This window comes from Leuresthes tenuis, unplaced genomic scaffold (assembly GCF_036924035.1).
Source record: "Leuresthes tenuis unplaced genomic scaffold, fLeuTen1.0.hap1 SCAF_5, whole genome shotgun sequence".
NCBI lineage: Eukaryota > Metazoa > Chordata > Actinopteri > Atheriniformes > Atherinopsidae > Leuresthes > Leuresthes tenuis.
The window spans coordinates 16,365,045-16,653,402 of record NW_027325359.1 but is presented as its reverse complement, the minus strand read 5'-3'; the positions used below and the strand labels follow the sequence as shown (position 1 = coordinate 16,653,402).

Below are 288,358 nucleotides of genomic sequence, written 5' to 3'. Positions count from 1 at the left end.
AAAACTCACAAACCAACCCTAACTCTTACCCTACCCAAAGTAAAGTGGGCAAAACCCTTAATGCAGCTTTACATAAGATGTAGAAGGGTGACCCATTTCACATTACATCCTATAAAAATATCTAAACATCATTTGACAGTTTTTTAAGACAAATATATGCCTATAGTAAATGACACCCCAGTAAATGTTAACAGTTACTTTACGGTGCAATACAGATGTGCTTTAATGGTTGTGGAATGGTTACTTTCAAATCTGGGAATTCTAGGGGTTGGTTGGATTTGGACATGGATGATGAATATTTTCATATTTTTCATTAAAACTGTTCGACTGCTAATAAGATATTTTTTTAGAGAAAAAAAATACAGCTCTTTTGATACTATTGAATCAAGATATAAAGACTTTGTTTTAAAGAATATTAACTTTTACAGTGAGGATAGCAAGTTTTTTTCTTTGGCTGACTTGGTATGAGAAAAATCCATTTTTACTGGTCATAGCAGAAAAAAAATCTAAGTGTCCTTTTTAACCTGGTCAATCTTGTGAAAGCTATAATTCTGTATTGATTTCACCTCTTAAAACCAGCTCACCCACAAACAGATGATACATACGATGCACGTTAAAAGATTTATAAAACAGATGATTTCGCCATAGACGGCGAGATTGATTCTTGTTTCTTTTTTTTGTGTGTGTGTGTTACAGGGCTGTCTCCCAACAAACCAATAGATTTCAGAGAAAATATAATTGACAAAGTGTCTGTCTGAGTTTCAGAAGAAATAAGCATTAACAATTTATCAGTAAATAACGTAAGATCTTATTTATTCATTGATTTTTATCTTCAGTGGATTTGAAATCTTAAATATGATAAAATGTGGCACTTTTACAAATTTTTACTAACATTTAATATTATGTCATTATGTTTGTTCTCCATTTTATATAATCAGCTTTAATCATACAATTATACACTCTTATGCTTACATTAGCTTATTAAAGGGTTCCCCAAGTTGAAATATTTTTATAATAAGGAAATGTTTCTGTGTTTTCTGAGCTTGTTGTGGAACTAGCTTAGACATTCATAATTATTCTCCTCTGCCCTAATATATGCAGAATCCGAATCACGGTTAAGTTTAGATATTATCGAATACAAAATCTCCATTTACTTTTAACAGGATATTACAAGCAATTCCAGTGTAGGTAAAATGTGATCAACTGTCTTTATAATGTACAACAGTACTCGTCCAGTTCATTTGCCATGAAGGTATGTTGTGATTATTATTATTTTTTTTAATCTTTTTGGAGATCAAAATCATATATTGTGTTGATTCCCTAGCAAAAGGAACTCTGTGTGTCTGATACCATGTGGCCATTTAGGTGGTGAATTTAGCACCGAACCAAGTCCTATTGCAACTAGATATGTTATTTCCAAGTGGTTTTGGTTTGGATATATAAACACAGTAAAAAAGAACACCTGTGACAAGATTTACCAGAGTGGACAGAATATAAGGTTTCCAGAGTTTGAATGTGCTGGAGCCATCTGCCACCATACTCTCCCACTAGTGGTTGATAAAGCTGACAGTTGTGGGAGAATAAAACGTTGGTTATGCCCGTGTCCACGAAGAAAATAAAAAAGTAATATAAAAGATGTGCACATGGATTGTTGAGATTGCAAGTAATTGTAGTTTCTTAAAATCTAAACTGAAAACACAACTGAAAACTGGGTAATCAGGTGTCTTAATCTCATGAGGCAACTAAAGATAAATGCATTGTTAAGATCTGTGGAATTTTGTACTTTGGTTTTTCAGATTTTGGTATTTCTGTGTTTTGTTTCCAATTTATTTGGGCGTTTGTGTTTCCTTTTGTTGTTTGTTTTCCACTAATCTAGATTAGTCTTTTTGTTTGAAGTTCCTCCTTGGTTACTCTCTGTTCTTGAATGATTGGTTTTGTTTTTTTTTTCTATTTGTAATAATCTAGTCTTTAGTTGTCTGTTGTAGTTACAGTCATGTTTGTCTTTGTCATTCACTTGGGTCAGTAGTTTGTTCTTGTTTCAGGTTTTGGTTTCATCTTGTCAACCATAGTTTTCCTCAGTCCCCTCCTGTTCTGGTCATTGGCTGCACTGCCACCTGTGTTCAATCTTCTCAGCTGTAACTATTTTCTGATCAGTGATTTCTCACAATCATTGTCATATCCTCGTCATTTCTATTCCCATGGTTTACTCTGGTTTTCAAGCTCAGCTGCGTTTTGTGTTTATAAATTTTCCCTTCAACCTCTCGATGGCATCAGTGTCTGCATTTGTGTCCTTCTCCTCTCTACACCACCCACCCTGACATCCATAGCATTTGAATTAAAGATGAATAGATGGTAATGGCTACTACCAAGCCTACAAGGTTCTGTACTGTACCTGATTTCAGCATGTTAGAAGAAGGTACACATTAATGTAACATTGAATTGAAGATGGCACCCTGGAGTTTAGGGAGAATGTGTATTTGCACGAAGATACACAGCCCAATGACCTCACTTTTATCATGAGCGGAGTGGTTTACGGATTTTACGGGCTTTTGCTCACATTTCTGCCCAGACTCATCCAGACAGAAAACTGCAGAGCTTTAAAGCCCCAATTCACATGTCTACATGTCTGCTGCAGTGCATACTGACAGAACCCTGCCAGTATCATAAATCAACAATTTCCATTGAGAGGGAGGGAAGGGGTTCTGTTCACAGTTCAAATGCCTCTAAAAACCTCTTCTTTGTCCTTTGCTTTAATTTATCCTGTGAAAGTGGGCAGCACACCTATGAGTACAGTTACAATTTATGGAACTGTCATTTATCTACTCATATTAACAGAAGAACTTTAAAATTAATTCCAATTGAGAACAGACAAACATTATTAGACTGATTAGTGAGGCTTGTGTGACTTTGTGTTTAATCTGTATATAAAGTGGGAAACATCCAGTCACAATTGGTCACTACAGACCAGGTGCATTGTAGTACCAGGTGTAAACTGGTGCACTTCCGCCATGCCTGATTTCCACACATTTGGTCTCTTTTATAATTCTGAGTGTGGACTATGCCCTTAGTGTTCAACATGGGAAATGTTTTTTTCTTTTTTCTTTTTCTGTTCAGATCAAAAAAACTTTATCAATAGGAGAGGCAAAACTATTTCAGCTTACATGAGGCCAGTTCCAGAAGGCGCTAAAAAATAAAAATAAAATCAAAAGGCTGGGTTTGTACAGCTGTTAGATATTGTGGGGATTCCCATCAAAATGAATGGAATTCTATTTGATTCACATGAAGCTGTTAAGAACAATTACAGCAGCTATAACACATCTCAACACCGACAGTAAAGTGATTTTAGTTTCAAATCACTCCAATGTCTGATTGTGCCTCAATTTTACGGTTTCAACTCTTTCTTGATGACATACTATCAAAGTTGAGCTAAGATTAACCAAAAATTATGTGAAGCCTTGGGATGTTAGGGATGCCTGCTGTTGTGGGGATGGTGACATGAAAAATAAGAACAATCCCTTGGGTCTACAGTTCCTCAGATATCAGTGGGGTTTAAAATGTTCTGTATTTGCCAACAAGGGATTTGCTTGTGCTTTGCTTGTAGCTGAGTCATTATGGAGTCAGTAGAAACAGCTGCTCTTTCTCCCCAATCTATTTGTTAGCTAAGGGCTACTGAGTGTGATCTCATGAGGTCCTATGGGAGAGCAAACTTAAATGGCACACTTAATTTTGCTTGATGAAAATAAGGAAAAGAAACAATTCCATTTTCTCACCATTAATTGATGTTGAGACAAACCAAAAACATAATTATATTTGAAAATATTGAGCATTTTATGTTAATATTAGTAATATATACTAAGATTGTAAAGAAAAGAAACTGCATGTTGGGGAACTGGTATTGCTTGATCTGTGCATTATATACTTTAATAGGTAAGCATTCTAGTAGTTTCTCCCAGCTGTACATCTGTCATAGAACTTGAGCGAAACATGGATCAGATTCATGTAAGACAGAGGAACAGACAGTTCTACTGCAGTCTTTGTCTGAATTATTTTTACCTGCACAACTCCATGAATAACACAGAGAAAAATCCAACGTATAGTGAGTGAAATAGGAAATCAAGCAATACATTAATTTCCTTTTCTTTATTTTGCTTTTTTTATAACAGAATTTAAAATGTAAATCTTCAAAGCAGCCTTAGGACATGAGACTGTCTAAAGAAGATTACAGGTGGTAAATTAGCCAAAAGATAAATGACTTCATCTCCATACATTTGCTTTATCAGTATGTTTTGTTGTTACCACTCACAGAGAGGGGAATTGCTTATGAAAATAGTCCAACTTGTGCTGATTAATTGCTGCTCCTATCACAGCATGGTAAGTCTCCATAGGTTTCAGTTTGCTGCCGGTACGGACATACAGAGATGCAAACATTGAACAAACATGACTGGTTGGGGCTTCTGGCATCTGAAGCCCGTCTGTTGATTGCATGTCTGTGTGCTGAGATTCATTAACTGGTTTGGAAAAAGAAAGACAGAGAGCTCTGATTAAACTCACTTCACCTCTCTTATGTTTCACCCTCACTCTCTCCACTTCCGTCGCTGAACTTTCCTCAAGAAAATTAAGTCAGGCACCACTTAATTGGATTGTTTCTCACTGCATTTCTAATATGTGACTAATTAGAGGCAGACAAAAAGAAGAGGATATTGCCTAGCATTGCACCACGGGTGCAACTGAAGCTTTATCAGAGACAGTCCAGCGGTCAGTCAGCACATACCGAAATAGGAAATGAGCTGAAGAGGGCTGTTTACCAGACTCAACTCATCTGCACTGACGTATTTCAGATAGCAATATATGCAGGAAAAGAAGACGAATCTTTGTACACAAGGCTACTTTGCACCAGCTCTCAGCTGAATCTCGTTGTTTCTTTTCTAGGCTGACTACTAAGCCAAATGTTTGGACAGGCTATGATTAAAAAACTACAAGAATCCGCTCAGCAGAGTCTGTGTGAGGTTTATTGCATAAATATAGCATTTAACTACTTAAGCATAGCCCAATAGATAGCTACAAATAAACTAACATATTTCCCAAACAACAGAAAACAAAAAAATCCTTTCAAACAGGAAAAGAAGCACAATGACAACAAACTGAGCTGTCTTATGAATAAAGTGTTTGAAAAGAGACATTATGTCCTTTTTTTAATAAGTTGACACAATTTCCTGAGATCTAAGTGAAATGCCTGTGACATGCTTAGGTTAAATACTAGAGAGATATAGTACAACACTACCCATTACAACTATGAATTTACAGCTCTTTTTTATTGCAACTATTTAAAAGGTCTGAGTGAGCAACTTGTCTCCACTCCTAACCTCTCTTCCACTTGATATATCTTAGTATAAATCACTCACCTTCATAATAGATAATACTTAACAGGCAGTCTTAATCTCAAATACTTACATTTCCCCTGTCTACAGTTCAACTGTGGACAGCTAGTACCAAAAACCCAAGTTGTGTTGAACTGTCACAGACCGTAAAAACCGCACAGCAGACAGGACGATGAAGTCATGTAGCAGACAGCAAGCAGGCTACATATTTCTAGTATGAGCTGGCAGTGTGACTTCAGCCTACCAGGTGACACATTTTCAAACATGGGCAGCCTAAACAAAGGGCCAGGTTTGTGTTGAATTGGTCCATACTTTGGACACCCAAAAAATACCAAATAAATGCTTCCAAGCAATGAAAAATAAACATTTTTTGAAAAGACACCGCTAGCCTTCTATTACCCACATTTTAAGTCGAAAACATTTAGTCATGGAATGAAGAGCATATAACATGTTTGTAAGGAATTTGTGCAAGACATTGAAATATCCATCATACTGAAAGTTCTATGAAATTGAATCCAAATATCAATAACTTGTTGAGTAAACTATTGTGAAATGTTATTGCATACTGAGTAATTCTAAAGCTAGATTTTCCTCTTCTTATTGTGTATTCATATATAGCAATCTAATAGTTGTGAAAATCATTAGCATATGTCATCTTCGCTGCTCCTGCTAATTTATTCTTCTGATTCACTTGGGGGGGTTGGGGGTCTCTGAATCAGCAGGATGTCGTTCCATCTAAAACCTCGAGCTTAACAAGCTCTCACCTTGACTAACTTCGCTTTACCCCCATCACTGCTAGCTTTCATCGGAGCATCAGGGCTGCATTTCACATTACTCTAGCTGGCCCACTGTGTATTGTTGTTTTTGTTCCAGCCCTCACAATTAATTGGCCTTGATGAGTATAGCGATGGTTACTAATTGGTCGGTTAGGGATATCTTTCACTTCAGTTTTAAACATGGGGATGACACACAACATTTTAAATGATTCAGGCTAAATAGTGTGAGTGTAGTTCCTCTGTGGTAATGATATGTCCTTGGTAATGCTAAATATTTATTAGTCCTGAAATGTTTAATTCATTGTAGGTTGAAATGTTTTGAGTATTTTAGCTTGGAAAATGGAGTCTGAGTTACTCCAATCTGGTCTTGAATGCCTTACAGCCGTTCCAATGACTAATGAATAGAAAGCACAAAAAAATAAGTGGAAAAACTCAACAGATGGAGATATGTCCACATACATGTGCTAATCATGTTTCCAGTCCAGTCTCTTCTGTGCATTGCATGAATATAAATGGTGAGCAGGAGTTAGTTCTGATTTGGGGAGTTCCCCCTGGATATTTTTACTTCTGAGATACACTTTAAACTAAAACACTTTTGTCATTTCCTGGTTATGATTAGACAACAGTTACAATTAGGGATGATTAAGAATGGTGTGGTTAAGGTTGGAGAACGATCATGGTTAGAGGTAAATATCTTTACAACAGGTGTCAGCTTCAGGGATACCCCTTTCGCAGATTGCCTTGATTACTTGTAAACAGATAACATCCTGATTAAATTTTGTCACTCTCTGTTTGGCTTTAGGCCATAACATCAATTGGTTCAGGTTATGAATCAAACTATTTGGATAATGATAGAAAATAATCATGGTTAGTGCAATGGTACAGAATGCGCTTTAATATTCATGTAATTGATACTTATTTTATTTTTTCCAACACAGCAAGCTCATTCTTGAGGTACTGATGGCAGAAGCTTCAGTTACAAAAGTTAAGCAAGTTAATATTTCAATAAGAACATTGACTGAAATTATATTTACATTTCATAGTATGGGAGACACATAAAATTGTAATCAAAGATACACATGAAATTAGTCCATCAGTTATGAAATATATTGAATCTGAAGTAGCTGGATGAGGCATTTGACCACAAGATATTAATAGATTTTTTAACTTTCAGTTTCGATGGCTGTTTAATGTTTAATTGCTCAAGTTGTTTTCTGTATCTTAGAAAGGCTTAGTAGTAAGAGTTAGGAAGAGCAATTTTACCTAGTTTTATGTTGATATAGACAATTTTACACAGTCAATTCTTTGCATTTGCCAAAGAGACCAGAGTGGTTTCTTTAAAAGATAGCCGACATCTATAGGGCACAAGGGGATTGAATGGTTTTGAAAGACTGAGGATGAAAACGAAGTGAATCCAAACCAGTCTCACTTCAAAACTTGTAAAAGTTGACAGCTAAAACGTGTTAGCTTCATAACAAAGGCTAAAAAACTTCAAATTGTCTACAATTTCAAGGTGTGAAAATCATTACAGACCTACTTTTGTAGGTCCTATCCTAGCACTTACCTTGTACTTACCTACCCCCTCTATCTCTGCACTTTATCTTTCTGCACTTCTTTCTATGCCTGCCCCCTATCTCCACTCTGTCACCTCTGACATAGTCAGACTAGTGAGTTCCTTCTATGTAGTTTATTGTTAGCTTTTTGTATAGCTTGTTATATCTTCATTTGTAAGTCGCTTTGGATAAAAGCGTCTGCTAAATACATAAACATAAACATACTTTTGTCTTTACAACAGTGAAATGCCTACATTTCGCATTACATGAAATTGCAGGAAAAGATATTTTTGCAACTTTTATTACCCACCAAGCACCAATGTGGGTAATAGTGGCATTAATTTGCCAACTGGCATGCAATGCAGAAGTCCAAGTCTCATCTGACCCAACTTTTTCTGAAGTTCTTTCATTATTTCCACTTTGCCATCACTTGAGATCCTTTAGGATTAGATAAGGAAAATACAAACACTTGTAAAATTAACCTTTGAACTGTAATTCATTTTGAAATAAAAAAATACATGGTTGATGGTTTAAATGAATCCTATCATGTTGGTATTGTTTGATACGCAACAAAAAAATATCTTGTGGTTTTGCAACTTTGTGAGCTGTGGACACACGTAGCCGGCATACATTCTAGACAGACTGGGCTGGTGAATCTCATGCTATGGCCATTTCAGCCATCAGATCTTGTTTGAGCACTTTTTAGAATATATGGTCTGACACATTAGGCAGCACTTTCCACCACCATCAAAGCACTAATTGAGGGAACATCCAAGGTGTACCGATGCTATACTGGGCTACAAATGGCATTGTATTGCTCAACAGCTGTTGCTGGCAGATCACAGTAACTCACTAATTAACCTAACATGAATGTTTTTGGACCCACGCATGCACCATAAAGGCCATGCTGTGGTATTCATTTTCAACTTTGATGTGTAAGACATGTTTCTGTTAATTACATTATTATGTTATGCCTTGAAATGGTGGTTTCTAACAAAAACTTCACAACCCAAATGTTTAAAGGCCTTTTTCTTAAATATTCTTTTGCAAATATTCTGAGTCCAAAATCTCCGCTCCAGTTATAGACACTAAACTTTCCAGTTTTCTACATACTAAAGATTTGTTTTACTGGTTGATGATATTTTACAGGCTCGTTTATAGCACTTTACAGCACAAATATACAGATTGTAGATGTTTTTCTGAATGTTGATAATGTTTTCTCATTTATCAGAGACATGCAAAATCTTTTCTGGAAAAAAAAAAAAGTCTTCTTTAACGTGTTAACAGAATACAATTAGATTTTTAAAAATGCTTTGTCCATTGTTTAGATTTTACTCCTTGAAATGTATGCAAATAAAGCACCTTTTTGGATATATAATACATCATTGGCATACAGAAAAAACAATTGTCTGAATGTTAGAACATAAACTGTGACAGAGAAAACCTAAACTGTGACAGAACCTTGACCAATTTATTACTGTCACAGTTTATGTTGGGTTCTCATGTTTTCAGGTTATGTTCTGGTCATGTTTTTCCCCTGCCACCTAGTTTCACTCACGTCACCTGCTTCATTGTTCACAGCTGCACGTCATTCACTAATCACTCCCTCCACAGCATTTAGTCTCCTGGTTTCCTTTCACCCATTGCAGAATCCTCACCAACCCTTCATGCTACAGAGTTAAGTCTGGTTTCCTGCCTCAAAGTCACAGTATTTATTCATGGTCATAGTCTTGTTTCTTTTTGTTCATAGTTATTCATAGTCTTGTCTTGTTTTTTCATAGTCTTGCTTTGTTTGTTCATCATTTAAATATTTTTGAATCCGGCTCTGCGGCACCCTCTCTTTTGCCTTGCTCTCTTTTTTTGAAGTTAAAGAACTGCATCTGGGTCCTACCTCGCCACCGTTCACCACAGTTTCATGGTGATAGTGATATTTTTTTATCCAAATCATGTGTTGTGCCCCCTTCACTGAGTCCATCAATTGTTGTCACATGGTTTAAGCCCCACTGACATATCGCTTTAAGAGACTAGCAGCAGGTCCTCAGTATAATTTCCTAATGTGGGAAGTGAACATGAAACACAAATTATGACTGATTTCTTTGCCCAACAGACTCCAAAGGAAAACCTTTCCTATGGGCCCTCCAGCTTTGAAATCTTCTGGAATTTTTAAAATAATAAAATCAGGAGAAAGTTAACTTGGTTTATGACCTGTCTGTGTCTCAGCTGTACTTTCTTGTTCGATTTTGTTAGATTAGGTAGATAGAACACACATTTCTTAACAAAGTAAGATCAGCGCAATCAAATCGACAAACATTTTATATCATGATAAAAATAATTTTGAAATGTGCTCATAAGCGTACTTACTTACAGAAAATAATACTGCACACATGAAAATATACTTTTACCTACCAATACACTGTTAATGATGGACAATGCACCGTACCATCTTTGGTGATTGGAAATCCTATTGATTTCACATGATTACTGCAGCTTGAAAAACAGTATTTTGTTAGTGCAGATAATCTTTTCTTGTCAGACTCAACCTTGTTTTTTTTTTTTTTTAAATCCTTCATTTTGCCCATACCAGCTAACACTATCCCAAGCGCTGATTGCTTCTGATAAAGCACTAAAGTTCTCTTCACTTGTCATGGCTTAGATTGCTGGGGATAATTAAAATACCCTAAAAACTTGTACTCACGCATGTGTACGTATTATATTTGGGGAATCTCAAAGCACTGTTAGCATACTTTAGCCACCAGCTTGATGATGTGACATTTTCACTCACTTGTTTTACCTCATCAGTCTATTCGTCTTTAATCTATCCTTCACATTGCTGCGTTATTAGATAAACTGTGAGGGGAAGGCATTTTGTGTGGCGGCAGAGGACAGATGTTGCCCAGTGTGAAACTGACAGTTTGCAGCATCCAGAGGCAACATAATTTAGTAAGTGCTGAGTCAGATGGCAAAGAGCTGTGAATTTCATCAGGGTTAGAGGCTTATTCAAGATGCCAGGACATCCTTTTGTTGTCTGAGCTATGGGAATATTGAACATGCTGTCGGCATAAAAAATGTATACCTTCATCTTTTTGCGAAAGAAAAACAAAGTTATTTTTTTCTGATATAGAGATCTTTCCAATTCCAAACCATTCCACCGTTGACAGAAAAATAAGTAACTATAGCCCCCCCCAGTATGTCTGCCAAATGATTAAGCCATAATTAACCCCTCCTTTGTAAACGCAGTGCAAACGCAGAATATGAATTATTGATGGAAATAAATGTAATCAAACCCATTTTGGATAACCAGAATATTTTAAAAAGTTGTAAGTATTCAAAGTTACTGAACAACAATAACAAAAAAGACTGTTCTCATGACCAGCAGAAGTAATTTTTCTCTAAAAGAAATCTAATTTTCTCTAATATTTGACTGCAGAACTTCTAGAAACAACAGCCTCTTGATACTTTTTTTTGTATCATAAGAACTCACAGCAACATCTTTTCCTTGTAAGCTTTATTGCCTCAACTATGAAGAAACTCATGCACTACATTCCAAAAGAGGCCCTACTTTGGTTTCCTCTCTTCACTGAACATTATCCCAGTAAGACTCTGTGAAAGACTGGCTTACCTTCAAATGAATGGTGTATATCCATAATCGTTATTAGTCACCCTTCTGGATCTTCTATCCTAAGTTATGCAGACTATTCAAGTTAGGATATTCAAACTTTCATAATTATTTTGAACCACAATTGTACAAATCCAAAGAAATTAGATAAATCCTATCAATTCTCTCTTTGGACAGCTCTGGCGTCAATTAGTAAGATAGCATGGGAGACAAGTCAGACTATAACAGTAATCACTGGAGGGGTATCTCTGTAATTACTGGTCTGACATTGATGTAATAAATATATATCACCAACCAAATGTACAATTATCCACTCAGCAAAAGATACAACCCATTCTCTGCTGTACAATCTGAACATGAAGGGCTTTTTCTGCACAGTCGAAGACATCACTAAACCAGTAATTAATGTGTTTCTGAATTGGCAGGTGAAAACAAAAAAAAACAAAAGACATTAGATTGACAAAAGAAAAGGAAACATAAACATTTTGGTTGAACATTAGGGTAGGGTAAGGATTAGAGTACTGATCAGAATTGTAATTTTTTTTAAATGATTAAAGTCGCTGCCACTTGAGATGAGTTTTATTCGTTGAAATCTGCACATAGGGCTTTAAAAACACCTCAATGTCAAAATTAGAATGATTAAACGGTGACATATGCTATGCAAAATGTGAATTTACAATCCAGATTCAGTTGCAGGAGAATATTTCTGATAATGTGCAGTTGAAAGTAATGTCCCCCACTACCCACTGCAGTGCCACAACTGATCCTTTTATAAAGGATTAACCACCCATACTTACCGTATACACTGTACATCTCTGTTCATACATACTCTCTTTTGAAAATGTGCACCACCTCCGCTGTGAGTGGATGTTTGTGAATTCCATCAAATAACTACAGCTGCAGCACAGGGTTTACAATACAGAGAAACCTTGATAATCTCATACTTTATGCACTGACAGACTTGAGCTTTGTACTCTTTTTTTTTTTCTTCTTTCTTTTTCCTCTCAAAAACCGGGGGAGTCCCTGTGGATACCATCTTCCAACAGAAGATGGTTTTAAAGAACTCATTAAAGGGACTTTTTGATAATTCATTGAATGTTCTCACAATATAACAGGAAAAATGTCAATTACTTTTGATATGATTTAAGTCCACTGACAACCACATCAATAATTCTCAAATTTCCTGCTAGACCATGACTGACTTTTTCTAAAAAAAATCTTAAGAATGAAATATATATCGGTTAGGAGTTTGAATAAGTTCAATTACATATCCAGTTGTAACAATAATCAGGGTAAGTTAAAAAAAAAGTTAATATTCTGAGGTTTTCAGCAATTTCAGTTGCTCTAATAAGTTCCTCAAATATTTTCATTTACATTTTTATTATCTGGTACCTCTAGCGATATCATAAAAATAATAAATGTGATATTTCACTGTAAACAGCTTAGTCAATTTCAGGGTCTTAGTAGCAGCAGGGAGAGAGAGATGCCTGGGCCTCCATGTCTCCAGTCACCTCCTCCACCTCCGCTCGGGGTTCATCAGCTGCTCTCAGGCCAACTGGGAGATATAATCCCTCCAGCGAGTTATAGATCGACCTCGCAACCTCCCCCTTGAATTGAGAGCTTTGCCTTACGGCTAAGCTCCCTGCTCACATCTGGGGTATGGTCGAGCATTTTTTTATTTTTTATTTTTTTGTCTATTTGACCCACCAGTAGACACAGAAACAATAACAACCAATAACAAACAATGTTACTCTAACCACCAAGCTATTTGTTAAAGATACCTAAAACTATTGCTGTAGTTTAGTTATATACAGTATAGTTTGATACATTTTAGGAGGTATTTTTTTTGTCATACACACAAGTGCAGATTAATTTCTTATTTTGACATTATTATACTAGCCTACTACTGATTTAATTGACCTAAACCTTATAAAGAATGACAGCTATTTATTTTAAATGATTTAAATGAAAGGTCTTTTTACCTTTTAGTCTAAGCTTTTAATCTAAACTTCTATTTGTGACCCGTGGGGGCAGTAATGCACATTTTCTACGTCTAGCCTGCCATAATTGGGTTCTAATTCTGATTAGAATTAGAAGGAAAAGAAGAAGAGAAGGAGGGGAGGCAGCGAGCTGCCAGAATGACGTCGGAAAATACAGTTGAAGATGCCCCCGCTACTTTCGAGTCGTTTGTGTGGCAGCATTTTGGGTACCCGGTGGAAATGATAAATGGCACAAGAGTGACTGATAAGTTGTCAGTTGTAACATCCTTGGTCAGGCTCTGTTTGCACTATTTACACTCTGTATTGACAGAGTAGAACTTTGATTTGGTTTTGCACATGATATTGTTTGCACTTGAAGAAAATAAATATTTTATTTTATTTTTAGCTTTTATAAATTTTAGTTTCAATTTGTGGAAGAAGTTTATTAAAAGCTCATGCTTACATCACGCATGTAAAGGTTTATAATAAAACATTTAAAAATGCATGTGAAACTCGGTTAAATAAAGGTCTGTTGGTCCAGTCATATATTTTGTCATGGTAGTTTTCTTAAAGTCTTAGTCTCGTGAACCCAATATGGTGTCTCGTCTCATCCCTACTGCACAATTAGCAGTCAGGATCACAATCTTTAATAAAAGCAATTAGACAATTGTTTGATTGATGATAGTATTGTTTTCCTGTGTGCTCAGTTCCCTGCCTGCTGTTTGCTGCTCTGAAGATCATCTTGTTCTGATTAATGGTATTCGGACACACATGCCTTAAAGCACAACACAGAGCACTTGGAGACACTCTTTCATCAAATCAGACTCAGAAATATTGTTTGGGATTTTTGTGGCCTACGGTGACAGATTCTCAGGTAATCATGCGTGATTCATTGCCAACAGTTGTTTAATATATTGTTGCTCACAGGGATCCTGTACAAGGGCGATTAACTTAGATGTGGAACATACAGTATGTATTAACGTGACAGCCTGTGCAGCCCAGTGAAACAGGACTGGATATCTGTAGCAATAAAATCCCCACAGAGCGCCTCAGCTGCTCTGCAGATACTGTATAGTCTAATGGGCCATGGTTAAAATTCTGGGTCACTTCTCTGCCAAGGTGGACGCGAAACGATGATCACCAGAGGCATAAGTTACAGGAACACCAACAAGGGCTAAATAATAAACACTAATAAATCTCAGATGGTCTGTCCTGATTTGGAATGCATTTTTTGGTATATATATATTTTTTTTCTTCTATGCACATGGAAATTTGAAGCACCTTCAAACGGATCACATTTTACCGGCATATTTTAGATACTTAGCCACCCAGGTATATTATGACCCATTTTAACAATGGCAGAGGGACGGACATTTAGACAGTCTGACCTGACTTACTTTTCAATGAATTCTAAGACCCACTCCAGATGAGAATTCATGATATACGAAATGATGAAGGCACAGGAGAATACAATGTTTCCAGGGAAAACATTTCGGTTTTATTGAGGTCTATATTCTTCGGTATTCAGAGTAACATTCCATAATTCTTAAGCCTTTAAATCCCATTACTGTATGTTTCTTCCTTTGTGATGTTATCTGTCCTTTTAGTTTGGGAGGCCACCTTTTAACGAGTGATACCAATGCTCTACGGGGAGGCTTGGAGCCGAGGTTTTTAATCCAAAGCAAACCAGTGGAAAAACCCTTCCAAACAGTGTTCTTAGGTTAATTAAGAAATTACACAAACAAGAAAACAAGAGTAAATCAGAAAGGCATGGACGACGGTTAACACAGAGTTAAATCAGCCCGAAAGCAATCAGACCTAATTCCAATTGTAGTTAAGAGAGAGTAAAGACAGAGAATGCAACACGGATGAACCATCAATTATAAAGTAACTTAAAAAAGGTCAGCAACGTGGCATTGCCCTCTGAACCTCAGTTTGCAGTCAAGGGCAGTGAGATGATTGACTTGAACCTTACAATGTAGTTTACTGGTATTCTATACTGCCTGGCCAAAAAAGACAAAGAAAGAAAGAAAATTGTTTGGATTAGCTGATGCAATGTCTGTCCAGAGTTCTGTCAATTTTTCATTAACATCTTGTTCTGATGATGGTAAAGTTGAATATTTGTTAAGTCTTCTACAGCACATCCCAAACATTCTCACTGGACTTCCTTATATGCGTGTGAAAATTATTTCTTACACTCCCTGAACCACTGTGTGGAAAATTTGAGCCCGATTAATCCCGCCATTGTCATCTTGGAATACGCCTGTGCCCTGAGGGAAGAAAACAATCTATTAGTGGAAAAACTTGGTCATTCAGTGTATTTGGGTCAGCTGACCTAATTCTTGGGAACATAATGATAATGCTGCTGAACCTAAACCCGACCTCTTCTTGTTTGTTGTTCTTTTCCAGGCCTTGTACAACAGAATTGAGTACACTTGCAATATCACTTAATTGGCCAGTGAAAAAAAATAAAATGACTTAGTAGCTGAAGTTGAACAGAAAGTCATTTTCTCTGAGTAGAAATACTTTAATAAAAATATACGCTGCACATGGAAACTTAATGCATCAAAACTTATAGTTGTTATTACTGAGATTGAAATGTATGTCATAGTCAATTTTCTTACATACAAGAAAATGTGTCAATGTTAAATGTTTTTATATATTCATATGTGTGTGTGTGTGTGTGTGTGTGTGTGTGTATCTTTTAAGACAACAGACAACTTTGAAACTGCTTTAGTCTTTGAATCTTGTTAAAAACGCCCTCAAGCTTTTCAATTGGATTCAAGTAAGGCTTTGCAAAGTAGTGGCTTTCACTTTTTTTTTCGTGTTTTGGAAACTTTCGTATGTGGGCATACAGGTCATTTGCTTGTACTTTTAAATTTGACCCATAACGGCATCCTGTAAAGCAATGCCCATGCAAGAAGAAGGATGGAAGTGCAACTCAAATCAGTGTTTCTGCATTAGGGCAGATGTCAATCTCAAGTCTTTCATTTAAGAATCCACAAACTCCTCAAAGGAGGAAGGGAGGTGGGGGGGGTTAAAGATCAAAACTGCTTGGGCGGGGCTAGAAAACTATCATGGTAAGGACTCAAATACATGGAGGCTGTTTTTTATCCTCCACGTGAGTTGCTCTCATGACCACCAGAGGTAACATATCCTCAAACGTGACTACAGGCCTTATATGAAGACATCTCCATGGGCACATTTTGGGGAGTGGGGCAGTCTTGAAAATGACCAAGAAAGCTGTGAATTAAAAACCAGAATGCTTAACAATGTTTCAAGTCACTTGGTCTGAATAGTTGAAGTCAGTGGTCAGCTGATCTTTTATGCAGGGTTTTGAATGAATGTTTTTGAGTACGTCTTTGTGTGTCCTTTGTCAGGGACTGGTGGTGAGGTAGGACCCAGATGCAGCTCTCTTGATTCAAAAAAGGTTTATTCCAAACAAAAACAGGGAGCACAGCAGGAACAAAAGGCGCGGCAGAGCCGGATTCACATTCACTGATTTCTTCTGTGTAATTCCTGCTTCACTTGTTCTAGAAAAACATTGTGACAGAGTCTCAAACAATCGATCAATTTTAGGGAGCTGTTTCTAATTCTTTGACTCTTACCAGTGATATTGTAGTTGCACTGTTTCCTCGTGGTTCGTAAATATTATAAGACTCTCTTGAAATTTCCAAGAGAGAGAACTCAATGTTACAAACTTGATTTGGCAGCAGGGCAGAAGAAATTCAAATTAAGTTTTTGCCACAGTAAAAAGAAATGTCACGCTGTCCAACATGTCTTTTGTGTTATGTATATTCATTGAATCTTACAAAAATGATTGTGATTTCCAAGAAATCTGAGAAGCTAAATTGGTCTGCGATGTGTAACAAATGTATCTTAAGTGTGAATTCTCCACTTGGACAGCCTGTCCGGATATTTTTAGCTGTGAGCTAAGGGAGGTGTGCTTGTGTGTCTCGAACCAAGGACCTTTCAGTCCATGACATGTTGACAGCGTGTTGGGCATGGCTTATGACTGTGGCTGCAGAATATCCAGCGACCCCAAGTGCTCCTCTGCTGTCAGGTTTGGAGTTCTGCCTCCAGGCTGTCTGGAAGTCCGGAGTCTTAATGTCCTCACAAAGCTCTGTTTCTCACCAGCTCCAAGGAAGAAGTGCAGCCCACTGATTCATATTATTTGCCATTTTATTTCACTCACCGGTCTCATTCATCCAAGGCAGAATGTGCTTTACTTGTCTTTCAATAGTCATTTACACTCAGGTTTTTTTTTTTTAGATATCTGCAGTGTTTTTATGGATGAAAGAGATTGGAAGTCTTCAAAAGAAGCTTAAAGTAATTGGCGACTTCCATCAGCAAGAGGCCTCCACATGTAAGGTAAATCCGCATTCTCTATTAGTTTTCGAACAAGTGAAATTAATACAAGATGTCAAGTGAGTTTTTCATATCGTACACACCCACAGGCTACTTAATTAGACTAGTAGCTCATCGGAACTCCAAAGAGGTAATACGATACATGGTAATGAAAAACACTACACATTCTGGCTTGAGAGCAAGACTTCACAGCTCTTACAATTGAAATTTCCTGTGAAGGTATTAACTGGGTCACTGTGATGTCTTCCATCACCCAGCAGAGGAAGATATACCTTGACAGACATCATCAAAAAGATTTTAGGCTTTACTACCAAATCAGGAAAAATCTCAAAAGAAGAAATAAGCCCCAGTAATAAAAGAGGAAAATTACATGTCGGCATAAGAAATCCTACAAAGTGACATTATGTTGATCATCAACTCCCTGAAAGAAGACATTGCATCTGGAATTCTGATTTAATCTATTGACAATGCAGAATGTGTAAGACGACACAAAGAAAGAAAAAAGAGGCTCCAAATGTTGACTTCTTTTATTTTTTATTGCCATCAAAGCAACGCCAAGTAAAGGGGAGACTATTTTGAATGCTCTCTGGCACCAGTATACATCCACAAGTCTCCCACTAAGTGTGAATGTCCGCAGGCAATCTCTCCATCTGGCAGTACTCTCCACACCAGACTGTCCCAGCCACTGCCCGTCTCTCTACGTTACAACCCAAAGACATGCAGAGGGCAACAACTTCCCTCTTATCCAGCACCACCCACTCCAGTCCCTGCACCATCCTCTGTCCTCTGGGTCCTCGGGCTCTTTGATAGCCTTGCAGGTGACATATGGGAGTCTGATTAGCATATGGCTGTGGGTTACTGCATTCCAGAGCCCACAGCGGGACATGGTAAGGAAGGCTGCGGGGAGGGATGTAATTGATTCAGAGCACTTTCTCCCTAAAGCAAGGCAGATGACAAAAGGGAGCCTGAAAGAGTTAGGATATCTTTAAGGTATCTGAAATGGACTTTGTGATGCTTGTAGTGTCATAGCAGGAATAAGATTTAGATTCAAATGTTCATACATACTGTGTTTTATACATGTATTTATTTTCATATTATATGACCTCATTTATTTGGCCCCGACAGGTTTGATCATGCATTCTCGTCAGAGACTGTAGATTTTTTTTTTTCTGCGAATTCATTTCCAGAGAAAAGAGGACAATGCACCGTGAGCAGGCCTCACAGAGGTAGAAAAAATTAAATTAACATTATATCCTAAAGGACCTCTCAAAAGGCCACTCAAGAAGCAGGGTAATAAACCTGTTTTTAAATCTTCTATGCTGATAAAAAGAAAAGGAAAAAAAAAACAGTGATGGCAATCAAATCTAATACTTAACTTCAAAAGGCAACAGATTGCATCTCGAGATAGGTTGTGCAAGCACTTATCTTTGTCAAATGCCACCTTATAACAGCCGTCTCTCTTGTGGTCTTAAATCCTTTATCTTGGCAGAAGAAAACTCCAAATCACTTTGTTAGATGATGTCCCAGTACTAAGAGTGGGTAAAAGGCCACAACAAATGCAGCAGGGCTTTTTTTATTTTTTTTAAACCAGAGTTTCTCACAAGCTCCTCCACACTCGCCGGAGGCTTACATTAACTTTTAAAAGAAATTCAAAGTATAAATCGAGACTGCGTTACACATTAATATGTAAATTTGTTCAAATATAAGGATTAAAAAAAAAAACACAGAATCACATTCATCCTATGAAAAACTTCTTTGTGTAGATGTGTGTAAAAGTAGCAACCATCAGTCTTTTTTTTGTCAGAGCTTGCTTTCAGGTGCGACCGTGAGTGTTGGGCACAGTGCTGTCTCAGTCCTTTTTAGATTCATCAATAGATACCTCACATGAAATGTAGTTTGTGGGGTGATTGTGTGGATCATAAAAATAGGCTCATTGTCAGGCAGAACGGCAGTAAAGCGTCGCTCCTCTCAGAATATGTTGTGTAAGATCTTTTATTGCTAAGCTGACATTGTCAAAGCAACGCACCTTCATCTCCTGGGAAACTCACAGGGCCAGGACACGACTGTCTCTATGAATTAATGGCCCTCTGTTTGAGTGAAAACTACAACAGCAGCATAATTAAAATCCACTTTATAATCTACAACGGGTCCCTTGTGTTACCAGGTGAGCGGCGACTTGATGCTCGCTGCCCTGAGGTGAGTGCTTTCGTACAATTCAAATGGAATCCAACTGTATGTATGAAACAGAGTAACTTAGTGAGATGTAATAACAGCCTTTACCGTGATACTCTGTATTTGTCCCGTTCCTGTAGCTCATGCGTAGTATGCCGGTTAAATCATTCATCACAAATCCAGTCAGTCATTCAAGGTTGTTGTTAGACATGTCATGAAAGGCCGAAAAATTGACATTTTTCAGAGCTCAGGAGACACAGAAATCAATCTCCTGATATTATTAGAGGACAAAGCAGCAATTATTTTCTCCTAACATGGCTGCAATGAAGATATTTTGTTTTTTACCTTCTGTTATATTCAGCACATGTTTAGCCTTCAGATATGCATCAACATCATCCAGATTTGACTTCATTCTTACATTAAATATTCTCACTTCATTAAATAAACCCTTCACTTGTTAATGCAGCTGTAAAATGGTTTTGTTTAAACGCACCAAAGAAGATTGATTTAAAGAGCGTTCCTCAACTCCAAACACCAGCGAGGGCTTTTGTGGAAAAGGGTTGAACAGGTAATGCCTGTACTCGCACTTCAAACCCCCTCGAGTCTCAAATGCCAGTTCATGGAGTAGGTAAAAGCTGTTAATTACCTGAGAATAGTGATAGGCTGCCCTCTGCCTTTCCTCTGAACTGCTGACACAGTGTGCAAGAAGCCCCAGCACGGCTTGTTAGTAAAGACATCCGGAGCCCCGGTTCATTATTGTGGTACATGTTCTTTTCTATTCTTCCCCCAATTGTCAGTCTATATGGCCCACACTAAGAGGCATTAGTAAAGACATATTTGCTGGTGTTTCCAGGTCATTCACTGTTACAACATCAAAAACGAAGGAGGTCTTAAAGATAATCTACTGTGCAAGTTAAATACGACCTTGTTGGTTGGTGCCAATCACAGGGATTTCTTCCTGTGTGCACCAGTGAATTCCAACAAATTAGGTTAGGAAGCTGTTCCTACAATATAGGGTCGGCACAGAATCATGAGGAGTTTTCATCCTCAATGGGCTGTATGCATAAACCAGTGGTGATGTACTTCCTTAAATAGTTAGCCAGGTGGGTCACGTCCTCTCTCTGGTTGTTGTGCCTGGTTTGTCAAGTTTGTGAGCGTACACATCCAGCCAATGACGAGCAAGAGCTGAACATCACTGTATGCGTTCCATAGCTCATTTTTGGGCACAAAAGTATTTAGTATCATGTCATCAAATATTTACAGAAGCTTTTAGCTGTTCATGACCCAACGTATTAGTGTCATTAACAGAAACTTGAATTGATAAAACTAAAACTTACCTGTAACATTCAGTATAGCCATCTTCTCTATCTAATGTCTAATTTCAGGACAGCTGTGACAGATGAGGCATAGATATCTTTGTACTTGTACCAGCTAACTTGCTAACAACTAACATTATACAGAAAGTTACTTTCGTAATGGTGAATGAAGTTTAGAGTCTAAAGCCTTTCTCCTTTTTGAACGGTAACAGTTGAAATGTTTCTTGAATCATGCGCCTTACTTTGTAACTTCAGAGACTTATCAGCACTCACAGTTACCATAGAAATGTGTCTATAGATATAGCCCTCAAGGCGATTGAGCTGGCTGATCCAGGATGTGAAAAATAGGCTACATAAACAGTCTCTGTAAACTACAGCATTTAACTTAGCTTTTTGTCGATATAACTTTTCACATAGCTGTATTTAGCCTTCTCAGAGTTTCAATTCAGTTTTATTTATGTAGCACCAAATTACAACAAATGTCATCTCAAGGCACTTAAATAATATAGTCCAATTCAAGCCAATTGGAGTTCAGTTCATTGTAATCATAATCCAATGAAATCCAATTAATTAATTTCAAAATAGTCCAATTCATTCATATAGAGCCAATTCAAAAACAATATCCTAGCTAAGGAAACCAAAAGATTGCACTGAAACTTGTCTTCAGTCCAATCTCCCATCCTGAGCATGCCTGAGGCGACCGTGGAAAGGAACGACTCCCTTTTAACAGGAAGAAACCTCTGGCAGAACCAGACTCAAGAAGGGTGGCTATCCACCTCGACCAACTGGGGTTTGAGAAGACAGAAAAGAGGGCGAAAAAAAACACCATAACACCATTCAAAGGATATCTGTTGGAACAGGGAAACACAAGTTAATAACCCCAATAATGTCACATGTACATAATATCATTTGAGACATTAAACGGGGGGAAAAAGAGAGCAAAGTGAAGAAAGGTGTGACAGATGAGGTCCCCCAGCAGTCCAAGCCTATAGCAGCTTAACTATGGGATGTTTCAGGATCACCTGAGCCATCCCTAACTATAAGCTTTATCAAAAAGGAAAGTTTTAAGCCTAATCTTAAAAGTGGAAAGGCTGTCTGCTTCCTGGACATTTACTGGCAGCTTATTCCACAAGAGAGGGGCCTGATAACTGAAGGCTCTGCCTCCCATTCTACATCTACATTCCCATTCTTGTTGTGTGATGTATTTTTAACGTGATGGCAACCCTATGCCTCTTGTTTGATAGACTGGCAACAGCAAAAGAAAAGCTTGCATTTGCAATGCTGAGATGGATGTTATGATTTTCTGGATGTCAGGTGTTGAAAAATGGTAGTTAATGGTAAATGTCAGGGCCTTGTCAGACAGTGTTGCATCTGGTCAGAGAAATCATTTTCAGCTCATATTATTAATTCTGAACAGAATGCCTATTGAAAATGTACAACCATGGCATTCGTAGATTTATTACTTGCCCTTGTGTCACATATCACAATATCCTGATGTAATTTAATTACATAATTTAGCATAATTCCAAGTCGATACTGTTTTGTTCAAATTAAAACTCACATTGACATGACAGCTGAAATAACTAAAGTTATATTCCTTTTCTTTCTGTCTTTCAATTCTTTTTATTTTCCACCAAAGTATCAATCAGTGTGACTGGCTGTGGTCACCCTTATCTGTTTTCTTCTTGTCAGTAAATCTCTTTGTGTCTTTACCCTCATGGCTTTTGCACACCTTCCGCCCCCTCTGGCAGAGCATGGGGTCATTAGACCTTGATGGCTGTGTTGCAGAAAAGACAGGCCCCAGACTGCTACTCTCCCTGAATGACTGACCTTCTTTGCTTCCCTGACTCTTGTTGTTTCTGTCTCTATCACTCTCCCTTAGACATTCCATCCCCTGCACCTGTATCCTGTCCACCTCCTGTACGCTTCATCTCCTCCACCCACCCTCTGTCTCTGAATCTATTTGTGACTTTCGATCTCTTAAACTTCCTTTCTCACTCTCACACTCATCACCTGTATGTTTCATTGATGGACCATGTTCGGTAGCAACAAACATCCCTGTGGACCAAAGTCTGTTACCCTGCCTCCTAATGATCTTGTTTAGTGGGGAGAGTCAGTTACATTTTGTAGTACTGCTGGTACCAACAACTATCCCCAGCAGTGTGTAAGTAAAATATGATTAAATTAATTATTCTTATGTTGTGTGAATAGACAATGTCTCCTTGGATAACCAGATATAACCATGGATAATCACTGACAAAGAGTAGTTAAGTTGAAGCAAAGATTAAAACTGTTAATGCAGTTTTAAACACTGAATTACCACGTGTGTTTGCAAGGCACAAGTTTACAGATAATTGCAAAGTTAATCTGTTTTTGTTTACAAAAAAAAAGATGAATTCAGTTGTGACTGAACACGAAGAACCACTCTATTGATTTCCCATTTTGTAAGGATATAAACATGCTCATGTCAAAGGCACCCAGCCATATATCGATTTGCTAAACCACTTTTTGTGTTGAGGACCACTCGGGGCTCCCTGTACACGAGTGAGAGGCATACCCTGGATACCGGGGTCACGATTACGAACTAGTATAGAGATATGTACATATTGACAACCAAGTTCACACACACAATTGCAGCATTTAAGTTTCCAAGCCACATAGTTCTGTACTCAGCTCGACATATTCTACATTCATTATTTTTTGATTGCATGGTTAAAATGATCATTGGCATCCCTTCTCTTTTCACTTTGGATCTTTACAAAACTTTTAACTTCAAGCCCAATCGTATCTCTTCAATATCTAAGAGAAGAAAAAAAAAAAGAGGAAAATGTTTCCTTGCAATTTTTCATTTAATTTCCATTTGTGTGGTGAAAATAAAAATAAAATGTTTTCTTTTCAGTTTAAGATATCACTCAATAGTAAAAGATGAAAAGGAAATTGAAAAAAGTAACGGCATAACATGTTCTCACTTTAAGCACTTCCTACAATACAGTGAGTTTACAGAAATTACAAGTTTTATTCTGCAGAGTAAAAGGGTGTCAAAGCCTTTTGTGAAATAGTCACATATTGACTATTGTATCTCCCACGTCATAGGCCCTAATAATGTATCATATCAGAATGTGCTGTACTCATGTACTAATAAGTTTTGGTACCACTACATTTTAAAAATCATGCTGGATGCCACTAAGAAAAAATATTTAAAAATGTTCTTCATCAGCAAGTATACAGAGCTTTCTGGAATGTGACTATTTCATATTTTTCTGTGAGAATGGGCTGAATTATCAGCTCATCACTTCCTGCTACCTCTCTTAGTTGGTTTGTCTATATAAGTCAAGAATCATATCATAAAAATAAATGATGTACATTAAAAATAGAACATACAATAAAAAGGATTCCTTTTCATTTTGGTCACTAATTTCTCCTGGATATGACTATGAAGATCTGATATAACAACCAACACGTGCACAGTCATAACACTGAATCTGTACATTGGTCAGGAAGCAATATGTCTATTCTTCCATCAGATCTAAATCATTTAAAGCTAAACCACATTAACCTGCAGAAGGAGGAAATGATTATTTCGGTACCAAGATTAATTTTAGCTATTTCCTTCATGCATCACAAACGACAAGCCGCTGATAGGTTACCTGTGCATTACAGCTGTGTGAAATGTGTCCTTACTGTTAGCCACTGATGAGTCATTGTTCCTTAACTAAACAGGTTCTGTGTGGCTGAATGCACATCTCATTGTTGCTAATCCCTGCTGTGAAGGAGAGCAGAAAACTGGCATGATGGTTACGCTCTTAAATTTACTGTGCTGGAGGAGTTATTGTCTGTAAGAAGCCACAGCAAGGTCAAGTGCTGTCAAAACATTATGTTAGGCAGCAATACTGCATATCTAGAGGAAGATCTCGTATATCAGTATCAAAGGTCTTTTACATGATGCCTGTGCCACTGCTGAATCATCGCTATAATACTTAGCAGGCTTGTCTCCACGGTAAGAGGCAACGCAGAGCTTGAAAGCCTCATTTGTGCCAGCAAGCCACTTACACTCGATGCCCCATGAATTATGGCTCAGCAAAAGCGGTCATCAGTTTTCTGTCCTTTAGATAATTCAGAAATTTGTGAGGAATGTAATACAGTCACATCCATGCTACAACATACTTTTGTCTAGTTTAAACATTCTGACCAGAATCTAAAAGTGTGACATTACTAGAAAACACTACTTAGGAGACCAATGTAGCACACAAACCATTTATATTTCATACAAAGTAATTTATAATACTGGTGATGACTGGCAGAAAAAATACCCCACATTTCCCTCCATCTGTCTCTCTTCGCCTTGTGATATTCCACGCTTGAATCGCTTCATTTGAGGTTCTCTGGCACCAGCATCCAGTGAGTAACCCTATAGGCAGACAGAGCACTTGACTTCTCATCACGCTCATCTGCAGATTTGTGTCACTGGAATAGAATCAGCCAGATTTTCACTCAGCCAAGATGATTCTCAGCTCATTCTTTGCAACCAAGGCCGACATTGGTAAACATCCTGCAAACTACAGAGTAATTAGTTGAAAAATCAAATTAGCAATTTTTTTTCGTCAAAATCCTTCAAAGCTACAAGATCTGCTTGTGTGGATTGTTGTAAGGGTGTATGACATTCATTGTTTGTAGGAATGTCATACACTCATAGAATGTATGACATTCAGATAATAGAATGTATTAGAGAATGTATACACTCATAGAATGTTTGTCATACAAACATTCTGAGTGTACACATTCTCTAAGTATGAATCTTGAAAAGATTCAATGAAAGATCTGAAATTTGAGCGCTTTTGAAGAGACATGCTCGAAACACGTGATTTGGAGGTGTTGAGAGGTTATGATTCTATAAGGATGAGAACCGCTGCTAAAAACTGCCATCGTGAAAACATATCATGAAACGTATGGAATTGATGGGGAATTGTGCACGTCCATCCATCCTGGACTCTTTCTTCATCCTCCAAATTATGTGTCAATCAAAACGTAGCCCAAATCGACATTACAGAGTAGCATAGTCAAAGTTCCAACCTAATTTCCAAAGTTAAATTTAAAGGTTGTTTAAGCATTTTTAAGGTACATTGTCAAGCTTTTCCAGTACCTTGGTTGCCTTCACCCTTAAACAGGCTGGACTGAAAAATTTGTTGTAAAAATAGTTAAAAATAAAAATTTATTACACCTGCAAAATTTCACACCAACCAAATCATGTCATCATGATACTTAAACCAGACAAAACTTTTGATCAACAATAACCTGATTGGACAAAAACCTTTCACCGTACCCCCTACAGAAGGTTAAAGAATGTATATTTCTTGATGCACATTACCTGTTTAATGGTTAATTGCATATTCATACACGTATGTATATGCTTAAATCATGATTTCCTTTCTCATCATAATCAATCAGATGTCATTGTGCAATTACAGCTAAGATTTATATCTTGATAGTATTCAGCAACAGCTTCCCTGCATTAGTGGCTACTATAACTATACTAGTTTTAGTATAGTATAGTGCTGTTGTCCATATGAGCATTTGGTTCCTCCATCCAACACCCCACAGTTAGATTAACAGACAGTTTACCACTGAAGGATCTTAGCAAAAAAAATCAGTTTTAGTTATTTGGGTAAACTGGCCCTTTAAATTGCAGGAGGAAAGGTGTCACTGTGAATTTTAGTGGAAAAGATTCACTTCAGTGAAGCCTGAAGTCCCACAACACAACAATGCTGCTCAAGAATTAATTTCCAATCATCAGCACAAATCTGTCTGTGTTGTTCACAAAAGGATTTTATCATCTTTATTTATGATTTACGAAGGTTTAAAATCTCCTTCCGTGTGTAATTATTTACCTAACAGCACCGTACATTCTGCACGGCAGAAGGTAGGATAAATCCTGTTTATTTAGTCACTGTTACCAGGTACATGGCTATCATGTCCAGTATGCTGGTTTAATAATTTGAAGTTATGTCCTAAAGATTCTGTCCTCTTCATATAAAACTGACCAAACAGAAAAAAAGAAAACCAAAGCAAAAAAAAAAAGTGTTTTGTAAGGGGTCAGATTTGAACTAAAGACTAAAAATGTCCCCACAGCCGTGACTGCCACTGTCCTTAGTTTGAGTCCTGAGCTCTGAGTAGCAAATGATTTAACAGTAAACTGTCACTCTGTGTGACAGCTCACCTGTTTGATGAGCACAGAAGTACAAATTGAGATTTAAAGCTTGGTCCTGAGCACTTCTGTCTGCGTGTCAAATCAAGTTTTGTTCTATAAAGCTAATAGATTAGATTACCATGTTGTGCCATCAGCATAAATGCACACAACTCTCTTGCTTTGGGGACACTCATATGGATCATGCTGTTGCAACTCTGCAGGTTGCAGCAGGAGAACAGCTGGAAGCTATAAACATAACATTATCATTATGTTAATGTTTTGGCAATAGCGGATCTTTGTTGGCAAGTGTTTGTCACACGGTAGAATTTTTTTTTTGACCTAGATGACTGACGGTTAAACTAACTAGTCCAAAAGCAGGACCAATCCGTAGCTTGAAAGATTCAAGGAGGAAGTGCACTCCACCCGTTTACCTGGGATCAACTTCTGCTCCTGACTGCCTGTATACTGGTGGAGGAGCAGTTAGGCTCACATAGACACAACAGGTTCTACTTTTCGAAGATGTGGTCAAGTGCCAAGGGTTCCGGGGTAACTGTAAAACGATTAGTATCTGCCATATCGTCTCTGCACCAGCGTCAGTTGAGACTGGGTTCTGGGTGAAGTGCCAATGTCTCTCCTATGGGGCTGACAGGGAAAGCACGGGATGCTTCTGTAACCTGCACTGGACTGTTTTTAAGCTTTTAGTTCTATTCCTTTTTAAAGTGGCTGAAATTTCTCAAAAAACTAGCATAATGATAAAAAAAAGATATTACTTTAACGTTACCATTTAGCTCCAGGCTCTGTCATTGCATTCTTCTTCATGCGTCCCCTCGTTTTAAACTAAAGCTAAAAATCGTAGTTGAGTTGCTGGGCTTCAACGAAGTTAGGCTACATTGTTATAATATCGACACACTAGGGCTACAGGTGAAAGACCAACAGCCCCCCCTTTGTCTGCAGTGGAGGAATTCAAAGTCAGTACAGTATGCGACCCTATGTGGGGATGCTCTGAGAAGTGAGCTGTGTAAGAAAATGCAAATACATGCTTTTTTGTTTGTACATATAATTCATACATCTGTCCTCTGGGTCAAGTTAAAAATTTACATGTAACATAAAAACACTTGTTTCAAATCTTTTACAAAATTCCCCATTGTCCCAGAGTGAAAAGCTGTCACTCACTTGTGACTTTACAGAGGGCTGCTCAAGGATTTGGTCCTTCTTTCAATAATGATGTATACTTGAAATATTGGCCACTGCTCATTAAAAAGCTAACTCCCAGTATTTCCCAAGTATAAAAGAAAAAGCTGACAGATCACACTTTTAACAACATGTGCTCAGGGTGTCAAGCAAGGCTCGAGCAGCTCTATGTTCATTTTATGTGAAAGGCACAAGAAAATGGGCTCTCTGACATTCGGTCTGGAAGTGATTTGTTATGAAAGTGAGGCATTGCCGGTTTCAAGCCCTTTAACGAGAGTCCAGAAAACCATAAACACTTATTTGAAACCTTTGCAATAGGTCAGCAATAGCAATGTAAATCTTTGTGTGTATATATCTATATAGATATATATCTATATAGATATAAAGATGAAATACCCCTTTAATTAATAAGCCATCAATTGTTTTCAGTTTTCCATATCTCTGCATAGGATGTTGAGCCAAAACAACTGTATATTAAAACAAACAAATTAAACAACAACAAATTGGAAATCCTCAAATTGCCGGACAGTAACGGCAGAGTATTAATCCAGAGCGTTGGACATGTCTGATGGAGATCCGCCTTTCAGTAGAGCTTTGAGCTTTCAATGGGCTTTGGCTGTGTAGGAGAATAACTCGCCCAGTTGTCGGAGAGACTAAGTGCTACGGCAACACTGTTGGTCATCGATTGCAAGCAATAGGGTGGGTTGGGGTGATGGGATCGACACATGGCATTTCCTGCTGGGGATTGTGCATTCACTTGGTGTTTGGCTGTATGTGTGTGTGTTTGTGAGAGCAAATGGAAATATGTTTGAAGCTCTCACAAGACATGAGGAGTAAAATCATCCTTGCTTGTGTAGAACATTGTTGCAGCTGAAGGGCTGCACTGATGCTTGATTTTAACATGCGTTTTCTTCTTGGCTTGTTGTCCATCTTGATTTTGTTGCTGTGGTTGACTCCTGTAGTGACCAATCAGCCACATAATGTACTAACTCCTAGGCAGTCTGAGGTGTCTGGATGAATTGGATATTTAGTCCTCATGCCGACCCCTGCAATTTAGAATATCAAACATGTGCAGCTTTGTAAGTCAGTCAGCAAATGGAGAAAAAAGATGGTAAAATTACAATTTCTCAAACTAGTGCCAACAAACTTTAAAGCTCAAAGTTTAACAAAAGGATTCTCTGCTATCTTCACCAAACCCACCTCCAAAAACTAGAAGGAAAAAAAAAATGGTTTTACTTCTTCGTCTCATAGTCTTTGAGGAAAAGACGAAAACATTAGAGCCCACTGAGAAGAATGTAATTTTAACTATCAGAGTAAGTATCTTGCTCATAACAGTCCTAAACTGCACGCATACACAGCAAAGTGCAACATACCCACACTTGGACAGGGCTTCACCTCCTATTGGGGTTAACAGGGAAACAAGAACACAAATATACAACAGGTATCTTTGTTCATCTTGATGTCAGAGCTGCCTGCAAACGTGACAGTCGCGCCTCTTACCTTTCAAATCAAGCTCCACAGTTAAACTGATGGGCAGGAAGTGACTCAGCATGTAGCACCAGGGAGTGAGGAGCCAAAGAGGAGCCACGGAAACCTCACTTTTACATATGGGCCATACTGTGTAGATTAAATGACTTCTTACCACATCTTTCTCAGAACCAGTTAAATAACAGCATTGTAATTTATTAAAAGTCATGCAGTGAGATCTAAAACCCACATTGTGTAATTTAAATGTGGTATGTGGAGCTTTACACATATTTCTCCTTTTGTAAATATCTGTATTTAAGCGTAATTAGTGGGAAGTGTAAGTACTGGGTTACTCTCTGAAGCTGCAGCTCCGAGCTTTTCTTGAATTCCCAGCGTTAATGTCCATCCCTTAATTGACTTTCTTTTAAGTAATGTGCACACGGTTGGACTCCCAAGGGCAAACAACCCTGTAGTTAAACCTGAATCACTATCTCTGCATTATTTCAGCACAGTCTGTAAAGGAAATCCCACTCCTGAACACTGCACAGTAAATGTATATTTATGGGCTCAAGCGATAGGCGTTCTTCACATTCAGTGTTTTGGTAACCATGGCAACAATACTTTTGCTGCTTGCTTATACAAAATGGTGACCGAGGCTTAGTTAATAGCATTGGATCTTCTAGATGGTTCCAACATCACTTCAAAGCTCGCTTCCTTCACACTGATCAGTTTAAGGGCTCTGATGGACTGCTGTCACAGCCTCAGTCTTTACTTTCCCTCTGGATATTGAGCTCATCCTATACTGTAAAATGCATACAATGGGGCCTCTACAGATAAATTCCTGTTCAATTTGTCAAAATCTATGAAGCATTTAAGGTGCACTCTTATGGCAATTCAGCCTCAGCTAAAAGTAGAGTCACTGTACACCCCTTAGGGAAGCACTGTGATCGGCTGGCTGACGAAGGAGAAACTCTCCTTGCCAGCATAGCTTCTGGCTTTAACCCAATATGTGCAACTGACAGTGGGTGTGTATGGGTGGGATGTCAGTAAGGGACAACTCTTTTTTGTTGTCTAGATTATGCTGCTTCCATCTATTGTGTCATCAGGCCAACACAAGCCAGGTCTTGAATTCCAATCCATGTCTGGTTTTATGCATTTACACTCTTAAAGCACCAAAAACCGCAGAAGAAGCAGCTGGAAAGACATAACAAGGCTGCAGGTCCAGATGGCGTTAGCTCCAGAATCCTGAAGGCCTCTGCGGAGCAGCTATTTGGGACTGTACGGCGCCTCTTCAACTTTACCTTTCAATTCCCATGCATTTGCCTAAAGTGACCTTGAGAGACCTTTAAAGACAGCAGCACATTGAGGATCATGTTCTTTGATTTCTCCAGTGCTTTTAATACAATTAAGAATCTGCCGACTAGAAATACAACACAAAGGCTGTCTTCAAGAAAGAACAGAACAGACTGTACTTCTTAATTTAGCTTAAGTTCTTAAATGTCTGCACCAAGAGGTTGGATAATCAGCAAACTTCCTTAATATGTGATTTCAAAACATAGCCAGTGTTATTAACTCTTTATTTACTATTAACTTGAGCCTATGGAAGCTTCTTCCATGTTGTGTCTTCAAGCCAAGAGACACGCCTTTAGTATAACTTCAGCTACATAAAACAGTCATTATTTGTTATCAAACTTGGGCTAGTACAAGGTAACACAAGTGGTAATGTTTTTTTTTTTTGCATGTGCTAATAAGTCACAGTCATCTGTTTACATAGTAATTAAGATGTAACTTTTTTTTGTTTGTTTTAATCTGTTAGACTCAAAGTTACACAGATGTGTTTTTTCAGATTTGACTAGATCTGACAGCCAAATACATGTTTTTAAGATCATGCATTACCACTTTTATCAACAATTGTTATTCTGAATATGAAACACTGCAGACTCACTCGAAAGAAAGCTTGAGAACGTAAGTGTTTTTTTTAAAAAAAAAGTTTACATGTAAAAGCTAACTTTGGCCATAGATGGTAGGGACAAAAATATCAAAGCAAATCTAACAGTTATTCACTCAGCTATTGCTATCTTATGTTACATGTGTATTCATATAGCTTTTGACTGAAACCAGGAGAATATTAAAGGAAAACAGCAGCTTTGATAAACACGTATAGTCATGGTGTGATGTAGAGTGATTGCCAGTCGCCACATACAGTGCATCTCAGGGGTTGTGGGAAAATGCAGAGGAGCGCTTCATTAAATACAGACTCATCTGTCATAGGTGACAATACAAGCTGGCTCTCTTCTGTAGATCTTACAAATCGTACAGAATTTATTCAGTGTGAGGGTTATATACGTCCTAAAACAACAGTGCTGCTGATTTAAATTTCTGAATGAAAAACACATCTCCATTTATGCTTCTTTTAAATGGGGGACAGCTGCTAACAATTCTGGTCAATTTTACAGGCTTAAAGAAGAGCAAGAGCTTCCTTCCTTACTACATATTAAAATTAAATTTGTCCTCCAGGAATGCACCAAAGGTGATAATAACTTCTGATTGTGTGATTTTAGTTACAGGGTGACTAAGTGCCAATAAGGTTGGTATTGTACTCTGCTGAACTGAAGTGTCATGGGGTTATTGTGCAAAGGGTAAATGTAATTATTCCTCTCCTTGTTCGCACTGCCACAGTCTCCCAGTAATTTTCACAAACAGAAAACAAATGATAATCAGAGAAAATAAACAGGAATGTTTGGTTGTATAAGCTCCCAGAAGTGGTAACGGCTCTTGTTTTCTACATATCATGTATTATTTCATTTGGATAAACATCAACATTTCTGAAATTAGTTCACCATTATCCAGATGACAAGATGCAATAGATCTTAAGGAGGTTAATCAAGTATGAAAGATGTTCCTGGACTGTTGAGACAAACAGTGGGCTATGCTAGAGATCTTATCATATAATTGAGGTGGTATTAAATATCAGCATGCAAGGTTTACCTTATCATCCATAATAAAGTTAGACAAAATGCCAGGACTTTGACTCCCAACAGTGCCAGGATCAGCCAATTCTTACAGCAGCCGGAAACGATGACGAGACAAAAATGTAAGTGAACAATCTGTTCCTCCGGCTGATTAAGAAGCTGCCTACTGTGAAAAGCCAGGTGTTTTTGTGTCCCTAAAATATGCTTGCTATAATCCCCACAGCATTCACTCTCTATATTGTTAAATATGTAATGATAGTCTAAAGATAATGCTCATTTTTCCATTTTACACAAATTATATCAAACATGTCCACCATAAGTGCAACTTATCCTTTCAGTCGTGAGTTTTAATATGAAGAAATGACACAGTCGGACAAAAAGTACAAAACAATAAACAACGGCAGTGATAGCTGGATTGCATATTGAAAGCTAGTATTAAAAATGCAAAGTCAGATTGTTGACATTTCTTTCTGTGAGCCTGAATACAAGACAATACATGTTGTTCTCAGGGCCTAACTTAATAAGGCTTCATATTGCTGAGAAGAACAAGGACTCCTCACTGGCTGAAAGGCATCGGTTTGGTTCCCTCCAGAGCCAACCTGCAGAAAATATAAACATTGAGTCAGTGATATGCATACAAGTTCTTATTTCTCTGGATGGATATGCTCAACAGCTCCCTCCTTCTATGGTTTGCAGCACCATTAATGAAAAAGGCCATTTCTCAAAGGTCTCAACTCAGCCAATGGGCAACTGACACCTCGCAATTTGGGTGATCACATTTGACTGTGTGCATTTTACTAAAATAAGATGATGTAATTATTATGATTTACAGCTATGAAATCTGGCCAAAAAAACTAAAAAGTAAAAGCACACTACACATTCTGAAGAGCAATGTCAAACACAATCAGCTGAGCCTGATTCCATTTATAATGAAATCGTCCTACAAATGCAATACTAACCTTTATGCTGATACAATCTATTAAGTAAAGGTAAATATATAATATACATATATATATAATATTTTCTTTCATGAATAGCCTGCATGAAGACTACTTGCAAAAACAGTACAGTGTATGTTATGCCTATCAAGGTCATTACACATACTGCACAGTGAATAAAAAAAATAAATAAAAAAACTCAGCAGCATCAAGCAACTTTTTTGCTAAGAAACAATAGTAAATAGGCCTTACCTTAGCGGGGTGTCTACTTTCTTGACTTTACGCATGCAAAGGCAGTGATTAAATCTGAAAAGCCCATTCTAAGCAAGGCACACAGCAACCTGGCTTCAATCTTCACTCTTTTAAGTTTAGAGCAGAATCTGTCACCACCAGTGCTACACGGAACACGAGTGCAACGAACACGCTTTGAAATGCACTGCAGTCTGTAGCTCGGTTTCTGTGAAGATTTGCAGCGTCTCCTCTGGTAAAAGGTTTGGCTCTACTTGCACAAAATTCCTGAACTGAAGAAGTTAATCTCCAAAGACTTTGTCCATGTCACCTGAATATGTGGAGCAGAGAGCAGCAGCGCATTTACACACACCTTCAAAGTCCGTGTCGGAATTGATCAGCGCGCCTGCTGTGTGTCAGAGTGACAGAGCCTGCTTTTCACATCCTAGAATGCCTTTTCAAACTGAGAAATTGATCTTAAAGTGGTGCCACAAGCAAACGCAAAGATTCTAACAGTTTAAGTTTGTCACACTAACTATGATTCTTCTGAACTTAAGGTAGTTTCATTCTGCCCAGTGGGTTTATCCTCAAAGTAAAACATGTGGCAAAGGACCTGTGTCATGCCAGTCATAATATAAAAAGAGGTAATTGTTGCTAACAGAATATAACAAAATACCAAAATTACATCTTACACATTTTCATGAAAAAAATAAGTAAAACTAAACACTCAAGGTCTTTCCAATAGCTCTGCTTTAGTTGGTTTTTAATTAAATCCTTTTTTAATGTGGAACCAGCTGAGATGTTTGATGCTGCAGCAAAAGCACAAGCAGAAAATATGAGTTATACCTACAAGGTTACAGTAGGTTTTTCAATGTTGACAGCATGGTTTTACAGGAATTGATTGGAGTTTGAATTGAAGTAAAAGATACAAGTTTAACAGACTGTTTAAATGATTATCACATTTTTTTTTTAATTGGGGTTGTGTGAGTATAAGTATAAGAGGCTGAATAACCAGGATAATAAATCAAAAATCCATCCAAATTACATAGTGGTTTGAGCTCATGACAAATCATAGATACAGTAATTCCACATATCAACTGTAATGCTGTGGTATTTTGCATGAGTCCTTACAGCCAAATCAATTCATGATGTTTTTGTCTTAATTGGAACAACTACTGAATGTTGTGGGGCAATGAATGGTTTCTTGCTCTAGACATACATTTTTTCAACCAAACACGGTCGGTATTCACAAAGTTCCCCAATATAAAAATTATAAAAAGAGTAGTTTCTTTGTTCAAACCCTTACGAAATGGTTGAAGCCGAGTTTGATGTGCCAAGTTGTTTCCCCTGTTGTCATCTTAGATCCATTTGGAACACTCCAAACTCATCTCTGAGCGCATTGACTGGTCTCTACTGTGGGTAAACCCCTAACTGCACATAAGTGCTTTCTTTTTGGGGAAATATCAGTTGATTTAGTTATTATTTCCTCAGATTTTATAACAAAGAAACTGTTTTACATGTCATAACTGACATGAATTAAGAAAATACTGGGAATGGCTAAAAATAGTTTCCCATGTGTTGGAAAGTCATGACAAAAAATGTCTCCACTCCACCTTATTTAATACGATATAATTTTTTACTTCTGTGTAAAAAATGTGACTCTTTCTACAAATAGAAAAAAAAGTCTCAAATACTTAAACATCTAATGAAGACTGAGATTGTGGGAGTAGCAGGAGCAGATGGTGTTTTTGTGTTTGTATGGTTAATGGTTCACACTTATATGGTGCTTTTTTTTACTCAAGTCAAGCCACAGCAGTGAACATATCATTAATGCTGGGTATGCTGTTCATAAAGAAGTTGGGAGGTAATTTCTGAGTTTGAAAAGATGTTATCTCACCAGCTAAAAATTCCACCAAATTTTGTCATTCTGACCCCTGTGTCGTCATTTCTTCACCATTACATAAGTATTGTGTGCAAGGGGTTGAACTGCAATTGAATTTTACTTTGCATGATTGTGAGGCTTCTGTGTACTTGTACAGGGTTACTGATCAAACTTAACTTGGGGCAACTGACAATAATGCCTATAAAATGATGGAGAGGCTCATTTAAATTGACGATCACAATACAAATCAGAAGAAACATAAATCCACACACACACCAGTAACAATGCCTATAATGGGGGGAACAAAGTCAAAGTGTTCTGTTCAACTTTTTCCACATTAATTTTTTTTTCGTTCATATAATGTTCACTTGTTCCCCCCCCCCCCATTCTTATTACCCTTGTGTCCAGTGGACCCAAACGCTGTTTGTAGCTTAAATGTGCTGTGGGATGCAAAGGAAACACTCATTCAAAATGTGGTTGTCATTCACAGAAAAAGAGCCAAGGCCAGCAAACCTCAGGTTGAAAAACTAATTAAATCAATCTTTTTTCCTTTTTTTCTCTGTAGAAAAACACTGAAAACAGGTCAGCCAGACCCTAGTACCATAGAAGAATTAAATGAAATACAAGAAAGACATTAGTCAGCAAATTATGGACTGTACCTTTAAGATACAATTTGTCTTTCAGGATGGAGCAGTTCTATTCAGATGCCTTGTCTCCCTCAGCAGGAAACATAAAACACAGTTATCAGGAAGGGGCTTTGCAATTCATTTGAGGCAAACCTTTTAGTGACACACTTGGTATTTCTCATCTCATTATTAGGGCTGATTATAATTCATAGGCTATATTAAATGTCATAGAAAGGCCAGGGATTGTTATGCAAATGTTAAACATAAGTGTGTTCTTTCATTCAGATTTTTTTTTTTTTCCCCAGTCTCTTTTGCTGGCTGAAATAAATGAAATACAAATAACAATTGTGTAGTTTGGTTAAAATGTGAAGACTTTCCTTATACACTATTATCCTTTTAAATGCTCGGCTGTAAGAATGGAATATAGGTGGTGCTCAGTACAGTGTGGTCAGCCTCCCACTGTCGATAATGAATGCAAACATCAAATTGTGCAATCCGAAATTCGGCTCAATGCATCTCACATTAAAAAAAAAAAATGCAATTGAAAAACGAGGAAGCAGCTACTACAGGAGGCGTAGCTTAACAGTTACACGATGTGTAAAGTGGAGGGTCTGGGTGCATGTGGGGAAACTGAGTGACCGCTGCTCAGACCAGTCTGGACAGCCACATAGATCTGTCATCAAAGTTAACCAGCCATGAGAAGATTCTGTCAGACTCTACTCCAACGCAAGACAGGGAGTCTAGATTAGCTTTGACAGTCACTTCCTTTTTCCTCTTCTTTCATCTCTATTTCTCAATTTATTTTCAGCCCAGTCTCACCAGAAAACGTGTAGTACATGTTTGTCCACTCGGTCAAACCGCTTTAGTGTCACTATCCATGGTTGTAAATTCTAAGATGGTAACGTATCCCGTATAGCTGTTCTTTTCTTTTAGGCAGGGTTCACGGGACATCTCAGGAATCATGACGTACGAGTGAAAATTTGTGGAAGCAGTAATCCGTTGTAATCTCTGAATTTTGCAACATCTACGCCGAACCACGCATATAAGTTCTTTCTCTTACTATGTACTTTTAAAACATAAACCTAACCATTTATGAGAAGGCAGTGACTGTTGAAAACATTGTGCAGAACCAGTCTTGAGCAGGTAATGTCTTACATTTGTTACAAACATCCATAAAATGTTTTGCTTTGTTGAAATCATCCTTTTTAACCAGTTCTTTCCTTGTTCAGTGTCGAGTGTGAAAACCTACATAATGAACATTCAAACTCTCAAGGTAGTTACATACCGCTGGAGGTAAATGGAAAAATGATCATTGTACATGGAATAATTGATGATGAAATGTTCTCTCTTCTCACCAGACACTGCATAAGAGGTTTCTTTATATGATCAAAAAGCAGCTGTGCCACAGTTCACGGTTTGAAATTGTAAGATGGCGGCGTATTCCCAGCATGTTGTTTTGTGGATGTGACATGACTGAACCTAAAACCAAGCAGTGAAATGTGCAAACAATGAACCATGTGTATATTTCTGACATTATGATGTATTTTACAGCGTTTACCCTTAACTTTGTGTGGCGCGTGTACAGCTACCACGCAAGGTGGCTTAAAATGAAAACCAACAACGCCACCCTGGGAATATCCCTCAATTAAAAGGTGATTAGAAACTAGTACAATTACCACCTCTAGATTTAAAAAGGCACTTAGGTTCATTTAACTTAGAACAGGAGACGTGTTCCATCCAAAATTAAATTTTATTTCCCAGATACCCCTAAAAACAAGTTAAAAGTGAGGAATCAAAACTGCTAAAAACATATCCTTACCAGTGGGAAGGCATGGTAAGGGAAAGAAGGCATCTCAAAGTACCCCACAGCACATGTGCATCACACCCACAAGCACACAGCTGCGCAACCCGAAATCCAAAGGTGCAAAACACACATCACACGGGAAGGAGATGTCGCCACCAGCAAAGCCCCGACCACCACCACTGGGAGTTCAGTCTCTGAAAAAAGAAAACCCCTTGTAAGAGAATGAGGATAACAGGGAGCCCTTCACGCTACTGATCAACACTAAACACTGTGGTGATCAACAGCTAAGGAAAGGCCTCCCGCTAGCCGTGAAACAAACAAATTAAAAGAAATGTAGACAAAATAATATGTCAATTACTTTAAGAGAAATCACATAAAACACCAGATAATCAGTTAAACAGACAACTCAGTGCCGGGGTAGATCACATTTCTCTTTCTAAAGGTTTAAAATCTAATCATTCTCCACCCTCACACAGACCCAGGATCAAGATCAGGCAGTGACTGATCTGATGGTAATTAAATGCTCACAATAAGCCAATATTACAGAGTGAGTAAATTAACAAAGCATCACGGACACTCATACCTGCAAGAGGAGCGGAAGTCAGATAACAGGGCGAGCACTCATCACCGGAGGAGCACTCAAAGCACGACAGCTACGTAAACTGCCATCTAGCGTTTATATACTGCCAGCAGAGATCTGATTGGTCTGTAATTGTAGCAATCAGGAAACTCAATAAATTTCCTGCCACATTTGTATCCAAATTTATCCTAATCCTTTATTAGAGAACAAAGAGAAAAGTGAGAAATTGTGAATGAAAGTAATAAAGAAAATCCACAGGACTGTGGAAATGTTTGTGAGGAGCAGGTCTCAAAATTATGTTTCATTTGTACAGCAACTGCATGTGACTTATCTGAAGACTGGGTAGTTTTCAGTTTTCCAGTCATTTCAATTATGTAATACACGAAGCCCAGAGTATTTATGGCCGTTACCAGAAGCATTAAACCATTGTGCAGGGTGTAGCTGCGCTGTTGAACCGCCACAGTAAACAGGTTGGTGGTGTTAATTCTCACACACAACCGCAACTCAGCAGTAGAGCAAAGCACATGACACACACATGCCACGTTCCCGCTGTGAAGCTGTCGTATTGAGGAGAAAACAGAAAACTTGGACATCATTAGCAAGACACTTAGACATCAAGTTCTCCTGAAATGCAGTATTGTTGAGTGTCCCTTTTAAAATGTTTTATTCCGGTGAGACACTTCCCAGCATTGAAACAAACAACTGAATCAGTGCTGATAAATTGTGAGCTTCCTACAAAGCTGCGTACTAATATGAGCACTTACCGCACACCCATTATGTGTGGGGTAAAACTATCTGGAAATGTAAATGGAGGAAAGGCATCTGGGTCATATATACACATGCCTTTTTCAGGACTTCCTGAGCATCAATGCTTTCCGCTGTGCTTTTTTTTCTTTTCTTTTTTTTCCAAACTTATTTAGACCACAGTGAGATGGCAGATACACTTTACAGAAGCATATCTGTAAGAAAATTCTGTGCTTTTTTTGTGTTCTAGGCTTAACACTGCGATGTCGCTCTGTGACGTGATATTGTCTGCTTTTGTTAGCTTGAATATTTGGTAAAATTCTAGTCACTTTTTCGCAACTTGATTTTTTGATAAAAATCAAACTTTTAGCTCCTTCCAGTATCAAACAGGAAGCAGGTGGCAAGTCCAGATGATAGTAAACATGAAGCAGACTCTGGGGAGGCACAAGAGCGTTAAGCCTTCGTTGGCTTTTACCTCGGGGAGGCAAGAGACCCATGCTCCTTACCACGGTCATGTCCGTATTTTCTTAACAACCCCACACATAGCTTTGGACAAAGTCTCCATCTTTTTCCATTCTGTCATGACATGTGGCGTGGAGGTGAAGAGAGAGGACCCGGATGCAGATTATAAACTAAAAAAACTGGATTTATTCCAAACAAAAAGCGCAGCTGAGCCGGAATACCAAAAAAACTGACATGAAAACAACTACTTGACTTAAACATGAATGACGGTGAGGATCTGACAATGAACATGAACCAACTGGGAGACTAAATACTATGGAGGGTGATTAGTGAGTGAGTGCAGCTGATGACAATGAACACAGGTGAAGGGAGTGGAACTGCTGACCGGATCAGAGAGAGACTGAGGATAGTGAAGACATGGCAAAACTATAGACTAGACAGAAACATCAAACGTGACAATAAAAGCAAAACTTAACAGAGACATAACACATTCAGTTTTAGTTTAGTGAATAGCAACCCTGCAAGATCTTCATACAACAGTCTTTTTAAGTTAAGACTCTCAAAACTGAGATTTTCTTTCAAAGTTTCAAAGTTCAAAGTCTTTTAGAGTGTGGGAGGCTTAAAATGTTGTGGCTTAATAGTTGCAGCTTATTCATGATTCTTAAACACGCTTAAAGTGTGTACATATTTGGTATTGCATATATACAGTTTTCAGTTCAACCATCTGATAAATCTGATAGTGTTATCTAAGGCATTTTTTAATATCTGTTTTTAACTTGATATGATCCACTATTTTCCTTTAGTGAAGGGGGAAAAAAGTCAAACAAAATATGTCTTCACTCTTACATAACAAGGATGCCTATTGAAGCCGATATTACATAATTCTTTCACTATTGTGTTCTACTTGTAATTTTGGCATTTGAGGCAGTGCCAAGTTCACTGGATGAATAAAGTTCTTGATAATTAAGCCTGTGGAAACTGAAGAGGCAGGGATGAGCAATCTGCTCCTGATCTGATACTTGATTAAAAGCAAGGCGGGGGGCTAATTCAGTGGCCTTTAATTCCAGTGGCAGGCTCATTACCCTTAAAGGGGGAGCCAGAAGTCACAAAGGTTTACAGGCATTGTTTGTCTTCCCAGGGGTGGTGGCAAAGAATGATAATGTTCCCATGGTATGTTTTTTTTCTTCTTAGCATTATTATGATAGCTTAATGGTGCATTGTTGAACCATGAAAGCTTTGGTGGATTTCCATTCAGTGCAAGGTATTGTACAGGTCTTAGTTTTGCTTTTAACAACCAGCTGCCTCTTAATGTCTAAGGTGGGGATGAACAGCAAAATAAAACTCTTGGAAAAATGGTACGATAATCATCAAAGAGTGATTTAGCTGTGATCATGGCTGTAAAAGTACAATAAGATAGATACAAACAGGGAGCTTGAAAGTAGCATCTGGTGCATTAATACTGACCACCACACAAGTCTTCTCGACAGAAGTGCAGTAACAGGCATCAACAAATTCCGTAAGCCGATTCAAACTGTGTGCTGTTTTTGGGTGATGACGGGGTGTTAAATCACCATATACTTAGTATACTTTAAGCTTTATCTCTGTGCTTGATGAAATAAATACACCATCCTATGTGAGATCATTCAGCTAACAAAATGCTAAACATTAGCTCCTTGTCATTTTTGTCCTCATGACTGTGATGCTGCATTAAAGCCATTGTACAGCTGTCTCAGCTTTAAATTACCATCGGATTTGTGATGACGGCAGTAATTAGCAAACCGCACAGATGCCAAAACGTGTATACAATGCGTACATTGAAAACCATCATGAAAATTATTCTCAGCCAGATGTTAGCGTCTCCTAAATTGGCTGATATGCTCATGTATCCCCATGAGGAGTGACATTGTTGATAACCCAGCAGATGAGTGTGAAGAATAACTTGTAAGTAGAGGAATCTGACACCAGGTCCATCAAAATGACCTTCTTTCAAACAAGAGCCCGCAGAAAGATACTTGTAATACGCTTACTGTATTCCTAACTATCAGACAACATCTTTTCATGGAGTAAGTTTCTGTTATAGCTGTTGAGAAAATGTCCCATACATACAAGCCAGCAAAGCTTTCAATTTGTCCACACACGAGCATTAATTAGTTGACTAGTTTTTTCTTTTCTCCTGGGCAAGCTATTCTTTCACCAGGAAGCTGATTTGGATCATCAACTCATTGATTATTTTTCATTCCAAACTTCTCTGAACTCAGAATCACGGTTCCACCAATGATTAAGTTTAGCTGTGATACACCATTGCAAGAAGTTCTTAGTACCTAAAATGTTAGAAACCGATGAAAGCAGGGTTGTCTTATGGTATGTGGCACCAAAGAGTTGAAAGTGGACTGAGGGCCTCGGGTGACAGGGTATGGATTGAGCTTGTTCCGATATAACCTGTGAATGCTGGATCACATTTGGACCTGGAATTTTAGAGGCCAACACTTTGTTCTGTTCTTTGACACATTCCCAGTTTGTTTTTGTAGCATGGCAGGTACATCATCCTGCTTGAACTATGCTGTGTGAGCGATAGTTATGTTAAAGTCCACATTAACATTTTCCAGCCGAACATTACATTGTAACGTGATTATCGATGTTGAAAGAATGGAGGAGAACAGAAATAAGTATTTTTGTGCACTAAAAGATGACATCTAGAAGACTCAATGTCATTCAGAATTCAAGAAACACATTTCACAGTTTTTATTGTAACTACTGAAGAATAAATTGACATTGTTTGTGCTGTTGTCAGTTATGTCAGCCATCACCTCACTGAATAAAGGCTCCACCTCCATACAAATCACAATTTATCTGCTGGATACGTCTCGCTTGAACTTTCGTCTTTCACTCATTTCATCTGTACACAGAGTCGCTTTGGGTCACAGGTAATGAGTCTGAATTACGATTTACTGTGGATCCGCAGTACCTGATGCCATATATTTGAATGAAACAAAAGCAAGCATGAGTCATATTTTTGTCCACATATGTACTGTATATCCCAAAGGACATTTTTGTTTTTCTTTGTAGTAGTAATAAAGAATTTAAAAAAGGTCTGACACAAAACAAACAGCAAAACCCACGTTTCATTTTCGATTTCTTGGAACACATGAATCTATCAATCATCCATCAAAATCTAAATAAGTACAAGGTACACTATATGCTGGCCTAGATTGGGAACAGTTATGTATCTGATTGTCATCATAACCTTCTTTGTGCAGTTGAGGTAAGCACTTGCTTCATTTGGAGGAGACATGCTCTGCTGTTTACAGATAACTCTTGGAAGAGACACACCGTCTTATTCCAGAACAACACTGTGATAGCTATGTTGGTCTTCGATACCTAAAATACGTGGTTAGGGTTAGATATTGACAATAACAATTGTTAGGGTAAGGTATTAAAAACTAAAATATATATTTTGTACTTAGATAATATTAGATAATAGGCAATATGAATTAGGCAACACCTAACAATTTCATAGCCTATACAGTTTTGTAGGACCGCCATAGCACCACAGTAGTTACAGATTCTGGAGTGAAACTGAGTACCTATTGGTCAAGTAAGGTTTTTCTTTCATCTGTTCCTCACCAGGTCTTGGAATTACATAAATATGACATATCACACTGTCATTATGTTTTTATCAACGACAACTAAGCCTAAATGCAGAAGCAGTTTATGAAAAGCATTGAAGTCCACCTACCGCTTCCATAAAAACGAAGTGAGTAAGAAGAAGAGAGGTGCTGCTACTCAAAAGTGTCAGCATCTCTATAGAAGCAACTGGTCTGAGTCATTCAGGTGTGTTAACATCTCAGTCAGAAAAGACATCAGCAATAACCTTAGAGATGCTGCACATCTTGTAAGGGTTATCAAGCTATTTCCAAACTATTTGCGCTCCAGTATTCTCCAATGCAAAAGAGAAGTGGAAAACATTCAAGACAGTTAATCAGTCCAGGCAGTTAATCTGCTCAGGAAGGGATAATAGGCTAAAAAAAATAAAAATAAATAAAACACAGCACATCAGCACATCAGCACAAACTGTCGAGCGCAGTGGTGGAGGGCCGATGAGTTTGGCTTGTTGTGCAGCCACAGGCCCAGCCAGCCTGCTGTCATTGAGTTGACCGTGAACTCCTCTGTACACCAAAGTATTCTAGGACATAAAGGTGGTCCTATAAGCTACTGAATCATCAGCTTAGGTTTTTTTTTTTTTTTTACACACTGCTTCTGCATTTTGGCGTCTGTCCGATCATTACGGCACCCAGTACAAACTCTTTAGTGGGAAAGTCTTCAATTTTGGTGTGGTAGAGATAACAATTTAATACTGTATTTGTGTTCCATTTTTAAATTGCAGCAGACTGCTACGACTATTAGTGCTGCTGCTTTCAAAATGTTTTGTCATTTACTTTTACAGACATGTAACCTTACCATCTTTCACTCATGCTTGGTACAGAATACATTCACAAAGCCATTGGACGTGAGAGATTCGACTCCATTATGTTTTATAATGAGGGCTCTGCTACCACGGACATGGACCGACTGCAGTCTCTTTACATCTATTCCAGTGACCTTATTCCCTGTTTACCAGTGACCCATGTCAGCCTGACATGAAAAAGCAATTTGATGGTTGTTAAAAAACCAAGCAGTCAAAAGACAGTTGAAGATTGAATCCAACGATTGCTTGAACATGGCCATATCTCCCAGCTCTCCATAAAATCTTTGATGTCTTAGCCCCTTTTTGGGCACAAAGAGGAATTCCGAACAGTCTCAGACCTCTGCTGTTCACTTCAATATGTTGATAGGGAGAGGGACTAAATTATTTTAGGGGAAAAAAGTATGTAAGCAACACTTTTTTGGAATTGGAATTCAATTGGAACTAAAAGAAAAAGTCTGATCAAACAGAGAATAAAGGTTGTGGTGCAAGACATTGAAAAAGATAGTCCTAAATTAAACCTAATTGACTACTGCTTTTCTTCTCGCTAACAATTTTTGCCTTCACAGTCTGACCTATCAGAGCGCTCATTTTGCAGGAGGTATACCTTCACTCCTGCATGCCGGAACTGCTTTAACTAAAACTCTGTTGGTCCTGCACTTAAACTTGTTAATATTTGTACAAGGTTCCAGAAACATTGCCTCATCATTGTATTCAGAAATGCCAAAAAATGATGCCAATTAAGAACCTTGTGTACAAAGCACAATGCAACCCCTGAACATTTAAGGAATGTTTTACTTCTGCATTACCTTTTCTAAACATTAGTTTCTGGTTCTTGTTAATTCAATGCACAGACTAAGTTCTGCTCTTATTAGGTTAAAGCCGTTCCAAACAGAACATCTTTCTTAGGATTGCTCTAATGTTTAATATTGTTTGCAGCGTTTCTGTTGTGAGGCTAAAGAGAAACCAATCTTTGGCATGGTGAACTCAGCTTCAAACTCCCTCTGAGAGACCAAGGTAAGGAGGCAGTTACTGCTTGCCTTCAGTGTCTTTGTCAGCATAATGAGTTCTGACATTCAACTCTACTCCTACAACTGACATGATAGCTGTGTCACTGTAATTAGCTTTGACCTTCTGTGGTTCAGACCCCTTGTAACAACTGGTTATGAGTACAAGAATCTCAACGGTTACAGCCAGCTGTAAGTGGCAGGTTACAAACAAATCCAACTGACAGTCTTAGCAGCTCAGGATAAATGAGCTACCGATAAGTCTCCATTTGAATTAATTCGTGAGCAAATTTTCAGTTAGCCACCTGGGTCAAAATACTTGGTGATAATTCAGAACTGATTTTGTAGTTTTTACAAATGTTTTAATAGATGATAATTCTGTTACTCCCCCCCGGGCACACAATTTCAAATGGATATGTCTTTTTTCAGGCTATATTAGTATTTACTTTGCTGAACAAGTTGTGAGTCTGCACTTTGCTTTTCCATCTTATTAAACTATCTTTTTTTCTTTGGCCCCACACCAGGAACTGCTGCTAGATTTTCCTTGGCACAATTTGCAAACTAGTTTACAGCATGTCAAAGTGCATCACAAAATCATTAATCTAATCTTGTGAACAGATGCTTAGCATACGGTACTGTGAAAAAGTCTTAAACCACTCCTCATTTCTTTGTGTTTTGCTTCCATGGAGCTGGATTTTCTTGAAATCTTATAAAGTGTTGTCTCTTCAGACGTTTTGCTGCTAGACACATCATTCTTTGCCATTTCTTTTGTTGCATCTGGGAAAAAATCAAAGATAACAGTTTGACAGGCATGAAATAATGTTTTTTGTACAAAAAAGGTGGTTTCTAAAGAGCTATTCCCTGGAATCCTGCCAAGCCTAGGCATAGTGTGCTGTGTGTCCTTAACCATGTTAGGAAACTGAATGACCAGTCTGGACCATACCAGTCTGTATGTGGTCAGGTACAGCATATGACATGGAGTCACTTATTTATTTCATGGCATTACCCAACAAACTTGATACCTGCCAAGGGTGCTAAACAAATCTGTCTTCCATATAAGTTTGACATTATTCATAGATTTTCCTGCTGAACCTGTTGCCTCTCCGACTTGACCTCGGATAAGGGAAAGACAATGGATGGATGGATTATTCATGGCTTTCCATCTTTACTTATAAATCAAAACCAAATGTTTTTCATACAAACCCGCTTGACTATTTTATATAGTGAAGAGTTAATTATTCCGCCGGATTTCACCATGTGTTTGGTATAGCCTTAGCTAACTGACATTGAAAGCACTATTCTACACTACAACAGAAATTATTTTGTTGTAAGCTTACAACAGCACAGATATTGTGTATTTGACTGCCGAGGCACTAAGCCAGGATGACTGCAGCAAAACCCTATATCAATAGATCACTGTGTTTTACAAATTAATAACTGGAAACCTGGTTATTCTGACCAAAAACTACTTTTCCACACACATTGTTAATAAGTGCTGAGCACCAAACTGACTAGTGTCGTTGTAACAGTCACAGAATTATGGCATATGGACAGGGCTGTTACTGGCCCAGTTGTGTGATAGCAAGTTGCAACACCTGAGAGCAGAAAGTAGGAAGCAAAAAAGGCTGCACATAGTAGAGGCAAAGCCACACACAAACTGAGAGAATACCTAAAAATGATGGAATTTGAAAATGTCAACATTTGATTGTTGAAGCTTTAAGAACACTCAGCAGTTTTGGGGAAAAAGAGGTAACGTCTACGATGTCCCTCCTGAGAGTGTGTTCTAAAGCTGGTGCTGCCACTGACTAGCCATTAGCGCTTGGCAGCCTTGCCTTCAACATTTCAATGTAAAACTGACATTTAGAAGAGAGCAGATGACGCTATTGACACTTGGATAGGCAGTAATTAGTTCCCCTTTTAGCATTCATTGTGTGGGGCGTTTCATCACTAAATGTCAATTATCATGGCAGCTCTATTCAGAAAGTAACCTTCAGTTATCACTGTAAGCATTAAAGGGAAGGGTGCCTTTAAGATTAAGCTGACTTTATCCCCATGCTGACAGGTCTCTTTGACTGCACTTAGTGATATGGAATATTGTAACATTCAGATGTCAGTGGGGATTCACCTGCAGCAGGTGTTAACTGTGAAATAGCGTATTCATGCTTTTAAAAGAAATGTAAAGAAAAAGATGCAAATTTAATAGTTAGCCAGTAGAGCTAAAGGACAAAAAAGGGTTTCTGCCCTATGTGAAAGGTAGGGACAAGTGTGTGCGTCTCCTTCTTTAAACACTTCCACATGGTTTTTCAAAGTGGTTGATTGGAAATTTGAACTGGCCAGTTCTTCCATAGATTCGTGCTTTCTCTGTTGCCTCGGTCTCTTTGTGTAATTCAGACTGAACAGTGTTAAGATAATGGATTTTTTTTGGGCCATGCCATTACATGGGTATGTCAATTGTTATGGTATTGTATGAAATTGTACCACAGAATCTGTCTTTAAAGTAATCAAACAACAGCTGTGAGCTTTAACGGCTCTTTTGAATACCAAATCTGAGTCATCATGCAGCAGTCAACACTAATGATCCACAGCAATTTTCCTCTCTGTCAGTACACAGAAAAACATCTTCATTAACACCTGGGATAATCAGATATTTTAGTTTGCACAGAAAATTCAACCTAATATATCCCATCTGAATCATTTGGTTGATTGGGATTTTGAAACATCCATCCATCCATTTTCTATATCCGCGTAATCCAATTTAAGGTCGTGGGGGAGCTGGAGCCTATCTCTGCTGTCATTGGGCCAGAGGCAGGGTACACCCCGGATAAGTCGCCAGTCCATGGCAGGGCCACATAGACACAAACGAGACAAACGACCATGCAGGCTCATGTTCACTCCTAGGGTCAATTTAGAATAGCAGATTAAACAAAGATGCATGTTTTTAGACAGTGGAAGAAAGCCAGAGAAACCACCCACGCACGCAATTGGAGAACATGGAAACTCCACACAGGAAGGCCCTGGCCAACCAGTAACCCAGCCCATATTAACTGTTTGTTTATCAAAAGACAAATTTACAGTTTTGATTGAGCAGACGCAAAAATGCCCATTTTGTATGTCAAGCTTTTCAATCCCTACAGTAGTGTGAATAAGACATTAAATCATGGTAAAGTGGCGGCAGCTGCAAACACTGCCCTTTTCGCACAGTGGTTGTGCCACAGAGCTACAGACACAGCTTGACTTGGCCATTTAAGTTTACCACCGTTCTTGTCCAAGTATACTTGTACACGTGATTCAAATGGCTGAAATGTAGAATCCAAAATCCTTCATGACTCATAGCTGCTAACAGAGGAATGTTAGGCGAACGTTAGGACGTCTAGACATCGACATGGCAACGTTCGGACCGTTTGCAGAAGGTTGCACTACAACCTTGTAGCAACTTTTAAGGAACGTTTGCGGAACGTTCTCTGAACTTCCCCAAAGGTTATATAACCTATTGAAACCTTTAGGGGACGTTTGGGTAACATTCACGAAACGTTGCCTGAAGGTTACTGTTTGTTGGGAGGGCTGCAGTTTTCCCGATGAAAATAGGATATTAGTTAGGATATTAAAAAAGCACCAATGTAACAGTATAACGTTTATCAACTCATTTCAACATAGAAGATTGGTTTTGTTCTTTGTAAAACTTTTGGCGGCAACACTGAAGTAACGTTAAGTTACTGAATCAACATTGCATTTAGAATGGGTGGGGCTGATGAACGTCTGTTGTTTCATTTAGCGAGACAAAACAAAATGTTCATTTACATTTGTTCATGTTGCAGTTTATTTCTTATTAAGTCTTATTAAAATGTTTCTATTTATCAACATGAACATTATGCAGGCAAGTTTAAAATATTGTATGCATGATATGATATTGTTTAGTTATTTTTCCTTATGTTTTCATCACAGCGTAATGTTAAAATTTTGGCGGAATATTTTACACCACTGTTTTAATACCACAAATTGTGTCTCTTTATTTTCAGGGTGCCCTTTGGATGAGCCAGTGGACAGTTGTGGTTGAAGTCTAGGGAGAGGAGGTCAAGAAAAATTCATCAGGGAGAAAGAGTAGGCCTCTTGTGATATGAGATGGTTGTGCAAAAGATGCAATTTTAGGTCATTAAAACGTTTAGGTTAAACATTATAGGTTGAGGCATCCACACACTGGCCAAGGCCGGTCACTACCCTGTTCCTCAAACACCTTCCAACAACTGAGGAAGGTGTTTGGATGAACACCGAAACGTCTTGTGTTTTTTAAGTTTATTTTTAAAGTCCAGTGTTTTTAAATCATTTTTTTTCAAAGCCTGTCATAAATGTTTTTCATTTTTTGTCAGCTAAGGTATCTGTTAATTACAGTGTCCACAGTAAAGATTGTATTCTTTATCATGGAATGGTTAGACATCTTAAACTGTTTTGTAGTAATTTGTAATTCATTCTGTGGATTTTATCCCATTTAATGTTTTAATTGCATTCTTAAGAGTGCACTAGTCTAAGGACTCATTTAAATGTTTTTTAACGTCAGAAGGGTGATAATTATGTCTGACAGTTAAACTTTAAAATGAAAAATAAACAGTTTAATTGCTTTGTAATTTAGTTGTGTGATATGTGATGACGAGCGTATATTAAATTCAGAGTATTGGTTCAATTTATTTGGTAACATTTATCAAAAGAAAACTGGTAATGATTACCTAATTTTAGGCAGTAGTGTAATGTAATGCAACCAAGTAAATTAAAATGTCAAGCGCAAAAAAATAATTAATAGCTACTTAATTATTTCATAACGGCAAATACTACAGATATGTAAAATTTACTTAAAATTTTAAATAAAATGATGTCCCTGCCTATGAAAAGCAAGTAGACTTTACTTCATTTGTTTAAATAAATATACCTTAAAATTTAAATGTTACTTAATATCTTCACAACTGTAATGTTTTATGGAAAGTAACACTTACTTGATAGGTGAGTGTTACTTAATATTGCAGGATTAAATTTTACTTAAATCAGTTATTTCTTTCAGTATATTAGTGTTCTTTTCTTATCAAATAGTTAATCTTTTTCCCTCCCTTTCTTGATCTGTTTCTGGCAAAGTAAAACATGCTTCAATAACCTTGTGTGACATAGCCATGACAGAAGCTGATCTTTACGGTCCGATTTTGGTCCTTTTTCATAAACCAACCACCTCTAGCTTTGTTGTACTCTGATATGTGAGGGCAGACACTGCAGCATTATGGCAAAAAATTAGTAATTATTAACTAGTGTTGCTATCTCACCTACACATCTACTAGTTCTCCTTAAACCACAAATATTTCTCCTAAACCTTGTCCCTTCCTGGTCTTTTTGATGCCCATAAGGCTCATGATCTAATTTTAAGACTATGGTCTATCATGGGCTTGGCCATGTACAATTTGGAATTCTTCAGTATCAAAAGCCAGTGTGGCTCTATGTTTTCTTTTGTTGTTAAACAGTTAACAAACTGTTAAACTTTGTCTCATCTTGGCTGCTCTACTTCTCGCTGTAAATATCCAAATTATGTCACAGAATATGTGCCAGATGTCAAATCCCCAAATAGATTTGGCATTTATAAGTTAAAGTAATCTATAAAGCATACGATAAGTGATGGAGCTTAATCTAGTTTTACAACCTAATTTCAATTTACTTCAATACTTTGTCTATGCGTGATGCTAAAACAGCAATAACGATCCGAGTGCTTTGTAAAGTCATTCTATTTTAAGCAGTTTTTGATGAATAATCAGGCTGCTTAGATTTAAGTGGAGACCCTGCTAAAAAGCAGAGGTGAGCTAATCTTTCAAAGCCTACACACTCATTTACAATCACAAACCAATCAGGTCTAAAATTGGAACACAAGCGAAGCTTCATTCCATCCATCTAACAATAGACCACAGGGAATCTTATGAACCTGGAAAGGAATTAGTCAAAATCAATTATCCAGTCATCTGGATCCATTAATACATTTTTCATTGAGTTGTATTTGTGCTTTGTTCATATTTGTGCCACACAAACCGGTACTGAAGCTCAGAAAGAGATAAATTGAAATGGCTCCAAGTTTGCAGCTCAGTGCATCCCTGCTGAAACACAGTGGAATCCCAGAGGTTGATGTGGCTGTGGCGCAGTAGCATGAACACTGGTGTCACTTTGACCAGCCCTTGTGGCGAAGCCCTCTGCACGACCTTCTTACATCAGAAAAAAATTTCTAATGCAGCTCCCTCAGACTTTGTGCTCTACTCAGTCGGATGTTTCTGCTTTGGAAAAGCTGAACTCAACACTTTGAATGTAAACACAACTGGACAACTGAAATCAAACTGTTGCTTCACACGAGTAGCTTCTTATGCTCAAACCTAAGCTGTATTTGATACAATAAAAAATAATGCATTAATATCTTATTGAATGGATCATTTTAGGGTCCTCATGTCATTAAAAAGAGCCTTTAAAAGATCAACTTCAAGTCTCATAGTTATTAAAGGTAAACAAAATGTTGCTGTTGTTTTCCTGCACAAAATATATCGAAGGAATATATTTGTATGGGTTTTCCAACATGGAACTGGCAAAGAATTCTGCTGGGAATTGATGCGAATGTTCAGAATAAGAATATCTTAACAGAGAAACTCACTTTTGCTGGAGTATGAATACGTGTGATTAGTGAAACAATTTTACAGCAGCTAAATAAGGCAATAGCCTCGAGGTAAAATGAAGTAGTGAGGCTAATAAATGAGGAGCACTTCAAGAAGAAAGTTGACAAATAACATCTAATAACCGTGCAATACACACGTCGATGCGTTGACATGTCCCAGAAACATCTCATCACATCATATTAACTGTGGATATAAATGTGGGGAGCTATCCTGTCTCAAATGAGGTAATATCACGCAGAGTTGTATGAGAGACCTCATTACTATGATATTGCTAGTTCCTGGTAGCAAACTGATAACACAAAGTAGAAAATAAGGATAGTGGTGTTGCCATCATGCCTATAATGATGTCTCATTCATACAGAAATACCACTGTTATCTCTTCTATGAAAAACTAACAGCACATATAACTGAAAATAAGAGAGATCCGTGTGTTGAGACATATTTAGAAAGAGGGAACAGAATACACAATGTATCAGAATACTTGAGTCACAAATGCAGTATGTACAATATTGAGCAAAGGCCTTGAGTCATTACCCATTCTTTAACTTTATTTTAGATAGATATTTGAATTTATAAGTGGAAATACAGTAACCAAGGACAGCTAGTAAAATTCTAATGTGCTTTAAAGTCAATATTTGGTCTGAGCACCTTTATTCTTCAACACAGCCTGAAACCTCTTAGACAAGCTTTCTAAATACTCTTCAGGAATAGTTCTCCAGGCTTCTTGAAGGACATTCCAAAGCTTTTCTTTGAATATTGGCTGCCTTTTGTTCTGTTCTCTGTCGTGACGTTCCCACACTGCTTCAATAACGTTTAAGTATGGGCTCTGGGGAGGATTCATCACTTCATAGGACCTGTTGCCTCTGATTTTCCGTCAAGTTTTTCAGCCTTTTCTCCCCGTTTCCCCATCCTTAAGAATAGCTTATTGACAGCCACCCTTTGATGGAGGCCATTCGTGATGAGGCTGCAGTGAACAGTAGATAGATTAACTCATGGTCCAGATGCAGCTCTCAGGTCCTGTGTCAGGACTTTGCTGGATTTGTTTCTCATTTCTTAAGAACACTTTCGATCACTTTCAGATACTGTTCATCTGCAGTATCATGTTGTTGTATTTTTAGGCCTGTCACTTCTTCTTTTGTCCTCCACTTGTCCAGTTTCCTAAAAGTTTGTAAGGACAGACTGCACAGCATGCTGAGATATACCAAGTTTTCAGCTAATAACTTATTGACTGCCTGGGTCATCTTTTACACGGATGCAACTAAATGGGCTAAGTGGGAATGAATAATGTATCTTTGTGATAGGCTCCTAGTAACAAAGTGCCAAAAGATATAATCTAAAATTGGTTCTTTACTAAGTTGTCATCCCTGGTTTATCCCATGACTTAGGGGCCTTTTTTGTGCTTAACTGATTCATAATTCAGTGGTACGTGACTCACAAAAAACCGCACAAATTCCTCTGAAAAGGGTCAGGTAAAAGGACTGGACTGAAAATGAGTTAAAAAGCAACAATTGCCTGAAGAACAATTGCTCAAGAACCCCTTAACTGCAAAATATAAAGAAAAGAGGGGTGACTTTTGCACAGTTCTGTACATCCAACAAAAACTGTTAAAGTAAATGATAATTTTTTTAATCTCAAAAGTTAATTTTGTGATTACCCAGCTAAGAAACAATAAAATTGTCTGATTTCCAGTTCAAACCTCACTTTGTTGCTGTTGCTCCTGTCCGTCAACCATTGCTCTCCACTGAGTTAACATTGGAATGTAACTGAATGCATGCACTCATAAACTGCATCAAGTTTACATGTATTTATGTATGGATTTAGTTTTTCATCACACATGATAGAAATAAGCATTAAGATCACTGAGCATATGGCAGTATATGATTAAATTTTCATAACATAACACGATTACACTACAATGATAAAGCCTCTACAAACCATCTTAAAACATGCACAAGCTGTTTTCAATGAAGACGCAGTTAAACTATTGAAGCACTAACAGTAGGATGGGGTCTTAAGTTTTTCATGATCACTTCAACATTTATGCCTTTTCATCTACAATATTCATGGGGGGGACATATGAGGTCACACAATTCAAAGTCCACAGAAAAACAGAACAGATGGAGGAAAGTTTTTCTGCAGGTAGCTCCATCTTATGAACTTGACACCAAAAACAGACTGGTGGACAATGATAGCTGTCTGACAGGGTGAAAATGGCTTTTTCTAGTAATATGACATCTTGACATTTTCTGTCAAGAGATCGTAAGAGATTGAAATGACTTCCTTTTTGTCTGTTTGGTACAGAGGTGCTATTCAAGATGATTTAATACCATAAAAAGAGCTGCAGTAAAGAGTGTTATTAAGTAGATAAATTGAAGATTTATCTACGCCATGTACATATTAAGGAATATGCATACATTTTCAAACCACCCAAAAGTAATCCTAAACAAAGCCACAGCTCATTTTATTCAACCTAAATTTCTTTTTGGAACACAACTCATGAGGGAATGGTTTGATATTTCAGTACATGCAGCCAAAAATCTGGCACATCTAATAGTCTGTTGTCTTGCTAGATAATGAGCCCAAGAATAAACGTGAAACAAAACACCATAAACATGAAAACGTTGCTGATTTTTTTTTATTTATTCATTTTTTTTTAACACATGATTCATCTGAGGGAATTGAAATTCAACCACTGGCCAAGCCTAGACTCCTTCCACTCCTCTTTTCATTGTTCGTGCTGAAGAGTACTTCTTTGGTTTTTCAATGAAGGCTATATCTCTAAAACAGCCTTAATACCACTATTGTGTCACTGAATGCACCTTTATATGTGACACTGCCACTTTTCATTTAATCAGTTTTTGTATTGTAAAGCCAGAATTACCCTCGAGAGCTTTCCCAACAAAACCTTCATATTTCTGAGCAAATTAATCGAAGACTCAATCCTTACTCTGAAAGTACTTGTTTTTGGATAGAAACAATAACTGGAGAGCATTTCCACACACAACTGTAAGGCAATTCTTTTTCTTTATTCCAATGTACATGTTTCCTATGTAAGCACAGTGCAAAAATGTTGGAGGCCCTGTATAAAATGTCCGTTACTGTTCATATAACAAGGAAACAGCAATCTGATTTCCAAATGGTGTAAGGTCAAAGTTGACCCATGTCTTTAATATTTTTGGCATTTTTACATTTTTATTTCCATCTTTTACAGTTTTGAAACAATTAAGAAGCACAAGGGCCAGCTACACTGTGAGGGATTTCCTTGTAAAATACCAGCCTCTCTGGTTTTATATTAAGGCACATTCATTTTAATTCATCACGTAATTATTCCTGTGCATTATGGATCACCATATCGAAGATTTGATGTAATTTTACAACAATTTTCTTACAACGAAATCAGTGTCTTTCATGATTTTATTTCTTCCTCTTCTTTATTCACTCTTATAAATTGCCATCGTGAAGTGAAATTGGTAGGTATGTTTGTCAGAAAATATGGTTTATGCAGAAAAATTAGTTATCTATTTTCATTTGGTATCTGTTCATTCGCATTTCAATGAAGCATCAGCAAAAGTCAGCTCAAGTCTTTAAGGAGAAGATTACAAAGTTCAGTACACGTCCATTTTTTTACAGTCCAATGCAATCCCAATTATGTTTATATTAGTGTATATAGTTCAGTCCAATTTATTGTAATCCAATTCAACTCATGCAAGGGATGGAAACTGAACTTTTTGTTGATTGTGACATAAAGAAAGGTGTCGTAAACCCACTGCAAACTAACAGCAGCTCATCACAAAGTCCTTATCATCTTTGGGAGATTTTTAGACTTTCCTGCAAAAAGCTTAGAATTTAGCAAAATTCTTGTACTGTCCAACTCCAATGACTTTTCAACAAAATTCTATCCATAAATCTTCAAAGATGTTGAGGGCAGGATTTTGATGGCCATGGCAGAGCCTACTGAAGTACTGAATTGTGCCTTTTAAGGTGTGTGAAGAAGGTCAAAGTCGAACTTTACTGTCAAGCAGACCATACAACAAGCAGTGCACAGCTGAGTGATTTTTATGTTGCACATGTTACATGAAGGTAGACAACCTTCTAAACAAACTAGACAACAACAAGTAGACACAGTAGGTCGGATATTTCTATAGAAACCTGTAGTAGGCCGAGACTAACGGGAAAAGATATTGCAAATTTTGCATTAGATAGAATATTGCAATAGAATATTGTCACAGATGTTAACATCATACTAGGGATGAAGATAAAATGCAAGTGGTGACATTAATTAGCAGCATATCAACAGTTCCTGTGTTGTTAAAGGGGTCAATAGTTCACTCATTCTATGTGTGTACGTACATGTGTGTGTGTGGTACACTGTGGGCCTCTCTGAGCCCCTTTACCCTAAATTTTCAGTGTGCGTCCATAACTGATGCCTTGGCCACACTGACAGTAAATGCTGGCAGGAGACTCTGAAAATGTCATCATACACTACATGTTTATTAACAGGTGCTCATTTGGAGGTTGGACGGAGGCACGGCAAAGCCAGGGATGTTACAATGTAACATTTTCTTGCCAGAAAAGTTTGCCGATATTCCCATGGCATTTCCTTCCTTCAAATATTCATTTGAACTTGTTTCTTTAGAGTCTACTAAATCTTAGGGGCACTTGGCTTTCTCTAAACCCTGTGACTTGGCTCAGGAGGTTTTCTTGCCCTTACATAACTCGATTTGTCCTCTTCTATTCCCCGTAAACTGGCATTTCTGAGTAACATTAGACACGGAAATGCCTACCTGAAAACACTCTGCTATCTTCTTACAACCTTCCCTCTGCTCTGTGGGGTGCTAAGGAAGCTGCTTAGAGGAGCCCAAGGCTGCTGATTATCTGGACAGGGTTTAAGTGGCGAGATTATTCATAAAGCTTTGAAAATTGCTCCTGGCCCATTTTAACTATCATCCTGAACAAGACATAACACTAACAACATAATTAAAGGGAGAGAACCTGGTAAAAGCTATAATCTCTAGGAAAGTCCAGACTTGTATTTGGTGCTTAATTTCCTTCTTTCACTCTTATATTGAGCAAAACAAAAATAACCCAAACATTGTAATCAAATATTGAAAAATTATTTTTTCATCTTTAATCCTGCTGCTTTCAGATATCAGATAATCGGCTTAACTAGTTGCAACAACATAAAGTTTTACAAGGATGCCAAGACCGTGTGTCAAATGGCTTTTGGTTGGATTTTCTAATAAAACTCAACCTCACTCAGTGTTTCAATTCAAATCGCCTTTTGGTCAAGTTTTTCATTCTTAATATTTTTGACTGGACTGAGCAAAGTCACTTGTTGAACTAAGTGACTCACCATACTGAGCAAATAAGCACATTTAGAAGAAGCACACATTTACACACACACATATGCACACACTCTGCAAGCCACCATGCAAGGCATTGGCTCACCCATTAGAAGCAATTTGAACCACTTAGACATGTGTAATTGCCCCCTGTCTCACAAGAAGACGTGTAATAGGTATGTTTGTCCAAAATATAGAAGTGTCTAAATAAAGGCTCAGAAACTGTGAGATCCTGTTTTTCATTTCCTGCTGTTTTGCATAAGAGAGCGTTTAGGCAATCACATGTAAGTATGCATCTTTTATGCCGAGCCCAACTAACTGTGACTTAGAATAAAGCAGAACAGTGAAAAGTTGTTAGACGATGTGTATCGGGTCGGATGGTACTCAAACTCGGTCATCTGTGGAGTCACGCCACCACTCACCCCATCTTACCTCCACAAAGCCTTCTGGAACATCTGGTACAGCGTCACACGTTGCGAAACGTATGTCTGTTGCAATTTGCAAAAGAAATTGAAAGAAGGTTGTGGTTGTAGATGGTGGGAGATTTTGGAAGGCTCTGAAATTGAGCAATTAGACTGTTTTTGAGTGAGCTTTGAAGGACAGAAAAACAGAGGCTGAAATACCTCAAAGGATCTGAAATTGTACAGTATGTGGACATCTCTTCTTAAGATAGTCAGAAATCTTGCAGAAATGGGCAGGATCTGGATTCGGCAGGGGCTGAACAGTGGACACTGACAGGTTAGTGAATGTCGGTAAGAGAATAGAAAATTTATGTCAAGCAATGAGTGCGTGCCAAAGTAAAAGATACAATCACACTCAACTTTAAAAGGCAGAGCACAGTAACAAACTCTTTCCGCTCCTTACAGCTGGCCAACAGCAGCACAGCTGCAGGAAGCACAGAAAAATAGACTCAAATGAGGGACTGATACAAATACAAACAGTATGAACACCAGGATACAACTGTAGAACAACAATAGACTGCTTTACAAACCGTGGTTGGAAGAGGAGCAATCAATACACAGCCTGAAGCAAATAGAACAAACAGAAAAGCTGCAGTGGCGGATCTGAGAAACGAACAAGCATATGAAATGCTATCTTGGACAGAGAGAAAAAAAAAAAATGTATTCTGTAGCCAAAACCTCTTTTTGTGGTCGAATTCATCACAGCAAAGTCGATGATTTTAACCTCTGTGCTCCTTAGCCTGGATAGTTTAAGCTGTCCCTTGTTTTTGAGGACCAGTATGTGCAAGGTTTGTCCTCTGTCACTCTTGAATGCCACCTGTGGTCTCTGTGATCCCCAAAGGTCTGACATGTCTGCCACGCACACTTGTATGGGCTGTGTCTACTGGAAAACAGTCCTGCGGTGAATTGTGCCAAAAAAAACGGCTCTAATGGGCCCCAGGATAATGATTACTTTGAGTGATGGCATAATGAGGGCTTTATAAATATGCATGGGTCACAAGGGGTTGTAATATTGTGGATTATTAAAACTGTAGGGTAAGAGGTCAGGCTAATGAGAGGGAGCTGAGGGGGGATGTACACCCACTGACACCGGAATTAGGCAGGCCAGATGTCAGAAGTGTTGGCTGTTTTCACACTGTGGAGAAGCAAAGGTGTGCATGCCGAAGTCACCTGGGCTGTCCAAAATAAATCTGCTGTTTTTGTTATTTTTTGAATAATTTTGAAAAGAAAAATCGCCTCAGAGGATTCCAGAAGGTTGTGGTTTATAGGGATTCAGTTAAATACACTTGCGAGCTGTCCGCATATACATACATAGCTACAAGAGATGAAGAGATCATGAAATATAGATAAGGTAAATAGTTGGCAGCGATTTGCATTTTTAAACAGACTGCATGTACAATATAAGATGCCCGGAAATGCTTGTCACCTCTGTGTTTACCGTTTCAGTGAGCTTTTCAAGGAGCTGCTAAAAAACTTAAAATGCATTTTGACGTTTAAAAAGCGGCAACGCAGAACAGTTGATTTTCATAGCTGATACATAAGACTCGGCCATGAAACTGTACAATAGTGTATTCTGCACCCTGTGTGATGCGGTTTAAAAGAGCAAGATGTGGCTTCAGAAAAATGAGCAGTATCACGACCAGTATTTCTACTTTAACTATGAATGACAAACACTATTCGTTTCCATGGCCCTCTGAGACATGGCAGTTCATTTTTTTTTACCACTTTAGGAGATATTAGCCTGAGATCTCTTAGTCAAGCACCATTTATGCAATCACTTTAAGTCCAGTTATACATAGAGAAGGACATCCAGAGTCTGCTGGTGTCACAGTTGTGGTCTAACAGAGCACTTTGACTTTCTTTTCCAAAATGGCAGGCATTGTATTTTCCACAATTCATGGCAACAAAAGAGCTTTATGATCCATTTTGATTTCTCACTGATATTATGTTTAATTTGATATGAATCAATTTCCTAAATTTAGTAAGATTTCGGCAATTTCTTCTCCTTTCAAAACACGTTCTGATTTCAGAGTCGTTTTGTACTTCAAAGTTATCTTTGACCAGGATCCCTCCTTTAACTCGCATGTAAAACAGCTTCCTCGACCATCTTCATTTGCTTGTGTAATCTTGCTAAATGTAGGAACATGAATAAATAACTAACCCAAATCAGAGGCAGAGATCATATTTCTCTAATTTTGTCTTCTCTTCATTGGCCCCTTGTATAATCTAGGATTTAATTTAAAATAAATTCCTTAATGACCAAGCTTTATTAAACTGTGAAGACCTAACAGATCCATATTTTCCCAACAGAGCATTTTTTGCTTTTAGCCCTCGTGGTTCCTAGAGATTCTAAAAGGCGAATGGAGGCAGAGTCTTCAGTTATCAGGCCTTTCTCATGCGGAACCAGCTCTTAGTTTGGGCTCAGAAGTCAAGGCACCCCACCTTTAAGATTAGGCTTAGATCTTTCCTTTATGATAACGCTTTCTGTGAGACTGACTCACATGACACCGAACCATCCTTTTAGTTCTGCTGCTACGGGCCTAGACTCCTGTGTCCTCTCATGATGAACTTTTTTTTAACTTTTTGCTCTCTAGACGTGTAGTTTTGGTGTCATTATTATGTTTTTCTTGACTTCCCCATGACAGGTATTGCAGGCCTAAACCTTTTGTGTTTGTTTGTGTCTCGGTCCTTTCTTGTCAGCCCCCAGCCGGTCAGGCAGAGAACCATCTTTCCTGAGCCTGAACCAGTTGGAGGTCTCTTCCTGTTAAATTAGACTTTTCATCCCTGCTGTCACCCTCCAGCCCATGCATGCTCAGGATGGGGGATTTGAATCTTTCTAAAGATTTCCTGCATTTGTTAGTTTCCTTTTTTAGGCAATTTTTTACCATGAATTGACATTTGATGAAAACCATCTATATTAAACCCGGATGACTGAATTTGATTATAATGAACTGGATTGAATTGGAATTTAATGAGATCAAAATTAATTGGATTCTGTTTGGATTTAATTGGCCTTGTTTGCTCTCTGTTCAGAGTGACTTTAGAGTGTTTAAAGTGGTGCTATATCTTGAATGTGTAATGGACAGCAGTATTTGCTGCTTCTGGCTTTCAGGCCATTTCCGTGCTTCAGGAAGCACAGAGATGAATGAAGTGGAAAGGATTTTTACGCCGAATTGATGCAGGGGAATCAGACATGAGGCTGCCAGGGGATGAAGTGGAAGAGGGCCAGACAGTCGAACCGAAAGGTGAAAGTTCAGTGTCAAGATATATCATCTTTTGAGGAACCTGAGCAAGAAAAAGGTGATGGCAGCCAACGTCCACTTTTTTGCAATCTATTTACCTTGCTAACTCGAGTAAATGAATATGTATTTGCATTGAAATAGACTTCTCTCTCTTTTTTTTCTAAATCAATCTAATTTCAGCCTCGTTGTTGACTGGAATGCTTTAACAGGACAATTCTGGTTACAATTACTCTCATTTTCTATTTGATTTTATCTTCACTGATTACTTTAACCATGACCAAAACAAACTAATAAAAAAAAGAAAGTCAGAGTTAAAAAAAAATCAGAAGATGTCACTCATCTTTACATACACATTGAAAACAACAGAAATTCACAAATAAATGTATATTAGAACATGTTTCTTACAATCAAATTACTTCAGTTATAAAAATAAAAAAAAGGAATACTTGTGTCTGAGGTCAAGTTTTTCTTAAGAGTTCTCTGTCAGACATCGAGCAACAGCATGCTGATAAAGTTATTCCATCATCAAGCCTCAGCCTGCTGTGGGTGTCTTCACTTTTGGAACAATGCGTGCAGCAGTTATTCACTGCCTTTAATCAAAGAGTCATTGATTAGCGTCAGCTCACGAGGGGAACGAAGGAAACAAACGGCAGCAAACTGGGAGTTAAAAACATCACAAAACTACAAAATAGTCTACAAGTCTAACTTTTGAGTATGTTAACCGTTTTTCGGGTGATTTGTCTTTTCCTCTCTGACTCAGAAAACTGCTGCTCTGTTCACATTCAGTGTTCAAGTTCACTAACTTCGGCTTTTATTCTCTCATTCTCTTCTTTAGCCTTCACATGGGTACATGCCGACTCAGCGTTTGGATCAGTAATAGTACTTGCAAAATGATTCTATCACTAACATACCTATTTTTGTTTCACTCTCCAAAAGAGTGCCAAACACAAGGTTTCAGTTGTTGCTGACTCACAATCCAAAGAGTGGACACACATGAAGTGTACGACCACCTTTCAGTGGTCATACAAAATCAAAGCAACATTTCCTCACATTGACTCGGGCTTGAATTTAAGACATTTTGCTTGCTGGCTCGTTTGACTGAGTATCAAACTGCACCAACTGCTAACTTGGGCGTGTAATTTGCTGCTCTACTGCTTGATGGGATTTGAGTAATTTGCTGGATTAGACACAACATTCCCATTGTCAGTGAGACTCATGCTGATTATAGCATTGGAACTGTCGTGCTGCCTCGCCCTCAGTTCAATCCCTATTTTTTCCACAAATATGGAAATGATAAAGCTACCAAAAGTAGAAGAAAGATAGCTTTTAAAGGTAAGACAGCTAAAAGTGTGACTGGTTATATGCTGACTAGTTATATTTCCTGAGGAAACTGCTGAGTAAGCACTGATAAGTGGGACAAATTTAAGTGCATTCGGCAATATTTAAATGGGGTGCTTTTATTGTTGTGAAGGCATAGTCACCCAATATGTATTGTAACTTTAAAGGCGACATACTGCATTAACTTTATTATAGACAGTATATCGGGAGCTATTTAGATAACTCCCGATAGGCGTATATCCAAATAACGGAGTGAACAGGGCAGGGACGATGCAGCCTCTAAATAAGGCATTATCTGTCTTTATTTCACTAATACTTTAAGACGAATGAATGAACAAATGCGTACTATTGCTCTGTTAGCACATAGCTACTGTTATGTGGCTACTTGCAGCTATAGGAGAACTAACGGAGGGAATTATATACACACCTCTACTGGGACGACTTCATCGACACGCATGTCTGCAGCACAACTCATTCACTCCGGTAAGAACGTCCATCTTACTCAATGTCATCGTTAACATTGTCAAAATTTGATAAATATCCTGCCATGTTGCCCAAAACTAGCAAGAGCAAAATCTGTGTGAAGTTAGAAGTTAGAGAGTACATAAACTGTGCTCCAGGGGGGCGTGTGGATGAAGTGGTCCCAGTAGAGTACCTGTGTAGAAATCCCTCCATTAGCTGTCCTATAGCTGCAAGTAGCCACATAACAGCACCTATGAGCTAACAGAGCTTTAGTACACATTTGTTCATTCATTCTTTTTAAAGTATAGGTGACATAAAGACATGTAAAGCCTTATTTAGAGGCTGCATCGTCCCTGCCCTTTTAACTCCATTATATGGATATATGCCGATCGCGAGTTATATAAATAGCTTCTGATGGACGCCAACTTTCGCCAAACTGTTCTCGGTGAGTAGATACACGTATTTCATGCCAGAAATAAGGTCTCGGTTTAAAAAAACGGAGTACCCCTTTAAGTGAACTGTACAACTGCAGATGTTTGCTGTGGATAACAAATCCAAAAATAAAGCTTTGACCTCGCACATAAGAGGTAGAAGCGAATGCAGTGTGATTTGGAGTTGATAATGGGGGGAGTTAAGGATTTGGAAGTTAGGCAACTGTGATCCGAGATGCAATTCTGAGTATCTTACTGAATGACATATCATGCAGACCCCAAACAAAGTTCAAGAGCTTTGAGTTGTGCAGGAGTTTTTTCGTAGTCACTTTAGACATTCAAAAAATGCTCTCAAGCACAGAGAAAGTGATCCTGTTCTCATTTTGTACCAGCTTTAAAGAACACATTTCATGGTTTCTTGGTTTGATGAAATAAACTCAAAGCAAGTATTTTTTTAAAAATCCATATTTCATGTGCCGATGCCCAACATATCTTAAGGCTCATAATGATTCCTTCTTTAAATGTGCAGACTTTTTGACTCCCACTTTCGGGTTCACATTCTAGCAACGTTGCAGAGAATATACAGTTTATTGAGCACAAGCTTTTTGTAATGCAGTTGAAGCAATTTGCGTGCTTACATACACACATTAGTACCACAGTTCCCATGTAAGCTTGCGGATCTATTGGGAAATTTGGGGTCTGAACACTTCTGGTGGGTCAGAAAGGAGTTGAGAAGGAAGAAATGCTGTCATGCATGGAACTACAATTTTGTGCCTGCAGCACCCTGGGGACCACACTACAAATGCTAAACAAGGACAGGAGCAAATGCCTGGATGGCAGTAAAAGCTGGGACTGTCTCATATGTGGATGGAGGGAAAAGTCCAGGTTTCGCTGGAGGTACCATTTAATAATTCATGACTGCATATGATTGGCTGCAAGCAGCCACCCTTTTCCATAAGCCAGCAGAAGAGTCTGTTTACTTCCCAGAGAGAAAGTGCAGGTGCAACTTTTCTTTGCAGTTGATTTTCATTTCTCTCAAACTTCAAGGACGGTAAAGAAAGTACTGTGCGTAGGTCTTTCTGTGGCAGTGTGTATGCGGATATCCTCCTGAAGTCAAACCAAACCACCAACTCCATGTCAAAGTTTAGCACAGTTCCGACGTAAGACACATATAAGGTAGATATGGTTCCCACATTATACTGACTTCCCCTGAAATGAAGTTTACCAAGACAGTGTACAATCTCTCATTGTTTTAGATTATTTTAAAAGAAGATTTTTTTCTTCGGTAGAGTGAAGTATGTAACTGCTGACCATGGGCAAAAGTTTCATTTCAGCGTTGGAGGGGAAAAACACACAGAAAAAGAAAGTCTCAAGAGCATTTGGTGGCAGAAAGGTTAACTTCATTCAATGTTCCCCGGTCCCTTGTGCAGTCTTTTGAAGAGCCAGGTTTTCTCCCTGACAGATCCACCCATCTCCCCCTGACTAAATATAAATGGTGACTCTTTGAACAGAATTATGATACTTTCCAAACTGAGAACTACAGGACACATTAGTAAGCAAAGCAGCAAGTTGACGGTCTTTACACTTTTAAATCTGAAAGGACTTCATATTTATGACTTGATAATAAATCAAAAAGCTACATATATATATTTGTTTTTAATCTGACAAAAATAGTCATTAGTCCCAAGTAAGTAATAAACAGACAGTACCTACATTTCAACAGACCATATTATATTATGTGGTAAAAATTGATCCCAATTATTTTTTCCAGTGTTTATAACAGAACACAAGAACAAAACAAAGAGAATAAGCAAAGGTTATTTTCAAAAAGCTGAATATTTTGGGTAAGTCATTCTAAAGATGAACTTATACTGGACAAAGATAATTGTCTTTCCATGGGGTCTCATGGGGTCTGATTTCCACCAATAATTATTTGCATAAAAGGAATAACTCGTTTTAAAGTTACAACTAAAAGAGAGTAGTTACTGTTTAGTGCTGCTTTAGTGTTACTTGTCCCCCCCCCCGCCATAATGGCTCACATCTCCGTACAGATTCTTCAGGATCATTCAGTCCTTTCCTCTGAACTTTAGGGAAGTACAAAGTATCATCTGTGAGGTCACACCTGATTTGTTTCTCACGTCTTCTTTAGTAATGATGCATTTTCCTTTGTGCATAGTGCTGTAAATGGTTTAAATGAAATCTGCTTACTTTAAGATGTCCTGCAGAAATACATGTTACTGTTTGTAAAGACACACTTGGCCATTTATGACCATTTCAATGAGTGGTGGAGTGACACAGAGTGCAGCGACCAGCCATGGTCGTCAAGTGACCTTGTGAGTGAATGAGCAAAGAGAACGGTGACTGTGAGAACGAAGCAGTGACTAAGGCTTCAGGGCTCTTATACACCAAACTTAAGAGCCAACGGCAATGAGTGGTCCCCTGTTCAGTGTCTGAACAAATAAAACAGCACAATGTCTGATAACTCTCTTGAGTTCTGATGATCAGTTTGGCATTAGTTTCTTCTCTCCATGTGGACATGCAAGTGACAAATGAACATAGATTATGCGTGGTTTGTTCAATTTGGCCGTTTGCTCTCAGTCGTTGCAGCCGCATCCCTTCTCGCTTACCCCAAAACAGCAATTCCACAAGTTTGAGCGACTAAAAAATAAAAAGAATGGTCCAAAATTGGCGATGAGGTGCATGGATACAAAATAAAAGAGAGACAGGCATACACAGGTGGTCCAGATGTGTCCATCCATTTTCTATACTCACTTAACCCAGTTCAGGGTCACAGGGTTGGGGTCAGAGCCTATCCCAGCTGCCACTGGGTTAGAGGGGGGAGCTGCACCCTGGACAAGTCATCCAGATGTGTCCCATGGCCAATTACCAGCCTCTTTTGAAGTTGACCCAAACAAAAGGTATTGTTGATGACTGCACAGCTGTTGATCTGTGAGACCCTAGAAGAGTTCTCAGGTTTGTCTCGGCCCATCTTTAATCAACTTTGGCCCAGAGAATGTGGCATCATTTCGGAATCATTTGATCATAGAGATGTGTTATTGTCTCTTTTTCTGGGTAAACTTTTAACTTGCATTTTTAGATGCAGCAACAAACAGTGTTCACTGACAAAAGTTCCTGAAGACGTGTTCCTGGACCCATGCACTCATTTCCATAACTCAAGTTTTTAATGCAGTGCCGCATGAAGGACTAGACACCACTGACATTCAGATTTAGTTTTTCAGTGTTGCATTTCTCTGGATTCTGGGAATGTTTCAATTATATTATATGTTATGTATATTATGTACCACAGAAGATGAAATCTGAAGAAAATTCTTAATTGCCTAACAATTTACCTTCATAGTCTTATTATATAAATCTTTATATATACGTGTGTTAAATAACTGTCATTGTTTTTGCTGATCTTTTTTAAATGTTTTTTCAGAAAGAGATAAACACATGGATGAATAAAAGCAAGAATTTATTTGTTTAAACATGTTATTTTATTGTTTTACTATTTACATCTGAATGTTTTGAAATATTTATATATATTTATATCTTTTAACGACACAGCATCACTTACTCAAAAATGGTGTTGTATAACACAACGTCACAAAGCTGTCGGTGGTTTTCTTTTGGCTATGGAAATTTTAAGCATTTTTGATGATGCAACGGTGACAGTAACTTCAATGGGATCACACCGTTTCAAAGTGTTATGTCTCATCCTAAAAGGAAAAACCAGAACATCAAACTAGTGGGGCACTCAAAAAACCTCTTCCTCAAGGGGAATACCATGTCTGCAGTTTTACAGACATCTACCCTGACCCAATCCTCAATTAAATAGCTTCCACCTCAGCTGTGCTTCAAGGAGTTTCTTGAAATTTGTCTCCGTATTTGAATAATCTTGCTGACAAGCAAGCATACAAACAAATGGCGATGATCACTTCCCTCCACCTCAGCTCTTGCCTTGGTGAAGGAATAAATCTTGTCATGCTGTATTAATCAGTTTCTGTTAGGTTTGTGTATAAAAGACAGTCGTGTTCATCCTGTTAGGCCGACCAAGAGCTTCAACCACTGAAGGGCTCCAACTGACATGCATGGCTTTACTGAGGAATGAGATATCCTCAGAGCTCTACCCACCAGCCTCCCATCCATACACCACTGATTCTTAATCCTGTCTGTAAGCTGTTCACAGTGGGGTGTCCTGACCGCTTATGCCACCCATACTCTTAACCCCTGCCTCGAAGGGTACGCTGATTTAGAGAATGAATCATCAGCGTAGGATTATAGGGAGTGAGTCATACCAGCCAAGGGATGCCCGCTGCACTTTTCAAAAGAGTGTGTTGGCGGGAATATTCTGCAATATAAGAGGTGGTTTGGACACAACTGTAGGAAGTGTTAATGTTTGGACAAGGAGCTAAGGATAAATTCAACACGATCATCTTTGCAGACTTGGAAAAAGTACAAACCTTCCAGAGAAGTAGAAACCTTTTTAAAAGTACAATTCAAATTTTACTCTGCAGTCTTATTTAACAGTCTAAGTACATTATTTGCAGTATCTTAACTAACCTTACTCATTGTATTTAGGAAAAAATGTATACATTTGAAAGTTAATGTCAGCAACACACTCAACATAAATTGGAGTAGAGGCATGTTTACCATTGTATTGCCACACCCTTCCTTTAGATGAATCCTTTTTTTAATTTATTTGTTGGACATTTTCAGTGGAAGACCTCCCAGGAAAATAAGTCACCTTGACGGTAGCATATTACGTCACTTCAAAATTCCAATGTAAGCTTTTTCATCAATGATGCCGTGGACTCTGATGTACTGCCATTCCATCACAGATGCTGGCTTTTTTAATCTTTCACTGATAACAGCCTGGATCAGCGTACTCATCTGTTGCATGCAGAACCAGTTCAAATTTCTTCTCCCAATAAACAGCTAAAAGATGACGGAACATCTTCTTTCTGTTCATCAAAGATGAGCTTGTACCGAAATAGCAAGACAGCGTTTTATGGCCATAGTTGTCATATGGTTTCCTCTTTGACGCTACATCCAGAAATGTAATCTAAACCTGTATTACACAGACTGTTCTGACTGAAAATGGTTATCAAAGATAATGCCAAGCCCATGTGGCTTTATTAATCACAGTAGAATGTCTGTCTCTCAAGCAGTACTGCCAGTTACCTTTCTTGGTCATTATTTACTGTTAATTTGCAAGATTCCCTGAATCTCTTCGCCACATTATGCTCTGTTGGCTTTAGCTTGTAAAGACTATGTCAGGCCAGGACTTGAGACAGCACTCAGAAGCAGAGATAGGTTAGTGGCAGATGCCGGCTTTAATGAGATCTCCAACTCAAAATCACTTCAAAAGGGAGGAAAACAAAAACTCCCGATGAATAAAACAAGGTTCTAAGCCAAAAACACAAAATCAAAATCTCTCCTGAAGGAGGTAAACAAAAGGTCACTCACAAGGAGGCAAAAGACAAACGATGCAATAAGAACTATAGCTTTGGACAAGGTCTTGGAATAAGGCTGGGAGGTGATCAATAGAACGAAACACTCAAAGGGAGACGCAGACTGTTTAAACACATAGGGGTAATGGGGAACAGGTGGAAACAATCAGGAATCAGGGGAAGATAAGCAGACCGGTGATACATGAGGAAAGGGCAAGTGAGTTACTTTTCAAAATAAAACAGGAAGTCACGAGTCAAAAAAATGGGAACAGACAAAAACTTCACAGTGGTGTGACAGACCAAGCCTTTGGTGGAAGCTTCTCTTATACTCAATCCTTCCACCCTCACCTGTTTTAAGTTAGTCTGCTATTATTTAAATCTTCCAGAGCTTTGTTATTTGTATATTTCATAAGATTTCCCGAGGGTGTTGATGGCAGCAGATTTCAAATATGTTAATATTTTCTAAATACAATTAAGTTAATAAGTAAATACACTGAAAAACATTTTTTTACTACTTGTGTCTATTAAATAAAGTTTTTAATTAAATTGTACCAAAACACATAGTTTTTATGGCATTTTATAACATTTTGAAACTTCTCTGGTAATGATGTATGCACAAAGTTGCAGATCACGAACGTACATCAAAGGCTGTCTCGATTTTCGGTTACTGTCAAAGATTTTACGCCATATCCACAGTATATGTCCACAGACCAAATATCAGACTGTGGGCATGTGTTGCAAGCAAGTTTAGGTCCAATGCGACCCCAATGAAGAGGACTCATTGTAGCCAGTAGATCCAACATTGATACGAGCTGTTGTGATAACAACACAGTCGGCTGATCTTTTATTGTCATATTCACTGTCCCACTCAGGGTGTGTTAAGATACTGGCAAACTCATTGTTTGAAGCCCCCCCCCCCCCCCTTTTTTTTTTTGCTTATCCTCTCAGCTTGTTTATCTGTTTGACTTTGTGAACAAGGAAGTGACATTACTCATCGTTCAGACACACAAACTGATCTGATTGTAACAGCCTCTGTGGTTTCCCGTTTCATCCCCATAATTGGCTGTGTAACATGACCCACAGTCAGTTCACATGGAGATATAGGGAAATAATTTAATCAGCTCCCGCTGTTAGGTATGTGCATCCTACACTGCAATTCAGATTGAGGGACAAGTAAGGAGGAATGGAGAGACTCTCTCCTCCCCTCCCCTCTCCTCTCCCAGTCCCTCATCACATACTGCAGCTCCTCCCTCCACCTTGCTCTTCTCCAGATCCCCTGCCTTCCTTGATGTGCCTCTTTCTCTCCATCTGCATCCCTCCTTCCTTCTCCCTTCAATCCTTCCTAGCTCAGACTAAGAGCGGATGCACCCTCCCCATGTGTGTGGTTTTCTGTGTGAACCGCGTGTACCAGTGCGTGTACCAGTGCGTGTACCAGTGCATGTACACGTGTGGTTTCGCAGCTGACGGGAAGGACTCATGAGGTGCCCTGGACTTGAATGACAGATCTATCTCCTATTGCATATTTACCAATTTTTTTTAACATCATTCGATATTCCTCCTATTAGAGAATCTCATTTTTCTCCTCTTGGGGCAGCATCTCAATGGAATCTTCAGTCCTTTCCCCAGTATTTTGGATTTAATAAGCAGCCACTGTGAATGGAAGCAGGCAGTTTCTGGATTTCCTTTAGTACAGCTCTGGTAAGGTATCTTCCCTTCTCTCTTTCCCCCTTTTCACTCTCTTTCTGTATATCTGTCTGCCTTCTTGCACTTACCACCTGATTCACTTTTCAAAACAATTTGACAGGGAAATGCAGCCTTAGAGCAGTCAAACGAAGAGAAATGGGCTATTTAAAGTAGGACATGAACTTGGACATGTTAGATAGAGCAGGGAAAAGGCAGTGAATAAAACCGTGTGCCAGCACCGGCTGTGTTGGTCATGCTGTCAGAGCCTGAGAGGAGGGGGGGGAGTTGGACTATTGATCTGCTGTTATTTTCAGCTCTCATCCTTTACAGACAACTTTGCGTGCTCTACGAGTGATTGTGTTAGTGTTGGCTGTTTGAATGCTGACAGGAAGCTCCTTTGTCATGACAAGGACGTACATTCAGATAGGTGTGTGTCCCAAACATACCAAGGTGTGTGTCTGCTGTGTTCACAGCAGTGGAGAAAAACAAAAGTGTGAATTTGTGTTTGAACACTGTATGTGTGCGCACAGTGTGCTTATGTAGGTGTGATGCAACAAAGTGATATGATTCCTTCTTTGGACGCTTGCCTCCTGTACCTACACGTTTTCTCATGGGGGCATTCTTGGCGTGACTTGGGATGCCGAATTGCAGCATCTCTCTGAGCTGATTTGATCGATTTCTCGATATGGTCTTCTGACAACAGCTCTTCCTTGCAAAGAGATCATCAAGGACTGATTTTTGAGATGGCTGATATGATATTATTTTAGATTTTTTATTTAGGAAATTAATAATTCTGTTCATTGTGAATGCATAATGTTACCCACAAATGCATAAAGATGCCATTTTTATTTGAAATTTGCCAGTTGGGTGCATTGGTGGTTTGGTCTCCTCCACATTCCGGACTACTCCTTTCTTTTTATCTTTTCTGCCGTCTTGTTAGCGTGTCATTTTTAAAAGAAAATTATTTTACTCTGGTCTTTATGAGCTCTACAGGGAAATGGGGGATTTTTAGAGGGTATGGGTAAAAGATTTGGCATCTAAGAGAAAACCAGAGTGGAGTGAGTTGAAACTGGTCATGGAAAGTAGAGAAAAAATGATTGAAAATATAGCAATGAAAGGAAACCGGAGACAGAGGAGATTGAGAAGGAAAGGGTGTGATCTAATACACCTCAGAAAGAGCTTTTAGACGGCCAAACCTCTTCCGAGGCCCTGGCTTTTGGCAGAGGGTCAGTTTACACATGCATCCAGGCTCTCTGAGGGAAAACATACGATAGATACTGTAGGCCAGGAGCTGCATCTAGCACCAGCATGGCTGCATTTCCTGTAAGGGACATCAATATTTATCTAATTTCCCCTTTCAGAGAAGAAACCGCGATAACACCAAGAGATGGGAAAATAATAAAAGATAAATCAAATTACGCACCTTGGGTAGACCTTCATCTTCTGTTTCATTCATAATTCCTTCCCAAACCTAAGCCAAAGTGAGCTGATACTGCTGCATATCAAAATACAGGTGAAGCACAGAGACTCATGTTTTCACTGGGTTAAATGAAGAGCCAGAGTTTTATTCATTGTGGTAATAACAAGCAACTGTAAGACGAACAGCCTCACAGCCCCCCTTTAAGTCTTGTAATCCTTTAAAATTGTCTTGAGAAATAGTTCTCCAAGATTTCTGGAGTTTATTTATTGTTTACATTGACTGCTTTTTTACTCATTTTCATAAATCATTCAATGATTAAAAAGAAAGCACATAACTCGACTTAAAATAACCATATTTAAATTGTACCTTTAGGCACTTTGTTACCAGCAGCCAATTAAAAAAAAAAACCCAGTCTGTTCCCATTTCCTTTGTTGGATGTATAAAAAAGCCAAACACAGTTTGACAGACCAACAAGATGATTCACAAAGAGCTGTTAGCTGAAAACTCACTCAAACGCAAATCTCAGCATGGTGTGCTGTCTTTTAAACGTAGCGGGTCTAAAAAACTGTCTACAACATAGTTTTTTCAACATCCTTGAAAAAACATCCAACAAAGAGCTGATACAGAACCTGAGAGATACACCTAAACCTTCAGTTGATCCATCGACTGTTCACTGAAGCCTCATCAGGAATACTCTCCATTCCTGGGTGGCTGTCAAGAAGCCATTCTTAAGGAAGGGAAACAGGGAGAAAAGGCTGAGCTATGCCAAATGACACCAGAAATGGACTGAAAATCAGTGGCAACAGGTCTTATGGAGGGATGAATCCTCCCCAGAGCACAGACCTCAACATTATTGAAGCAGTGTGGGATCATCTTGACAGAGAACAGAACAAAAGACAGCCAACATCCAAAGAAAAGCTTTGGAATGTCCTTCAAGAAGCCTGGAGAGCTATTCCTGAAGACTGCTTAAAGAAAGGGGGTTTAGGCTGTGTTGAAGAATAAAGATGCTCATACCAAATACTGACTTTCAAACTTGCTATAATTGCACAAGCTCTCTTTTTGCCTTACATTCCCTGTGTTCCTGGTGGTATATAAAGAAAGGAGGGGTGGCTGAAGACTTTTGCATCGTACTGTTAATGCAGCTAGATTGCCTCGAATGCCAACTGTTACATTGCTGTGTCTAGTCAGCATGTTTCATATAGTCATCGTTTTAATTGTTTGTTAGCTTAAGGTAAGGATGATAAAATATGCTGATAAAGGCTCAAAGGTCTAAAAAAAACCCAAAGTGGGTCTGATTTTGCTTTCTGAGGGTTTCATTGTAAGCGAAAGACTATCTTGGAGAAATCTGACTTCAAACTCATCACAATCTGAATCAGTAGTATTCTGCTAATTTATTGGTTTAACTGGTGATCCTTAAGCGGCATCTTCCACTTTCCGAAACACACATAACCATGTGGCTGGCCAGTCATTTTTTGCCCTACTGGGCTGCAGTAAAAGCTTGTCATGCAGAAGTTGACTTGTAATCACGAGTGACTCACACTGCCCATGAGACGCCTCTCCTCTGACAGCAAAGAAACACTGATACCACCCATCACCGAATAAGAAATGAACAACCAATTTCTCCTCATCTTCTAAAGCAGCTACTCTCGAGGCCATTATAGCGAATAATGGTTATTACCGATGTGATGTCATGATTTACCACGATGCATGAAATGAAGTTGGTAAATTAGTTCCAGTATTTCATAGCTAATGGTGTACATGGTGTTGGGCTTGCATTATAAAGTTCTGCCGATTGAAGCTTCTCATCCCAGCGTTATCACAGGAGAAATTGTAAGAAAGAAAAACAAATAGCTCGTTTTGTAGAGCTCTAATGTACTGGTCATCTTTCATTTAGTAATTCCAAATCAGAACAACGGCGGTTTTAATCTGTAAATGTAAAACTCTCTATATGAAGACTAAAAGTAAATTTAATTAAACAAGCTTTAACACACTTGACAGGGGCGGAAAGGGAATAGAAATGCTGCAGGGTAGTTTGGTAAAGGTACACTAATTGCTTCTAATATCTAAAATTGTACATAACTCACAGCCAAGATGTTAGTGAACAGAGTAAAATATATGTAACTGTACTGAGGCATCATCACTTCTCAAATTACATCTCTTGATTGCAAAGGCCTGCCAGACAGTGTGAGAATCTGGTTTATGTTCAATTAAGCTTTAAAACATTATACTGTAATTATTGTGCGAAAATATTTGTCATCCACTCATTCCCTACACTGCCACAACAATAATTTAAAGGTATGTTTTTCAATAAGTGTACGAACATTTCATTCAATCTCGAAACTGTACTTAATTCTTAATTCTGTACTTCATGATTACCATCTGTAACATTCATGGACACCTCCGTCAATCCAAAAATGGATAATTCCATACTTTTATTGTAAATTCTCTGTTACATTCAGAAACATTTGCAGATTGTAGATATTAGACAGACAATATCACATAGGACCAGGATGCTGTTTGAAACTTGATCAGTTTAAACAGTGAACATGTTCTTGCTTCAATCGATTTGAGTTATTTTAGATGGCATATTCACTCTCCCTTGGCCCCCTTTTGAGTAGCTTTTAACTTTGCACCCTCCGTTGAATTCCATCCCGATTCTCCAGACTTAGAGCTATTTAAACAGTGTCCCCTGCAGGTAAGACAGTAGCAGCTGATAAATACCTCACAAAACCCTGCTTAAAATACATTGAAACATCCCCTCAGTTCATCTGCACATAAGGACACATTTGGTGAAACGTTTAGAGATATGAAAATTACATTCTGTTATGTTTCCATTTGGCATTGTTGTAAACAGAATTGATAATTTTGGTTCTTCCTCAGTTAAATAAGTAATATTCAATCAAATTAGATTTGAAAGATTGCTAACATTAATAACTTGTTTTTGCCCTTCTTGAAACAATCCTAAATGCACATGGTATTACATTTGGGATTAGTCAAACATAACTGTGGTCTCCTGCAGTTGGGAGAAAGGACATTACTCATCACTTGTTTGTGAAGGACAAGAAAGCAATATTTGTTCACTTCGCCCTTCTGGGTGAGCAGATCTAAATGCTAGAAATTGGAGGTTTTTATGAATAATTCAGGATCTGCTTTTATCTCGTGAATTTGGATGCATTACTAGGCCAACACAGTGGTGATTCTTGTGTGCTCCAAACTCAGGAAAGGATTCACCCCTCCCTGACCCTTTGTTGTTTGACAAAATCATATCAATATGCCTCCTCACTTGGCCTAGTTTTCATTTGAGTTGCACTGGCTCTTTGCAGACTTTGTTCAAAGAGCAAATCAAATGTCACAGTGGCATTTTTTGTTGCACCTTAAGATGAAATCAACAAAGGTCCGTGAGTCTGCATTAATAACTTCTTCATTTGAACCACTTGAAAAAACGAAAAGGAATGGTTGGACCCCGTTCAGCATCTCTGATGCCACAGTATAGATTAAAGGGATCTTTGGGCTATGCACTGCAGCAGTTTTTAGAATGACAATGAGTGGCTTGTACTGTAGAACACATGCTTGGATGAGTATGTTAATGACATGTTCCTCTTAGCTTTAGATGTTATATTTCTTTCTTTTAAGTTATATCACAGAATACATGTCTAATATATAGATCTGAATCAGACAGAAGATGCAGTCTGGTGCTCCAGTCACATGTCTTAAATTTGGATGAAAGACTTTTACCCATGTATGAACATCTGTCAACTGTTGTCACATGACTTCTCTACATTCTAAATTATAAGGAACAGCAATTACAATATACAGGACTAGTTTGTAGTTAGATCAGTGTTTTTCAGCCAGTGGATTTCAGTAGGATCATGATTAAATACTGAACAACCACTGAACAACAAGTATTTGCATTTTTGGCAATGATTAGTGTGGAGAGACAAAGTAAGCTACAGCACCTAGGCACACATGGCGAAAAAAAAATCTGAGAGGCAACAAAGAAAAGCTTCTTGTGGTCCAGAGGATAAAAAACAAGTCGCATTCAGAGAAGGGATTACATTTTTTAAAGGAAAGTAATTAACAACAAGGACAAACATAACGCACCGATGGAGTGGCCATGGGCGGTTGGTTATGTATTTTTTAAAAAGGAGAAGCAAACCTGGAGAGTTACACATTTAGCAAAGGGACTACAGCTTGTCTTTGAGAAAAAAAAAACAACACACACACACACACACACACACACATACATATATATATATATATAATCAATATCCTGTATTTATATAATGGACTACCATCTGTTTTTTTCTAAACAATAAAAACAAATGCAGAATGTTAATGGATAAGAACATAAATTAGAAGAATGCCTTATTTACTAATAAATCTGATTAGTGACACCAATTTTCCATTAGTTTGCTATAATTGTACATCATACAGGATTGAAGAAATCTAACCTAAATCAGGTTATTACCTACATTATCTTCAGACATGAACCTTTTCATGGCAAAAATATTGTCTTATTTGACAAGCTACCACAATTTCTTGAGGTCCTAATGAGGTGTCACTGACATGCTTAGGGTCCAAGCAAGGAAGTGTTCCCTATTTGTCCAAATTTAACCACTGTTTGTCTTAGGAAGGTCTGCTATCACCCTTGTACTGATGGTGCTTTAGTCAACAAAGGGGAAATTGAAATTTGTCATTTTCAGCTGGTATGAAATCAAAGAATGCAAATTAGAGGTCTGACTTCCTTGTTGGGACATGAAACATTCAACAAAGTATCTGTAACACATAAATTTCTAAAGTGAACTATAAAACAAAGGATGATTATTTAAAAACAAGAGCAGAAACTCCCCACTTCTGGGATGCTAAAGAGAAGGATAACTTTTGCATATCTGAATGGCTCCATGAATGACTGTTTTTCAGATGTAAGGTACTCAAAACGAAATGAGTTACAATTGTCTTCAGACGACCTAATATATACTTTATATACTATATATACAAATATATACTTACAAAAAAAAAGTAACTTTTTCATTCATATGTTCCCCGTCAATTCACACCCCTGAAGGTGACTTTCCAGAGCTGCAGAATGCGAGTTGTAATTTGTAAATGGAGGAAAGGCGCTGCTGTCAGTGCTGTATAGTGCACTGTCTGCTTCCTCCTGTCACTCTACAGCATTATCAATCATCAGTTTGTTTTTCGCTGGCCACGGCAGCATATAACCACGACCAGCCGGCTAATGTTGGGTGACTGTACAGAGGACGTTCGGAACCATTAGCAAATTGGACCGTAAAGTCAGAATTTTAGCTAACTTCAAGCTTGGCTGCAATAAGTGTACCAGTGAACTCAACCTTTTTATTTTCTTCTTCTTTTTGAAATCTATTTTTAGCAGGTAAACTTTCAGCGTAGACCGTGAGAGACGGCCAAAGCATGCTGCTGGGGTTTGACTGAACCGCCTCAAAAGATGGTCCAAAGACATGAGATTCTCTTTCCTTCTTATGTTTAAATTTTCTTTATTTGCTGAAAAACAAACAAACAAAAAAATGCTTTACACAATGTGATTAAAAAAAATATACAACACCCCCAAAGAACACATGGTGCTAACAAAACCAAAATGTACTATCACTTTATGTTCAGATATGTAATAATTGCACAATTCATGTCCATCGACATGATTCTGATGTTTTTTGCTTTGTGGTTGTTTCACACTGTTCAATGACACTATGTTGGAGAAGCCACTGTGTTTTACAAATGATCCACATGTCCTGCAAAGGAATTTCCCACTGGAATGAGTTATTTGATGATTTTTAATCACTTTAGGTGGATAATTCAACACGGAAAAGCAAATTCTGTTGCTAAGCTATCAGGATATTTTTAAACCAAACACTGCACGCGGTTCCATTCAGAGTTACAGCTCACACTATCACAATTTAGAATCATCTATGGCATGACTGAAAAACAAACACATGACCCGATAATCACATCAAATGTTATAAGCAATCTAATCCCTTCTCCTTAACAAAGCCTGGGCACCGTTTTAAGAAATATGCCCTATGCTCAGTAATTACTCTGGCACAACACCTAGTTCCTTTTGTCGATCATAACGTGGAGACTGGTTCTTGAAATCACCCTGAATGGCATTTGTTTATGCTTCATGTGGTCGATATGCACCTTGAAAATGGAGTCACATAAGCCAGCACTGCTTGTGTTCATTAGAGTCACACTGGGAGAAGGAAGCTCAGATTTCTTCCTTTTAATGTTGCACAGTTTTGGTACTAAACCACAGCCCATGAGGCTGCCTCCCACAGAGATTGTCACCAGTGCATGCATATCCTCTCAGTAACATACACCTGAAAAAAAGCTTCTTAGTTTCTGCATTGCCTCTGAGATCGTCCCTGTTTGTGTTGAATAGCTGTCAGTCAGTTTTGCAAAATCACTGACATTTTGTCTGACCCACTATTTTGTGTGTCTGCTAACAACAAACATTTTAGGGGGGTTAAAATCTGTGTAGATTCTCAGTCATTCAGGTCAGAGTAATCATAAGAGTTTTAGTAACTGGACTTTTTTCTTTTTTAGTTGCCATTTAAGGCACAATTTCCGTCAATTTAATACCAGTTCCTCTGAGTATGAGTGAATGGGAGATTTCCATTGCTGATGAGAGACATAGATCAAATATTAGTATATGGCTTAGAATATTTTTTTCAGTCTCCACACATTATATTGGAGACATTTTCTGGTCTTAATGTGTGAGACCATCTGTATGCAATATCTTGATATTTGCACACATCCTGTGGAAATCATAAATGTCAGTCAGTCAGCATGTTGATCACTTACAAATACAGGCTTCTAGGCTGACTTTTTGGTGTTGAAATTGGCCTTACTTCATCCACACACGCACACTCACAGTTGGAGGTAAATTTAAAAAATGATAATATCTGTGGCTGAGACCTCTCCCTCAACCCCCTCCTCGTGTGTTTTACTCTGATGCCCTGGAAACACACTTCTTAGAAATTTGTCTCCATGACTAATATCCCAAAAGCAGTGGCACTCACTGCTTGCTTGGGAACATGCTAAAAAGATATAATTAAACGATGAAAACGGTATTTATTTGTTTTAGATTCATTTCAGGCTTAAAAGAGCTAGTCTGTTACATAAGCACAGCTGGCTGAGAGGTGCCTATTTCACGAGCTTCATTTCTGGATCATTTCCCAGCCCTGACTGTACTGAAGTCTACACTATGATGAGTGTCAGAAGAGAGTGAAAACACAGGGTAAAGCAAGCTGCCAATATCTCTAATTATCATGGAGGATGCACCCAGAGGTCTATTTTTGGATCACAGTGTCAGGAGAAAGATACGTGTGAAAGTACTTGAGGTAGATGCGTAAAAACCAATATGGAACAGGTTTTACCTGAGCTCTTAGCTGATCACAAAACATACAAGGCCTAGCACTGTGGGCATGACATTAGATGTGTAAGAACCAGCATCATGTCAAGGCCATTGGCAGTACAACAATGGTTCATCAGAGTAGCACAAAAACGTTTGTTTTGCAGCTTTATTTCTGCATAAATACAGCTTATATTATGATTAGATTTTTTTAACAGAAGTACAACAAGATGATAACAGATTTGGATAAATGAGAAAAATAATGAACTTCATTGTTAAAATATCCAGCATTGTAAGTATGTGAACCTCTAAAGATAGCATGAGGCGCCACGTTTTCAAATGTGGTTAGCATGTTAGAAAATAATTGCTTAGGTCAGAAATCCTGATTCAGTGACAGAATGACATATCTAACTATCTTAAAATAATCCTGTCTCTAATATAATAATGTTATGAATGGGCCTATCACGGTGCATCATCCTTGAACTGAGCTTAAGTATCATCTTTGTTTTTTAAATCGTACTTGGATAACATTTTGAAGAACAACTTAAGCTCCTTGTTTGATGATCAATAACGGCAAGAATTTTCTGATTCATTTTGTAAGAATTTAAGTTGAAACGCAGCACTGAGGACTATGTCCCAGCAGAATATCAAAGAAATGCTTATTGGCTTGAAGGTCCAAGTTAAACACTTTGTACTGCTGTTGTAAGGAGTGTGTATGTGCACATACGTACTAGAACTACACACCGTGGACTGAATTTGTGAAAAGCCAAGTTGAAGAGCTGCATCGTCGAGGTATATGGGCTCCACACCTACTCAGAGAACTCTATTACTCCTGTAATAACTCTAGTTTCTCTCAATTGAACGCTTGGTTGGTAGCCAATCAGTGGATTGATTTTGTGCTGCACAATGTAGACAATGGGCATCTGAGGATCACCACCAACACCTGCCTCTGCTTGCTTAACCTGGTATTTTCACAAACTTTCACAGGCAAAAGTGGGGATCAGCTGTGAACTGCTGGCACTCATAGCAACATTTACAATCTCCCCCTCCAACCAAAAGCATATGAAATAATTGGATGCTGAAGCGCATGTTTGTGATTTCACATCAACGCTGTTTTGCGTACTTAAAATTCGTATTTCTTCCTCATGAGGTCTTAACTAATCATTAATATTTTTGTCAGAGCTGCACACTCATCGTACTTAGCCATATGTCAAACGTTATATTTTCTTTTTGTGTACCCGCATCTTTCAGTCAACACTGCTCAGTTTAGTAAATCAAGGATAATTAGATTTGTAAGGTTTTCTTTAGTTTAGAGCAAGTTTTTACGAACAGCTGACGCGTCTTCCTCTATCATACCGTGTCTACCACACATACTATGTTTCTATGATAGTGGCTGTTTGCGGTATTTTTATGGTCATTGTGTTTTTGCTTTACTATACCTTTAGAAGGTCCAGTTACATTTAATCTGTAACTTCACCTATTGACATGACTTCATCCTACGCTATGGACCTTAAAGTGTCAAGCCAGAAAGCATTGGCTTCATAAATGCATATTATCATTACTGCTATTCTTTTGAATCATGACCTTTCTTTCTGTTTATAATGATATTCCGGAGCAGCGGTTAAATAAATCATACAGAGCTAAGATTAAGAATTTACTGTACATTGTGAACTTTGCATTTTTAGTGTATCTGGGATTGCCTCTTATCTTTCAGTGCTGAATGTAGGGACCCATGTGGAGCCTGCTCAGTAAGAGTCTGTGAATATAATGGCTTTGTGTAATGCTCCTTAGGATTTCTCCTGTGCTGCTGAACATGCAAGAATATGCCACGCTTACAGAGATGTGATGGCATGAAAGCCATCCAGTTGCTGAGGTCTGAAAAATATGTTTTTCTCCATATTAGAGCACTGGCCACTTATTGAGTTTAACATTTACAGTATATATCTATCAGTAATGTGCTGTTATGGAATTTTAATATATCTTATTTTGCATACATACAAATTCATATTTAGGGTGTTCTTTTTCAAACAAGAACCGAGCTCTGAATGGTTTTTGAAAAGTGTTCTCTCTCATCAAGGTCTCTGGACATCAATTAAATATCCACGCAGTTGGTTTTACTCAACGTGTGTGATTGGGTCTCTATTTTTGGATCGTGTTATTGCTCAAAAGCATCTTGATTTAGCATCTTCACTCTTGTCACAGTTTTTGGTTAATCTTTCAAGGGCACCTAGCAGGTGGTGTACACCTTTATTTATATTATTTGTACATGGACTTAGTTAGTCATTGCACCTGTGTCCAACATGAGAGTAGATGAATTTTCAGCTTCATAGCTCTGTTTCTTTCTCTTGTATTATACATTCAACTCAGTGGTGTTTTTAGCAGTATGTGAAATATTTTATCTACTAATAATTTGCCAAACCAGAAATTCTAAAGCAGACTACAAAAGACATGACTAGTCTGTCATATCCACTTTCACAACAGACTTTCTTTCCTTTGGAAGAGGCTCTTGAGTGATTGTCTTGATATGCAGTCTGTGCTCGGTAGTCAGTGGCTAACTTATAACGACTGAAAGAGGGCTATTTCATCAACAGTTTGTACCACAGACACTTAACACTCATGTTTGTCTGTGATTTTGTATTTTTCTAGCACAGCCAGTTCTGAAAACACGTGTGGTTGTGCATCACGGCACATGTCGCTAGAATGTGTTTGTAAATGAGTGTCATCACCACCTGGGACAAGTGATGTACACAGCATGGTGTTAACGCTGCATCCTTACTCCTCACCTGCTTCAACAGGGAGCAAAGGCTGTCAGGAGGTGCAGAAAGAAGATTTAAATAGAGTAGGTTAAGGAAACGGAAGGCTTCCTGCATGTGCAGTGTTCAGCTTTAATGACCATAATTGGGCCAGACTCAGGTGAGCTTTCCACACTTATGCCAAATTGGAAAAAGACTCTCAGAGCAGCAATCCAAGTGGCACTGGTGAACTGGCAGTGATCGGTCTGTGAAGGGGTTTGGGAAAGTATTATAACAGACTGAGCTTCTTGGGGTTCAGAAAAGTATTATACTACACATCAAGCTTAAAAAGGAATGACTTACAACTACATTATCATTGTGTATCTGCTCAGATTCATCATAAAAGCAGGCAAATCAGCAGTAATGGATCCTTACTGATACAATTTCCTGATGTCTTAACAAAATATGTAATGAAATGTAATTAATTTATAGTATATATGTTTTTCTAGTCTAGCTGATCACTCAAACTGCAACCCACATTCACCCAGTCACATACTCAAGGACTCCTCGTCCATACAACATTGGCTATGCAGTACTTTTTTTTTTGTCACACACATTCATGCACCGATGGACACATCAGAGGCAACACAGGGTTCAGTGTCATGGCCAAGGACACTTCAACATGGGGTCCAGGGAATTCCAGGATCAAACCACTGACCTTCAGATAAGCCAACAGCCGCTCTCCATCCTGAACAACAGCCTCCCCTATGACATGCTTTGGTCTAAATAACACATAGAGACACTTACTACTACTATTCTAATCCATTCATTTCCATTTCTGATATATTAGTGGCTCTAGTTGCCCTAATATAAAGGCAAAGAGACAGAAAGTGGGCAAAGAAAGTGGGAAGACGTGCAGTGAAGGGCCAACAACTTGGAACTCAAACCTGCGGGGTTGAAAACTTTTAGCCTCCATAAATGGGGCACCCGCTCAACCAACTGTGCACTCCAGAAATGCTCTATAATGAAGTGTACCACACATTAGGGTACCTAAAAAAGAAAAACATAAAAGAAAAGCAAAACCTCAGTTGAACTGATTTCATTCAGCAGTCCTTTAGGGTTACAAAGTTGATGTTGAAGAAGGCCACAGCATATTGGTATTCTGCAAGGTTACCTGTTCAGCTCTCAAAACCGAAGCCGACATTTAATTTGCAACCAAAATGAGGTGAACTTTGTGTGGAGCAGGTCATTTTACTGCTGTAATCGAAGTGCCCTCTCTTTGCTCTGAATCTGACTTGCACTTTATGAGAGGACACAGCCATGTATTGGTGTCTGTGTGTGTATGGGAAAGAGTGTGTGTAGTACAACCCTTTCTAATTTGGACACTGTCATAAAATATGCATACAATTTCCACTTTTTGGTCACTTTTATCCAAAGTGTCTGGCAGTAATGTAAGCGAAGACTTCAAATGAGGAATCAATGGGAATCCAAGTCTTTAAAGACAACTTGAAGCCACATTCAGATGGTGTCTTGGCTCAGCGATTTGAACCGTATCCTCAGTTCAAACAGAATGATGCTGGGACATAAGTGCAAAGAAATTGTCACGGTGGGAGAAGAGAGTGGATGAAACCCAATAAGTGTAAAAAGAGAAGAAGGAGGAGAGAACGAAATAACGCTGTCGTTTTATGTAGCAGCTTTCAAAGTGGAGAAGCTGCAGTGTTTCTGCAGCAGAGACCGTGAGAGTTCCTTTCAGTGACTGATATGAGAAATACTGAAAAAAGCTTCCATTTGGATTATGGACCCTTATTCCCCATACAATTCCAGATAGGAAAAATGTCAGCCCAGTCTCAGCAGAAAACATGTACATGTTCAAAACATAGTAGTTTGACGGTCCAGGGTTAGAAAATCTTATATTACTGTGTTTAGGTAGATGGCTGTTTTGTGTAGGGCAACGTGGAGTTAAGTGCGGGAAGCCGCAGCATATGGGAATTAAACTGTGCAGTCTGTGGCAATGTATGATTTTCTAACTCTATCTGTGTAGTTTGTAAGGTGTAACCCTTAAAGTTCCCTTCTAACTTCAAATGCCAACCATTTGAGGGTGGGAGCAAAGCAAAGACAGGATTTGAGCTTACAATTTCTCACTTGTAATACAACATGACGATGTAACTAAATCGAATCAATGTTTGCTCTGAAAACTCATTCTTGGAAAAATAACACACAGTTTTACAAATTGAGTTTTAGATGGACTGCATATTATGATTTGTCCAAAAGAATCACCTTTATTTGGCAAGTAAAACCCAGTGTTGCTGTTCTGGAATCTGTGTTATTCTATCTCTGCTCTATTTGTTTCTAGAGATCATTGATAATGACATGTTCCTCTGACGCAGAGTTCCTTGAGGACATTTTGGATCCGACCCAGCTGATGGTGTTTGTCCTCTCATGGCCTTTTCATCAGATTGGACAAGTATTCCTCCAGACAGTTATGTTATGTTAAAGCAGAGGTGTGTTCATTAAAAAAAAAAGATGAAGATGAAAAGAAAAAAATAGATTATAATATAATCTATATAATTGTAGTGAAATAGATCATTTTGAAGTGTATATCAAACTGATGTACACCGTTGAAACCTTTGATATGTATGTACAGTAACAATTTCCGTCGATAACCAGGGTCTGATTCTCACAGCAGTGTGGAGGAAACACGATAACACGCAGCAATGCTGTACATACAGTCATGTTTCTGCACATGTTCTCCCTTCTGGGGGTTTCTGATAAGATGGAGAGCTAGCAAAATACACACACACGCACACAAGAACACACACACACGTGCAATTAGCCTATCTGTATCACAATTCAATCTGAAATGTGCAACGATACATTTTGTGTGAAGTCTATAGGTGCAATTCACATGTCATTTTTCACATTGCTCTCTCTGTATCCAATATTGTTTTCTTATTATTTCAGTTGATTGTGAGCCACACCGCAATTTTGTCTCTGACACAAGTCAGGAGAGTGTTAGGCGTTGATTTACTGGCTTAAACATCAGTTACACTCAGAGGTGCACAGATCAAATTTCTCATTCCTGATGCGGCCAATGCTATTCATCATATCTGCATTAGCATCATTGATATAAGGCATAAGATCCACCTCATGATATTTAGACCAAAAAAAAGACTTGTGTTTGCACAGTTTTAACATTAGTTTTTTCAAAGAATTTCCATCATAATCATCATTATACTGTGTAAATCAAAAACAGCCATTGATAGATACATTCAACTTATAAATCACTCTCCCCTCACATCATATCGATATTATATGATGTAATATTATTCTGGTGATGCCGGTGCTGGCATTGGTGTCAGATTGGATTCAAATATACTGAAAATTGATGTTTTTAAGGATAAAGACGTTGAAAGCAATAAACTTACATAGCCTAGGTCCAGTTTGATATGATACCAGCTTTCCACTGAGCCAGTATGGCACTCTGCATTTTTGTTTACACTAAATTAGCTATTCTTTCGACTTTTTGCAGCTGCAGTGGCCCAATTTCCTGGTAAAAATCATCAAAGTTTCATCTCATCTCAGTGGTGCTGCAAACAGATGGACCGTCTTCCACCATGGGGAGCCAGTTTAGCACACCACCAGTGATTTCCCATCTCTGTGTTGATTTTGTTTCTGAAGAGGATGCGCTTTTAGCTGCCTGTCTCTGCTAATACCATACATCAGGTGCTTTTTGTCGTTCTCAGTTGCTTCAGTGAAATTGCAGCTGCTTGATGTGTACATTTTGACAACGCAGACAAAACTGCTGAGGGTTTTTTTGTAAATCCAATGTTCTTCCTGTTGCTATTTTCCATTGCTCTCACCAGTCAGTATGGTTATATGCAGGTACTCTTCAAGACTGCATTTTCACGAGCCTTATTTAGCTCCGACTTTAGACTGAGGTTCTCATCGCAATATATTTTCACGACTTAGTTGCTGTGACCCAAGCCATTCACCGCTAGAAAACATACGGGGAAATGCAATGAGTCAAATTCAAGTGTGTGTTCAGGGTGTTTAGTCTCTTTTTATTAGCAAACTGATTACAGTGCAAATAAGAAAAATCATTAATATTTTGTAAACTGAGATCGAATCTTGACGGTATCATGTGTATATTATCAACACAATACTGATGTGATGCCTTATTTTTTATTGCTTTACCCACACGTGGAAAGACAACTGTAGTGAGATCTCTTGTCGGTGCTGAAAGAAAAGGTGCTGCGTACAGAAGTATTTAGCTGGTGAGGAGAAGTCTCGTGTGACAGCTAGCGCTTTTTGGATTGTCAAGACGAGTGATTTGGGCAGTGATAATGGTACCACAGGGTGCACTTGTACACTGTCTACACGTTCCGCTGTCTCTGTTGAGCCGGTTGTGTTTCTCCGTGGCCAAAGATTTTTTTGGTAAATTGTGCTGTGTGGATCTGATTTTCTTTTTCTTTTTGGCAAACAGGCTGGAAAAACTGTGAAAAATATCGGGTCGGTGTTTACTTTGCGTGTTGACATCTGATGCGAAAGGATTTATGACACCACTGAGTCCTGATAAAACGGCTGCGTGTTATTTCTCAAAAGACAGTCTGGACTCATTCCATCATGTTTATTTAAAAAGTTAAAGAAAAAAAAAAGACTTACACCAACTTATTTGTGGGATTACTTGAAAGTCCTTGCAAAGATGTTTCACTTCTGAGTTTGGACTTTCTTCATTGCACGAACACACTGAGGTTTTTTTCTCCAACGGTCATGTAATGTCACGAAGCCTGAGTTCTTACAAGGTTTTACAAGGTGGTTAAAAAAACATCTGACCTTTTCATTCTCCATGTAATTTCAGATATGTGACAACTTACTGTATTTGAGTTTCATCTGTGTCCCTGGCTGTTGCATTTTGAAATACCTTACATAAACTAAGTTATTACCACAGTGTATGAGATGTTAGATCATTAACAGAAGTTTGCTTATGTGTCCTCAGATGTTTGTCCTCAGGGTTTGTGTCATCCTGCACACAATTTGACATAAAAGTCACCTCCACGCTGAAAGTTTCAAAGCCAACAAGGCGTGAAAAGGCTGTAAAAGTATCTCTGTGTCTTTCCAGTAGAATAAGTACATTTAGTTTGATGGAACATTAGTTTCAAACAGGGTTGTTACTTAGTCTTAACTCGCTCACTGAAACAGTGTGTGCCATCTTATATAATGCAGTAACAGTAGATCTTTGTCAGTTACATTTGCAGTACAAGACAGCAGTGAAATCCTCCACTGCTGAGTAGTTAATAGTGTTTAGTAGGAAGACCAAATTTGGGCAGTGACTTCTCACCAAACAGGAGCATTTTGGTTTTATCGACATGTTTACTGTAAATCAAAAAAAAAACAAAAAACTTGAATCCTCATTTTAAACTTCAGGAGCACAGCATGTTGGAGTCTGCCCCCCTCTGGGATTTTTGGCCTGGTTCCTTCTGATATGCCTCCCTGGCTCTTGTACTGAATGCTTGTGTACCACAGGGAGTTAAATCTCTCATTGTAGCTAAAGGTACTGACACAAGCAGCTCACTAAATATATATATATATTGTTTGAAGGGATTAATCATAGTGTCCCCAATGTATTTGACATCAAAATTTTTATTTTCCTCATTTTTCTGTTTAAAAAAAATGCAACTTTGCATCTAAAATACTGACCCTTAAAGTTACAACACTCTGTACCTGTCCACTTATTACAAATATTACAGCTTCTTTCCAGTGAAAATGTTTAGCTCAACACAGTCTCAGATAGATAGATAGTTGGATGGATGGATGGAACAGTCCGGTATATTTGCATACAATGAAATACAACAGAATAAAATAACAAGGTAGAAAAAAATTGAATAAAAACACAGAATGGGACAAATAAATTTAAATTTATTTAAAAGTTTAAATTAGCACATATCATATATGACATGAAGTAAGAGTTCACATTTAGCTTTTCTTCCCCTGTCTTGATAAAACACTTCTGCCTGAATTACTCACAGCTTGAAGTGGCTCTGAGCAATCTGTTAGCTGGAATACATGATGAGACGAAAATAACTTTGAGCACATACGAAACTTGTGAGCGGAGGTCTGGAGGACAAATTCGGATTTGAGGTGAGTTGTTTGCAGCTGCATCTCACAGTATGATCGTGAATGACTGTACTTTCAGCACAAGAAAATCTGCTCGTCCGTTCAATGTATCTAACTTTGGAAAACCACAACAAGAAGAAAAAATATATAAACGTCTTCACAGCACGTTAAAAGTAGAAATCCTGTCCAATCTAAGCCCACAAAGCAAAGACAGCATGAACTCATCCATGAATTTACTTTGCTTCTTCTGTGTCTGTTTGTAACTGTTTCTGTTGCATCCCTTAATGTGTTCCCAGCATCTCCTTGCAACCACCCTTGTCTATGATCTAGAAATGGTTTATGATATCAATTTACCTGCTGTCCTAGTTTTTCAGTAGCTGTTAACGGCTGTTTAAAACCCTCACCAAGACAGTTTCTCTGTATGTGGCACAGGTGTGTGCCAGTCATTGTGTGGAACTGGGTTGTACGGGCAATAAAAATGTTGGAAGAATGTGGAAAAACAGCTGCAGCCTTGTTGAATAGATGTGTTAATGGTACAACGGAGGTAAATATGTGATTTAAACTCTTAATTTCAAACATTCCAAATAGCTCAGCAAAGTTTAAAATAATCGATCATGAAACCAGTGTAGAAGTGTCCTAAATGCATTACCACTGATGGCTCCGACTTCTCTCATAAACACCAAGTCACTGAACTGATCTCACAAGTCATCATTATGTTTTTAGCTTGTTTCTTTCTCCCAGATTAACATGCTGATAGTCATTTTTACATTAATTCCATAGTTAAATAGATAGAAGGCCTCAAAATACACTTTCCAGCTGTACACTTTAGGCAAATAAGGTGCTTCAAGACCAGATCTCTTCTTACATTAAATTAAATATACTGGTTCTTCATTAAAACAGCACTATATTGTTATTATTATAGTTTAGGAGCACATATCTAGAGAAGGACACCTCCCCCTGCCAAAGGCTTTACATTATATTCAATGCTGATTAGTAAATTGAACTTTGCAAATAGGCTAATTTCAGATGTGAAACTTTAAACACTATACCTTTAAATAAAGCACACAATTTTAATAAGCATGTTGCTTTGCTGGGATTGTGGTTTAGTTTCAAGCATAGCTGTGCCTCAGTGCAACCTGTAGGAGCGACTAACCTTTCTGCAGGCTGCTTTTCTTTAGACTTAATTAATTTCTCCATGTTTGAGTATTGTACAGTAGAAGTACCCACCTGACAGTGTAGAGATTAGAATGTTTTGACCATGAGGTATGAATGCAAAAATGTGCATGTCTGATGAATACTTATGAAGGACAAGTTGAGGAATCTTTTAAATTACCAAGAAAAAAAAAAACCCTTCTACATTGGTTTGAGCGGGCCTCAATATTTCTATTCACAATTTGTTAAACATGAATGTTTTGTCAGTGTCTCTTCTCGTGATTATTAATTCAGTAGGTGATAAGGGAGAAGGAAGGAATGATGGACTCATGGTGATGCAGACTTTATTGACTTGAGGACACCATCACTTATCGCTGCTGCTGTACTCTATGGTGTTTGTGATGAGTGATGCCGCTTTTTCGCCACCACTATGACCAACAGTCAGCTTCTTCTGCCTTGGTCTCACTCTCCCTATACTTGTGGTTGGTTTCATAGTGCTCGGTCCTTATTTATTTATGTATTTCTACTATGCTCACCTCTCACAGCACAGGCAGCTATTCAAGAGGAGAACCACCACCATCAAGGCTAAATTGATTACTTTTTTTATCCAGTTAATGCTTATCAGTGACCCCTATCTGACTTATTGATTCATGGCCATGTGACCACCACCTCCCAGTATTTCCCCTTGATATGCTAAGAGCTGAGGGTTATTTGGTGCATGATAAGAATTCTTACTACTAAAGGTGTTTGAAAGCATATATCGTCAAAGAGATCTAATTGGAATTCATGGCCGTTCAGTTGGTTTGTTTGTAGTGAAGTCCATCCCTCAGGTCGTGGCTTCTCTGCAGACTGCAAACCAGGGGATTTTAAAAAGTGCAGATATCACAAACTTTTAGGCAGATGAGCTAACTTGACCTCAAACAATATGCTGAATGGATGGTTATTAATTTATCACAGCCCATAGATTATTAAATCTCTCTTGTTTTTTGTTCTTTTTTTAAATACTGTTTGGACTATAATATTCTCCAGCCCCCCGTGACCTGACCGACGGATTAAGACGGTATAGAAAATGGATGGATGGATGTTTGCTCTATATGTAGGAGTTTATTCTCCCTAATCTGTTCACTTGAGACCAAAGAAAAAGTAATAAATTACCTGCATACCTTACAGGAAGTCTTAATTATGGTAAACTTATGGCAGAATGGTAGAATTTTGGTAGACGCTGGTGTATTGCCAGTCTTGAGACACCAACCATTTCATAGGCATAGTGGGAGAAAGAACTGGTTCTCATTTGAGGATTAGTACTTTGGTTGGAGTGACACACACAGGCCTGGCTGTACTGAGATTGTAATCGGTCCTGCTGGATGTGGAGCCAGGGTGGTCTCTCCCAAGTCCTGCCGCTTGGTTTCCTGGACAGCCTTTGGGTTCATCTGTCAGACAGCTATCTGTGGGCCTTTCTCTCATGGTGTCGAGTAGGCCGTTTGTCTTTTCTCTCTCCTCCGTCGCACTTAAATGACAGAGATTCAGCACTGATGTCAACAAGACTACGCCTCAAAAACAGACTGAAAAGCATTCACAGGAGTAATTTAGAAAACTTTTTTTTTTGTTTGTTTTTCAATCATAAATATAAGTGACTCCTATGAGATGGTCTGATTTGAGCTGCAAAAGTATTTGGCAAATATTGATAAAAAAAAAAAAAATCCTACTGATTGCTTATGGGAGTCAGCTCTGCTGTGTGGAGCACAGCACCACAAACACTTCAGTTAATTTAGCAATATGAGGGAGGCTGGGTAGCTCAACCAGTTAAGTGGGCACCCCATGTACAGAGGTCAAAATTCATCGCCCCAGTTATGGCCTAGGGTCCCTTTGCTGCATGCCCTCTGCCTACTCTCCTGTCAATAAAAGCCACTACTGCCAACAAAACCTTTAAAAAAGTGTCTTAACCTTCAGGCAACAGAAGTGGTTGAATTTTCATTGCTTTGTCTCGGAGATCAGATACAGTGTTTTGGCTTCAGGTTTAATTTTAGTATTTGGCTAAAAACAGAACACATCTATTTTCCACATTCTTTTATCAGAAAGCATATTTCGATTTACACGTGTGTAATACAATTGTAAGATAAAAAAAAATAGTATTGACAGCAATTTGATGACACAAACTACGATGGCATGGATTTTTAAAAACGCATATATGAAATGGTACAGGAAATGAAAAGCTGTTGAAATGCAAATTTCAGATGAGAGCAGAGAATGATTACTTGTGAGAGTGTTTATTGTTCCCTAATTGAGAGCGAAGGACCAGGTTTCAGCAGGAGGTTGATTTGTTGGTATCTGTTTTAGGCAGGAATGCATTCTCAGTCAACCCCCCAACCCAAACCCTTGATCCAGGTTTGGTATGTGGTTGTCTCCAAAGACAGATTTGATGATGGGGGCTGTGGTTCGGCGTCAGTGACTCCAAATTGAACCCATCTTTTCTTTGCTCCAAGGATATTTTACCAGCAGTTGTGTATTCTTTTCTGGGCCATCTAAAACTCTGTCCATGTTGGACTTCCATCTGTTAAATCGGTTGATCAATAAACTCCATCAAATGTCCTGCAATGTGTCTCATTCTGCTGGCCCAGTTTGTGCCAACCGCTTCACCACATAAGTATGTACTCTGACAGCTGGCGTCTCAAAAGTAAGACTCTGACAGCCCATAAGTAGTCCACAAAAGCCCCTTATGAAAATATCCCTTCATTGTTCAAGTCAGAAGTCAAATTTTCTGTCAATTCGGCTGCATGTACTGTTAGTATTGACAACCAAAGGCATAAGCAAGGTTCAAACATACAGAACTCTGAAGTAATTGTTAGCTAGATAACAATGTATCTGTTGTCATCTCTACCACATAAAAGGAAGAAAGTGCTTATGAATTAGAATGATTTTTCAAATGTACTCATTAGAATATCTAAATTTTTTATCCATTACTAAAATACTGTCCTAACAGTTAACAACCATAGGTAACTGTACACAAATACCTTCAGGACCTACACACACCTGCTAATAAGTTATCACGTTATTGGTCATTGTTATAAATGCTGGGTGTATTGTTTTTTGTTTTTTTTTGGCAACACAATTTGGTGATCAGATTTTGGCCAGTTCCTGTTAATAGGTTTTCTTTCCTCTGCATTAAAATGGCATTTCCATTTATGCTAACTTAGAGTTTCGCTTTAAAGATACTCAATATTTGTCATATTTGGTTTCTCATATTCGACCATGTGATCTTTCTTACAGCTGCTTTCAAAACACAGTATGTTGTCCTGCTGCTTTCGGTGTATTAACCATATATTCACAGCAGGCTACCATTAGAGATAGAGAAATTGAGGCTCCGGTCAAATCACACAACATAATTGTCAAGCTTTCCGCAACCTTATTCGATAAAGTGTTCTATCAAGCTAGAGTGTGAAATTTTGATGCTATTTGTCCAGCAGCATATGTCATTTTCACAGAAAGGTTCCCCGTTTTGTAGTCACTTTCAATATGGGCTTAATATTGATTGGTACCCTTGACTAAACAACCAGTCTAACCCCTTCAATCAGCTAGACATCCAGTAATTGCTTTGTCATTTCTCTCCGGAATGTTTACACTCAGCAGGTTTCCTTCATTTTAGTCAGGGCACAATAAATTAACAAATCAGAAGCCACCATTTTGATTGCTTCCCTCATAATAATATCTGCCTCAAAAAAACTTTTGGAGAGCAACAAGACAGTCATTATTCACAATGTGGCATATATTATTTGTGAGCAATAGCTCACTGTTTCATGAAGTCCAAATATTAGTTTTCTTTTCTACGAATACAGGGTATTTTAACTAGAATTTACTGTTTTTTGGAGGGTTTTCACCCTCTTATTTAAAATCTGCTTTTTTAGGGGGCGTCACATATGCGTGAAATGTGGGACAATTTAGCACATGTGAAGTACATTTAGAGGCATTGTTGCATTCAAAATAAAAGGAGATAGATGGCAGTGATGAAGGAGGTCATTGATTTTTTTTTCATCGTTTAATTACATCTGCCTAAATGAGGATGCTATGGTCACCACATGCTGTCATTTGGAAGTCTCATCAAAACATCAAGTTGAAGTGACTGCTTTAAGAGCCCGGTGAGGGGTCTCAGATTAAAAATCTGGACATGTGTTTCTTTGTCCTTAGCATTTCTCCGGCTCAGTTGACGGGTCTTAGCACAAAAGGCAGATAATTAGTCGCACCTCATTCAACCGCCTGACTCAAGGTTATTTGACTAATTGTGTGCAGGTAGGCATACTTATGCAAATATTACCATGTGAATCGTGGCCCTCTTAGAGCGGCAGAAAGGTCAGTGTTTGTCATCGCTGCCTAACAATGGTCCCAGGCAAAGGTGGTTGAATGATGTTCCGCAAGAGAGAACAAAGTCACATACTGGACGGATCCCTTGCCGTGATTCAAATACAGAGGTCACGGTCAGTTTATGTAGGAAGATGAGAGCTGATGGGCAATTACGGTGCAGATTTATGAGTGTTGTCTTCCAATGAGACTCCATTTATCAATTTAACATGTCTGTTTCTCTTCATTTACTTTGTCTGATAGATGTAAAAAGCTAGCTTGTTATTTTCACCAGCAGTTAAGACTGAAATTAACCGATTAGACCAATACATGCAATCTGTCGATTACCTGAGCGTGCCAGCTCTTTACGATTCGAATTGTATAAATACAGTAACAGTGGAGTTGGAGTAAATTGGATTGTAATAAAATTCATTAAACTGGGTCAAATATAATTCAATAGAATCAAACATAATTTAATTTGATTAAATAGAATTTAACTTAATTGGACTAAATTAAAATTTGATTTACATTGAACTTCGTCGTGATTTGAAGCTCATAAAGAAACTAAAATGAACTTTGATTAATCCCGACATTTGGATTCACGCGAATCTTAGCGTGCCGAGTGATACTCTCAAATAATGATAATTAAGTCGAAAGAATTAAATAAGTAAAGGTGAATAACATCTGTGAATCAGTTTTTTTTGTGTGGAGTAATTTGATTCCAATTATTCAGACCTTAGCACCCATCCCTTTAATGTCTGCACTGAGAAAGAACAACAAAGGGAAAATGTTTCTTTGGGGTAGTGATCATCAGAATCAATGTTTATCCTTCACAATTGCTCATGATGACACATTATAGTAAAAATATCAATTTTAAAAAGCGAAGGCGTGATATTTAGATAGCTTTACCATCACTCAAAGTACTCCATCACCTAAACCATAGTTTAGGTTGGTGTACTTCCTTTTGATAAAATACAGGTTAGTCAGTGAAACATATCCTCTGTCAAATGGTAGAGCAGGACACTAAAGGGTTATTCAAACTTTTACATGATATACACATCGACATACCTTAGCTGCACTATTACTCACCATCAAGATTTTTGCAGCCTTTTGCAACACACAAACATCAAAATGACCAACCACTGTCTGATGCATGTCTTATGACCAATTAGTGCAAAGCAGGGAGATGTTTTTTTATTTAAAAAATATAGCCTTTATTATATGGATATAATGGTTGGATTTATAACGAAATTCTTAATAACATATTTATAGTATTAATGGATGATAATATATATATATATACATATACATATGCTTACAACTCATTTAACATTTAATCTTAGTTAAAGATTAGTACCCACTAAGATAAAGAATAGCTTCTGTGACAAAATCTGCACAACTAGGAAGCAGAAAATTGTATGTAAAACTATTCCCCACAAATACAAAAAATTTTGAGCATTCTCTTCCTTTCATCAGTATCTATATATGTATCTTCACATAAGCACTTTTTTCACTGCACCTAACAGAATTCACACAGCCTCACTTTAAAAACTTTCCAACACAAGCATATATATATATTTCTTTAGAAGCCTTCCATTAATATTTCTAAATGCAAAATATTGACATCTCATGCTAATTCATTTTACAAGTTTGATTTACAGCTACAAACTTTAGTTTAGAAATGAGAGTTATTTTCTAAGCTCAAAATTGTACTGATCCTATACAGCGCACACAGTATTTCTTGCTGACAAATGGTTACTTCTCAGTGGAATCATTTTTCAGAAGGATATATCTTTCAAAATGCATATGAAGCAAAGGTAAGCATCTTCCGTAATATTAGACTTTAATTAATGTCCCGCTTGTGCAGTCAATTTGTAGCAACAATGAGGTGGTATTCTTCCTCTATGAATAATGAGGCAATGCATAACTAATGTGTAAGAGTCTCATAGTGTTTACTTTTATGCTGTAACTTGCAGCCTGAAATTGTGGTCAAAGAAGGGACATATGTTTGCTCAGCCCTAAAAAAAACGCAACAGGTATCAATGGGAGTTCCAATTTACTGCTAAGTTTGATACTCAGACAATGTTAGAATTACTGGGCATAAAGTATTCTCAAAATACAAAACTAATCATTATGACATGAGTTCAACTTATAGCCAAGCTGATCATTTTTTATCCATGTTTCTTTATAAGGTCACATATTATGAGAGCATATATTATGGTGGTGGTGTGGTGGTTGACGCTGTCGCCTCACGGCACGTTGGTTCCTGGTTCGAATCGCGGCTGTGGCCTTTCTGTGGGGAGTTTGTATGTTTTCTCCAGGTACTCCATCTTCCTCCCACCACCCAAAAATACATACATCTTTGGTTAATTTGCAATTCTGAATTGGCCCCAGGAATGAATGTGAATGGTTGTTTGTCTCGTTTGTTTCTATGTGGCCCTGTGATGGAATGGCAACCCCTCCAGGGTGTACCCTGCCTCTCGCTCAGTGACAGCTGCGATAGACTTCAGCTCCCCCCTACATGGGATTAAGCAGGTATAGAAAATGGATGGATTGTACAGCTAAAACCCTTGATGCTATCTTAAGGCCCAGAGGACCAGATGTAAGTAGGACAATAAGATGCCACAAATCAATCAGGGTGGAAAGGGATTTATATTATGCACCATATTAGAACTGTGCTCCTTCCTTGCAGTTTCGCTCTTTTAATCCAGCCAGTCCTTGCTACTGCGCTCTTTCATTGGTAGTTTGATTACACCTGAAAACACTGTGTTAATTTAGTCACAGACACAGCATTTTAGGATAAGCAGGTTCATAGCTTATATACAGCAGCATATAGCTGGAAACTGTGGAAAAACATCCGTTTTTTTATGCACCCTTGACTCACAATGTCTGCATCCCCCTCATCATATTTGGCTTGTAAATATTCCTACTCCTCCTAGGCTTCTACCAACTGCTGTCTTTGACAAAAACAAGCGGTGCAATGGCACCGTGCTCAGTCTTCCAATAATTTGGACTATCTCTTCCTTTGTAGAACTGGTTTTACTGTTCAACCAGTGCTTCGAATAGTAGCACATCGGTCTCTTATAAAGCAGCTACACATGGCCCTACGAACCAGTACTAGGTTTCAAAAGATTCTGCCAGTTAAACATGACCATTTTATTCTTCAAAATGCTTCCTCATCCTCTTGGTTTTTGAGAAACACTGTTGTTAAAGTTTGAACATCGTGACCTCTGTGAAAACATTGAAAATAAAGTATTACTATTTGTAAGAACATGTATTAGGTAAATAGCTCATGGGATAACGCTATTATTAATGTGCTATAAAGAACTGTACTATTATCACCAAAAATTTATTAGATTTTTTTGAATACTGCTAAAATGTTATCCTTTATTTTGAGGTATTGTTTGTATTGTTTATCCTTTTAAGCCAAATTTATTTATAAGGTTTGCTTACTTATGTAAATACTTTCACATGTATGTAAATCTGTTTTTTTTTTTCACAATAGCCTTGTGTGAGTAGGAAGTGTTTGTATGAGTGGTTTTATTTTCTTGATTAATTCCATTACTTTTGTGTCCCTTTTTTTTCCTTCATCTTTGAAATTACTGCACTTCACCTGAAAACTTGAGCTGTGTGAAAATATAAATCTATTTCCTTTGTTCTTCTCTTGTTTCCATGGCAACATGATAAGGAACGAAGGACAGGTTGCTGGCTCTCATGAAAAACACCCAAGGAAGTACCCGACCCTTTCGTTATACACTACATGTATACTTACAGTAAATTTTGAAGATGATGTCTACAATGTCAGATCATAAATAAGCAAACAAACAAAAAAGATTACAGGTTACAGAGTGCATTCTCTGTGCAACAAAGGTGAACTAGACAATAATTGCTGCATGAAAAACCTACAAAAATCTTTTTTTCAAACTAAGAGTAATTCCATGAAAGATTGAAAAAGGTTTTAAAACAGTGCCTGCATGGTTCTCTTAGATTTCAAAGAAATTAAGAGTTGAATAAGGTGAGAGCAGGTACAAATACAGCCACCTCGGATGGCCGGCTGCTTTATGCATGGGACATTGCCTCCCGGGTCGACTCTGCAATGTCTAAGACTGAGATTTGCATAAAACCGCCTGGCGTTTGACTGGAAAAGCATCAGCTACTGAACATATGCTGCTGCAGCTGTGGTACAAAGCTATCGAAAAAGGCTTTACCTCCTGTAACAAAAAACCCTGACATTACCTGCGTGGGATAAATTAGAGCAAATTCTGAGGGTTCTGTTGTGGAAGGCAGAGCAAAACAATCCCTCCAGCACAGGAGCAGAAAAGAATCATCTGTGGAGAAGAGTGATAGGCACATTAAATTAGTTGTTTCACTTCCTCTTTGCACATATATTAGGCTGGTGCAGCAATGATTACAGGACCCCTGCAGTAAACTGACTACTAACAAAGTTTTTTTTTTTCTTATTGACACCTCTCCAGCTTTTGAATTAAAGCACCTATTTAATTAAAAACTCTCCTCCGTAACTTTTGCACTCTGAAGGAAAACGGCAAAGGAAATCATCTCAGTAGTTTTATAACTGAAAAAGCAGGTTTGCATCAGCAGCAACCCCTCCTGTCGTTCAATAAATTGCTAAAGGAAGCCGACAAGACGACTCAGACACAAATGCAGGTATGTGTGTAGTTAATGCTGCTTTCTTCAATGTGTTTTAGAGTAGCATCTTGGCAGAGCTTTGCCCTTGTTCCAGGTTAAAGACCAGTAAAGGCAACTCAAATCAATAAAGTGCATGTAAATAATACCCATCGGGTTGTGATATGTCTTCCATACGTCTCTAATTGACAATCTCTGCCATCAATCTGTGATAACGACAGCTGTAAACTTCAGTTAATGTTACAAATCTGACCCAAGGACACCATCAAGTCCTATTGGGTCAGGGAGGAGTGAAAATGTTGATACAGCACTTGCAGCTCCCATGAATCACGGTCGCATGCTGACATGCCGCGAAATCAATATGAAGTCAAATATTAAGAGCCAGCAATCAGCAGCCTCGTGAAGAGCAGGTTGGGCACCATCCTTTTACATAATTCTGTTGACACACAGCGGCACCCATAGCTAAAAGGGATTGTTAGATTTAGTGTAGCAATTTTATGCTGTGAGGAAAGACAGTTTGGCTCACGAGACGGTTACAGCTCAATGTAAAGTTTTTCAGAGAGAAAGCAGCAGTGTGGCGCAACACATCTGCTCTCATAACTTTGTACACAAGAATCTGCTGAAAAACATAAATATATACAATTTCACACAAGCAGGAGACTATGTGTTCAGATGTAAGACTACAAACATTGTGGAGTTATGTCATATCATCATTCACTAATGTGCTTTGTCATTAAGAAAGGGAACACCAAGCTGATGTATGGATTTAATCTAAAAAGCCAATCCAGATGTTGATGACAGCAACAGGGTTCAGCGATGGCTGAGAGGTCAGCTGGTTGCACCAGTCACACAATGCAGAGTGTTTAGTCTGGGGAAAAAGGGTCAAGTCAGTTGGTGGAATTTTTCACACTAACATCTTCATGGACATATCACCACCTTCACTTCCAGCCATCTCTCTGTTTCATGGGCTTAAACACGTTTTTAAATTTCTTTTCCACCTTCAGTGAACAAAAGGGTGAGATTTCAAGCAGATTTTAATCATTTCTTCCATATTCTTCACTATTAGCCTCCATGAAAATCTATATTTAGAGAGACAAAGGTTACTTGAAAAAAGATCTGTTCAAAGATTTTCATTGGGAGAAATGTGTAATTATCAGTGAATTTACTATCCTTTCAAAGGAAGTGCAGCATGCGTAAAATAGCCCTATGTGGCTAAGTATTTTCCAGGCTTCCACTCACCTCACAATTAAACGACAAAGTAGATTATTTCTAGACTGATAAAATGTAACCAGTTGTTAAGCTGAAAGCAGGGACTGTGCCCTCTTCAAAAATATGAACTATTTGTTAAGGTATTATGAGTTAAATAAGAGTTGGGTTGGGTTTCAAAACAAGCAGATTTTCATTAAAGCTAACCTTATCAATGACTTCAATGCCAGGCTGGGATTTGCAAGTTATTTAACCAAGGCTAAAGCAGCTTTATTAGACTTTTTTTCACTGATTATGATGTTGTGAAAGACGCTGAAAACACATCATTTTGGAATTGAAAACCAATAATGGCTAATGCTAGCAAATATTTGCCTGTTTACATAAAAAAAAAACAGGGAGCAGAGAAGAACTCTTTATGAATTGTGTTTGGCTATGTTAAAATGAAGTTAAAGAGAACTTTAACTTTAACCGCAATGATCAACTTTTCTCACAAAGAAGAAGGTAGCTTTTTCTACTCAGACGGCACATTATTATCAGGTCTTTTTGAAGGAAGTAACCGCTCACTGTGGCAGGAGGCTATGCAAAAATCAGCTGGCTGACTGGAAAAATTATTAACTTTTTAAATGATCAACCTCTTTGAAAATTCACATCAATAATCAGACTGTGTATGTGGTAGCGGTAACGATTGTGGCAACAGAAACTGTCCATAAACTAACACTAATGTTGTGCCTCAAGTACCACTTCCAATCATATCTCAAAAAAAAAAAAGAAAAAAAAATCACTTTACAAAACCTTTAGATCCATAAGTTGGTGAGTTTGACAGCAGTAATGAGAGGGGCTAACACAAGAAAGAAAGAAAGAAAGAAAGAAAGACATTTTTTGCCAATCTTAATGAAGGTGGCAGCAGCGAACAGCTTCTTGTTGAAATCTCAAAACCAATTTCCTATGTAGCTTCCTGCTACGAAACACGGCATGGTGTTTCTCAAATATGTTCTCAAAAGGCACAAAGACAAAATTGGCTCCGTACCAGCAATTATACCGGCACCATCCTGATGGGGGGAAAAAAAGATGTCCTCCAGGGCAATTTCCAGTTGTCTGGAGTGTAACTAAGCGGTGATAATCAGAGAATCGACTGAATCGCCTTATTAATAGTGATATTGAGTTTCTTTCATCCTTGTCTCACAGAAATAGTGAAATGAACAAAACCTGACACTGTCTTATATTGTGGAGACACAAGATGGTATTTGAATAACACTCTACTGACTGTGTGTTAAGGGGGCATATTCATTTCATGCGTATCGGACCACCCTGTTTGGTTACAAGGTTCATTCATTATAATACATCACCCCAAGTGGGAGTCTGGACTCAGAAGAACAAATAAAACTTGGAACTGGCAGCACTTCAGTTTGAAATAACAAACTAGATAGCTTTATTGCAGGAAATTCAAAATGTCCATGTGTGAACCCAGGGAGAAACACAACAAGCTGGGCAAATGGCCTGGAGAAACAGAGCTGGAACACACAGGAAGGGAAGACAAGGACCAGGCAAATAATAAAGAAAATAAAGCTGTTTGTGAACAGAGAGAGGCAACTGACTGATAGAACACAGGACAGGGGCAGTCACCTAACAAGAAAGATACACAAACGAATCAAACGGGAATGAGCATAGAAATACACAGAAATGCAAAAGGATGGAACATTTCAAAATATTTAAAATCAAGACACTCCATCATCTGAGTGAGGGAACAGTTCATCCACTCTCCCTCAATGGTGCCCGCATATCATTTCAAAGCATTAAATCTTACTGCTAATGTAATGCACTGTTTAAAACCACACAGATCAACAGATACGAACTAGATATTCACTGTGGGCTTTGTGCTGATTTCTATTGAGACAGTTGTGTTTATATCTTTAACACACATATGTCAATCAGAGTGACTGACATATGTGTGTCTTGTGCCTGCATTTGACAGTGGTGAAGATACCCACATTTGCTTCAGTGTGCCTTACTTGAAAAAAATGATTTTGACAACAGCCACATCCCGTCTGCAGCTTGAGAGAATCTGCGAGAACACAGTGATAATGAGAGGGACTGGTAGGGAAGGAGGGACAGTGAGAATTACGTCTCGTCTCAGATGTTGTGCCATCTCTTTATCATCCCGCCATTTATTTTCCTCCTTTCCCCCCTCCTCCTGTCTCCCTCCCTTCTCTCCTCTCTGACTTACATTTTCTTCTCTCTCAAAATGTCTTTCATCCTGTTCCAACTTGCATCTACTCACTGTGGCTGAGTCTCTGTCTGTCCTTTTCCACCACTTCCTTCCTTGCCTCAGCTCAGATAATCGATAATTTAGCTTTTTAGAATATGTTCAGATGGAGGCATTTTAAGAGTGTGTCATTTTGTTTGAAAAATTCCGCCGACTTCTCTGTTTATCAAAACTTGGAAAGACTTTATGTGAAAACTGCAAATCTATTGTTTCGAGCTTAGGGGTTTGAGAATCTTACTCGCTGTGGCTTTTTAAAGGTTTCAGTAATAACTCAGGAGCTGATGAATGGTGTAAAAAAAAAGAAACATAACATAAAAAGTACACTCTCATAAAGCTTGACAGGTGGCACCAAAACGTTTGCAGTCCCTCCTTCAGAGACGATCCGCTATTGATACGCAGCTGGGTGCTGACAGGCAAATGTAACACAGGCTTGTAAATTTTTTCCCGTTGAAGATGTTAATGCTCATGTTGATGTCAGTATCACAATCTATTTTTAGGCTTTCAAGATATGCTTGATTGCACTGGTGGTTAAGCTACTCTCAGAGTTTATGGTTTTCATGTGACATGCTACTCCTGAGATGGAATCTTCGTATTCATTCACACTCATATCAGAGTACCCGCAGAATTGATTATATATATATTGAACATTAGTGTCTCATTTGATGTACAGTAATATAAAACATTCTACATTCATTGAAACACTGCCTGTGATGGCACATTTTAAAGTCCCACTTCAGCGTGCTTTATCCACCACAGACTCATAAGTTTTTACATTGGAAATTTTTTTAAATTTAATATGACTACGTTTTTCTCATATTCAGTGAATGGGGATTCTGTGAATATGCTAATCTGGTCCACCAGATGATACTGCCCTGCCTTCTTCTCTGGTTCTGACAGTTCTTATATCAAGGTAATTCAGCCCTACGTGTTTCAACAAATAACCAATTATACAGAAGGGAAAGAGGGAGCTAAATTAAAAAAGGTTGGATGGATTAATTTTCTAACCCTTTCAACGATATCTGAAATCTAACATTAAAAGATAATTTTAGCCTTGGTTTGACAAAGTTATCAGCTGTTAGTTAACTTTAGCTAATGTTAGTTAACCTTAGTAACACTAACATTGCATTACCTTCTGGAAAGATCAGTGCAGCACATTCAAAATTAATCTTACCAGTTGATGAACATTCTTACTTAGTTTAGCGGTAAGACCTAACTATTTTAGGGTTGAATTTTCAAAGCAGCTATTGAAAAGATGAAGACCTAGACTCAAGTTCTCTGGTAATTTTGGAAATGGGACATTGTGATGTCACTAAAGTAAACAGAATCCACTTCTGTTGTATCTTAACATCTTTGGTAAAACAAAATCTATGATTTCATGTTATTACGGTCATAAACAGACTATGTCAGGTCAGCCAGCTGGGCTACAAGACTAAGACATACATCTGTCCTCTCCACCTAGCTTGTGCTAACTCTGCGCACCTTGTGCCAGCATCCCATTTCAGAGTTTCCTTACCGTGCATGGAAATAATTTGTAAAGCACCACCCAGAAAGTAGTCCGATTTTCTTTATGGAACACAGAGGTTGTCTAACCTTTTCTTTCTAAGATTTCAAATTGCACAACCAGCAGCACAAAAACAAGTCTTCTAGATGTCTGCTAAAAGTACCCCCGGAAGTTAGCCATATGTTGATGTATCGGGTTCCCTTTGCGGGAGTTTCTAAATCAGAAAAGTACAAGGGTAACCTGGGTGAGTGCTTTTATGGGTTTACATGTAAAAACACCCATAAATGCATATGTCCAAAGAAACCCAGAAAAGTCCCGATACACTTGTTAAAGAGGATGATATTAGCAGGACCAAAAGAGGATGTTCCCTTAAAGTCCAATTAACGCCTCATTCCTAGAGACCAAAGACCAAACAACAACTTGTTTTTTAAGTCAATAACATGCTGCTAACGTCCTGATCAGAATGCTGTTGTGGGAACTGATAGTGGCTGTCGTGGACATCGTAAATATCATACAGACATTGTGGGGACGTGCTTTTTGTTGGGGTTTCAAATGAGAAATCCCCAGTTATTGAAGGCGGTTAGTTAAAACCTTTATTTTAAGTCTGTATGTTTAAATACAGATGCGAACAAAGTTAGCATTGCTTTTTCATTTCATGAACCTTGATAGTGATCACTTATTACAATTTCCAACGGTTTCCACATGGTAGCTTAGGCTAAACTGGTAAGCATATAAAGCCACCCTTAAGACATCTTAGTAAATTGAATTATGGTCACTGGAAAACAAGCTTACACACACAGCTCTAACATGTTATTGCCTTATGGTGGATGTTTTCAAGGCTATTGTGTGGGCATGTTACCCCCCGCAGTCATGGAGACACATTATCCTCCCACTGGAACTACCTGGTAAATCCAATTTTCACACTTTTTTTTTTTCTTTTTGTTTATTCTGTTTTGGTCTTTACAAATTCCTGCACAAACACCTGGATCTTACCCAAAATGTTTGAAAATCTTCGGCAGAACACTTCATTTCTTAGTCATCTTGTGCTGATCTATACGGTAACTGCAATAGCAATGCATTTTAGTTCATATAGAGAACCTGAGATTCAATGTGCTTTCAATCAAGACACAAACGATAGAAAACAAAGGTAAATTCATGACAAATAAAAGCAACACAGGCATAGATAGAGCATTGGTGAAATTTCAGTCAATAAAGCATGCACCCAAAGGTTTATCAAGCACACAACACAACATTATGAGCCCCAAATATTAACAGAATCAAATAGCAACACACGGCAAAATATTCAAAATTGTTCATTACCATCACATACACAAAACACACAAATGAGTGATAGTGGAAAGTTTGAAAGTTCCTAACAGCCTGCTGCTCGGAGCTGACTGAGCAGTGAGACTGAACCATGGATTTAAACACTGTAAAATCAAAACAATACAGTAAAAGAAGCCAAAACACTTAACGTGCTCTGTGGGCATTACTACAAGCAGCCAGATATCTAAATCCTTTAATGAGAAACTCAGTGGTAAACATTTGCCAATAATGTCAATTAAAACAACTAACTGAAATCCAAGACTAACACTAGTATTTACAACAGAGTGTATGAAGTATAGCAAATTCACATACATTATTAATATAATTATAGTTTATTTTGAGATTAATAATGTGCTGCTTGTTTGGAAGTGAAATAAACTTTGATTGTAAGTTCCTGAGGCAGATTAGCGTACCATACACCTCGGCATTTCCAGCCGGAGACATCAATAGCTCAACGCAGTCATTGAGTTAGAGCATTGTAATCACAATATAATGAACACTCTGTCAGCATTTGAACTAAAGTGTGTCTGGAGCTAATTAAAGTTTAATCAACAAAGGTGAACATATTGGTGAGTATCAAAGTGCCTGAGCGTTCTGGCAATTTAAGACTCTCTGTGGTACACAGAGCAGTAGATGAGTAGTTACAGTTGTTTAAACTCTGCATTAGAACAGGAGAGGACATATGCACAGGAGGTTAATATGCACACCAGTTCTTTTAGGGAAGTTAAAAACACACCAAAAAAACATCTCTCACTCCAAAGGTGTGACAACTGTTTACTTCCCGATGCTCTCATATCCATGTGACAATGGAAATATTTAAACACGGATTAATACTCAAAAAGGCCATCCATCCATCCATCCATTTTCTATACCCGCTTAATCCGTTGGTCAGGTCACGGGGGGGCTGGAGCCCATCCCAGCAGTCACCAGGCGAGAGGCGGGGTACTCCCTGGACAAGTCGCCAGTCCATCACAGGGCCACAGAGAGACAAATGAGATACGTTCGCGCCTAAGGACAATTTTAGAGACACCAATTAACCTAACATGCATGCTTTTGGACGGTGGGAGGAAGCCGGAGTACCCGGAGACAATCTACGCATACGCGGGGGGAACATGCACAGAAAGGCCCCAGCCAGGAGTTGAACCTGGAACCCCCTCGCTGTGAGGCAATGGTGCGAACCACCACACCACTGTGCAGCCCCACTACTCAAAAAGGCACTGAATAAAAAAATAAAAATAAAAATTTAACAAAATAAGTTTGGATCACAGTCTGCATACTCTTTTCACTCTGAGCATTCGAAAGCATGTCGGGGCAGCCAATCAGAACTGTATGATAACTTCTCTTAGAGCGATATAACCTTTTTAATGAGAATTGTGCTCATGTGAACATCACTTAGTTTTGACAACACAGTTTTAAATATGGAGAGACTATTGCAAAAGATCAAAGCTCCTGGCATTTCCATCACAAATTTATGCAAAAACTAACATGGACATATGCCTGCTTTAAAGTAGGCACACTTATTGCTTTGATGGCTGTGAGCAATCCTTATGCTAATTTATAATTAAGATGAACCTTTGCTTGAAAATGATACTACATCCCTGGGGTTCTCAGAGTGAAATACTGTAAAATATAAGAAATATTTGAATTTGTATATTTTGTCATCATAGCCCTATGATTTCAAGCTAAATGTGTACAGAGGTATGTTTGTAATTTGATGCTTAAAATGATTTTGTTTTGCTGCAACAAAATAGTGCAACACGAAACCCACAGGCTCACTTTTGCATCGTATGAAATGTTCTTCAAATCGTAACGGATGCAGGTAGTATCGACACCTTTTCTCAGGAGAGACTATTATGGCTGCAATTGCAGACATATTTAAAAAATGTCACTTTTCGAGGCAGCTGGTTTGTACCATGATGCATAACCAGCTTTTCAATCTATTTGTGGACTTACATTGTTCAATGGCTTCACATTCCAATGTCCAGATGTGAGGGAAAAGTAAACAAAGCTGTCCAACAGAAGCAGGTCTAGTGAAAATTAACCATCTGTTTATCCTTCATCACCAACATTCTTTTCCCATTTGTTCTGTTTGCTTCAATGTTCTGATATAAAACAAAAGGGACTGCAGTCTATATGTGATTTTAAAAAAAATCATAAATGTGTTGCATATCTAGTCACTGTACTTCATCTTGACTGATCTTGACAAGAAATGTCTGTGATGTAACTCTTTAAACAAGTTTTCCTTGGTTTGATCACTGCATTCAGTTTGATTTAGACTTAATTCTTACATGTAAAGACTTCAAACTCAGTAAACTTTCACTTATTCAACAGTAGCTCAGCTGAAGATGTAACTCAGGCTGCAACTGATGATTAATTAGTTTTCATGTCATTCATAATTTAGATGCTTTGAAAACAGAGCATCAAGCCATGTGGTGCAGTGATCGAAACACAACCAGTTCTGCCGTAACAGTTCATTATGATAAATTCAACAGAAAAATTCTTAGTGCCTCACATCACAGTCTGTCATGATCTGTGGGTTTTTGTGTTTTGGATTTTCCTATGTTCTTGCTTTCCTTGTTGGGCTTCCTGTTTTATTTTGAAGAGTTGCCACCGTGTGGATTCTGTTATATATACTCCTGGTTTTCAGTTGTCTTTGTCAGATCCTGTCATGCTGTTTCTTTTCACGGCCTTTAGTTAGTGACCCCATTGAGGCTCAGTTCGTTTCCTTGCTTTTTCAGTTCTCAATTAACAGGTCTGCAAAGATCATCTGAAGGCTACGTCTCGCTCTTCTCCATCCTGCGTTTGGGTCAGCTTAATCCACTGACCCTCACACAGTATATATTGTTTCAGATTTCTATGACTGACATCTGTTAGGTTAAATGAAGGAATCACACATGCCGCAAATACATGTTACTTTCCTCCATTTTGGGAACCCAGAAACGTGAACAGTGGAGAGAAGGCGAAGAAGGTGTCACAACTCATAAAAGCTCATATGTGCTTGCACAGATTCAAAAGACTCCTCCAGTCAGACTCCTCTAGTCAATCCATATTGTGTGGAAAGCTGTGCCCTTAACAAATGATGTGCAATAATCACCTTTCCGTAAATAATGGCATGTCACTGCGATAAGCTATTACCATATTGACTAAGTTGGGTTTAGTGAAAGTCACTCTGACTGTATGCAAACTAGGACAACCTAACCATCACATGTCATTGTACACTGCAAAATATTAAGGATTTAAAAATTTTTTTAAAAGCACATTTCTTAATGTATGTGGATTTTTAGAACTTACACTTGTATGTGCATCTTCTGTTGCCAATACTTAAAGTTGCAAACAGTACGATTCAGTCTGCCTTAAATAGGTAGTGCAGAATATAACAGTGTTAGATAGACAACCCATGCATATGAGAGTCAACAGACAAATGCTTCAGAAGTAACTGTTCAATTTGATTCCAGGTGTGGCGATGCTATTATGTTGTGCTTTTTCAGTCACATTAGTAATGTGTGACCTCTCTTTGATTAGATTTATGTGGACAAGCAAGACAAACAAAGACATTTCCCATTTAGTTTAAGATCAGTATGTGCGTACATAAATCTTAAGAGGCAACCACTTGTTTCATGTTTTCTGTCAAATACAGCAGCATCAGAAGTAATCTTAATAGTGGCCGTGTCCAATCAAAAATAAATTACATTGAGTAATCTGTTTCATTGTCTTTTTAATCAGGCAAACCTTGCACGATTACACAGTACAGATGTCTCGTGTTAACCTAATTGGTCTAGGTTTTATGATGTGATAAATAACTTGCTAAATAAAGGTGGAACAAACTCAAAACAAATGGAATGGGCTGCAGTACCTCTAAGAAACGGATACAACAATAATATTACCCTTGTGTGGCAAAGATTCATTGTGCCACAGCTTAGGGAGGAGGGCTTTGATTTGGCAGGGCTTAGACAGACAGCTGAGGAAATCCACTTGCACAAGCTGGTATTGAAAGTCAATGACTGATGTTACATGTTTCATAATTGATCAGATCTAGCAGGTTCATGGTTGGTACAAGTCTCTGGAGAATTTGACATTGTATGGCCAAATGAGATTTCTTTTACACAGGCCCAGAGGATATGTAAAAAAGTGCACATTGCCTAACACACAAAGAAATAAAGGGAAGGGAATGAAGCATCCATCCAGCTGTAACTGGTAAGGCAGTGAAGCAGCTGAAAAAAGATGAAAGCAAGATAGTTACAGCAGGGGGAGAATTGCGTCAGTATCTTCAAACAGTCCTAATAAAATACCAAAGGAGGGCTGGCTGCCTATTCTTGTGATAATTGAGTGGGCCTCTGAGAATCCGTTGACAGAGAGCTTGTAATCACAGCTGTCCATAGTTTTGGCCCACAAAGCAATTCAATTCAAGCCTGCAGCTTATCAGACAGATAAAATTGCTTCATAAATTAACAGTTTTTTTTTGTTTGTTTGGGTTTTTTTTTCACAAAAGCACTATTCAGAATCAGAAACTTTATTTCTTTCTGAGTAAGACCGAAGCATCACCGAACAATTATCCCAAATGAATAAGATAATATCCGAAAAGTCAACTAAACAAAACATTCCACTAACAATGACAAACCCAGTGTCACAGTAAAGTCATTAAGATTTAATCTGTTGATTTGCGTCCACATCACCATCATTTTATCTTTTTTTTTTGCTTTTTTTATGCTACCAACACAAATGTAACTCCATAGAGGAACACAGAGCCACAGGATTTCATGAAATATCCTAAAAATAAATTATCTAAAGTGACAATCGGAACGATTTGACGCCTCTAAAAGGTGGACTGCACATTTGGTGGCAGAAAAGGTTGGAGCTGAACACTCCTGTTCCAAACACCGATGTTTTAGGGTAACTTCATCTTGACACGTCATTTTAGGATTCAGTTGTTGTTTCTCAGTGCTTTCAGTCACTGATTTGTTTCTGTTTTTACACATTACAAGCTACTTGGTTAAGTCTCATGATGATAAAACGGATGAACATTAGGCGTTTAAAAACTACATGATTTTGGGTTTAGAAAACAATGTGACTTGGGTTAAATCAACATCGTTTTACTGGATTACTGATTGCTGGGTAATGCTCTCGTAAAGCCAGGCTGCAATTTTGCTGAAAAATATGAAAATACAAATCATTGTACATGATATCAAAAAGTCTGAGTCTTTCCATAGTAACCAAATTTTATCTTTAAATGAATATATTGCACAATGGTGTATGTATGTGGAGGTTTTGTTGCTTGTCAATCATAATGATCTTATTACTGAGCAGCTAACATTACATAAATGCTTATTTGACCATAAAATCTCTTTATCTCGCAACCTAATAATAGGGAAGTCAAATGTTTGGTTTAAATCCTCTGCAATGACGCATTTACAACTTTAAGAATATGTGAATCATTAAATATCGCTGTGTGAGTTTAAACTTCACCATGTGGTTCTCTAACCTAATACAGACATGTTAGATGGCAGCATTCAAGGGCTTCCGTCCATGAACAGCACAGGGTTACCATGGCTGTTAACCTTTCAAACTCCAAGTTTATTGCAAACATACCAAAGTATGTAATACAGCAATACAAAGTAGTATCTGTATTCAGTAAGAGCCATAAGTTATATCAGAAACACTAATGACAAAAACTAGGGATGTGAATGAACGGCATGCTGTATTTCCAGCTGGCAACTATTAATATCTGCAGTCTTCCAGTTATTGACGATGATTAACAAAAAGATTCTTGATATTTAGCCAGCCAAGATTTATTTTGCATTCAAAATGATTTTGTTACACTACACAAAGAAGGCATAAATGATCGCTTTGTCAGAAAGCTTCTTCAAAGTGTTAGCTTTTTAGCATTACTTGAATGAGCTTCATGCTAACAGGCGTAGCTTCACAGCTACAATGTGGCGGACTTGGATAAAAGTGGGGCTTGTCTTCCATCTACATGTGATGTTACAATATGGTCGATTGAATATGATGCAGGTAAAGTTAGATGGTTGTCCAACTGCAGGTCACAGCCTAAGTGGTATGTCCAGTTTTCCCCACTGTGGAACAATATCTGCTTATGTTACCCTGATGTTGGCTGAGTTTGAAATGGTTCTTTAATTACCAAAGACCACAAAGTTATACAACAAACATTTGAAATTGAATCGTGATTTGCTGGCTCGAGAGGAATTGGATAGCTCTTACTGTCTTAGCTTAGCACAAACACTGCAAGGAAGTATTAGTTGGCCAAGCTGTGATTATAAGTGAATAGACACATAGCTTATCTAGAAATATATTGTTTTGATTAGCTATATAAATTGGTTAACCTACATGTCCTACTGTTCTGTAACGCAACAGAGTCTAACAAGCCATTCCAACAGGCTAAAGTATTTATACCCTTCCTGACAGTAAATATAAATGTATTCCCAAGGTTGCACTTCAGTATTCCCTCAGGAAGAGCTTGTGTGGTTGCAATAGAACTAAGCTTCAAGGTTAAAACCAAAGGTTCTGAACTGACCCTGCAAACATCGTGATTAAGATGCAATTTCTAAAAATGTGTTTCAGTACACAAAGCAACAACAGAGATGTTTTGTCTTTAATCCTTCTTTAACAGGCAACTTGGCTAAGAGCATATTCTTGTTTACAGCAATGGCCCAAGGGAGCTGTTGCAAGTACACAAAGCCCTACACACATAAGCACTCTTTTCTAAGAACTGACCAGTACAGTTACAGTTCGCTGCCAGCTACTAAGCCATTTCATCACTGGTGGGCGCTGAAATGTTCATTAATACAAGTAGTTGTATTATCCTTTAAGTTAACTTTTACTTATTTACTTCTAGTCAACACCTTCCAAGCAAACTGGCGCAAAAGCCAGTCTTTCCTTTCACAAAAACATATCACTGATGTTATTCTTACCAAGAGTGGGAAAATATGTCTTGTGGGGGAGCAGGGGTATCCTATCCTGCTTAGATATCAACTTACCATACCTGTCAGCTTTACTTTGATGAATTATGCTTCACATCATTCAGTCTGGTTGAATAGAAATGGGGTGGTAACAAAGGTAAATAAAAATTAGAGGGATTGTGGTACCTGGTATAACATTCATTGTCTCTTCCGACAACTCTGTGAGCTTTGAAAAAGGACATGATGTAATAGTAGGAAAATAAGGATGTGAAGAGTTTATCTTCTGTTCTTTAAAAGCCCATTTCACTCCTTTTAATGTTCAGATTGAACAAAGAATAAATGACAAGTAACAGCCTTAAAACGTCCGTGTCTCACTCTAAAACGAGATGATTATCAACCTGAGTTCTTGAATCACAGTTAAGCTACATTATACTTTGTTCACTGCAGATAAGCTTTGCTTTTGCTTGCTCTCTCTACCAAGAAGGTCGAAGTATCAAGTCAGCTATGTAACACAAGGCATGATAGGGGTTTGATGTTTTGTTAAAGGACACTTGAGCTTATATGAGGGTACGCATATGCGTTTATACAGTTTTTTTTGTTTTTTTTTTATCATGGAACACCGGTCATCTTTTCACAAAGCCACTAAGATGCCGAATGTTGTACTAAGTTATTAGGAGAATGCCCATCTTATTTCTCTGTGACTATAGTTCACTGACAGTTGGAGAAATTCCTGTTGGGACGAATAAAAACTTGTGATCTATGAGTGATTCATAAACACAAAATGTGAAGACAATGTGATTGGAAAATCTTTGGTTTGCTGCCCGTTAATGGATTTGTTGGGCTGTGCTTTGGCATAACAGTGCTGTTTTATGAACAAAACAGTGATATATGCTAGGTGAATGCCTATACTAAAAGTCATGGAAGCGTTTTAAAAAGATGAGATATTCAATTCTGAACCATAGAGCAAACTGTGATTGTCAAAATTTGAAAGTACATGTCTGTAGTCTTGAAGGTCCCTTTTGGTATTGTACACATAAACATATTAGAGGCTGAGAACCTGTGTGCTACTTTTTCTTTGCTACAGAATGGTTATTTGTATGCGATTGCATATTTTAAATCAGCTGCATTATTTGAGTGAGATATTGATCAGTTGCTCTGGGTCAGTTGTTCAGTGGTGGCCGTCTGTTTTTGATTAAGAAGAAAAGCCTTTTGTAAAACCTGTCCTAAGGCGTATACTTTTTTAAGTTCTGCTATTGTGTTTATGCCATAACAGATGTTCCAGTGCAGCTGGGGTCTGCCGTTTGTTCTTTGATCAATCACAATTTGCAAATGGTCACAACAACCTTTTACCTTTGGTAATAATCACTTTGCTTGTGAATTATCACAGTGCAAAAAGGTTGCTGAACTCTTGTATCCATGATAAGGAGTACGTTGCTCTGTTTTGCTGTCTCCTTAATACTAGACACAGGAGCAGACAACAGTTCAGGACAAAGAGAAGACAGCTGATCTGTAGCTGAACCGTACGTGAACTTCAGTTTGGTCAATAAATCTGAATATTTATATGTAAAGTTCTGTTTTGATTCAGACATGTTGTTTTCACTTGCAACATGATGAGATATGCATGTAACCACAGTTGCTGTCATATCCCTTTCTCACTTTCATAATAATACCATTTAAACAATAGCAGCTGGGTATAATAGAGAAAGTGTGCAATGTATACCACTTGTAAAAGTGAAATAATAAAATAGTTAAAGTGTAAAATGACACTAGAAAGAGCTGCAAAAATCTATTTAATTTACTGTATGGCTGTGATGCAATTAGTGTGATTGACATTCAGACTTTAATTAAGTGACCGTTTTTTTTTTAGGGCGTGATCACACATCCTGAACTCAATCTCATGGGTTTATTTCAAGGAGCTCAACTTCTTCAATTAAAATTCAGTATCATCTTGACTGAAGACCTTGGGGTAAAAGAAGAAAAACAAAGACTTTTTCTTATTAGATTTTCTGCAAAAGCAGAATTTAACTCGTTTGCCTGTATGATTTCCTCATAAAGAGAAACCAAAGAGAAGCATTCTTTTTCACTGCTGTCTTGGATTAAAACATTGTTTTGTGCACTTAAACAATTAAAAAGTGACTTGAAAATATCACAGAATTAAAAAAAAAATATGTGAGTTAGTTTTTTTTTTTTGTTCTTGGGTGAACTGATCTTTTTTCGTTATCAAAATACTTTTTCAATTTTATTTTTATAAAATGTTTCAAATGTATGTAGATTTTTATTTGGAGTTCAATCCCAAAGTATACATAACACAATTTTTACTTTTTATAAAGATAATTCACATCTTGTTTATCATATCTGTTTATCAGGAAATATCCTCTACTGAAGTTTCAAGCATTATAAAAGATATCACAGGTAAAAGTTAAGACTCCTCTTCTCCAAAATGTGTCCATGGGTCATTTATTCATGCAGGCAGATAGGACCTAAAATTAAAGTTGTAAAATATATGTAGTGGGCATAAGAACAACTGCAAGGGAGGGAAGGGTAACAATGGCATCCATGAGCGTGACGGGTGCATTGTAATAAGAATATATTTTAGCCCCCTTTTTTTTTTGTAACCCTAACCAATTACTGTTATTGTGTAAACCCATATAGGAAGTGATAAAGTTGTATCATAGTGTTATAAACTCGGATAATATATATAAAAAAAAAACTTTCATAAGTTGGTCTTGATATCGCGTCACTTGAAGGTCTTTGGTTCAAAGCATTTTTGGAACAAATTTACATTCTTTTTTTTTTTTTTTTTTTTTTTCAAAATAAAAGAAATTTCATCTTCACTCAGACTGTTTTAGTCCCCGGTTGTCTACTCAGCAGCATGTTCTTGGATGCTATTGAATGTGGGTTTAATCAAACAAATTTTCAACACCTTTGTGGTCACCCTGAAGCCTGTCTCGATGGTTCAAGCCTGTCTCGATGGTTAAAGTGGTTTCCCCTTTTCTCTCTATATCCTCTACCTTCCTTTCTGTCATCTTTGTTATGTTTTCAGGTTTTGGTCATGTTTTTCCCCCTGTCACTTAGTTTCACTCTCGTCACCTGTTTTCTGTTCCACAGCTCCATCTCATCAGCAATCACCTCCCCACAGTATTTAGTTTCTAGGTTCAGTCACAGTCTTTGCAAGATCCTCAACTTACCTTCCATGTTTCATGCCACGGTTTGCCAGGTCAGGTTCTGCCTCTCGTTTGTCAAATTCATAGTCTTGTTATTTATTCACAGTTTTGTTTTGCTACCTCTTAGTATTTTTGATATGTTTTTTTTGCCTTGTTCCTCTTTTTGTTAATAAATCTCGTTATTTTGGAAAGTCTGCATCTGGGTCTTCCCTCCTCGCACCACAGTCTTGACATTTTCCGGGGTGATTGGAGTATTTTTGGCTTTAATGATATTGGCTCCCAGATGGAATATGCTTTATCAGTGAACGGGAAATTAGTTTTGACTATACACAGGAAGTAAGAGAGAAAATTTAGGTCATCACTTCTTGCTGGTAAACAAACCAGAAAAATAGATAAACCGCAACACCGTCACTCTTTCACTTCTCATGAAGGAAATGTCTGTGAACAGGTTTTAGGCAGTGAGCTGAAAGTACTGCTTTTTCATTTTTGAGAGCTGTGCATTTACTGGGTTCCACAGGCTGCTTTACAGTTGATCACAGCTTGAGGGAGTTTAAAAAAAAAAAGAAAAAAAAGATAATTTTGAAGCCATTAAGGATGGCCATTAGGCAACCCTTGAAGGATGATAGTGTCATAATTTAGAGCAACAGGGTGACTCGTAATTTACCAAGCAATAATTGCTCTGCAGATAATATCTAATTCTATGTTTAAGTTTTGCTTCATTTTTATACATTGCGGACAAAATTGTAGTAAAACATGTCATGGGATGTTTAGAATGCATCATCTTCTCATGAGTTTTTAATCTATTTTAAAATACAAAGTTAGCCAAATATAATTTGTTTTACTATATAAATGAATAATATCAATGATATCAACAGAACCTCTGTAACATCTGGGTTAATTACAAGAAAATGGTTAACAAATATGGAAATGTATAAAGTAGTAAATATGGACGACTTGTATTTTTATACATTACATATTTTCTTAATGAATTATGTCTTTGATTTGGGTTAAGACTTTGCTGTCGAAGTGAAGAAAATCTTATTTTAATTGTCAGGACCACCACTGATGTGGGACAGGAAAGAAAACGGGAAGAAATCCATAGCAGACTGCCATAATCCATGAAGACGACCCCCTCGCATTCTTAAATTAAAGGCAAATTTTATGCTTCAGACCATGCTTCTTTTTCTTTTTTTACATTTTTGAAAGATTTAGTTAAAACACACAAACAAAAACAATAACACTAGCTGAAGGAGAGCAATGACTGACTAAATATGAAGCACTTTGCTTGCCCAGCAGCAACATAAGACTCATCGTTAACAAACCACAATCCTCTCAGTGCAAAAGTTGCTAGTAAAAATGCCAACGTCTGATAAATGATGGCTCCTTGCATTGGGCTGAATTTCCAATTACTTCTCTGTGGCTTCTTTACTGGGACTTGTACCCATACAACTTTTAAAGGACAGAGAGGTGAATACAAAACAGCCTCTGGGATTCTCATCCGGCTTTTGATCTCTGAAACCTTGCGTGAATACCCAGCTGTTACAGGTATGGGCTGTTTGTGCAGGTTGTGCAGTTATGTATTGTAAAATAGGATCAGACTAGGGAGCCTTACTGTCAACTTCTGATAGGCAAACCTCTATGGCAGTGGTGTGATGTGAATGTGTTCAATGCACTCCCGTGACAGCACATAGAACATTTTTAGATCACCAGCAAGTGTTTAGGAGTCTGTAGAAATCTCAGAAAAGTGACGTACATAGCCCATTTATCTTCTCATGTTTCCTTACTGGTCTCTGGCTAAAGACTCTTTTGAGCAGTGGTGAAATAATGACAAGGGTGTTTTGGAAAAGTGCCTGCTGCAACAATAATGTGGAGATCTGCGCTTTGTCCTTGGCTGTGACACTCTTTACTCCCCAAGTTTACAGGCTCATATATTATAGGCCTTATAATGTTACAATGTGATGTCTTGAAGTCAACGAGCCTCGTTAAATGAAAGTTTAGATGGGTTAATATTTCAAAAATAAGTTTTTGGCTTCAACCTATGTTTTCAATTGGACAAGGATTATTGATGGCAACTGTATTTGTTTTCTTTTTTTACGGCTAATAAGCTAACTGTTTTTTTTTTTTTTTTGCATTACAACCATGTTGCTTGGATCCTAGGTGCTCTCTCCTTCTATTGCTTGAGTCTGCCTTTTATTTCTCCAGTCTTATTGTGCTAAGAATCCAGCAGCACTATAATACCATTTTATGGCGGCATTGACAGCCATGTCTGTCTGTGTGGCTTGTTTACATTAGAAATCAGTCTGGTAAATGACTGAGAAAGCCTATCAAGTCCTTCCACAATGGCAGAGGCTGCCCTTCTTTGATATGTCAATCAAGCTGACAGACAGTGCTTATCTCCCAGTGAGAGAAATGGACCGAGCCCTGTGTCCCTCTGTCACTTCACCCACGCAGGAAAAGCTCACAGTCTTCCAGGAGTTCATCAGTTTCATATTACAGATAAGGCTGTTGAGGTGGAGGGAGAGAAATCCGAGTGGGGTGGTCTCCTTTGCAACCCACAGTGCTTTGAACTGAAGACCTCTGTGGACACCCCATCTGAGATGTGATCAAATTTGTTTAATTCATTTCAGCACAATTTTTCATGTTCAATGATTTGGAAAAAAGTCAGCAAACATTCCCAGACTAAGAAGCCTTTAACAGCAAAGCACAGTACTTTGTGATATAAAAATATCTTGAAATTCCCCAACGGGCGAAAAATAAAGTATTTTCTATTCTATGTAAAGGCTCATAAACTTTTCCAGAAGTTCTCACGCTACTAGGATAAGTGATACCACAAGGATTTAAACACAAATGAGTATAACTGTACAATTAGCCTGACTGTTGTGGCCTTGTGGCTGCTTGGGGAAAAAGATGCATTATTACATGGAAAAATACGTAGGAGTTTTATAATGAAGGTTAAAAAAATGTGTGAGAGTTAGATTTTCCTGTTGCAATGTAACAATGATGACATTTGCAGCACTGTCATATCGACAACAGTCCCAGATATTCAAGCGTGACATCTCTGGTTCAAATTCTGTCCATCTCTGCAAAATCTTTTGCTAAATCCACAGTACTTTATCTTTTCTGTTTCTATGCCTACTAAAAAGTTGTCATCTCGCTGTACACGTGGACAAATGCTCCCATTTCACAATTTCTGGTAAGATGGGGCTGCAGTTGCAATGGTACATGGCACATTGGTTCAAGTATTGAACATGAGGAGAGATCTGAGGTACTTGCTTTTATTTACTGTACTTGACAGTAAATATTTATTGCCCTTTCCACTCCTCTAGTTACGTTATTGTTAGATATTTGAAATTTTCTAATTTTTTTGTATTATGACCATCCTTTTAATTTCCTAAAACAGATAAACATTACTTTCTTTCTGACCATTTTTGGCCAAAATCTCCTTTCAAATGTATAAAGTTGTTCTCTAACTCCACCTTCCTGACATGCTGCTTCTGCAGTGACGTATCGGAAGCAATGCAGCAAGGTCATAATCTACTGTTAATCATGTGTGTGGATATATGTGACCTAACAATTGCACAGTTTGACACACACACATTGATGCCTAAGAGTAAGAAAGTTCCCAGCTCAAATCTCAGCTAAGGGCTTTTCTGTGTGGAGTTCACATGTTCTTCCCATTCGTGCGTGGGTTCTCTTAAGATACTTCTTCCTCCAACAGGTGATTCCTTGAGCGTGAGCATGCATGACTTTTTTGTCTGAATGTTGGCCCTGCAATGGACCGGCGACCTGTCCAGGGTGTACCTTGCTTCTCGCTAAATGGCAGCTGATAGGCTTCAGTCCCTCTCCAACCCTGATGAGGATGAAGCAGGTGTGATGTGGAAAATGCGTGAATGAATGATCTGTACTTTCACATAAGCAGACTATGCACAACTGTTTGGTACCAGATAAAATGCATATCTCTGGTCTAACATTACCTGAGAAGCTACATTGGTTGAAAAACAATAACCTGTGCTTCAGCGACTGGTTCTTTACCATCACAAGTACATTTGTCATAACTCTAGGCTAAGAAAGATAGGAATTTTGAGATACGCAATGGGAACTGCACACTCATAATTCAATGTGACATTATTTTGGCCAAAGATAAGGCCTTCCTTAGTTATATCGAAAAAAAGCTTTTGAGAGAAACTGTATGGAAGTGTGTCAGCATCATATTTTAATTTCCAAATTATTTTAATTGTACTTCTGATCCCAAGCCAGTCAGAAGTTGGACGCCTTACAGAAGTTTGTAATAGTCACTTATCTCAAGATGCCTAAAATGCCACTCAGTTTCACTTTGTCCCATTTTTGCTCTTGAAATAAGTTCAAATGGTTTTGGCAGCATTTTTCTTTTTACTGTTAGTCATGCACGAAATCTCGGGTTGTTTCACACCAAAATTTCAAGTCACTTCACACCATCTGCTGTTCGTTACTCTGTCTCCTTATTTGTTTTCTTGTCCTTGAGCCATTCTTATATCTATTTATCAATTACATTCTCCGCCCAGACATTTAACTTTACTTTTATTTATCTATTTTTGCCTCAGGTGCAAGATAGGAGCCATAATAAATAATCTACTGAGCATTGGTGGGACTATGCTGAGAGAAAATGTGCCATGAGATGTAGTTCACCATAAAATCACAATTGAAGGGCGTGGGAAGGTTTGTCATTGCATTATTTGTTTGCTCACCTAGAAGAGATTTAATTTTTTTTAAATTCTTTAAATAATGGACCCGATCAGGTCAGAAATGGCTTTAGGGATGGAGTGGTGGCACTTGTGACGCTGACTCGGCGTAAATCTCTGTATAGTTGCTGACCTTTTATGATGAGGATGGTTCAAGGTTAGGCCTTCTGTGGAACATCACAGCAACATCTGGCCACCGGATAAAACACAACATCCTTCATAGTGATATTTTTCAGCAGCAGTAAGAACATGTCATTTTTACAGCTGCAGCTGCTAAGATGCTGGAGAAGAATCATGAGACCGTTTCATAAACACGTGCCAAGACACAAGCTGAAAGTGAGATACATTTGGTGCTAGTATTTGCTGAATAACAACTGTTTATACCTTTACATGTTCTCTGGTCCTATGCAAAATAATGTGGGAAACTGAATTGAATCTAATCGGTTTTCTGAGTGTTTGATTTGCCAGAATATGAAGCAATAATTTTATGATGTATGTTTTGTGTTATTATGAGACTTAAACCTTAAAATCTTATTAACTGACAATTCTTCAAAGATCATTGGTTGTTGTTAGTTGCCTTTCTGACTTATAACAGGATGATCATTTGGATAGTTTTCTAGTTTAAGAGCACAGGTGATTACAGCATTGAAACTACTCGAAGTCTGAAATAATGGCCTGGTGTTAAAATAAGTCTCCTTGCTCTACTAGTGTCATTATTAATATTCATGACTTGGCTTCAGGCCCGTGGGTCAACATGAACAGTGCACAGTTCAGCTGTCAAGTCATCCATCAGAGCAAAACATTTTGAGCACACGCTTTAATGAATTATGCACCTTAATGGAGCAATCAGGTTCTCCCAAGACACATATTTTCCCAAAGCTGCATTCCCCACTTTTGATCCCTTTTAATTTATCTAATTTGCTGCAGTCAAAGTCAGTTATGGAAACTATAACCAACTGTATGTTAAGTGTCCATCTTCTATGTTGTTGATTTGCTTTTAAGGAGCCCATGCTGTTTTACTGAAAACAATTAGTTTCATATACTGAACACTGGATTTGACCCATCACCTGACCTTGAATTCTGTAAGAAACAGCCACCCCCGTGACCTTAAATTGGATTAAGCAGGTATACAAAATGGATGGGTGAAAGCCTTCATAATGACAAGTGAAAACTTAAACCATGGACTATTTTGTGGAACAACTCTGCAGGTAAAGTTTCAGAGCAACAGAAAAGAGTGCTGTACCCTTGGAAAAAGAGAGGCACCCAGGGGCCATCCTTATCAGGAGCCTGAACCATCTCAACTGGATGTTGTTCACTAGTGACAGTCAAGAGGGAGCTTGAGATTGGACCAGAATTAGAATCATTAGATTTTTGTTTCTCATTCACATTGCTGTGAAAGGTGACGCTGACCCTGTCAACACTTCTAAAACAAATATCAAAACGACATTTTGCCCTGCACTGTCATTTAGTTGTTGATGTGACCTGTGAGAGGTTGTTGTGTCTGAGGCTGTCATAATAGGACTGAGATTCCATTCCCTCCTGTAGTAAAATGACCTGAAAGATTAGAAAGAAAGTTTATTTTCAGGTTACTGAAAGAACAACAAAATCCGTTCTGTAAAGATCTTAAAATAATTATTGTCTATCTACAGAAATGGACAAGCAAAATCGGCCATTGTAAGTGATAATATTTATCAATTCTGGGACATGACAAACACCCATGAGAGAAAAAAAAAAGTAGCAAAACTGAGATTGTCTAATAGTCTAATTGTCTTGATAAAGCACTACCATTGTAATACTCCCAAACACAGTCACAGGACATGCAATGTAAATCTATAAATGTAACTGTTTTACAAATGAGACATGTTGTATTTGCAAATTTTCTGTAGTGACTAACTTACTGTTCCGGGAAATATTTTGAAAGCAGATATCTAGTATACAAGGTGTTAATTGGCAATTAGCCTTGAAAATCTGAGCAATTTATCAAAAAAAAAAAAAGAAGAAGTGTGGCTGTGAAATTGAGAGACGTTTGATTTACTAATTATATTACTGAATATACACAAATCATGCACATGAATTATACAGTGTGTCTTTGGATTTAAGGGTGATCGCTGTGCATTTTAACTCATTATGTAGTAATTGATTTAGTTAATTCAAGATGTCCAGTATCATTGTAATTCTTTTTCTGTTTAACCATATGGAAAACAATTTCTTGAGCCAATTAAGTAAACAGTCCACAACCCGATGAAGCTTTGTGCTAACGTATTATGTGACAAACTTCAAAAGGCTGTGGACTCTTTTATGGCTGTGGACTAATTTTATCCCAGACAGAATGATTCATGGAATCATTTTTGTATTATTGTCTGGGTTACATTGCTTCTTAATTATATTATCATTATGCACTGAAGATTAATTTGGTTGTGAGCAGCAAATTATGTGTTGTATTATCTATGAATTGGCACAGAGTGGTGGAAAAGTGGCGACAGGATAGAGCAAGTCAAATGCTGATGGCCCTTTAACACTGAAAACACGGGCAGACATAATGCAAATTCAAATCAACGAAAAGATTAACTCTGCAATTACGAGTATATGAAGAAAACTTTTTATTTTTTTTAACTGTCCCCCTTAATGAATAATTGATTAATTGTTTACCCATTCATCAAAGTGAACCTGCCATGCGCCTCTTATTGGCCCCAGTTAAAGTGCTTCCTCTCAATTAGAAAATGGCATAAACATGGCTGCGAGCATTTTTAGCATCTTTTTTCCCCAATGACTTTAAAGCCTGACAGCCACCCAAACTATGGTCAGTTCCCCAAATCACCTTGATTGTGTTGTGCTTTTTAAATTAAGTCAGAGTTCTTTTTTAGGCTAGTAGAGGGCAGGTGTTGTGAACCATGAAAACAAGGACTCAGGGAGAATATAATTACTTTTGCAGGTCAAAAGGTTTTTATATCCTCACGGGAGGTTTGGTTATCTGGACTGTGTTTTTGCACTGAGTTGGTGTGTTGCATAAAGCAGCCAAAGTAGTTGTGAAGGAGTAAGTACATGGAGCTGATGAGGATTAGAAAGTTTTAATGATTCTCGAGCAAATGGACCAAACTCTGGGTGTTTGGTTGATTTGTGAGCGAGCTGCAAGCATGTCGCCAAATGGACAGATGAGTTATTAATTCACTGATCATTTTTGGTGACTGGTAATTCATCTTATGTACAACATGAACCCTGGAATGGAAGTAATTCACAGCACTATTACAGAGACAAGATTGTAACTGGATGTTTTGATTAATGACAGGTAACCCAGTTGTGTTCTGCACAAGTAGGACACAAGTACAACACACCTAATCATTTTCTGACTGTAGGACGAAAACGTGGTGACACACATACAATACTTGTAACCATGGTTACGAGACATTATTAATGATGTTTGGGTTGATATGTTGTGCTTTTATCTTGATCTACCTCATGCAGCATGTAATAGCTCCTGGACCAGGTGTCTTCATACGTCAGGCGGCATTTTTTTCATGCATTGAAAGAGGTCTCTGTGGGGACACCGAGTTATAAAGGCCTGGTAATTCAACCATTTTGGAGCCTTGTTTTTTATTTTTCAAAACTGAAGTTTTGTGCAGTGAACGACTGTTACTACTACACACAGTCATGAAATCAGGTTAGTGGGTGGGTACTTTTCTGAGTTTAGAAAAGTATGAGTCTTACTCCGATGCTAATGCCAAAGTGCAATTCCAAAGGAATAGAGCCAAGTTTAGGGTGAGATATTTTGTGACAGGGTGGTCACAGAAGGTTTCACCTTAAAAAATTCAAATTACAGTAATTTGGCATTGTTTGGGGGCTGCACGGTGGTGTGGTGGTTTGCACCGTTGCCTCACAGCAAGAGGTTCGATCCCCGTCTGGGGCCTTTCTGTGTGGAGTTTGCATGTTCTCCCTGTGTATGCGTGGGTTCTCTCCGGGTGGCTTCCTCCCACTGTCCAAAAACATGCATGTTAGGTTAATTAGTGACTCTAAATTGTCCTTAGGTGTGAGTGTGCATGGTTGTTTGTCTCGTTTGTCTCTGTGTGGCCCTGTGATGAACTGGCGACTTGTCCAGGGTGTACCAAGCCTTTAGCCCGATGACTGCTGGGATAGGCTCCAGCCCACCCGCTACCTGATTAACGGATTGACGGTATAGAAAATGGATGGAATTGTTTGGGATGTTGGTTGTGCACATCGTATAATGCAATTAATGCAATGCACACACTAGTTAAAATGGAAGGGCAGTGTAGGGGAAAATATAATCTCCAATGTCCAATTTAGGGTACTTAAATACCATCTATATTTCCACAACTTTCACAAACCTTCTACGTTCTTAACATCAACCAGCTATTAGCCTCCTTTAATATCTGTGTTTATTAATAGCATCCAGGAAATTTGGAAGTTGTGATGGTTTGAGCTAGCTGGTGTGCCCTCTTTTAGTAACAGGAGTGGAACACCAGGAAGTATGTGGGGAAAGATTAGAATGACTGGCGCTCGTTGCCCTCATGTGTGCAAGGTTAAAAGTATATTCGCTACTGTCACATATGGTGAGGTTGGGTGCGTGGAGAAGTTGGACCCGGGTGCAGATATATTAAAAGTAAAAAAAACTTGATTTATTTAGACAACACAAAAGGCGCGGGCTGAGCTGGAATACACAGAAACCTAAACTGTGAAATAAACACTTTAGAAAAACAAAACCCGGCGATGACTTTGAACAACAAACATGACATGGGAACAAACTTGACATGACAAACCTGACACACATGAAAGACAATGAGGATCTGGCAGAGTGCATGGGGGAACCTGGAAACTAAATACTGACGGTGATTAGTGATGGAGTGCAGCTGAGAACAAAACACAGGTGACGTGGATGAACTTAATGACATGGCAAGGGTTGACAAAACTAAAGATTTAAACCAGGAACTAAACATATAACAAAACCAACAGACGTGACAGCAACCTAAATTGGCAGAGATTCAAAGCCAAAATGGCAGAACTTGCCATTCCAGACACCAACACTGTTGTCTCTTTTCTGATTCTGTTGTGCTGCGATGCAATTGAATAACATGCAGAGACATACTGAGGCAACATAATGATGGAGTATTTTTTTTTTTAGGCATCATGGTGGAATCACTGTGTGAAAATGTTTTTTATTTGTTCAGGTATAACACAGGCAGATTACAATACTTTAGCATAGGTTTGTTTGAATACCTCAGGAGCTAGCCAAAACACAAGTTTGTTACTGTTAGCAAACTAATGTTGCTATGATGTGATGGTTACAGTATCCTCATTCCTTTTCTTAATTAATTCCAGTAATGTTACACCTACATTTAGCTTTCATCATGTAATTAATGTGAATAATGCAAGCTAAAATTAGGCTAATTCCAATTTATGCTACGGTACTTAACCTTTGTCCAGCAAGATATTGTGTCAATAGCTTCAGTGTTGTCAGTGCTGTTTAAAATGTTACAAGAGTGCTATACATGCTTGCATGTTCTTGGAAATCAGTGGATAAAGGATAACACATAAGACTTCCTGTCTAGGCTATACATGATGACTATATTGTGTTTACAAATGTTGACAAATTAGTGGAAAAAAATGTAGGCCTATAGGTAAGCAGGAAAAAGGTTGAAACTGCAGCTATTATCAGCATACTCACTTTGCAGTGAAGTCTGGAGAGAGTTATCTGCTTTATTCACACATGGATGCGTTTCTTATGGAACTGACAAGGAAGGATCCCTAAAACGTCTGGTAAATTTGACTTGGACATTTGCACCTTCACATGCAGCTCCTCCAGACAATGTATAGACAATTTCAGTACTGCTGCGCACGTGTGAGAATGACAGTTTCCCTGCAATTTTCAGTTAACTGCAGCAGTCTCGAAATTTCCACTTCAATGTGACAACCCCAAACACAGAATGTCAAGGCTGATGGTACTCTAACAACCTGAGCTGCTGGACCTGTGACAGTTGTCTCACAGGACTCCATAGCTTTCAGCTTACTTTTATACTTATTTGAAAAAGGAAAAAATCTGAGAAGTGACAGGAAAATTGGCAAACTCTGGGACTGAAATGTTTTAAAACATGGTCCTATTCACTTTGATGTAATAGATTGGATAAAAAATAATTCAAACAAACAAGAGCACAGAATCCACAGCTATTTACCGTTTCTTATTCCAGGATACAATGGCTATATGGATTTCATCTTTTTTTTTCTTTAAATAGTCAAAATAATGGTCATGCTTTCACAGACAAATTTTCTCTCATAAGTAAATGAAAGAAAAAGTTTAGGTTCCACTTCAGGGTTGCAGAGGGGGCCTGGAGCCTATCCCAGCTGTCATTGGGCGAGAGGCAGGGTACACGGGTCGCCAGTCCATCACAGGACCACACAGAGACAAACGAGACACACAACCATGCACGCTCACACGCAATTAACCTGACATGCATGTTTTTGCCGGTGGGAGAAAGTTGGAGTACCTGGCGAGAACCCACACCTACACATAAATACAAACTCTACATCAGTCAAATGACTATGAATCTATACAACCTAGAAAAAATCTTTATAGAAGTGCTACTGGTAGCTTTGCTCTGTCAGCTGCATTATGTCCTATCAAACTTTTGTAGTATGCAAACAAAATGTAGCTTTTAATTAGTTAGTTTTGGAGGTGCAGGTAAACCTTTTTTCTTTTTTTTTAAACCAAGGATGGAAATACTATCAACTGAAACGCTAAGCACACCATCAAGTTCAAACATTTTACATATAAGACAGCTAGAAGAAATATGTGTAACAAGCTTAGAGGAACAAAAACGGCTACAATTGGTAGTGAACATTGTACAGAAAGTGACTTCAAGTGTCTTAAAGAGTAAACTTGGCTCAAAATATATATTAAAATCAAGTGACATTTGTGATGGATAGCTAAATTACCTTTGTAATCCTGATTCCCAAGTTCACAAGTCTGTTTTGCGAATGTTATGACTAGAGGGAGTAATAAGTGAAGGCTGATTGGAGACGAGTATAAAGTAAATAAAAAAAAAGACATTTTTAACTATCTTCTATCTGTGATCACATACAGTATATCATGAGCTACACAGTGGAATCTATCATTTCATTTGTGCTTGCAGTTCGCGTTACAAAACTCAGAATGAAATAAAAGATGTTTGTATGAACCTGTCCATTTCTAGCCAGAATGTCGATTGGGGTCCCTCTTTGAAGTTGGAGTAGACATCCAGACTTTTATATGCATTCAGCCTTCGCTCTGTGAAGTTTCCTGGAGTAGAAGAAAGGTATATATGACCATTAGGGAACCCAATATCTGTCATCCAGAGATTTGTTGATGGTTCATAAAGATTCCAGTCAAGACCAACGGCCTTTAATCTAAGATGATATTCATTTGTTATACTCCCAGTGCCATAAGCCATGTTGAATCATTTAAAGCGCTTTAGATATAACAGTAGCGTACGTGCGTACTCTACTAACTACTGGTGGGCTTTCGCTGGGAAGATGGACAACAATCGCAGCTTCTACTAACTGATTCAGTTTGTGGCAATAGACCAATGCTTTATCCAATCAATTTTTTTTTCATTTCTTTTCTGAACTAAACTTTCCTCAAAGCATAGCCAAGACAGTTCCTTGCAAACCATCTGATAATAAAAGAAATACACTTTATCTGAAATAAATATCGTATTACTTTAAAAGTGAGGCAGGCAGAAAATAGGAATGAAAAATATCCATCCATCCATCTTCTAAATTCATACCAAGTGTAGACAATTACATGTGTGCCCTATAAATGGCTGTGCCAAGTAAGGTGTAACTGCACAATACAGCTTTGGCATTCAAACATTAATGTAAATGTTTGGAGGGAGCGTGTCTTCAGAAACCATGCTGACCTGCTGGCCAAACACTGAAATGCAATTTACAGCAAAGAGCCAATTTCCTGATGTAATCGAGGCAATTGACTGCACTCTCATTGCTAAAATGGTAGCATCAAAAAATAAATCTGCGTCTGTAAATCTGAAGCATTTTCATTCTACCAATGTGCAAGTTGTCTGTGATGCACAAATTTGTCTCACAAATTTGGGGTTAGCATCATGATCCGTGGATCTTCTCCTACGGCTGCAACGCTCCCCGACGAGCAGCAACCTTTATTTATACACTGACTTTGGTGAGACCATTGTTTTTCTTTATTTCGGCTGCGATGTTCCAAACCTGCTGCGTTTACAGCCTTAGTCACACACTCCCACTCAATGTATATTTTTTTTAATACTGACACCCAGAGGAAAGACCACCTAATAAAATATTTTGTCTTTTGTTAACTCCAATACAAGAACATAAATTTCCCATTCTGTGAAATTCTTTTTTTGACGTTTCTGGTGTGTTTACCATTGTTATTTGGAGAAATGTTGGAAAGCATACCAATGTTTATATTCATTTGCATAGTCAATAATGGGAGGTAACAAGGTGGTCCAAGTGGCAAGTGCAGCTGTGCTCAATTTCAAGTCAAATGAGATGTATCAAGGAAAGGTGCACCGGAACAAGCACATGCACAGATACATACATCTTAAAAATGGCCATGTTTTTATGCTCCTTTAAGATAAGTATACCATTTTACTACCTAGAATATCAAACCACTCCATTAAGTTAGTTCTGTGTTAACTCCAGCAAATAAATGAATTAGCAGCTTGAGAAAAATTAGTCAAAAGTCTTTGGTGGAAAATTATTTAGACGGGGAAGTCTGAAGGATCACCACTGGGGTTGGAACTGTGTTCCCCACAGTGAAAGCCACTGTAAGGTACCCTCTCAGGGATCCCTGTTAGTTACTAAGGCCACGATATGTTCTACTAGGTGCCTCGGGGGGGACGTGTACCAGGCGGGTGACGCTTCCGCCTGTCAGATGGCTTGTGGTGAGAGCTAATCCTGTTGAAAATAGAAATGTTTTCTGCCTTGAGATGGAGGGAGGGGGTGGAAGAGGGATGCACCGGCTCCAAGGAGTCAGTCATCCATGTGCACAAGAAGAGATAGCCTAATCTTGTCACAGACACGGAGGGGGGAATGAAAGTCCCAACATATCAGTTGCAAATACTTCTGCTTACGGATATGATTTTTTTAAAATATGCTCGTACACGACAGAAATTTTACTTTTTTTTTTTTTTTTACTTTGCTCACAGTTTTTCTGCTGTTGATCCATGATTCACTTATGCATATGTTTACAGGACTGTATGTTATTTATGATATAATACCCGAACTCTTGAAATCACTTTTTTGTCACGCTTACTGGAAGGAGCTTTACGTAAGTGCCCCATCATCTATCATATGCTAGTTTTTCATTTCTTTTGGTGCCTGATTCTCCATTATAAATGTTTAAATGTTAAATGCTGTGCAGATGGTGTTTATCAGTGACTCATCTTCTATCCCCACCATAGCCTGTATTCTTTATGGGGTTCACTCACTTGTAAAGCTAAATGAGAAGTGCTTTCTCTTCAAGCTGTGATTATCTCAAGGTTGTGGCAGGAGAAGGTGCTGATTCGCAGTTACATCTCACAGACGTCATGTGGTAGCTCCTGTTGAATGCATGGGTGGCAGTAGTGGTGGTAACAGTGATATTCTGAGCAATCCAGTAAAGTGTGGCAGGAATACCTTTTCGAAGCCGGGGATAAACTCTTTTAAAGTGGGGGAAACAAAGGGCCTAAAACCTTGATCAGGCACTGCATCACTTTTAAAATACCCAGCAGCCAGCTAACACAGATCAATGGTTATCATCCAAGACAACCAGGCATATTAGAGGTATCCTGCAAATAAGTTTGTCAAGATTTACAAGATGTAAGAATATTATAACTGATTATTTGTCTTCATGGTATAGGAGTTAATCTTCATTGTCTTTTCTCATGAACTGTCGATTGCTGATTCAGCCCTTCTCTGCACAAATCTTAATGAGAGGTTATTAACAACACAAACTTATCTTTTATGTATTGATATAGAGATTATGTATTAAACCTTCCCAGTATTCCTACATTCCGGCCAAAGGGTGTTATGTGCTGCTGGAACACATGTAATTATTTGTAAAGAATAGTATTTTTCTGATAGTGGTGAGAGCAACTGCATGTGAATAGTAAAAATTGTGTTTTTGAATGTGATGGACGCCTTGTAAAAACAATGTTTTTCAGTCCAAGGAATGATAGTTTTCCAACTCTAACCAAGTAGTTTTGATTTCTAACCTCGTTATTAACTGAATCCAACTAAGAAGTGCAAAAAAGAGTATCATATGATGGTCTTGGACATGCAAACATGCTCAGATTTGGCAACTTCTGCCGGAATTAGTCAGAATGACACATATTCGTGTTGTTATCTTGTTTTTTTTTTTTCCAAAGTTGTTTTTGTGTCATTTTAGTGACTAATGCTTAGTAATTGATAGGCTAGATAACCCTATACAATTTGCAAGTAGCAGCTCTGAGAGTCAAAGAAAGACTAGAATCAATTGCACAAGGTTATATTAGAAAATGTCTTCCTCTGGTGATTTGTAAATCGTTTGGGTCATTCAGTACTGTTTAAATGGAGCTGTATTTCTATTCTAACCAACGGTGGTAACTCTTGCTTTTCCTATCCTTTTTTTTGTGCTTTAAATTTGTTTTTCTATATCTATGACAACTTTGTATCAAGTAAACAATCTGAAACCAGATTGAATGAATTTAAACTAATTGCTTTGCCAGTAAAGAGGCAGATGAAGAACAAGATGTCTCTGTTATTGGCAACAATTCTGCAGACAAATTGCACCAGCACAGATGTTCCAAAACTTTGCACTGGATCCGAGGTCTTTTTTTTTTTTTTTTTCCCCAGCCAGAAAAAAAATCAAAGGGAAGCTACCTCCGTTCTGATTTAAATGCATCAGCCAGTTCTATATGTGTGTGTCAGAGAGAGGAAGATCAAATGTTTGCCAAGTCATTTGGCCGTGCTTGCTGATGAAGCGTTCGCAAAGGTTTTAGACTGACTTTATGCAATAGATTCTAAATTTTTGATGTAATGTATTCACGTCCATGGACCAAATGTGTCATGAGGCGATCCTACTGGTATCTAATCAAAAATGTTATTGGGAGCGGGAATATTAATAATATCACCAGCAGCTCTTTCTTTATTTATGTCATGTAATGAAGGAACAAATTAACTTCAGCATCCGCAACCCCCAAAATTTCCAAAGTCTGATTATCTCTCATTCGCAGAGGAAATGGAGCATGTGGTTGTAACTGGCAGCAAGTTGAGCTTTGACATCCAACAGACAGTCTGGGAAACTGTTGTACTATTCTGACAGGAGCTTCTTTATTAGGACAATGTCTAAATTATAAGCCAACTCTGCATTTAGATCACTTTAGCTTTTTCACTGTTGTTGTTTTTTTATGGCCCAGAACTCATGGCTCTCAGCATCTACCAGCTGCTGCTTTCAATGAATAGCTCTTAACTAAGCATAAAACATCTTCCAGCATCCACAACATGTACAATCAAAGAAATAAATGTGATAATAACAGAAAATATTTAAAAATCTAGTCAAATTTTGTTTTGGTGCCTTTTGATAATTAATGCAGAAATAACCAGATCCAATATTTAAATCAAATCATCAATACACCATTGTAAGCTGCTCTGTTACAAGTGAAAGTCCTCCATTAACAACAATATGATCAGTATTTTGAACGGTATATTGTTGTGTGACGTCAGTATGATGTCTCAGTTGTCTCAGAGCTATGTTGAATCATTAATGGGGTGATAAATAAGAGTAATAAGGAAAAAAATCAACATTCTGATACTCTAGCCTGTTGTCAGTATTAATTCTCAAACGTTTTTTTCTTTTTTTGTGAGCTGTCATTTCATTTGTAAATTTGCAGAATAGAAACTATACAGGGTGGGTGGAGGCCGAGGGGAATATCACAAACTGGCGGAGCTGTCAACAGCTCATGCACATCTGAAATGTAACCCTGACTACACAATGTTTTTTGTGAGACCAAAAAGATTTGGAATCCACTGATATAATCTTTAAGTGTTTGTTTTTTTCTATCCAATGTAAAATAAAAAAGTTGTTCGAGTCGTAGATTGAGTGGAAGAAAGGGAATTGAATTTCCCTTTAAAGTATTTTAGTTGGAAAAAAAATCAAATACTCAAGTGAAAGACGAGTACCTCTAAATGGTACAGTCCAGTTGAGTAAACACACTTATTTCTTGTCTGAGGCGGATGGGATGTGGGGTGAGGAGTTTTGTTTAGCAGTGTACCTGCATGGGAGAAAAACTGTTCATCTTTGTGGCAGTCCAGGGTTGAATGTACCTTTATCTTCTTCCTGAGTGCAGGGGGTCAAACAAGTGATGGGTTGGATGTGACTGGTACCTGATGATGCTGTGAGATTGGTGCAGGCAGCAGGATGTGCCGGTTGTGGTGATGTGTTGCAGCTGGGTCCCTGTGATCCTCTCAGCATTCCTTATTACACTGTGTGGTGTTTGCCTTTGTGCAACCGGTGAATCATACTGACGTGGTCTTTCTGCACACTTTGGATGGCACACTGATGGAAGTTCATCAGAAGTTTCTTTGCTATGTTGGGTTTCTGCAATTTCCTAAGGGAAAATAGGTGGTGTTGAGCTTTTCAAATCACTGGGGGCAGATTTGCAGCTCCAGGACTTCAGTCTAAAGAACATAGAACAGGGGCAACTTTCTCCACTGCCTTGCCATTTATAAAAACAGTGGTTAAGCTGTCCCCATTTGCCACTGTAGAAATCTTTTGAGACTGTCCTTAAAAAGAACCCCAGGGGCTGGTTGCTAATGTGGGAAATAATGACCCATGAATATGTTCAAATACTGTGCAACCTCAGGCGGTTGTGTGAGAAACAGAATCTGATTTGTGAAAATGGTAAGAAAGGTTCAAGTTTATCCTCCATTGAATGAAGATATAGTGTTAAAAAGAGTTAAAAAGAAAAAAAAAAGGCACAATCTGAGTCTTTCATGGAGTTCAACTTTTGCTTTTGGCTCAGTTTTGTTTTGCAGTCAGTTATGTTTCTCCAGTGCAACACCCCATGTTTTTTTTAAAGGTCCCGCATTACATCTTTAAACTACTGTAAAACAAACTTTCAGTTACACAGTAACAGATTTCTAGGCTTTCGTTCTCAAGTAGGAACTTCACACATGTGAAACTTGATAATATCCATTTAATCTATGATATTGTTTTCTCTTTTTTCTGTTTTCAAACACACTGCTTGCAATTTTAACATGGCGGTTTCCATTAAGATTTCTCCTGTTGTTTGGTCCTTGCAGGAGGCCGATCAACTGAAGAGGGAATGCTGCAAGGCTATGTGGATTAGGTGGAGACAGTACCCAGCTCACACCTTCAGCCTCTCACCTTCTGCACAGTAAGCAGATCCAGCAGCTCTTTGGAACCAGCAGGCCAGCAATTACTGCCTGTGAGTAATATTCAGGTGAATTATGAGACATTCCTGCTGATCAGCACACAGTACACTGAATGTAGACTTCAGTGGTAAAATCGTCTCTGCGTTCCTATCACTAAAGTGCTCTGGATTTGTAGACTTTATTATAAAACCAGCCAAAAATGAGCTTAGAAAAGAGCATTATGGGAAAAAAAAGCATTACATTTTTATATGCAGTGATGTGTGGATGCAGTATAGAGACAAAAGAAAGCTATCATAGTGCTGCATTCAGAATTTATTTTCAATTCATTCAAATATTTTTTTTCTGCTGGAACTTTTGAATATAGATATGTAAATAGTATCTGCTGATAGTTCTAAATCCTGATGAATTCTGCCATCATATTCTATAACTGGCTGTCAGAGTAGAATGTGTGCCGTGGCAATGCCCCTTCATTTATGATTCACCTTTCATTTGACTGAGAATGTGAAGCTAAATTGTGTGCTGAACATAGCATAAATTACCTTCATTTTCTCTGGGATTTGTGTACTGCCACCATTCTTCATTTGTGCGCCTGCCTTCCTCAATCAACATGAGAAAAGGTTATTTGTTGCTGCTCAGACATAAAATCCTTTTGATCAACACTTTTTCCGAAGAATTTTCTTCTTTATTTTGTTTTCATTATCATTCATTCCAACCGATTTTCCCCCGTCAGAGGCCACATATTTGCTTGCTGAAGTATGTCTTGATAATGAATGAAACATTGGATTTGTGAAATCCCTCAAACCAACCACAGCTATCCATAACGACCTTGTTTTAGGATCGGGGAAACACCGTGGATTTACAGTAAGAAACATAAACACGTTATGTCACATACAAAATGGAAATGGTTGTTACGCTAAACAATCGTTGTGGCAGAAAGAATGCTCACGATTTTTGCTGTTGCGTTCACTATCAAATTCCTCCCATTTGTTAAAATCCATCACTACTAGAAACTTGTTTATCAAGTCTTCTTTTACGAGCAAAATCGTCATCAAAGCTGTGGCTGAGGATCTGCTTCAAATCTGCAGAGCACCACCTTCAGCCTCAGAAAGGCCGGTTTAAAATGCAGCATACACCGTGTTATAAATGAAACACTGGAAGACATATCTTAACTACTGGGGGGTGGACTGCTAATTTGCATGACTGATGAAATGAAAAGCTAGTCTGCCATGACAAGAAGTTCACACAAGCAAGTGGGAAAGCTACATGGAGTATTATCTCTTTGAATTCCTGCACTCACACCATCGGGGTGTTACCTTCCATTGGCTCATTGCTCAAGAGGACCGTGCAGACGTGTCGACTCCCCACCTCTTTGTCTCGGTCAGTGAGATTTGGGCAGCCGGTGCTGCCTTACTCAAGCAAATGAGTCTTGCACTCAGCAGCCCCGAATTATTTTATTGCCATTTGGTCCAGAGAGTATAAGCATAGCAGAGCTAGTTTTTGCCGATGGCAAATGCACATCAGGTTTCAGAAGAGACTGCAGAACTGGTGGGTGGAGATTTGGGCAGGGACACATTTTCATATTCACTGAATAAACAATCTCAATGGTTCCTGAAGACACAGGTTATACACCCCGTGCCACATTAATTGAATGTTTTTTTTCAATCTAATTTTTTTCCATGGCAGATTCTTCCAATTGTGCAAATTCAGAAACAAAGATTAATTGTTCTAGGGATTTATAACTTGAATGAAAATTTAATGAACAATGTTTCTGAATTGCTGGTCAGTTTTTTTCCATCTCTGTGTATTTGCTATTATCATGTAGTTGTTTAGAATCGTAACTACTAGAGGAGTGCATTGGCCTGGAAATACAGTTGCTTTTTAATGCGCATTAGACATATAGCACTTTCTGAAGACAGTTTAATTCTGATTAATAATTAATTTTTTTGTTTTTTTAAACCAACTGGTATACAAGCTGTCTGTGTTGACTTAAACTATTGCAGATATATATATATATATATATGCAAAATCTGCCTAAGGTTTAATGCAGTAACAGATAGCCGTCGTGAGAACCATTAAATCATGTTGGTGAAATGAATGAGTGCATTTGGTCAGATTATTACTCATGTCTGATTATGTGAAGATGCTATATGTTGATCACAATTCACATGACTGGCTAAACTGCTTACCTCTACAAATTGATTATAACCCTTGCAAAGAAACTGTAACACTATCATATAATCATACTTACATCTGCATATAAGCATGCAAATTCTGGGGTCAAGGAACTAGACTTTGGTACCAGAAGCTCAATTATTTCCATTTTGTGGTAGTGACCATTCATTTCACTGAGCTTTGGTTGAATTTATGCAGTTATTTTGGCCAAAAAATAAAAAAATCTTGAAACCATCACCTGATAACCATGTTTTTAAAAAAACAAACAAACAAAGAAAAACCCCACTAATCATCCTAACATCTGGTGGCGAACCTGGATTGCCTGAAACATTGGCTGTCGTCCTGAAAGGCAAAGTCGATAAGAGATAGTCGATGGATTTCCAGATGGTCATCAATCTCAAATTATTAAGGAAAACAAGATAATAGATTAGATGGAAAAGAGATTCAACTCGCTGTGAAATGCAGGCAAGTCACCTTGTGATTCTGTACACATGTCTGTCTCTTTTAATATCACACTCACCATTAATCTCACTTTTCATCATTACCCTACTTTCACCAGGTTTATCACAGCTCATGCTGATGAGTTTACTGCATATCAGGTCTGCTTTGACATACTTCTTTCATTTGATTCTTTTTTGCTGTAGATTGAAAGGATATTTACTGAAATATTTTTTTTCTCCAATAGGCTTATTCCATCTTAGGTCTGACCCTGTCACATCAAGTGGAAGTAAGGACTAAGGAGAAAAATATATTAGATCTATTGGCTTCGTGTACCTCAGTCATATGTCCAGTGGACTGTAACTATCTCCCTGCAGACAACCAGATATCTCAAGCTTTAAGGGAGGAGCACTGAAGGAAGTACAATCGCTTCAGCTCCTCTGTGCCAATTTCTCCAAAATGGCCAATTTCCTGTCTAGGGTGTGTGTTTTCACATTTTTATCATCCCCCTGCCGTAGTTATCTAGTTGCACTTAGGGCCATCAGTCATTGACGCTGCATTTAGAGGAAGCCAGTGCGCAGTAAAACTGACGGACGGCCTTCCGCATGACTGAAGATGTATGAGGCGTGCAGGCAAGCTAGTGAGGCTTGTTTTTTTTCTTATTGTATTTTCAGCATTGCCATAAAGTGACAACAGGGAAAATGGTGTTGCTTACCATGCCCAAGACTGAATTAAGTAGTATTGATGCAGTGACTCAAGCTTTGAGTTGACTTCCTTATGTTTTTCCCTGGTCTTTTGTGAGGTACAGTTTTAGTTTGCAGACACTTTGAAAAATACAGTTTAAAATGGATGTATTGCCAATATTTGAAGCGCAGTACAGACATTTTAAGTAGAAAGTCATGTGCATATGATGAACAGGTATCATCACATGTTCAATTTTGATAATCTACTTTCGATGAGTATGCCAGTCATGATGAGGAAAATAAGACACCAAATGAAGCGGTTAATTTGTTAATCTCTAATAAAATGTGCCCAGTCTGGTCTGTACTTATGCCAAATACACTTTCCAACACAGCTTACATTTAGATTAAGCCTTTGCACAAAGGGATAGCATACTGCCATCTTTTCCTTCATGGCATGTTCATCTCTGTGTGTCTGCCTTTTAAGGCAGTATTGATAAATGGAATTGTTGCCAGACAACACCACCCTGGGAATTTATTTTTAAGTAGACTAACCCAACTGGAGGAAGGCACTGAGGTCCATTATGCAAGTAGGCAGAGACGGTCGTTTGATTATAACAAATACTTTATTTATACAAGTTCCCAGTTTAAAAATAACTAATGTTAAAAATATTACTCACAAAGGGGGGAAATAAAGGGGACCAAGCAGTGCTGAGACCTACTGTGAAAGACTGTATTCAAAGGGTCAGGGGAATCCCAGAGACACCACAGGTGATGGAAAATAAAGAGAAATTTATCAAATCAAGTGCAAACACGAAACAAAAAGGGGATACCGTGACAGCACCTGAATGGGGGAGACCTGAGAGCAACCAGTTAGGAACAGTAATAATAATAATAACTAATCACAAGAGAATTAACACAAAAGGGACAAAATCAAATGGGTGGTCCACTCTAGCATGCACACAGATGTGGCTGCATAAATTAAAAGAGGGACAGTGTTGCCGAGCCACCGCTTCGCCCAACAGGGAAGAGCAGGAATAATCGGGTGAGGCGATCAAAGGCCGAGGTTAGGCAGAGAGTGCCCGGCACAAGCCAGACTATTCCCACAAACGTGGTTCCAGACAAAACTCACTTTCAGTGAGGCACAGCGCTTAGTCCAAATGTTTTTAAATAGGACGAAGACGACCAGACACAGAGGCAAAGCAGCAGATTAGCCGACGCTGCACTGCTGCAGTCAGTCACCCTACAAAAAAAACAAAAAAAAAAAACAAAAAAACAAAAACAAAACACAAATGACTGGAGGAGGAAGCTAAACCCACACGGCGTGGAGGGGAGGTACCGAAGCTATCGACGCCGGCAGCCTACATGCCACCGCATACGGAAGCGGACATGGAGGACACACAGGTGTGACACAAGAGGCCGACAGGTGCTTTACACCCGCATTTATGTGGCAGTTTCCCACCATGATTGGTTGAGGCAGCAGCACAGCTGACCGTCACCGTGACAACTGCATACATGTTGCCACATCTGCAATGATGACACCCAACAAAAACATATGGATTCACTACTCTTGCACTGATATGGAACTTTTTTTAATTTTATATATAAATTTTTTAAATCTTACCTAAAACCAGTTTTGCAAACGATGGCCTCTTTTCCAGTAAAAAAAACAAAAAAAACCTGCACAAGCCCAAATAAGCAGATGAGTCAGCAGTTAAAACAGAGTGCTTGCTGACCATAACATGCCGTTGTGTCGGCTGATTGACAGGAAACTTGGCCTCAAGAGAGCGGTCACTAGAAACGATTAATGTTAAAAATTCCATCACAAAGCTAGTTAAACACTGTGTTTAACTAGCTTGAATGTGAAGAAATGTTGGTTTGTCCCAGTCAGCTGTATCTTTAATCTGGAGAATGTACAAACTAAACGGGAAGGTTGTAAAAGGGAAACGAGCATGGAAAAATGTCAGTTTCAGGACAGAAAAGTTCAAGCAATTTGCTTTGCTTCTTTTTATTTAACAAAATAAATTAAAAGAAAGTGTAACGGGTGTGTGAGAACCCAATTGCAGTAACTCAAACCACAGGATTGTCTAGTAAAGAGTCTTTAATCTCTTCTTGAACAGCAAACAATCAATATGTATGCAGTCCAAAAACAGGCTTAATCACAGAGTCGCTTAAGATGTCAAACCTCTTGTACAAGTCCAGGAAGTTGATGCAATCCAGCAGAGTAGCAGCAGAACACCACATCAGCAGGCAAACACCAGTAAGGGAAAAGACTGAAATCATGGTCAGAGACAGAAGGCAGAATAGTTTACCGGGAGAACGAGGGGGCAGGTTAGTCAAAGGGGGGCAGGGTCGGCAGCGGGAGATCAGTCCAAAGGAAAATGCTGGAGAGTCATGCATGGAGGCTAAGAACAATCTGGTAGTGAGTTTGTAAACCTTAAGGTTTACAGGCTTGATTACCGATGAGTGGCCAGCAGGGAAAGTGGAGCAGAGGCTGGGAGAGTGGGGGGGGGGGACTACTGGCAGAGCAGCAGAGGAATGGATTGTGACAACGAGTGCATGTTTGTGACCACACTGTAATAAAAACCAGAGGGGGGGAAAAATAATTCACAAACAGGCCAAACATAAACCATCATGAACACCCTAATCGAAGACAACAAGGTTACAGTGGAATAAAGAGAAGAAGTCCTGGACCGTGGACTTGTTTGGGGCATGTCCTCTGAAACATATTTAAGACAACAGGGAAGATGAAGAAGAAAACAAGCAAATCATTGATGTTTAATGTCAGGCCGAGACCAGGGGAGATAGCAGTCATTGCCTTTATAGTAAATGTAAAGGTGGATGTTTACGTTTTGGACACTTTTCTCATTTCATCAATCAAAAGGGGGTTTGGTGACGCTGAGGTCATTTTTAGGATGATAATGCATCTTTCCAATATGCGAAGAGTGTTCAGACTTTTCTTCCAGAAAGACATAACAACTGAATGACATGCCCAGTAAAGGGCCTTGATCTCCATCCAAATGAAACTTACGGCAGGAAAAACAAAAGAAAAAGGTCCGTGACATTCTTCATCCTGCTCACCGATCTGTCAACTGCTATACATAGCTGAAACCTGACTGATAAAGAATGTTGTTTTTCATTAGGATAAACTATATATATGCTATTTATGTAACTACAAACACCTTAGAAGCTAATAAAATCACACAGCTCAAATTCTTCTCAACACTTGATTTTAAATCACGGCAAACATGTACGTAAAAGCAGACACAATGTTAATTACCTTTGATATAATATCAGAGGAGTAAGGTCAACAACTCTCAGTATCAGTCTTATCTGCCATGTCAAAAGTTGCTTGGATTTTGTATTCCGCTGCAAAGGATAACAATGTACAGCATCAGAAATGGATTCATCATTTGCATGAAAACAATGAAGGGACACCTCTCAGCGAGCTTTAATAAGAAATGTTCCTGTTCAATCTTGCACTCCACCATGCATACAAAGCCCCCACGACTTGACCTTTGAATTATGAATATTCTTCACTGCATATTAAAAACCGCATCCATGTCTACAAGGCGGAGGAAGACTGTAAAGTAAAACATCCTGAGATGCACTGAAATGCCATTTAAATTGATGTCTGCGAGTCGCTGTCCATCAGTTTTTATGTTTATGACTGAAAATTGTCCTTGACTCGCTCTACATGATAAAACCTGTGACGAGATCGTTGCTGGGCCGCTCACGGGAAGACGTCCACAATCGTGCTCTCGACAGTATGTTGGCAAAATTCAGCCATGTGTTGTTTTTCATCGCAGTGATTGCATTTCAAACATCTCGCCCTGTCAAATTCCAAATGCAAGATTTATCTGTACACTCATTAGACACTGTGGCTCTCACTGTTTTTAAATTCATGATTTTTTTCCCTCTCAAAGAACAGTTGCATGAAGCAGTTGGTTTATATCAGCTCTGTAATTTCTTTGTCATGCCTTTGAGCAGGGTGTAATTATTATTTTTTTGTCTAATTAGAGACTATATCGTATCATTCTGATTACACCAAAAGACACATGTTTGTGCCAAATGTTTAAAATCAAATAAAGAGGAATTTCTGCTTGTATGAAGAATCCAAACTCTATTTAAGCTGTCAGAACAACACACATTACAAAAGATACCAGTTTTTCTAACAAACACCACTTTTGAGAGCAGTTTCTTTTTGAGGAATAGAAAAAAGAAACAGAGACAGAAGAACTCTGCTCGCATTTATTGTAGTAATCTAAACTGAAGTGTACTTTGGCTGATAGTAAAGATTAAAGCTGTTTCTGTCTGAGGGATTAACATGTGGAATTAATTAACTGCACAACACAAACTGAACCCTCGCTGGGATCCTTTTAGATTGAAACTGACAATCCACAAATGAGCTGCCACCACTCCTTTTATGTTTTTACTGTTTTGTAGTTTATTTAGCAGTTGTGGTCCTGATTATACCTGTATATATTTGTTTCTCTGTGTTCTTGGGCTGCCCCACAACTAAACGTTTCTTGTTCAACTGGCAGTCGCAGCATCCGGCAAAAAGTCATCAATTTGTTGCATTTTCATAATAGACTATTAAGGATTCCCCACACAATGTTAGCTGCGTGCAACATTTCCATTCTGTCCCAAATGTATTATGATTTCATTGTGTGTTTGAGCTTGTATTTCAAATTGACCTTTAAGTATTTCCTGCTGAGTTTTATGTAATGGAAAGGGACTGGCAGTGTATTTTAGCTCTGGCTGAAAATGCTATACTGTGAGACACTTGACACTTTTCCCTATACAAAAGAAAAAACATGAAAAAGGAATACAAATTTCATGTCCCTACATGGAAAATTGAAGTAACACTTTTGAACAGCTTCATTCGCTCAATCAAAATAAGAATAAGCCATTTTCTTTTCTTCATTGTATCATCAGATAAAAAAATAAATACTCTAATTTGAGAATTGCTAATCTGGCCCACAGTATGTAGGAGCTAAAACCTTATAAATAAGCTCTGAATTTTAAGGTTTCTTCATCATGTTGATGAATCCAACCATCCATCCATTTTCTATACCTGCTTAATCCAATTCAGGGTCATATGGGGGCTGCAGCCTATCCGTCATTGGGCGAGAGGCAGGGTACACCCTGGACAAGTCACCAGTCCATCGTAGATGATTCATCTTAAATTTCAAATGAATAAATAATTCAATAAATAAACAACACGTCTGACCTTCCAATTTTAAATGAGCCATTTTTTATTTACATTTACAGTGTTTCTAAATATTTGAACCTTTTTGTCCAGCTGACACTGGTGACAACAGTAGCCATTCAAACTTAGAATCCTGCTGGTTTTTCCATGCCGAAGGACTGAAACCTGCACTGAAATGCACTGAAACCTGATGTGCAGTCGCCATCATGTGCTTTCGCCATCATCAATGAGGGATTTCATGACCCAGTATTTATCTTGTTAAACAGCTCCCCATAATGGAAATAATTACATGTTTTTATCAATTCTGAGACGATAATAATAGAGCCCAAAGCAGCAGTTTACTAGGTTTTCGTGATGGAATATCAACTGTTGATATAACCTGAGTGTTATAGTGTTGCCACAGAAAATTATTGTTTTGTCTTTACATTCATTCCAAAGTAATCTGCTATATCTACTGCTGTATTGAGCTGACTTGATAGATGAGGGAGGCATGGCTGTTTGTCAGAAGTACAGTTCTCCTTTTGTCTGGGTTACAACAAATGTAAACACAAGATAATGTAAGCATGTAACCAAAGGCAATGTGTATCTCGCCTTGAACAGACCCAGAAAAATATAAAAAATGTTACCCCTGTAAAAAAAAAAAAAGAAAGAAAAATCTTTTCATTCATGACTTCGCCTCAGGCATTGCATATGCCAGGGTCACCATTTTTCATTCCTGTCCCAGTCCTCCAGCAGCTAAACTTCAGCATCATGTACTCTTTCAGAGAATGCATACTACCTGCTACCAGGGGTTTCCACTATCCTAATCTTTAAAAGCAGCAGCAAGAGACAACATGTTGGAAAGCAGTATTGGTCTTAAAATTCAGATGCAGCATGTACTGTTAAAAAGCCAGAGGTTCACAGTTTTTATGTAATTCGACATATTTAACTGTAGCATAAACAGCTGGCTATGAGGGGACGTGGGATTTTTTAAAAATGTCATCTTGAAATAGCATCAGTGAAATTCAGCAAAGTCGTTAAACCAACTCGAAGAACATGCCACATATTTAACAAGTATGATTTTACTTAACTTAATAGTGCAAATAGGAACTTTCTTGCCTTTTCACACACTTCTAAGACATATGTTAGAGCTCTGCTCAAAGACACTTGCTAGACTGTATCTCATCAACAAATGTGTGACAAAAAAAGACTGTAGTAGGCAGAAGGCTCGATCCTCTCAGTGCTGTGGTGGAGCAACGGATGAGTAGGAATTATGTTCTGTTCTGGAGAACAATAAACATCCTCTCCACAGCAGGACAGAGGAGCAGCTGCAGTGAGAGGCTCATCTCACTGCACTGCAGGACTGAGAGGTTCAGGAGGTCCTCTGTCCCCACAGCCATAAGGCTTTTTAACAGTGACTGCTGACTTTGATGTAGCTAATTGACTAATTTTGGATGAATTAAGTATTTTTGTACTCTACCCTTATGTTGCACATTCCATATTGAATCGTCTAATAAGGGAGTGATAAACACTCCAAAGATTTTTTATTTATTCCAACCCAAATGTCACCCAGCTATTCAGAGCTCATCTTAAATTCAGAGGTTCTTGGTTCAAATACCTTTGGTAGCGAAAGAGAAGAAAGGGGAGTAAATTTAGGGAGAGGTCACTTTGTCTAAGGTTTAAGCTTTTGGTGAGTCTTTTGTTCTCACAGAACTGAATTTCAGTAAGTTTATTCGCCTTTCAGCTCGGCCTACTTTTGACAAAGAAGAAAAAATTATTTAAAGCCGCAGATTGAAGTTCAAAAGGGGCCTTGTTTTGCTTCCCCCCCCCCCCCCCCCCCCCCTTCTTTAAATCAGGCAAACTAGATCTCTTTCAGCAAAATGTGTTTGTGGAAGATTTCCCTTAATCCTTTCTGCTAAGTGCAAAACAGGAATCCAAGGTCAGCTTTCTAAAGGATACAGGAGCTATGCATCTGTCAAGTCAGGGATGTAGCTTTGCGGTAGGTAAGTTTACTGCGACTAATATACCTCACAGAGACCACATATGACTACATATTTAAGACCCACAAAATGAAAATATGCTCCAAGGCACCACCCATGCACTGATTTAAAATGTGTGTTTTGCTATGCATGCACAGTGGTTTCAAAAGTGAGTTACATTTTTCCAGTGAAACTGTCATTGTGTGTTAAAGACATGTAAGAATTCTGTCAGTGTATCCTGCTGAATTCTTCCAAGTCTGAAATATAGCACAGAGGAATATTCAGCCAAGCAGGCTTCGATGCTGTTAAAAAGGAATGCTGACTAAGATTTCTGCATTGCACAGGTGCCTTTAATACTGAAGCCTGCCTGTAATGTGCTTGTAGGAAAATATTTATTTACTGTAGCTTTTGCCATAGGCTGTTGCCATGGAAACAAGTGGAGTAATAATTCAAACAGGAATGTTTGCATTTCGACTTTGAAGACACAAAGCAGCTCATCTGTAATAAAAGCATAGATGGAATCTGAGGTATCATCTGACGGAAAGTCGGCACGCTCATTGACACTGAGCTGGAAAACATGTTTAGATATATACTTTCCAACACTTTGAATTATTTGTGTATTTGTTACATATGCCTCATTATTTGGAGTGATGTCCCAAGGAATTCATCTCTACTGTATATTATTTAGGCTTTCATGGTCTCCTAAACAGAAATTCCGAGATCATTTATCTTGAATATAAAATGGCTTTTGTAATTATTTCCGCATGGACCTCATTCAGAAGAACCGACAACAGGACGCAAATGTGTTTTCTTAAATTAATAAACTCCCACGGTGTGGATTAGGATGCCAGTTTTTCCTTTACTTATTTTTTTTTTCTTGTTACATCACAAGTTCAGAGTTTAAGGAGAGCAAAGTTGCTGCTGGGCTAAACAGAGTACAGCTATCAAATATTTTAAGTTCTGGCAGTTTGTTGGATTAAAGTTTTAGAGTTCCTAAACAGATTTTGAGCTCAAGGGAAAGCAGCAGCCTCCTGCTGTAAAGGTTTAGTCTTATCTCCTGTATGCTGTTGTGGTGATACTCTGCTTTTAAAGTGATTGCAAAGGATCAGTGCATGAAGGTCATCACCCCTCATACTAAAGGGGGAACTCACTATCAAAGATTATACTAAGAGTACCCAAGTTTGGCTGTAATGGTTTTGAGCTGATTCTACATCAAACATTGAGGTGATTGATGTACAAGGGATAGCTGGGTGGAGTGCAATAGACAGAGTGCTTGTACTTTACCATGCAAAAGGAATATGAAAGGTAACTGGAACAAATTATGAATTAAAGTTACAATGAATAGATTTGAAGAGCAAATTAACAAATAAGTAGAAGAGTAAACTTCAGAAGTCTTCTGTATGGAGAGATCTTCCATGGCTTTATGTCTAAATTAGATTGAGTACTTCATGGTTCTGTTCAGTAATTCTGATAAGAGTCCTTGTTCAGTAATTCTGATAAGAGTCCTTTCTATTGCGTGTTGTTTACAAGCCCTTCTTGACACATGGTTTACATGACGGTCATTTTGTCTTTGACATTGGGCTGATGTGTTTATCGAGCTAGATTTACTGTAATTGAGTGTGGTGGATTTTTACTACCTCCTCCCTACAAGGTCTGTGACACTTGTGCTGGGTGTAGCAGGCGAAGGACACATGGATGTTGTAAGTTTGATCTGGCTCATTAACCTTTAGCTATGGGTGAGTATTCCTGATTTTATAGGTCACATGCTGTTCATGAATGGGAAGTGAGTTATCATCTTGATTGCAGCCTGTGATGAGATCATTTAAACGTTTCCGTAGGCCTCTCGCATCCAAATACTGAGCTTGCAAGCTTGGGATACAAGACTGTCCAGTTTTTTGTTCATGCAGGCTCATAATTATATTTAAAGAATATGAGACCTCATGTAATTGTGAGAGCAATGACATTTAGTCCTCAGCACGACTGTTGTCTAACCCTACCTAAGTAGCTTTGATTTTTAATACTAAGTGATGTTTTTTCCTAAAACAAACCAGAAATTGACATAGATTTTGCCATACAGTGTGATGTTTTCATGTTTCATTATGACTAACATAATGTCATAATGAACAAGTTCTTTAAAATTGTAAAAAGAATGTGAGTTAGCCCTCGCAATGATAATTTTTTTACCCTAAACGACTGTCAGAAGCGTTTTGGAAGTGTTGTAGTGTTACTGACTAAACACACGTTGGTCTCAGTTTCACATCGCACAAAAGCCCATGAGCCCAAAAAAAGCCCAGCTCTTACCTGCTCCAACCTCACCTTCCTACATCCTTATAAGGACTTTGTGGCTTGTTAAAAAAGAGAGAGATGACAGATGACGGGAGTTGTATTTCTTTCTAGCAGCTTGTTGCGTAGAACTTTACAAAAACACCATTATAAGTCTGATTTAAGGGTATGAACAAACAACCTGTATAATTGATGCAGTTAGAGATCTGCAGTTAGACCATCTTTCAAGGGTAAGCTACTGCAAGAAAAATAAATGCTCGTCTTCGGTGTTAGCATTTTTTCATATTTTGTTGGCTTCATTTAATGGTGCATGATGGAACTTCAGCAATCTGTGCAGGATATAGGTCCATTGACAAAGGGAGCAGTGATCCTCGGAAAAAAGAGGAAGAGCAAGGACGAGATCATAAAAACTTATTTCCTCCACTATACAATCTACATTCACTATATACCTTTTTATTACTCAGGAGAAAACTTTAAATGTTCTTGTACAGACATATCCTGTACACAAACATAACCTCACTAAAAAGAAAGTGTACCTTTGTCTCTTCAGTCAGTTCAAAGACATCAAAAGAATATAAAAGTAGCCTCTGTATTTACTTTTTTTCCCCTTGTTAACTGATTTGCACTATGATTATATGCATTCTTTTTCTAATATATAGTACATTCTTTCTATTCTATATGGACAAAAAGCATTTTGTCTCACATATTCATGTTTTATTTTAGCCTTCCCCTACGTTACATTTAGAAAATTCAACAAAATCACATTTTTATTGACCATAGAGAAAATATGCTTTTATAGCATAAATACATTGAGTTTAGTTTTTTTTTCATGATTTTTCTTTTTTTGGATCTACACAAATGAAGTACCTACAATAAGAACTTATTGAATGAGCATAAAAAAAACACAGGAGAAATTTTCAAATACATTGGTTTCTTTCAAACATTTGGAAATTTTGTTTTATCATATTAGTATGCGTTGCTTGCGTTAACATAATCTACAGTAGTTAATTAAAATCACGTACTTGGGCTGGGTTTCAATTAAAATGGATGAATATTGAGTGTGGCAGCAATAACCTTTGGCAGAAAAGACTTCCCTGTCTATGGATTATCTTGTATTGAATAAATCTGCCAGGAATTTATTGCTGAAAATAGACACAAAATAAATACTATAAAATCCTACATACTGTGTCTCATCTTACAGACTAAAATCCCAGGCTCATTTGAGTTATATATAATTCACAGACAGAAAGCATAGGTGGCCATAGGTGAGGGTTGGAACAAAGATGGACCAGTAATTTGAAAGCTTCAACTTTGGGCTCAGCTCCCTCTTTATCAAAACAGACCAAAGCAGCGCTCTCATTGTTGCTTATAAAGCCCCAATCCGTCTGTCCATCTCTCATTCCAACCTGCCACAACTCGTGAATAAGATACCCAGATACTTAAACTCCTCCACCTGAGGCAAGGACTCATCCCCAACTCGGCGAGAACGTTCCACCTTTTTTCAATTGAGAAATATGGCCTTGGATTTGGAAGAGCTGACTTTCATCCTGGCCGCTTCACACTCAGCAGCAAACTGCTCCAGTGCATGCTGAAGGTCTTGGCTTCTTCAAGCCAACAGAACCACATAATCTACAAAATACTGAGATGCAACCCTGAGGTCCTCAAACCAGATGCCTAATCTCTTCACGTCTACACCGTGAGATCCTGTCCATGAAAATCACAAACAGAATCGGTGACAAGAAGCAGCCCTGGTGGAGTCCAACATGCACTGTAAACGAGTTCGCCAAAAATGGGCTCAAAAATGGGCTCAAAAATGGGCTTATACGTAAAAGCTCGTAAAAGTGGCTGCGGTACCCCATACTGCCTCAACGCCATCCACAGAATCCCTCTGGGAACACAGTCATAACCCTTTTCTTTTCTTTGAGCTTTTCTATGCGGAGTTCAAATGTTCTCCCTGTGTATGAGTTCTCTCCAGTTACTCCGACTTCCTCCCACCACCCAAGAAACGTGCCTGTCAGGTTAACTGGTTTCTCTAAATTGACCCTAGGATTGTCTGTGAGGGTGGATGTTTGTTTGTCTCTGTGGCCCTGTGATGGACTGGTGACATGTCCAGGGTGTAGCTTGCCTCTGGCCCAATGGTAGCTGGGATAGGCTCCAGCTCCCCCGCGACTCTGAATTGGATTAAGCAGGTATAGAAAATGGATGAATGCTGTGGTTATCTCCAGGTACTCTGGCTTTCTCCCACGGCCCAAAAACATGCATGGTAAGTTATTCAGGGATTCTAAAATTTACCATGGGAGTAAGTGTGAGAATATATGATTGTCTGTCTCATTTGTATCTGTGCTGACCCTCGATAGAAAGGCAACCTGTACAGGTTATACCCTGCGTCTCACCCAATGGCAGCTGGGATATGCTCCAGTCCCCCTCTGAATAGGATAAAGTAGGTATGGAAAAGTGATGGATGATAAACACTAGGCTTGACCTAAGGTACTTGACCCCATATTTGTTATCCATGTTTTTTATTTATTTTTCTTATTTTTTTATTGAACGGTTATGAGAGAAAAGGAGCATCAGGTTAATTGACATTTGTGTTATTGTGCTCCTAAATGCTCTTTGTATTACTGCTCTATTTTTGTCAACTGTATTTCTATGTTTCTCTTGCATTATTTGTGAGGCACGATCTACTGCATCCATGGTATAAATTATGCCGTTTGAAGAGATTCACCACACAGGCTTTCCTTTGAACATCATACTTACTGCTCCTGTGTCTTAGCCCTATGCATACTGTTTCCTACCTTTCCATATGTATTGCATAAACATCAGCTGTACCATTAACATCTTATAGAGAAGAAAGTGACAGAAAAACAGTCTCTATTAGATCCTAATAGTCTATCTAAATGTTGACTTTCCTAGATTCATAAAGGTATTGTTTTCTAGCCAAAATTGAAAAGTGGAATGAACTGAGGAGCTCTCAAGTTTGAGTCCATATGGTGCATGATTGTAAGTCAATTTATCACATGCTGTATATGCAGTTTGTTTGTTACACCATGCGAGTCTCAATGTAATTGAGGGGGTGGGTTATCTGTGTGTGGGTGAGCATGACAAGGTTTGACTGCAGTATGTGCAGAATGTTTCAGCCAGAAATAGAATGTCATCGTCAGTACCTGATTACATTAAGTCAACAACAGTTTGCTCTTTTAGATGCAGTTTGGTTGTAATAATGCTTCATGCGACACTTTATTTCTTATCAAAAATATGTTGCTGTAGAAAATAGCTTTATCTGGCTCATGATTTCTGTTATGGCTACTACTGGGGTGAAATACAATGGTAATTAACGGTAATGCACATTTTCTCCCAAAGTAGTTTCTCCAACAAATCTTTGTTTATCATAAAGGCATAAAAATATCTAATTTGAGGTGATGATGGAATCTGAGATGCCCAGGTTTGCTACATTAACCTAACCATGTGAAAAATGCACATAATATATGATGTTTCTGAAGTGAGTAAACAATGCAGAAAATGCTGTCAGCTGTATTCAATCTGGTTTTCTATTACTTTGTCATTTTCTCCAGGTGAATAATCCATTTAACTTTACATAAAATGTGCGCAACATCCATTTGGCATTTTCTCAAAATGTCATGTTCATTTTTTTATTATTTTTTTTCTTTAAATCAGACTTACTCAAACTGATATGTTTCAAAGGAGAATAATATATATTCATAATTTTATTCTCATTGGGCTTGAAGTCTTTTTCTGGCAAGAAAGGGTTGTTCACAAGAAACACACTGAGCCAAAACTTTGCTCTTATTCAAGTCTAGAATAATTAAAGATATTAAACCTAAAGAAAGTTCCAAACTCTGATATTTGTCATGGAAAAGTCACAAAAGCTGTTTTTGTGTATTCTTTTTTGTATATATATCATTTTGATTAATCGAATTCTTCACAATTTGCAATCTGTTCAAATTTGATCAGAATTCCCTTTTAAGAGCAAAAAATCAATTTTAAGTGCACCTATATGAAGAAGAGTGGATGTAATTTGTACAGTACTATTACCAGTCTTCTAGGCAACCTGTATGGTTTGTGGGAGCAGCTTCTTTCCTTCTTTCTGGAGTGTGTTAATGTTCATAAGTGAAGTGTATGCCGACAAAGGTGATTCAGTTACTCATAATCAGCCACAAAGTGTCTAGACAGGCCCGAGTTCCAGTGTAACAGTTATTAGAAAGTTGTGTGGCATCTTCATACCCTCAGAAATGGAAATAGAGGTCCACTTGATGCAAAGTTATGACAGTGTCAGCAACACACCAGGCTAGAGTGAAAACATTTTTCCTAAGGGCCCCAGATAAGCTGACAATTGCCTGTCACGAATGTCTGGAGTATCCATGAACATCTTTCTCTTGTACTTTATTCTGTTGCTGAATGTTCAATAGTTCAGTGTTAGAGCTCACTCTGATTGGCTGTCTAGAATATAGAATAAGAGAAGGGGGTGGTTGTCATGAGAGAGAAAGCAAACGGCTAACTTAACATGTCACTAATAAGCAACACATTTCACAACAACATTTCCATGTGCAGTGAATAAAGTGAAAAACAGATTATCATGATTCAAAAGAGACCAACTCTGTGTGATATCACCAATGCAGACACTGCTTTGTCTTTTGTATAAGTGTACTTACTGGGCGGCAGTTGGAAGTCGCTTTTGAGGTTTGTTCAAGTGCTATTTTGTTCACCCAGATGCTCAATGTGAGGAGATGCAACAGGGGGCCTCACCTATCTCCCTTTTAGACTTAAAAGCCAATGAGCTGAAAAGAGAAAGGCACTGGTAAGGTCTAATGTTTTCCACTGAGCAAAAAGAAACATGAGCCGTCTCAATACCAGGGCTGGCTTGTGTGCGAGATATTGTTTCCTGAATGTACTCTGATGATAACTAAATACAATGATTCAATGACTAAAAATGGACTTATTTGTTATATTTATGAGATGTTGCAAAGTTGGATCAAATTTAAATTAATTTGTGTTAAAGGCACTAATTGTAACCGCATCAAAGTGAGACATCATTCACTGTTTCTGACAGTCCTAAAACAGAAACCAAGATGTTTTTCTTTGCTCTTATTGGAACTGGCATATATTTGACTGAAATATAATACATCCGACTTAAATATAATTACTGATACAACAACTGAGTTTCTCCGGAACTGATTCTTCCCATTTACTATAAATTTGGGGAAATTCCATCCCATGTTTCAGTTCAAAAGTATGTATATGGTGACAGCTGGTGACAGAAAAAAAAGTCAAATGTGATACATTGAGTGAAATATAAACCATTTCTCTGTGTGTGTCTCGCTCACTTACAAACGCAGAGAGAGGCAAACAAATAACAGACAATATTCACCCCAGCAAGCAATGCTTATTGCCTCTTTGAGTAGCAGCCCATTTTGTAGACGGGTGGAAATAAAAGAGACAATGATCACAGCGGTGTTCCCCCTCAAGGTCAAGAGTAGAAGTTTAAGAGAAACAGAGAAGTTGAACATTTGCTTTTTCATCCCTGATGGCAAATGTAAATCTTTGGGAAGAAACTGTTTTGATTCCTCATATATTTCTTTACTGGCAGGTTTTACTTTCTGTATGAATAGGATTGGCAGTTGCTTCACAAATACTCAGCTTCAAATATAAGTTCCTAGCAATGGCATTGCTACAGTGAAGGAAATGCACCATAGATGAAATGGAAAACCTCAAGCTTGTCTTTATTCAATTTAAAGAATATTAACAAAGTAAATATTTTGGCAAAAACAAAGCAGCTGATGGTTAACAAGCTGTGTGTATCTGAATGAAGAGCATAATTTGTTCTAAAATTACTGGTTAGACTTCTACTTAAACTAAAGCTGTCACGGTTTTATGTTTTAACTCTCTTGTTTTCGGGTTCTTTGGTATGTTTCAGGTTCCATGTTTTCTTGCCATGTTTTTTTTCCCCTGTCACTTAGTTCACTCAAGTCACCTGTTTCTGTTCACAGCTGCATGTCATCACCAATCACCTCCCCACAGTACTTAGTTTCCAGGTTCAGTCTCACTCATTGCAAAATCCGCACTTTACCTTCCACGCTAAGTCTGGGTTTGCCTCATAGTCTTGATAATTCATATCCACAGTTAAATTACTGTCTTGTTATTCATAGTCTTTTGTTATTCATTCCATAGCCTTGTTTTGCTATAGTCTTGTTTGTCCATAGTTAAGCATGTTTGATATCCGGCCCTGCCGCGCCCTTTGTTCTTGCCTGACTTTTGTTTTTGGAATAAACCTTTTTGATTCTGAAGTACTGCATCTGGATCCTCCCTTCCTGCACCATCGTTCTTGACAAAAGCCAGGCATCCTTTGTTTTTCAAGGGTCAGGTGTGACGGAAAGACATTAAGTAGGGCCATTGCTGATTGGTTTCATGAGAATGGGTGTCTTGGCACTGTAGATTCAGAAAGTCTGAGGAAAATGCTGCAGTTGCTTGTGACGATACAAGATGCAGATGAAAGTGATAACAATCGCACAAACAAACATGTGCCTGATTGATCTCAAATATCGTGTCAAAATATATACGCATTACTGAAGCTATTTTCCCAGCTGCTGTAGATTTGTTATATTCATATGATAAGTTTGCTGTTTATAGAGAACATTATCTTGACAACATTTAAGAAATATCATATTTTCCTCGCATGATTAAAAACTAAATCAATGGGGGCCCTTAGCTTCCTTCTGCACAATTAGATGGTCTTATCATATGTATAATGGGCCTGTAGCATACAGTAGCACCTGATATATTGTAACTGAGTGCCTAGTATTCTAGATTTTGGTAATTTACAACATGTGTACATCCACGGGTTGCGGATGTGAAATTAAGGAGTGGTACAACCATTCACATAACATATTGACAAAAAGCTACCTGTTGATGGTACTGCTGAATGACTTTGGCTCATACCATGAATCTGTTTGCCATAGCATATTGGCACCTGACACATTTCCTTTCTGTAGTGCATGGAGGTGTAACCGCTGATACCCTTGTATCTGTCTATTACCAGCTAATTCAGCTAGCTGGAATGCAGCTATGTCTTTGTGTGGTTTCTCCCTCTTAACGGACCCAACGTTTGGCACAATCTCATTAAAGTACTAATATTGCCACACTGTGCTCGTGTGCCAAAGGGGACATAATTTCATCATTACTTTAACCTATTCTGTGTCACGTTTTCTGTTTTGATTCATGTGTTGTCTCATCATTTCCTGTTTTATTTTGAAATACTAACTGTCCCTCTCATTTCAGGTATCTTGCCCTACCTCTCGTGTCAAGTGTCTGATTGTCTTCCCTGATTCCAAAGTGTTTCCACCTATTCCCCATGGCTCCTCATGTGTTCAAAAGTCTGCGTCTCCCTTGTTTTGTGCCAGTTTGTTGTAACGTGTCACGTTCCTTACTCTAGCGTCTTGTACCACAGAAATCCATAGTCCTGAATCCTTGAGCCTGTAGTTGAGCGATCCTCCTACAGAGCTATCTTTGATTGTAATTTATTCCTTAGTCATAGTTTAACCACGGTAAGTTCATAGCCTGTTTTGTTCCTCTGTTTAGGGGAGATTTTTGGTTTATGTCAATGTTTCATAGAACCTCCCTTCGTGGAGCGATTAATGTTTTCTGTAAAGTTTCATAGTGCCTCCGTTTTCGAGAGAGCGTCATTTGTTCTTTCCATCTCTTTAGTAGAGTGCGTAGAGTTTATTTATAATCTTTCATAGTTTTTTGTTTTCCTTTTTGAGTGGAGAGAGTTTTTGTTTTGATCATTTTCATAGCTGCACCCTTCTCAAACATAGTTATTGAGGAGAGTGCTTTAGGATTTTCCCAGTCCCTTTTCCTCTGTTTTGGAGATCCTTGACTTTGTTTATTGCAAGTCTTGCTTTGAAAAGACCCTGCACCTGTGTCTTCACGGTCCGTGACATTCTGAAGTACAATGACACTAGTTAATTTACACAAAGCATATTGTAGACATTGTAGGTCTATGCAATAATGCTGGTGTGCTTTGACTTTAACCTTTAAATGCCACGTTTATTTTCAAAAGTGTCCCAAAATTCCTTGTCAAGCAAATATTGCAGTGTGTCCTGCTCCGTTGACTGGTGGTACCGCAAACAAGCTTGAATGCTTAAAGGGCCATGACAGTGACACATAAAGAGAATGCACTTTGACTGAGAAAAGTATATTCTTTTATAGAATAAACAAACATAATTGAATTAAATTATAATTTATTTGTCATCAAACAGGACTCCTTTTCTTTTTTCCTCTGAAATGTCAGACAGGGCATAGCCCTCCTTGTCTCATCTGAGGAGCCACCGCTGGAGACATGTTCTAGTGAAAGAAACACTTAACACTATTCCAGACAAGGATGGTCTAGTGCTGGTCTCACCCAACATCCGAGCTAATGTTTGGAACATGCCCCTATTCATTTACCTTCTCCATAGTCTGGTTTGCCTGCCTGTATGTGCAGTGGGTGTGACGATGCTGTTTTTAATATTATTAAAGCATAAATTAGCATTTATTATCATATCTTTATTTGAAGTTATTTCATTGCATCTATTTTTTGCCCAGACAACTCATGTTCTGGTAACAAATGCCTCATGGCCTTGTGTTGGTCTGTGGTCTGGTGATTTAGGACCTGAGATTTAGTGCACCTGCATGCAGAAGATTTATACATACGGTCTCTATGAGTGCTTGATAGCACATGGGGTGTCAGAGTCTTCATCATGCCTACTCTAATGTTTAAATGAGTCTTTAATGTCTTATTCTTTCTTACTCAGGAAAACCAGTCTAGAAATTCAGCTTCATTGACTGTTTGACAAATAACCTTCTGTGGCAGCAAGTGGCAGTAACTAATGTGTGGCATGTGAGAAAAACAGCATTGATTGTGAAAGAGTCATTTGCTCCCCATTGAGAAGCAGTTGTTTGGTGTTGTTTTTTGCACAACCTGGAGAATAGTTACTCGATACTGGAGATGCAGGTCACTGCGGGTGAAGGTGCAGTAGATGACGTGCGCCACACCAAAGTTTGAGCCAAAGGTGTCAGCATGATCTGGAGGAGGGAATCTTTGAAAAGAAAAAAAAAAAAACAAAAGGCAATGAATCATTTGTAAAAAAGCATGTATCAAGGGGATCACAGACCAAACCCTCTAAGCATGGCTCATAATCTCCCTTTCTACCCGCGATTACTTACAGCTCTGAGCATATAACAGTAGGAAGGTGAAAGCAATGTTAGATAATGGCACTCTCAGGGGAATTAGATTGGAACCCTCAAGACTTCAAAAAGGTTTCGTTACAAAGCCAATTATGCAGTCTGTTTGTCCCAAAGCTCTTTCACACCACAACATTATGTCAATAACCTTAAAAGGGAAGTACTAAGTAGGACTCAAGGGGCTGTGCAAACTGTCATTGCAAGGTCACATTTAGACCTTCCTGTAATCCAAAAGCTCGTTTACAAAGGTGGCAGCGGTGCTGAATGTGTCCTGCTTTATGTGGAGAGTGGAGATTAATTACAGGGTCAAAGTCGAGATTGGCACAGGCTTTAAAAGCTTAAGTAGGTGAACAGTGCACAGTCACGGACCTCTGGAGTAAACATCTGCACTGCACAATGGGCGAGCATCAGGATAAATCACATGCTCAGTCTCTCAAATGCATCTGGTTTCAACTTGAGTTTCACTAGCTCAAGTTTCACAGCAGATGGTTTGTTCCAATCAGCTCAACAACTGTTGGTGTCTGCCGATCAAGATCACAGTTACAAGAGTTATTATGAATAATTCCACCCACCTATTCTTTTTATAAGCATGCTTTGTTTCATCCTGCTGCGTGCAATGTGTGTATTGTACAAACAAACTACTTCAAAATGAAAAGTTCACTCGCGTTCACTCACACCCACTGATTCAACGCCATGTAGTCACAGTCCTTGAAGCCACTTGGTGATGATTAGCAATTAATACAGTTCAAATTCATAGCACACGGTCTTCTTTTGGTTGTGGTGCAACAGTCCTTTCAAACAAATTCACACGAATATGATCCCAATAATTTCATAATTTGATTAAAAATAAAAGAGAAGTGTCCGAGCTTGTGATTTCTGAACAACAAAGAATGGCTGCAAACAAGGTTACCGTAACAAGGTATTTCTATCCAGAATTAAAAACCTAACTGTAGGATTTGACCAAGTGGAGAAGAGACAGAGATGTTTATCTGATGCTTGATCATCATTTCATTTGCCAGTAAAGTACCCCTGCAGTAGGGCAAAGGTGCATTGTAGAAGGAAAAAATATGACAAAAACTAGAAAAAGTAAAACTGTGACATTTTCTAATCTATCTTTAACTTATAACAATGAGTGTACAGCCAACATGCCTATGGAGTATATGCTTTCTTTCTAGTTCCAAGCTGAAAACTCCACAGTCAAAACTAGCTGACCTTTAATTCACCAACACGTGCCATGTTAATTTATTTTCTTTTGTGAAAAAAGATACGACTGTGATTCCAGAAGAAAAAGGACCATCTACCAATCAGAAGATTGGTGGTTCAATAACTGGCTTCCCCAGACCACATGTTGAAGTGTCCTTGGGCAACAATGTGAACCCCATGTTGTCTCCAATGCGTTCATCATTGGGTGATTGTGTGTGACAGAGAAAAAGCAATACTGTAATTAATACTGTAAAGACTGAAAAGTGCCGTGCAAGTGTGTGGGAATAGTTGAACGTGGCTTGTGGTGTAACAGCATTACTGATCAAATAGACTAAAAAAGGGCTATATAAACAGTCAATTTACAGTGCATGTGTATTTGAAATATATACATATATTATACATATTTGTATATGTGTAACAGTCTTCTAAAAGAGCAATCCTGCCGTACCAATTGAAACTCCATGTCAGCCCAGTCGCATCAGAAATAGGAAGATAAACCCACACGCTCAATGTGTTGTAGTTTCACAACCCAAGCTTAAAACTCTAACTCTAAGCTCTAATGTAAGTAACTGAGGAAGTCTAGTGGAAGTAGAAGAGTGAAGGGATGGTAGAAAACATTGTGCAGGGCAGGATTTGAACCAGCAGTCATTAGAAGGTTGCAGTTCCAGTGCCAACCACGAACTTGGTTCACCTAATACAGGAACTTTCAAAACATTATTTCACGGCCGTCAATATCTTCACTCCAGGAATGGAGTGGAAACATCATTGGTAATGAGACAGCTGTATCCCAATAGAAAACTGAGAGAGAAAATGGTAAATGTAGTATTATGAAGTATTAGTAATAGTATTAATTTAGTATATATCTGTGGGCCAGCATATGTATTCTATGACCTGTCATCAGATGCTGTTCCCCATGCAGTGCATTAAGTATGCTAAATATGTTTCGTTGTGGTGGTGAAACAATTAATGATTTATGTGTTAGCTAAATCTAGCTTCCAATGCTAATTCTAACAATGATAGCTAAGGTAGTGCAACAATGCTATGAGCACAGCACAATAGAAGCTATATAAATGTATAAGCTAGACAGATGGAAAAATATAGAACTGCAAATTCTTTTTACTGTGTACCACATACTTATCAGAAGTCAAAGCATGACAATAAACTGATTCTCCGATATTAAACAAAGTCTAATGGCAAACTCAGTGTAGTCCTCCAAACTGCAGAGAGCAAACCATTTGTCACTGGAAAGAGAAGGAGCAGATGAGCAGGGGAAAAGAAAAAAATAAAATGTAGAGGGTGGGAAAAAAAATGTACATTTCTGAGCTTTTACGAGGGAGTCCTTTTTAAGCATATAATTTCTCCTTGTTGGGCGTACTATGATGATCATATCTTTACAGATAATCAAGATACATTCTTTGATTTCTTTTTGATGATTTTTTTTACTACTGGCAACCACGTTTAGGTTCTCTTGGGAGCTGTGACATTAGTAGATTTATCCTGATGTCAAGTTGGACAAGAGTTTGATCCAGATTCCTTTCCTTAAAAGTGAAAGATAGGTCTTTGGCCTTGACCGCAGATTGCACTGTCAGAGTGCCCTTCAGTTTATCTCTTAATTTTGAAGATTTCATAGATTCACAGGTCAATGACAAAAGTGATTTCAGCCAAAAAACATTTCACACCTCTGCTAATGTAGGGGGACACAGCATGTATCACTGCACATGCTATGCTGCTCCCACCTTGCCCTATCAATCGTTCAGGAGACCTTTTAATCCTGATACTTCCCTGTGGCACTGGCTTGTCTCCAGCTGGGAGCAGCAAGTGTTTATTGGCTTTGGTATCAGTAGGATACTTGTGGTGGCCTGCCTTACCTTTAATACTGGGATTCTTGGCAATATCGTGAGAAGTGCCTCTTAACTTTAGCTGTCAGCAAGACAATTGGTTTTAGTGCGAGGCTCCAAAAAAGTGTGAATCAAAACACTGTCCCAGATGGCTAAAAATGTTGTTCCCAATGAAACAGAAATGAAGACTCTTGATCAACCTGTGAGGTTAAGTTTTAGAGTATTAGTGTTATATTGTGTAGATGATTTTTATTGGTAATTTCTTCCGACCAGTGTAGGAGAGCAGTAGAATCCCCTGCCAGTGACTTAAAGGGCCTTTGCAAATGTCTAAAGCAAAAGGATTCAGTTGGAAACCCATGGCAAAGCGATGATAATGACATGCTGTTTCATGGAAAACCTGACCTTAGTACACAGCAAGCAAAGCAAGATATGAAAAGTTTGAATAAAAATTACATCTTGGCATATTTTTCTGCCTGTGGACTGATATTACAAGATTGACTGTAAGTGGGTCAGCTTAAGGGTGGGTTTTTTTTCTTGGCTTCTTCTTTTAACTGAAACATGCTTTTTTTTGCCTAACAAAGTCATGCAGCTTTCCTTTGTAACCATATGTAAGATGAATTAAAGAGTAACATTTTTTACTCAAAATAGTAAAGATATCAAACATTGAAAATGATGCATGAAAAACAGTAGCTCATCTTTAATTTAATGGCAGCGAGACTTCTCAGAAAAGGGAATGCAGCAACAAAAGACCAGAAAGAAGGTGGTAACGAAAATAAGCAACTGGAGGAACATGTTGCTGATAATTATATTAATTGGCAACCGGTCAAAACATGATTGAATCTTTCAGAAGTACAGTTGGGCAGAGGTTCAGATATCTGAAGAAAAATGCTCCTACAAATTATGGAACAATGTTCCTCAAAATACAATTGCAAAGACTTTGAATATTCACTCAGAGTATGTAAAGTATTAGATGCCTTTGGCTATTAGGCCCTTAGGCAGCCATAGATTAAAGACAGGCAGATTTCTGAGATGAAAATGACTGCATGGGCGCAAGAATACTTCCAGAAACCATTGTCCATCAACACAATTTGCCCATACCATCGGCAAATGCCAGAATATCAGTATCCAGTCAAGTGAAATCCAAAATTCTATAAATATTTAATACTAATGTAACTCTCTGTACTGAAAAAGACACCTGCTTATTTTAATAATACCTCTTCTGAGGCTAGAAACAGTTGATATGCACAATGTCCACCTACAATGAAAAGCTCTAATATTTAACAGCATGTACTCCTGAACTGATACTTCAAGAATACACATATCAGTCATAACGTTAGAACCTCTGACAGGTGTGTTGAAAGCAGTGGGAAACTTTGAGTCCAGCCATGCATTACATGTACCACCCACCTAAAGATTGCTGCTGCCAGTGGTTTTAATTCTGCTGCTGCTTGGTGTATGTACTCACAAGTATATCATGCACTTGTGTCATACATTAGTCAAAAAGCTATGCATCAACAGTCAAGATAAAGAAAGGTTTGATCACCAGGACTGCAAAAGTCGAGTCTAACGGGAAAATGTAAGGCAAAATGTTTCTCATTCTCTAAATCATGTATCAAATGCATTTTGCTGCAAGGAAAAGAGAAATGTATTGCCTGATATTGTCCCCTATCTTAATTCAGCAATATATAGTCTGTTATTATAGATACAATAAAGTAATAATATGTATTTAAGTTCAAGAAGAACAAGCTAAAAATGGCATAAATATGCAATGTATGAAAACCAAATCCGCAGTATATCTGACATGTATTCACCTCACTTCTCATCAGGTGCATGCTCACAAACTTTTACTATTATGTTCATTTGCTACTTTATATATTGATTTTTTCATTAATTTGTTTATTCAACAAATGCTTTGACCTCAGAATACCAGAATACAGAGAAATGGAGGCCAGTGCTCAGTTGGAGTTTCTCTTAATGTATCTATCAGGTCTGTCCGTCTGTTTCTCTGCTGCATCAAATTAACTTGTCTTTGCTCTGCAATTGTGTCTGTACTTGATCTCTTACAGTATCCTAAATGTTACTTTGTGACAAACAACACAAGCTGACAGCTAAATGACACAAGAGAAAAGAAATTGATGAAAGCACATGCCATTTACATTCCCACCGGAAGACAAATTTGTGAGCAAAAGCATCAATCACTCAGTTCATATGCATTGCTTATAAGGACAGCTGATACCCCAGCATGTGGATTAGCAACCCAGTCTCATTGCAAAATTAAAATGGAAATATAAGTTGAATCTCATTATTTGTGTCCATACACATGGTTTTTGCTGTTTCTTCATGCTAAAGCACACAAAAACAAATCCCTATAGTAATACAGTGTCACAGCATTTCAGCAAATAAACATGTATTGACTGTATCACAGTTGAAAGACAAAAATGCATTTAGAGATCAGATAGATTAGAGGATGTCACTTGTCCCTCCATTGACAAGTGGGAGCCAAGACTGAACCCCTTCCTGACCAATACTACCATTCAGGAACGTTCATTTTAAACGTTATTTATTGCATTCAGTTGGGGCTTCCTTGTGCTTCATTGCTTTAATTTGTTTAGTCATTGATTTATTCATTAAAAACTACTTGGGTAAAGTGTGTATTAAAATTAGATGGTCAAGGTTATGAAAAGTAATTGGTTGACGTTAAGCATTTAATACAAGGTGGTTAAGGTTAGGAAAACATTATGGCTTGCAATAAAACTTTCCCTTGAACAACATATTGCAACAAAATATAATTTTTCTAGATTAGTGGCTTCCCAATCCCACCCCTTAGCTAAACACACAAAACAAGCTGTAATGAGATGTCCTATTGAAATACATTACTCTGATGCCTTGATGAAAATAAATAAATAAATAGACAATAGCCTATTGTATGCTTTTCCTTGATACTTGGCTGAGCAGGAACAGGCAAATGGACAACCACATAAACAGTTGTCTTTATTCTTTTTTTCTTTTCGTAGCTACATTCCACTTTTTACTTTACAGTATATAAATTTTAAATTTCACAAGATGAGTTATTTTCTCTGTTTAATCATGGCCCACAATTCAAAGCAATTAAAGACATAAAACATGTCTGGGAAGGTGAATAAACCCAGTAGAGAGTGCTCTTATTTCTGTTAATGATGGTGCACTTAATCACCAGATACTCTAATAAGTAACTTTAGGTGGGGTCCCCTTACCAGAAATTGCTTTCTACAACATATAATTAAGTAGTTAGTGATACTCCCATCCGCAACAGTGAGCACCACCAGGTATAGTTGTCCTTCCCTCTGACATTGGGGGCTGGGTGTCATCATGAGCTTCTTTCATGAGTTAATCTTTTGACCATTCGACCTTTTGACAATTCCTGTTCTTAAAATCTCAGCAGCTAGTTCAGCATTTTCTATTTTTTTTCTCACAAAAATGCTAATAATTAATTCAGTAAGTTCCCTAACCCCTATTCAGTTGGACAAACAAACACTGTCAACAAAGAACAAACACCACAAGGGAACTGACATGTTGCTGAGAGCTACACACCGAGAAATGGCCAAAACCCTGGAACAAATAATGGCACCCGGTGGAGGGCAAGCATTTCCCCACCTAATAATTACCCCAGAAATGGAATGGAAATAATAAGATTCTGCAAGCACAATGCAGTGGCCTGTCTGAATGCAATACATGTTGTATCCAACCTCTCTACAGTATGCTTGTCTTGCTGTCTATACCCCAACATTTATGTATTTGGCACTTGCCTCTCCAGGAAAGGCAGGTTGCAGAGGTTAAATGGTTTTATTTGCTATTGCCTGTTTGGTCTGCTGATCTCCATGCTCCTGTGAAATTGCTGTTGTATTATAGCTGTATCTATCCACTGAAAGAAAGCTAGAATGAAGGACAACAGCTGTGAAAACAGATTTTACCCATGTGCTTTTCACTTTTGAACATTATTGCACATGCACGGCAATACAATAAAGAATGGCTCATGGTGAGGACTTAGCAAAATTCACCCAACAGTTCACCAACAGTTATTAAACTTCTCTGTTCACATCAGCTACCTCCAGCCTTTATCCATTCATTCAAAGTCTTCTCCTATTCCGAAAGCCTAAAGTTGAGAAAGCATTGAAACTTGTGTCAAATGCTGAGTAAATTTATGTTCTCTTAGACCCTCACCTCTGACTTGTGTAAAGGCACATATGTTTAAGAAGATGATTGTTCTGTGGAGATCAATTCTATTACATTGAATTGGGCTGAATGGAATGGCTGAATGAGAGTATAACTGGGTTGAAATCGATTGAATTTGGTTATATATGGATTGAACTGGATCGTATTTAAATATATTAGAATGAATTGTACTGAATTAGATTATATCTGGATTGAATTGGACTATATTTAAGGTGGAAACAATGAAGCTCCAAATCCTGTCTAACCACAGATTCAGGAGGGGCAGTGTGGTTTTCATTCACTTTACGGAAAAGTTTACCAGATCGTTTCCCTTGAGGAGTTTGATCATCCAGTGCACGTGTGTTTTGTGGAATTTGAGAATGCTTATGACTGTCTCCCTTGGGGAATGCTGGATGTAGAGGAAATATGCGATGATGGGCTCACTGTTGCGGGCTATTAGGCTGTATAACCAAAGCAAGTGCTGTGTCCTCATCCTTGGCACAAATTCAAGCTTGTTTATGATTAGTTTTGGACTTTGCCAGGGCTGGCCCTCATCACTAATGTCTGTGGTGTTCATGGACAGAATGTCAAGGCATAGTTGGGGAGAGTAGGGGATATGGCTTGGCTAACTTAGGGCAATATTTCTACTATTTGGGGATGATGTTCGTCTGTTAGTGCTTTTTCAAGCCATGACTTCCAATACATCATGCAGCAGTTTGCAGCCGGAATGAGAGTCATCCCCTCCAAATCTGAGGCCATGGATCTCAACAGGAAAAACGTGGAGTTCTCCCGATTGGTAGGGTGTGGATCTTTGTCTTAAGAAGTTTTAGTATCTTGGGATCTTGTTCATGAGTGATGGTAGGATGGAGCAACAGATGGACAGACAGATCGGGGCTTTGTTAGCAGTAATGAGAACATTGCTCCAGGCTGTTGTGGTTAAAAAGGGAGCTGAGTCAAAGGGCGAGGCTTTCTGTTCACTGGTTCATCTATGTTTCAATCGCCACCTGTGGTCATACTATTTGGATAGGAACTAAAAGAATGAGATTGCAGACACAAGAAATGCAAAAGTAGTTTCCTTCTCAGTATGATAGGGCAGAAGTTTGATGCTGCTCCTCCACATCAAGATAAATTGCATCAACTGAAGTGTTTCGGGCATCAGATTGAGATTAAATATCCCTTATGGCTTGGAAATACCTTGGAACTCCCGTGCTGGGGAGACAGAGGCCTGGGTTTTCTTCCTGGACCTGTTGAATCCACCAACAGACATTATATTAGTGGAATTAAATAGATTCATGGACTGCATTTGTTTTAATTGAAATTAATTGATTGTAATTTCATTGAATTAGTGTATTCAGTTTGATACAATTAGAATTAAATAGGTTTGATGCAATTCTATTAAAACTGAATTGGACTGTTTATTATTGAACTTTAATTTAACTTGTTTACTTTAACTGTGAAGTGCCCTGAGATTGCTTTTGTTTTTAACTGGCATTATATAAATGGACTGAGTTTAATCTGATTTAACTGGAGTGAAACGGAATCAAAAACAACAATAAAACAACATATGTTTGGCAATAATGTAGTTCAACACTACAGCCAACATAGTATTTTTAAATGCACTGGTGTCACCTTTAGAGATCTCAAATTATTTAGTATGAGAATAAGTTTAAGAATAAATAAACCCCTCGTGGTTATAAAAGGAAAACTCTTGCGCTCAGTTGTAAAATTACAACTGGTTTGCATTTGAAACACATCCAGCTAATTTTGACAGATGCAGCTCCGTTTGAGTGCATTTCTGACAGACTTTGGATCACAGTGGGTTGTCCATGCTGGAACGAGTTTGTTGTAAATCAAACAAGAAAGAACTGTGGATTTATTTTTTTTATTTGATTCATTGTGGTTAATAAGCCATACACCATGTGGTGCAGTGCTGAACTCTGATAGCAGTTGGCACACTTTTAGCAAGGTCAGACAAATACACTGAAGGAATTCAAATTACTTTCCTGAATAATAATGAAGCTCAGATGAGTAAACTCCAATTTAATGAAAGAATTTTAAGTGTTGTATTTTCATCATTATTAATTAAAAACTGGCTAAACCCCTATAGCGGCACCCTAGGGAATTATGTTTATTCCAAATAATGTCTCATTTTATCATCTGTGTTCAACTGATTGTGATGCTCACACCAGTGTTTGCAGTAAACTCTAAAAATGAATTTAAGTCCAATCAAATAGAAGTATTTTGTATTTTGGGGGCTAACGCTGCTAGCTTTCAGAATAGAAATGATGAAAAAGGAGCATTCTTGGCCCACCTTTTTCAAATGAGGCATCAAAGGCAAACCATTAGCTTCGTGCAAAGTCAGGCATTTTTGCTTCGAAGTGTGTTGAGAGGTTAGAAAAATAAGCTGTCTGTCATTTAGCTTCAAGTGGAAATGTTCTGCAAAGAGAGGAGATGATGTTTAAAAGGTAATGGATTTTTTATGCCTTTGTGGAGTTCTAATGTACAACAGATGATAAACAATTTTAGCGTGTTGAATACAGTTTGTCAAGTGGGAAATATGAATTTGGTATGATGCCAGTGTGACGGGACTTTCAATTCCAGTTCTATAATAATGTTGATAAAACGATGACATATATACATCAGTACATCCAGAATGTCTTTGGAGCATACCTGATAGTGAGATAACATGCCTAACTGATAAATACTGGATGAGTGGGTTTGGTAAATGTGAGGAACACACAGCAGAAAATAACACTGATGGAGTCTCATAGGGATAGTTATAAAATGTGGCTGAATAAGGAGTTATTTTTGCAGTTACAGAGGGATTTCAGCTGTATTCTGCAATTAATCAAAAGGAATACTCAACAGATTTGTTGCTGAATGCCTCCCATTTTTTTTTTTTGAAAGTGCTGTTGTTGCTCTGATATAGTTCAAATGACATATTATGCAGGGGATGTTTGAAGGAGATGTCATCATGGTAAGCAATATCGTATCATGTTTATTTAAAGATGGCTCTTACCAGCTTGGTTTTTCCATGAAGTAGCCCTTTTTATTTCTGTTATTTAAGCTATGTTATACGTATAAATTCAGCTAATATATTTTTCCATGACTCATGTATTTTGGTGACACCATTAAATGCATGAATACCATTAACTGGAAAATAAGCCAGAGGCATTGGGCTTCCATAAGCATTTTCATTTATATGACATCAGCAAATATAAAACATGGGGGGATTTTATCATACCATGTTCATACTGTAAAACCTTGCAGAAACCTTTAGAATTTTCTGTATCTTATGAATATCACTCATATGTTCTGAAAGCAGTTAAAGATAATCCATTCCAACAAATGAGAGTAAACCATTACACTTGGTCATTTATTCATTGGCATTTGTAGATACATGATAAAGTCTCCTCAAAGTATCTGGTGTGTCCTCAATATGCAGTAATAACATGAACAAAATTTTCTTAATTGATCATCTGTCCTGCACAGTAGTATAGAGGAATTTCAGTCCATTCTTCTCTACAGAAAAGCTATCTTTCCTGGATGATGGGGAGGTGTCAACACACTAACTGCTTCCTTCAGATCCTTCCGCATACTTTCCATTGGGTTTGTGTGACGACTTTTTCTTACCATCCATAAACATTAACTTTAGCAGTTCTTTGGTAAAGCAGCTTCTGTGCTTACGGTCACTGTATGACCCACTTTTTCTTGAGATTTAGTCCTGAAATTTTCCCTCTAAAAGACTGGCATTATTCAAATTTCACTCTTTTTTTAATTGATGACAATCTATCCTGGTCCAGATGCAGTAAGCATCTGACTAAGTCTTTTCTCAATTTTGTATGGTTACATCTAGCTACAAAACTGCCTTTTGATTTATTTCAGGTGATCCTTACAGAGAAATTGCTTTTTCCTTGCATCCCTGCCATGTACACCATCGTTGTTCATTGTACGCCTCATGGTGCATTTATTAACATAAGCATTTTCTAGTTTGAGAGAGAACTTTAGTTGCTTAGATGTTAGATCCTAGGTTCTTTTGTAACACAAGCTATTACCCGCTTTTCTTTATTTCTGCTTGTTGACCACTTCAAGGGAGGATAATAGGGGTCTTTACATAATACATGATAGTACATAATCTCTCTGACAGAGCATTGGTGGAGTACAAAATCTTTACAGATGGTTTTGTAACCTTTTCTAATCCGATCTACATCTACTCTTTTTCTGAAATCCGAAAGAAATCTTTTAAACTCTAATTTTACCTCCAAAGGATTGGATTAAGTGGGTACAGAAAATGGATGGATGGATTAACTGCTATTCTTTTTTTTAATTATTGATGACAATGGCAATCTATTTATATAGGGTCGATCTCTTTTTTCTTTTTAACTTTTAGATCTGTCAGTTTGAACTTCTGATGACGTCTTTGATCTTATCTATGAACAGAAACGGGAACATCTGTAAGGTTTACACATTTCAAGGCACCATTATATGCCATGTGACTCAGTTCAAAGATGTAAAAAAGGAAAAATGCTTGTCTCATTAAACAGTTTTTAAGACTGGACGCTAAATTTAATTGTATCTCATAAAATGTCTTTTCTACAAGATGGATGGTTGTATGATATACACAGAAGTACAGTGAAGACCTAAACTTAATATCTGTTCATTTACAGGCAGTCAGGAGCTGAAGAGAAAATGAGATTAGGCCTTCTGCAGCGTGCAATCACTCAAAGGATCGACATGGATTGGGCTGTCAACAATTTGCTAAAGCCATGGTGGCAACTATAAAGTGATTGAAATCTCTCTTCGCTTTGAATAGTGTGGTACTAGGGAAGGATGGGGAGGGGGGGTGATGTGATGACCCCAAAATCGCTTGAAAAAGTGATTACTTTACCGGTGTACACTACTCCCAATAGCATACCCCACCCTCCTTTGCTGTCTGGAAAAACAAAGGGATGGGATTTGGTTCAGGTTCAGATTGGATTTGTGTGCGTGTGTATTTGTGTGTTCATGTGTCCACACATTTGTTGGGACTTTCATGTGCATTTCTATGTTGCACAAAGTCCGAGGGGTGGCGAAATCTTTTACAAGGGGCTCTCATGTCAGGAAGCCATTGTCTGTGCGCCAAGATGACAGGCGAGAAGCCCTGGCAATGGATGGTGCCCTGGAGTTGAAAAAAATAAATAAAAATGGAGCCATTGTTTCAGAGGCCATGAGCAGAATATCTGCTGGAGTCTGAGGCCAAAGCGCAGCTCGTAATAACCTGTCTATAGGGAAACACATTTGTCACATTTGTCTCGTTGGCGAAATGAAAACCCAAATGGCTCTTTCTGCAGGATAAAAAAGCATCTACTGTAGTTGTCCACTAAATATATCTATATATTACAAAGCCAACACTATGCTGAAACCTCTACTTTGTATGGTATATGCTCACACATTGAAATAACTTCCATAAAATTTTGAGTTTTAAGAGTACCAATTAGACTGGGGCATCAGTTATACCAGCCATGAATACTGGACTGCATTTAAAGTCTGAGTACAGCAGAAATAAATCTACGTTCTGAGTTTGTCGCATCATAGACAAACATGTTATTAGCCATCCAGTTGAACATGAATCAAGTAAATAAAACTGAGGGTAGGAGTTAATATAACCGAAGGAAGCTACTTGCAGATTAAGAGATTCCACATTTCCCCTTCCAGCGCAGCTTATTTACACTCTCGTGGCAGTTATGTCCAAGCTTCCGAAGACCTTAAGACTTGAATGAAATCAGAATAACGTGAGCAGGCCAGCGGGGATGTGAGAGGTTAAGTCGAGCAACTACATCATTGTATTGGTGTTTCTGTTAATTCCAGCTGACTTATGTAAAAAGTTTGGTCGAGTACCAGACAAATCAGATCTGTGCCAGCTCTAAGCTCTCTATCGTTGCAGCTCTGCCCAAAATCAATCCCCTGGACATCCATCTGTGTAGAATGTTTCAGGGAATAGAACCCCAAGTGTGTTCCACTTTATAATCACATGGTATTAGAGACAGAGGTGACAGTCGTTAAAAGAAAGTTTTCATAGATTCACAGTTGTAGAGAGGTGAATTTGCTGAGTCACCTAGTGAACTGTCACCAATGTCAGGTTTGATCTACTTTTTCAATAAAATAGGAAACCCAGAACATTTATTTCTGACCTCTAGTAGCTCAAAGTTTTTCAAATAAGCTTCAGGTACTTCTTTACACTTATTACCCTCTTAAGAATGTTCTATACATTACAATTATATAATGAAGGTGATCACAGGATGAAGTGTGTAGAAAATGTTTATACCATCCCATAAGCACAGTTCTGCTTACTTGTGAAGCTGAAGGACAGCATCATTGTCCTCAAAAAAGAAAAACAAATCATTAGAATTGCGCTGAATATCAGGGATAATGTAGAATACAAGAAGGCAAATTGTGAAGGATTATTTGGTCTCATTTGGGCCTCGGTGATAGATTAACCCCCAGCACTGAAAGACATTGCGTTTTGTTCTAGGGTGGAAGTGACTTTGCCAAGACATTGTGAGATAAGAAGCTAACTGTTATTAGTTTAATGGGAACGATAGTCAGCCCAGAGCAGTGTGTGCAAGTGGCATGGGAGCATCATTTTTCTTTGCAGTCTTCCTCACACAGCACTGGGGCTGAGAAAAAGAGAGCGCAACAGACCAGTGTTTTGTGAAAAATCTGAACTACTGAAGACAAAGCATTGTTTTTATGACCCCTGGCCAGGCAGGTCTAAGTCTAATTTGTTGTGTTTGGTGTATATAAGCCCTTTCTTATCACTTTGAAACTGGGGTTAGATTTTTATTAATGTTACTTGGGTCGCAAAGTGTAGTATTTATTCTTCATTACAAAGGCTACAGGCTACACAATACAACTGTTATTAGTTTGGGGTCATAATGATAGCACAGAAATACTTTGTTCAATTAGCAACAAATAACCTACTATAGCTATCAGTCTTTTTTTATTTATGTATTTAATTTTTGTGTCCTTTTTCCAAAAGCACACAAGTATTGAAACTATTGTGAAAAATATACCTAAAAATATAATCGAGGTGCAGTGGCCTGGAAAAGTCACTCCTGGTTCAAATTTCCATAAATAAATGAGTGAAGGCTGAACTTTTTTCCATAAGATATAAAGTTAAAGATGGAACATTCTTTTGAGTACTGAATTGATATTCATGTGATATTTTCTGTTAGCATGAAGCTACCATTTAAAAAAAAGAGTGATTTGAAAGAAGTGATTGCAGAGGTGGTAAACTGTTCCACTGTACAACAACAAGATGTGTCTTTAAAAGTCCAGATCATGTATGGACCCATCAGTTTGGATTTGTGTTGCAGCCAGTGGTATGAGCAACATATAATTGTTAAAGGTAAATATGAATTTAATCAAATACCAGCTAATTCTTGAAAACAGCCCATCATCTTTGAAATGTGCTGAAGATTAGAACAGGTTTTTTTTTCATACATGTATAGGACAATGGTACTTTACGAAGCTCGAAATGCATATAGGACTACTTCTCAAAATTTTACAATCAACCTCACAGCCTTCCACCCCAAACATCACCAAATGCATTTGGATAGATCTCCAAAGAGAAGGGACATAACTGCAAGCAGTTCATACAGAACTAAAGGCCTTTTATAGGAAGAGTGGACAAAAATCCTACAAACAGGATTTGAAAGACTTTTAATTGGCTGTGGGATACATGCCCAATGGGGAATTTGCCGAGTATACAAACGTTTTGCTTTAGGACCCTTTTCGAAATCAGGTAAGATCATCAACTTGAAAAATTTCTATCAGGTTGCCCAATCTTTTGTTGCCTTTTTATGAGGTATAATAATACTTGCACGTGTAACAGCTCATTGCAGCTCATTGCGCATATTTCTTTGTATTTTTAACCGCTCTGAAGATTGTTTCCCAGTGTTCTGTCACTGTCTGAAACAGAGTTCCATTATCTCGATGTCTTCATCATCTTAAGTTTTATGCTTGTCACTAAAACAGCTCCCATATCTAAAGACGTCACAATACAAAACCAAAAACGGCCAAACTCTGTGTGCTGTCTCTGAACAATAGCCTTTTACATTATGAAAGGATATCATCACCATACATGTCTGCTGAATTCTGAGCCTCTTATCAGTGTTGGTGATGCATGGGTAAGGGTAAACACATTTGTCAGTTATGACAAATCCAATTCCTTGCACATTTGATTGCAGTCTGCTAGGCCGTATTACAATGCTCATTTAGGACCATGGCAATTCAAAACCTATTGAGTGTACTTTCCACCCTCCGACCCCGCAAAAACCTCTGCTTTCCATTTTCACTGCACCAGTCATTTCACTTAGAGGTACAATAATACAAGTCAGGGCAAATGAGTGAGGGTGAGAGTGAGTGACAATGAGTTAGTCCATGTATGTGTGTGAGAGCTAGAGTGGGGCTATTTGTGAAGAACTGGGTGAAATCTCTTCACTGCAGCTTGTAGGTATTTATATAATAAATGTATAAGTGCTACAAATAGCCAAAAATATATTTTTATTATACCGTATGCTTGGTCTATAAAAGTTGTCTGCCTTTTTTATTTTCATTCATCATTATACATACTAGAAAAGTGTACTGTGTGTCTTTTTCCACACACAACTAAAATGATAATTTTCATTTTGACAGAGATGAGGATGATGATGCATCATATAGTGAAATGTTTATACATATGTGTTCTTGGATTCATTCAGATGAAGAGAAAGAACAAGACAGTCAAATAAAACTCAACTAGCAAGTTCAAGAGTTCAGATATGAAATAAGCCCCTGCGCCACTGAAGAATATCCAGTTTAAAGGCATGTTGTAGGACTGTGGTTAAAAAGGATAGAAGCCTTTCAGAAGCCAGTGTTTAGAAGACCTCTAAAAGCAGATGGTTTTTACTTTCTGTGGCAGTGCTGAGGATGTTTTTACAAACTGTGCTAATATAACTAACAAATAAATGAAAAGCAGACTTTATTCTTATTTTGCTACATCTTTCAGGGAGCTCATACCATGGCCCAACATGCGGAAGAAATATTTATTGCCATGTGACATTAGCACACTGCCCAGTGTGCTAATGCCCAAGCAAATGTTTAATAATGTTTGTATATTTGTCGAAAACATTTGAGGTTCTAACATTTTTTGTTGCTTGTTGGATTGTACAGTGCAGATGGTGTGATAGCTACTTGTAACTTTGCATTTACTTAATCTTTTTTATGTGAAAACCTCACCAACCACAACTGACGGCAGGGTAGAAAAGTCCTTGGACAGTGTTGCCTTGAATGGGGCTCAAACTCAGTTCTGACACATGACAGTCGATATGGTATCCCAACCCTCCGCTTCCTGCTACCCCAATATGCATATTTTTTAAAATCACTTTTATAGTTTTATGGAATCCAAAACATGATCATGTTACAGTTTACATTAGGCAGACGTAACGTTTTAGGACCCTACAAAATTAATGCATGTAGTACAAAACATGGAGAATGTTTGAATTAAGAAAGTGTCTGTCAGCAAAAGTGTATCGATTAGACGGTTACTGAACCTTTATTGTTAAAGCCGTGATCCGTGGAACAATGCAGCTATCACACATTCTGTGTTGAAACTGTGTCAGAGCAAGTCAAAGGGCAGTGATACACATCTGCAAGCACAGCATTAATATTTTGGGCCAGTTTCCTGAGTGTCTTTGAGACTCACTCACCAGGCATGGATATGTTTAACCCTGTAGACCTTGAAAGTTATCATTTTATTGGGAGAGATCTTGCAACTATGAGAAGAAATGTTTACCTTTTGCCAGAGCTGCTTCTGCCAGTTGACCACTTGCTTTTGCTCTTTACAGAAATGACAAAAGAATTGGGAAATTATTATCTGAAACATTTTTGTTTTGGGGTTTTTACTTTTTTGCAATGATAAGAGAACACAATGTTGCCATGGATGTACTGACTGGAAGACATCAGACAGCCATGAAAGTAGCTCTCGCAGCATATATGCCAAAAAATATTGATTGCCCATTGCGCTCTAGCCACCTTGTATGCACATAAGTTTCGACAGCCTTAAATATAAAACATTTATAGAGCAAAAGTTCACAATACAAAAAAAAAGGGTAATAACTTGGGTATTTTTTTGGATAATGTGGTCTTTGAGGAAAAATGATATCCACTACGGTGGATTTCTACATTCTAATACCTCAATTGGCCACATGGTCAATTTAGCAGCAAGTCTGGATCCAGTTTCTTTCTATGTCCTTCACTCTTTCCAAAATCATACACTCACTCACTCACTAATCCACACTAACTACAGGGAGAGGACTATATAGCAGACTTATTTTCATAATGAACGGATGCTTCTGGTAACTGCTTTGCTGATTTTTAATGGATGACGTCACTGCTATAGCACTGTTTAAAACACTGGTCAAATACCAGTATGCATTCTTTGATGTAATCAGTATGTTTGAATTTTCATTTTTATATGCAGATTAAAAAATGAATAAGAAATGCCTTTTTATGTTGGAAAATTCAGCTATTTTCTGCAACCATAACTCTGCTGTTCTATACTTCTTACCACATTAATATACCATGCCAATGTTTACCTTCATTAGATATTGCTAAGAGACTGGTAAACATAATTTGAATATCTAAAAAAGGAAACAAGAAATTACTTCCATTTTTATGACCATTTTTATGTTTTTGCAGCTGCTACACATCTGTTTTTTTTTCCCCTTTGAACTTTGGCAAAATGCATTATTAGATTTGCTGGGTCAGAGACCATCAGTTCACACTTATCATTCAGTTTGCATAGCTGTATACTTTAAATACTCCATATACATAGAATCTCACTTTTGGACAGTCCTTCAAAATGGCAACCTTACTATGTTGCTCACTATGCAGTGACTAGTGAGTGATTTCAGAGATTATGTTGTGCACCCATCTGCCTCATTCTGTAGCTGTCCATGGTGCTGAACCAAAAAAAGAAAGTTGGTCTACCACTGTTTCTCTGCCTTGAATTAATGTTTGACACAATAGCTTTTAATCTCTACTTTCTTATATTAAGGGTGAGAACTTTGTTTAAGAAAATGAATGCTATAGAACAAAAAGTGTGTTCTGTGTTCACAATAATTATGTCACTGTCAATAAAAATACATGAATGTGACTGTATACACGTATATAGCTGCCACTTGTGACTCATTCATACAATGAAAGAAACAATTACAACTTTACTCTTTAGATTTAATTTGCTTATATTTGTCCATACAGTTGAACTACACTCATGGCAGCTGTGCACATGAACAATGCTGCTGAAGAGCAGGGAGCGTGATTCAATCATAACAAGCTTTTATTTCATTGTCTAATCATAGACATATTTATCTCTCAGAGTCATGAGTGTCCATGTGAGAGAAACCCCTAATGCCTAACATAACAATAGACTGAGGACAAGCATTGGTGCTGCTGTTGAAAAAAACAACAAAACAAATTCATTATTAATGCAATGCTCTCAAAGCCCATGGCGTCATAGGTATCCATTGTTACTTCTGATTCTGCTTGCAGCTCTTAGTGGGGCAGAGAGCATGGAGACGTGGCAGGCAGGGATGAGGACCAAAAACTTAGTCTCTCTTTTACTTCCTATGAAGCAAATCCTGCCAAAGCTAACTTCCTCTGTTTTTGGTCATATTCTCTAAGGGTTTGTTCATCTAGCAACACTACAAGCAAATCTGTTCAGCACTGCAAACATTTAGACGATGGGTGATATATTTATTTTACTCATAAAGGATCACAGAGCAGCTGGAGGGGAGACATACAGACTCAGCTGGAACATGTTGTCAAATGTCATAAATCCAAACTTTTATCAAGCATTTATTCTTTAATGTCGTTTTCATAGGGGAGCATAATGTCAGCTGTCTTAAAGCCTAAAGAAGCTGTCGAGGTACTTTTGCAGCAGAGTTTAGATCCGGTCAGTTCTAGTGTGCTGATCTGGAAAGAAAAAGCCTCCCTCCTTCCCTCCCTCAAGGAATGGTTTCACAGCCAGGGGTGCAAGGTGCGAGGGTGCCTTGGCCATGCGTGAACTGATGCTGATGACATTCACATGTACCTGTGATGCCTGAATGGCTTAAGCTGCCCTAGGGGTCTGAACAGAAAGGTTTGAGGAAGCAAGAAGGATATAAACACATTTTAAGAATGCTGAACAAATATTTTAGTAGCATTTTCTGTGTTTTTGGGCTATGACAGAGGCTATGAGTGATAACAGTGTTAGACAATGTGGACAATGGTAGAGCCACGAAATTTGGATTTTAACTTGATGATTGTCTTTTTAACCAGCCATGCAAACTGAAGTCCATTCCAGGTGTGTGCAGTGACAAACATACCATTGTCTGCTCAATGAAAGCTTTGCATCTTAAAACACATTAAACATTTTTGCTCCTTGGGATTAGTTTCCTGCACACCATCTTTAATAAACTAAAATGGCATAAACACTTTAGATTTCGATTCGTATTAAGTGCTGTATCTATAAGTATCTATAAACCCAGATTAGGGCTGTCATGATATCAGATTTTCACTACATGATTTTTGAAAAAATATTTTACATCCTTTTATTTGAATTGCGCTCAAAATAAGTTGGGGAATCATGAAAGTTTCACAAAAACCCAGCTTTATCAGCTGAGATAAAATGACAGTTATGTCATAAATGACTATCATCTGTGCAATATCAACACATTATCAATATTTCATACTCTTAATATCACGATTATCAATACCAGTATATTGCTACAGTCCAAATGATCATATCACTCGTGGAATGGAATCTCTATTGCCTTTCAAATATTAAACAGACAAATTATTTTTAGTACTAAACTCTTTTGCTGTAGTTACAATTTCAGTAGATTTTCTGCTCTCTCTGCAGCAGTATATATCTGTGATTCAGAACTGAGACCTCCACCACTCTTAAGCTGAGGCTTGAGAGCAGATACCCTCAAGGAAGCCACTGACTGTGTTTTCTCCCACTGTCTTGAACCCTTTAATGACACTTTGAAAAACAATAATGTGATTTTTTTTTTCTCATTTTGGCAGCACATTAAAACTGGTAAATTAGAGGAGTGGGATGAATAATGGGATGGTGCATAGGACCCCCTTTAGAAAACACAGGGGATAGATAAAGAATCAGATATGTGTTCGACAACATTCTACAGGGCCCGCCTTATAGACAAGGCTGTCTGTTGTGAATGCCTGGGTGTGTGTTTGTCCGCTGTTATCTGAGGCCCACAGTGCCATCAGGCCCTCAAAAGAGGAACTGCTACTTTCTCACCGCACACCCCGCGCCCCTCCACCCTCCCTCCAATTCAGCCTCAGAGACTTCAGAATCAGATTCTACTCTTTTATTTAAACCTGTTTTTCAGCATCTCGTCTGTGATACACTGGCACGTTGCAAAAGTAACGCGAGCTTTTGGAAAGCGTGCCGTGCGTCTTGCGCAATTTCACGCGGATAAAGACAGGTTAACAAATAAATAAATCAATCAGCGGTCTGAATAAATAAACCAGCAAATGGACGGGCTGCTTGGTTGTTAAACACACTGGCAAACACAGCACAAGGACCCACACGAGCCAGCAGTTTCTCCCCCTCCACACACATACACACGCACACACATGTACACACACTTCAGTAGGACATCGGGAAGAGTGCGTTCCGCTGATCATCTCCGTCCCTCCTTCCAGCAAGCGGATTGCTTCTGCCTCTGACGACAGCCAGTCACACAGCGCTGCTGAAAGTGTGAGGCTGAGGAGAGACTGCATCGAGGAGCTGCGCGCAGGCACCGGGAGCCGTGCGTGGGAGTTGTTCACCGTCTCTACCTGCCATCTGCATTCCCTCTTTATTCTCAGCCCTCATCGGACGGGTTCGGGCGCACTGGGAGTCCCATAGCCGAGGGAGTTAGATTTTGTGAGTGTGGGTTGGCTGTTGTCTCAGAACCGCGGTGCCGTCGCTGTGAAGAAATTCGCTGGAAATCAGCAATAAACTGGCTGACTGGCGCCTGCCCACCCTCCCCGACTTCGTTTTTTTCTTTAATGAAAGCTGTCTTTCAAGGCGATGGACTTGAGATAGTGCGTCTCAATTTGAGTGTTGCTGGCTGGGAGTTGCCGTCGCGGAGAAATGCGAAAGTATGCTTGGAAGCAGTGAACGCTACAGCAGGTGAGTAGATAAAGATGGACATTTTTATTGTTTTAAGGTGCTCCTTTTCACGTAAGTGTTTGTGCTTATGTCAGTGCGCTTTCCTGTGGCAAGGAGCCAATATTATAGAGCGGTACATTTCCATAATGCAGCCAGTCCTTGTGTTCAATGTCCGGGCTACTTTGAAGAAAACATCCCTATGTGGATTCTACTGTGGCTATGTTAAAACTCATCAGAACTCACCGCAATGTCAAATCAGAGAAAAAAAAAAGGCTGCAAGCCTCTGATGGTCAACGCAGAAAAGAAGAAACGCAAACGAGGACTTGAGTGTGGTTAGGCATCCTCTGCAGGTACAAACACATCAAATCCAAGCGGCTTGAAATTGATTTATAGATTGATTATCACTTCGCATTTTGCCAGTGTCATCTTTTTTTTTTTCCCTGACCATTTCTTTCTTTCTGTGCGATCGAAAGCTTAAAGCTTTAGTCAAATTTAATTGTCCCGCGAATGTGTGTGCGTATGTGTGCGGGGAGTGAAAATGTTATCTTAATCCAGCCTTTATATATCCCGATATAGGATGACATTTCTCACTCGTGTCCGAGTGCGAGGCGGTCGTGATCCTCTCCCGCATGCCATTTTATTCATCTGCAAAAAAGATGGCTATCTGTTAAATGGACAGCGAAGAAAAAAAGAAGCGGGATTCTGCAGCAATGTTGCCAGGCATTTTAGAAAAAAAAAATCCTCAAAATCGACTTGGGACTCTTTGTTTTCAACAAGACGACAGTTAGGCTCTATATATAGCATCAGCTGCGACAATATGGGACACAGGATGAAACTTGTGCGTTTATGGTGCCACTCTCCCTCTGCTGTTTGCTATTCGAAACAAGCAGTATTGGTAGGGAATATATAATATAACATAACTTTGGCTCAGAATTTGTCCTTCCTAACTGTGAGGCACTGCCTCTTACAACGTGTTTAATATTGTACATATTGCACAGAAAAACGAGTGCAGCTGAGTATTAGTGTGTGTGAGGCTGTGCTTGCAGACATTCATAAAGTGCTGGCTCTATTGGTTATAAATAACTGGAGGGAGAGGACAGGCAGATAGAGCAGCAGCATCTTCCTGTCACTTTGAGCAGCAGCAGCACAACAGCCTCTCTGGCTTTATCTGGATCCAGTTTGATAGATAGAGGATACACTTAGAGATTTCACGCACAGGCAAGGGCAAGGGTGTGGCACAGTGGGCCTCACTGTTGCCTGTCATGGGTTCATTGTTTTTCCCACGTGCTCCATCAATTATAAATAAATTATTTTGCTCTTCTTTCTCGGAGTGTCGAACTCTAGTGACTTTCAAGTGACCCTATCAAACTGAGAGCTCTCTTTAATCCGCTGCTGTTGCTGGCCACTTCAGCCTGTAAATCCTGTTTTCAGGTTTTCCTGTCGATTTCTGCAGTGATTGGGACTCAGCCGACTCAATCTTGGCTGCTTTGCAACAGCTGAGAGACCGCCCAAGTGTGTGATCCGCTTTGTCCGCGCGCCCCTGCCTACCTTCATTAAATAAATGTGTTGCAGCTGACCTTGGCTACCTACAGTCATCAGTAGGATTCACCTTTTCGCCCCGCAGTAAGCTACGGCATATTGCAAATGCCCCTCCTATTCCTCAGCATTATGCTGCTCTTGACATGCTATATTAAATTACAGTTCCTTGATCAATGTTTGCAATAACCTAAACCTCTACATAGTGGCCAATTTAATGCAGAGCATCAGATATCACAGGAAAACCGTGCTCCTTATGACAGCATTATATTTCAGGGAGGTATGCTTACTATCTTAGTGTGTTTGTAATCGAATCATATGTGGACAGAATGGAGGAGGAAAACAATAAGATTCGCCTTAGAGTGTGTGCTGCATTAATGATTCATGGAAGAAATCAGCTTCACCGTGGATCTGACAGCAGTCGAGACAGAGTGGGTGGCGATGATGTGGACCACGATGCTCGAGCATGGTGACTGATCACAGACTTGCCTTCTCACAGTGCTCTAAATGACCAGCAGTGGTATTAGAGAGTGGGCTAATACTGGCTTATGACGTGTTCTCATGTCTCCTAGAGACACTCATCCTGGGTATAAAGCTGACACCTACTGCATCGACAAGGTGTTTATTAGCTCCCAGTTGTGAGGCCACAATGCCTACATAATGTTAGTATGACACAACGCTGTGAGTTTTCACACGGGACAGCAATTATGTTGTTTTTACCAGACCCGGGCGCCATTCTACTTGATGCCACTGTCTTGATTCGGCTCTGGCTGGGTGGCATGTGCATGAAAGGTATGTGGTGGGATCATAGTGGCTGTTTGATGGGAGGCAGAGGGAAGATCTTGTTTGCAGTTGTCCTCGGTGGGTGTCATTTAAAACAGATGATGAAGAAGGACAGTTACATGTGTTGCCAAAACTTACCTGCATGCCTGGCATGACAGCAGTGCAAAGGTGGGAGAGACTCACAAAGTAATGGAAATTCATGAAATGGCAAAATGCTGTGTATTTCTTCTGTTTTTACTAATTTATGAAACAGCCAGTGTCAGACGTGGAGTTTAAAAGAGGACTCATATGCAGAGGGATGACCGTTCAGGCTTTATTTTATTATCTCCAGCACTGAGCGATAAAATAACAAGCTATGAAATGATTCTATGAAGTCTATAAAACTTAATAGAGAGAAATAATCAGGGAGAAATAATCGAATAAACAAAAACCTCTCAGAATAAAGGAGGGAATAACCATAAAAAAGCAGAAAAACAACAGAAGTTCACTTTGCTAAGATGAGGACAAATAACTTAGAACTATGAACTCAAAATCCCTCCCTGACTCCCTATACAAAATATAATGCTCTCCTGAAAATTGGAGGCTCAACAAACTCTATGAAATGTATCTATAACAAAATAAATAGATAAATCACTCCAAAAGGAGGCTATCAAATTGGTTATGAAACTTTGACACTAAACTATGAAAGTTACACACACTTGCAATCACTTGCAAGGAGGCAAACAGATTCAGGCTTGTGTAACTTGGAAAAGCAAGGTGGTGACAACTTTGGCTGTGGTGGCCTGCTTGGATGAACGACAGAACTAAACACTCAGGCACAAGACAAAGGGGAGACGCAGACTATAAGACAATAGAGGGGCAATAGGAAACAGGTGGACACAATCAGGAATCAGGGAAGACAATCCGCTGGTGACACATGAGGAAGAGCAAGTGATCTGAAACGAGAGGAGAGTTAATCTTTCAAAATAAAACAGGAAGTGACAAGACAAAACATGGAGACAGGACAAAACCCCAACTTGACCTCACAGCCAGCTATTGTTTCTTAGAATGTAACAGCTGGTTGTCTTGCACTGTATCTCCACAGATGTACAATATAGTACTGTGCAGTCTGGAGCCACCCATTAATTCTCAATATGTTGCCAGAAAAAGAGCAATGTGTGCAGCAATTTATCAAAACAAGTGCAAACATAAATGCAAATACATCATATAAGTAAAAAACAGAATTTGTACAATTCTAATGAGGTTGAAAGTCAATATTTGGTATGACCACCTTTATTCTTCAGCACAATCTGAACCCTTAAAGACAAGATATTTTAAAATGTCTTTGTAGTCTTCAGGAATAGTTCTCCAAGCTTCTTGAAGGACATCCCAAAGCTCTTCTTTGAATGTTGGCTGTTCCCGGCCAAGATGATCCCACACTGTTTCAATAATGTTGTCCGGCCTCTGGGGAGGATTCATCACTCCGTAGGACCTGTTGGCACTGATGTTTGAGTTTTTCATCTTTTTCTCCCCGTTTCCCTTCTGTAAGAATGACCTCTTGACAGTCACCCTGGAGACCATTCCTGAATAGGATTATGTGAACAGTCGATGGATCAAATGATGGGCGAGATGTATCTCTCTGGTTCTGTGTTGTATCTCTGCTGATTTATTTTTTATTTTTTTCTATTTCTGTGGGACATCACTTTAAGTTACTGTTCATCTGCTGTAGATAGTTTTTTAGTCCTCAACTTGTTCAGTTTTTTCAAAACTTTTAAAGAAATAGCACACCATGCTCAGATATGCCAAGTTGTCAGCTAATAGCTCTTTTGGAATCACCTTGTTGCTGCAGAAATACTCTAATGTCCGTCAAACTGTTATCTTGTCATTTTTTCATTTGTGCAACTGGAGAAATGATATTTAATAACATGTCTTTGTGACAGGCTGCTACACAGTAACAGTGCCTGGTTTGGATTTAAAAATGGTTCTTTGGAAAGTCATCTGTTATCTGTAAACAGAACAAGGGTTCATGCCTAAGGTGACTTTCTTATGCTTTCATTATTCATAGATCAGTGTTAAATAGTTATAAATTTAACGCTGATCTAGACTAAATAATAATAACGATTTTTAAAAAAGCAACATCTAAAGAATAACTTTTAAAGACCTTCCGAAAGAGAACTATTGCTTAAAATCACTTCAAAATTATTGCAAGAAAGTCTGGCTGCTTCAGAGCAAAATGTCAGGAAATTATCGGCAGCACAGAACTGTACTCGTACTATATGCATTGCTCATCAAAATTTGCTTTAGTTTAACTGCACTGGTGCATATGTTAGACATTTTACTCAGTTGCAGTTCTTGCAAAGGTGAGACTAAATTAGTTGTTGGTTTCTGGGTGGCCAAGAATCAAAAAGCTCACGTTTTAGGCTTAAAACACATGTGCTGCTCGAACAAAGCTCTTTAGGTTGCTTGTTCATGTTGACATATCCCTCAGTATGTGTGCAGCATATCTTTAGTGTGATGGTATGCAAGCCATGCACTGTCCTTCACTCGGCCTTTGTTATTGTGATTGCTGCTGTCAAAAAAAAGAACGAAAATCTAATTTGTAATTATAATTTCATTGCCCTTAATCCTATAATGTTGGACGCATCAACATAATTATTGTGTACACTAATCCAGACTGCAGCTGCAACATTTATGCTAAACAGTAAAATAGTGCTCTCCATGGTTAAGCCTTGTGATATAATAAAGAGCTACAGAAAATATCCCTATTCTTCTGTGCACAGTTTTTTTTTTTAGTCTATGTGACTGCATGACACTTCCTCCAAGGCTCATCCTAATTAAAAGCAGCAATGCATAGAGAAAACATTTGAAATAAAAAGAAAACACCAGCAGTTGATTATTACAACTGTATGAGCATCTCAGATGCCTGCTTTAACTGAAATGGCGTCAAAGTGTTGAGCCTTGTCAGAAGCAGATCAGAACATGCCTACATGCATTCAGATTAGCCTGTCGGGTCAAGCGCGAAACTCACTCAAACAAGTGTAGCTTACGCCGAAGTTTCTTTAGTTCTGCATCAACACGTGTGAAAAATCAACATGTCCACCGGGAACGCAACAGCATGTGTACTTGTCCTGAAACAGCTATTATCCACCTGCTCATGTGTGACTTCCACCTGCAATATTTTAGCTGTGCCAATGAGTCAGCATGTGTCCTTTTAGAATTAACGATATTAGCTAACTTCATAAAGCTGTTTTTTTCTTTAATGACAAACCTAAGTAAGAGACCAGAGCTAGAGGATCTACCACTAATATTGAGAGCCATTGCACGGGAACACTGTGGTTTTACTTGTTGGCTGCAGCAGAAAATGGATAAAGAGAAGTAAATCAGGCAAAACCAGTATGTGGAAACGCTCAGAACATGCTGCATCACCAGAATGACTTGAAACAGAAACAGACTAGAAAATCAGCTCTCGTCCTTGCATCATTGCTGCAGCTTCTCTCCTGCACATAAGCACAAAAGCAATAACTAATGCTACTTTAAAGACATTTTTATCGCTGCAGTTATCCAACCATCCTTCAATAACATACTTAATCCACAAAGACCTGAGGCACCCACTAACCACGTGGACTGATATTTCGATATGTTGCCTTACTGTCATCTTTTTTTATACAATCAAACTGATACATGCCTGCTGCAGTTTTGTCCCTGCCTTGTACAAAGTGGTTCTTGTTTGGGCATTCTCAACTACTCAGAACCGGCAAATTAACTTCCATCTTACGCTACTGCATCACTGACATTTTGTAGTACCTTTCATTTTCTAATTAATAACAGGTCAGAGTTTGAGTACCTTAACTGTGACAGGGGGGGGGAATTATGCTATATTAGTATAGGCGTCAACTGACTGACAATCTGTTAAAAATGCCCAACTTCAACTTTTAACAAAATTTAGAGTATTCATGAAATGGATACAAAGTTGCTAGTCTTGAAGGAGTATTAAGTCCTGTACCATTCTGCAGCCTTTAGAGGTTGCGTCATTAATAAAGGCACCAATGATGGACGAGGTGATAGGTCAGGGGGTTGGCAAAATGTTATTGTGCTCACAGAGGCTCCTCACTCAGCCTCTGGAGAGAACATTTGTATTCACTGCACAGGAACTAATGAGTGTCTATGCTGGCACTTCTGTTGCCAGGAAGATTTACTCATTCATGTTTTAGATGACTGCGTTAATGACACTCTGCTAAGCTGCTAGTGGGCTGTAAATCATATCGACCGAGGCAGTTGATGGCCTCTGACTGACAGCTTTGAATGGGAGGCTGTAGCCAAGGCACTTCAGTGGAAGTCACTCAAGTTAGGTTCATCGGGCCAAAACACAATCTGTAATTTCTATCCTTTACAGCTTGTAGCAATATGTTGTACATATGGTTGAGTGTTTATGTGTTTATATTTCATATTGTACAAACTTTAAGGTCACAGACTGCAGTTGTTCCGTTTTATTAATGTATGGTGGATAACCTAAATCACCAAATGCAATGTTTTTTTGAGGTTGTCCATTTCATCTGCATTGTAACGCAGTGCAATAGTCCTGAGCCACTCCTCTGCTCTTTCTTTCTCTTTTGCTTCCAAGCAGCCAGGCATTTTTGTAATCTTTAGAACTGATGTTTAACAACAGTTCATCAGGCTTTCTGAAAGTCTTTCAAAGTTTTTTGTGGGGCATATGGAAACTCTTTCACTCATTTCATGTTGTTCTACTCGTCCGTTTTGTGAAAATTGTTTTTTTTTTCACTCAAGCATGAAAAGGGCACCTTAGGAACGAATCAGTGTCGTTCCTACTTATAACTGATTACTTTGTACACGACCAACTTTTTACTTGCAGTCTGTCGCAAAGACACACAATTTGTTCCCATTAGTGTAGTTACATCAACTAAAAATATCAAAGATAACAGTTTCACAGACATGAAACTACATTTTTTACAGCACCAAGGTGATTCCCAAAGAACCATTCATCAAAAACTTGGCACCTCTCTGCATGGCGTGCAGTGTGTCCTCAAAAGAATTTAGGAAACGTTTTTACAATTTATGCACATATATAAATCATTTCCTCCACAAATTTAATGGCAGTATTTGAAGAAGTTAGGGTTGGCTTACGACTTTTGAACAGTGCTGCGTAACTAAAGGCTAAATAAATCATTTGACAGTGGGGAAAAATGACAATATGCCGCATCTTTTTGGCTGAAAGCATCTATTCAAACAGTACCATTCAGTTGCAACTGTTGTGGGGCAACAGCAGCTCCTCTTACACAGCCATGCTTATATGGAGCATATGATATTTTCCATAAGTGGGAACAAGATTTGTGTTTGTTTGCCACCTCCCTGGCATAATGGGTGTTAAAATACCCCATTGAGATTCAGAGTTCACACGGTTCAGCGTTTGGGTGCTGCACGAGTGCTCTCAACTCTCTTGCCTCCGTCTAGTGGGCTGAGTGAGGATCTACGTACAAGTGGCGTATGGGGTTAAACTAAGCAACATACAAGCACTCATTCAAACTGTGCCAATCAGTTTGACCGACGTCCAAACTTGTTGTTGCTGTTGTTAATTCACCGCACTTTAAAAGTTCCATTAAAAGCCACTAATCCCATTAGAATTTATTGAGAACATGGACACCCCTGTTCAAATGCTGCAGTATAGTAGAAGTATAGAATGACTGTCCACTATGATACTGGGATTAGAGTGTTCTCAGATAATTCACATATTCTAATGTGCTTCAAGCCCATTATCCCTTCCTTTGGTTAGATCAGAGCAGTCGCTTTTCATCCACTGACAGTCACTTCCCATTCATCATGTAATTCTAGACAACACGGGCCTTGCTTTGACGTATAACGGAGCAAAGGCTTTTAGTTCCCTAAAAGCTCTCTTTCCCCATCTCTTTGGCGCTCTCCTTCCATGTCTCTCTTTCTTGGTTTAACTTCCCTAAAAGCTCTCACTGTCTGTGTTCTCTGGCTCCCTTCCTCCCGCCCTCACTCTGGCTTTCTTTCCTTCACCCACTCGCTGTCAACGCAGAGTGAGCTAGAGAGGGAAAGGAATGACAGAACGCTGCAACAAAGAACTGCTAATACTGTTGATGGAGGAGAGCGAAAGTGCTGGGAGGAAACGGGAGGTCGGATTTCAGGTTATTGACCGAACTGGGTGGCATGTAGAGATGTTAGTTTGCTCGACATGAAGAAGCAGCAATTATCCCTGCAAAAGTTAGACATGAAGTAGAGCTGTCTCGCCATTTGTAGAGCTGTCTTGTGTCTGAATGTGTTTACATCCATGCCGGGGACCATTTTGTAATCAGAATAATTGACACATGGGAGGAAGTACAGGGAAGTACAGTTTTCTTTTCACATGAGGTGGATGAGACACCACAGAGGAAACTATTGTTTTGTTTTTTTTTAAATGTTGAGATTTTGCTACCATAACATGTCAGAGTCCTGCAAAGAAAATGTATTCAGTGAATTAATTCTTTATGTGCATTTCTAAACATGTGGGGGGGGGGGGGGGGGGGGGGGGTATATTACTCATATCTTGATTTATACAAGGTTTTTTTTTTTTTTTTTTTTGCTGTTGACTTTATTTTCTGATTTATGGAGTGATCGGAGAGCCAAAGAGATCCAAATCTCTACTGTGAAAACCTTTGACTCTTGTTATGTTAACAAGATAAAACAAGATGTCTGGACCTTACATTTTTAAACACAGAGATGGAAATCAGCGTATATTAATTAGATAATGCCCTGTTTGCATACTCTAACACAGAATCTTAAAGAACGTGTCACACCAAAGATAATTGTCCAGTTGTTGGGAATCATCTGGGAAATGTCATTGTAATATCTCTGTTCACCTGTAGTATCTTGTGAAAAGGACACATTTGATTAAACGCCCTGGCATATATCTTTTGTCATATATGTTCTGATATTTTAACACAAGTTTTAATCATGAGCAACAATGCAGGATCTGCTGCCACATACTTTCCTGTTGTGTCAAAGTATTTCAGTGACAACATTAACATTTCTTGTACATTTTGCAACCATTGAGAAATCCAGATGGAATTTGAGTGGAATTGTGATTTCAAATATGTGTTTAGTTTCTATAATAGCATATGTCAGAGCCTCTTTGCTGAGCTGAGTGGGTTACAGGGACAGGCGTGACCCAGAGTTTGACAAGTTGAAGCTGATTTTTATCAATTACCTCTGGACAGAGATATTTTAACTTCAGTGACTCCCAGTCACATATTAGGGAGGTGGGGGTGGGGGGTTGGTGGGGTGTTGAGGCTGCCATCAAAGATGAGGAAATTAAATGGCATTTGACCTTGTAGGATGTTGGCGTGTGACGTGCTGCCACGGCAGTGCAAAGTAGTTTGCGAACCGATGGGAATTGGGATGGGAGAGAGATCAGGTCTGATGGGGTGAGAGGAAGGTCCACACAGTTTAACCCCTCATAACTAATTTAGCAGGGGATTGAAAGGTGTAGAGATGGGCAAAGTTATTATGAGGATGAAACGAGTCTGTGCCAGACAGAAAAGAAAAAAAGCTACTCTTTGCAATGACAACTCTGGCTATACAGTCCTTTTTGCTTATGACATTAAGAAATGAGCTCTGCAAATTGTTGAAGCTGGTTTTATGGCCTAAAAAGAAACCCATGGGGTAATCTCCTTCCATAACACAATCCCTCATCACCCTGGTCCTGAACCTGCGGTAGATATGCAAATGTAAAATAAATAATTCAGCTCCTTTGCATTTGCCTGTGCTTACTTCTGCCATGCTGGCAATAATGAGCAGAACAGAGACAAGAAAAGTATGCAGTGTTTCCTCCATTTGCTACATAGAGCTGGTCCGTCAGCCTCAGACCAGGCTTACAGGGCGGATGATGGGCCTAGCGTTTTTATTCCAGGTGTTTGAGCATCACTGTCCCTGCTGTTATGCAATGAGACGTATTTCTGATAAATAAAACTGATAACAATTGCAACAAGATCCGCACATTGTTTGAGATGTTGTCCAATTGCAACATGAAATTGTTGATTTATTTGCAATGCAAATTTTGTTTCATAGCTTACAGGTAGGAGACAGCTCGTTTGTTAATACACTTTTTCTGTTGCCTTGTCTTTAGGTCAGTTCTATGAATAAGAGTGTGCTAAATAATCCAGACTGAGGAAAAAAAAAACTTTTTTCAGCACCATCATTTGCATGTGTACCACTGTTGTACACCTCGCCTGTAAATAAGGACGAAAAAACCCATCAAGACAACAAGCGCATCGTCTGTCTATCTGTCTGGCTGCTTCAATATAGAAAATACTCTTTGCAGGGAGACTAAAAGAAAGACAGACACGGTCTTTAATTAAGGCACTGGTGGCGAGGTGGACTTCTGAGCTCTGTAGATTGAGATTGGATTGGCTTTGATATGAGCTGCACTCGTAACCTAATGAGTTTTATTTTTTTAGCATTGAGACATTAATCCACACTCGGGCTCGGTATTATACCAACTTTTTATTTAAAACTGTCGTTTTTTTTCGACAAGATTCTAAAATGTTTTAGTAAAGTCATACCAGTCTCCACACTCTTCACCAGTCACCTCCCCTTTCCTTCTGTTTGTCAGCAGCAAGGTGAGCTGCATACTTTCTTACGTCTCTTCATTGTTGCCAACTTAGTTACTTTGTCTGCCTTTTTTTTCTTCTTCTTTAAAAAGTAGCAAACATTTTGAATATGGCATCATGTTGGACAAACATTGACTAAATCCCGATGAAAAGTGTCACTGCAAGCACTCACTTTTCCTCCTCTACTGCTCTCTGTCCTACAGAGGAGATGCAGCCTGGCTGGGAGCTGTGCGTGTGAAATTCCGTTCTGAGGTATCTAAATGCAGACGTTGTCAAAGGCGATATTATAAGACGTTGCATCTGTGTTAGCATTTAGTCCTTTCTGAGTATTAAAAATACAGTATATGAGAGCACAGATAAAAGGAGAGAAACAAACAGATTTTAACTGCTGACTGGTTGATAGTAAGAATCCAAATTATTAGCATTGTAAGATACTTTAATCATTATTATATTCATAAGTTTTCATGAAAAATGCTCACATGTACCATGAATCTCCATTCTGTCGGAGGTATAGTTAATTGGTGATGTTGCTCAGCCTTAATCCACACTTTATATTTCAGCTTGTAGCATTTAAGTCTGTTTTATCATTTTATTTTTTGGCTGCAAAACTATAATGTATACATTTCAAATGAATTGTTCCGCTACCTTTTTCTTATGGGTGCATGAGTGTTGACAAGGGATTTGTGGCACCTTTTCCAACGCTAAACCCATCTGGCATCCCTGCTCAGGGTCACCTTGTCATTGATCTATGTGTATCATATGTAATACCTAGATTGTCTTTCTACAAAGAAGATGCTACTCTTCTTTAGCGCTACTCGGATTATCAGAGTGGTGGTTCTCTTGTTTTCACCATCTTCGTGACCTCCTCTGTTTCTACGGAGAGCCACATATAGGGAATGGGAAGATGCAAGAACAGCTTAGAAAAGTAATTTTGCCTTTAATTGCTTGAATCTCCCATGAGTGCTGTAGCTTAAGTACTCCAAAACTGTTGTTGTTTTCCTGCACATAATCTTTGATTATATGAAGGTCAGCATTTTTCTCTAAGCTTCTTATGAGAGAATTTGGAGCAGGTGGATTGCTCAGATAGATGAGACTGTGCCCCCCGTGCTGGAGTTTCGAGTGAGAGTGAAGTGCCCGCTTCCTCCATCCACTTTGCTTGCTTCACTTCACCTTAACTGACTTCAACCATCTTGCTTATCTTATACATGATTGTCTTTTTTCCTCCTCTCTTTTGTTTCTGCTTAGACCTCATTTCCCAGTCTATATCAATACCGTCATTATGTGGGGTTTTATCTGGCTAATTAAGGCTTCATCTTTCTGGGCGATCTCTCAGAGGACATGGATTAAGCTCCCCTTTCTCCATGCTGGAGCCACAGTGGGGTCAGCCGGGCCTGATTGACTCCCAGTGGATTGTGAAGGAGGAAAAAAAGAAAGAGACATGTTATGGTTTTTTTTTTTCTGGTGGAGAGAAAAGAAACTTAGATGGTGGATGCTGAAATCAAAGAATTAATTGATGAACAGTGGTGCAGGTTTTTTGGGAAGAAAATAAAGAATTCTCAGTCAAACATATCAGCGCTGCATCATCAGAGTGCCCTGCTTTGCTTTTGTTTTGACTGACTTGTACCCTTCTCTGCACCTTCGGCAAAAGCATACAAACTTGCTACTGCATGTAACAAATCCCACTATCACCTGGAAAAGGTCAACTATTTTCACTGCTGCGTTTCGAGCCTATTTTATCAGGCACGAGCCATTTTAATCGATGGTCGGACAATCCATTTACAGTTTGTCTGTGCAAACCAAATGATGCCTGTTGCCTCATGCGAACAATCAGCTGATTAGTTCTGGTTGGAGCAGGAATCTAGAGTCTGATTGCTAGTGCAGCTCCTTATGAATTTCAAATGCATTGCTGTTCTGGGTCTAGCTCTAAAAAAACAGCAGATGGAAGTCTGGTTCAACTCTTATTATTAGATATAGATGGTGAGCGGGAAAGATTAGTAACACATCGTACACAGGGTACTGTTTTGGACTTTTTTTTCACGCTGTTACAATGATTGAACATTTTTGTTTTGTTATGGTCTATAAAGGCCGTCTACTCTAAAGCTTTAGCTAAATGATGCACCTTTTTTTTCTTTTAGGTGGAGATGAATCCTAAATGAGTGCATGTGGTACATAAGCGTTGTCTATGTGTTTGACAACAATAAATAGAAAACTGTGTGGGAGGAATTTAATGTAAGAAATGTAATGTATTGTTTCAAGATGCCATCTTTTTTTTCTTGGATCCTGCAGTTTGTCATCTTGCTGAAGTTGCGGTTACTCTGTGCCTTGATGAAATATCGTCCTGTCTGTCCTCAAGGTTCAGCTTTACGGGTGTTCTACAAAAACAAGCATTTGAAAGATGTAGGCGATTTAAAGAAACAAGAAAAATGTTAAGGCTATGCCAAGGTTGCTCTAGGAAGTTGTTCTATTACTTATTTTCTTTTATTTGAGTCATGTTTACACAGAATAGCAAGATGTGCATGTAGAGGTGGGAGGAAAGCCTTGGGAGACTGGTGCCGTGACTGCTGGTTTCAACTGTTCAATGCTAAATTCTTGCTTAAGCAGGAATGACTGTTGCAGTCCCAGTTTCAGTGTGAAACACATTTGCATTAGGCGTTTAGGCTACTAAACTAAATTAAATTGATAGCAAAACTCCATCTTCAGCTGGATATAGGGTAAATAGATAGAGTTATGTGGATTCTTTAAATGTTTTTCAAAGAAAACTGTAAAGCAAAGCAGTACAGGATCATGAGTATGATAACAATAGTGATACACTGATGAGGATGAATATTATCATCAGCCTAATACTGTGTTGGTTCCCTTTAGTGCATCCAAACTAGCTATAACTGGCCTCATTCCTCCGGGGATGTCCTGTGGCTTCAGCAGGACATTGGCAGTGGACAATTCTGTGGATAGAGGGCTGGTGTTTCCGTTGATGTGTGGGGATGTTTGAGGCCATGTGAAAACAGTGGGCTCTCTGTTGTGGTCCTTGAGCCTTTCCTGGACTTGATGGAGCAGCTGCTATCAGGGAGTGCCGTTGCCATGGAGTTGTTGTTTTTGAATCTGACTTGTCAGTGGTTCTGATGTTGCGGTTGATCATTGTATTTTAAAGGGAAAGAGAATGATGATGACATTTTTTTAGATGTCTTTACTCAAATTTTGTTGCATTGTTTCATATATTTTTGAGCGAGAAATGCACAGGATTCACTTCTCATTTTTTAGTGCATAAAACAGGATACTAAATGAAAATATCCAACTGATGAGGACTGTGTTTTTAGCCACAACCAAGAGTGCAAACACAAGTAAGGGTACTTATCTAGAGGTCACTATCCTCCAAATGATATTGTAGTTAAAAAAAAAAAAAGGTGGAAGTGGATCAAAACCTGACTGAAACTTTAAAATCGAACGACTCTGTATGCTTTTATGTACACACAAAAACATTATTAATAGTAATTGTTAGATGTGTATGAAACTGCTTATCCCGTAGTTAGAAAAAAAATACCCATATCTGCGCTATCTGGTAGACAAACTTTGTCCTTGTAGAACCACCTTTAGCAGCAATAACTTGAAATAATTATAAAACTCCTCTAGAAAGCATTGATTTACAGATAAGTTCATGGTCGACCAGCAAACTGACAAAACATCTGCTTTTATAGAGCTTGTCACGCTTGCTGATGATCAGTTAATGAGGTATGTTTGATTCGCTGCACCTGGCTGTTACTTACCATCTTAATTCTTCTGGAAGCATCAAGAATGTACTTATATGACATTGACAGTGTAAAGTCAAGTGGAAACTGTACTGTACTTCACATGGAAACATCTTTACTATTTGTCTTTACAGTGCAAACTCCATTTCACCCTGACAAGTGTTTCTTGGTAATTATTGTCAGGAAATACATCCTGACTTGCAGGAATGAATGTTACAAACAACCAAAGCATTGCTGGAGCTGCCTTTGCCAGTGTTTTGTCTCTAATCCATTTTTCACTATAGCATGCAACAGCAGTATCATCCAGTGTCTGATCCCAGTGCACTGGTGTGGCATTTTCTGCATCAGGGTTGACTCTTTATCAACTAATTACAGCTCATTTCGCTCTAAAAAGGCCTCAGTGTGAGCTGCAGTCCCAGCTAAGCAAAGGGGACATTTTCTTCGCCACACTGGGAGGAAAGCCTTTAGATGCCAGTCACAATTAAAGTCAATATGGCTCGGAGCCTCTCCACACTGTGCCCATCACACGTCCAAGCAGCAGATAAGATCAAGTCTTAATTATTCAGTATGAAATTAAGACATGTTTCCTTGTTAACTCCTTTAATTAGGGGCTACTTCAGCTCACTGTGGAGGTGCTGCTATTACACCTGTATCCTATACATATATGTGGAGGTGTTATTATAGTGGTTATTCCATACGACATCTTTTGGCACTGTCAAATTCACTCTTAATCAAAGGGAAAATGTATCTTGTGGAGGTGAAGTGAAGGTTCTTATGTTGAATTTTATGATTTAGATGTCGTCACCTTTTAAATACGGACCCTCTCTCCCTATTCGCACGCACATAGCATTACATAACGACTTTATTCATTTGGACTAGTACTGTCATTCATATATTAAATCTGACACTGTGTCTTGGGGGATATCTTGTGCAAGTGAAAAGGTAAGGGCTCGATTTAGCAGCATAATGTTAATTCGTTGTTCATGAATGAATAATTCCTTGTAACACTGTGCATTATTCAAATCGATTTGGATAATCTAAAAGGATGTGTGATATAGTGGAATGTATTTTCATCTGTTTCAAATTCTATGTGTCCTCCACAGTTCATCCTTGAGGTCAACTGAGTTGGGTTGTTTGAGGTACATAAAGTAGTCTGCAAATAAACGTTATGCACTACCTATGTTTTCATTTCTTGTGCAATGTTAATAAGGAAACATGCAATCCATTTCAAATTGACTGATCTAAATTAGGGTTTATTCCAGTTTCCTGCATTTCTCAAAAGTAAGAGAAGCCGTTCATTAATCAGAAAGTAGGTGGTTCAATCCCATTCATCCATCCATCCATCCATTTTCTATAGCAGCTTAATCCGTTGGTCGGGTCGCGGGTGGTTCAATCCCATTTTCACCAATTTTATTGGGTTTTTATGTGTGTGTGTTTGTGTATGACAGACAAATGTTCTCTATGTATAGAGTAAGAGGCCTTGTGTTATTGGATGATTGTGCACAGCAGTGTTTTGAGTTTTTAGCCTGTAATGAAACGAACTTGGAGTGGTCAGCAAAGGTCTGGGGTCAATGCAATCCAGTAGCATTATTCTTGGACAGCGCCGTATTTTCACATTGATATTTGAGTATAAAAGAATAAGATCGTGCTCTAAATACCACTTACACCACCATTGCCTTTACTTTCCACATCATTTGACCTTGGTCTTACAGCCCTTAGTGTTTTCAAAGGTTCTTGTGTTCCCTCTTTTTGTTGTTGCTCGCGGTTTGAATTGCTGCATCTATCACTACTGCCTAGTTCTGTTGATTGTCAGTGAACACAAATTCAATTGGTTAACCATCACTAATCCTAGTCCTACAGGATCTTAGCTCTGTCATTCTCATCCTAATTTAGAGGCATCTACTACTTTTATTTGGGACTTCAGATCCCCATCAGTACAGCTGTTCCTGTACATTATTCCAGCTATGTCATTGTGGTGTTCCGTGTGTTCGAGGCATCTTCCACAGCTGCATCTGGGGTCCTGTCCGGTGTGGTAGACCTCAGCTTAATTTTAGGTCCATGATTGCTTTCTTTCAGACTAGCCTTTTCTAACCACTGATTGGACTTCTGACATATCACTGAGATATCAGCCACTTCTTCAGTCTGTCAATGGTATATGCCGTACAGGGGCTCATCCTTCCATGATGGTTCCTCCTCTTCCTCATTGGGCTGAAGCAGTGATGAGTCAAATTTTCAGGTGAAAATTTGACCCAGAATTGTAGAATTTAGGCTGCATCATGAAGATGAAGAAAAAATAGATGACTACAGAGAAAAAAAAAGAAAATTTTGTCAAGGCTGCTTCTGAGAGGAGTGATGGGAGAACCTGTTTATTTGCCTGCGCTCCTTTGCTTTTTGCGCAGTAATCTAGAATCATTACATTGATAATGATAAGATGTCATTGTTTCCTCTTAACTGCCAGAGAAAGAAATTATTTCTGAATGAATGAATGGAAACCGACTCACTGACAGTGTTAATAGTAATAGTAAGGGTAAACAACCATGCACATTGCACATAATGTATTGTTGTTAAATGTGCAGCAAAATATGTGTAAGTTAATGATATTTTGTGACGTCATCAAGAGCTCCTTTTGACTAAGAGCTTTGAGGGTCTTTTGAAGGAAGTTAAGTGTTTGCTCAGGATCTATTTTTTCATTTGGAGGTTGTATAGCAGCGCTTGGCTGACGAAATTAATTTGAAATAATCTTTAGCAAGCTCAAGTTTCTTGCAGTCGATTTTAGTTTTGGAAGTGAACTTTGTTTGCAACTAATTTATTTTGTCTATGTGGCCACGCACTGTTACCCCAATACATACTGCAAAAGTTCTACAACAGTGATGATGATTGATATTGTCGCTTTGTTAGTCTCATGATGTAATGACTCTCAGGATCATTTCGTCACACTGCATCATATCCTCTGTATTTACTGTAACAAACTTGGTCTCTGTCATGTGAAACTGAATTAATCATTTACGAATTGAAAATTGGCGGTGTGCTGTAGCAGCTGATGTGTGTTAAGACCTTGTTTCCCTTTATTGCCATTTTCTTTCAATGAAACAAAGGTTCCCTGAGCTTTTTTTTTTCCTTTCACCACTGCGACAAGAGAAGCTGACTGAAAAGAAAAATCATTCCTGCCCATTGCTTAAAGCAGACTTTCCAATAGCCCCTCCTGGGGTCTTATTAGTGCTGGTGTGTCAGTCTTACGAACTCAACCAAGCCCACACTCGGAAACACTCATCCAACATCAGTATACAATATGAAATCTAAAGCCCTGTGACCTTCAGTGGTTATTGTTTCTCCTACTTTTATTGCCATGGCTGTCTTGCTGTGTTTTTTTTTTTCAGTTTTGCCTCTGGAACTCTGAAGGTTGGCACCTCCTGCAGTGCTGGGAGGACAATTCACGTATAACCTCCTCGACATAACTGCCTCAAACCTCAGAGGCTCTGTCAGCAAGTTGTCCCTAACCCTGAAGATCAGGTCTCATAGTGGGGGTTCGCAGCATTAGAGGACAAAACAATATACAGACGAGCAGAAATTTCACTTTTTTCTGTGCGTTTGTGTGTGTTTATGTGTATGAGTGAGGGACCAATGAAGCATTTTCTCTCTGTGTTTGTGAAAGAAAAGAGCATCTCTCTGCAGGGGAGCTCAGTGTCTCACCACCTAACTGCTACGCATACATTATTACTTTCTGCTGCTGCTGAATCTTCCAAATGTGTCGCAGCTGTTAAAATAAATACATCTCATGTTTACTAAGTCAGTAGCTGCAAGATGACAGTATTTTCCTCTATTCTTTTGTCTACTGGGCTCATTCCGGTTTACATTATAAGCGAAGTTGAAGTTCCCATTTCTTGTTTGTTTTCAGAATTTGCTCCAGTCACATTGCCCATAAGTGAATTGTTACAACGATGATCTAAAATTTCATCCTGTGCTTTTATCAGGTCATTGCTGTGATTTAAAGCTGCTGAGGGCATATTAGCATGCTGATGTTGTTAAACTTAAAACAAGGACGCGCCAAAGTAGGCTCTCGCAGAGCTACTGCTGTCGTCTCGCTGCCTTAAATCAATTTAACTATCAAGAGAAACACAAATGGACGAAAAAATGCAAACGTCTGTGGGGTTGTTGTACAGTCTGTAATTTCATTTTAGTAATTCATTTCCATGCGTCATATTTTATAGTTGCACTAGTAGTTAAATCATTTCTAGCTTGATTGACACGCTTCACAAAAATAAAATGTGTTAGCCTTCACATAAAAGACACTTCAGAACAACTTTGTATCATATTGTTACACCTAACTATTATCTCTAATCAAAGGAAAATGCATTAGTTTGTTTTTAGAGCTAGAGATGAATATGTGTTACAACTGTATGTGGTTTTATTAAACTGAATGCTTTTCGGTCATCCAAGCTACATTGCATTTATGAAATGTTTTACAAGCTGAATGATCATGGAGGAAGAGTAACAGTGATTGTATGAACATGAATAGCATTTGTATCCAAGCTAGAGACCTTACCGCCCACACTTAGTTTGAGTGAACTATTAGAGTGAGTTTAAAAGCAAGATAACCATGGGACATTTACTGAGTAACAAATACAAACCATAATTCTGTGCAGCATTGTGCAGCTTTCTTTTACGTGGGTAATAAAACAAATGGTGAAAAACTCATGACCAAAATATTTTTCAAACAGAGAATTTAAATGAATCCGAATTTCAGTGTATTTCTCACCAGTCCTTGGTCAGAATTTTTTCTTGTTAACATAACTATCGACACCTTTTTTTTTTCTTATCCCGGATCTACTTCACAAGAGTCCAGCATTCTACTGAGTTCTTTCAAAGCATCTTTCCTTAAGAGAAATAGAATAATTGTGGTTCTATGTACGTTGTTGATTGAGATAAGGCTTTTTGGCTCAATAATGATGCAAGAACCCATAGCGCACAGACTTCCATACATAACAATCAAACATAAAAGCACCAAATTAGGAGCCCGCTTGAATTTAATTGATTTGAATGTAATGAAATGCTCATTTCACAACCACAGTCATTACGATACTGTTCTACACACACTATTACCCACTTGAAAATGATGGAGCTTTAATATTATTAGCTGTTTGCTCTATTTAAGAAACCTATACATGTTCTTGAATGCATCTAATCTTATTTTAAGATTGAGATTTTTAATCCTGAAGCAAGGAAGAAAAAACAGACAAGATTTAACTACCTTTGAATAAGGTTTGGACAACGATCTACACAGATTGAAGATGGTCTCTGTCTCAAATTGAACTTTTCATGACAAATAATCATTTAGCACAAACTGATTACTGACCAGAGCTTTTTTTTTTTTTAAAGGATCTCAGGGTCATATACAGTTATAATTAGGTACACCTCTGTTTGTGAAGGTTAAAATATTTAGCTTCTTCAAATACTTTTATGGACTTCTTTAGGTCTGCCACAAACTTCCTTACCAGTATCAGATATTATTTTGAGCCCTACACCATTTCCATATCCATTCAGTCATTTAGCAGACATTTTGATCCAAAGATGTACAAGTGAGGAAAAACAGTCGAGCTCGAGTGTAATAAGAAACCTTGAGCAGAAAGAGCTGGCTTTTTAAAGAACAGAGACAAGCTGAGGAAGTGAGTGCAAGTTAGGGGTGTTATTGTTTGAGAGGTGTTACAAGAGGAGGTGTTATGAGAAGAGAAGAGACTGTAGGAAGTAAAGATGGATATATCCACTCTGATATTGGCAGCTCATTCCACTATCATGGAACCACAAATTAGAACAGTCTGGACTTGGACTGCCTTGTGCCAAGGAATGAAAGCAGCAGACGTCATTTTGAGAGGAACGCTATGTTCTGGAGGGAGCATAAGTCTGTATGTGAGATAGCTGGTTACAGAGCCTGAAGTTACTCTGTGGGCAAACCAAACTGCAGAAACTGGATGCAAACCTTAGTCTCTCAAGTGAAAGCTTTGTTTGCCCACCATCTACCTTAGCCACCCTCTACTACTCTGATGATGGTCTTATCAAGAGAAGAAAAGTAAATGTTACAAATCTGATCATTCTAATTTTACTTTAACTTTTATTCAAAGCTTTTTGCTCTAGTTTTACTCAAACTAAATATCTGTTCTCACTTACTAATGTATCTCTTTGTGGTTAAAAAAGACATCAGTGGCCAGAGCACCTCAGCTGAAACACAACAAAAAAAATGACACCTTTGGGAGGTGAAGTTCAGGAGGGACATGTAGACAGGTTTCCCAGCACAGTTTAGACAGCATAGCAGCTGGTCACTGTTATGATTCTGCACCTTGTTGCACCAACCAGCTTCTTCACGTGGATTAGGGCTACGCTGTCCATCTGTTGGCCATCGGCTTACATCTAAGCCCTGCCATTTCACAGGCCCACATTCAGCCAGCAATCCCTGCAGGCAGCTTAGCTTCTCAATGACAGAAGGGTATTCTTTCTTTTGAAACTCAGCTTGGCAACACTACAGCAGTGCGAAAGTGATCTTACTTAGGGAGCTAAAGGTGGTTAAGATGGATTTAGCCAAAGTATGGTTGTCAATATAAATCTTATGTGTTACAACAGGAAGCTGCTACTCAGTGTAGAGAATTGAACCAATGAGCATCTTGATGAGCAGATAAAATGATTTCATGATTTCAGTAGCTGGGTCTAGCTTTTTCTTCTTTTAACATATAGACATTATTTTAATGAAAAATAGTCACTGGAAGCGGCTTTCATTTGATACAAAGAAATTGCATAATGCCCCCTTAAAGAAAAGATTGAGGACGAAGGTGCACATTCATAGCAAATTTCCCTCGAAAAGACCATCAAAGCCTTGTACATAGCCGATCAAATAGAAGTCCACTGCTAGGTTAGACCATTAAGGATGAGCCTGGCAGCTGACTAAGCAGTTTGCCAAGGAATGGGAATTAAAGGCTTTTAACACTTTGTGCTGCAGATAACGTCAGCATCATCTCATGGATTTTCCTAGAAGCTTACAGGTATTTAACAATGGTATTTTACAAGGCTCAGGGCTGATGTCTTGTGACAGGTAAACTGAAGCTTTGTGCAGCAGATGTTTCTTCTCCCTGCTTACATTTGCTTGTGCTCACTGTGATGAATTTAATAGTGACAGACAGCTGAAAACAACTAATCAACAACATGCATCAAGTAGACATATAACCTGTTAAAATTTAACTAAATTGGTTAAGAAAAGTGGATAAACAGGCTGATTTATAAATAATTTTTTTTTATGATGTTGTAATGTTGCACTGCGTGAAATCAGCAGAACTGCTGTGATTCCTTCTTTGTTGGTGTCTTTTTTATGCTCTCATATTTTGGCAAAGAAGTGCTCATTTTTTTTCACCCCAATACCAGTTTAAAAAAAAAATAAAATAAAACTTCTTAATGTTGTTCTTTAACGATTTTTGTTGTTTTGTGTTCAAGATGTTAGAAATGTTACAATTTGTTTTTCCTTTTTCTCTATTCACACACACTGATGAGGCCGTTCTGCTTTAAAATAATGTTAACGGCAGATTCCAATAGGCAACAAAGTCCCACTCATACATCCCTCTTCTTTAAAACTGAGGGACAATGAGGGTGAATTCACAGTTTACAATTCAGCAATAAAGGGTAAAGAAATGGCCTTTTTTTGCCACAAGTTGGAAACTAACTTCAGCATCGTCCTTTGACAGAGCCATAACTTAGTAGTCCATTTGTTAATTGTTGGGGCTACTCCTTTGTTGCTCCAGTGTAATAGGAGCATGACGCACCATCTTCTGTCAAAATGGAGCAATGTCTTCAATATCCCAGTGGATTCTGGCATAAAAGTGTTAATCTTACCATTCACTGATAGTTTTTATTGGTCTTGGACCAATGGGTCCTCATTTATTGAGCAGCGTTGTCTTATTTCTCCAACATATTCATTCTTTTGAGAACCAAACCCCCTCCTGCTTCACCTCAATTAATATAATTCTCTGGGAGCTCAATGGAGTGCTGATTGGAATGAAGAACTGCATTCAGATTGCATGCCTGTGAGGTAATGATAACAGCAGATCATTAACAAAACAGTGGCGCTAATGTCTACCCGTGGATGCCATTCTTCGTCTTAATGTGTCCATGTCTGTCCACGTTTCCCAGCACATTTGCTGCTTCGGCCGTGTGCCACACATTTGCAAGCTTGTCTGTCGTAAAAAACAGAAAAGAAAAATCAAGAAAATAAAACCAGGACACATATTTTTAACTAATGATTGTAAAACCTTTCATAAATAATGAAGTGCATTATGAATGAGCAATTGAGTAGTGTTACTTCAAGATTTTTAAAAGGGTGCAAGGACTCGTTCAGATGCCATCTGCAGTTCATAACCTGCTGAAGCTGCATTCATGGATCTTTACCAGCAAGGGATTATGACTGGATCATTTTTCTGATTGCATTTTAGTGTCAGTGGTAATTGAGTTGGACATAAGAGCATCTCATTGACTCGTATCCACTATATAATAGCCACATGATGGAGTTCTACAGATTGAGCTGAGTCCATAATAAGGCCAATTCTTCTTTGTAGGTGTCTTCACATGCCATACTGCACTCACACATACAGCACTCTATCTCCCTACTCTCAACACTGACTCGATCAATGGAGTTAAGGAATAAGAATGATCACATATGGCTGAGGGCAGAATGAAGCACACCAGGCTCTGCTAGGTCTCTGATCTCAGACAAACCCTCTCCGCCTATTTTGACATCACTTGATTACAGATGGTATCATCAAATCCCCAATCTGAACTTTGACCTCTAATAGAACAGAATGAAATTGAACAAAGTAAATCTAACCCATAAACCCTCTCACCATGTCTATGTCCAGTTGACTATTGGTTCTCTGAGTTGTTTGCAATGGTCATTATGGCAGTAGCATGTCACCATGTAATTAACTGTCAACCATGATAACAGATCTCTTTTCTCTATACTCTCAAGCCGTTATATGTAATATGGTCCACTAATTCTGCAGAAGCATAAAAAATATGGACCATCCTTCTGTGAATCAGGAAGAAACACATCATAACCACTTAGAATTTGACTTGAAGCCAAAAATTCAAATAACAGGTGACACTTCATACCACAGTGACCACAGCCATCACACATTGACGGGAGTCTCCTACAGACATGTCTTTATAAGTACAATAAGATAAGTACAAATTAGATGTAAAGGTTTTTTTATTAATTTTCTTTCCCCGGAACATTTCACCTTGTTACTCAAGCACAGGCTTTTCAGTTGTGCTTGAACACAGGGAATAAGTCTTTTAAGTAATTAGTAAATGTTTAATTAAGACTTGGGTATTGCCACACCGCTTATATAAGTAATATTTCACCCACTTTACACAACTGTGTACCTTCTTTGATTATGTTTGTCTTCTGTTTTATTATTTATGTTTTTACATAAAAAAAAAGAGAATTCTGCTATAATTAAATTAATCAAGCTAATTAATAGCGTAGCTAGTTAATTGCATTTCTGGGCGTTGAAATTAGGTATTGCTTGTTGTTTTGCGCTTTAACCTTATATTCATCTCTATGAATCCAATTCCCTGTTGCCGTGTGGTCTATATTTTATCCTAAAAGATTGCGTGAGTTGTGTGTCAATCACAGCACATACATCACATTGCCACCATCCATCTTTGATCCCGTTTTCTTGCTACTGCTGTGCCACCTCCTACTGTTAACTGGTGCAGCAACTTCAGAAAAGAATCTTGAGTGAAAAAAGACTTCATGGTACGACAACAAATCACAGATGTGCTCAGCATATTTGTCTGGCACAGCATGACGTGGATTATCGAAAAATGGCTTTAATTCTACTTGAAGTTGTGCCTCGTCAGTTCATATCATAAGAATAGCATTGACTTTGAGTTTCTGCACGATGAACTATGGAAGTGATGTTCAGGATTCCACCGTGGACTCAGTGGGAGTGTAGAGCAAGATGTATGTAGATTACCAGAATAATATAGCTTTTGAATTTGTAGCTAAGAAAGGTTCTGTATCACAATAGGCCTTGTGCATTTAACAGCAGCTGCTTACATTTTACGTACCCTTGAAGCTCTTGCAGACAAATGAATGATACAGAATTCAAAACTGTCAGCACTCTCAATTATGCAAGCACACACCTATTCCTCGTAACCTCTGTTCATCTTACGTCTGCTCATGAATATTACAGCAGGTGTCATACTACCTGCCATGTTTTCTGCATTGGTGTCACTTGAGAATGGCATTCGTTTAGCACTTATGATCATTGGGCAAACCAGCTGCCTGAACATAAATACAAGAGACAAAGCGACATGTTTAACGTGCAAGTTCAAATCATATAAAACACATTTATTGTTTTTCAGCTTAAACAGTCAGCACTGAGTTTGCTAAAAGCGAAAAAAAAGCAAAAGGCAGTCTTACAAAGTGCTGTTAAGTTTAAATCATCATTGTTCAACTATCTAACAAAACATTTGTCATGTCTCTGCTTCTCTTCAGGTAACCGATAAGATGGCAGCCAGGGAAGCGACTGGGCACAGCTACCTGGTGGCTTGCTGGCAGCCCATTCTGATCCTGATGTTGGGCACCGTGCTGTCTGGTTCCACCACAGGCTGTCCCTCCCGCTGCGAGTGCAATGTTCAAGAGCGCTCTGTGATGTGCCACCGCAAGAAGCTCATGACAGTTCCTGAGGGCATTCCTGCAGATACAAGACTGCTGGACCTTGGCAAGAACCGTATCAGAACCATTAACCCAGATGAGTTTGCTAACTTTCCTAATCTCGAACACCTAGACTTGAGTGAAAACACGATCTCCACGATTGAACCTGGAGCATTCAACAGCCTTTATGGCTTGCGGACACTGGGATTGCGAAGCAACAAGCTTAAGCTTATCCAACTGGGTGTTTTCACAGGCCTGAGCAATCTCACAGAGCTGGACATAAGTGAGAACAAGATTGTCATCCTGTTGGACTACATGTTTCAGGATTTGTACAACCTTCGGTCTTTAGAGGTGGGTGATAATGACCTGGTTTTCATCTCCCACAGGGCTTTTCATGGCCTTAGTAGTCTTGAGCACCTGAGTCTGGAGAAGTGCAACTTGTCCTCTGTGCCCACCGAGGCTTTTACCCACCTCCACAGTTTGATCACTCTCAGGCTTCGCCACCTGAATATCAATGTGATACGGGATTACTCTTTTAAACGGCTCTATCGGCTCAAAGTGCTGGAAATAGCCAATTGGCCATACTTGGATACGATGACCCCAAATTGTTTGTATGGATTAAATCTCACCTCTTTGACCATTGCCAATGCCAACCTGACCACAATTCCTTATGTAGCCCTGCGGCACTTGGTTTATTTGCGCTTTCTTAATCTTTCTTACAACCCTATTCATACCATTGAGGGGAATAAGCTCCATGATCTTTTGCGTCTGCAGGAATTTCACCTGGTTGGGGGCAGGCTGGCAATGATTGAGCCCTACTCTTTCCGCGGTCTAAACTACCTGAAAATTTTAAATGTGTCCGGGAACACTCTGAGCACTTTAGAGGAGTCAGCTTTCCATTCAGTTGGCAACCTAGAAACCCTTGCATTGTACGATAATCCCCTGGCCTGCGACTGCCGACTCTTATGGGTTTTCCGACGGCGCTGGAGGCTGAACTTCAACAAGCAGCAGCCTACCTGCACCTCACCTGAATTTGTCCAAGGCAAAGAGTTCAAAGACTTCCCTGATGTTCTGCAGCCAAACTACTTCACGTGTCGCAAGTCCAGGATAAAGGATCGCAAACCCCAGCAAAAATTTGTTGATGAGGGAGCCATTGTTCATTTCGCTTGCCAAGCAGATGGAGATCCTGCTCCAGTAATAATGTGGCTTTCTCCACAGAAAAAGTTTATTACGACCAAGACGATTGGAAGGATCTCTGTGTTGTCAGATGGTACCCTTGAGGTGCGTTATGCCCAGATTCAAGATAATGGTACTTACGTGTGTATAGCTAGCAATGCAGGCGGAAATGACACCTCTCTCGCTCATCTGCACATTCATAGCTACTCGCCTGACTGGCCACACCAACCCAACAAGACTTTTGCCTTCATATCCAACCAGCCCACAGAGACTGGTGTTAACGGTACAAGGGCCAATGTCCCTTTCCCGTTTGATATAAAGACATTGATTATTGCGACCACAATGGGCTTCATTTCATTTCTTGGTGTCGTCCTGTTTTGCCTGGTGCTGCTGTTCCTTTGGAGCAGAGGTAAAGGCAACACTAAGCACAACATTGAGATTGAGTATGTGCCACGGAAATCGGATGCTGGCATGAGCAGCAGCACAGTGGATGCTCCTCGCAAGTTTAACATGAAAATGATTTAATGAAGCTGTGGTGTAACTAAAAAATAACATAAGCAGGAAATGAAGACATTTTCTTTCCTCTCTTGCAAACCTGTGGATCATGGTCTGTTAACATAGAGTAATGTTTTTCTTTCCTGACTGATGGACTTGACAGGAGGTTGACTTTTTAAAGTGGGAGGGATTGTAACCAGACCCAGTGTTTACAGGGCATCAGTGGTTTCTACAAGGCCTGAGGGGGCATTGGAAGTCAGATTTGTCATGAGAAATTCATATTCTTTTGGATATTTAGTGTGAAAAATATATCAGAAAAAAAAAAACACTTCAAACAGGCAGAATACAAGGGGCAGATCATATTTGGATCATTGATGTTTTTACTGTGTATTTTTTTAATTTTCTTTTTTCTTTGTTTTGTTTTTTTAAGGTTAGATGTCCTGTTATGAATGTGATTAGTATGAGTTGATGAGCACATTTATAAAAGCTGATGCATTTCAAATACGTCTCCATTACAGTCTTTTTTTCAAAACTTTCTTACAATCACAAATGTTCTGTTGTTCTGTGTATTTGTGTTACGACACCTAAACATACTTTGTTTCAAGGCTACTTCACACAAATGAAGATAAATAAAAAAAAAACAGATTCCATGCTGCAATAGGAAATTTTAGGAAATTCAAAAGCACATGTAAAACATCATTTGAATGTGATGGCAGATGTAACCGAAAAAGTCCAATGCTGTAAAACGGATAACATTGTTAAATACCGAAATGATGACGACAAAAAGATTTGCTTTGAAAATTCATTAAATGGGTGACATCAGTGCATCTTGTATTACCAACCCCAAGTCTTAGTGCTACACTGTACAAAACAGCCTAAAAGTGTGTTAGAATAATTGCATTTTAGAAGACAATGTTTAGATATGAAAAGTAGCATTACATCATGTTGTTAAATGTTTCCCTTAACATAGGAGTTCAGCCTCAGAGGAGCACTCTGACTTCCTTTAACAATCCTTTGAGCCCAGTATTTTAGGACCCTGTCATTGCACACACACAAATTGAGGGCATATCACTGAAATAAAGGTGACATGTTGTTGATTTGATGCTTTGTACTAACAGTAGCTACAACAGATACAATAGATACAACAACCAGACTACAGTAATAAAAACGAGTTAAAAGAAACAGTTAGGTATTCACACCTTGTGATAATGTGCTGGTTGACCTGTAAACTCCAGGTCAAATGTTTGGCTGTTGGGTCGGGCTGTGTCAGGTTTTGCTAAATTAAAAATAGTGTCGGTTTGGAGAAGGCCGGTTAAAAATGAAAAGCAGCATTATGGTTAAGTAATTCATAACTGATAGAAAGAGCATGTTCAATGTCGTCATTACAAGTCAGGTGGGTGCAGATTTTAGTAAATACTCACCCTAGAATAATTTGTACCTTGATATTATAAGCACTTATTCCCGACCTTTTAAATTACATTCCAACTACGATTATGTAATAGCATTTCGTTGGCTCAACACAAGTGCGAGGAATTAAAAGTTGCGGTGCTCACATTTTTGGACACAATGTGCTCTTCAAGCTGATGAATATTTCTGTCATTATTGGTTCCTTTTCTTATGATCTATTTTGTTTGTTTTTGTTACTGAATTAATGCTTTCTTCATGACAGTGCCCCCCTCTCCCATTAAAGCCATGGAAGTGTTACCTTTCTGGATCATTTACAGGTTTGCTTCTCCCCAGAAATGTGCATTGTTTGTCAGGTGGGAGGAAAGAACTGCTGCATATTACGCTCCCAGTCGGTTCTGCATATAAAATCTGAGGTCACAGCCTTAACTTTTCAAGTACACACTGTGGACAGCTGGGCTTGGCAAAAAGTGTGTGAGGATAAAGTTATTTATGATGGATGACATTACGGATAACACAGGGAAGTATGGACAGAATATGCAGATGGTTGGAGTGACACAGATGGTTTCACCCATGGAGCAATCTAAAGCAGCGTTGGTGTAATCCGTTTTGCATAAAGGACAAAAAGAAAAAAAAACAAAGAAAAGAAAAAGAAAAAAAAAACACTGGATATGGCTCACGGTTCTCCCTCTTGCTGATTATGAATGCTCTTTGTTCAAAGTGTGGCTACTGTATCTAGCCTTTTTTTGGTCCCGAGTGATCCAGGAATTCTGTTTTCCGATTTCCGTTATTCATTCTTTTTCATTTTGACCCTGGACTATATTTGCTCATGTATAGTCCAAGACAACTTTTTACAAAAAAAAAGATACTAAAAAAAATAAATCTATGGAAAATACATTCAAATTGTTCTGTGCAATAAAGGTAATATGCAGATTTTTTTTTCTTTTTAATTAACAAAATTTTGTTGATGTTGAATTGTTGAGAATATGGTATGTTGTATTAAACAATCTATGGATTTTTTAAAACATGGGCTGCTTCTATCTTAATTTCAAAAGTATTCTAGCAACAACATGTTGGTCCCATTGCCTTAAGTGGCAGCTGTGAGTGTGGGTGGGCTCTGGGTTAGTGACACAGGGAATACTTTTGCAGCTTATCACAATCCTTATCCTGTGAGTATTTCCAAACCAAGCAAAATTTAAAGTCTAATCAAACAGTCAGGTGCAGATTCTTCATATCGGTGTCCAAATAAGAAAGTTAATGTTTGTTTCTGTGATTGAAGACCTCATTAAATCATGATGCAAACGGCAAGGTAATTTAACAAGAGTTTTAGCACTAATTACTTGTTTACAGGGAAAATGATTTAATTTGTTCACTTGCCTTGCCTCCTAACATTAATTAACCACCATTAGTAATGGATCACAGGCTTTATGATATGTATAGGGAACATTATCCATTTACTTTTCTCTTATTTACACACAGATATTCCTGGTTGTAAGTAAGAATGACATGACGGCAGTTTTATATTGAAAACAAGGTTTATTATGAGATGTCTCTTAGCTCAACATGAGCAACTGTAGTTATTCGTTAGAGGTTATGGAAAATGACCATGAATACTTTTTGGACAGTCAAGCTTCATAAAGCATGGTGCTGTGCTGCACTGCACTGAACTGAGTTAGGATCTCTGTCCCATTCGTTTTTATTCCACATCCTTGCTGACTTGGTGAGAAATCTGTGGGGATTTTTGGCTTTTTTTCCCCTCCTTCTTCTGAAGCTGCACCAAAGCATGCTCATTTATCTTCTGACTTGAAAACAGACAGGCTGAATAGGAGAGGAGAGAATATATTTTTTAGGTCTAGGAGCCCAGAGGAATAATGGAGACATCCATGGTTTTCTTCCCTCAGATATTACATCTGTGCTTAAAGTTCTAGGTCATGAGCAGGCTGATGAATTCTTACACCGAGCAAGAAGTTGCCTCTCCTGAACTAAGCATGAAAGTACAGATATATCTCTGGGTGTTTCCTTGAACACATTCAAATCTTTGTGCTTAGCAACTTCTGGGAGACAGAACATGAAAACAAACAAAAAGTTGGAGATGTGTTTCTGTCACACATCACACACCAGAAGCTTAAGAGCCCTGTAATACAGTATTAAGTGTGTCATTTAACATTTATGTTTATACGTGGAAGAAAAACTCATTGCAGGTCTTTTGCTAGTCAAATCTGTATCAAAGGACCATATTTCAAATATATTGTGAATTCATCTTCATAGTCAGTGTTATTAAAACCTTACATTGATTCCAGGATTTCTGATTAATCTGTTCTATCACAAACTAATAATATTGCGTAACCAATCAGGCATAAATAGATGGAATGTCAAGAAAACTGGGACTTAAATCCACAGCTAACTTAAATGGTTTGCACTTTAATCACTCTATATAGGAGAGAGACTTAATGCTACATATCTCTAAGCACGTCACAACTGTGTGTGATGACGATTCAAAGAACTGTAATACGATTCTAAAACAGTTATCGGTGCGTCTCAATGCTTTTTTTTCTATATAGTGGTTAATTTAGTGCTTTATGTACTTTCAAAGCAATGTAAAAATCCATAATTGGTTTATTTTCAGTTAGGCCAATCATCTCTGATGAAGCACAGAATTTCTGTGGCATAAGACTGTGTGGCAATGTGACACAAATGGCCTGTTAGAGCTATCCCACCTGCTTTCCATAATTATTTCATGACCTCTATTTTGGTCTCGTTGTAGAATGTGGCAACAGAATATCTTCAAGATGCGACATTGTAGTGCACAACATTGTGCAAAAGCCCTGTCTCTAAAGCTGAATATGGATGCAAATTTGTGATAGAGTTTGTAACTTGCTTTGCCCCTTCAGAGTTTGAATGAAACTTTGACTCTTTGACCTTTTTTAGTTAGAGTCCGAGGGACTCTTTATTGATAAGCCCCAGAGCCTTCTGCCAGTGACGGTATCGGCAGACAGGGCCAACAGGCTGAGGGCTTGAGTGCAGGAGTTGCTAACAGGAGCAAGAGGGAGATGATGCATTATCTTTTAAAAAGAAAACTTAAGTCAGGAGTTGACCGACATGCCTGCTCATACTTGTAGTATTCCCCCAGATAAATAGTTAGAAGAAGGTCAGTCTTCATAATTGGTTAAGTTGTAAAATCCAGCTGTTTTTTTTAGTAAAACTGGTAAAAGACTGTAGACTCATTTCCTCCCTGGTGTTTCGATGAGACATTACATTCTCTCCAAGTAAACATAATCCACTTCTGTTTTCGTTGAACATCTTGGGATACGACGTTAAAGGACCAGTGTGTAATAATTATGGTGATTTATTAATAGAAAAGGAATATAACACATATGACTATGTTGTTAATGCTATATAGTCACTTTATGAAACGTTTTTATTTACATATATCGCGGCCCGCTCTACACAAAGACTAACCCGGAAGGACACCACTTGCGTCGCCATATTGATTACGGTGGCGTAGAAGGGACAAAGAGTGGTACAAGCACAAATGTGACGTTGTAGAAGAAGAGGAAGAAAGAGACAAGGAAGCGGTCAGAATATATAAGATATCTAAATAGACATGGCACACCACACTTACTGCTCTGCAAAACAAACCCCTAAAGACTACGAGTCGTCATCAAAGACACGAAAACACGAGGAGTCCAAAAGGATTAGACAGAAGATGGGATAAAACGCGAGTAAATATCGGCATTGCCTTTCCCAAATGGAGGTCGCTGATGGGGGAGAAAGGCTTTAAAAGTGATGCCAAAGTTGCCACTTTTCTGCTGGAAAGGTAATTCAGCTCAGTGTTACTAATGCAAATGATAAATGTTGTTTGGTGGCTGTAGCCCGTGCATGTCACCGAGATCAGCTGATCTGATAAAATAAACGCAACATGTCCTTGTTGAAAATAGTTGATTCACGTGAGTTTATGCACCAAAACTACTAAATAGCTTTGTTAGCTGCACAGAAATTACTCGGCGTCATGTTACGGAGATCAGCTGATACTAAGAGGCTTTGAATATAATGTCAGCCAGATACAGAGATTACATTTTACAGACATGTTAGTAGTAGCAGTACTTTGTTTTGTGATCGTGTTTGGGTTATGATTGTACCGTGTGTGACAACTAACAGTGACATTCACGTATGTATTCATGCAAGTTATCTTTTCACAGAATATCTAACAAAATGTAACATCCATTCATAATTTATATCTCTAAAAGTAACCTCAGAACTTGAGAAGGTGGTTTCACTCAATGGAGAAGACATTGTGACACATTTGAGTGATGGATGTGTTGGGTAGTGTGTGCTGCACGCAGCGTCAGGCCACCTTAATTTCTCCGAAGCATTGAGTGTTGCGTTCAACGTGCAATCGGAAATTACAAAATCTAGCGAATGCCATTCAAACACACTCGGAAATTTCAGAATCTGACGAACAGCGGCTCTTACACACTGCCCCCTTTAAGACTTACAGTATTTGATTTCATGCCATCACAGCCATGAACAGAACATGTCAGGTCTGCCATCTTTCTAACAAGAGCAAAACACACTAAGTAGCTTCTTCATAAAGCTTTTGTTAACTTCTCATCATAGCACGCTAGCATCTCTTTTTATCTGTTCCTAACACTACGAGCTAATTAGTTCTACAACCCCACACATTTGGCACATTCCCACTGTGGGAACCTTTTGCAGTTCCTATAAACTTTTTTCAGGAATAGGGTCGTTTTTTTGCGCATTCGGACATACAGGAGCTAGGGAACACGGCCCTCAGTTCCTATAACCATTTTAGCTCTTTTTCGGGGGCAGGGTCTTTTCTGGGATCCATAGGGTTTCATTAATGTCAGATTTCGGCTTCTTCATTTCCGCTTCTTGTGGCCCCGCCATTTTTAAAAACTACTGTTGCAGCTACGAAGACAACAATGGACAGAGCCACTGATAAATGGACCGACGAAGAAGTAAAAGCTCTTCTGGCCATTTACGCCTGAGAGGAAATTCAGAGAGGTTTTGGAGGCTCGCAGCGGATTATAAAATTTTTTTCGACGATAAGTTGTCAATTCTCTCCTTACTTTTCGCGGGTTTTGTTTTGTTGTTGACTGTGGTGCTAAAGTAACACGTCACTGTCGCAGACGGTTACGTCACATCAGTTCCTATCAAGGTCCCTGACTCATGTGCCAATGCAAAATGAAACTGTTCCCCTGGGGAAGGGCAGTTCATAGAATGAAATTCGAGGTTGACATTTCTTAGAACTGTATTCTTAGAATGTTTCTATCTGAATGCGGCTGTTGTAAGGATTGGTTCGTCCAATGTTCTACAGGGAACATGGGGCCTTTATGAGTCTGTAGGTGGAACTCTAAACATTCAAAGCAGAAATATTCTGCTACAACATAATGGCTGATTTTGCAGTCTTAAAAAAACACACCTAATTTTGCTCATGATATGTCATGGAAAATATTTATTGGACATGTTAATCTGGTAAAGAATTTTTATCTTTTTTAATTTCTTTTTGTTTTTTAGGGTAACTTAACTCTTTTCTAAAAGGTAAAAAATATATATCATATGCAAGCTTTGATATTATTGAAGAATAGAAGGGTCTGTCATGATTTTTGTCTGTCAAGTTCATCTCTTTCTGTCATCTCAGGCAAAGTTCAGCGTGCACTGTACAAAGGGGAAGGAGTGGAGGATAACGTTACCAGTTTAAGACATGTCAGATGTTCTCAGACTGACATGTTGAGACTGTTGAGAGGCTCTAATTACACAGGGTGCAAAATTACAAGAAAAGTGAATAATTCAGATTCCTGTTTGGATGCAAACTATTCACCAAACACCTCATTAGTTTCAGCTCAAACTTTTGTATTGTACACATTGTTTCTATTTCATCCGAAAGTTGAATTGTCCTTTAGAGTTTTTGTTTTTGTTGAAGAGATTGATGCAACCTCACAGTTATGAGGGATTTGAAATGATTTCCAACCATGGCAATGAGGTGTTTTTCACACATCCAACAGGACTGTCTTCTGTCCCATTAATCATCCCATGGGGTGTTTCTCGAAGCAGGTATATACCACCTATAATTGCGTTACAACTTCTGGTGATTGTGAGAGCAACTGCATGTGAAATCTGAAAATATATCCATGAAAGCTGCAGTCACGTCGGAAAAATAATGTATTTACTACTAACCATGATCCCTTCCTAAACCTAAGTAAGTGATGTTATTGGCTCATCCCGACCAGAAGGTGACAAAGTTTCATCGCAACATGATGTGTTTACATGTAACCAAGGCCACCAGCAAAAGGGCTCTCATGAGACTTACGCCACTTCCTCCTTCCTTTTGAGGATTTTGGGGCTAAATATAAGTAATTTTTCCCTCCGGCCTTTTGAAACATGATTAGTTTACACGACGCCATCATAGGTCATGTAAAGGGTACGAATATCTTTGACCTATATAAACATTTGAATTGGAGGATTTGTTACCTGCATTGTTTTCAGTTATAATACAACCGGCCACAGCACACTCTGACAAGTTCCTAATTTTGGCTCAAGCTTCTGGGCCCAGTTTTTTCTGGCACCCCGAAGGAAAGTGGACACACAAAACTAAGGAAAGTCTGTCTTATTTTAGTGCGAGTGAGAGTCAAAGTCACAGTGTCCTTTTGTTCAGGATGAAGCACCAATGTATTGGCTTCTGGGAGCTGTTGAGGGATTTTTTTTTTCCCAACAATGATCTCTAAACTAGACATGGCAGTTTATATTGGAGCAGACTCCCTCTGACTGAAGGATAAAGTCAAGTGGCTACCAGACAGCAGAAAGCCTGGTTTATACCATGATTAGTTGTGACATCGCTTTACTAGTGAAGACCCTCCTCGTCTCGCACATACTCAATTGTGGATGATTTTTAGGTGCAAATGACTATCTGTTTACTACAGGGTCCTCACCAGTAAAGCAGCTATGAAAGAGAAAATTGCACTCTCGTTTAGAGAGTCATTTCTGAAATAAACTGGCATTTCTTTACCTTCTATAAGAATATATATACCCATACACTCTCGCTGTCTTGCCCACTTATATTTCTAACAAGATTTAAAAAATATTCATATTTATTTGATATCTTTCAAGTTAAATTGTGGGTTATACTTTGATCCTGCTGGGTTCAAGGGTTTATGTCTGGTGTGGCTCCCATGAGAGGACTTTGATGTAGAGCAGAGAATCCTGTAGAGTCAATAAACACATCCCCAAATCCTGCTGCTTGAAAAAAAAAAAATAAAAATCCTGATCCCCATCTGCCTCCGTTTTTCACATTTGTCTGCTCTGCTATTGTTTCACTGTTTTGGCCGGCGCGTGGCCTTCAAGCACGGACCAGGATGGCATCCAAGAAGACGATCTGTCGAGGCCCATTTTGGCCTGCATCATATGCCACAGACCCACATCTCTGCAGGCGACTCAATCTACCCTTTTTATTTATTTACCAGCTCCATGAAAGAATCATGAGATTCCAATTTTTTTTTTAAAAGCAGCAGCAGCCAAAACAACTGTCTGCTATTAAAACCATCTTTTTGGCAGCTTGATAAAATAGACTGACGGCTGGTAAATGTCTCCACTGAACAGATTATGACGGCTTTTATGGGACAGCAGATTGTTGGCAGGCAGATGTATTAGCAAGGTGATCTGGGCAATAATTATCTAGTTAAATAGGTAAGGAGCCATTCCATCCCATAATGCTGTTCTATTTCCAATTCCGCAGCTCAAGTCCTGAATATGCCACTGTGAAATAATTGAGAGCTCGGTTGCTATTTCACCTTGAAGTAACCATTCTGCAAATAATTTGGCCCCTGCCTACATGCCTCAAGGACAGCGGGCTGCTGAAATTTGATGGGGTGGCTGAGGCAGGTGCCGCTGAGAGATAGACGATGCGATCAGATGAAAACAGCACAGCCAGGCTGCTGCTCCCATTTGTCAGCATTGTTCCAAGATATCTGCAGGTGAGTGTGGGTTTCATTTTTCATTATTTTCTCCATCTGCCTTCTGATATTGTGTTTTTCGCTCTGTCTCGGTAGCTTTTCAGAGGCCTAACCATCATGTTATCTCGGTGACGTTAAAGGTTCATAGTGTCCATGGATGCCAGAAGAAAAGATTAAACCTCTGCTATAATTCAACATTTCATTAATATTTATGAAATCATGGCTCAGATTTGGCTTTTTAACACCGTATACTGAGCCTCTTATTGCAACTCAATAGCATCTTCTGTTAAACAGCCATTTCTTTCTCTGGCCTGAGGAGTGATGTGTAAAATCAGAACGGTGACCTTTCAGACATCTAAATTATTCAAGATTTCATTTGCAACGACAAGGAACTTTCCATTAGGCTGTGGCTGTATTTCACAGTAACAAACATGTGCAGTAAATTTAAAGCATAGAGATACTGCACAAGACTCCGTATGCTATCCTTAGCTAAACTTCTTATCTTCTGGCATTTCCACCAAAGCTGCTTTTCAGGTTCTCAAGATAATCAGTTCAGTGTCTTAAGCAGCTAACTGATCAGGCAGCGGTATTCACTGACCTGGATGTTCATAAACAAATGCTCCCAAATGTGTTGCAGTTCAAAGTTGAGAGTTAGTAAGAGTTCCTCTGATCCTTATGGAAAAAGTGATTACCTGTCTGTTACGCCCTCATCCCTTTTAATAAGATATATAATTTCACCCCATGACTCAGTTTTTGTCTAATGAGACAGAAGCAAAACGTTAATTGCTCTGTTTATTCAGGTTAAAATTTGAGATTTGAAATCATTGCTAGGCATCATTAAGGATGCCAACTTTTATTCTTTTTTAAAATTTTTTCATTGGAAGCCTTTAAACCTATTCCTAAATGAAAAATGTTTTTAATTTCAAAGAGACTGTAATTCCCTGTTCTCTGTTGGAGGAGTAGATTGTAACTTGATTGATTTAAAACAAAAAGGTTCCATCTGAGGGTGGAGTCTGAAATAACTGTGCTTGTAGCCTAATTAAAAAACAAACAAACCAATTTCTTCTTTTTCATTACTGAATTCAACACTTTATTGCTTAACAGCATGTCTAAAACCACTTATTCCTCATGCCCTCTTCATATTATTGATGTCTTGGGGGATTTTATGACACTTTGAGCCTTTCTGTAATGTTCTCATGACTTTTGCTGTTTTTATCCTTTTGCCTCTTTTCCATAAAATGCAGTAATGCTTCTATTCGCAGCAGCACAGAGAGGAAAGGGTCGTCTGTGGAAGAGATGCATCAAAAGATGACTCATTCAAAGCAATATTACCGTTTATTGTGATCATGAATAGCATTCATCAAATTAATATTCATCCATTTAGGATGATTTGGGTGTTTTTGTCAACACCGCCAGACAACTGGAACTGTAAGTGTCAACACTTCCAGGGGAAACCTCATGGTGTTGATGTCTCACAATGGAGACAAAGACACACATTTCTTTTCCAGGTATATGCACGAGTTGCATACAGTAGCCATCTTATTTTCCATCTGTTACAAGTTGCCTTTGCTTTGAATCACTATGTTTATCTTCATGGTTTAAGAGGAGTATTTCTATGCAAAGCAAACTGTTGAAACATCTTGGTTGTGGCAGTACAACAATGAAAATAAACACCACAGAATTTATAGACCATTTTTCCGAAGCTTGTTTGTGTTTTTTTTTTTTTCATTTTTGGAAGCTTGAACGGGGTCCTTTTCTATTCTTCTGCATTGGAAAATACAATATTTGATCAATAGACCCTATCTTTTAAGTAGGAACATGGGGAATGTTTTCTCTTATTTGCCAAAGTTTCACAAACTAGCACAGCTGTCGTGTGACAAAGTAAACACACTGAATGGACTTTGTAAGATTTCTGTAGACAAGCGAACATGACCCTCATGAAAAATCAACCAATTGTTGTGTTAGTAACCAGACCTTTCAAAATTCTTGTAAACATGTAAACATGTCCAAAATAGTTTGAAATTGAGCATCTCAAAACAGCATAATGACTAACACACCCAGATAATGGGGTGGTGGTCCCAATCACTCCTGCATGTAAAGTTGACTTTCAACTGGCAAGAAAACAAGGAATTCTATTTTTCTTAAAAGGTATTTATTCAACAAAAAAAGAAATCAGTTAAAGTAATTATGGGCCCCAAAACATAGCATTATTCATTTTTAGGCATAATCTTTCATAAGCATCACGTTTAGCCAACATATATAAACATATATCAACTGCAGCTTATCACATGTAAGAGAAATACCATTTCTAATGTAAATCATGGGCATTTCTCAGAAAAGTTTAAATATTTATTTAAGGATTCAGACTCGCTTATATTTGAAAGTGCTATAATTACTGGATAGAGCATGCTTTATTACAGTGAAAAAGCTCCTGAGGTAGATACAGATTTTCTATAAAGATGACTGTGCAGCCGTACAGTGGATCATTCCATATCCAAAGTTTCCGAAGGGAAATGTTCAAGTCGACTTAACAACACAACAAGAGACTGGGATCAATCCATTTGTGCTCTAAGACACCCCCAATCCCATTGAGTAAAATATTGTAGACGTCAGAAACCAGCTGAATGCCTCAGAAATGACTTTTCCTTTGCAAAGCCTTGGGGATGAGCAATACAACAATGGCAAAGCGCCACACAGCTGTAGAGATATTACAAATCTAAGCTGTTTTGGCTTTTTCAACGATCTAACTGCAGGAGCCCACAGAAGATCTGTCTCATTCTGTGGGACAAAAATCACCCAGCTTTGCTCCGCTTTCAATTATTAAAAAGGAGTCACGAGGAGAAAGAGGAGGGTGAGAAAATTCTGCTTCTCTTCAATTACACAGCAGAGAAAAACCCTTGAGATGCCTGAGTTGTCAAATAAGATACATACAGAGTGCTATAAAACCCTTTTATTTTAACTTTCATTGCATGTCTATGGAATTACGTTTTCCTTCTACCGAAACTACATCATTACCACAGCTCATGTATCCCACTAAAAGTGTATCCATCAAATGACGGATATTACACTGAGCTGTTGCATTTCACAAATTAACCAAAAGAGGATTTTCCATTATTACTTCAGCATGAGCGTTTAGAAAGAGACATTCCTATCCAAAAGTCATTATGATAACATGTAAGCGAACTAAATCCGTACGCAGCCCACAGGTATTAGTGCCAGTTGAAACATGATGTGAGCTATTAAAAACTTTAGCATTTGCTAAAACATAAAGGCAGCCGGAAGGGAAGTGAGGCCAATTTGAAAAAGTTAAAGGTTTTTAAAGTAAAAAATAAAACAAAAAAAAAAAACAAGAAAAAGGCATACAGCCAAAAGGAGAATAAAAGCTAAAAATCCTTAGGCAGTTAAAGAACTTGTAAATACGTTAGTGTTGACATCACATAGTGAATTATACTTGATACAAACTGGAGCTGAGTTTCCACTGTCGTATTTACAAGATGTGAAGAAAACAGTAATGGAAACTATGACCACTGTCACATGCTCACTTGAGGTGGTTTTTGCCTGTTTTGAAGAAGACCGGATGTGTAGTGGTCAGACTTTAAAATGACTCACCAGCTGTTTCTGGACTGAGCCTGCACATAGTAAATTCATGTGACTGACCAGTATGATATGATACAACCTCCTAGATATTCCCAGAGATTAAATTAATTCCGTTTTCATCTTGTGGATGTCCACCACAATTGTTGGGACAGTTTTTTTTTTCAGTAATTACAACTACTTCTTTTCTGAATAATGACAAATTGGGTTTTTCTGCAGAACCAGAGGCTGCAGTTTCAGGGCAGTAGTATCATTATATTTGTTTTTCTTGATAGCATGAATAAGCAAAATCAAGAAAGAGATAACAATCGACTGCAAGATAATTACTTTTACCCTAACCTTAACCATTTTGGCATGTTAGCACTGTGAAATGGCACACAGAAAGTTTGAAATGCGTATAAATGACCCATGAAAGGTCCAAAAACTGATAAGCTCATATTGAAAGTGAAGATCCTCAAACTGTGGTTCTGAGACTGCTTTGCAGAAAACAGTATTGCACAAAACGTTGACGCTACACAGACTCGATTATTAGCTACAAACCACTTGTAGTGGGGCTCTCTAGTGGAGCCCTGGCCTGACCCTGCTGTAATTTCCTGAATGTGGCCTCCTAGTTTTGACACTGGAAACTCCGGGAACCTGAGATCAGGCCTCCTAGGTGGTGGTTCTCTGCTACACCAGGCCAGCTGCTGTTTTCTCCAGCTGCTGTTAATTTTGTTTTTGCCGAGCTTAGCATAGCTTTGTAGTCTGTTTAGATGTGCCTCTTTATTGAGTTGAATTGTTTTGTTTATTGATAACTTGTTTCGCTTTTTCATTGTGTAATTTAAATATTTGGTGAATCCAACCAGATTACTTCTATTTTTAGTTTAGTTTCATTGGTTAGTTACTGTTTGTGTTGTATTGATTTATTTTGTCTGGTTTTGATTATTTTGTGTTAGCTCTTTTCTTTCGGGAGTGGAGTGCTGGATTGTGGGGTCTCTTCACATTGTTTCATGAGAGTAGAAGCACTGGAACTCTGATGTGAGGTTTACAGTGAGTTGTGGTATGTCTCAAACAGTCTAGTGTGCCTCTCCACAGGTAACCTCTGCTTCCATTTTCTGTAGGTTTAAGGGCTAGCATTTTTATAACTCTACAAAGGCCTTACTTGAATTATTGTATCAATAAAGACGTCATTTTAACCTACTTTTCCTTTCAGCTATCTTCATTTGTTTTTCTTCTCCCAGCGGCTCCAGTCCTGATTGACTTGTTTTGGTTGAAATTAAAATTCTAATTTTATTGTAAAACACATCTCTGGCTCCTCAGTGCTAACTTGTGTCTCTTTGTCACAAGAGTATTTCCCGGGGGGAAATTTGTCAGGCGTTGTTGTCGACTACTGTTGTTGGCTACTAACTATTTGCATGTCTATGCTGTGTTTTTCTTCCCTGTTTGAGTGCAGTCTGATTGACAAAATGCAGGGAGGTAGTTTGTTCCAACTGTAGTTTAAATGTATTGTAAATGTAACTGTATAAAATGTCTTATGTTAAAGCAGACCTATTAGAATAACAATAAATACAGAAAAACACAAAAGGGAGTTTTTACCATTAAAATGGGTCAGTAACTAGAAGTCAGATAAGTTAGTATCCACGAAAAGGAGCCGGAGCGTTTATTTTTTTCCTCTTATTTAGGAACAGACCGACAAATCTAATTAAGTAGAGTGCACTGACATCTGTGAGCTGACTCATCGGGTGCTGTTGGCCCCAGTCTCAAGAAACTTTTGTCTGGGTCAGTGGTGCTCCTGCCACTTTACATATAACATCAGAAACCACCTGGTGTTGTCAATTAAAGTGACAGTTTTTGTAAAAAAAAAGTAATTTGATAGATTTGATAGTAACAGCTGCTGATAAGTATAAAGCACTTCTTTAACCAACTGGGATTCAGCTAGACTGCCATTTATGCACTCATGATAGGTATAATGACGCTTAACATGAATAATACGTATACTATATATCTTTCTGCAATAAACCTGTGGTATTTTTCCTTGTCTAGAGTGTATCCAAATCGCGTTTATTCCTCTAAAGCCGTCTATGTTATTTGCTACTAGTGAGGACCCTTCAGGCTTCTTCGTGCTCAGTTGTTTCTGCAAATCTGGTCAGTAAAGTGTGGATGAGTAAGTGTTAGTTCGTCTACATCACACACTGTGTGAGAACCAAAGTGTTCCGGAAAAACTGGAGCTTACTGATGACAGCAGATATGTAACTTATGACCAAATACAGTGTAAGGACCCATGGGGCGGATGCATCATACAAACAATACTTCTGATCCAACTCAACAAGGATTTCTTTTAAGTTTGAATCTTAAACATATTGTTTTTCGTATTTCATCTTCAATCATTTTATCACGGTGCGCAGGGGGCTGGTGGGTGTCGTGTTACACTGAGCTGCCTCTCATTTCATGTCAGATTCCTGGAAGATATAAGTCATAGCATCAGTCGCACTTTGAAACGATCATTCAAAATCTTTTGGCACTGTGACAATGTTGTCCTTAGATTTCTTTGTGTTCCTTAATACCAGATATCTAGTTCTGACAGGATTTGTGACACAGCGCTGCAGAGACCAAGAGCTCCTGGGGCAAATTTACCTGAGGACTATTTTCTTGACATATTAAAGAGCAACTCAGAAGACTCAAACCTCTATGATTTCTGGAGACAAGAGAGCAGTGTCAGCTGAGGGCTGGTGGCACTTTAAGGTAAAAACTGATGTGTAACATTACAGCTTGACACAACTATAACAGGAGCAGACTGAGCTTTACACTAGTAAAATAAGAATATGAATGAATAAAGGAAGTGATGGTGCACTTGGCTGAATGTGTTCAAAGTACTTATTTGTGCATATGAGAGAGGCATAGAATCACTGGCACAGAGTGGATGCAGCACAAACCCTGGAACAGCACGTAGCAAAGAGACCCAAAAGAAGAGGTTTTCTGCAGTTGTTAAAGTACTTTTAAAGGACTTTTTCATTTGAGCATCATATTTTTATTTTGCAGAGGGTTAAGAACTTGTTAGCCTGAGACCAGATGAAGGAGATTTGGTAGACATTATGAGACAAGCCACGATATTTTCCTCATTCTAGCCAAGGTCTAACCCTTACAGATTAGTTTTCTTATGTCTTACTGAACAGTTTCTAACGAATAAACCTAACCAATAATTGTTTTCCAGTGTCATAACAAAATCAGGAAGAATCTCAGGAGAGTTGTTGCGCGCTCCTGTGATCTTGGTCACATAACACTCAATCCATGCTGCTTTAAGTCAGTTTTTTTTCACATCTTGGGGTTACAACAAAATTAGACATGTTTTATTTCATAGTAAGTCCTTAATCTTTGTTTTATGCAAACTGTGTCATTCAGTGACAAATTCTGTGTATTCGACCAATACATGTGCTGTTGTCACTTCCAAACAGGATGCAGGGGAAGCTGTGGCCGAGAGCAACCATGACAATGAGGCAAAAAACAAAGAAACATAACGGTTTATATGGATCAGGAGAAGGGGCATTATATCAACAGCACAAATGTCTCTACGAAGTTTCATCTGCACTTAGAAATGCTGGGGCTAAAAGCTGCTCATCAGTCATCGTCATGTTAAGAAGTTCCACCAAGTGCAAGGTGAGCAATAATCTAAGATAAATATAGTTGTGATCTTGCAAATAGTGACCCTGCGAGATCTCAATTCTTAGTCTGTGACTTTAAACTCAGTGACATTGTCTTTAGATGTGATGGGGTGTCAGGCGTGAGTCTTTTAAAAAAGTTTTCCAAAGTTGTCTAGTGTATGGGAAGATTTAAATTACAACTTTTCCTTATTTTCTTCGGGCTCACTTATTAGCTTGTTGATACTTATGGCAAGTTAGCGGGCAGATAAGAATAGCTCACAGCTACCATGAACTTACAGACAGGGAAAACTGGCTAATTTAGACTAAATTCTTACCCTTTTCTTAGTGCATTTCTTTGTACAGTATGTATTTAAGTTTAATAAGTTCTCTGCAGCCAATGACATCCGATGTAGATTTATTTTAACACGTCAAAAAACTTCCATCCTTCAGGGTGTTCATGGCTATTATAGAGGTTGATTACAATTAATCATTTCTCGCAGTGGATATTTTTCTCTGCAGTCTTATCAAAACAAAACACTGCAGCAAACTTCATTTTCTGCATTTCCATAAATGAAACGAGACATTTGCTTGCCTTAAGCACCACCTTATACCCAAGCCCAGCAGTCTAATGAATTTATGAGGAATGGACCTTGTTTCCTGCCAGATATGCACTGCCTGACTTTGCCATTAAAGATAATTAAACATGCTCAAAGAAATTAGTTACGGGGAGCTACCAGGAAAGGTCTGATTGCTTAGAATTTATGTTTCAGAAGTTTAATTCGAAAACTAATCTGTGCAAGGTAAATGCTTTTCCTGTGAACTTCAGGCCAAATAATAAATACTGAGTTTTGCCATCAACTATGTTGTCCACCAAAAATGTCCCTGTGATAAGATAGTGGAAAAGTGACAATAATTGAAAAAGGGGGTAATATAAATAGTTAAATTGACCACAATGTGGAAATGGTATTAGGACAATGCTTGCCAACGACTGAACTAATATCTATGGCCTCCAGTAATTAATGTCTTTTATTTTTTGTAATTAAAGCACTTAAACTGCAGGTGTTATTCCAACACAAGAACTAAGAAAGGGAGCAACAGTATTCCTAAAAAGGTGCGAGGAGAATACTCGCATGTTGAGAAGGTTAAACACAAAAAACTCTAATTCTGTTAAAAGAAGCACCTGCAAGTCATTTGAAGCTTTTTGCTGAATATCCACATCGCACTTACGTCAATTTTGCCATCACAGCACGGTTGCCAAGCAACCAGAGAGTGCAAAAGGACTATATTAACAATTTAATCAATTTTAGAAATTAGCTAAGCACAACCTTCTCTACTTTATTCAAAAAGCTGTAGTTCAGTTCTTTAACACCAAATGCAATGAGAGGAAATGGGATTTATCTTGTTTTCTGATGTCACCTGTTTTTTTGTCCTATGAATTACAGTTTCAGTTCACTAATGAAGACTGATGTGAAAAATGGACAAAACATGAAAAATGCACATCTCTGAATGCTTAGTTTTGACATTTATCCACGTCATACATGGTAGCAGCAAATAAAGCGCCTGCAAACATAACACTGCACCGACCAAAGACTGGTAAGGGCACATTGATCATCTTTGCCGGACCATTAGGCCTGCTTACTTACTCTGGTAGATTTGTGAAAGAAAAGCTACACAATGCATGCATTCAGTGTCTGCACCTATTTATAATCCATGCAGAAGAAGCACATGGGATTAACCCTGATATATCCTGGAATAAACATCTCTGTGGCACATTTTTTCCTCACTGCAGTGCTACAAAGCATTTGATAAGCACTAATCACAGACCAACATTTCAACTGAATAAGAATCCACTGACTATGCGTCGAAGAAACGGCTGAGGAGTGTGTGTAGGTGGTTGTTTACATAAGAGATGCGCGCAGTGAGGATGGATGAGCCTTTCAATTTGCATTGTGAGCTGGGGGAGTAAATGGGTGGGTTTAGAGCAGGAAATAAGAAATGGGTAAAAACTATGAATTACGTTAACTTTCTCTGCCAAATACGAGAATCTTCATCAAATTCAGATGTTTATGTTGGGAGAATGACTCTTTTAGAAATGCAGTCGGACCACAAATGGACCAAATTAAATCTACAAAACTTGTGTAGAAGAGAGAGAGGCTTTATGAAAAACTTCATTTTTATTTTATTCACACAAATTTAAAACCTTTTCTTATTTTACATTTAAACTATGCTCTTCTTAGTATTTTGCACAAGAAAGGAGAATAAGAATAAGAGAGGCTCTCTTATTCATTTCAGCGTTGGGTGTGATTATGAACTTTTGTTATTCAATTTAAATAGATGGAATAGTATCATCAGTGTATATATAGTCCCAATCAGGCTCTTCAGGGGAAGGGCTGCCATTATCTTTCTGCTCCAGCCTCTGTGAGCACTGGCTGCCTACCCTCAACTCTTTCTCATCCCCTTCTAAGCTCCGATCATCCTGGCCTGCAGGAGCCACCACATCTCACATGCAGGAGGATCCAAAGTTTGACTTTCCCCTGTCAGCCGAACGCATGGTGAGATCATCATGAGCCCATTAGCTGATTTATTTTCAAAGAGAACGACACAGAGTTAACATTGTGAATAACTCTGCAACTATGATGCAACCAGTTTTCTTCTTCCAAACAGCACCACGAGGATTTACACAGCAAAGACTGGTTAGTCACTGGACACCGGAGAGTTTCCAGCTCTTTCATCAGCGTTAACAACATCTGAACGGAAAGAGGGATGTAGAAGGGCCGTGGTAATAAACACAGTGGGCAACAGAATTGAGTAATAGATGCACACAGGAAAGTGTAATTCTGATCAACTATATTGTACTTGTCCTGTATTGATTTGTTCCCCTTGAAGTTTTCTTTTGTTATCAGGTTTAACTGTGGGATTATTTGTTTAGATGATGTTAGTTAATGCTTAATACAAGATCTGGCATGGGAAGTAACAGTCAGGGGGACTGTTAACTTGGCACCTTAAAACATATCATATGTGCACACTGCTGGATTGGCTATTTAAACTACAACTAGACACACATAAAGGGAATTAAAGATCCCACTCCAAGCATAAGTAGTCTGTCTTGTACCTCATTTACTGAAACTTGTTCTTGTGAACACACTCTGCCGGTCAAACTAAGCTTTCACAGTCATCTTGTCTCACTAATCTTTACCATTGCAAACTGCCAAAAAAAAAGGACCTCCTATTGTTTTTTTTGCTTTTTCCCCCAAGTTCTTCTTCTTAAACTTGATGGAAAATACCATAGGGTTATAGAAAAATGGTAGGTAAAATTCATAAGGACTAAGGAAGACAACTTCAGTGCAATGAGAATCCAAACACACTTACACTGAGCTGTGATACGGGTTTGCAACTCTGAAACTACAGCTGCTCAATAAATATTCTACAAAGAGTGCTTTAGAAACATCTTCAAATGCAATTTTGAGGTCTTCTTACACAAAGGTTATCTCATAATCCTATTAGAGATAATGCTGAATATTTCCTTTTTGTTTTTGTTAAGGTTTATGGATAAAAAAAGAAAATAAACATACACAAATGTAAAATATGATGTTGTCAGAGACTGCTCACTCTCACCCTTCCTCCACACGAATCACAGTTGGTACAACTAGATGAAAATAATCGAGCATGGCTTGATTCCTTGCATTGTGGGAAGGAATTATCTGCTCTCTTTCATGAAGAGTGTCCAGTGTTCCCTATGCTAAAGGAAATAATATAGAAAGCACTACATTTCCTTTTGTTAACATTTAGAAAATTCAAACCTGTTCTTATCATGGCTGCTGCTGCTTAATACTTCAGGATAATTTTCATTAGGAATCCTTCTAAGCTAAAAAAGACTATTTCACCAGGCCTGTAGTTTTTTTTCTTCCCACTCACACACACTAATGGCCGTCTGGTAATGTAGCGTGTGTATGATGGTGTTTACTAGTTTTGTTAAAATTAACTGTAATGATTGTTACTAAGCTTCAATAAGCTACATTTAGCTGAAGTAAAGGAAAAGTTATTAGGGATAATTATGAGGTAGAGCCTCAGTATATTTATATTTACCCTTTGAATTGTTGCTCTTTTAATAATGAAGTATTAGGTGATTGGCATATTTTGTGCGAAAGAAAACAGATTAGCATAAGTTTCTCTAAGTTTCTAAAAGCTGTGGTTTGGTTTTTAAATACCTAATTCAAGGAGAAGAAAATGAAATACCATAGTTTGACAGTGCCATTTCTGGTATGCAGTTCGATTGTATTTAGAGAAAAGTTTCTATAGCAGTTCTTCACTTCTCCTGTACAAATATGAGCAGTAAACTTCTGCTCACAGAATACGTCCCCAGATGGAGAGGAGGTGGTGTGTATTTCTCTACAGTATGTGATCTACAGTATATGGCAAGAGCTGCAAATAGGTCAGACTGCGCATGCTGACCTCTGTCAACTGTTTAAAGCACCCGCAATGCACGGATGAGAGTTAAAACTGCTTCCTGGAGCAATACAAATCTTTGGCAAGGTCTGCTGAATCACATATTTTTTCACATACCATTAGAGACTGCCGTGTGTGTGATATTTATTTGGGGAGGTAATGGCAGCAGATTTGGGGAAAAAGGCAAGCTATCAAAAGCAGTGTGATGCTCTGCTGGGGAAATCTTGGGAATGGGATTCAGTTGGATGTTACATTGACACATAACACCTAACATAACCATGCGAATACATACTAACACCCCCTCCCCACCACCACCACCCCCGTGGTAACGGTATTTCCTGATAGCTGTGAAAACTCTTTCAACGGGATAACGCTCCCTGCCCCACTGCAAGGTTGGTTCAGGAATTACCTGATACCATATGAAATTTTAAGAGGCCTGGTGAGGTTCTTGCTCATGGAAGACGGAGACCTCATGCCACCTAAATCAAATATGCATACATGATATGGTGGTGGGTGATGCAGTGGTGCACTGCTCAGCATAGTCGCCTTACAGCAAGAAGTTTCCTGGTTTGAACCTCAGCTGTAAGCTTTCTGTGTGGAGTTTTAGTGCTCTTTCTCTGCCTGTGTGGGTTTTCCTGCAGGTACAGAGATATCTGTTTTGGTCATTCTATTCAGCGTTTGTTTGTACCCACCACATGTTGCTGTGCAGCAGGGAAAAAGCACTTTGCTTCACAGAAAAGGGCATATACAGTAAGAAGTGCACTAAAGAGCTTCGGTCGTGGCTGAAGGGCTGAACATTGATCTCTGTGCGCTCTCTGTTGATTCCCTGCAAACGCACGTCTGCATGTTATGGTGTCATACCGCCACTTGGGGACAATCTCTTAAACGTTTGGAACAGTCTGGGCTGTTGTTGTACCTGTAGCTTCACTCTGCTCTGGCAAAGAAAGAAGCTAGAGTGGACAAAAATCTGCTTTGTGATGGAGTGAAACTAAGTGTGAAGATAATGAAGATTGTCCCTGCAGCTGATGTCACTGTTTTTCTCCTGTGTTTCTTTGCCATGATTGTTTTTTGGAGCTCCTTCCTTTTTGTTGTTGTCAGCCCTTCCCAAGTCTAGTCAGATTCAGCTAACTGTCAACCAGTAAGCATTCGACACATATATTGTGTTATTTTTGAAGCCTATGCATTGTATGCTTTGAAAGCACTAAGGCAAAGAGGACCAAACAAGACACAAGACAAGCTTGCGACACGAGATTGTGACTTCAGATAGACACATACACAGAAATACTAAAGAAACAGGCCAGAGATAAAGTAGCAAGACAGCTGTAATGGGATTGTTCTCTGTTATTGGTGCACTGCAGTTACAAGGGAGTAAATGCTAGGTAGTGCCCTGTACTCCTAGCTGTACCTGCTGGATTTCTCCTTATTACCAACTGCAAGTTTTCTTCTCCTGGTTTCCCCTCCTGGATTTTTTACTATTACTGCTCACTCTGAACATCCTGACTTTCAATATAATTGGATTAGTGCCTTCTCCGGTCCTTAGTTTTAAAGTGTTGAACATGTTCAAGACAGAGATACTCATCCAGGTGTGAGATTTGCACTGCTTCCCTTCTGAATTGTGAAATTGACTTTAATCCACTCCTCAGCTTCATTTGTTGATCATAACCCTAACCCATCACTGTGATTAAAGCTACTCAAGTACTTAGTCCTGTACCGGCATTTGTGGACTGCCCCCTTCGTAACAAGGGGATCCCAATCCCAAAGCTGACTTATCCCCAGCTATGGTCTTGACTTTTTATGTTACGCATAATGTCTTAACACATGGAATACCATATGGATATGTTTAGAAGGCTACCAACTTGATTTGAGACTTTAATCATGCAATATTTAAGTGCCTGGAAAAACAAAGGCTACAATGGACAAGAAACTAAGACTGAGGCTGTCCTTCCTTACAGTTACTTTAGTTCAGATTAAAAAAGTCTTTGAATTTACAAGATGATTAATAACCTAGATATCCTATACGAAAATATCAGACGAAACTTTTTAATCATTTTGTCACAACTATCAGTGCAGACATGGATATAGACAGATACATTCTATTACTTTTACCGTTTAAGATAGTGGAAAAAACATTTTGAAAAAGCCAACGTGTGTTTTTTGTTTGTATAACAACAAAAAAGAAAAAGGAAGAACATGGAAATCAATATATTCAACTGTACTGTATGGTTGTGAGGTTGTACAAATGTAAACATGGACATTCTACAATAAACTGTCGGTAATAGCTTATTTATCATCCACTTTGAATGTTAAGTTTCTGCTAAAACTGATTAATTGTCCAGATGAGGATGGCCATATGTTCCCTTTGCAGTACTGTTGTAGAACTGCATTGTAATCCTAGACATTTTAACACAGTGACTTGTTAGGTTTATGGATCAAAAATGTATTCCTCAGAGAAAGCAAAGCAACTTAGACTTTGTGATGAAAGCCTAAGCTTTATTGAATAGTTCTTCATACTTAGACCAGTTTCACTCGTTTCATTCTTTTTTTTCCAGCTAAGCCGCTAATAAGGCAGATGGTCAGATAGTTTGTGAGCCGAATGTGTCATGCTGAGCAGAGGAATGCACAATCCAAATCAGAGTTGGTAGAAAACCCTTCAAAAGGTTAGAGCATTACATTTTCTTCAAACAATATTTGTCAGAGCATGATTGTTCTAAATGCTTCTAAATGCTTTGGCCAGTCAGTTTGCTGAGGTTTTTTTTATTTTTAGAAATATCATGAAATGAACAGAAACCAGATAAATCAGTGCTAAATAAACAACTATTCAAAATTGAAAGGAAATTTAGAATGTTTGTCCTTTTTTAAAAGTTTCTGGTTGTTCCAAGGTGTTTGGCTTTTTAAACATGAAATACATTTGGTTCTTGGGGGTGAAATCTTTAGCGTTTGACTTTGTGTTTTCAGTGATTTTTTACTTGATGAAAAAGTTCTTTCATGCAGCAAAATAGCAGGTGTTGCAGAATAACTGACCGTGACACAGGTAAATGTGCATAAGTAAATCTTCATTTCTGATTAATGCGGATCTATTTTACCATTTTACCAACTGCAGAAACATTCGGGAGCAGGAGGAGAAAGGCATCCCATGGGTATTTCAGTTTCCTTGTTACTTGTTAGTGATTTTAGGGAGGCTGGGCTCATTGTTTCCACTTTATGCTTTGTAGACTTTACTGTATACTGTAATTGGGAACTTATCTTCAAATGCAAATAACAGAAGACCGTCTTGTGAGTACAATGAGAAATGGCTTAAAAAAATTATATAAATATAAAAATACTTTTCTTTTTTTCTCTTTCTGTGAGCAAAAGAACAAAAGACAAAAAGTTATCGCAAAAAATAAAGAAGATTACACTGTGAAAATAAATCTGAAGAGAGTGTAGAAGTCAATGGGTTCTTCTTGGGATTGACAGAAACAATCAGCAACAAACTGGAGTTGGTCTAATTTGAAAACCATACAGATTGTCTCCAGATGGCTGACTGATTCATTGAAAGCTGTTGGCATGACGGGAGGTTTTATATTGACTAGTTTAAATTAAGGCAAACACGTAGACAATATGGGGTTCGTACAAGTTATTCCAAAAGATTTTACGAAGAGCTTGTTTTGCAGTGGAATGCAGATAAATGGGCGTTTGCATGCATCTTAGAGAGATAGTTTGCTAAAACAGCAAACTCAATGCAAGCTAAAATAATTCTGCCACAGCCATCTTATTGCCCATAGTGAGTAACTAAAATCTTGGTGTTGTCGCTCACTTTGAGCTGACTACAGTATGGAAATCATGATGTGTATTAAGCAAGAACTCTTCCCATCCCCATCACTCTGTGCTCTGGTGTCTACTCTTTGTGCATATTTCTCTGTCTTGTTTAAACGCAAAGAAGAAGCAAACACCACTTCCGTATACGATCTGACCAAATGTTTCACAGTTGCATTTCTGACAGGATGCTATTAGGGCACTCAGTCTTAATACCACTGCACCAAACTGCAGCTCAAGTCAGTAAGTGCATTTGTCCTCTTTAGAAAACTACACATTAATTGAATCTTTTACATTATTTTCTTTTCTGTCTTTGACCTTAGGTCCAATCTCTGATGTGTTGTGAAAAGACAAGCTACGCATACTATGTGTGTGTCCCAAAGTATTTTGCAGTTCATGGGTTTCCATGGTGCCACTGTTCTTTACTTTTTCCACCAAGGAATCGTGCCGGAGGCTATGCTTATAAATGTGACAGGAAAGGTGTGTGTTTCTCACTGTCCTAAGTGATCTGGGATGCCATATCTTTCACTAATTTTTGTGAAGCTGTAAATGGGAGGTCAACCTGGGTGTGACAAGAAGCATTCCTTTAGGAAACAAAGTACATAATGTAGATTTAGTTTAACTGACATGGTGAGAACTGCATGGAACAAACTTGTATAAACACTGTGGCTTCAAAAGAAACTGCACAGCGGCTGACTGGGTTTTAAGTATGTCTGATCAAAAGAAATATCCCAGTTAGCAACACAGACTGCTGATCAAGATGCTAAAGAGTATAAACTGATAAAAGAGAGGCACATGATTTGAATGTGCTTGTTAAGGTGTGTTTCACATGAGACAACTGCCTGTCTCCAGTCAGGTACTAAAAATTAATGATCACCAAGAAATACTTCCTTGGTTAAATGTGTAGCCTTAGAAAATTCTTCAGACAAAAAGTGGCCGGAGCTCGGGAGCTGTAATCATTATTGCATGCTTGGTATGCTCTCCCCAAACCACGAGGAAACGGATGATGCTTTTTTCTCAAAGTAAAAACACAACCGAGACAGACAGAAATCTGGACTGTGCGAAGAGATGGATTTCATAAAATCTTATGTTTCAAAGTTGCCCCAGTATTCATCAAAATAGTTTTTAAAAAATTGTTTTATATAATGATGTAAATAACATGTAAATAACAATAGTATGTGAGTCCATTCGATTATATGAACTGACATACATCAAACTGTATGATGGCATCAGTCTCATTCCTTAAAAGCCTTGTGGAATTAATCACTTGTTTCAGTATTTTTCCTATTTTGTTGCATTACAACCTCGAATTAAAACTACAGCGAAATGTTTTTGGATTTTATGTAATGCATGAAGGCTTAATGGTCAAAATAAATTAAATTAAATTAGCCGGTTAAGTTAAAAAATAAATCTGAGGTTCACCTTCAAAAGTTACATATCAGTTCAGTACATTTATGTACAATTTAAATGTAATAAGAGCTATCTGTATTTTTCTATTTTGAAAGGCCCCAGAGTCTGCAACCACACTAAGCAGCAGTCAACTAGAAGCAAGTAGTTTAACCTTTTCTGCTGTATGAAAATTGCTTAAAGGGGACACATATTGATAAAAAAAAAACAAAAACAGAAAAATCTGGAGAGCACATATTTGGATGTCTAGAAGTCTCTACTAAAAGAAAAACTCAGAAAACACCAACCTAGCAGTTCAATTTGTGCCCCCTAGGTTTAGAAATATATCATTCAGTGACCAGATAATATCTTTAGTGAAAACTGACATCATTTGTGAAGTTAATCCTGCCTCTTCTGCTGGATCTTGATGTTTTACTTTCAACCCGCTAGAACGATGAAGCCAGCTTTGCATAGACATATTCTTTTGTCAGATGTGCTGAGAAGCATGAATCTTACGTCAACCCCCTTCTCAGATGATGTAAGAATCCTGTGGATAAACTTTATATTTGAAGTTGCTGCAACAGTTTGCAAAAAGGTGTGTATAGCAACACTTATGTTTTACCAATGTGGGTCAGCTGGACAAACTGTGCCTCAAATAGGGATGAAATATTTGAGAAATTATTTTCCCTTTTTTTTTCTTTTTTTTATGTTTAGCACTATCTAATGCCAACAGCTTTGGTACGCACTTCCAGTGTGTTAATGCTGTCATTGTTTTTAAGTGACTACTTTGTTAAAATGACTGCTTTCTAGTTGAAAGGCTTCATTCTGTAATTCAGACAACAAACAGCTGTGTGAATGGAGGAGCAAGAGGTAGAGTGAGTTGCCGCTCACCTCCCAACTCCCCATCTCCAAATAAGCCTGGTCTGAAAAGTTTTGTTTCAATAGGGGAGAGAGGACAAATTTTGGGCTTAAGCCAAGGGATGTTTTGACCAAAGCAAGGCTCATACATTTCAATGAGACTCCAGAAAATTGTGTTAAAATGTCACAATGTGTCTTCTTTAAATGTAGTGTGTTGAAAACATTTCTACAAAGTTGTTATCTCTTAATCTTTGAAGAAAAGTAAGACAGACACGAAGCAAGCTTTGTAGAAAAACTACCTGGATGGTGGATGGTGTAATTAAATGTACTATCTTTATACTTCTCGAAATGGAGGTATTTTCAGGATAGTGCGGTAGACGCTGCAAAAGTCACTTGACAAAGTGAAAGGACAGTATAACACATAAGGGGAGCAGGGGAAGAGGCACAAATGTCTGGTCTGGTATAAGAGAGTAGTTGCTGACCCTGGAAACAACCCAATGTCCTCCAAAGCAATTCTCCAATTCCCCTTACTGATATTCTTAGACTGTTCTCAGCCTTTGGTGTCCATCTTTCTTCACCTGCCATGTGGCTTGGACACACTTAGTGACAGAAGGTGTCTTGTGAAAGAAAGAAAGAAAGAAAGAAAGAAAGAAAGAAAGAAAGAAAGAAAGAAAGAAAGAAAGAAAGAAAGAAAGAAAGAAAGAAAGAAAGAAAGAAAGAAAGAAAGAAAGAAAGAAAGAAAGAAAGAAAGAAAGAAAGAAAGAAAGAAAGAAAGAAAGAAAGAAAGAAAGAAAGAAAGAAAGAGAAAGAAAATAAGAAATTTTTTCATCTTATCCAGCACTGTTAGCTTCAGACAGTGAAGACGACACATGGCCCAATGCTGGAGACTCTCCAGTGGAGAGGCCAGTAAGTCGTGCAGAGATCATTATCCAGCTTTTGACCAGACAAGATGGGTCCTCTTGGTACTGTTTACAAATCCTTATCCCTATCTATCGCCAATATGGCAAAGACTGGAGGAGGATGCACTAAGAACTGTCTGTGTCACCCTGTTGCAGCGTAGGAGGACTCAGCGCACCAGCTTATGCCAGACTGAGGATTACTACCTCCACTCCATACACACACTAATTCACAGCTCGAATGCTCTCTATTAGATTAAAAAGCATTTTCTGTGTCATCGTGAGCCAGATTGTCATGTGCTCTTTTTCTGTTTTTTTTGTTTTTTTATCTAATTTTGCTGACCAGATTCTTCACAGATCAAAATGTATGGCTCCTCTCGTCCCCGTTTCTGTGTATGTTCTGTTCAGTGTTTTAAAAAATGACTCAGAGCCAACAATGCATCAAAGATTGACAGTAGAGAGTAAGAGATGTGAACTGAATCAAAAGCAGTTGAGCCTCGAAAAGATGGATTAGTTGTATGCTGCAGAGTTGATGGTGATGCTGGAATCAGAAAAATGTATAACTGTAAAACTGAGATACATTTAATTGTAGGATGTTATTATCTAAAGTGAGTGGGTTTTGTTCTGTGCTGTGGGCTGAATGTTTGATGCATAATTTGAATTGCTTGGTAACTTATAGCTCCTCTGTTAGCTCAGCTGAAAAACTACAGTGTTCCTTTTGGCAACTGTAGTTTCTGGAAAACACACAACGCGACTAACTTTGAAGTTTTCACTCTTTTGTGTCTACGATGATGTGTTTGTCTGTATATAATCATCTAATTTTAGACATTTTATGTAATACATATAATGCACCGTATATAGGAAACAGTAGTGACGAAAGACTCTGGAAACTTGGCCCTCTGACATTTAATACTTCCCTCACATGGCGCTGTTAAACAGCAAAAAATAAAATAAATTAATAAATTGCCTCTTAAGAATTAAGGACATTGTTCGAAAGTGCAACTGAGAAACAATAAAGCGAAGAAACAAATCCTCTTGACCAATTATCACACATTCACACACGTTGCACATATTCTCAGGTGCTGAATCGTGTCAACTGACTGGACCGAAAAACTACAAAACATACAAAATCAACTCAGTTGCAGATAAGTTGCCACAGTGTGAGAGCGCACATGCCAGCACCAGTGACCAGTTACCCATGATCACAAAGCAGAAGTGAGATTGTTAGGAGACAGCAGATTTTAGATTGGAACAGCCTTATAAATATCACGTTTTCTTTGGAAAAATAGTCTTTATGTAGATTTAAATATGAATAATGACCAGAAACTTGATAAATTAATCACTGATTAGGTGTAATGACTATACCCAAATAAACTTTAACATAGGCAACGAGATCAGAATAAGAGTGGCTGGCTGAGCAGCCTGCGACATCTTTAATTACCATTTGTCCATGGCATTACTGATTATGGCTAAGCTTCCATCCATCCATCCATTTTCTATATCCGCTTAATCCAACTCATGGTTGCAGGGGGACTAGACCGTATTCGAGCTGTCATTGATCGAGAGGCAGGTCGTCAGTCCATCACGGGGCCACATAGACACAAATTAGACATACAACCATCCACACTCAAACTCACTCCTAGGGTGAATTTCCTCTTGACCCTAGGAGTGGTCTCTTGTGTCAGGCAGCATTACAAAGCCTACCATCCAAGGGCACCATGCACAGCTGAATTGCTCCTTAAAATCTTTACATTTCTACACTGAATTCAATGTGTTAGCGTCTTTTAGCAATTTCATCCACCATCTCATCCAGAATAAATGCAGAAGAAGGCAATGCCATGATGTCCTCCAACAAACACCTGGCACGCTTGCTCTTCTTTCAGTTTCTCTGAGCAATCTTCCTGGTGAAATGGCCTCAGATAGCTTGTGATTTGTGGTCCCAAAGCAGGCAGATCTTCATCATATAATGTGTGATTACACAGCCCACCCATTTAGGGACTGTCATTTCAAGTAGATCCTTTGTTGAAGTACCGTATTGTTGCCTTTTGTAATCCTACAGTGAATCACAGAGCTGAAGGCATTCCATCATTTTCCTAGCAACACAGAGCTGGAAATTTTCTGAAGCATGACAAACTGGCTTCTTTAATCGTTAATCCTTCAAACTTCAGCACAAACTAAATGCACAAGTTCACAGAGTTTATTTCTTCAGAAACATTTGGTTTAGTTGAAATTGATAATCCAATCAATGGAGGATGTTTAACAAATAATTTTTAGAATGCATTAAGCCCTCTCTGTGGGCTTAGAGTGTCCTGACACATTCACTCTGATGAGAAAGAGACATTATTTCCATACTGAATAAGGCTTTGCTTTTGGACAATTTCCCCAAAATTATCGATGCCTTAGTGCCTCCAAATTCACGTGTACATGTCTGTGAGAAAGAAGAGGAGGAGTGTGTTTATTTGGCAACTGAGTAGCAAAAAAAACTAATCCTTTTCAAGAAAGAAGTACCCACCTTTGACTAAATCATAAAATAGGTGCATTCCTACACTCCATCCGAAATGGTTAGAGCTTCCCCTGAGCTTGTTGTTCAGAAATTCAATCTCAGAGCACTCAGAGTGTGGAGGATTAACTGATTCAGGGGCTGCAGGCAAATGCCATCTTGCTTTATCTTTAACCATTTTCCTTGTGAAAGATTGGTATTGACAGTCATTGAAAACTTTTATTTTATGTAATCAGTACTACACAGTTTATGTACTATCTCAGAAAAGGTCATGCAGGCATTTTTTGAAAGCAAGTGAAAAACGACTGAGGTATTATCAGGAATTTGTACTTAAATTTACTTAATATCTGTTCAGCACTTTTTCATCCGCATAAAGGTCTATGCATGGAAGTCTTTGGTTTGATTACATCTGATGATATCATGACTTTTTGATCATGTGATAATAAAATGACTAAGTCAAGACTAAACTATGTGATTTAAGATTGAATGTCAGCAGATCTGAAAAAAAGAAAAGACTAAATATATAATTGTGAACTCTACAGAAATGAATATGTCACACTTTTGCACAGTGGCCATAGATATTTTTGTTATTTATTCTCAGTAAACATAAGTCTGTCTGTTTCAAATGGAGTAATACAATTTTGACTAATCAATTGTAATCATTGTATCACTTTCTTATACACTGCTGCATTCAAAAGCTGTTGGATGGGTTTGTCCGCAAACATTTTTATATTCTTTTCCTCATTTTTTAAAATGTATTTATTTTTTGTATGCATTTTTTTTTATAATGCAGTTTTTACTTTACCAACTTATCTTTCTAACTGTAGTGAACTTCACAACTGTTGTGATCACAGAGCCATCTCTTAACCTGTTGTCTTTTTTCTTTTTAATTATATCTCCCTGGTATGGATACTGTATTGCACGATTCTCACTGGTACTTATGGCACTTCTGAAGGAAAAAAATCTGTATGCCAGCGGGACAGTTGTTTTCAAGTGGAAGCACCTGATAAAGCTTTCCAAAGCCCCACTACTGCCAAGAGTTTCACCCTAAATAAATCCATGATGATATCAGAGGAAGTTGGGAATGTAGGGCTGGAGAAAACTGAAAGGGAAGGAGGAGGAAGTTTAAATAATTTCTTCCCACTTTTTGACATGGTGTGGGAACACTCACCTTATCTTTAATGTTAGCAAGACAAAGTGGATTTTAGGAGGACAATCAGAAACAGTACTGTCTCAGTACCTTACTCTGAGAAATGTAAACTGAGTTTTACATTCACACCTCTAACTCACGAGATTGCTTTGCTAGCCACTGTCAGGTGTAATTTTCCATAGACACATTTAATTGACAAGCATCCATTCATGCTAAATTTAGTAAAAGCCAAACAATTGGCAGCTGTGCAAGATTACAACTTGGAACAGTTCTTACTTCATATTACAATGGGGCACTTTCAGTGCACAGCAAGACAGGCATTTTGTTCTGCAAATGGCTATATCAGCATGTATTTCAGTTCTCATTTGTTTAAACATCTTGCAACATCTTTACGATAAGATAAAGAGATAAAGAGTGTACTTAAACGCATGTAGTGATCAAAAAGACTTGAAAAAATATGTATTTATATAATCTACCATCGTTATATTGACTTTTCCCAGGTCTACAGGGATGGGACTAAAATCAATTCAATCTTAACAAGAACCGAAGTGATTGGCCCTGTTGGCATGGGATACTATAAAACGTATACCGTATTTGTATACCTACTTCAGATTTGGATGCCGCTTAGATGATTGACTGGCAGCATTTAGGCAGTGCCGATATTCTTAGTCAGAGCGTCCTGTCCTCCTCTGTGATTCTCTCCTCCCCTTTTCCCGGTTAATAATGCTTCACGTTATTTCCCATGCAGTTAGAGCGTGAAATCAATTTAAGAGCAGAAGAGTGTGAGAACAAAATGAACTGCACTGAAATATCTGAATTTCAATATTTCCTCATTCAGTAAAGTGTTCATGGGCTCTGTGATTTAATCAACAGTGAGCATGGAAGGGCTGTGTCGAGGTAGAGAAATCTTCTTGCATTATATGTATATATTTACATGTATATACATATATACTAAAATGGATTGTTATGTTGTTTGTTAAACACAGAGCAGAGTTGCCTCTCTCAAGCACTGATAGAATGAATAACAGACCTGGGATGCAACATGGTGGAGGTGGGTCAAACTGTCAAGTCACTGAGCTGCAGCATTGTACTCTGACCATAAATAAACCACCTTGACAAGACAGCATCATTTATCAACATTAGGCTCTTATGACGTAAAACTAGATAGCTGAGCCAACAGTCATTTACACGTAAACATCTTTGCTGAGATGCTGAAATAAATCATCTGTGTTTGTACCGGTCCTTTTAAAATAAGCATTGTTTTATCTAATGAAAATGTGAAGCCCTCAAAGCTAGAGTTAAAAGCTAAATAGGGATTTAGAGTCCAGGATTATTAATAAAGCCTCCCTGCAATGCAAGCCTTTAGATGAGCTTATCTCTGTGGTTAATCCTCAGTTGAGTATTCTCACTTATTTAAAACTATAAATAGAATCAGAAATATTACCAGTGACAGTAAATTACTGTACATGGGTATCCAAAAGACAATGCTGTACATATTATGACACAGCTGTTATTGTTGCACAATAACTTCTGTTTTGTATTTCATAGTCAAAGGTGGAGAAACTGTATCAGGGACAACACATGAGCCAAATGCACTGATAACTTTGATGCATCTTCAGAAGTTATGAGCACAGAGAGGCAATACAAAAAATCTTTGTATAGTATGGCAGTGAGCCTCCAGAACACATCAAGATTTGGGCTTTTTTCTTCTTTTGTTTTTAGGCTAACAAGAATGCTAATCCTCCATACCATAACATATCAAATTCTACATCACTCCAAATAATCCTGCTTTGAAAGTAAAACTTATCAAAAAATAACTACATATATGTGGCCATACACAGTTCTCTCCATATGTTGTACGTATATGCCTTATTGATTGAAGCACGGCAGAGCAAAAACTGCAAAGCCAGGAAAGTGAGGTTGTGTAGTAGCACAGTGACTGTGTTTTATGGCTTCCTTTTTAGTGTTGTTACAACTTTTCCCGTCACCAGTTCAGATTTGTCTCCACATCACCTCTGTTGCTAACCTTAGCAGCCTGGATTAGGTCCACCAGCTGTGTAGAATGTGTTGGTACTCCTTATTTGTCATGTTATTGATCTAACTATATATATAATGTAATGCTTTATTATACTTTATAAATATTGAATAACCTTAAGATGTAAATAGGTTGATATCAGGGGACCTTTAATACATGCAAGATGGTGGTTAAGGATGTTGTTGTGTAAGAGAAACGGTTCTGGAAAGAGAATTGTCTCTGCTTTGATTCTCTTCCATTAATAATTTAGGTAAACTCATTTGAAAGTACTGAAGACGATTTGAAAAAGGTTTTAAACAACTTAATCTTGGTACAGAATTTATAATAGCTTTGTAGGTCCTTATGGTGGCTTTAATAGCTTTGTAAGATGAATTATGTTTTCTTCGCTTAGCTCCCTTTCTAAATTCAGAGACACAGCTTACGTCTTTATAGGATGACATAGACATTTGGCATCTCGCTACATCTATCACTATGTTGATGTGCGTCTCACCACGTGCATTTGACATAGCTAATCTGGCCACAAACACCTATGAGAAGGTTGGAGGGAGTCTGCCAACTAGAGACCCAAGTTTGAGACCCATCACACACATTTTTCACAGTCCATTTACTTTTCTACTTCGCTCTCATTCGCAATTCCTCTATTTTCTACTTTGCTCTCACTTCAAATTAGGTTGGCAGAAGGAGTTCAAAATATGTGGCATAGTTACAGTTTTGTTACAAAATACTTGGTTAGGGTTATGAAATTATACATCATTCGGGATAAAACGTTTAACTCGTCATGGTTTGGGATTGGATGCTGCCCTACACAAAAATGCCATGTTGCGATTCGTGTGGAAAAACGTACCGATCACATATTTTTTTAGCGAAACTGAGAGTGTGCCTTTAAATAAAGGAGTGAGCTATTTGTAGCAACTCACCTCATTGAAATGCATATCTATAACTTGTACTCGCAACACAGAGTCCAAAATATGAAGAATCTCAGGGTTGAGAACAAACCTAAATATTGTTCTCTGAACATGAAAGGAATGAGCAGCTTGCACAATGGACCAAGTCCTAAAACTCATTTGAGCTTATAGATTGATATTCAAACCTTTGGTGTCATCTAAATCGGTGCACCTACTGATGGTGGTAGGTGTTGTAGATCTCCTACCGTAAATGCAACTTATATTAGCATTTTCCGAGTAAATTCTTTAACAAGCTACAAACTGACAAACATTGAGGACAGACAAAACTTTTTTGGAGGGCAGTCTGAGTGATGCATTTGCTAAATTTTACAAAAAGTCTATTGGCTTATAAGGGCTAACTCAAACTTTAGCACTAAAGATGGTAAATCTTGAAGAAATCTTCAAGAAGATATATGATATCCACAATTTCTCGCAACAGGGGAATAAAACACGCCAAACGAAAAAAAAGAGTACCTTTATTGTAGTAAGTATGCGCATTTGTATTGAGCCCAAATTTAACTCAAATTTATGAGCACGACAGACAAATAAATGATCCACTTGACTCAATTTCACCACCTGGGAAATAGATTATTTTGCAAGAGCTGCTGCTCTGTTTACCATGACTCTATGGACCAAAATTTCCTATCTCTTAGACTGGATTATCCTCCAGCACAATGCAATGTCAATACTCACATGGGATGAAGAGGTAGAATTTGATCGATCATTTCTGTTCTTTACCTCAGCTGATTGGATTTTAAGATCAGTCCTTGGTGGTTCCCCTCAGGATTTGAGCTGCACTGAATATTTGCTTGCTCACTCTGTGAGCTTTTTTGTGCAAATGTTAAACCCTGCAGCCAGAGTAACAGCTCTGGCAGGCCTGGATTTACTATAGGACCAGCAATATAATGCTTCAAAGACTATCTCTGTATGGAGTGTACCTAGGTGGCAATAAGCAGAAGCCGGTTACAGCTTTATTGCAGCAGAGCTGCAACATTTCTTGGGTTTTATATCTTTTGATTATTATTTGATGACTCTGCTTCAAACACACACACACTGTGTCCAAAGTTTATGTGTTTAATTATTACTTTGCTCGAATTCCATTTTTTTCCTCTAATTATTTTTGTCTGTTTTTTTTTCTGTTAATGCAACAAAAAAGCAATGCTCAACTTTTAACTTTAAATCATTTGTTTCCCAATGCCTTTTTTCATACTATTCGTCGAGTCCAACCAAAAATGACAACCCTTCTACCCCAGACTTTGGACATTTAATTCACATTTGTTTTTTAAATCCACAAGATATGTAAACACAATTTAACAATGTTGGTAACAATGTATTGCAGAGCTGAAAGGTGACTGAAATATATAAAATATATTGTGTGCATTTAGGATTTCACACCTGCCAGTTTGCTTCAGTAAAAGCTAATTTAGTTTTACCCATGAGGTGTGGTTCATTTGAATTAATTTCAGGTCAGACAACCAGGATGTTCAGCAGATAAGCTTTCAGTAGTTTTTTCATGATTTTGAAACCCAATTTGATTTACTTGGTTATTGTTTTAGTCATTCATAGTTGGCTGAGTGGTGGAATATTCAGGCAAACATTTGTCTGTGATCTGACAAATTCACAACATAGATTAATTTCTACTGTATGTCAGCTTCTAGAAAAATATCTTTCATTTGTAAAGTGTAAGCTGATTGCCTATCAATAACAAAATTTCACTTCAGGCCTCAGACAGGCCAAGGTGGTCCTGATGTTTGGGAAAAAGTGCATGATTTTCACAAGAAGGCCAAATATGACATCACTGAAAAGTATTTAGCGTATATGTATGTATATATATATATATATATATATATATATATATATATATATATATATATATATATATATATTCAGATAGGATTATTTCTTCATGATTTTTTTTCCTTTTTTCTACTGTCAAAGTCCAGTCCTTGTTTTTAAGATGTGCATAAAATAAAAAAAAAGTAAATGTCATATTATGGGGGATGACAGAAATGAGAAATATTAGTGACATTTCAGAATATTGTTTATTTCAACAAAAACAAAAAATAGAGTGGCCACACATTATTAAACAATTAAATGAGGGATCACAGTACATTATTCTGAATGTGATGTGACCATATTTAGTGGAAAAAACTCCAAAAATGTAGGGACCTTTGTGATATAAGGAGTGAACAACCCTGTGTTCAACTAAATGTCCGTTGAGGAGAAAAAATGTTTGTTTTTTAAAGTTTGCCCTAGAAATGGGTTGATGGGTCAAACCCTGTGGGCGAAGTGGCTGGCTAAGAGTGATCATCAGACTAAAGGCATGCCATCTGCTTAGAAGTATTTCCACTCATATCACTTAAAGAAAGGAAATCCCGAGGAGTACGGTGGTTTCTGTTTCTAAGCATAAGCGGTGCAGAGTGAGAGTGGGGAGGTTTGACTTAGCCTTGAGTGCAGACCATTTCAAAGTGGTTCCTACCTACACTGTCTGCTGGAGCCGACAAATAAAACAGACACAACTTGTCTTGTTTTATTTGGCCATATTTGACAGATTGACTGTTTTTTGCCGTCCATCTTTGGGCCACAAATAGCCAATAGCCTTGTTCCTTGACAGCAAGGATGTTTGATGTAATAACACTCATCTAGTCTGTGAGTGGTGTTTGTCTAGTTATATATGTGTGACAGCTTAGACAGGTTTCAAGCCCAACCCCACTTTCTACTTTCCTCCACTGGAGGCCATCTCTGTTTCCCTCTCACTCATGGTTCAACAGAAAGGAAGTTGCATCACAAAACTGTGAACACACTAGGTTTTTTATTCAATTTGTAACATGTTTTTCTACGAGAGCAGAAAAAGGCAACAGAATTTTAGAATTTTAGAATTGCTTTGTGTAGATTCTGCATCCAGGGAATCAAACAAGACTCTAATTAACTTCTTTACCACATCGCATGTACAGTTCAGACTTTTGTAAAATGCTAACTCATATTGTAAAATATAAGCTCATTTGATTTCTGTCTGTTTTTGTACTCCCTTGTAACTAAACTTTTTTTTAACTACACGTAAGTAAAAATGTTCAAGACAAGTTGTATTTTACAACCTGTCACCATTAACAAAACCTACTCCCCTTGTAAACATATTGTAAAAGACGCAAGCAACGGCTAGCTTAGTCAGTCACAGTGGTTGAGAGTTACATTGTAAGCTTAGAAGTGACTAAACATGTACTCCCCCTTTATTTAGTCAAAATGTCCCTATATTATTGAAAGTATTATGGGGAACCTTCTTTGTCTAATGCGCATTGAATATAGGTCTATAATGCACACTTATATCAAAACAGTATTTAATGGTCATTGCTAAGAGCATATTTGAAATAAAAACTAGTTTGCCCAACACTCACGATGTCTGCTGGTGCGTGTGCACGGAGGATTACTTTCTTTGCACCTTGGAAAATGTGGACACATGGCATGTGAAGATGTTTTGACAGTCTTTGCAGATCACAGAATCAAAGCGCCCACATGCATGCAGTGCAACAAATGTCCATCTTGACAAATGCTTTGCGGATATTGAGGACTAAAATGACAAAAAAAAAAAAACCTTGAACAAGTGGAATAAAACTGATTTTTATTCTGCCAATTTTGTCATCATTATATTTCTATTGATACAATACTGAAGCAATACACGGTGTTCTGTGATTTCTGTCTGTATGAATGCTCATAAAACTTATCAAAGTATGATTAATGCATTGTAGCTGCTCATTTAAACAAAGATAGAAGTTTGGCCACTTTTGCTTCATTCCAGCACATTAGGCACAAATGCGACTTCATTTTAATTGGCTTTTCATGAGCCAAATGTTAAATTGACAAGATAGCAGAATAAATTTGCAATGAGCAAGTGACAAACATTCAAAATAAATTAGCAGCTGAGCCACTGATGGGGAAAAAAACCAGCCCAGTAAAATACTGTCGTTGAATGCTAAAAAATCTGGGCAACAAAAACAAGACGTTAGTGCTGCCTGCTTCTTCATTCAAACAAAAAGTCAATAAGCAAAACAGAACTTATGATAGTATCCTGAAATAGCACAATTTTTCTTTTTATATGCTGATCAGCTGAAATGTGGTAACACTCAATGGGTTGATTGTTTAATAATTACATATTTTCTTTTTCTCTATGTGTACATTAAACTGCTTTATCTTAAGCTTCCCGAAAAGTTTGAGATCTATTTTAGCCACTTATTCTTTCATTCATCATCCAACAATCTCATCAATCTGTGAAACTGTCCAACGTTCTATTGCCAGAAGCTTCCCTCATAAGAACAGGCAAAGATTGATTTGGCTTGCAGATATTTAATAGCCCCATCAAACCCTACACCGCTGACCTTTACTCCAGAAAGAACCCTGCAGCTGCAACAGAAAGTGATATTGCATGTGTAATGATACATGTAGTCATTATTTCCAGGTAAAGTCAGGGTTATGCTGCACATTACTCGATCAAGATATCTAATATTTCAGCTTGGCATAAAAGGCTCCCTTATAGGCAAACATGCAACTTTTTACAAAAACTAACCTTCACTGATGCTGACACCTGGCAACGTGATTGACCCGAGAACCCTGACATGCATTATATTCACCTTCGATTGGTTGGACATGAATAAGTCAGCTCAAGTCTCCTCGATGTTATCATCAGCGGTTAAGTGATGGAATAGAGGTCAGCCTATGCAGCAAGCAAGACGTGAGATGTTTCCATGCCAAAGGATAATAAGCACAGGCAATTGAGTCCCAATGATGTCAGTAAGTCACTATTCGCCTTCCGCTGGATAACAAGAGGGGATCAGAGCCCTGCTTTTGCAGGGCGGAGAGTTTAATGTCAGCCTCCAAAAGCTATTTCCCAGGGCTCACACAGCATAGCCTTTTCAAGGTGAAGAGACATGAGAATAATGTCCTGATAGGCTGAACGCCAACACGAGTCCGATTTCCTAAATTCCCTAAGAGCATAATGCAAATTCCTGATAATGCATGTGATATAGCACAAAATCTAATTTCACCTGGTGTCTCAATCTTTGGTCTCTTATGAATCTGAACTTTGCTTTTAATAAATCAGGGGCTCCTGTCCCTGAATGAACTTTTGTTGGGCGTCTCATCTCTAGTTGAGGAACATGACATGCTCCCAAAGGCCATTACTATAGATGTCTTTCCTTTCAGACCTTTTTTTTCCTCTGATTTGTGGCACACTCTGGTGTTTGCATCTTGTTGTGGATTTTCTGAGGTTTTGCTCACGATCTCTTGATCACCGTGTCTTGATTGTTGGCAAGGAAACCAATGCGCCCAGATCATAGACAACAAATCCTCTTACAACGGCACAGAAAAGAGGATTTTGTTTTAGTTGTCCAAAAAACTCCATCCTCTCAGTCCTTCTGATGTGTTTCTGGTTTCTAGTCTGAACTCTAAAACTGTTGATTTAACTCTCTTATGGTTCTTTTTGATCATTATAATCTCCTTCTTTTGCACAAGTACGAATTTGCACTTTTATCACATGATTGCGTGCAGAAGGTGTGTCTGAAGGCAAAAGAATTTGTGACATAAATGAGGTACAGAATGAAATTCACTTAAACTCCTGCTGTCCTTCATTATGTTACACATTCAGCCTAGTCGAGGAGAAAAAGGGAGTAAATTCTGGAAAGGCGACTATGAGGAGACAATCTTGCTGGTTTATTTTTCTTTAATTTCCTCAAGTAATTAAAATTGGCAGGCACTATCATTTCAGCGAGAGCCGAGGGACAACATGACAAACAAAACCTCCCTAAAAATGATGAAAAATTACTATTACCCTAACAACAGGAAGATAGAAAAGACACAACTGGGAATACAGGAACTTTCTAACTTCATAAACAAGAGAAAAGGAGTAAAACAAACAAAAAAATGTCAAGAACTGAGGAAAATACTCCAAACTAACCAAAAGGTTTACAAAAGATAAATAAGTGAATCAACTAGTCAAATCAATAACCAATAATAAGCCATTTCTTGAAAGTGATTGGCTGGAAGGGACTATGCAACAGCTAGTGAGTTGATCAACGAGTAGGAAGAGAGCAGCAGAAACTGAGAAGCTGCACAGCACACCTGAATAACACATTCCTGTGAAGAGTGTAACAATATCATCAGTGACAAATATGCTTTAGTGAAGTTCTGTCCCTAATTTAGCTGTGATAGGTACAGAGAATGCCACTGAATAAGCTTTTGATGACGCTTCTGCATCTTCTAAAACAAGAGAAAGGAGGAAAACATCTCACTTGAAAAGTAAACTTGTCAGAGTCTATCATAACACAGTTTGAAATTGCCTTGATCAAATATAAAATGTTCAGCCTTTGTGGAAACAAAGACGTTAGCTTTATCTTTTCAGTTAAGGGAGCTACATTTGTGTGATTGTATTTTTGCTGTGAAATTGTCATTATTCAGGAGGTTTATGTTCAGATCGTGTTGATGTTTGTGTTTGGTTGATGTCCCGACATCATACAAGGATGATGTTGATGCCAGAGGTTAAATGCCATAAAGTTTGGTTTGATGTGTCTGAAGAAGTTTGGAGTATTGGCTCAGGCTAATGAAACAGCCTCAACATCAAACATTCTGAGGAGGTGAACTTTTCCTTCTGTTATCAAAAAATGGTTCACCATTAACAGCCAAAGTTTAAAAATACTTTGACTTTTGATGAAAAATAGTACAGTTAGGCTTCAAACGGTTCTAGAATTAGACCGACACCAGGGACGTAAAATTGTTCCTTCAATGCAGCAGTGCACTGATGGATAAAGCCAAAGCATCTTTAGTTTTGAACTTAAACACATGAAGAGACTGCAGTTGTGTCGTCCTTGGATTTTTATATCCACTTCCACTTCAAAGTTCGAATGAAATCAAAGTACAAAAAGACAACTAAAGAAGATAGTGTGCAAAGCCCTCGAAACAATAATAATAATAAAAAAAATGATTCCCACGAAAAGGCACTGAAGAAACACTAAATCAATGGGAAAATAAGGTGCTGTCTGATTTCAGCGTCATTGCATTTTCAACACACTTGAGCCATATTTTCTTTTTTCATTTTACTTTTAACTGGCATTTTAACAGAAGCCACCCTCTTACATTATCTGATAACGGATAGCTGATACTGTAACATGGAATCCTGCATTATCAAGACACCCTTTTAATAATGTTACCGTTACATTGAAATAGCAAAGATTAATAAGTGCTTTGTGTTTTGTGGCTGCAGGAGGTAAACAAAGAGAAGAGTGTGTTATAGTTGGCTTTGTTCTTTGACATTATGTAGTTATAGTTTGTATTTTATTAAATAACCTATGTTCCTAGTTCAGTGTTTTTCAACTCCGGTCCTCGGGACCCACTGCCCTGCATGTTTTCGTTGTTTCCCTCCTCCAACACACCTGATTCAAATTAATGGCTCGTTATCAGGCCACTGCAGAGCTTGATGAGGAGCTGATCGTTTCAATCAGGTGTGGTGGAGGAGGGAAACAACGAGAACATGCAGGGCAGTGGGTCTCAAGGACCGGAGTTGAAAAACAGTTTGACCTAGTTTGTACTTTTCCACTCTGCTCATACTACACAATAGATGACCTTAAATGGTCCAAGACTTTAAGATAGCATAACGAGACTAAATAACTGGGTCAGATGAAGCTTCTCTGTCTTGTCAGACGGACTGATACACCCCTAAAACAACACTCACACACATACATTGTTTATCAGATCTGACGAATACAATGAGGACAGTGGTTGGCCTGCTCATGCCACTAAAAACTGGCCAATTATACTCAAGTGTAAGTACAACCTCTGTGAGATAAAGCTGAATATAAATATGAAATGTTTCAGGATATCGGGGCTCGGCCTGACAGATTTCCTGCGAGAGCTCTGTCACTCCGAGTCCAACATAACACCGTGTTGGGAAAAAAAGAGTATTCAGTCTGAGGTTTCTTCAGCTTTGCTGCAATTAATTTGTCGGTCCTCAAAGACGGCCGTAAAAGGATTGTCGTCTAGCAGTGTCTACATCACGCTAAAGACAATCCAGACTTTTTCATGTGTCGTTCCACGATGGTGGAATGATCTGCCAAGTGCTACAAGAAGAGCATCTCCTACCCTAGCACTTACGTCCCTACCCCTTCTACTGCACTTTCTCTTTCTGTACTTCCCTCTATGACTGCACTCTATCTCTACACTGTCACACCTATCACCTCTGACAGAGCCTGGCTAGTGGTTTTCCTTCTATGTAGCTTACTGTTAGCTTTGATGTTAGCTGCATTGTTATATCCTCATTTATAAGTCGCTTTGGATAAAAGTGTCTGCTAAATGCAAAAACATAAACAAAGACTGTCACAGGATGTCATTCCTGAGAGCAACAATAACCATGCGCAATGAATTTGAAATGGAGAAATAAACAAATGAAGAACTGCGTTATTATTTCCCTTTTGGATTGATAAAGTATTTTTCATTACATTTTGTATTACATTCTTAGTTTTTTTTTTTTCAGGATGCTCTGCATACAAATAAATACAAAATAAAAAAAAAATAGATACCCAGAAACTCTGGATTCCTGTGTGAGAGCGCAATTCTTTGAAAAAAGCTAGATCTGTCATTTGCATTTGTGGCCTGCAGGCATTTCCTCAGTATTGCAGCAACCCAAGTATCATTAGTTGTTAGATTCACAAATTAGCTTTAAGCGTGGGGCTGCCAGCAGCTGGGCACAGTGAATGAGGAGTGAATATTGATGTCTACCTGTCAGGAGCAAAGGGAAATTGTCGTTTAATTCAAAACACTTTATTTGTCGCTGAGGGCCAACATCTAAGGCAAGTAGAGTTGTGTGAATAAAGCAAAAACTGTACACATTAAAGGAATTAGTGCAAAAAGAAAGAGTGGCCTGTGATAAATTAATAACAATAGCATTGGATTGGAAATATTAGTGCAAGTCATGTCATGACTATGACTAATATAGAGCATAGCATCAAGGTGCATATTAACATGAGGTATATGGACATTGATGATAGCAGCAGTAGCAATGTCCAGTGGCATCACTGAAGAGTTGAGATACCTGTATGAGCTGCACTCTATTCCAAAAAAGAAGGTAGGGGGGCTTGGTGGCAGCTGGTGATGTCAGTAAAGGGGCAGAAATGAATTGCAGTTGAGGAGTTTAATGGCCATGGGAACAAGGTTGCTTTCCTCAACTGTGACCTGCACCCAGGGTGAGGTTAAGGTCCTGAGGGGAGCCAATCAAAAGCAGAAAACAAGACAAGTGAGGGATTCTGTGAAATCCTTCCAGCTGACCTCACTATAAGCTGTTCCTCCAGGGAAGAGAGGGCTCTAACAGGAAGTCCAGTCTTTCACTGTGCACTGTAGGCGGTTCCTGTTGTGAATGCTTATGGAGTGAAACCACTGAGTGAAAGAGAATGTGAGAATACTCTTAATGAAGCAAAAGTAAAATGTCTGAAGGGTGTCCTTGCTGACTCCAAACATTTTGAGCTTCCTGCCACTGTTAGCATTTCCTGATTTCCTCTGTGTTGGAATCAGATTTAAGCTGGTGGTCGAAAATGGTGCCCAGGTATTTGTATTCCTCTGTGATCTCCACTGGCCTTCTGAGGATGGTTATGGTGACTGTGAGAGCAAGTTCATGGTGTTTATTGTAAAATCCAACCACAATCTCTTTGGTCTTGTCCACATTCAGTTCCAGACAGGAGTTGTCGTACCACTCCACAAACTCCCGTGGAGCTGTGAGGAGCCTGACACTATAAGGATAGGAGGAATGGGTGGATCTGCATTCATCAGTATAGATGGGAAGCAGCGGTGAGAGGACACAGCCCTAAGGGGAGCCTGTTGAGGTGTGAACAAAGCTGGAGAAAGTGTTATTGACCAGTACTGTCTGTGTCCTGTTGGTGAGGAAGTTTATTATCTACAAAAGCAGTTGATCATCCAGGTGGAAACGGTTGGTGAGTTCCTCAGCAAGGATGTGGGGCTGCTGAAAGCTGAGAAGATGGCAAACAGGAGCATAGCTGTGGTGTTGGGCAGTTTGAGATGCGTATGAATGACGTTTATTATGAATGCCTTGGTATCATGAACCCTTTTGCCTCTGCGATATGAAAACTAGAGAGGGTTCATCAGTGATGGTGTCTCTTGAATACAATAGCACCTGTATGCATCGAAGACTTAGCCATAACATTTGTCCAGTGTCTTTCCTAGATGGATGGTCATGTGACATATTGGTGAAATCCGCTCAACGATTTGTCATCTGAACAATGATTAAAATCGCCCAGGATATGTGCCAAACAGAATCCAAAAAATAGCAAAAACTGCAAAAGCATGAGAGTCCAAATCCCTCCATGTCTGTCTATGCTGGGTGGTTAATGCTCCCAAACATAAGAGGTGCTAAAATCCAGTTAGAGATAGGTCACACCGCAAATAGGGTGTACAAACAAAGCCAGAGAGACCAACGTAAAGGATGGTGAACCACAAATAGCTTAAAACTGCAATACAGAAAGTCAGCATGAGCATACAATGTTCCACAATTGTAAAGCATTGAACAGTCACGAATATCACATGATTAAGTACATTTCCTTGTATAAAAACCGAACAAGAAACTACTCTGCACGCCGACCGGTCACCACACGATCAGTTACCCATACCAAAGTTACATTTGTTTCTATTCTTCTATGTTACTCATGGAAATACAAAACTCCAGTATAGATTTAACTAACAGCTTATATTTCAATAAAAAGAATGCAAGTGTGAAGCTTTAGCTCATCATTATTGTATCGCCATTCCCCCCACACAAAATACACAGTTCTATTTAATATGCCACAGGGCTGTTAATTTAAAAGCCTAATGTTTACAATCCATATCTTTCTGTCCTTCTCCAACCACTCAGCCCTCCCATCTTCCTTAGCAAAAATGAATGGGGTCTCCACAGGACTCCTGCTCGTAAAAACCTACAGCCTTGAGTGAAACTGGAGTCCCATTGGCTACGTTGATGCCTGTTCATGATAGCAATGCTTTAATGCTACTTACTCATACAGTTGGCAAGTAAGGCTGGTGAAACATATCCTAATCACGGGGCTCTGCAGAAGTAAGCCTTAGGCAACTCATCTTTTCTTAGTGTTATTTACCACATGCAGCCATATGGCTTCTAATATGTGAGACAGTGAGTTAGAGACGGCACAAAGGATTACTCATACTCATTTAACTGGCATAGAACACTTCTATCCACACTTTCATTCATGAAAATCTATTCACCTTTTCCAATTTTGCATAATCTGGTAAATTAGTTTAAAAAAAAGCAAACTATTTAAAATGTCAAAAGTGCTTTGCAGAAGTAGGAAAGCGATTTAGGGCAAGTGGATGAAAGATGATGCACATATCCACTACAGCACCAGGTCTATATTATACAAGGGGAGAGTTGTATTCAAATAAACTTTATCTGAAAAGGGGCTATAGCCACAGTCATGTCATTCAGAGGACTACTATTTTGAAGTTTTGTATTTGGTCAACTTCAGCGTGGGCTTTTGGGGGCCTGTGACAATGATGGCAGAGAGAAGTTGTCAGCTAGTGCTGAATGAGTGTGTGTTTGAAAGTATCTGTATTTCACATAAATAGTGACATTAAAACAAGATTTATTTCACCATTTAAATAGTTTAGAAAACAAACACACATTTGGGGTGCATTGCACCGATTCTACTTGCCATTAAATTTGCCTTAATTAAAAAGACATGCATTTAACTATGAGAGCAAATAACAGCAAACAATTAAAATGCAGCTCAACTTAACCAGTAAAGGAAACGTCCAGGCCCTGTTTTATCCATACGCCTTGTAAATCACACCCACTGGGCAGTCAAATCCGTCATTCCTGTAAACGCTGATCTTTGCCAGCTAATATCTTCATAATAACGGCATTGTTTCCATCATGACAACCAGCAAACCAATCAGAGAGAACAAAACTAGCTAATGACATCATAATGACTTGTGGGAAGAACCTAATTAACTACTTCAGGAACGAGATTAATGTTTTTTTAATAGGAGTCTGTTGGAGCCCAGAAATGTTTTGGAGCCAACATCTCAGTAGCCATTTGGATATTGCACTAATGCACTTTGAGGCACTTCTGCATGGCCTCACTTTTGACAAATTACGGTGAAACACAATACATGTGCCACCTTCTTCATATCAATACATAAAATAAGTGCTGTGTTTTTCAATCATTGCTTTTACAGTTATTCGCCATTTTAAGTTACACCGGTGCCCTTTTAAATGATCTACTTTGCTAAATAAATCAGTGCCACCCAGCTAGTTCTTGACAAACATCAAAACATTTAAATTAGCATAAAATGTAGATGGAATTCCAGCGAAGCAAGCAAGTCACACAATATAATCTGAAGCAATAATGTAGCAACAATGATGTATTTTAAGAATAACCAGAATGCAGTCATGTTTCCTAAGGTGTGTGCTCTGTTGTTGTTTGGGGAGGTTTCCACATGCATCAGCATGAATCACCCATAAGTATGTAAAGTACCTTTTCATATTCTTCAGTTCATTGAAATTCTGGTCAGGACAATTGCCGAAAGGGAATTATGTGCATAATCTGAAGACATTCGGTGGTGGTTGAGTTCTACAAAAGTGATAAAGTGCCACAATCCCAGATTACACTTCATGACGAGGGTATGATTAGATTGAGAGCAGATGGCATTCATTTTTAAATTTCACAATGAACTGTGAAGTTGGGCGAAGACAGCCACATTCATTATTACATTCTTGATTCCCTCCACAGGATATACAGTGCCGTGCATATTATTCAGACATGTTGTTGGACAGAAAGAGCGATGGACAGAAACGCAGTCATGTGCACTCCTGGAGGTAACACCTGTGTCTAATCACTCATCAGCTCTCCACAGTACACTGCAGGCTCGAGAGCAGACAGGCAGTTTGTGCACTTGAAGGAGACTTCTTTTTTTTTCTCCGTGGACATTATGGCTTGTCAAACACAGGTGTAACTAATTACATTAATTTTGGCTGCATTCTATTCAGGTGTTCCTGTGCCAGAACGCTGGCGCTGTGCATGCTGGCTTACTGCAAGAGTTTTTAGTTACACCTGCGCTTTTATCTCTGTGACAAATGAAAATGTCTTGCAGGAGAGAAGGTGAAACACGAAAGAATTTAGATAAATAACTAGATGTTCTGTGTTGACTTTCATGAATTGGAATTTAATTTCTGACACCAAATAAGCGAAAAGCAAATGTTTAAGGAACTGTTTTCTACAAAATACGTCACAGCATATCGAAGTGTGGGAATGTTTAAGCCCTTCGAAGATTAGCCATTTCACAGTTGAACTTTAACACTAGGATCCATGTTTAATCTCGACATTTTTCAGCCGAAACAGCTCTGTGTCACAAAGTTAGATTAGTTTAGAAATGTGCTGTTTTGAAAGGCTGTATGTCAAAGTGTTCTTCAACTTCCAAGTCGTCAGCAAGGAATCAAGACGCTTTAACTACTGTGAATAAAAAAGCTGAAGTCAACACCAGGATCTCACAAGGTCTGCTAACCACATATTCTGCATTTGTTTGCTGGTTGAAAAGGCATTCACCTATGCATGGTGTTTGCATGGAAACCAGGTATGAATGGATTTAGAGGGTACATTTTACTACCCGCATTACTTAAGTTCAAGTTGTTACCAATTGTCTATTGTCATTACAACAGGGAATTTAGAGTTTTTGAAATGTCAGTCAAGCTGATTTTCTTCCAATTGAATGGCGGTAAATGGAAATAGCTAGCATGGATGCTTGTTATCATATTAATTGAGTGACAGTGACTAGCCATTAAAAGTACATGCTTTGTCCATAATTCATTAACTTCAGGCTCACACTGCATCACCTTTTGATTAAAAAAATAATCAAGAAGATGTTTGTTTTTTGAGTATCTTTGTGTTCATCTGTGCCATTATGAGCCCATTTTGAAGTGGAAAAAACCCACACTGAAACATAGGTCACGCTGAAAATAAGTTGGTATTGTTGCTGAGAAAAACAGCTGGAGGTCCCAGTAATGAGTGAGGCAGAAGCACAATAACACAGACAGCCACCACCTCGGGTTGTCCAGTGATGTGAATATTTGACCACACCAACATCCATCCCGCATAAATTAAATGCAACAAAACGTCTGTTTTCCCGTAGGTGCTGATCACAGAAGGGCTTAACAGATTTTCTAGCCTACATTGAGTTTCATTCAATTTGAATAATAAACCTTCAAAGTTAAGGATCCCTGCTAGTTCTTCCGCCGTGTGTTTGTATGTATTTGGTAATCATGCAAGTACTCACTTGCATACAATCTTATCTGAAGAGTACTATACACTGCTGCAAACATCAAACTTATATTTGTACTACCTCAGTGAGCCCTCTGAGTCATCTGTGCCTGAAGCAAATTGAAACCCTCCATTAATTCACAACCCTGAGGTTACTCAGCTCTGTCCAGATGTAACTCAAATGACACACAGATCAGAAGGGCTAATGAACCAAGCAACAAATGAGGCCCAGGATTTTAATGTTAAATGTGTATTTCATATGCAGTTTAAGAGGATGATTGCAGTGTTGGTTGGGGATTTCCACATGACAAAATTGATTTAATCAGAAGAATTGATAAGCAAAAAAATCTTTGATGCAATCTATTTTTTTGACATTACATGTGTATATACTGTTTGTCACTGTGCTTCAAACAAACCCTTAGCGGGCTTACGAGACGAATGAAGACAAAAATGGCCAGGAGCAGGCATCAGAAAAAACAAAAAACTACTGTACAGTCTCTCGATTTAGATTACCACAATAGCACAATGTGAATGAATCAGTTTCTGAGCAGAAAACACCTAGTCCATGCCTTAAATTCACCGAGCGGGGCTAAAACCGAGGGTAACATTTCACGTTAATCAGGAGGACTGCTAGTTGAGATGCAATCATTTTGGCTAATGCCAAGTAAAACCACTACATTTGATTCCATATCTTTATTTTCAGACAAGATGTAAAGTGAGGCAAAGCTTTATATCAATCTGATCCAGCTTAATCTGTTTTTACTTTTAAAGTCGTGTGTGTGCGTGTGTGTGTGTGTGTGCATTTCTTCTCACTCAAGATGCAGCCCTGCCTCCTCCTTTCTGTCTGTATTAATCTAAAACTAAGCAAACTAGCTTACAACTTCTCCTTACTGTTGACAACTTGCATGGAGCTTCTTCTTCACATTTCCCCATGTATCCTTTACACTACTCTGCTCTGCAGAGCAGCTATCTGACTGTGAGCTATTTATGTAAACTTACCATTTAACATGGTAGTACAACCCAAATCACAGAGCAGGTGATGCCAAAGCTAAATTTCCTAAATATTTATAAGTAAAATGCAATGTCTTAACAGAGTAATCCATAGAATATCAAATTACCAGAAAAGAAATCAATAGCTACGGCCCTATGACACAATGTTGGAAGCAAATTAGAAATGTATTTATGTCTGCACCACATTTCAATTTCAGCTTCTCACTTCAGCTATATTTCCCCCAAATTGTATGTGTACCCACCTTCAGCTTCAATTACTGGAGAAAATCTCCTCTGCCAGAGAGAGTTGGAGAGCTGTGTCAGAGATCCTCATTGCAAAGCTGCTGTGCATTGGTCATTAGCTTCACACTGGGTGCAGCAGCACGCATGATCTCCCATGCTGCCAGGCATCTCCACAGCCTCCATTCCTCAGCAAGCACCTCTCCACACACCACACAAATTCCCTAAAGAACTCCTATTACATTCTGCATATTAGATGACCAATATGGAAACGAGGCTAAACCTCAACAGTTCCCTTGCTAGCACTTAAACTTTTTAGCGGAGAAAATAACAACATGTTAACAAAGATTGCGGACCTGTAATTAGCTGTTGTTTTTAATGAATTGCAGCATCTCTTCAAAGCTGTGTGACTTTACATTTTGTGCCTGGAGTTGACGGAAATCTTAACAGATTTCCCCTTCTGCCAGCTGGCCTCCTGCTGTTATCTGAAATACCAGGCAGAAGATTGCATCAGCATATTCAACAGAACTGGAAATGTGGGCGATCAGGAGTCACAGCATATAAGTTTTGCAATGACTTTCTTTTGAAGTGAAGGTAGATTTAATATAATCTTTGCTTTGTCAAAAGTGAGGTCAGGACTGTCTATCCCTTTTTGCCATTTAAATTGGCCCAGCACTTTTTTCCCTTAAGATGTGGAAGCCATGTAAGAGGACAGAGGAGCACCAGGGGAGTTGCTCTTCGCTGACACATCTTGCAGTTTAATTCAATTCTCACTTTGGTGTAGGCTTGCCAGGGGAATTGATTAATATTCGCTTTCATTTGATATTCATGGAAGAATCAACACAGCATTAGTCTGAAAATTCAACAGGGAACACAAAACACAGGAAACAATAATGCAGAATTAAGGCAACACAATGTGAGCAATGCATGATATTAATATATTTCTGCATGACTGTAGCTTTAGTTCAGCTAACATTTAAAATATTGTCATATGTGGCCTATTTATGATTATTAAAATGAGGGTAGAAAGAGGGTTTACCAAAAATAACATCACTATTGTACTTACAAGCTTTAAAGGGCACATTTTAAGGAAAAATCACTTTTTTCCCCAGGTTTTGTCCAATATGAACTCATGTCAGCAACACCCAGCATGATGGTTTGTCCTTAGCCAACATACAAACATACATAAACCAACTCTTCACCGGCATCCTGCTGAAGCCTTATCTGGTTCTTTCACAGACAGTTGCTTTCTGTTTGCAAACTTTCACGTGTTTCAGTAGGACTGAGAGAAAGGGCCACTATGCTTGAACCAACAGATATTTTGACTCATACGTTTCAGTCAGACCTCATGAAATTCAATCACCTTGTTATAAAAGAGCATAACATATCACCTTTATTATTGATAATAACAATATTGATCAACCATTCCATAGCAATTATTTTCACCGTCTTATTAGTCACGATTTTAAGTTATTACTCCAGAAATTAAATGCCTCCTTAATATTTGTGACCAAGAATAGTTAAATGATCTTTTGACCTGAGAATAATGCAACTCATCAAGCTTTGTGTGAAAATATTTCCAACAGCCCCAAGTCATACAATCAGAAATGCCAAATTGAAATTGACAATTTATTCAAATGCTTGAAGCATTGTCTTCAAAGCTTTGATTAAGAATTATAAAAAATTGAAACAGAACACTATTTCCACCTCATTAATGTGCATACCACACTTTTTCAGAGGATCTTCCTTCAAGAGTGCATTAAATTAAGTCTAAATTGGATTCTATATCACAGGAAATGTCATCAGTATGCTTTATAATTATAGATTTGTCTAGCTGTGATGATACCTCTTATGTTGCTTGGCAACGGGTCTCTATCGTATCGACACCGTTCTCATAGAAATTTGTGAGCACCACCACCTAACATGAAATTGCTTGGTGAAAACATATATGTTTAAAATTAACGTGTATGTTGTTACTGGCGTCATTCTCTGCCTATTCAACAAGAACACAGGAAAATGTTTGGTGCCTACACCAATTTGAGTCTCGTTGAGTGTATACCTGGAATGATTCAACCCACAACTGTATTATCTGGATCTATTAGTCCGGCCTTGAGAGCTCCAGTTTCATACTAACATGTTCATTTTCATATAAAAGAGCCAGTTGTGAATTTTTGTTTTTGTTTTATTTTCTCCCTCTCAGTACCACCTGGTAGGCTGGGGAAAAACAATATATATACAGACTTGTGAGCATTGTTAGTACTGTGGGGTAATAATAATACTGTATCTACTGTATCTTGAAACTGTAATTACTTCTGTTCACAGATTATCATTCTGTAAATGTAGGGCTTTCTACAATACTTGTTTATAAACTAAAGGATTGATCATTTTCATTGCATTAAGAAAGAACTTTTTTTACTCTTTTTAATGTATTCAAATACATAAGTAAATGTCAAAAATCAATCTTCAATAAGTATAGTAAATACACCTCATACCCCAAACTCTAACCCCTTGTGGACATGATCTTTGAAGACCAAAGCCATAAGGTTCACCTTTAAGTTACAGTACAGGCAAATGGATAGCCTAAACTCTTATCGACTTATTCTGAGGTCTCTTTGCCATATTTTATAGTGCAATGATTGGAAATTGAACCTACTGTAACAGAGTTAAATTCCTCTTCTTGGATTGATAGCTCCTCTTCATTGAGATAGTTTAATTGTTGATCAGAAATATTTTGATAATCTATACACTCAGTTTGTCTTGGGCAAGTGACAACCCTTATCACCTCACAACAAGACAAGAGGGATCCTGGTTCAAAGTTTGAATGAAGTGTGCCGCCCCAACCAAAAATACTCCCCCCACCCCACCCCCCAAAAAAAAAAGAACAGATGTTTCCATGATGCCATGGAAGAAGTTGTGACTCATAATATTTCTGCCGTCATAGCCAAAGACACAAGCACCCTTTAAAAATGATATTCGATCCCAGTGCCATTTACAGAAATTAAATTCTTTGCAAGTCAGGTAGAACTTGAACATAGGTAAAAAAAAAATAAAATAAAATCAGGCACTGTGGAAGTGTGGTACCCTGCTTACAGATGCAGTCATATGGTGATCACGCTGTGAAACCACACGTCTGCTTTCAATCAATGAACTTTGTGACTGAGGAACTGGTGAGTTACTCGCTTTCCTTGAAAAAGTATCCTGAATTGATTTAGTCTCTGCTCTCTTGCATTTATCTCAAAGTAGAATAATTGTTTTTAATGAAGAAAAAATCCTCGTCTGCCCATGTTGTTAGATTTTATGACATCTCCACTCCCGTCTGATGGGATCGTAGCTCAACATGAGAGTACAAGATATTGCCTGCAGAGTGCACTTCCTTGTTTGGTGTGCCAACCAAATGGGGTAGAAATGATCAGCCCCTTGAACAAAGAAAAAAGGGGATGTTTTTGCTATTTCATTGGTTGTATAATGGTATTAATGAAATTGTCTCCTCTGGCCTTGTTGTTCTCTTGTTCATACCACCATTTTTTAATAGCTTTCTTGTTCTTGTGTATCCAATAAATGGAATCAGCCCTTCGCTCAGTGTGCTGCAGCCTAAAGCAAGATGTGCAGTATAAACAACAGCATAATGAAGAACATATGTTGTCGAATGTGGGCATCCTACCTAGATATATTGGGAGGAGGCAAATGAAAATAAATGGAATTTCATTCTTAAATTCCCACTGAATTGAGAGGAATTCTTTTGTTAGGTTTACATTTCATGTCCAACATATAATCGGCATTTCTGCAGTATGATTTCTTTGGTTTCTCAAACTCACGGTTTAAAGGAAAGTTACATGCAGTTTTGCCATTCTTACCAATGATCTATAAAGATAAGCAAAGGTCAAGGTGAAGGTACAGATGACCCAGTCCTATCCCCAAAGCTAACAGCGGCTCTGTGGTGTTTCTGCTGCTGCAGGTTCTGCTTCCAGGGAAATCTTTTCTCGCAGTGCTTGCAGCCAAATTTCCGCTCTCTGGGCTGGACGCTCTGGTGCGTCTTCGGGTGACCCGACTGCATTAAGAGCTTCCCGCACTGAGCGTACTCATCTCCAGGCTCTGTGAGGGATTACCCGCAGTAGCTGCAGGCGAAGCTCCCCTCCCTGCAGTAACTGCTCACGGGGTCAAATCTGGATCCATGCAGAGCCAGAAGCGCAGACTGGTTGTCTGGTTTCAAGTACGACCAGAACCTGAACCAAAACAAGTGCGTTTATTAAAACTTCACCATGCAACCACAGAAATTGACTTATGGAACACCTGAGACTTGGGAAGATTTATTAAACTTGGCATTTGGTAAAAAAAAATTTGAACAGCACTGATGGGAGTATCCATGTCTAAAGGAGCTCCTGATTTAGAAACAGTGGTGAAAACCAGCTCATTTTTGGTACCATTCTAGAATAGCGGGGTGGCAGCCTGCTGCAATAACTCTGGACATTATTGTTTCTCGCACACTGTCTTTCTTCGGGTCTTATTTAGATTTCCTAAAGAATTAATTTTTTCTGTGAAAACATTGATTTTTATTTATTATTTTTTTCTGATTTGAATGCTATGCTGCTCGCCGTGATTTCAATTGGTAACATCTGTTATGACGCATAACCATGGCAACAGGAAAGTTGTTTGCGTTTGGAAACAGCTCATTGAGTTTTCCAAAGCACAAGTGAGGCCCGAAGAAGAACCCCAAATCCAATGGAGATGAACAGGCAATGTCTAGGATGCAGAGCAGGGATAAAATGGAGGCAGGAGAAAAGAGAAATTTAAACAATGTCTTCCATCCTCATGGAAGGCGGATATCTGCAAGATAAAATGGATGAGCTTGACCCTCTGACAAGGACGCAGCAGGAATAGCAGTGAGGCACCATCTCTACTTAAGACTATATAGGCAGACAGAGACTGCAAACAGAGAGGCAACAGTAAAGGAACTACTGTTCACATCTGATGGTGTCATTCCGGACATGTCATTGAGAAAGAGTGTCTCTGCAACCCAGTTGTTGACCTGTTGGCTGTGAGTTTCTCTCCATGTTGTGTACTGAGAGATCAACTGTGTTGCCGAGTGACACTGTGTGACTTCATCAGCTAAGTTATTGCCAAGCTACAAAAACACACCAACCCATTCCTGGCGATCTCTGAGGATTTTTACCACACCGCTCTTTGGTACACTTCCATTCTCAAAAACGTTTGTAAGTTGATTGTTTTATTTTGTTATCTTTTCATCTATAGCAATTGCATATCTTCAAAAGCCATTTGTTCTGCAGCACTGTAATTTCCCTTTGGAGATTATTAAGCATTATTGAACTAAATTGGATAAAGATGCAAGGATGGCTAGAAACCTTCAGCATAAACAATAAGAAAACAATTATTATTTAGTTTATTTAATACGATTTTATAATTTATTATTTTATGAGAAATTTTTAGTGTAACCAAGCAAGAGTTGGGACACCAACAAATGTTTTTCAAGAGGACCAACTAGCACAGGTCTGTCTACTCAAGGTAAAGAAACACATAATGGCAAGCTTGGTTATTATAGTCAGTTTGTCAGCATGCTGCCAAGAAAAACATCACCAGTGACAGAATTTTCTTCAAAGAAAATGAACGGCAAAACCTGTTCATGCTGAGAGCCATAATGACCCTGAAATGAGTCATCAGACTGCTATGAGGACAGGAAGGGTGTAGAGTACATGTGAATTAAAGTTTTGTGGAAAACAAACAGGCTGTACAGTTGGACTCTACATGAAATCCACATGTTGAAAGGCTTTTTATATTTAGATTGTAAATTCAAAGGACTTTAATTTTTCAGTCAAAACCTTTCATTATATCTGCTGCATTGTAACTTTGATTTATTGTTAAAAGGTCAGTAATAGGTTAAAGCTGTTTAATCCAGAGCTCACAGGTTTAGGAGAAACTGTCATGCCAATGTCTACTGAAAATGAAATCTCATGTCAGATGATGAGAAGCTGCAGTACCCTGCTTACTATGAGGGTCGACCTCATCTAAACTTAAATGAGAAGTACCGATTTTAAAAACTGCAGGATAGTAAGAGCTGAACCGTAATAACATCTTGTGGCATTCCAGATAAACTTCACAGCATTTTGCTAGGTTTGTGAAACACCTGTACGCTCCTCATAACAACACAAAGGAATATCAAATGGAAAATTTAAGACCTACAGTACCTGCAAAGTTTAGTCAGTGTGGGTTATTTACTTTAATTGTCATGTTCCCATGTTCCCAAATTTTGCACACTGAAAGGTAAAAAAAAATAAAAAAATCCACAAGTGTAGGGAGTGTGTATCTCTCCATTAAAAAGTGATTCATTTCATCTCGGCTGTAGCTCAGGAGGAAGAGCAGTTGCCCACCAATCGGAAGGTCGGTGGTTTGACTCTTCCCCGGGCTACATGTCAAAGAGTCCTTGGGCAAGACACTGAACCCCACGTTGCCTCCCAGTGTATCACTGGGGTATGAATGATTAGGAAAAAAAGCACATAGTTAAGACGTGCTGTATGAATGTGTGTGAGTGGGGTGAATGTGGCATGTAGTGAAGCGCTTTGAGTGGTCAGTTAGACTAGAAAAGCGCTATACAAGTACAAGTCCATTTACCATCTTGAGATACATGAGGTAATATATAATTCAGGGATGATAAATATTTTCATTCTGAATAAATTCAGTGCAGTCTGGTAATTATCTTAGCAATTATCTTTGATAGTTCATTAACAGCATTTGAGAGTTCTTGATACACCTAATACTTAAGTCCAGTACACTCTTGTCAGTGAAATTCTTTCTTGTTGGTATTATTGGCATTATTGTATGTACAGTATTTTGTTAATATAGCAGTCACTTTTAACAGCACTTTCATTTAACATTACATTTACATTGACGTTGTAAATCTTTAGCAATAAAATGGGCAATTGATGCAGTAATTACCTTTGACCTCACTGAGTAATGTCTACGTTTGTGTCTGTATCTTGTGGTGTTGTTGCTTGTTGTGGCTGTGTTGGCATCCAAGTATTCATTAAAACATTTCACCTGATAAGTTTTCATATCTATTTGTGCTGACATGTTAGCATCCCCACGAGGACTTGCTGTTGGCCAATAGTAACTCTGACATTGTAAATTATAACCTGAAGTAAGTTTTTGTATGTCAAAAGAGAAATTTCAGAAAATATATGTTTCCGTCTTAAAGGAGCTTACATCTTGTTGTTGTCTACAAATGACACCTGGTCAGTATTATTTGCAGCAGAGAAAAGCATTCAATTAAATCTCTTGACCTGTTTTTAAGTTAAATTTCCACCTACAGAGCTCAAGGGATATATTAATTTCACTGCTTTTGTAATGCAAGCCATTCAACCGCCCTTTGCTTTGTTTGATATGAGAGTATTAATTGCAGCACTACTAACAAAAGTGGATGCAAGAGAGAAAGAATGAGCTGATACTTTAGACTTCACTCTAAGGTAATTGCAATTTCCCATTTGTTTCTTCGCAAGATCTCAAGCTCAGAATAAATGGTCTGTGTCAAGGAGAGTGGCAGATTGATTAGATGCCAGGACAAAACAATCCGTTAATGGCGACCATAAACACCGAGCAGTGCAGTGAAAGTACTGCATAAAAAAAAAGGAAAAGAGGGCAAAATAAAGTTTTTTTTGTTTTGTTTTTGTTTTTTTCATCTGCAGTCACCAGTTTCACCAGTTTGAGAGACTTTGATGGAATTTTGCTGAGCTGTTTGTTTCAACAACATGATAATCACTTGATTGACTTTATTGATGTAGATTTCTGTACATCTTTATCTTCCTGCAACATTTTTTGCTTCATGACGTTTTGGCTCTCAAACTTTAATTGGTTTCTTTTCCTTTTTTTCTGTTTTGCTTTGTTAAGGAAGGGAAATGCTTTAGGAAATATCATGCAGAAATCACCATGTAATGGAAAAGTGACAAATTTTCAACAATGTGTCAATAGAAATTTCATAAGAATGAGGGAGAAGACAAATTTTTAAGGGTGATTTTTTTGCAGAAAAACACCCTAGAAACATACAGAAAACACCACTACAAATGTATTTCGTAGACATATTGGGTAATACTAGTTATAATAGTTAATACTAGTTATTTTTATTCAAATTCCACTGTCGAAGATGCACTCCAATACACAAGCTGGCAGCCCCTTAGGGAGCTCTCTTTATTTTTAGATCTATTTCATTTTTCATAAATTGTTTGCAGTGCGGTTTGTCTAATATCCCCATTCCACTGAAACACACTTTCATTAGGCAAGGGCAGAAGATAGCTTGAAAATCAGATCTTTCACACCTTTTTGCCTGAATAGCTATAAATTACCTCTGTGTATATTTTCATAATGGTTTCAACTTTTTTTTGTAATATTTGAGGAAGAGTGTCTTGGCCTTAAGCCTCAGTTATGACAGCAGTTTCTATTTTTCCTTGTGACAAGACCAGTGATAACAGATAAACAGAAAACTGTAAATAGTAAATTAGCCATTGTAGGTTGTGCATTACTACTTACTACTTGTCTAATCTACAGATTAGTCATTTTGAATAAATAGCTATCGCTCATAAGAAATACAGATCATTTATCCATATGTGACATTTACTCATTGTCTGTTTGGGATGGTGGTCAGCTACCCAGACTCACTCTTTAGCATCAACTCCTATTAAATGTTGCTTTCAGACATATTCTCTCTACTCTATTTTATTCCTATTTTTCAAACTGCTTTCAAGTACTGTAAGTGTTATCTTTTGTATTCTACTTTAAGTTTATGCTGTTCTTTAAGTTTTGTCCTTTGCTCTGGAAAGCACTTTCAACACTTGAAAAGTAATAAAGTTGAATTGAGCTGGTCTGACCCACCAGTCTCATGACAGTTAGTCAGACTGCCATTAAATGTAATAATGATTCATGGTTGCATTGCTTTCCGAGTTGTGAAATGTCAAAAGAAATAGGTGTCCACACAAATACAAAGATTTTTGTTTTGCACCTACTGAAACCGTATAACCTTAAACTGTAAGTCACAAAAGAGTGCAGATTTTTCTTTTGGATCATGTTTTGGCATTTTATCACTCTTATTGGATATATCATAATATACTGAGATCAACAAGGGCACACAGCCCGAATCGACTGAGACTACTACAGTTATATGCATTGAAGGTGTTCATCCCAGGGGGGAAAGTATGATGTACTAAAATTGCATGATTTTTATTACTCTGCTCATTTTTATTTATTATTGTGAAAAGAAGACACGACTGGCTTCACTTGATCTCTTCCTTTAATATCTTTCACACACACACAATATATATCACACACACACTATATCTGCTGGTTTTCTGTTTTTTTTTTCAAATTTAATCTAATTACACTTTCATTTTGTATTTGTTTTGTTTCTCTAGATAAGGACAGCTTTGCACATGTCAATGCACACTTGTGTTATTTTCAGTTTGAGCTTTGATGGAGGCTCAGAGGGTTGGTTTTTACCATAGATAAAGCTCCCCACAACATTCAACACCAAAGTAGAAATGATTTCAGTAGCCGAAGGTTATCACATTGAGGACTATTTCCTGATTATTATTGAGATATTTCAGGATGGCAGGCACCCAGCTGTGTGACTCTTGCAAGTTAAGGTGAATTTTAGGGGCAATCTGCCAATATTCTATGTCACTAATCCTCAATGGGTGCGATACTGACAGAAATTGACCTTTTTAGGGTCATTAAGTTTGCTAAAATGAAATATGATATAAATTTAATTAATATTCCTGGTAGATCATTGTCATGTAGGGAATATTTGTTTTTTGAAGCACCCATATTAAAAAAAGATGCAAACGATGCATATGTTTTCCAATACTTTTTTTCATGAGATCAGCAGCGCAGTTGTTGTTGGCGGGGAAAAACCCAACTGGCTTCTCTCCAAACCATGCGAGAGACATTCACAGTGCAACATCTGCTGCTCCACTATGCAAGTTATGACTTATAGGCATTGAGCTGATGTTGGCGTGTTTATCCCCAGGTTCCGAAAATCTTCATCCTTATTGCAAAGTAGGCCATGAAAAAAAAAAAAAATATGAAAAAAATGAGGTAAACAGCTGACTCGCCTGTGGCTGAACATTAAGCACGCGGTGGGACTGCACCTTGCACTGCTGGAGGAGGGTCAAAGGAAGCAGAACGTCTGTGTGCGCCAACGAACATTTCAATTTGATTCTCTAAATTTAAATTTTTGCTACTGTTCATAGGGAGAAAAAACACAATTAGCTGCACATTTGCAAAAGTTACATTTGTGTACACTGATTTCAGCATTGGGATGTCTCAGTTTTTGAATGAGGTATTAGTAAAAATGCCTGCAGATGTAAACATGAAGATTAATTTATTATAATAAAAGATAAGATATAAATACCACCATGAAACAAAATGATCTTAAACTTGCAGACTATTTAAATATACTTAGATTATTTATATGTCAATTACTTTATTGTTCAAATAAATGCAGAGACTGACCTAAATAAGAGAAACACAGATTTTAATTTTGCATGATGAATAATGATGCCCTGTAAAATAATGCAACCTGGATCATCTTCCTATAAAGCAGCTTTTGCAAAAGTTCATTTAAGAAGATTCATTCCTCTCACCTGCACTTATTCCATGGTGTTAAGGATGTCCACCATCACTTTTGTCACCTCCACTTTCCCACGCTGTCAAATTTGACTCATTCATGTCTGGAACAGTCAACTCCCTGTTTTTTTTTATTTTTTAAATCCATCTCCCCCTCTGTCATTCTCCCATCACATAGACCCACTCAGCCCACCGCCTCCCTATCTCCACCTCCATTCGATGCTCAATGGAAGTCCAACCTTCCTCTTATCCCAACTCATCTGCTGCCAGCGTCTCACTCAGCATGACGTCCCATCGTAATCTAATCACCAACATTTCCTAATTGCTTACATTGATGATTTTTATACTCTCTCCTAACTGATCTGTCTTTATTGAAATTCATTCAATTTCAGTTCAGTTTTATTTATATAGCGCCACATCACAACAAATGTCATCTCGAGGCACTTCAGTGATAATGTCCAATTCAAACCAATTGGAGTCCAATTCATTGTAATCACAATCCAATCAAATCTAATTTGTTAAATTCAAACTTTAAAAAACAATGTCCTTGCCAAGGAAATCAACAGATTGCACCTCTTCGGTCCATTCCCCCATCCTGAGCACACACGAGGTGACGGTGGAAAGGAAGGACTCCCTTTTAACAGGAAGAAACCTCTAGCAGAACCAGACTCAGGAAGGGTGGCCATCCGCCTCGACCAGCTGGAGTTTGAGAGGACAGCAAAGAGGGGACAACAAACACCATAACACCACACCAGGGACACATGTTGAGAAAGAGAAAAACACATTAATGACAACAACAATGCCATATGTACATAACATCACATAAGTGAGGAAAGGTGTGTCATAAGAGGCCGCCCTGCAGTCTAGGCCTATAGCAGCATAACTATGGGATAATTCAGGATCACCAGAGCCATCTCTAACTATAAGCTTTGTCAAAAATTAAAGTTTGAAGCCTAATCTTAATGTTAGAGAGGGTGTCTGAAGGGATACTGACAGTTGGTTCCACAAGAGAGAGGCCTGATAACTGAAGGTTCTGCAGTTCTAAAAACTTATTTGATATGTGAGTCAAATGAAAAATTCTGGTCAAACATAACTCTAGTACTACAGGTTCCTACAGATGCTTGCAGGAGGTTGGAACCTATTCAAGCTGACATTTGGGACATGGCCAGGTACATCATGGAAATTGCACCATTTAGACCTTTGACAAATTTAGAATTACCAGCTAACTCAACAGCCAAGGGAGGAAAGTGGGGTGCCCTGAGAAACCCTGCGTAAGCACGCAGAGAACATGTAAACTCCAAGCAGAAAAGCCCAACCCAGCTGTCATGTTTAAACTCAAAACCTTCTTAATTTAACTGAAGCCTACAATATGGGACACATTTTTCAGAAAAGTGTTCGGCTGAACTGGTACTTGCTTGACCAGACTTAATAGGTTCTGGCCAACATAAAAAGGCCAGTTGTGATTGGTCAGAGTTCTTCCATTGTAACCTGATAAGTGCAGTAATTTACTTTCTAAGAAAGGGAATCTTATTTTAGTCTTTTGTGTTAAGATTTCAGTAAAAGGGTAGCATTTAAGAGAGAGGGAAGAAAGTGAAAGTATTGGTCCAAGGATCTTGACAAATATAGTATGTAGACAATAGTAACAGGGATAAATGAACTGGAGGTAACATGAAAGAGAAGCAAACTTTTCCTAGTAAAGGAATGCAGGAAAACTTGAGGCTTCAAGGAAATATTAGACCTGAAATATGAGTGCTGAGACGAGTTGGGCTTTCTGGCTTAACTTGCATTTCACTGTAGCTTTGTTAGCTTGGATTGCTTTTAGTCTGAACCTGCTCTCACTCCACTGATGCCACAGCAATGAGAGTATTTGACTTTACTGAGATTTGAAAATCCCACGTGCCTCCGGCAAGTGGGTAAGGATTATATCCAGCCTTGCATTAAATATAATCCACTACATGCAACAGCCATTGGGGAGACGCTGCTACCTGGAAATTTTTTTTTTAAACACCTATGAAGCCAAAAACAACATGTTGAATAAAACATTGGATTTGGCTGGCGTAAGTGATAGGCACGTAGTCATGATATGTTTATGACATATTTTTGTTTTTTCTTCATTACCATCAAGCTGATAGTTGTTCTAAAAGTCAACAGTGTTTTCAGAGAAAAACAGGCATGGACACATGGTTTTTGAAAAATAAAATATCATGCCTCTGAGTGATCGGCTGCAGTTTATCACATTCCACTTTTAATGTCAGAACCTTTACCAAATATCACAAATCTCCCCTTCGCTTCTCTATCTGGAAATCTGATGGTTTGTTATTTGCCCTTGCTTTTATGTTTTGTGCCTGCCTTTTAGAAATAGCTTTTTCTGGTTTGAGAAGGAATTATCTCTCAACAGCAGAATGTCCACATTGGACACACTTGCTCCATAGAAAAGAAAAAAGAAAAATTGAACACAAACACACAACACAAATGTGTTTCTCGTATCAAGTATATCTTACATGCTGTAATTTGTTTATATACCTGTAAATGATCCAGTTTACATGATGAGTGTACCCTCATAGCAACGCTGTCAGGACCCCATGACTCTAAATCTCCTTCAGTTTAATGCAGCCTGTTTGCAAAGCTGGAGATCCAAGAACTGAAACTTAATCAGCTTTTAAATGGGCAAGTTGCTCCGAAGGTGTGCATCACTGAAATGACTAGGATGCAAAAATGAGACAGGGGAGAGAAGAAAAACTTGTTAGGATACAGAACTCATTTAGATGTTAAAAGGCCTGCCTAGAATTACAACAAGTCTTAACATTATGAGGTGCTGTAGCAATAATATTAAAATACTCATTTGACAACCTTTAATAAAGCTCCTGCATGAGCATTCATTACACTTTTACTCTCAAGGCAAAGATAAAAAGATGAATATGAATAATGTTCGGCAGTCTAACAATTAAGTAAAATTAATAATAAATGAATAAAGGAGTGTTTTACTCCTGTTCCTCACTGGATTCTTAAATGTGCAGCAGAAACCATCATATTGGATGCTTCAAAATTGTCCTAACAAATAGGTCAGAACATTTTTAGCCACCTTCGTACATGCTCAGCCAGACCACTCCACCTCTGAGAGACCCCTGGGGACACAGGTCTGATAATGTGAGACAAATTTTCCACAATGTTTTTAAAAATATATGGATTCATTTATCATTTTGAATTGATCAAAAGTATTAAATGAAAAGGTGATCAATTTATCCCAAAGGAAAATCAATTATTATGTAAGTTTTCAATATGCTTGGTTGTTGCAGCTAGCAGGAAGGACCTCCTACCATTCTGTGTCGCAGTGAAGCTCTCTGACTGACGAGTCTCTGACTGAATACATTCTGTTGTTTCAATAATATGGTATGTAAAGTGTGGGCAGTATTGTCTGTCATTTCATCAACTTGTGGCTTCTTATAGACAGCCTCAGTGTTGCATTTCCAGTCTAGCCTGTTATCCAGGTAGTGAAATAGTGTTTAGCTTATTCTTGGTCCTCCTAAAATCTACAGTGATCCCTTTTGTTTCGTTCATGTTAAGGGGTAAAGTGTTTGTACCTATAAACCAATTCCACAAAGTTCACTGAACTCAGCCTCTTGTCTATCACTGATACACCCAACAACTAGAGAGTCATTAGAGTATTTCTGGAGATGACAGGACTATTGTAATGGAAGTCCGAGATGAACAGAGGGAAAAGAAACAGTGAGAGTACAGTCCCCTGTGGTTCTCCTGTGCTGCTGACCACCTTCTGAGACACATTCAGTCTCATACACTGTGGTCTGTTGGGAGGTAGTCAATAATCCAGGCAGTTGTGGAGGCATCAAAGTTATGGAGGCTCAAAGAACACGTTATTGCTTAAAATGAGTCTGTTTAATGCTATTCTGATTGTGAATAAATCATTCAGGTTATTACCATAGGTTTCATAAACCGTTAAAGATTGTACAAACAAATTGAACATTGAACGAGTCAATAAGATTCTCCTTGAGTCAATGATTTTTGAATTATTAAACACGTGTATCTGTAATTTTACAGTGAAGCAGAATATGGAAATATATAAAACTAGACGCATCGATCAACTTGCGAGAGAAGATTTTTTTAAAAAGCCTTAGATATCTGATTCTGATGGACACAAATTGTGTTTACTGACTATTCAACCTATTCACGTGCTGACTGAGCTGCAGAAAGAGATTCATTGTGAATTTGATGGCTAGAACATGTCTTTAAAAAGTTAGGACATGTTCACTGTGGAGCATCCCCGCTCTAAACGTCTGGGAACTGAGAAGACCAGCTGCTGAACCTTTGGGAGAGAAATGTTGTATATTCTTTTTTACTATTGCACTTTTTTACAATGAAGTAATAAAAAATGCAAGTCCTTTCATTAAAAAAGACGTAATCTGAATGTCAGCATATGTTGCTCTGTTAACTGAATATATCTTTTGGTGCTGATGGTGCATTTCCAGTTGGGCATGTTGCCTGTTCCAATGACACTTATGCACCCCCGTACCATCAGAGACGTAGGCTGCTGAAATGAGCACTGATAATAAGCCAGACATGGTCTCCATTATATCTTTTAGATGAATTTCAGTTCATCTTACCTCAAAAGAGATTTCCACGGTGCCTCAGTACATTTCAAATTACCTATGGCCCACAGATGATGGTGACATTTCTGGATGTTTCTCATGTTCACACATGGTTTCTTCTTTGCATGATAGAGCTGTAATCTGTATTTGTGGACGGCACGCTGAACTGTGTTCAAAGACAATTACTTCTGGAATTGTTCTTGAGCCCATGCAGAGATTGCTTTGACAGAAGCATGCATCTTATTAATGAAATGCCACTTGAGGGTCCAAAGATCATGAGCATCTAATAATTCTTTTCAGCCTTGTCCTTACAGTGATTCTGTGAATCATTTGATGATATTGTGTACTTTAGATAATGGAAAATTCAGTGGGGGTTTTTTCGGTTATACATTGAGATTTTTATTTTATATTTTTCTAAATTTACTCCACAATTGTACATGCACATTTTACACATTTTCCCGATTTATTTCTTATTTTTTGAGAATTGGGGTTGTAATCAAAGTCTCTTCAACACAGAAAATAACATATATCCAAGTCTTATTAACTATATTCATATAAAAAAATAAGATATTTTGTCTTGTCAACAAATGTATTTTGAAGATCACTTTCAGTTGCTGTATATAGTTTTTTTTTTTACTATGCCAACTAGCCCATGTAAAATGAGTAAAAAATATATTGCATCATTACAAAATCAGTTCAGAGGAAAAATGCAATGTTCAGAGCTAAAACATGCAGCTATTACAACGGTATGTATACTAATAATCTGTCTATAGCATATCTTTGCACAGTACTCCATGCTTCTGATGGTGGATGGTGTGTGATAAGGCTTCACATTAATCTGTCTACAGCAAATGACTGCTTGAAACTTCAAGCAAATTCCCTGTATAACATGGATCAACACAAGCTGCTCACATCAGCACATGCTCCAGCTACAGGAACTCGACACCGGTATCAGTCTTGTCATTCAGAAGGAGAACATAAGTCCCTGTCAGACTCCACAAATACCAACCATTTTCTGTGGAACAGACAGCAACAAACTGGGCTGCCTTGAGACTTTGTTGATGCGCTTCAAGTAACGGAGTGTAGCACTTTCAAATAAATGCTTTTTGCTACTTTAATATGAATTGACATGACACAACACCGATCCAAGCAAGCTGAAGTGATTTGATAAGAATAAAGGAAGAATGGTTAAGATGAAAGAAAGTCACCAACATGGTTGAACAATGAAATAGGAATATGTTCAGTACAAAATCCCTTGCTCATTAAGTTGCTGTCACTTCTGGCTGTGTGGGTTGATGCACAAAAACAGCAGTTTGAGATTCTCTTGTCACTGAAAGCTTTTGACTCCACATAATACAAGAGGATCCTGGAAAAAACAGAGCGATTACTTTTACCAACCAGATATTTTTTCAGATGTTTTTGTTTAAAAACCTCTTTTTTTTCCAGCAACCCTATAGACTTGGATAAGAGTAAAAAAGGCATAATTTGAGATATCAGGTAAAATAATTTCATATTTTTGTTTATTTAGAGTAGAATATAAAAATACTTCATACAAATTCATATTGTCATGTAGCTCAATGAAAATATTTTCAATGATTGTACATTAGAACAAAAAATAATAAATAATCAAATGCGAGAAGAACACGTCAGCAGTCACTGTTAAAAAGCCTTATGGCTGTGGGGACAAAGGACCTCCTGAACCTTTCAGTCCTGCAGTCTCTCAGTGCAGCTGCTCCTCTGTCCTGCTTGGAGAGGGTGTTTATTGTTCACCATCAAATAATATAACTTGTTTAATTTTTATTTATATCTAACAATTACACTTTTTCATTCAAAGGGTCTGAAGTTTTCTTAAAAATATCAGCAATAGACCGTGGTGATTATTCTAGGATTTTAAATCGGATATTTATATTCCAAAAACTGCGCCGCTCAAAGGTAATTATAACTCATTTTTGACTATTTCCAAATTACCCTGATCAAGTATGTTCTAAGTTTAGTTAACAGTTATAAGATTATCAAAAATAATTATTGTAATGTTAAATGATTCAATGCCATTTAAACTATTTCAGTTATGTTTGTTCGTAAATTATTTTTAATAATCTTTACGTATTGCTATGTTTCCTCTGTCATGTTAAGCAAAATAAATAAATAAACAGCTGAATGAAAATACCTAAATGAAAATGTAAGATGAAACATTTTCAAAAGTGTCTGCAATTTTCTTGATTTTTCTTCTTTGATCGCTATCAGCAACAACAATCATAACACTTTGCTAAATCCGAAGCACAGTGTTAAACAGGAAAACCGACATAAATACAACCCTAATGCCCTGAAAAAGTTGGGATGCTATATAAAATCCAAATAAAACATTACATTGCAATCATTTGCAAATCTCCTAAACCAACATTTTTGTTCACCATAGAACATATTTAAAATGTTAAAATGTAGATATTTTACAATTTGAATATAAAAAATAAATAAAATTCATCAGCTCATCTTAAATTCGAGTTTCTCAACACACATGGGGTCATGTTTACCACTGTGTAACAACGTGTAGCATCTTTTAGCAACATTCCTTAAACATTTGAAACTGAGGGGACCAGTTCTAGCTGCTCAACAGTCCTGGGTCTTGTATTTTCAATTTCATGATGTACCAAATCTTTATAGCTGCTGAAAGGTTTTGAGTGCAGGCAGACAATTTCACAAACACTATTGAATTTATCATGAAGCTTGTCCTGAAAATACTGGGGCCTAATCTGTAGATAAGTGGAGTTCCATACATTCTGGAGAGAAGCATGCACTGCACTAGCAAAGAATGGTTTATAATGTTGCATTAGTTATGACTCTGTATTGGAGGGCTGTATAACACACAACCGCTAAAGCCTAATTAGTTTTGAATGGAACTTGACATGTAGGGCCTTCTGAGGAAACTTAGTGAAGGTGGATAGGGGAAGGCTGTGGAGGTTAGTTTGGAATTGAGCTGACCTGACAGCAAAAAAAATATGATGCTCAAATACACAAAGGAGGCGCGAGTAATGAGAAATGGGTGAAACAAGTCAAGCAATCAAAATTACAAAGGACAGGACCTAAATCGGTCCAATAAACATGCGAGAAGACAATTTCAGAATCAGATGGTAACATTCTTGCAAGAAGTGACATGGAATTCACAATCAGCCAATCATATTCAGTCTTTTGTTTTATTTGTTTGAAACAAGATTAATTTGTATGGGCAAAATGTTGTGATAACCAACACTGCACCCCACTTAAGCTTAACAAGAAACATAGGGGTCGATAATAGGAAGCCTGACTTGGAGGTCTTGTGTTTTGATTAATGTGCTATTGCGGTAAGATTGTAAGATAAATGATTAGCCATAGTTTTTGATATTGAATTAATACTTTAATTATTAAAGATTAATAGGAAATCTGGAACAGGGCACCGCCTCTAATTAAAGAAAATACAGACGTCTAAATTAATTAGTCTCATAGGCTTTTTCTAAACTTTTAACTCTGCGTTGCCTCCTCATTTGTTTACGTGCCTGTCCTTCAGTTCACATGATACAAAAGCATCTACTATTTGTGTCTGGTTCTATCTCAAAAAAGGACAGTCTAACATGAAAACTGCATGTTAAACTGTGCTTGCAAGACTACCAACATTAAATCATTGGCAAGAAACACGAAAATTCGATGTGATTTGAATGTTTAACGTGTCCATAAAGGCACTCCGTTTTGAATCATTGGCATGATTTAATGGCATGTCAGTGATAATGTGTAACCACAACATAGTCAAGAAAATAAAAAATCAACATATGTACTATTAAAGTGAAGCAGCCTATCCATGTAAACATTACTATGATATCGCCTGTTTATGTGTGTTTGGTCATCACTGTTTACGAAAGACACCCCCCTGGAGTCCCAACACATAACAGTTAGTATACCGACCATTTACAGTAGTGACTACATATTAAATTCAGCTCTTCCTGGATAATTATGCAGATAACTTCCTGGTCTCCGACTACTTAAAATCATGAAAGGGATTCGTCAGTGAAAGGTATTGATCAGGAAGGAAATCGAAAAAAACATCAGATCAAAAAAATAAAATAAAATATGCATAAAATAATGCATAATTTTTTCCAAAAGTGATGAAAGTACAGAGAAAACTAGCAAGGAAATCTACCATGAGGCATATGGCAACACTAAGGGATCTCCAGGAGTACATATTTTCAATATGTCGGAACTTTAAGATAGATTAACAAGATCAAGCCCACACAAAAACATGGTACCAGTTCCCTAAGACAATGTAGAAAAATGATATGATGACATCAAGTCTGAGCTTTTAGACCAAAATTCCAGCTATCCCACAGTCCACGGCTGGAATACAAATGCATCAAAGGCCCTTAAACAATGCCAAAGTGGCCATCCTTGAATATAATGCTGCAAAGAACACAACATTTTTCCAAAAATGATGAAAGTACAAAGAAAACTAGCAAGGAAATCTACCATGAGACATATGGCAAAACTAAGGGATCTCCAGGAGTACATAGTTTCAATATGTCGGAACTTTAAGATAGATTAACAAGATCAAGCCCACACAAAAACATGGTACCAGTTCCCTAAGACAATGTAGAAAAATGATATGATGACATCAAGTCTGAGCTTTTAGACCAAAATTCCAGCTATCCCACAGTCCACGGCTGGAATACAAATGCATCAAAGGCCCTTAAACAATGCCAAAGTGGCCATCCTTACGCTTAACCAGTAAGTATGCCTGCAGCTGTTGATAGCACTCATCTGTGCATTCATCCTTCATCCTCATTTATACTGGTCAGTGTAGTGGGGAGGGGTGGTGGGCTGGAGCTCATACCAGCTGGCATGGGGCAAGAGGCTGGGCATGGACAAAAAGAGAAAGGTTTTCTTGATCAAAGGTTTGCAATAAACAAAATCTACATCAACAAAGAAAAGTATTTGGGTTTCAATAGACAGTGAGGCGTTAGTTTTGTTTCCTCAGTATTATTCACAGTGACTGCTAGAACAAGGCTAGTATGGGTAGTTTCAGAATTGCCTGCTTGCATTAAAATGCAATTCTTTACAATGGGTTTGGAAACAGATGACTGGGAAGCAAGTCAGTGTAGGGAGCAATATAATATTTCGCTTGTTTTTTTTTTCTTAGAAAAAAATGCACCCAAAGATTTAAGATCTGTCACTCAAAGCTGCAAAGTGGAAACCCAAGTCTGCTGGCTCTGTACAAAATAACAATAAGCACTCTCTATTCAGCACCTATTGTCCGATTTAATGACTGAGAGCGGCTGTGATTAGTTTTCTTGTTGAGTCAGTTTTAGTTTTAAACACTTATCTAGAACACTCTTATAAAGTTCACGTGTTTACATGATCTTCACAGAAATACTGACTCCAGAAGCATCTACTCAAGATTTCGGTCAGCTTCCATCCTTCTGCTTTTATCTCTTTTTTCAAATGCAGTTCATGTTGAATAAGAAGAGGAAGCAAATGGTTTGTAAATGCAGAGTTAATGTGATGAAAATATACAACAGCAACTGAAAAAAAGAAAGACAAACAACAAGGAGAATATTGAATGAATTTTTGCTCCGTGCTGGAAAATCTACTTTACGGGATAAAAAAAACAAAAACATGCTTGAATTTATTTCCCCCTATTCAATATAACGCTTGAGTGACCCAAAGAGGAGCCTTTAGATCTGTTTAACAACAAAAAAAAAACATCTATATACCCCTGTTGCACATAGATTTTATGTTTTAAGGCTACTACAACTACTTTGTAATAACATCAAGGTAGGCATGATTACAGACACTTGTTTGTAGCTTTAAGATATATAAAATATCAAGGTGTCTACAGCACAGTACCAGTCAGAACTTTGGATTGATACTGTTTGCATACACAAAGTGTGGGTGTTTTCTGTTATCATTCCAAAACCTTTGCAGCACATCTTTTATTATCAGACAAAACACAAATTAAAGCACCAACACTTTGGGGAAAAAAAGAAAAGTGTTGCTGCTTTGTGGTACTGCAGGTCATCATGCAAGTAAATGCAACACAGTTGATTAATTTCTTTCTTTCTTTTTTTTTGACTGCTGCTGGCAAATTCCATCAGTCAAAATAATATATACAATATGTCTCCGCAGTGTTCATGCTCCACTTCTGATTATGAAATGCATAATTCAAATATCGGCTGAATTATTTTTCCTAGCCTCCTACAGTTCTCTCCGAGCAAAACTGTGTGTTATATTCCGTCTTGGCCCGTTCAAGGATGGGGAATAAAAAATAATAAAAAAAAAAAAATCAAAGCAGTAAAGGTGAGCTAAAATGTTGATGAATTCAACAGATTTTGGTGGTCAGATTTTGCTGATGAACAGACCATTGGGCCCAAATTTAGCACCTTACCTTCATAAAAGCAACACAATAGCACTAGGAGTGCCTAAACGTTTAATAATATTACTAACTGAAGGGGTGTGGAACATTTTCTGCCTCAGCCACAACAGTATGCAATCTGTTCCAATTAGGCATCTTTCGTCCAATTACACCTCTTTGGAATCAGTTCTTGATTAAACTAAATTGATTAAATATCATATTAGAAAGTTTGTTCATGGCCCTTTGTTTTCCTTCTTGTTTTATTGTTTTTCATACCCCTGAGTACAAACTGTTCAAACCAAGCTCAATTCTGTTTGTTCTGTGTCATAGCTTCACCGTGCAACAACATTTAGACATTAAGAAGTTATTTACTCATAAAGTAAAAGTGCTTGAGGGTTTGTGTTTGATGCTGATGAAAAATGGTTAAGCTTCACCGACTAGCTCCTTACGAGGCACTGCTGTTTGAATTAATCAAATTTTTATGAAAGGCTGCGGTGTGTTTAATCAACACCACAAACATGTTTGTAACTAAGCAGCTGTATGGGAAGCTAATACATGGTAATTATACTATCTATAGAATAGGATGCATTTCAAAGGTAGTTAGGTCCTGACCTAACTACCTTTGAATGCATATTTTTGCCTGCTGAGCTATCCATGCCTCATTCTGTCCACATCACAAACTAAAATGAAGGATTTAGCTGCAACTTTCTCAGTTCCAGCCTGTTCTTGGCATGCATTATTTTGATATGTGTCATTGGCTGCTATGTTTAATTGGGAGCTGTCTTCACAAATATGAGCCTGGGCAAGAGGGACGGGTTGACAGCACAACAACATTTCCCACCGGAGAATAAAAACCTGCCACTAATAAAAGATGTGATCGGCTCTTTGTGTGTTTTCATATGACAGTCCATTAGTAGGAGGGAAACATGGGTTCAGGATGGATAGGAAGAGCTGTACACTGTGACTGTGTTATCAGCATCTACTACATGTACAGGAATAAGAAGCAAGAGCACATGTTAATTTTCTTGTGAATACAGCCAGATTACAAGATATCCAGTAATGCAAACAATTCATCCATATTGTATGTTTTTACGCACTGACTAATGCACATGACATTTTCAATAGAGTTACAGACCTTCACTTATTCATCTACTTACATCTACAGAGTAAGAAGTGCCAGCCATGGTTTCAGAGGGTCATTCATATTTCTGCATCAAAGACCTATGAATCCAAACAGGTGTGAAAGTCAATGGCAATGAATCAACTGCTGACTTAATCTACTCTGAAATACAAATAAAACATGGTGGGTCTACCCTGCAATATCAATATGGTCTCATGACAAAAAAAGCTGATATTTCCATATTTTATTCTTGCTTATGAGCACAAAAATAATGCCATAGAACAGGGATGTCTACATCCAGGATTCGAGGGCCGCTGTCCTGCAGGTTAGATGTTTCCCTGCTTCAACACACCTGATTCAGATCAATGCATCATTAGCAGGCTTGTGCAGAACATAAGTCTTTTGAAGAGCTCCATTTCATCTGAATCAGGGGTGTTGACGCAGGGAAACATTTAAAACCTGCAGGACAGCAGCCCTTGATGACTGAGTTTGGACATTCCTACCATAGAGTAACGCAATGTAGCAACATTTTGTCAAATAGTCCCATTTTGACTGTTATATCTAAGTAGACCACAAAGTCAACCCTTGGAGGTCAGAGGGGATTGAGGACAGCGCTACACAGCTGCCTGCCAGCTGGGAGACTGGAGATCACGACCCATTCTGACCACTTTCAGTTGTTGTTTTTAAGTAACGTTATGTTAAATGCCATTTATGGTACGGTCAGTGTTATTTATAACTAGAATTACCCTGTTGTATTAAAAACAACTTGGTAAAGGTTAGGAAAATGTTATGGCTTGCATTATAACTTTCCATGTAATGACGCATCGCATAAAAATGTCCTTTTCCTTGGCTGCCGCGTCCTACCCCTCAAATGAATATTCAAAACGTTTTGTATATATGAAGTACATGTATATACATCACTATCAAATACAGCACTTTAAAAGTCAAGCTAGATGGCATAAAAAAAAAAAGGATTTCTCAAACATGATGGATCATTTAGCAGGTTTTTATATAAAAGACCTGTTACCTGTCAGAAAATATTTGTCATCTTTGACTATATTTATCAATTTAAAAAAACAGCTGTGTTGATGAAGTAATGTAAGAATGCAAGACATACTTCAATTACCTCAACGACACAGCTATGTGTTTTTGAAATAATACTCCTTTAACTTGTGAGTTCAGCAGAGATTATCACTTATACTTCTATGTAGCCTGCTTCAAGCGGTTAGTCACTCTCCACCCATCCCTGGTTTCTGTTCTTCATGACCTTATCATTATCTTATTTGATCAGATTCTGTTTCATGTGTTTTCAATGATCTGACAATTAGTTAGTTTAAGTTCTCTCTTCACCTGACTTCCCTCCTTGCTTAACTTTTCCCCATTTCCCAGGACCCATCAACCAAAGCCTCAGTCCATTTCACCTTCTTAACTAAACGCAAATACATAATCTAAAAACTGGTAGACTTTTAAGAATAAGTAAAAAACAGTCTTTGTGAACACAAATATTGAAATGTTTGCATGCCACTGTTAAAGGGGAAGCCCCCAGTAACAACACGGCAGCTCTGAACTAACAGTGCAATAGTACGTGCAATAGTTAATTAATTCATTCATCTTAAAGTATTGGTGAAATAAAGACAGATAATATCTTATTTAGAGGCTGTATTGTCTATGCCCCCGTTCACTCCCATTATATGGACATACATTGATCTCGAGTGATCTAAACAGAGTCCGAAGGACGCTGACTTTCACCAAACTGTTATTGGTGAGTAGATGAACGTATTTTATGCCAGAAATAAGTCAGTTTACTATCATTCACAGAATGGGGAAAAAATAAATCCATGACTAAATGTGGTATTTATCCCAAAGAGAACTTTAATAACAAGTATTTACAGTGCTTTGCCTTATTATTTGTTCTATATGTGGATTTAACACAAAATAAACTGACTGAGCTGCTGAGGTTAAAGCAGGTCTCCAACATAACAGCCAACTTCTCTGACATTGTTAGGCCAATTTGAACCATCTGGAACCACTTAATATTTTATCAAAATTACATTAAATTTTCCTCACAATTACTGGCTTGCATGTATACTTACAAGGGTAATACCAACAGCGATAGGTAACAGTAACCAGCACTCTTGTATAGAGGCAGAAAGTTTTCTGATTATGCATTGCTGTGGATATTGTGTGATACATAGGCCATAGCCCTGTTGCTGAACTGCTGGCTCCTTCTAAATTATTCTACTGCCTGGATGACTTACTGAAATTTCCAATTTGCATTGGCAAAATCAAATTACCAGCCTCTTGTGGTAATACTAATGCAGCCCAGAGAGGGGTTTAGTATGCACAAAATCAGTTTCCTATTCATAGGAGACATTGCACTGGGTGACAGCATAGGAGGAAGGCTGTTGTTGTGGTTTTGGTAATGACTCGTCCATGTACATATATCTGAGGTACAGGATTAAGAATGAAGGAATAAAATGTGAGAAATACGTTAAGTGATGTGGTTTTTTTTTCACTATTTAGCAGAATACGAAAGGCAACGTGTGGATTCAGAGGTAATTCACTGTTTTTGCTCACTGTCACACTCTAGCCTCAACATTACTAGTCCCTCATCAGAAATTAAAATGGCTCACCGAGGGAGCAAAATAAAGATTATGGCCCTGAAAGCCCTGAACAGCTGGTCCTCCTAGAATCAGCCATATGGGCTACTGGGGTTGGTGTTATTTCTGCATTCAGCCCTTCTGAACATGCTCAGGGAAATTAGAGTTCAACCTGCCTGTCTGTCTGTGGACAAGTCCTGCCTGTAGCCATAGCAACAAGCCAGGTCTAATGTGCTCAGCTTGAGATGACCAGAAGGCACTTTCATAGACGACGACTAACACCTTAGCCTGGTGATGAAAAGAAAACATCATTATCTGTATGCGGACAAGTCCACGTGTACTTTGCTGTTTTGATGTCCTTCTGAAGTTATTGTGTTTGTGTAGTTCATAGAACTTCATTGACTAGCATGGCTGCTTTGTTTTGTGTACTGATAGGCAAATTCACTAGCTGTAAATGTTGAGAGCTTGAGTCCCTTTGGGTGTGCTTTGATAAAGTAAAAACATTTGGAATTAACATAAAGACTACATTCATTAGAACGGCTCTGCAAAGCTGTTCTTGAAACAGAACTTTGAGTCTAAATGCTACATTCAGTGGTCGAACATGCTTACAGTAAGGATGTTTACATGACACTTGGAAAAAATTATTAATTATTGGCGTGACAAAAAACAAATATTTAAAATGCTCGTTAGTCTGACCAAATTCGTAAGCTCAAATCCAGACCAACGTACCCAGATAAAATTATTGGAGGTCGACTCACTTCTGCTTGTGTATGCTGGACTCAAATGAGCCTAGATGTTCTGCACATGCTTTATACAGCCAAATTCCCAATAACGTTGCTCTAATTTCCACATTTTTCTGGCTTTTTTTTTTTTTTCTCAGATGGCTAAATGTCTCAGAAACTGTGACTTAAAATTAGTCTTCTAAGTGTCAACTCACTGTTAGTTAAAGCATTTCCAGACTGTCGCTGTGCTCGAATAAAATACATATTCTTTCAATTGCTGCCACATAAAAATTCACCATTCAAGCTATCAGTGCAGTGAATTTCTCTATATTTCCATGTCACGGGGAAAGTCTGAAGTGATAGTGCCTTCCAACACTCCACATGGTTGTGACATATCTCTGTAATTTGATTCTTCTGTGCACGTATACTAGGATTAGGATGATGGTCCATTTAAATGACCTGGTCGTATTCTAACCAAAGCAAACTCGACTCAGCTGTGCACGTTACTGTACTGAATGATAATTTCAATAGACTGCTTTTCATTATAGGTCATCATCTTAATTCAAAACATAAGCAAAAAAAACAAAACAAAGTACAGTTGAGTGATGGAAAGTAATTAGACCATCAACCAAAGTATTGGTCTAATTAATATTACATGATGGTCCCAAAGGAAAAGTCAAGAGATCAGCATAGTTATTTTCCCAGAGGGGGACACTGATGTTCATTCAGACCATTAATGTTGATTCACCACTATGAATGTCTGTGCAAACATGTTAGTTCAAGTCATTAATCAGTCTAAGTGGTGGAACAAACATCACAACAACTCTGCCACTGTGTCTATGGAATAGTAACCATTTAGGGCTCCTGTTGTGGGCAAGACGGAGCCTATCATCCAAACTTGTATAACTTTTGGCTTGGTATAGCTTCAAGTAGCATATTTTTTTTTCTGATTCTTGCAGCCACTGTGGCTTTGACGCCCTTGAGCAAAGGACTTAACTCTCTGTTGTATGAATATGAAGGAGGCTGTTACTGGGGAATGCCTATTTGCCTAGTTGACTTTTCCTGGTTTAAAAGGTTGAAGAAAGATTGTAGAGCAAAGGGGGGGGTTCTTAAGCTACGTCTTCAAAGAGGAAATGGATTGAGTTTTCTTGATTTTTGAAATGCTCATGGTGGTGAAGCTCAACCACCTGCTGTGTTTTTTTAATCCCAAAAGTCCCAGTATGCCCCTTCATGAAGAGGGTATACAGGATGGAGCGACAGGGGCAGAAAGGTAATATGACATTATGTTGTCATAATGAGACTCAAGGTTGCACACATTTGTCATTTAGAAATGTTATTTTTCTTCTGTAGGAATGTATTCCTAGCCCCACCCAGGAGTAGGATGTGACCATGACGATGGGAATCTATGGCTGCATGTCAAATACAACCTGTACTCACCAATATGCAACCCCCCCCCCCCATTTTTTTGTGCCAAAGGAGCCCCAGTGGATGTCATATCTGATGAAAAAAATTTAACTTTATGGCATCAGAAGAGGAGTCCAAACAGTTTATATTTATCTGCTTGAAATCATGAATCATGGAAAACACTGCCCTGTACTTGCTGATGACTTATTCTGAAACAAAGTTATGTTCGTGGCAGCCAAAAAACCATCTGAAAAGCTGACAGTCTCTGTAAGTATGCCAGTGTACGATAGAGTATTAATAAGTAATTTTCGGCCTTTTTTCATTCATGATAAAAATAAGAAAAGTAATGGAAGCTGTTTTGTTTTGTTCATTTCCTCATGTGGTAAATAGATTTTTACAGACACTCATGTCTCTCCAAATAGGGAGGAAGTTATGTTTTCAAGCTGGAAAACAAATTAACTCGAGGTCTATCATAGAAAACAGTACATATGTTTTTAAAAAGATTTGTCTAATGATGTTTATGGCTGACAGAGCACTTAAGCACTCCATGAGTAGAAACACTGACAATGAAACAGAACATCAGCTTCATATCCACCGTTGAACTCCAGACATGAAAATATAAAATTCAGACTGGTAAAGTCATGGAGCATTTGCATAAAACATCATCATTATGCACATCCCATCCTAGTCTGCACTGCCAGTGCCAAACCAACATGACACTATAATGTTTCCAGACACTGGCAAGCAAATCCCCACTTCCCTTCATCATTGCTGACTTTGCCAACCCAGCTTTAATGGTAATCAAATGTTAATAGTATGGATAAGAAAAGTTCATGAAATGTAGAGTGATATGTCCTCTACCAAACCCCACTGCGTAGCAGTTATGTTTGCATGTGTACTATTTATATAAATGTATGTGTGAGAAAGTCACATGTGATGTGACGCATGTGGTTTTGCGCAACCTGGCATGAGTTGAGAAGAAGAGGTGCTTAAAATATGACGTGTGTGCCATATAGAGAGAGGCTAGACATGTGTCAGATGTAAAGAGCAGCAGGCACGCTTTAATATCAGTTCACCTTTTTTTCTTTTGTCATTTACATGGATACAGCAGCCTAATGTCCATGTGGTGTTAACCTGATGCAGTAGTCCATGATGTGTGGGTCTCATGATATGAAGATTTATGAATAATTCAGTTAAAAACACAAAGAAAAGTTTTAGAGACCACTCACAGGGTTGTATGTTTGCTCTAAAAGTGTAATAAAAGGCTTCCTGAAAGATGTAGGCTGGGGTCAGTGCTGCTCATGACACCAAATTCCATAAAAATATCAACACTTATCTCATTATTGTTCTTATTATAAAACATGTTGCTGTACTTTAATATTCCAGGCATCCTGGGTTTGAAGTTTAGGTCTAATTTCCTGACAACACTCATTTGTTTTCTGGCTGTAATTGACTGTGAAAGAACAGCACCTGACCTAATGAGGGGCCATCAGCATGCCCACAGCACAATATAATTCAATTGTTTAAATCAGGACTTTGATTTTGACCCTGTGCTTTTTTTCAAGCCCAATACTGAATATCATTCCAAGGCTATTTTTTGTGATAGCATTATTCATGTTGACTCTGCAGCTGTGCCTGCCAAAGACGTAGACATGAAACAGTGGTGGTCTATTGATCAGAACAAGCTAGCTCAGAGGGGAGAAGGAACATATTTTCTTTTTGTTTTCTTTTGCTTTTTGCATCAGTTCAACTTTCTCAGTGATAGCTGCAAGACTCTGTCCCTTTGAATCAAATCAGCGAAAATAATTAATGAGGCATTCCCACTCTGGCTCTCGTTCAATACTTTCAGGGTGGCAGAAGTGATTTGAATGCATCATATATTCGGAAGTAGCAAACATCAGGTGGAAGCACTTACTCTCACACTTACCCTCCTGTGTTTAGTACTTTTACAGTTGATACATAAGGAAAAAGCGTGCAAATTGATCATCTTGAAAAGAAAAAGAGTAAATTAATCTGGAAAATTTACAAAGTTTTAGCAAATTGAAAACAAAAGCTTATCGGAAGTACAAAAGAAATTGAGTTAAATCCTAAGAAATGTCCTTTTCCACAGCGATTCTACATATAAGAGTGCAATGCTTTTATAAGCTTCTGAACTTAACATTTGTGCATTCTCTACTGTCCCAGGCCCAACAGGGTGGGGAAAAGGCGAAACCCTTGCCCTTTTTCCCAAAGGGTCAAGGGTTTCGTCATGATCTGGGTCCACGCATCTCCTTAGAGGACAGGGTTATTTCTGTCCAGATGGAAGAGGTCTCTTCCAGGGATACAAATCCATCCACCGACCATATGGTCATAGGGGTCAAATGATTTGATGCGAACAAAAATTCAATGGCATTAACAGTCAAGAGATATTAGCTCAATTGAACAAAACGATGCTCCCTACCACTGTCATCAAAAGATGAATATCTTCAGTAGGGCTCCATCTCTCCAGGACAGTTTCAGAGAATTGCAGGATCAATCCCAACTGTCATGGTAGCACATAGTGGGCCGACACCTTAAAAATCCATTTGGAAATATTTTTGTCTTTAATCTGTCAACCAATTAAATGTCTGTCAGGTGATTACGGTAAAAAGCAATGCATGAAATGTAGTTCCTAAATGCAGTCAAGTAAATAAAATAAAAAATCTTGAGTGAAGCAGAACTTTCCACACCTAATTACTTCACATCTTGTAGCAAGCTGTACTTTATGGAAGTGAAACTTGCGAACATGAGGGGTGGTGGGTAAGCACAGGAGCGACTGCTTGCTTAAAGATCACTGAGTTCCTCTAATCATCTGTGATTAAGTGTAACCCACCATGTGTTTGAACACGTGCATCGGCATGCCATTAGAGCCACAGTGTGATGATGACTCATCACATATGGGCTAACTCGTTGCCAGATCTCCAGCGAGGCCTCGCCTGCAGGTAGACAAGCCACACACACACACATACACACACACACACACACACAAATGATAACAATTGCTGCAATACTACTTCCTGGAAACAAATGTCTGTCCAAATATTCCACCAAGTGCAAAACAAGATAATTAAGAAATAATATACTAATACTGAAAATGAAGCACAAATTAAGGAAGAGAATCACTTGCAATTACTAGCTCATGTCTGTTTACACGACACATGTATTGCTTTTGTAATGAGTCTGTATTGTACACAATGCAGACACCTGGCATGTGAAGTAACCATGTGGGAGGGGGGAATTTAAGTGAGAATCGAAGCACTTTGTTAATGCTAGTATGGCTAACTGATTACATATATGTGTTAACTGAAATAAATGACTTATAACTGTGTGAAAAGAAAGTGTATCCTCTAGAAATTCTACAGTTTTAAAGGGATGTTTAATTCTTTATTTTTTTAAGCATATGCGTTGATTCTCTCCAGGTACTCTGGCTTCCCGCCATCATCCAAAAACATGCACGTTAGGTAAATTGGTGACTCTAAATTGACCATAGGAGTATGTGTGAGCGTAGCTGGTTGTTTCTCTCATTTGTCTCTACATGGCTCTGTGATGGACTGGAGACCTGTCCAGGGTGTACCCTGCCTCTCGGGCTCCACCCCCACCGCGACCAAGAGTTGAATTAAGTGGGTATAGAAAATGGATGGATGATTGGATGGATGTGTCTCGTGAGCAATTAGTGTCTTACCTTTGGTAGACAGCGATCAAAGCACTCTCAGTTTGGAAAAAGAGATGGTTTCCGAATAGCACACTAAAGCTAAAAGCTACTCAGAATGGGCCTCCAGAAGAGCAAGTACTTTGTACATCCTGGACATCTTTTCTTCAACTCATCTGGAATGGGATCATAATCCAGGCAATACCTGGGTTTTGAAAAGTTCAATTTGCTGCTCCCATATGCAGATAACTGTCCCATTGCCATAAGTACGCATGATAACAGATGTAAAAAAAGTCCCAGTATCACCAACAGAAATCATTTAAGCAGTACCCCATCCAAACTGTTGTAGAAAAGTATTTTTGAATTAAGTGTTTTCACTGAAAAAAAAGAAAATACACATAAGACATAAGAAAATCTAAAGAAGATGTAAAGAAAGAAAAAAAAATCATTTGAATATTCAAAAAGGTTCAGAACAGTTTTAGTAATTGCTATATGTGTTATATTTATACGTATATATAATTTACACTACATCACTTTTGTTTCAGACGCTGACATTTTTTTTAATGAGCTGTAGACCGTGTTGCTACATGCACATTCTCTTGTTGAGAAAATGAGGTGACAATCAATACAATTGTATGATTCCTAAGTTGCAGTATAAAAATACACAGTATAACTCACACAATTTACAAGAAAATGTTAAAGTTTGCATTATTTTAGTTGGTGAAAAACACACTATTCTATTATGAGTAGCTTTTAGTTTTAGCTCATCCATCAGGAATCCATAAGATTCACCAAAAACATTGTGACACTATGACCCCTGTCTACAGCTTATATGCCACTGACATGCTTATTAAGTCAATATCTGATGTCTAATAACTGATCATCTGGTGTGATCATCTCTATCAAAGCAAGAGTTTGGACAGTTTGCTGGTCTGGAACATTCAGGTGTGTGTTAACACAATGCCAAGGATGAAAGTCATCAGCAGTGATCCGAGAGAAGCAATTGTTGCTGTCAAAGATCTAGGTGGGGTTATAAGAGCATTTTCAAACTATTTGGAGTTCATCAGTCTACAGTGAGAGAGATTATTCATAGGTGGAAAACATTAAAGACGGCTGACAATCTTCCCAGAAGTGGACGTCCCAGCAGATTTACCCCAAGGTCAGGCCCAATCGTCAGAGAAATTGCAAAAAAAAACCAAGAGGTACATTTCTGACTTTACAGCCCTCAGCTGGCATGTTCATTGTTTCCAGAAAAAAGCCTCTTCTCTCCAAAAAGAATATGGCAGCACATCTAAGGCTTGTACAGTTGCATCTGAACAAACCACAAGACCTCTGGAACTATGTTTTTGGAAAGGTTGGACCAAAATATAGATGTTTTGTCATAATACACAGCACCACTTTTGAAGAAAACTAAACACAACATATCATCACAAACACCTAATGCCAACTGTCAAGCATGGGGGTGGAGGGCTGATGATTTGGGACTTTTTTTGTAGTCACAGGGCCTGGGCACATTGCAGTCATTGAGTCGACCATGAACTCCTCTGTATATCGAGTACTCTGGAGTCCTATGTTAAACAATATGTCCAACAGATAAAGCTTGGATTATATTGCATGAACACACATGATATAGACAATTATTACTTAAAGCTATTGCTGCTAAAGGAGGTTCTTTAAGGTATTAAATCATGGGATGTACCACTTACCTGATAAGTCCTGGTAAGGAACAGATTATTTGACGTGATACATAAAAATGCATAGTCAATAAGAATGTACTTTCTTACTTACTTACTCCGTAGAATACTGAAACGTGTTATGAATTTAAACCTGAATATAATTTATAATACAGTAATTATCAACTCAGAGATTGGGATTTACAGTTCACAGTAACAAAATATGGTGCTCCAGATCTGGAACATTAGATATGCTGCATAGAAATACTGTTTCTGTTCAAGTATGACTTAGATACTATTCAATGTTTTGTCAAGAAGCTACTGAGTACATCTAAACAGTTATTTCGCACTTTTCTGCACTTGCCATATTACCACTTGAAATTGTGCCGCTTAGTACATTACATCTATTTTTAGACTCTGCAACACTTTGTGGAGTGCGCATACATTTTCTAAACACAAAACTCATTAACATGCGCTTGCTGTACTTCACCCAGTCAATTAATTCCTCAAGCATGCTATTTTTTGCTCCTCAAGCTGAGAACGAACACAATAAAAGCCATACATTTGTATATCTGGCACACAGTCAATGTTTATACCATCAAAGTTGAGACATTCATATAAAACTTCTTTGATATCAAGTAAGGAAGGAAATGAAAATGAAGATTATCATTATTATGAAGGCAAGTATGCCCTGCTGAGTACCCCGACGAAGCTTGGAGTTGGCCTAATTACAAAGACAGCAGCTCTAAAACCCCCGTCAAGCCCTCTTTGTTTTTTTAATGCTTTCATTATAGGGTGATTCATTTTACTGTGCGAGAGCTATTGCCAGTCTGATACTCAATTCACCTCAAATTGTTCAAACAGGTGTTTAATGCAAAGTCCCAACTCTCAATCTAATAGGATCAATGGACTTATTTTACCTGCCATGTTTTCTGTAGAGATCCAAACACAACTTTTCCCAGTGAAATTCTTTAAAGTGTAGGACTACCTACCAACAGTTTTCTTTGTTAGAGTGTGCAGTGGCATGTGAAAAGTGAGGTGCATGAAAACTGAAGCACTGATGATTAGATTAGAAATTACAGTCTGAGACCAGGGCGGAAATGGTTTATTTTGAGCATCAAATAAGCTATCGCAGTCATTCTGTATGGATCGAACAGTGTTATTATCATTTCAATATCATTCCTAGAATTTCTCACCTGGATGCATTCATATCTATTCATATAACAGCCTGAGTAACTAGTACATAGTTCCACATAGCGGACATAATGGTTGGAAGAGAATGATTGCTGTATTCAGACTCTGTTCCTTTAACCCCTCTCCTTGCTCCAAGGGGCCACATTGATTTATTTTTTTTTTTTTAAATGCAGTTGAGAATCACAATCATTCTTGTGAAAGAAATAGCTCAGAACATGTCAAATGGGTGAAACAAGGTCCGGCTGCCAGTGCTGAGCTGAGACCACCAGGGAACCTAAAGCAGCATACTAAAGGCTGCCTCTATTAAAACTGAAACCGAAGGGAAAATGTGTCTGTACAAGTACACAGACATGGAAATGCTTGGTTACCTTGGACAACCAATGGTGGATGTTTTGAGCTGATAACAAAATTGCCCTGAGGTCAGCGCCACAGTGCTTAAAAGCACCATTGACAATGCTGCAGTGATAAAACTCTGAGTGAGAATTTTTTTGTTGATATTAGTATCAAACTGAGTTGCTTGTATGTATTAATGTAAATACAGGAAGTAAATGTCTATGAAACGCCTGCATGTAAACATTTATTGAACCATTCATATCAATAGGCTGATTTAAATTCACCCTGTTTCATGTCAGCCGCTCTGACCCTTAGCCCATGTTCAGTAATAGCATATTCACCATGGACATTTTTAGTAGTTTTTATTAATGCTATTACCACTGTGGGCTGTCCAATTACCACCCATGCCTATTGTATTATGTCGAGTGCGTA

At 38.3% G+C, this 288,358-nt stretch overlaps 1 protein-coding gene across 2 annotated transcripts; it reads left to right on the top strand.

The window, feature by feature from the left end:
• Window positions 1-70,461: 70,461 nt before the first annotated feature.
• On the top strand, window positions 70,462-205,886 carry lingo1a (leucine rich repeat and Ig domain containing 1a). 2 transcript variants are annotated; one of them, XM_072386282.1, is made up of 3 exons: window positions 70,462-70,812; window positions 132,961-133,106; window positions 201,647-205,886. In XM_072386282.1, the coding sequence occupies exon 3, from the start codon at window positions 201,659-201,661 to the stop codon at window positions 203,504-203,506; it is 1,848 nt and encodes a 615-aa protein (XP_072242383.1). In that variant the 5' UTR covers window positions 70,462-70,812; window positions 132,961-133,106; window positions 201,647-201,658; the 3' UTR covers window positions 203,507-205,886. The 2 variants fall into 2 exon arrangements, with proteins under 2 accessions (XP_072242383.1, XP_072242382.1); XM_072386281.1 differs by lacking the exons at window positions 70,462-70,812; window positions 132,961-133,106 and adding an exon at window positions 175,985-176,468.
• The last annotated feature ends 82,472 nt before the right edge of the window (window positions 205,887-288,358 follow it).

Coding starts and splice junctions, on each gene's coding strand:
- lingo1a (XM_072386282.1), top strand. CDS start 201,659: ATGGCAGCCAGGGAAGCGACTGGGCACAGCTACCTGGTGGCTTGCTGG.